The 288,358-nt window shown below is 43.4% G+C and overlaps 7 protein-coding genes across 9 annotated transcripts in view; 3 read left to right on the top strand and 4 right to left on the bottom strand.

Annotated features, from left to right (window-relative positions):
* The window catches only part of SGIP1 (SH3GL interacting endocytic adaptor 1), a 225,944-nt gene extending 209,319 nt beyond the window's left edge, over positions 1-16,625 (top strand). The window contains exons 21-26 of the mRNA XM_036756154.1: positions 2,509-2,664; positions 7,910-8,042; positions 9,929-10,131; positions 11,833-11,897; positions 13,100-13,264; positions 14,917-16,625. Coding sequence (XP_036612049.1) covers positions 2,509-2,664; positions 7,910-8,042; positions 9,929-10,131; positions 11,833-11,897; positions 13,100-13,264; positions 14,917-14,939 — 745 coding nt within the window. The 3' untranslated portion in view covers positions 14,940-16,625. The remainder of the gene's footprint in view (positions 1-2,508; positions 2,665-7,909; positions 8,043-9,928; positions 10,132-11,832; positions 11,898-13,099; positions 13,265-14,916) is intronic.
* Positions 16,626-31,702: 15,077 nt separating this feature from the next.
* On the top strand, positions 31,703-43,198 carry DYNLT5 (dynein light chain Tctex-type family member 5). Its single transcript, XM_036758215.1, has 4 exons — positions 31,703-31,815; positions 38,372-38,463; positions 41,179-41,303; positions 42,995-43,198. The coding sequence occupies exons 1-4, from the start codon at positions 31,703-31,705 to the stop codon at positions 43,196-43,198; spliced, it is 534 nt and encodes a 177-aa protein (XP_036614110.1).
* Positions 43,199-63,937: 20,739 nt separating this feature from the next.
* INSL5 (insulin like 5) lies at positions 63,938-66,025 on the bottom strand. The gene is made up of 2 exons (XM_036753883.1): positions 65,854-66,025; positions 63,938-64,155 (listed from the first exon to the last, which is right to left on the bottom strand). The coding sequence occupies exons 1-2, from the start codon at positions 66,023-66,025 to the stop codon at positions 63,938-63,940; spliced, it is 390 nt and encodes a 129-aa protein (XP_036609778.1).
* A 4,617-nt stretch (positions 66,026-70,642) lies between these two features.
* On the bottom strand, positions 70,643-144,627 carry DNAI4 (dynein axonemal intermediate chain 4). The gene is made up of 17 exons (XM_036757759.1): positions 144,465-144,627; positions 125,166-125,352; positions 123,962-124,149; positions 122,211-122,323; positions 117,393-117,546; positions 116,240-116,379; positions 115,268-115,420; positions 107,871-108,065; positions 102,112-102,314; positions 99,985-100,071; positions 96,139-96,290; positions 89,778-89,935; positions 88,545-88,666; positions 79,920-80,018; positions 76,543-76,769; positions 74,348-74,504; positions 70,643-72,207 (listed from the first exon to the last, which is right to left on the bottom strand). Exons 1-17 carry the CDS (start codon positions 144,488-144,490, stop codon positions 72,160-72,162), a joined length of 2,409 nt encoding a protein of 802 aa, XP_036613654.1. The 5' UTR covers positions 144,491-144,627; the 3' UTR covers positions 70,643-72,159.
* Positions 144,628-144,796: 169 nt separating this feature from the next.
* MIER1 (MIER1 transcriptional regulator) lies at positions 144,797-215,040 on the top strand. Of its 3 annotated transcripts, none has more exons than XM_036754449.1 (14): positions 144,797-144,858; positions 145,651-145,751; positions 156,019-156,043; positions 161,967-162,112; positions 168,526-168,684; positions 172,413-172,542; positions 174,366-174,430; positions 179,986-180,058; positions 191,169-191,320; positions 199,789-199,870; positions 202,309-202,403; positions 204,600-204,727; positions 208,860-208,996; positions 211,975-215,040. In XM_036754449.1, the coding sequence occupies exons 1-14, from the start codon at positions 144,822-144,824 to the stop codon at positions 212,301-212,303; spliced, it is 1,659 nt and encodes a 552-aa protein (XP_036610344.1). In that variant the 5' UTR covers positions 144,797-144,821; the 3' UTR covers positions 212,304-215,040. The 3 variants fall into 3 exon arrangements, with proteins under 3 accessions (XP_036610344.1, XP_036610347.1, XP_036610346.1); XM_036754452.1 differs by lacking the exon at positions 144,797-144,858 and adding an exon at positions 145,491-145,568; XM_036754451.1 differs by lacking the exons at positions 144,797-144,858; positions 145,651-145,751 and adding an exon at positions 148,581-148,741.
* On the bottom strand, positions 195,418-195,750 carry LOC118846173 (40S ribosomal protein S25-like). The gene has a single exon (XM_036754453.1). It carries the CDS (start codon positions 195,748-195,750, stop codon positions 195,418-195,420), a length of 333 nt encoding a protein of 110 aa, XP_036610348.1.
* Positions 215,041-218,329: 3,289 nt separating the features above from the next.
* Positions 218,330-276,924, bottom strand: SLC35D1 (solute carrier family 35 member D1). The gene is made up of 12 exons (XM_036754709.1): positions 276,558-276,924; positions 275,394-275,427; positions 275,213-275,299; positions 274,562-274,629; positions 271,286-271,357; positions 267,630-267,698; positions 265,124-265,226; positions 260,003-260,095; positions 240,278-240,345; positions 235,073-235,151; positions 230,740-230,822; positions 218,330-223,511 (listed from the first exon to the last, which is right to left on the bottom strand). The coding sequence occupies exons 1-12, from the start codon at positions 276,758-276,760 to the stop codon at positions 223,403-223,405; spliced, it is 1,068 nt and encodes a 355-aa protein (XP_036610604.1). The 5' UTR covers positions 276,761-276,924; the 3' UTR covers positions 218,330-223,402.
* Positions 276,925-288,358: the final 11,434 nt, after the last annotated feature.

Below are 288,358 nucleotides of genomic sequence, written 5' to 3'. Positions count from 1 at the left end.
TTAAATGTTTGATTACATTCATCTCCTGCACCAGAATCATTCTGACATTATTTCTATCCAACCACAGCACACTAAATCAACATGGCATATGGGTCAGGCCAAATGAAGGAACTGGTGGATGCCTGATCCCAGGGGAAGAACTGATTGCAGACAGAGCTGCTGTGATCCTTCCCTTCTTTCTTGGCTCACTTGCTGTAGCCTGGATGCCCAGACAAATCAGGGAAACATGACACAGATGCTGGGATCCTTCCCTTCTTTCCTGGCTAACTTGTTATAGCCTGGATGCCCAGACAAAGCAGCAAGACATGTTCTGAATCATTGCCCTTTTCGGCGTCTTGACCAGCCTCCTTCTACTTCAATGACCATGTCCTCAGTTGGGTTCTCGGTACTGAAGGTAAAGGAAGAATTAGCAGGCAGCGTGGCAGTGGAGGAGCCTTGGGAAGTGCTCTATGCCAACTTTGAACGCTGCATAAATGCCAGTTCTTATGGTTGTCATCAATAGCGCCATGCTGGGGACTGAAGTCAAGAGGTTCATTTTCCAATTTTGGCAGCTCTCCTGTGGTACTTGAACGTTTGCCAAGCACTAATTTACATACATTGTCTCAGTTGAGCCCCGAAACAACTGAGAGAAATCTCTGCTACATATTGTCACCCACATTTTACAGATAGGGAAACTGGGACAAAACTGAAGTGACTTACCTAATATCACACAACTAGTAAGTATCGGAGGCAGAATTTGAACACATGTCCCCCAGACTCCAGCTCCACCAACACTCTAACTGCTATGACATGCTGCCTCCTGTGGTTGCCATGTGGCATTACACCAGCCCTTTCTACTTTACTAGCTGTGTGACCCTGGGCAAGTCACTTCACCCTGTTTGCCTCAGTTTCCTCATCTGTAAAATGAGTTGGAGAAGGAAATGGCAAATCACTCAAATATCTTTGCCAAGAAAACCTCAAATGGGATTGTGGAGAGTCAGACACCCCCGAAAAATGATTGAAGCTTTGCCAAATCCATTTAGTTAGGGGGAAAAACCCTATATGGATCCTGGCCAAGCTAAGATACATTTTCCTATAGGATCCCAGCTGTAAAAGGCCATGGAATCATCGCAGAGTAATTATTCACTCAGTTCTCAAGAAAGATGAGTTATCTTCCCATCTTGATTACCTTTAGGGCAGGACAAATACCCTAAATGTGTGAATGTTAACTTGTAGAGGTTATTGCGTGGGCTGCTTCTGTGGGCCAATCTTTCAGTCAAAAACTAGCCAAGGAACTGAGAGGCAGCCTCAGATAGTGGATTCAACAAAACCTGAGTTCAAATCCCATCCCCGACTCATATGGGCAGGTTGTTTAACCTTTCGATGCCGCAGGGAACATTTAAAAGGTTTGAAGTTGGGGATCACTTGCCCAGCTGCACTGGCAGAAGGAGATTCCTAATTGGGGACCTCTCTCCCTTGGTGAAATTAGAAACATGGAAATTCCCTGAAAAATAAAAACTTTTTAAGCTCATTAAAGGAGGAAAACAAAATGAGTTATTAGACTAAACTGGAAAGTCAGCACAATCAATTAATATAGTAGACATTTATTAGGTGCCTACCAACAGACTAAGGCCCTTGATGCCTACTGGGCATTGATAAACTAGAGACTGTCTTTTCCAAATTGAACCAAAGATTGTCCAAAGGAAATCAACCAGGAGGGCAAAGGGCCTTGAAGCCATGACATATGAGGAGCAGCTGAAGGGGGATCTGGCATGTCTTTATCCTGGAGAAGAGAGAACTCAGGACAGGACGTGACATGGACTATTTGAAGAGCTATGTGTGAAGGAGAGGTTGTATTGGGGCACTTTGGCCCCAGAGGACAGAGCCAGGAGCCACGCGTCAAAGTTGGAAGGAAGCTAGTTTAGGATCCATGTCCATCCAGAAAACCAGCCTAGCAAGGGGAGCTGCCCCTGGAGGGGTGGATGCTCCTTCTCAGAGGCTTTCAAGGGAATACTAAAGGAGCACTTGAGGGGACATTATCGCGGGGACTCCTTTGCTATATGGGGTTGGACTGGACACTCTCAAATTCTGTAATTCTGAGATGAAAAGACATTACTGCTGTCTTCAAGTAAAGGAAGGGGCTGTCATGTGAGAGAAGAATAGCCATGTGGTGCTTGGCCACAGAAGCAGCACCAACGGGCAGACTTTCTTGCTGTTAGATAAAAAAACCAAAAGCTCATCCTAACGCTTAGAGGTGAAAGGGGCTTCCCTGGGAAGCAGTGGTTTCCCTCCCACTGGAGGTCTAGAAAACCATCTGGTGGGTACATGGTAAAATGACTCCTGCTGAGATACAACTGGCTGCCTCAGGAGCCCTTTGTAGCTCTGAGAATCTGCGATTGTGAGCCAGATAAGAAACAGAGGCATCAGCCCACCCACCCACTACTCCCCACTCCCAGGTCTGCCTTTCGCTCCAGGGTCTCTGACTTGGCTCTCCCTCTTCCAGTCCTCTCTCTGTGTTTGCCCTCCCAGGTGTATAGTGAAGATCACCGGAGAGATGGTGCTGTCATTCCCCGCAGGCATCACCAGACACTTTGCCAACAACCCCTCCCCAGCCACCCTGACCTTCCGAGTGGTGAATTTCAACAGATTAGAACACGTCCTGCCAAACCCCCAACTTCTCTGCTGGTAAATACCGTTTTCTACAAGCTCTTCAGAGATTGGGGTGGGTGGAGGGTTATTGCTTGGTAGCTAAATGGGGAATGAACTGTTGATCAGAGTGTCATCTGACACAAGGTGCTTTCAGATAAAGGGGAAATATTTAGCAGCATGCAAACGCAGTGTGTGCGTGTGCGTGTGCATGCGTGCCTGTGTGTGTGTGTGTGTGTGTTTAAACAGCTTGCTTTCTCCTGGTAAGCTGAAAAAGCGTTCTAGAAACAAATGAATAAGCACTCTATGTAAATTGTACTTACCCACAAACAGAAAAGTGACTATTGGAAATGGTGTTAGATGTGATATTTTTCCAGTGCAGTTCAAATTCTTGGTATCAAATCACAGATTTAGAGATGAAAGGGACCTTAGAGGTCACCTGGGGCAACATCCTTATTTTACAGAGAAGGAAACTGAGGCACCAAACTGGCCAATGACATTTCTAAAGACACAGGTAGTAAGTGAAAGTGCTATGACTGAAAGGGATTGGGTGAGTCTATTTAACAAACAAAATGTATTAAAACCTGATAATATCCATTAAGTGCACTGCGGGGGCGGGGGGGGGGGGGGGGGGGGGAGGGGAAGGGGAGTAGGGGGAAGGGATAACCATAAGACACTCTCCCTGCCCTCATCCATCTTCCAGTCCAGTAGAGATAATGCAAATAGTTTCTTTTGTTATTAAAATAGAAGATTTTTGGTATAGTTGATAAGTAGACTGGAGGGGGCAGAGAGAGAGAGAGAGAGAGAGAGAGAGAGAGAGAGAGAGAAGGAGAAAGAGAGAGAGAGAGAGAGAGAGAGAGAGAGAGAGAGAGAGAGAGAGAGAGAGAGAGAGAGAGAGAGAGAGAGAGAGAGAGAGAGAGAACATTTATTAAGTAATTATTTAGCCAAGGACGAAATCCAAAATTTCCAGGAAAGTCAACCTTAAAATCAGGAAAATGTGGATTCAAGTTTCGCCTCTAACAAATACTGGCAGTGTGACCCAGAACAAGCCATTTAAACTCTCACTGCCCTAGTCCAGGGTGTCAAACTCCAATAGAAATGGGGCCACTAACTCACACAATACAAAATGATCCCCGTGAGGAGCATATTGACTTAGAAAACCACATTTATTTTGTTAAGCATTTCCCAATTACATTTTAATCTGGTTCCTGAGGCACTTAGGGGTGTTCTGTGCCAATGGGCACAAGCTTTTGACGTCTCTATTCAACCCTCTCCCTCTGGCTATTAAGGTACAGAGCAGGTGCCAATTTGGATTGCTAGAAGGAGTCTCCTTATCTAAGAGTTCCCCATGTCAATGGAATCACTGGTCCAGTTCCTATCCCTAAGCAGAGACATAACTAGGGCAGGGCAGTTGGTGCTTGTCCTAGGGCACCAAATTTAGAGAGTACTTGTACTCTCAGCATTTATTCTCCCTCAGCCCCAGAATAATTAGTTGAACTAGGACATGAGCAGATGCTATGTTTCCTCTACTCCATAGTTACACCTTCCCCAAGCTTTCTTGGTCTCTGAGGCTGGGGTTCTCTGGCTTTTCCCTATAGGATGGTGTTCCAAGGGTTTTTCCTGTCACGTGGTCTTGTATCCCAAAAATCTCCTACACACACACACACACACACACACACACACACACACACGCATACACACACGCACACATGCACACACATGCACATATGCACACACACGCACACATGCACACACATACACACACACACACACCTGCATTTCACTTACTAAGAAGATTCCAGAGATTCTTTCCTGCTTTTGCCTGAGGCTTGAATTTCTGCTCCTTTCCCCAGGTGCCAGAATTACTTGTTAGGGCTCTGTAATAACATAATTTAATCCAGACTTTAAGGGTATATGATTTTAGTCAATGTAGGCACACCCCCAGCACAGGTTGTACCCCAATCTTTTCCCTGGGAGATGTTCTTCACAAGTTAGTGTGGCTCATCCATGAGCTTGTGGCTTTAGGGATCAGCTTCTTGCAAATTATTTAGGCGAGTCTTCAAGAGGAAGGCCTCTTAGAGACCACATTCGGTGGGCATAACATCCAAAATCTGCAATATCATTGGGTGGCATCTCAGACATGATGTTGGCAGCATGGTGAGAGAGTAGTGTGGCAAAGCACTTCTCATGTTGGACTGAGTCAGGAAGACCTGCCACACACACTTACTAGCTGGGTGACCTGAGACTCACCTATGAAATAAGGGTGTTGGACTAAAGTCTCTCCAAGCTCTAGAGGAATGATCCCACAATTCTTAGTGTCCCTCCCATGACACCTTGGATGAGTCATCATCAAGCCCCAACCTAAGGACCTCCAGTGAAGGAGAATCCATTAGAGCCCAAGGCAGCCTTTTCTGCTTTGAGAGAGCTCTAAATGTCAGCAAGTTTGTCCTGCCTCTGAACCCAAGGTTCCCTCTGTACAGTTGGCTAAAGAAAGTTGCCACTCAATAAGCTGATGATGTAAAAGGAGAGATAATAAAAGTACTTCAGAGAACAAAGGATTATCAATAACAACCAATCTGTAAACATTTATGAAGCACCTTCTATGTGCCAGGCACTATGCTCAGCACTAGGGATACAAAGAGTCCAAAGACAGTCCCTGCCTTCAAGGAAGGAGTTTACAATCTAATGTAAAGCTCAAGCACTTCAGAGGTACTTGTGTGGAGATAAATCATTTTCAAAGCATCCTCAAATTAAATTTGATCCTCCAAGGACCTAGACTAGACAACATTGTTTTTGCTTTGTTTGAGCTATTATGTTTGAAAATCATAAAAACTGCATTACTTTAAAAAATATATTATAATCGTTACTTTGTCTGATTTAGACCAGCCTGCCCGCTGCGAAATCCAAATTTTACTTTATCTTTTATTCAGCATTGTATGTAGATGCATTTAGTGAAATTTTACTGTGCATATATGTATGTATTTCAGAATGTTTCTGGCAATCATAATGATGAGCATGATGGCAGTGGTACAGATTTCTGTAGCACTAACATTTGCAAAATGCTTTACAATTCCATCTATTTTCCCACTTGGTCATCACAAAACCCTAGGTGGTAGGTGTTACTGTTGTCCCATTTAAAGATAAGGAATCTGAATTGTAGAGAAGTAAAGGGCCTTACTCAAGGTCATACCGCTAGGAAATGTACAAGGTAGAATTCGAACCCAGTTCTCCCTGGCTGCCAGTGCTATTCTCTAATCAATAAGCCCTGTTGCCTCTTCTATTCATATCCATTCTTGCTGTGGACATAAGTGTGTAATAATGGCATGTATGTGGATTCTTATGGAGTACTCATGTTATAGGAAGATATGGCTGACCATAATAATCTTACAGTTTTGGGATGATGGAGTGGTGATGATATATTCACCTTATTTTTATCTTGTTTTATTTTTATTCTATATTTTATTATTTTTTATATTTTTATTCATCTGGTGCCCAAGGAAATAGTTAAAGAAATAGTGTTTCAGATGGGTGACTAGGTTCTATTGTGCCCCACACTATTTTTGTGACCCTGGGCACATCTCCTGATCTCGCTGGGACCCAGTGTCCTCATCTGGAAAATGAGAGACTTGGAAAAAATACATTCAAAGCTCTTCCAGCTCTAAAGGTGTGATTCTAGAATGATCCCAGGGTGCTTAGTCAATGGATAGACTCTGAATGTGAAACCAAGGTTACCCAGAGCCTCAAGCTGACCCTTGGACAGCTGACAACCCCAAGCGCGTATGCTCTGCTGTGGTTCTTAACCATTCTTGTATCTTCCTCTCTTCCACACTTTCAAGTGAAATGACACAACACTGCAGAATCCAAATGGGCTGAAGAGAGTTACTATTTACTACAGTTACTATTTACTATAGAGTTACTATTTATTGTAGAGTTATTATTTGCTATGGAGTTAGTATTTACTATGGAGTTACTATTTACTATGGAGTTACTATTTACTATGGAGTTACTATTTATTGTAGAGTTATTATTTACTATGGAGTTACTATTTACTACAGTTACTATTTACTATAGAGTTACTATTTATTGTAGAGTTATTATTTACTATAGAGTTACTAGGTACTATAGAGTTAGTATTGTCCTTCTCTTCTTTGGAGAACATGGTGCAGCAGAGAGAGGGCTGAAAGGGCAGAAGGGCTGGGTTCCATCATGCTCATAAATTTGTTTTCTTGTTCTCCAGTGTAAGGCTTTACACCAATCCTATTCCTGACACTCATTAGCTATATGACTACAATACCCGCAGTCTTTAACTCATAGAATGATAACGGGTCTCACATAATGCATGCATGCTAACTTTAGAGTGCTATAGAAATATCTGTTGGTACTGTGATTATTATTACTAAATTAACAAAAATGTAAATTTTGGGAAATAATTTTTTTCCAGAAGAGCAGGGATCAGTCAAGACAAATTTTTGACAAGGTAACAAGAGAATTTAGTTTCTCCTGCTCCAATAAAGCTCTGTTGGTATGATTCAAAGATTTAGTTTTAATTACAACTTCTTATTATGATAATCAGGTTTAGTAAGTCTATTGGTCAACCCCAGAAACCTTTGTCCTTATGGGACTGACCTCGTTATTCCATTCAGCCAACATATATTAAGCACCTACTACATATAGATACAGAGACAATAAAACAATCCTGCCTTCAAGTTTACACTCTAACGGAGGGATGCAAAATGTCTCCACATGAGGGCAAATAAGGTATATCCTGAGTGACACAGAATTATGTCGAGTGCTAGAACGTGAGCGATTGGGAGGAATCCAGGAAGGCCATGCAGGAGGCACCTAAACTGGACTTTGAAAGAAGAACAGGGTTTTAAGGGGCAGATGTGAGTGAGGAACACATTGTAGGCATGGAGGAACACCTGTGAAAACTGGATGTAGGGGAGGGATGTAGGCTTATATGGGGACCAGCTCGTCAGCCAGTTTGAGCATTTGGGAAGGTAGATGCAAATTTGACTGTAGAGAGTCTAAAAACCATTCATTTGCTCAGAATCCATAGAATCACAGACCTAGACAGCAGCTCAGAGCTCTGGCCTGATCCCCATTTTACAGATGGGAAAAAATTTCCAGAAATAAGTAGAAAAGTCAAAGACAAAAGGTTGCTGAATATGTATGTGGGCACTTGCATATGTGCATGGGTTTCTCTGTATGTATATGTGTACATGTATGTGATGCTTTGATTCTGCATAACTAGAAACTCAAACTTTTCTCATTCTTTCAATAGCGATGATGCACAGTGTGATGCCAACACCAAGGAATTCTGGGTAAACATGCCAAATCTGATGACTCACCTAAAGAAAGTGTCTGAGCAAAAACCACAGGCAACGTATTATAATGTGGACATGCTCAAATATCAGGTAAGATACGATTGTCAGCGTAAACATAACTTTTTCAAATTGCCAACTCATACCTGTCTAAAAGCACAGAATTTTAAGCGAAATGACCCCTCTCTTCCTCAATGTCTGATCCAAGAAACAAAACATGTGGTAGCCTCTCAGAACTGGAAGGGGTCTCAGAGGTTGTCTCAGCCAACTTCTCTCAACAGCATGCCTGTAAATGGTTGCCCAGGCTCTGGTTGAAGACCTCTGCCCATGCCCCTCAAAGCATTCCAATTTGGGGTCATTCTCATTGTTAGAAGGGTTTTCCCTCTGATTTCAAGACCCTATTTGCTTCTTTGCAGCATCTCATTGCTCCTGGTTCAATCCTAAAGGTTCAAGCAGGACAAGGCTAGTCTCTCTTCCATGTGACAGCCATTCAAACACTAGAAGGTAGTAGCCGTGACTCCCCTCCACCTGGTCTTCTTTTCTCCAGCGTATACCTCCCCACACCCTCCAGAGGATCTTCAGATGCCTTGCACTCAAGGCCCTTCACTGTCCTGTGTTCCTCCAGACATGCTCCAGTTTATCCACATGTCCCTTAAATGTTGGTGCCCAGAACTGAACACAAGATTCCAGATATGATCTGAGCAGCGCAGATTGTGGGGTGTCGGTCATCTCCCTAAATCCGTCAGTGTAACCAAAGATCACATTAACTTTTTTTTGCTAAATAATAATAATGACTAACATTTAAATATACTTTAATGTCAACAAAACATTTTACAAAAATAATTTGATCCTAACAACAACCCTGGGAAGTCAGTTTTCTTATTATCCCCATTTTACAGATATAAAACTGAAGCTCAGAGAATTTAGAATCACATAGCTAGTAAGCAAACTGAGTCAGGATTTGAGCTCAAATCTTCCAAATGCCAAGGCTGACATTCTACCCACTGCCTTTCTGAATCACATACTTTTATTGTTGAGTTTTGATAAAATTCAATAGGGGAAAAATACAGTCTTATACCTAGATTTAAAAAAAATACATTTCCTAAGTACAGTAGAAAAGAAGTATGGTGTAGAAAGAGAGCTCTGAGCTTCATTGGACTAAGCGGTGGGATATGGAAGCCACAGAGTCTCATGTAATTGATCTTGGGTAGCAGGAAGCGAGGCAAGAACATAATAGTCTGCCTCGGTCAGACCTCATCTGAAATATTATGTTCAGTTCTCAGAGCCACAATTTAAATAGAGTATTGATAAGCTGGGCAGCATCCAGAGGAGGGCAACTAGAATGATGAAGTGTCTTGAGCCCATGTCATAGGAAGAAGGAACCTAGAAGGTGTATGCCAGTGAACAGAAGACTGGGGAAGGAAGGGGGCAATGGCCCAGACAAGAGAAGCCTGGGGAGACACCATAGCTGGCTTCAAGTATTTGAAGGGTTGTTATGTGGAAGAGAGATGAGATTTGTTCTGCTGGGCACCAGAGGATAGAGCCAGAAGCAATGTGTGGAAGGTTCAAATGGAAAACTTGGGCTCAGTGTGAGGAAAAGCTTCCAAACAGTTAGATCTGTTCCAAAGTGGAATGGGATGCTTTGAGAGGTAGTGAGTTCCCCATCCTTGGAGGTCTTCAAACAGGCTGAATGACCACTTGTCTAGTAGGTTATAGCAAGAATTTCTTGCAGGTATAACCTGAACTCGGTAGTCACTGAGTTTCCTGCCTTCTCCAGATCTCTGGTCCTATGAAAACATACTGACCCAGTGACTTTACTCCAGGGACTTTTTTCTAAACAAAATCATGTTCCAAAATCCTGGAATCTGTGAATTTCTCCTGAGCAGCTCCTTGCAATTTGGAGGGTGCCAAGGAATAAGGAATGTCCGTGAAAGAAACGTTCATCCTCTTGTTCCTGATTTGTTTTATTTTGGGGCCAGGTATCTGCACAGGGCATTCAGTCCACTCCGCTGAACTTGGCAGTGAATTGGAGGTGTGAGCCAGCCAGCACTGACCTACGCATCGACTACAAGTACAACACAGACGCAATGACCACCCCAGTCGCCCTCAACAACGTCCAGTTTCTGGTCCCCATTGATGGCGGAGTCACCAAACTTCAAGCGGTGCTGCCCCCTGCTGTTTGGTAGGGAAGGACCAAGTCCTATAGAAGCTTTCTGCAGTCCATTTGTTCTGCCAAGGGTTTTCTGCCTTCCCTCTGTGCTAAGAGATGACAGTGGGACAGGAAAGAAAATCACCTCTTTGTGCTAGAAAGTCTAGGACACTGAAATCTAGAATCTGGCTGGGAATCAGACTCCAATTTCCCCATGTGATTGTGAAAAGCAGAACATAGCTAGACCTTTTTAAGAATTTTTGCATCTACCTTAGTTTCATTCTCCTGAATCAGGCAATATGTTGACTCTAACTTTCCAGCGTCCAACGCCAACACAGGTGCTTTGTCCAGAATTATTGCCAAGACAGGAAGGCAATATGATGTGGTGGAGGTGAGGGGAGAGGGGTATCGTCTGAGAAGGCCTGTGAGTCATTCCCCACCCTAGAAGACCTGCCTCTAACACATACTGTCTATGAGAGCCTCTCAAAGCCCTAGGCAATGCTCTGATACTCCAAGTTTTAGCACAAATACCAGTGTGCATTGGTAGGGGGTAATGTCATCAATGAGAATGCCTTATTCCGATGAAATCATAGATCTAGTCTAGTCTTTTTTTAACAAAAATATCATGAAATAGTAGGAGAGAAAATGGCACCTGGCACACAGTTGATGCTTAATAAATGGCTATCAATTTATAATATGTTGAACTTCAAGTCAGGAAAATGTGTGTTCAGATTCTGACCCTTACTGGCTGTTTGACCCTGTGGAAGTCCTGTAATCCCTTTGTGCCTCATGCAGCTCAGCTGGGGATTTGTTTCCCTGAACTTCCTGAAGGCTGTGATAATAGCACAGATAGCTCCTCCTCGAGCTAGAAAAGCTTTAGGTACTGGCCCAGGGCTGGATACTGTGTTGGTTAGCCAAGCACCATGTTGGCTAATTTCTGAAAGACTCAACACCAGATTGGACACAGAATAGTGAACTGGTGATCAACAGCAATGCTGGAAGACCACCTACCAAGGCAGGTTGTGACCTGCATTGATGGTCAGGGGTGCCTGATTTGCATGTTAGAGGAAAAGAGGGGCTCCCTAAGGTAGAGGAGGGAGTGGATTCCAGACCAGAGCAAAGGAATAGAAATAGAAAAGGAGTGAGAAATAGCAAGAAAGCCAGTTTGGTTGAATCGAAGATTACAGAAAGGGGAATGAGGTCCATTGAGGCTAGAAAGAAGGTAGATTGGGGCCAGGTTTAGAAGGGCTTTAAAATCTAAATGGAGGAGTTTCTTTTTTCTAGACGCAACGGGAAGCCACTGGTATTGATTGAACAGGGATGTCACATGGTGAGATCTGTGCTTAGGAAGAACGATTATTAGTCATGTGTAGAATGGATGAAGGAAGAGAGATTTGGGTAGGGAGACCAATTATTAGGAGTCTGTTTGAATAAACTAGATGAGAGGTGATAAGGACTAGAACTAAGTTAGTGGCTATGAGAATAGAGGGATGGGTCAGAGGACAAGGAAGAATTGGCAAGATTTGGCAACAGATTGGATGAGAGAGGAAAGGGGCTAAAGTAATGCCAAGCTGACCAAGAAGTATCTGTAACAGAAGTAGGGGAATTCAGAAGAAGGGAGGGTTTAGGCTAAAACAATGAGTTCAGTATTAAATTGCTGCATGTTAGATTTCTTCTAGATTAAATGTACTGAAGCGTAGAGTACATCAAAATAGTTACCCATCTTATTTTAAGGAATGCTGAACAGCAAAGAATACTGTGGAAGATTCCTGACATCTCTCAAAAATCAGAAAATGGAGGTAATTCTCTTGTTTATTCAGTAATATCAATAACACATTTGAAAATATTTGAGGTTTGCAACCCACTTTACACCCATGAATGCCTTTGACCCTCACAGCTTTGGGAAGTAGATACTTTGTTCATCTCCATTTTACAAATAAAGAAACCAAGGCTCAGAGAATTTAAGTAACATGGTCAGAGTCGAACTGGATAAGAGATGTTCACCAGTGAGACTCTTGTCTGTGTCATCCCGTAAATCTGACACAAGGCAGGGGCACTTGAAGAACCCGGGGCTCTCCTTACTTTCCCTCAACATAGTATAGATGCCAATGGTTCATGTGGGCTGTCCATACATTAAAAAGCTCTGGCTCCAGAATGTGAGGATCCAAGTCAAAATTCCACCTCTGATACTAGCTGTGTGACTAGACTTCCTTAGGCCTCAGTTTCCTCATCTGTAAAATCACCTCTGAAGTCCCTACCAGTTCTAGTCCTATGGTCCTGTGATCTCTTTCTCCAGCCTGTGATCTGTCCATCTTCTCTGACAACCATAGGGAGTTACTTGCACAGATTTGGATACCATCCCATACCTCCTCTTCTCCTCTCCCTCCAAAAAAAACTGAAATAACTTTTTTTAATAGTCAATTATTACCCAAAGATATCTATCACCAGATATAAAAAGGTCTTACCTTCTGGTGATCTATATTAGCGAATATCTTGCTTATCTTTTGGCTTATTTCCCTAAAGGATTATGCTAATCCCAGACAACCCTTCTTACCCCTCCCCTGCCCTCCATCTTCTCCCCTACCCCCACACCCAATAAGAGACAATCTTCTAGGCAGAAAAGAACTTTTAGGCTAACACGTGTCTCTCCCATGTTTGGATACCTGCACACTCCTGGGTCATTTTGATATTTTTAATTTTTCTTCTGACTTAAATCTGCCAGTGGCAAGAAAGAAAAAAAAAAACCTGTTCTGAAATAGCCTACATGCCCTAAATTCTGCAGTGCGACTTTTGTGCGTCATGCATGCCCCCACCTAGCGGCTAGGAATCTTTCATAATAAATGCTATTCATCATTGAATATAACTGAAATATACCATTTTCCCAACAAGTCAAGCCTTGCACTTTAACTGCCAAGTCCAACTTTAAGATTTATTATCCTGTCAGTTTAATCATTATATTATTGCTTTCCTCTGCTAATAGGCTGTTATTTTTCTTTTGGAGGGGTGGGTTCTTTGCTGGCAAGATTCCAGTTATCCGAAGGCCCTAGCAAACCTTCTCCATTGGTCGTGCAGTTTACCAGTGAGGGGAGCACCCTTTCTGGCTGTGACATCGAGCTGGTGGGAGCAGGGTACCGGTTTTCGCTCATTAAAAAAAGGTTCGCAGCAGGTAAGTGCAGAGGGTGGTTTTGAAGGCAGTGGGCCTGCCCATGTTGCCCTCCCTTCCTCTCACTAGAGGTAGTGGGCAAAGACATGACTCTAGAGCCAGACAATCTGGCTTTGGATCCTACCTCCAGAGTCTGCTACCTGAATAACCTCGGGCAAATAAGTCCTTTATCTTCCCAAAGTCTGTTTCCTTAATCGTGATGAGAGTATTGGACTAGATTGCTGCTCAGGGCCATTTCTAGCTCTAGACCCCAGATCTTATCCTCTTAGGGAGATAATTAGTCAATAAGCATTTATTAAGCACCGACTGTGTGCCAGGTCCTATACAGAGACAAAAATGAAACAGTTCCTGCCCTCCAGGACTTTACATTCTACGGGAGTGTGGGCAGAGTAGGAGGTAGCAGAACACAGATAATTCAACAAACTTTTGTTAAAGGTCTATTATTTGCCAGTAGCTAGGCTAGGCACTGGGCATACAAAGAGGGAGGAAGGGAATAAGCGTTTACACTCTCCCAAGTGCTTCTTACAATTATTGTCTCATTTGAGCCTGGTGACAACCCTTGGGAAAGAGAGATTATTATCCCCATTTTACAGATGAGGAAACTGGGGCAAGCAGAGGTTAAGGGACTTATGCGGGGTCACATAGTAAGTGTCTGAGATTGTATTTGAACTCAGTTCTTCCTGGCTCCAGGTCCAGCCCTCTGCCAAGAAGAGAAGCCTCTTTGAAACACAGTCCCTGCTTTCAAAGAACTTATATTCTAATGGGAATGTGGGTCAAGGGAGAGAATGTTCACTTGTGCATTATCTCCCCCATTAGACTGTGAGCTCCTTGAGAGAAAGGATCATGGTGGGGGGAGGGGATCATTTTTTGGTTTTGCCTTTCTTTATAACCCCAGCACTTACCACAGTCCACCAACATATAGTAGATGCTTAATAAATGCTTGTTGACCCAAACCTAAGTTGTAACAACCTCTAATTCATTCCAGGATATCTAAATTTACAGGGCACTGGAAGCCCATCTTGTACTCTTGTACAGTATATACAAACAAGTGAGCATATCAGTAAGTGGGCAGGAATAATTGGTTTCAGATAGGAAGCTGCCAATGGGGTACTTCCTGCTCCCTGCTGAGTACTTCCAGGTGAGTCCCTCCTAAGCCTAAGCACCACTGCCCCTCACGCAGTGACCTACCACCAGGAGCTTCATACAACCTCAAGATCTCAATCCCTGGAGGCCAGTATCCTGGGTCTCTGCCTCATGTATCATGGGATGGTATTCCAGAGGCTTTCCTTCAATGGGATAGTGTTTCCCAAGTCCCTAGCACCCCGAGTGAATTTCTCTTTAGAAGTTGAATTGAGGACATCTCTTGGACACTAAATTTCCTAGTTTTGGCTAATCCTTGGTTTGAGAGAGACCCATAGCAAGTAGAACAGTTATTCTAAAGAACTGAACCCTCAATCAACTATGTGATAGCATATTGAGAGAAGAAAAGCTTCCACACAATTACATTCATGTCTAACCACATATAGTGAGAAGGAGCAGGGACAAGGACAGCTCTGTGATCATCTAGAAGCCACTATGTCTGCGTCCCGTCTCACACTCTCTCTTCAGACAGACTGATGGTTGGTAACCTCTCCTCACGATCTTCTGTTTTTCAGGCAAATACCTGGCAGATAACTAATAGAACCTTATGCAAGCATATGGAGAACCCAAATCACGGAGGACTGTCGAACATGGAACAGGTTTTTGTTTTGGGGTTTTAATGAAAACAAAGTAAAACCTGCCCTGGGGACATTTCTGCTGGAAGTGTCCTTTACTTTCAGCAACTTTTCTCCCTCCGTGGACAACACCGTGTTGAGAGCAGTCCCACAGTATTTACTTCTAGGTGTAACATTGTTAATGGTTTTAAAATGTAATTATTGTATTTGTAAATTGTACTCATTCCCGTAAGACTGTATTTCAGGCGGTTAGACAAACTTGAGTTTTAGCATTTGACCATTCACGAAATGGGTGTAATTTAAACTATGGTATATAAATTTACTAGCAGTCCTGTTGATTGGCACAAGGCTTACAGACATAGATTGCATTTTGTCAATATATAAAGTTTAAATACAATATTGGTAGCGGCTTTCAAAGGGGGTGCCTCATGCAAAGAAGGATTCACACCTTTCCTTTTTTCCTCCAGTCCTTACTATGTCTTATTCTATAGTGTGAAATTAAGAGTTCTACCTTCCAACATTTAGTGGGGTTCAATTTAAAAATATTTCAGTAATTCTAAGGTTACAACGTATTTAAAGAAGGCAAGATGTACCACTTTTTAACCGCTTTTTTTTCAAACTGCAAATTTCCTAAAAATGCACGCCATGTAAACAGGGCCTCTTATTTTTATAATATGTATAAAGGGGATATTTAAAGTTAAAATTATGAAACTATGATTGAGATTCCAGAGGATGCTGGGATCTGGGTCATTTCCCTACATTCACCACCCCTCCCCCAAGCTGGGCAGATATAGAGGTTCCTGAAGAACCAGGCAGTTTTATTGTGATTTTAAGAGGATGAGAATTTCTTGAGATCTTGATTAAGAATTGCTACCTGATTGTGGGCGTAACTGTTTCTGCAACTCTGCAGGCTGAACTGACCTGCATCGTCTGTCTTCTTCCCCTACGTGGAGGCTGCCGGTCTTTGAGTGAGTTCTGAAGTCCCCTGCATCCATCTGATTGGAGAATGTTGATTCACATCTCGAAAGTCTTTTGGGGAATGGGGGAAACCAACTTAGGCTGTATGGCTAAAGTTCTCTGAAATAAATGTCCTCTCCGATGAACAAAATGTTCTTTAAAAATCTGAATTACTGTAAACTAGAAACACCGGCCATTCCTTTGGAACCAATAAGATGGGTGCGATCTGCAGTTCCTATCATTGACCTCCATTGCCATGAGGCAGAAGGGAGGCAATGCAGTCCTCTAGCCTTGACCAGCAAAATGCAGGTTCCTATAGGAGAAATACTTCTTGGCATGCACTCCTTAGGAGCTATTGTCCAGTCTTTCTATGGAAGCAACTGCCCCTCAACCCCTTGGCACACCATACAGTTAGCATTTAGATACTTTTTGGAGAGGTGAGGGGATCTGTACGTGTTGGTTCATTGGTGAAGGCTATTCCCTGTGCGGAGATTCCCTTCACTGATACAACGTCTCAGAAATTCATCATTTTTAGGCTTTACCTGGGGCACTGAGAGTTTAAGGCCATGGTCGTACAGCTAATATATGTTGAAGGCAGGACTTAAATGAAAATCATCCTGACTCTAAGGCCAGCCTTCTATCAATAGATTATACTGCCTCTCTTGGATACACACGTACATATATACCTGTATGTATGTATGTGTATATGTGTGTATGTACATGTATTATGTAGGTATGCATACATACATGTATATGTATCTATACATGCATAATTTTAACCAGATGTGATTTCATCAGTATAACAAACAACCAGTAAGGAATCTGTACCTGCTCTGACATTTCCCATCTGAAAGAGTTGCCTAGGACACTGAGAAGTTAAGGGTCTTCCCCAGGGTCACACAGCCAGGATAAGTCAGGGGGCCTGAACCCAGGTCTTTCAGAATCTGAGGCCTGTCCTCTATCCAGCATACTTGTCTTAGATGTATTGTCCTCATCCCCTCCTTACCCGCCTTAAAATTATAGGAATTCTGTTTTTGAACAGTTTCCTGCCTAGTCTAATTTTAAAGTAACTTTATTATCATACCCATAAAAGGATTTTTTTAAACCACTCACTGCAATTACCTTTGGCACCTGTAGATTTGGGAACCAGGGGTTAAAATCTGTCAAGAAGACCCTCTATAACCTAAAACTACAAGAGGGAAAATGTAAGCATTATTTTTGTTTGTACATGTAGGCTTTGATGAGTGTTTATGTGAACATGAGGAATGGACAATGGGTTTCACTGGGGAAAAATCACTGCCGCCCTACTTATCATTGTCCAAAGGGTTAGTTACCTATAATGACTTGGTAGAAACACTAAGTAACGCTAGAGTTACTTAGGGGCCCCTTGTCCACTTTGACAAATGGAATCCTCATTGAATTAAGGAGCTCAGAAATATTAGGGAAGCCCAAATGTGGGAGTGAAAAGAGAAAGGGGAACATAATTCCTAAAATAGGAAAGATTGAAACCAATAAGAAACAAAGGTCAAAAAATAAGATGTCTGGTAGGAATGGAACTATTAAAGGTGCCTAGAATAACCCCTCCATAAAAGGCAGTTGCCTGAGTAGTAACTCAGAAAGCATATATGTAAATATTTCTTTCTGGTTCTCATGTCTTACTCTTTGTATTTTACTTCACACAACTCTAGAATTAATTAAGTCATATAAACATATGGTAGCTCTTCAAAAGGATGCCTTCATTTGTTGATATTGTAAAAATGTAATTTTTTAAATATATATGACAAGGATCCCTAATGTGATTCAGAATCTCTAGTTATGAAATTTTAAAGAATTAGTATTGCCTACAATCCCTGTACCAGAGAATGGGAGTCATAGGCTTCTAAATATACTAAAACCTCATTTAACTAGACAAACCCTCCTCTCTCACCCTTTTTCTTTCTTTCTTTCTTTCTTCTTTCCTCCCTCCCTCTTTTCTTCCTTCCTTCCTTCCTTCTTCCTTCCTTTCCTTCTCTGTTTCCTTCCATCCTTCTCTTTTTTCCTTCCTGAAGCATTTATTAAGCATTTACTCTGTGCCAGGCACTGTGCTAGGCACTGAGTATACAAAGACAACAATAAAAATAGTCCCTGTCCTCAAGTAGCTTACATTCTACTTGAATTCAGCTTTCAGGAAAAAGAGACAAAAAGCAGCAAAACAAGTTCATATCAGGGATTGAAGTGTGTGTGTGTGTGTGTGTGTGTGTGTGTGTGCATGTATGTGTGATTCTGTGTGTGTATTTATTTCTAGTTGTTTGTTTGGGTTTTTTTAAACTTCCAGGCTCAGTCTTGGCCTTAGCAAACACATAGTTCAACTTTCCACAACTCTATCACAATGTAAAATGAGAATTCATATTCAGATGATGACCCTGAGAGACACGACAATGGTCCTCAGCCATGAAAGAAGAATTGATGCATTGTTAGTGTCTCTGTGTCCAATTCCCCCCCAAAATTGTTGATAATAAGTGTCAACCAGATCACCCAATTCCTCCAAACATCCTCGTTCCTCAAGGTGTCCCAGTATCTGATACAGATAAAAAATAGCATTTGGTTGGATTTTAAGTGCTGGATAATAATCTTGACTCCCCTCTATGAAAGAAAAAAAGCTTTCTTCTTTTTTCAAATAAATTCCATGTTTCCATGATGAATACTTTTCAAAATGGATTCTTATTATACATTAGAATACATTTTATCTCAGTGAGTTAAATTAATGATGAGAATTTTCATTTTACAAGTTTTTTGTATAGTGAGATATATATTTTTCAGGTTTTATTCTTCTCTTATCAGAGTTGTAGCTTGCCCAAAGAGAAACTCATTACATCACTTTGGGCAATTTGCTGGGCTGATTAAAAGAAAAAATAAAAGATCTCTCTGTGCTCAAAATAAATTAGTATAATTATTTAAGAACATCTCAGATAAAGTTCAACTTTAAGTATATATACCTATTTCTATTTTGGATAGGGACATGCATAAATCTATGTGTATGTCTATATACTTCCATGTATCTCCATGTGTATGTCTGCACACAGGAGAGGCAGGAAAGTCTAGTCACGGGTAAAGAGCTGGCCTTGGACAGAGGAAGACCTGGACTCGCTATGTGAGCCTGTGTGAGTGACCCGACTTCTAACAATCCTAGCCAGCTCTCACAGACTATGCCCTGTAGAAAAGGTGCCAACCTGCAGTGACAGGGAATTTTCTTATCCAGGAGTTCCCTACACTGGGGAAGTCTCAGGTCAGGTCTTTATTCCCTACCCACTATCTGCATATGCACACTCACACACGCACACGTGCACACACACACACACACACACACACACACACACACACACACACACATACACATTTGTGCATGGATTATTTAAAGAGGGTCCAAACTGCTCTAATTTGCTCTGCTGCTAACTCTTACTAGATAACTATGGAAAAGTCATTTCCCTTCTGCATATCTTAATTTCCTCCTCTAACATTTGGGATGGGGGTAGATTGTTTAAATCTAAATAAATTAAATTTAAATTATTTAGAGATTTAAACCATCTCTAAGGCCCCTTGAGGCTCTGAAATTCTATGATTCTTTGAGGCTTCTACTATTTTGAACACATTTTGTTCACTAAATGTTTGGGACTGTCACTGGCAACCAGGAAGCCCTGCCTGCCCAAATTGACTGGCTTCGCTTTATGCTTCCTGGTAAGAGGAGGAGAATGGGACAGTAAATGTCCACATCTCTTAAGAAAATCCCAAGCTCAAAGTGCTATGGAAAATTGAGTCAATATGTCGCACTCTCAGGAGGAGGACATAGGCTGAAATGCACCTCTCAGATTCCATTCCAATACTGACATTCTGTTAGCCTAAGCTTAGACACCCAAAAGCCCCCAAATAGATGTCCTTTTTATCAGATCAGAAGCTATCATTTTTTCTATCTACTTAACTCTTTTCCCACTTCAAAAAGAAAAAAAAACGGAAAGTCTTTTTGGTCCCTTTCTTCTAACTCTGCAGAAGTTCCTCAGGCTCTTAAACATGGGATGCAGTCTGTCAGTTCATTTCACACTCAGGTTCTTTTCTTTGGGAAAGTCTCTTTCAGGACCTTAAAGCAATAGGAGGGCTCCATGTTGTCAGTTCTGTGGAGGATGACAAGTCATAATTGATAACCAAATTCTCAGCACAGAAGGTTCCCAATGAGGCTTTCTGCATCACTGAAATGTAGCATTACAGACTTTGGAAGTGACAGTTTGGGGGGGGGTGTTCCCAAGTTTGGATGGGCTGCGTGGAGAGAGTCTGGGTCCCCACTTCCATTTCAGCATTCTGCCCAACTGAATCCCAACACTTCTGAAGGCAATGAAACAGCACACAGGTTGTTAATGAAGAAACAAGCACTTAAGGAGATCAAAACATTTCTCCTTTCCCAAAGACTGACATCTTGTTTATCCTCAAAGCAGAATTCCATGCGGACTAGCCGTACTTAATTCATTCAATAAGCATTTATTAATCACCACTATGTACCACTTACTGTGTGGAAGGGGAGAGAGAGAGAGATGCCAAGACAAATAAACTGTCCCTGTCCTCAACGGGTTACATTTTATTGCTTGTTTTGCTCTACAATTTCCAGGGCAGAAACAAGCAAGAAAAGCTCACATGAGTTAGTTTGTCAGGGATTCTTGACCTAGGGTTGTGAACTGGGGTTTTTCCATGTATTTGATAATGGTATTTTAAAATAATTGATTTCTTTTTAATCCTAGATGTTTTACTTTATGTATTTATAAGCATTATTTAGAAGGGTCCCTGGGCTTCACCAGACTGCCAAGAGGGGTCCAGGATACCCAAAAAAAGGCAGTGAACTCCTGATTTAAGGCCAGATGAGTGGACACCTGTAAGAATGATTCAGAAATGAACAAAAATGCATGGGCTGTTTCCTTAAATATGTGTCAGATTGGAATTATTTGGAAATCAGAATGAATATATTCATCCAAAAACAAGCCTCTGAAATTCTATAGATGCCCATTAGGTGTCTTTGCTTAATCAGTGACTGGCAGCCAAGTTGGAGCTTTTTTTTGCCTCTACAATACATGCAATTCTCCCTTAAGGCTTTACACTACCCTTCCTTTCTCTGCTTTCTTACCTTGCCACCTTGTCACCCACTTAGCAAATAGTAACAGGAGAAAGCCTTCCTGCATTCATGAATGGAATATGGCCCTCCATGAGATTCTGCCCCTATCTTTAGATGATCCTGTGGGGAAATTGAGATTCATTCACCCAAAAAGCATTTATTAAGCACCGAGGGAGTGCCTGTCTCTATACTAGGTACTGAGGATGCAACGATGAAGAATGTTAGAGTCTCTAGCCTCAGCGTGTTAACCTTTTAATATGATAAGAGAGTTGAGACCAGGAATCAGTCACTCAACAGGCAGCACTCAACAGGTGCAATGGATGGAGCACTGGGCCTGGAGTCAAAAGACGTGGGTTCAAATCTAGCCTTATATATTTACTACCTAATCCTGTTTGCCTCAGTTCCTACTTCTGCAAAATGAGCTAGAGAAGGAAATGGCAAACCACTCCATTGTCTTTGCCAAGTGGGATCACAACAATCTGACATGACTGAACAAAAGTCAAAAGCACCTGTTATGTGCCAGCTATGTGCTGAGGTACAGTGAAAGGCAAAAAGTCCCTGTCTTTTGAGAGTCCCTGATCTCAAGGAGCCCACATGAAGATAAGTAAATACAAAAAGGGTATGGGGTGGAGGAGAGTTAGGCGACTAATCACTGATAATCAGGGGAATCAGGAAAACCCTAGTATAGAGTCAGCACTTGAGCTGATCCTGGAAGGAGTCAGAAATGAGGATGGAGCACATTCCAAGAAAGTAGGAGAGTCTATGAATGCAAGGAGTCCCAGGGGAAAAGATACTGAGCACAGGGAACATAAGGAAGCCAAACTGGTAGAAATGTAAAGAGTGTAAGGGATAGCAACATAAAATCAGTCTGGAAAGGGAGATTGAGGCAATGGGGACATATGCTAAATACCAAACAAAGGAGTCATCTGGGGCCATATTGCATTATCCCAGAGGCAAGTAGGAGTCACTGAGGCTTTTTGAGCAGTGTGACAGGACTAGATCTTATAGTCCTAGAGAGTTGTGTGCAGCACCTAAAGGTTCGGTGACTTACCATGGTCATATAGCAAATATGAGTCAGTTGTAAGACTTAAACCCATCTTTCTGATTCTACTATGCCAGGTTCCCTCTAAAAAAGTGCTAATTTTCACCAAAATTCAAAAATTGTGGAAACTAAAATTGTGTAATTCTATAAAAGTACCTAGTAGAAGTCCTGCATTTGGAAAAATTTCTTGGGATCTTCCCCTAGAAAGTGCTTTGAGGTTTTTATAGCTTAGAGCTCATTCCTGCCAATGACTATCAGTCCCCAGGTTTGTGTGAAGTAAACCCAGAATTTACTGACTCATGACTGGGAGGTGATGACTGTAACCACTTCCTCAGTATGGTAGGAAAAGCAGAAATTTAGGAAAAGGCAAATCAGAAAGTAATAGCATAGTTAAATCAACATTCTCTGAGCATTTCCTGGAACTGTGCAGCATGTTTGGGCTTTCCAAGCATTTCACAGGGAAATCAGCAGAATTTGGGGTTGTTTTTAAAAGAGCTATGAGTTGGGTCTGGATTTTGCTACATGAGAGTAATAAAAGCTAGCATTTCTATATTTCCTTAGGACATACAAAGCTCTTTCTCCACAATAACCTCATGAGGCAGGGATTGTATCATCACCTCTGTTTTACAGTTCTGGCCACTGAGGCTCAGGCAAAGTGACTTTACTCAAGGTCACACAGCTCATCACTGATAGAGCCGGGATACAAACATTCACCACACCAAGGCTACCTCCCTTTCTGTGCGAGCTCACCTCCCTGTGCCTCCTCGATGTAATGAGGGACTTGACCAAATCTATAGTTCCTTTTCCATCTCTAAATTCCATGGTCTGCTAAACGTTTCCTAGACAATACATATGTTTTCAGTTAGAGCAAAACTGAACCACTTGGCATTTCTACAAACAGTTCAAACTATCCTCTCATCCAGAGTTTGTAATTAATTTGTTACAGAATAAACAAATCTATCTAAATGTTTTATTTCAGCACAGGGAGGATACAAATCTGAATTTCATCTCATCTCTTTTATTCTTATATGCACGTCAATAGCAATTTTTCATTTATTTTTTGGCCTAAATTAATTCCCAATGCATCATCATTATAAGCTCCTTTCAGTAAACCAACAAATTCCTGGGGCCCATCCACAGTACTGCCCCAAGTCCAAAGCCAGATTCTTTACTTTCCTTGTAAGTTGCCAGAACGATAATTGGATTCTTCTGTAGGCTGGAGATGGTTTTGCTGGTCAGCATTTTAATCCTGACATGATTGAAGTTGGATGGTGGGGCAGGGTTGAGGAGGGGAACTGACTCTCTTTATTCCAATAAAGATGGAAATACTACTGCTGAATGTTTCCTGCCTAACAGTGTCAAATGTGGCAATAGCTGTCTTCAAGTACTTGAAAGTGGGAGCAGGTTTAGCTTTGTTCTCTCCTAAGTCCAGAATGAAGAGAAATGGGAGAGGGGTACAAAAAGGCAGATTTAGGCCCCAAGAAAAGAAAAACTTCCAAACCGTTGGAACTGTCCAAAAAGTGAAGTGGGCTGCCTCGGGAGGCAGCAGTTTGCTCCCACGTGGAGGTCTTCAGGTAAAGACTGGATGACCACTCGCTGGAGATTCTGTCAAGGGGTTTCTTATTCAGGTATGAGTTGGACCAGATGGCCCATGAGGTCCCTTCTGACTCTGAAAATTCTGAGATTTTGTGAATTTTATCTGTGATAGTACTTCAAGCAGTTTTACCACAGGACCCGCTGCTTTGTACGGTGTTTGAGGTCTGTTCTTGTGTTTCCATGGAAGAGATTTATTGTTATTGTATTATTATCAATCTTGTTTTCACTTTGCACAGAAAATAGAAATCAGATGGTCAGATTTAGCTTGGACCCCCAGTATGTGAATATATGTGTATACCGTTTTAAAAAATTTATTTCTCATTTCACAAGAAAGGAACCATGAAAGGTATCTGCAAAAAATACGTCTTTCTTAAAAGTGATGAAATTCAACTGTGGTGTTTCCAGGGAAAACTACTGTCTAATGAATGCCATGTACTTTGAGTGAAGTGGGAAATGAGGACCCACTGGCAGCTTGGGAGTCTAGGGCACTTTCTGATCTAGGGGATGGGGTTCCTCTGTTGTTCTGTCCCCCACCCCCTTGGAGCAGAAGTGGGTTGGATTTCTCCCTTTCTGATCCTGTATCAAGTAGCTCTATCATTTTATAAAATACTTTGTGTATAAAATGTTTATAAGAATTGTGGATGAAAATACACACAAGTATATTTTTAAAGTCTAAGTTAAATGCCTGGCCTTTTCGCCTCCGTGTGCAATTTATTCTATGATACCCTGTGAACTGCTCAGTCTGTAATGAAAGCTTTACTGTGTAGCCAGTGTTCTCAGAGAAAAGCCCATGTGGGCAGGCAGCGTGGTGTGTTGTCTGCAGCATCGGACAACCTTCAGCATCTAACTGGCTACAGCATTTGACAGTGCTGGATCATGGTGAGATGAAGGTGTTGTATTGAGTTGTTGAAGATAATCATGAAACAACATATTTTAATGTTACTTGCCTTATAGATTAGGATACCAATCTGTGGATATCACTTTTTTTGGTAAATAATGGATTTTTATAAATGTTTTCCTCCATATTCCCACCCACCCCCTTTGACTCATGTCACAAAATACTGATTATGCAATTCTTGACCCTGACAGATTACTGTGAGGAGGGTTTCCATTTCAGAGCAAAGTGGAATCATTCTATACCGAAGAACAAGAGGAACTGTCTGAATAAGTTGTAATTTAAATGTGATTTTTTTTCTGGAAAATAAATGAAAACTATGAGAACAGTGTATTTGGGCTGTGGAGTTTTTTATTATAAAGAGAAACTTCGTTGATGCATTTTTATGAATGGACAAGTAGGTAGATGGAAATGATAGAGGCAATGGTCAGCTCTACAATGGTGCTGGACAAGAGACACTCTGCCAAACACCATAACCAAGGCAAGAAAATGCCTTATTTAGTCATCTTACTTTGGGAGCATCACCTGGTCATTACAATGAAGGGAAAGGTGCACTGTCAAGAATGGATAGCCCTGACCTGTTTCCATCTCATAGGGTGAGATTTCAAGCTGAAAAGAACCTCACAGCACAAAACTCCAGTCTTCTTATTCTACCCATGAGGAAACCAAAGTCCAGAAAAATTAACTAACTTTTCTAAGAGTGGAGTGCAGGAAATGCTGCTAATGAGACCAACAGTTCTAGCATAGGCTACTAATAGCTTACTTGAACTATAGCTTGGGACACCAGTGGATGGGAGAAATGTTTCCATTCAAGAAGATTTGATAAGCGATTTGATATGAGATGAGAGAGGGAGAGTAGGGTCAGAAACAGCCCCCATGGTTGTGGGGGATCGTGGTGTTGCAAATAGAAATGGTGAGATCAGATGGAAATTGAGGTGACAATGCCTTTTGAACTTCATTTGGGACATACTGAGTTTGAAACACTAATGAAAGATGCTTCTGAGGTGTAATTAGGTCCCATATAGGTGTACCTAGATATGCATGAAGGTCATAGATTGAAAGCTGGTCAGCTAATCCAATCCCCTGTTTTTACATATAGCTAAGGGAGTTGTAGAACATATCCCATTGAGCAATCCTGAGGTGGGGAGTGAGGAACATTCCTGAGAAGATGGAGCATTCCAGGACTATCCCCACTACATATGAATGAGGAAACTGAGGACCAGAGAGATTACCTGATTTGCCCAAGATCACTCTCAGCAGAGGCAGCTGGGTGGCACAGTGGATAGAGTGCCGGGTCTGGAGTCATAAAGACCTGGGTTCGAATTCAGCCTCAGACACTTACTAGCTGAGTGACCCTTGGAAAGTCACTTGACTCTGTTTGCCTCAATTTCCTCATCTGTGAAATGGGTGTTAGATTAAATAGAAAGATGTGTTGATTTAGGCCAATTCACAAATGAACTTTTGGAATTTTATCTGCTTGATCATAGGACCATAGATTTGGAGCTTGAAAGGACTTCTTAGAGGCCCCAGGTCCAAGCCTCTCCTCTTACAAATAAAGAAACTGAGGCCTAGAGAAATAAAGTAACTTGTCCAAATTCATGCAGCTAGTAAATAGCAAAATTAGCATCCAAGTCTGGATCTCCTGGCTCCAAATTGAGCATTCTTTCCATCAAACCAACCCTCATCTACCACCTCCAACAGCTTACAAATGAAGGAGGAGCCTGAGTTGCCACAGCAAACGAAACCATGGCCTCAATATTTGACCTTCCAGTGAATAGTCTGAATTAATTTAAGTATTGACTGATTTGATTTCTTTGATTTCTAAGGGACTCTCAATAGTCTTCTCCAGCCCCACAATTCAAAAGCATCAATACTGCCACATTCAGTTTCGCTACCGGAAAAACCCTAGCTTTGATATATGGACCTTTCTTGGCAAGGTGAAGTCTCTTTTTCAGTCTGCTGTCCAGATTTGCCAGAGCTTTCTTTCCAAGGAGCAAACATCTTTTAATGTCATGGCTGCAGTCACTGTCTGCAGTGACCTCTGAGCCCAAGCATATAAAATATGACCCTGTTTCTACCTTCCTAACATTTCTCCAATAAGCCGGCTTCTCTCTGACACTGCTACCACCCCAGTACACGGGCTTATCACTTGGGCCCTGGACTACTGCAATAGCTGCTGGTGCATTTCCCAGCCTCGGAGTTCTGCCCACTCCAGTCCATTCTCCTCTCAGCTGTCAAAGTAATCTTCCTAAAAGACAACTCTGTCCTTATCACTCTCATATTCAAAAAATTCCAGTGGTCTTTAATACCTCCAAGATCAAATAGAAAATCCTCTGTCTGGCTTTTAAAGCCATTTATCACCTGGCCTCTTTCCATTTTTAGTCTTCTTATCCCTTACACTTACCTCCTTGGGGTTCCTTGAACTCTACTTTCCATCTGCTATCTTCTATCCAAGCATTTTCCCCATGCCTGAAACTCTCTCCCTCCTCCTGGCTTCCCTGGCTTCCTTTGAGCCTCAGCTAAAGTCCCACATTCTTCAAGAAGTTGTCCTTGATCTCCGTGCTGTCTCTCTAGGAAAACTCTCCATTTCTCCTGCCTAGATCTTGTGGGAGCATAGTTGTTGTGTGTTGCTTCCCCCCTTAGACTAGGAGCTTCTTGAGAGTAGGGACTGTCTTCTGCCTTTCTTAAGCAAATAATTAATAAACGAAGGCTGACTGACTCAAGTATGTTCATGATTAGAAAAAGAAACCCACAGAGGTCCGAGGTCCACAGGCCGAGGTGGGATTTGAATTCAAGCCTGCTGACTCCAAATCTCTGAACATTTGAGGGGTCTAGTGGCGTTGCCCTCAGTTCTATTTATCCCTGGACATCCCCGTGTTGGAGTGGGGTCTGTTAGGGGGAGAGCTTTCTGGGCAACCCTCCCCAAACAGAGGGCATTGCCCACACCTACTCCTGGGCTGTGCTCAGGGTGCCCCAGGATCCGAAGAGGCAGTGTGGAGGGCGGGGAGGGGGCTGAGGGCGGCTACCAGGACGGACCACCTGACTGCAGCGGGCGGGTCCGGAGGCGGGTTACGGCCACCTTGTTTGGACCCGTAGCCCTGGAGACGCTGGACAGCGAGTAGGCACTGCTCTTGCTGTGCCCGCCTCGAGAGGATCTGGGGAGCCCAGAGGGCCCGCCCACCAGCTAGCTGGCCGGCTGGGGTACCCCGAGCTGGAGCACTGCCCTGCCCTGCCCTGCCCGGCAGAACTCCGCATCCCCGACACTTAGGGTCTGGCGTTGCATTGGTGCTACTGCGCTGAATGGGATGCATTTCGTACCTCGTCTAGCAGAGAGTGAGTAAGCCTGTTTTTCCCCAGTCAGATATGGGGACTGAGGGGGGAACGGGCTGGAGGCATCGCAAAGCAGAGTGGGAAAAAGGAAGGGGGTAAGGCCATACAAGCAGCATGGGGGGAACTGCTGAGGTGGAGGGGAGCACCTATGGTCCTTAGATCCTTAGATCGATCCCCGTCCAGTTCTGACCCCGTCACGCTCCCCATCTTCAGAAGTGAGGAGCGCTGTCCTCAGCCCCTCTGCCTTCAGTCTGCCTCAGTGGAGGTTCTCACTTCCAGTCGGCCCTAGCAGGGAGCAGAGAACCTGAACTGAGCTGAACCCCTGCCAAGCCTGGGATCAAGCCTGACCCGGCAGAGCTGAGCTCCGAGGCCGAGAACACTAGACAGTCTCATTAACAATAATTAGTATTCGTTTGTTGTTCAGTCGCTTTTCCTCCCTACCCAACTCTTCCTGACTCCTTTTAGGGTTCTCTTGGCAAAGATCCTGGAGTGGTCTGCCATTTCCTTCTCCAGCACTTTATACAGATGAGGAAACTGAGGTAAATAGGGTGAAGTGGCTTACTCAAAGTCACACAACTAGTAAGTGTCTGAAGTCAGACTTGAGTTCATGAGGATTCCAAGTGTGGTGCGCTATCCACAGCATTCACATAGTGCTTTAAAATATTATCTCATTTGATCCTCACAAGAATCCTGGAAGGTAAGTTATTACCCCCTTTTACAGATGAGGAAACTGAGGCTGACAGAAGTAACTTGCCCAGGGTCACATAACTAGGAAGCATCTGAGGGTCAGTTTGAACTGAAGCCTTCCTGACTCCACCACCTACCTGCTCCCTTACAAAACTCGTATGTCCTCATCTGCAAAAATGATGGGGTTCGACTCAGTCTCTTAAGTTTCCTTCTGGCTCTAACTATATGCACCTATGACTGACTGATGAATGGATTCTTTCTCTTTGTATCACCAAGCATGTGGAGTCTGGAAGACCACTAAGTTTGAAGATAGCTGTAGAACTTTGGGGTGAGTGGGATGAGCAGAATAGACATACTATCTAGACCCCCCAAAATGTTTGAAGACTTCATTGTTCATGAAGATCAAATAGTATATTAGAAAGAAAACCATATTTGGAGTCCGAGGAACTGAGTTCAAATCCCAGTCCTGGCGCTTATGGCCTATGTGACATTGGATTTCACATTTCTGTACCTCAAATATAAAATGAGAGAGTTGCTAGATAGGACCCTATCTAGTGGATAGAGTGCTACCAGTCATGTGATTTCCCTGAGTCTTACTCTCCATGTTTGTAAAAAAAAACAGCTAATGTTTACACAGGGCATTAAGATTTACAAAACCCTTTACAAATATTTAATTTGATCCTCTGGCAGGCAGGTGCTATTATTCTCCTTATTTTACAGATAAGAAAACTGAACAAGAGGTTAAGAGACTTGTCCAGGGTCACGTAGCTAGCATCTGAAGCCAGAACTTCCTGAATTCCAGGCCCAGTACTCTATTGTCTGTACCAACCAGCTGCTTATGTATGAGGATGGTGGAGAAAGGAGAGGGTGGGATATGATCATCTCTGAGATCCCTTACCTCTCTAAATACTAATAAGAACCATGTTCAATCCTGGGGGCCACATTTGGGGAAACAGACATTGATAAAATGGAGGGTGTCCAGAGAAAGGCAACTAGGATCACGAAGTACCTCAAAACCATGTGATACAAAGATTAGCTGATAGAATTGGAGATATTTCAATGGGAAAAGAGAAAATGTGAGGCTCTCATAATAACCCTCTTAAAGTCTCTGAAGAATTTTCCTGTGGAAAAGGGAAGATATTGTTTCTGCTTGGCCCCAGAGGGCAGAAAGACCTCAGAAACAAATTTCAGCTTAATGTCAGGAAAAGCTTCCCTACCATTGGAAGTGCACAAGAAGACCAAGCTTCCTTGGGATGTCATGGCCTTCCCATTCACTGGAGGTCTACCTGGAGAAGCTGGGTGACCACTTATCAACAACGCTCTGATGGGAATTACTGTTCTCATGCAAGTTAAACTAGACAGCTATTGAGTTCCCTTCCACTTCTGAGATTCTGTGAGAATGCGCTTCGAAGTTCACCTAGCACCATTGATGAGATATATAGTATATAATGTGATTTACTACAAGGCAACAAAAGATAGAAGCAATCATAATCAACTGGGGGAGACTCAGGCCTCTCCTTTCTCTAGCAGGGGGCACCTATACTCCAAGTGTTCTAGGATTCCCCAGCTAACAGGTGAACCTCCCTGCGGGAACTGGAAATCACGCTGGATGAACCTCCACAGAACCATTCACTAGCCCTTTTAGCTCCCCAAAGCAAGCATCCCCCAAGCACCTCAAATCAATTTTGCAGTTCATGATGGGAAAATAATACAAGACATAATGAAGACAAATTCAGTTGAGAGGGACAGAATTAGAAACTAAAGCAGTTTTCCCTCACTGGAGGGAGGGAGAAGAGAGAGAGAAAGAAGAACAGAGACAGAGACGAGGAGAAAGACATAGAGAGGCAGAAACATTCAGAGAGTGAGAGTTCAGTGCTTACTATGAGCCAAGCACTGTACTAAATTCTGGGAATGGGAATACAAGCAAAAAAGGAAGACAATCCCTGTCCTCAAAGAGTCTTCTAAATGGGGAAAACCATACAAAGAAGGGATTTAAAAAGCCAAAGGGAAGGAGGTGGGGACTGGAGAGGGGTAGTAGTTCAGGTGGTCAGATTGAGCCAGGTTTGAAGTGAGCATGACTGTGTGTACTCTTCTTCAAATGGAAGCCCTCTGGGGAGGAGTCAGGAGGTTCCAACAGAGACTGAGGGCTACTTTTCAGAGATGTTATAGAAGAGGCAGCGGGATTCTGGCTCAGATAAAAGTTGGATTTGGCCTCTGAAGTCATTTCCAACTTTCAGATTCTGTGGTTTATAAATCTGATCTACATATCAATCAATCAACAAGCATTTATTAAGCCCCTACTATGTTCCAGGCCCTGGGGATACAAGTACAATGAATGAAACAATCCCTACCCACAGGAAACATATCCCAGTGGGAGAGATAAGAAGTACTTACATAAGTAGGTGCAGAATAAATATATATGGAATGAATGCAGGGTAGTTCAATAGAAGGAGAAGGAGGCCCAGTAACATTTTTTGCCAGAAAGAGCTTTATGTACTGTGCAAGCTTAGCTTGAAGGAAACGAGGGATTCCAGGAGCTGAGGGGGAGGGAGAAGTGCATTCAGGGTGAGGAGGAGAGCCATGGCAAAGGCACAGAGAAGAGAGATAGTGCTGTGTGTAAAGAACAGAGAGATTTGGCTAGATCCTCGAGAACAGGAAGAGGAATGATATATAATGAGATTAGAAAGATAGTTTGGGGCCAGACTGTGAAGTACTTTAAAAACTAAGCAGAGGTACTATTTTATCCTAGAAGCACTATGGAACCACTGATGTCTATTGAGTAGAGAGATGGCATGGATGTTAATGAACTACCCTCTGGCCTCAGACACTTACTAGCTATGTGACCCTAGGCAAGTCACTTAACCTCTCTCAGCCTCAGCTTTGCCATCTGTGAAATGATGGTGATAGTAGCACCAGGTTCTCTCCTACCTCCCCCAGGGCTGTTGCAAAAATCAAATGAGATAATGTATTAAAGTACTATAGAAATGTCTGTTATCATTACTACCAACCCCATTGAGGCTAAAACCCACCTGTTTCCATATTTCTATTCTACTAGGCTAGACATTTCCTTCTTTAGGTTCTGATCAAGATGTCTGAGATTACCAAAGACCAAGATTCTTGGTTACCGAAGAAAAGGGGCAGTATGTCATCAGTGAGCAGCCTGGACATCAAGATGAAGGAGATCCACAGCCGGGCCAAAGAGTGAGTAGCCAAGTCTCTAACTGCTCCATTTCCAGTATTAGGTCAACGAGGTCAGAGTGCTGATTACATGTGTTTGCTTCCACAGGCAGAGCATGCTAAGTATGAAAAAATGGAATTGGGGCAGCTAGGTGGCCCAATGAGTAGAGTACCAGCCCTGAAGTCAGGAGGACCCGAGTTCAAATCCAGCCTCAGACACTTGACACACTTACTAGCTGTGTGACCTTGGGCAAGTCACTTAACCCCAATTGCCCTGCCTTTCCCCCTGCAAAAAAATGGAATTAAGAGTGATATGAAAGCAATCTTTAAGGAAAAGTGGGAGTTAGGTTTTGAAATGCTAAGCTGAGGAGCCACAGAAGCTTCTTAAGCAGAGGAATTACATAGTTAGAACAGAGCTTTAGGAAAATCACCTGGCAGGGATGTAGTAGAGATCAGTGGAGTCAAACTCAAATAAAAAGATACCTCCCCACCCACCTCCACTGGCCACATATTGACTTAGAAAACCACATAATAGCATTATCTACATTCTATTGTGTTTTTATTTATTTTGTTCAATATTTCCCAATTGTATTTTAATCTGAATGTTCTCAGGGGAGCTGCAGGCCCCAGTACTGCATTTTGACACCTCTAGCATAGGAGGTAGAGAACAAAGTTCCCTAACTAGGAATGGAATTCATTAAGTATACTTTTACACAAAATCCATGTAAGCAAAAGGCTGAGATACCTACAGTTTGGGGCAAAGGGGTATGAGTTGACTTCTTACAAGAAAGACAAATGACAGGTAAACAGTCTGATAAAATGCATTACCCAGGAAAGTAGCTCCCAGGATATTCCATAGGGTTGTTGCAGCCCAGTAGCAGCCCTATTTTCAAATTACTGCCCTTGACAACAACACAACTCACATAACTGATATTCACAGCGATGTTCTGTGCTAGAGCATAGAAGCCAAAGTGCTGTCAGAACCAAAGGAATATTCATTTAGGTTTAGTATATTTTATTGCGATCTGGTTATTTAAAAAATAGGAGGTAGCATGCATAAGGAGAAAAAGATAGAAGACTTTAGAGTCAAAGGACCTGTTCTGTCATTTATTAGCTAGGTGGCAGTGGGAAAGTCACAACCTTTCTGTGCCTCAATTTCCTCATCTGTAAGTGTGGTGGGGACAATAATAGCACTTGCCTCCCAGAGCTGCTGTGAGGATCAAAGGGATAATGTTCGCTAACATGAAAGTGTTACATAAATGCTAGCTGCTGCTGCTGCTGCTGCTAACCAGGCTAGCCCATTCCCCACCCCTTCTAGAGGAGCAGGAGATGAGAGTTCAATCTTTGGCCAACATTGGGTCTTAGGTCCCACACTGCAGGAACTGTTCATGGTATTGTCATAGTCTTGAATGGAATCTGAAACATAGAGCTTAAGTTACCTTCCTAGAGTAACCCAAGATGAATCTGCAGACAGCCAGAGAATGCCTGCTGAGTTTGCCAACTCTGAGTTTACCACAAGATTAGGCTAGAGGTGAATGGCTGTAAACATAGACAGTCAATTGAGGCTGGCCCCAGACCAGAAAGATAGTCTAAGAATGTCACATACCTAGCAAGAAGAAGCATGGCTGCTCAGAGCTGCCCCCTTCTGCACTCTGCCAACACCCAGCCCAGCAGCTGAATGACAGAGGAAGCAGATTCCTTAGGGGTCAGTCAAGTCTTGGGATGAATCAGCTGTCTTTCATGGAATTAGGATCATAGTATCATCACTCTCTGGGAAGATTTCCAATTTACCCCACATATACAGGCTGTCCCCAAAGTCTTGATGTAATTTTAAGCTTTAAGGTTTTAAAACTCCACCATCTTTTGCGACACCCTGTATATCCTGTATGCAATTCCTTATAGGTAACAAATAAATTTTGTAGACTTGACTACCCTGACTTAGAATTGGAAGGGAATTTAGAGGCCATTTAGCCCAACTGAGACCAAGGGAGGCAAGAGACTGGGACCGGGTAACAAAGATATCAATTTCAAAGGTGAGATTTGTACTGAGGTACCATGACTCTAAAGTCAGGGCTCTTTCCATTAGCCTGAGCCTGATTACTACCTGTGTTTTTTTCTACTGTACAAACCCAACCTGTCTTACTGTTAGTCATTCACATTCATCAGATCAGAATAATGAATACCTACATTGAGAGGCAGCAAAGAATGGAGAATGGAGGACTGCTCTTTAAATCCAGAAAAGCCTGGTTCAAGTTCTGCCTCTGACCACGTGCTAGAGACCCCTCAGAGAAAAAGTAATTGGGCCCCAGAGGGAATGGCCAAGCACTCCTAACACTTTGCTGATGGAGGGGGCATGAAGGCTTTGAACCAAGTTGGGCAGAAAAGGACTTAGGCCAGGTTTTAGTGGGATTCTATTCAGTCTATCACTTGAGGTTTTCTAAAGCCTCCTTAAGACCTGTAGATGCCTTGTGTGGAGGGAGCTATAACAGTGACATAAGGACAATAGACATTTCTATAACCCTTTAATTTTCAAAACACTTGACACACATTATCTCCTTTGAGCCTCCTTTCAATCTTGGGAAGGAGGCACTCCATATTTGTAACCTGGATCTGTGATCTCTTCATCTTGGGGAACTCCCCGGTATGAAAACTCCCTCCAGCAAAGCAGATCAGAAACTCAGCTGTACCTTAGAGTCTTCCAGAGTTTCCAGGAGCATGCAGGGGTGAAGTGATTTGCCCAGGGTAAAGTGTTAGAGGTGAAATTTGAACCCATGCCTTCCTGACACTGGGTCTAATGCTCTACTCACAAAACTCATGCCCCCTCTTGGCACTTACATATTGTTGAAATTATTTTTTGCAAAGCCCACTTCCTCCTCATCCAGTTTCCAGTGGGAGATTGGGCATAAAGGGAGGCCAGGGCTAGGGGTTCCCCTCGCCACTAAAACCAGAATAAAGTTCCCCTAGAAGGCCTTCCTTGGACTGATCGCTCTGGATTCACTCAAATCAATCACCTAATCCACCACCCAATTAATTGGCATTTGTTAATCTCATACGGTGTGCCAGGTGCTGAGCTAGCTGCTGGTGGTACAAACATAAAGAAAGAAATAATGCCCATATGCAAAGATCTTAAATTCCAACATGTATGTGCAAAATAAATGTAAAGAGAATAAGTATGAAATAAATAGGAAATATTTAGGGAGGGGAGCACTTGTGTTTGGGGTGAAATCAGGAAGGATTGCATGAGCATTCCATTGAGTTTAGAAGAAGGGATGGATTTGCTCCTCAACAGAACTGTTAAGTAATAGACCAGAAAGTTCTTTGTTGCCCAGGTTTGAAAAAAGAAATTGGAAACCTTCTTACCCTATCCAGGAACAAAGCACTGAGAGTACCTGACTATTCCCCCTGGAGGGCCAGATCTCAATTCCCCAAAGTTGGGATGACTTTAGAAAGTGAGTCCACTGGGTGGCAGCATCTCTCTGGTAGCTGTAACCCCTGCCCAAAGTCTTCAAGGCTGCCTCCCATTTGGAAAGAGACAGTCAATGGCACTTTGTGGAGAAGAAGGCTCCCAGGAAGGAACCTTGCCCGTTTTACCCCACACTTCAGTTGGCAAGATAATATCCAACATTTCCTTATCTGTGTCATAAGTTTGGCAACACGTTTTATAAATATCACCTTGCTTGGTCTCCACAACAACCCTGTGTGGTAGGTGGGATATTAATTATCCCCGTTCTACAGATGAGGAAACTGAGGCCTATAGAAATGAATCAGCTCACCCAAAGACACGCAAGTACTAAGTGGCAGGGCTGGGGTTTGAACCCAAAATCTCTGACTCCAAATATATCCCTCAAGCCCTGCCATTTCATACCACCACCTCCATTCTCTTTAAGTAGCCATGACCAATATTTTAGTTAGTTGTGCATTGAGAAATAAATGTTTATTAAATACACACACACGCACGTCTGCCTTGGGGTCCAAACATCATGAATATAAACAATAATCTTTCAGTACTTAAAAGACCCACAATTCCATCCGTGTAAGTCGAAGGATCATACAGATCGCTCTGGGAGTGACTTCATGGGCCTTTGAGCACCTGCCCCTTCATTTTACAGGTAGAGAAACTGAGGCCCAAGGAAATTAGATCACTTGCCCAAGATCATACCAGTAGTAATTAAAAGGGACAGGATTAGAATTCAGGTCGTCCCCAAATCCAGTGTGCTCTCCACTGTAGTATACTGCATAGAAATACATATAACATTTATACATACATGGATGTATGGCTTTAAATGTTATGTATGAATGTGTATACATATGTGTATCATATGCACTGTGTTGTGTATTTATGGATAAGTGTGGATATAAACACATGTATATGTGTTATATGAAGTGCGTGGTTATATTGTACGTGTATATCACGTTGTTATTTACATGGGCATTGTGTATTTATACATGCACCTGTGTTTGTGTGGAGGCATAGATGTGCATAGGTAAGTCCCTTGAAGGGCAGGTGCTGTTTTGCTTTTGTCCTTGTGTCTCTGGTGCCTAGCACAGTGTCTGACACATAGCAGGCACTTGGAACATCCTTGCTGATTGTCTATGGATTAATTGTGTATATTGATATGTATAGCTGGATACGTATATAAACACGTACACGTACATGGCAGATTCGCAGTTTCATCCTTTTTATTGTGCCATCTTATAGAAATGCTTGTTTTGTTCTGGGAATTGAAAATAAAATAATTTTTTCCAAAGGTCAGTACACAGATCTTAGGTAAGCGCTAATAAGTTCATTAACAGCCTTATTTAATACATCAACAAAATATTGACTGGATTCATAGAGTCATTCATTTGACCTTAATTTCTTCAAGTTCAAATCAATTTTTGAAATATTTTTAAAGGAAAAAGCTGACGTAGTTAAGAACTCCTTTGATGGGTGTTAATATCAACTCTTGGATCATCGTGATTTACTAAATCTAATCATATCCTTTATGTTACAAACGTGCCTATAAGTCTTGATTCTTGTTTTTGGAGTAATATACATATAGAGGCTTTCATTTTCATTCTATTTAATCTGATTTTGTCATATGCACTTTTTAATGGTGTAGCATAGAAGCTTCAGTGTGACCTGAACCAAATTTAAATGTAATTGGGAAATTTTTAACAAAATAACTCAAAATTCAAAAAAATATAGATAATGCTGGATTGCATGTGTGTGTGTGTGTGTGTGTGTATAACTGATACTTCTAAAGAGTTCATTCAAAATCAGCTTATTCAGTGCTAAAAAATAAAGAGCAAACAGGTCCTTTGCATTACCGAAGGATGAATGCCCATGAGCGTAACAGAGAACAATCATCCCTACCTCCTATTTAATGAAAACACAGACTTTACCAATCTTGAAAAGGCCTTTTCCCACCCACCCCCACTCTATTCTCTCACCCCTCTTTGAAGTGACACCCTAGCTTCCCTCCCAGGTGGAGCAGGGTCAGTGGGGCCCATTCGGAGGCTGCCATGAAGCAGTGTCCGTTGAGGATTACCTGAACTGGGGCAGGGCTTGGGAAACCCACTCAGTGCCTCCATCCTTGGATCTCCCCTTCCAGGTCACCACCTGGGTGTGCTCAGATTGCCTCAATCGCCCAATCAAATGGCCTTTCTCAGTGGTGAAGAGGGTCTTGGGTATTAATCGATTTAGGTTGAATTGTGGCTTCTCATTGGGGGTGTTTCTGACTCCTCTTTCAGCACCTAAGAGTTTTTGCAAAAACTCTATTGTAATAACCTTAATTCCTCCACTGATCTCCAGGTGAGGGTTCTGAACTCTTATATGCCACCAGTTATATCTCCTAATGCTATTGGTGATCCCTGCCCCAAGCACTGTTAATACCTTCTGTATTAACACTTTGCATCTATTAACTCATTTGCTTTGTAAATAATAAAAAATACTCCAATAATACAAGGATTGGTGCCCCATCAGTGTGGATGTGCCCTCCAATGATGTCAATCACAAGCCACTCATGCCATCCCACTCTGGGCAACTCTCATTTGGGCCTCCACATGTATTCACTACAGGGAGTCCACCCAATGTGCAAGGGACCTTCCTCAATCTCCTGACATTTAATTACACCAGTGGAGCACATGGGCTGTCCAGCAGTTACGTCTTGCTCTCGCCACATGACCAACCCATCTTCTTTTTCCATCAGACATTTCTCTGATGACATACTTTACTGTTATCTTGTTTGTAGTAAATGGTGAAGCATCATACAGATGGAGCAGAAAAGGCTTTATGAAGCGCTTCCTATGGGCAGAGCGCTGCTTGGGCACTGGGCTTACATATAGGCATTGAGATGGCCCCTGTTTTCAAGGAGCTCACATCCTACTAGAGGGAAACAACGTCTAAGGAAGGTCTTGTGGTCCTGTTCATTTCATGGCAGAAGGAATGAGTCATTGCAGGTCACACTTGAGTTATGGTGGGCAAAGGCCTAGGGCAGATGGAAATGTGAGCCGTTCTTGTTTAGAACCTTTGGCACATTTGGAGACGCTTTCTTCTGTCAGGCTAATAAGAGAAACTCTCTTGTATTGTTGCTCTTAGCTCAGTGAGCACTGTGTCTTATGTCGATGAGCCTGGCCGCCATGATGACGCTTCCCGCCCTGCAGTTCAGATGGAAAACACCTATCAGCTAGGTATGCTTCACCATCCTTCCCCTCCCTATTTGGATCCCTAACTTGGGTTTTCATTTTGAAATGTCACTGTTGCCTAGAGCTAACTGCCCCTAGAAAGGATGTGAAATAATCCAGAATGGGTCTGGGAGGTACTGTGAAATAGCCTTTCCATCAAGAATAGTCCCAAATCCTGATACATGGCACTGACCACAGAGCAGCCCTGGGGCCAGCGGCTCAGACTGTGCTCTCAGGTGAGAAGTGCGCGGGATCCCGTTCTTGATGGGGGAGGCAGAGAGCCTGGACCTGGAAGCTACTGCAGGAGAGGGCTCAGCCTTTTCCCTCTCCATGATTCTATAGTGTGCCCATTTTTTGGAGCCAACTGTAGAAGTTTTGGAATCTGATTTCGCTGCTCCCCATGGAAAAGAATGCCCAGAGAAAGAGAATCCTGCCAAGGACCCATAGGGAGTAACTCAAAACTTGGGCTATGGAATTAATTAATTTCAGTGTAAACTGGTTATAAAACAAGTTAGATTGGTTGTATTAAGGTTTCATGTCCATCATTTAATAAATGACAAAAAGCAGTCAGAGAGAAACTCACCTTTCTCTTTTAGAAGGTGTGTCTGTGTTAGTTCATTCTCTTAAAAAAAAAACTGAAGACAATTCAAAGAGGTCTCTTCTCCATTTGAGAAGTCTATCTATGGAGTTAAACTACATGGGATAAAACATTTAGAAATGTTAACATTTATTTAGACTTTTTCCTAATGTCTCATAAGAAATCTCTCCTGAGTTGATCTTTTTATGGGAGCAGAGTTCTGTTGAGTTGAATTTTTTTTAGTGTTTGACCAGCCATCTTTTTGTTGCCAATCAGATCTTGTATTTCCACTTAAACACACATCTATGTTTTCATTTTACACATGCTCTTTTGCTTCTGAGCATGCTGGTGCTCCGTCTACGTGGTGTGGACACAACTGGCCCATTGAACGGAAAGAAAACCAATCTGATTAGGTATTTGTTGTGTAAGGGGAAACTGAGACCAATTATTAAAGGGAATTGTTTGCTATCCAGCAATTTGTGTTGATACCACATAAATACAAGCTCTCTGTTTAAAGAATTTCTGTTATGTCCATAGGATCCTAGATGAAGAAGGAACACTTGTGGCCACATAGTAAGAAACTGGTCAGTCAAGGAGCATTTATTAAATTCCAGGACTAAGAACTAGATGGAACATTAGAGTAAAAGTTCATCTTTTTGTGTGTCGTGCACCTCTTGGCAGTCTGATGAAACCCAAGAATGCCTTCTCTGAATAATGTTTTTAAATGTACAAAACAAGATACATTTATAAATAAACTACATTTTTTTTCTTTTCCAACAAAGTCATATTTATTGGGTATAGGTCCTCAAAAAAAAGTATGTCAGCAATGGCATAAAAATATAAATATATTTAAATGCATTTTATTTTATATGTTTAAATACAATAAATGTATTTTATTGTATACATTCAAATGTATTTTACATTTTATGTATATTTAATACATTTTAAAACTATTAAATATGATAAAAATACATTTAAACATTCAAATGTATGAAATAAAATATGCATAAAAACACATAGGATTACAAAAGAAGTCAATTATATTGGTTATATATGTTAAAGATACTTCTTAAAGGTTTGCAGGTCAGAGGTTGAGAGCTCCTTCAGTTATTTTGTCCAATTCTCTCATTCTAGATGTTTCCCCAAGGCCCTATGGACCTCAGCAAGGGCCTCTGGGCTCATGTGAACTCAGATCCATCTTGGGGGTTTGGGGTTGATCTCAAAAAAGGTCTCTGGCTGTGTCTTCAATCTATAATTCAGGGAATTATAGATTCAGGGAATCTCTAAAACTAAGCTTAGGTATGGCTTACATCTAAGGTCTTTCCAAAATGTGGGTTACAAAGTTCTCTCCAAAAAAAATTTGTTCATTATACATTATCAGTATGCCATATAGGACAGCTACTTATTTCCCTACCCCCACACCCCACAGGACTTGCATAAGACCCATTACATTCATTATAGTCCCATCTCCCAGTAAGGTAAAGACCATTTGTGAAACAGAACAGGTATTTCATATGCCAATCAGGGCCAACATTACCTAGGTAAATGGCAAGGTCCAGATCTCCTGTATCAAGATCTCACAGGTCCCTGGATTTGAGAGCTGAAGGGATCTTGGTATATTGGGAATGATCACTAGATTTGGAGTGAGAGGGCCTGGGTTCAAATCTTGATTCTGCTACTCACTGTTTTGTAGTTTCAGACAAGTTAGTTCACTGCTCATGGAGCGGATGTGGAAGCTGAGGTTCAGAGAAATTCTGGCAAGGTTTCCTGACTCCCATGCCAGCATTCTGCCCATTATGACCCCAAGCTGGCTCCATGTTTACATTTGTATCTGTGTTGCCCAAATGGATCCTGGCACCCAGGATGCTTTGTCAATGATTGGTTGCTTAAACATGGGAGTGCACTAGGTCTTCCTCCTGCTGTGCCCTCAATGTGACGCAGACACTGCCAAGTCAAAAGCTTGGGTTATTTGGAAGCAAATGAGTCCTCTCCTCATGGAAGTCTGCCCCAAAGGCTCAAGGTCTTCACTGCTAGTCACACTTTATCAATCTTTTGATGACTGTGTGGGAGGGAAGAAAATGTTCTTCAAATGATGGTTTAAAAACAAGGTGCTTTGGATATTAATATGCTATCTCTCCTTCCAGGCCCTGGCAAATGTTTCCCTGTCGATGCTGTCAATCACATTTTGAAGGATGTACTAACTAATTATCTACAAGAAGAAAAATATGAGCCTGAGTTGTGTAGACAGATGACTAAAACAGTAGCTGAGGTAGGTTACTTGCTTCTCTGAGCTGCCCACACGATTTAGGACAGTCTTCCAAAGAAGGCAATATATGTATGTGTATTTAGGAAATTAACAGTCATTCATCAGCCATCAACCAATCCACTGGCCCCATTGAGGGGAGTGGTACTATGGATTAGGATCTGGGGATACAGAGATGAACAAGAAGCCACACTTCCCCACAAGCAGCTCCCACCAATGTCTCAGGAAGACAGTTTCTTAGATATTATTAAATTACAAGATTACCATTAGTTTTAGTGGCAAAGTCTACAATAAATTCATTATAAAATTTAATGATGTCTTAGTGGCAAAAAATTTCCCAAGTGAGGGAAGAAAATCAGCTTTGTTAAGAAGATTGCCTGTAGCTACAAATGAAAGAAGGCTTAGTTTCCTGTAGAGCCTGGAAAAAAAAAAACTTTGTCTCCTCCATGAAGCCTTCCTTAATCTCCCTTCTTCCCCACCCCAGCTTCTAGGGCCTCTCTACAAAATTACCTTTTATATACATTCAGCTTATAACTTATGTGTGATGAATTTTTGAGACCCAGTTCTCAAAACCAATTTACTACATTAAAGTGGGCTGTGGTCTGTGTTCAGATGGGGTTAAAAATCACAGATTTGGGGGCCAGGGAAGTGAGTGCTCACCTTAAAAGGTGGTTCGGAGGCTCACATGAATTCACATGTTGTATTAGGAGGGTAGAGTTTATAATCTCAAAGAGGATCATATATATGTCTGAAAGGTTCGGAACCGCCGAATATAAGAAACTCTCAAAGTAGAAGGCAGAAGAATCAAAACATATATTTAGGCTCCACAGTAACCAACCCATGAACCAGCAACCCCATTTTGATATATTGATCAAAAGCTTCCAGGCCCAATAAGTACGCCTTGAAAGAGTAACCAGGAGGCTACAGAGAAGCATGATTGTGTAAAGCAAAATCATGCTTCCCCCTCTATGGTAAAAAGATTACCCACTGGCTTCAAGTCCTTGTTCAGCTTCCTCCCATAGGTCAGCTCTGCTAGTGGCAGCTCCTGCTTCGGCTGTGGCTGTGGCTGTGGCTGTGGCTGTGGCTGTGGCTGTGGCTGTGGCTGTGGCTGTGGCTGTGGCTGTGGCTGTGGCTGTGGCTGTGGCTGTGGCTGTGGCTATAGCAGCCTCTGGCTCCAACGGGAGCTGCTTTTAACCATCCGGCTTCTGCGGGGGTGTAAGGTACGCCGGGGAAAGCACAGGTTCTTTCAATCTGCTTAAGCAAGGTGAAGGGGTTGACCAGGAAAGCACAGGTTCTTTCCATCAGCTTAAGCAAGGTGAAGGGGTTGACCAGGAAAGCACAGGTTCTTTCCATCAGCTTAAGCAAGGGAAGCAAGGTGAAGGGGCTGACAAGCTTACTCCAGTCCAACATACAAACAGCATTCAGTTCAGGGGAAAAAGCCAAACTAGTCAAGGGCACTTGTTGACTAAGTGCTAAGGAGCCCATTTTTGGTTGCCAACACACATGTATAAAGCTGTAAGCCTCAGAGTGCTACATCCAAGCCAGGTATTAAGGTGAACATTGCTCACATCTCTGCAATTTGTCATCCCACCTACAACAATGGTGCTGAAGTTACCTTGACTCCCCAGTGTCAGGAAGAGCCTAAGCTTGGCAAACTTGCCAGGGACTCAGCGATTGCCTTGTGTGTTTGTTTCTAGGTTGTTAAAGCCCGGGTGAAAGACCTTATGATCCCAAGGTATAAACTGGTCGTAATTATCTACATTGGACAACTGAATAACCAAAGCCTACACATTGGGAGCCGATGTCTCTGGGATGTTGCAAATGACACTTTTGCATCCTTCATCTTCAGAAACACATCTCTGTTTGCTCTAGCAACTGTCTATGCTGTTTACCTTGAATAACTAAGAGCTTCTTTCTGGATAAAAAATAGGCTTTGAGTGACATGTTTCATGAAGATATCAATGCAGTTTGGAGCTGTACCTAATTCAATTCAGTTTAGCAAACATATTAAGTGCCGACTGTGTAATTCTTGGATCCTGGATCAAGATTCTTGGGTGCAAAAATCTCCAAAAAATTAAACAGTAATATCACACCCTCAGCAATGGAAAGATACACATGAGGACAGGCAGGCTATAACACATAACCAATAGTGAACTCCAAAGTGACACCTTTGTGTGATACAAAGAAAAGATGGGCCAGGCACATGGTGGTGGCCAGAGACCCTCCCTGGTGCCCTTGCAATGCCAGAAGAAATTGAGAATGGTCACCAGGACGCTGAGCAGACTTACTGGGGCAAAAGTCTGGGAGGACACAGATGAAAGTCGCCATCTGCATCACTAGAAGGAGTAGCCAAACGGCTGAGATGGCAGGTCCTATTGGAGGAACGGACTCTGTGCTAGACACTGATACAGAGACCGAAAGAGCAAGTCCCTTTCATCAATACCTGTAGGAGGAGTACTGAGAGGTAATAATGACGAAGATGAGTAGCATTCCTGTTGTGCTTTACAAGCCTGTCTCATCTGATCCTCACAACAACCCTGCGATGTCGATGCTATTATCATTACCAAATCCCATGTTCTTTCCTCTCTGCCAGAAAAAGTAAAATGAATGAATGAATGAACCACATTAAAGCTCTCCGTTTTTGTAATACTTGGGGGGATGCTTGTGCAGGACAGGAGGGAGGGACTCGATTCGTGTTTCTAAAAGTCTTGCTTTGATTAGGTTGATTTTTTTGTTTCTTTCACAGACAGGGGTTCCTATAGGAAAGGGCTTTTTAAACCAGATGACTTTAACTCTTCACTAGGCTCTGAGAACCATCACCCCAATTTTCCATTAAGGGGAAGATGCTCTTACTCATGTACCAGCAAACACCCAGCCTGGGGCTCTGAGAGCATTAACTTCAGGGGCCAATGTCACTACGATGTCACCTCCATGCTTTTTGGGTGATGGTGCTGGTTTCTGTGTTGCCTACTAAATGAACTGGGCAATTTTTATTAACTCTGTTGTTGGGCACCTGACAGGAGAAACTGCTGAGGTCACATTCGTGATGGCCAGCCTGCTGACCATCTGACTCCCCCGGCTCATCAAGCTGCAGCTAGAAACTTCCAGGGGCTGCGTGCATTTTACAAAATATTGTGAATGCTGGCTAGCGGCTCTTCAATAATGGAATCCCTAAGTGGCTTCGTAAGGCACTGAAGTAAGCCCCACGCCATTAAATATGCATGGCGCTAAGTAGTAAATACATCTCTAGCACATCAAACCACCTATCTGGGCATGGGACTCTTAAAGAGCCACACTCAGAAGTGCTTTCGAACTGGTTTCTCCAGGCCAAAGGACTTAAAACAAACATATCGTTTTGGCACTTTAACAAACACAGCTTGTGTACTTAGACTGTTTTCTTCCTATGACTCGAAACCCCAAGTGACCCTGTATGGTTTTGTGTGTCTGAGCCTGAACATTTACAGCACTAAAGTGGCTTGTTATTTTGTGGGCTAATGTAGTTTGAGCTATGGATCATCTATTTTATGGAGCTTTCAACTCCCTGTTTATGCCTAGTGATGTACTGAGGAGTAGACAGGCCAGAAGACATTTGTTGAAGGTCAAAGACACACTGCACACGCAGAACTAGAAAATCAGCCAAGTGTTGGTATTAGGAAAATATGCTCCAAGCACAAAGAACTCCACAAATGAAAAGATGCATTTATAACTCTAAGGATTTATTCATGGCCTGTGCTCCCCAGTGCAATATACAATCAGAAATTTATGCATTCTGATTCCTTCCTTGCTGCCTGCTATGACTTTTAAAATCATTTTTATTTCTCCTAATGGGCAAGGTCCAATTTTCATTTCTTTATTGGAAGGGAAAGTATCTCGGTTATAATTTAGCTCCACAAATTTTAGTTAATCTTGAAAAGACAATCTGGCATCTGGATTAGATCTCAAGGTGTATGTATGTATGTGTGTGTGTATGTGTATCTAAACCAAACCTTTAATTTCATCTCTGAGAAACTCCCTTTACAAATGAAGATCACATAGGCACCCTCTGTGTAGCTTAAGATCTCAGAGAGGTGCCTGGGGTCACTGAAAACTTACACAGCTTGCCTAGAGTCACATGTGTAGCCAGTGTCAAAGGCAGCATGTCAATCTGGGACATCTAGATTTTGTGGTCCAAATTCACTCTGTCGTTCTACCTGTAGTCACAAGTAAAAGAAGGAAAGGAGAAGGAGCTAAGAACTTTCAGCACTTGGCTGGTGACCATCACCCTTCTTAAAACCATGGAAAGATGACCGACCCGTTTGTCTGAGACATTCACCAATCGGAGTGAGGCTCCCGTAACCCAGAATCCTCGCTATTGAACTAGAAGGGAATTTAGGGCTCATGTAATCCAATGCCCAAATTTTACATATAAGGAAACAGAGAGAGGGGAAGCCAAAGAGCACAGAGTTTGTAATGGAAAAGGACAATTCAAAACTCAGATCGTCAGAGTAAGAATTTAGCATTCCTTCCCCAGTACCAACTATCTTCTTGGAGAAGCTCCTTTCGGGTTTCTGAGCTGTCCATTTAAATACATATAAGGAACTTGTCACCCACAAGTCACACTTGTGATACTTTTGGAAGTGCCAGGAAACATGATATCTAATCTGGGTAATCTGTAAAAAAATCAACAAGTTTTTTTTTCTTTTAGGGAGCATTCAATAAGCACGGTTCTCACCTATCACTGTTGAGAAAAGGTTACTGATCCTAACATTGCTTCAGGATCTGTGATTCATCAGGGTAGATATTTCCTCCTCCAAAAGAGAACTATAATGTCCTCCATTCCATTCCCTATTAGTTTCACAAAGCACTGGGATCCCCGCCCCCGCCAAAAAACCAATCATTCGAAACCTGATTCAATTTAATTCAATGCAATGTGCATTTTTAGATGTTGAATATGTGCCAGGAGAGAAGCATTGTCCAGTCAACAAGCATTTATTAAAGACCATAAAGGTCTTTATTAAAGTCTACGTAGCAGGCACCGTGCTGAAGGTTATTATTTTACAATGTAGCGTGTGGTGACGATGAGGATGATGACTGCCATTTATAAATATCAAATTTCATTTGATCCTCATAACAACCCCATAAGGTAGTGGCTACTATTATCTCCATCTGACAGATGAATTCATTGAGGCCAGGAGAAGTTAACTGATTTGTCCAGGGTCACACAGCTTATAAGTGTTCAGGGTCACACAGCTTATAAGTGTCTGAGGCAGAATTCAAACTCAAGCCCAGCGTGCTATGGACTGTGCATGATCTAGCTGTCTAGATGCAGAGTATACTGGCTAAATAGCCTGCCCAGCAGGAAGGAACACCTGGGTCCAAATCCATCTTTATCTGTGTGACCTTGTTCAATCAACTAAGTTGTTTAATCAACTAAAAGATCCTTGAAACAATTAACAACTTTAGCAAAGCTGCAGGATACAAAATAAATTCATATAAATCGCCAGCATTTCTATGTAATACGAACACAGCCCAGCAGGAACAGACAGAAAAATTCCATTTAAAATAACTGCAGACAGCATAAATACTTAAATCTACCTGCCGAGACACACATGGGAAATATATAAATATATATATATAGAAAATATACAGAAATAAAGACAGATCCGTAGGCCAAGCCAAGATAACAAAGATGACAATACAACCTAAATTAATTTACTTAGCACCATACTGATTAAACTAGCAAAGAATTATTTTATAGACCTTGGGGAAAAAATAATAAAATTCATCTGGAGCAACAAAAGGCAAACAATATCAAAAAATGAATAGAAATTTTTAAAAAGTGAAAGAAGGAACATTTAGTGGTATAATATCTCAAATTATACTACAAATTGTAAACATCGAAACAATCTGGTACTGGATAAGAAATAGAGTGGTTGATCAATGGAATAGATTAGATACATAATACCTAGTGTTTGATAAACCCAAAGATCCAAGCTTTGGGGGTAAGAACTCACAATTCAACAAAAACTCCAGGGAAAACTAGAATTCAGTCTAAAAGAAACTAGATATAGATCAACATGCCACATGATGTGCCAAGATAAACTCAAAATGGATCACGAGAGGTAAAATGGATAGTTTTCGTTACACAAAATTGAAAAGATTTTACACAAACAAAACCAATGCAGCCAAAATTATGAAGAAGGCAAGAAATTGGGGGCAGAGGCTACAGATTTTACAGCAGGTTTCTCTGATAAAGGTCTCATTTCTCAAATATATAGAGAACTGAGCCAAATTTCATAAGTGTGAATTTATAAAATTGAGCCACAATGAAAGGATATGAACAGGCAGCTTTCAGAAGAAGGAATCAAAACTATCAAAAGTCATATGAAAAAATGCTATAAATAGCTAGTAATTAGAGAAATGCAAATTAAGATGATTCTGAGGTACGACCTCACGTCCATCATGTTACTTAACATGATAGAAAGGGAAAATGAGAAATGCTGGAAGGAATGTGGAAAAATAGGTTTACTAATGCACTGCTGGTGGAGCTACGAATTGATCCAGCCATTCTGGAGGACAACTGGAGGACAACTGCCCAAGGGCTATAAACCGTGTATGCCCCTAGACCTAGCAATACTACTACTAGTTCTATACCCTAAAGAGATAAAAGAAAAAGGAAACAGACCCATAGTGTGTGTGTGTATACACACACACACATACACACACACATATACATACATATACACACATGTATATTATACACACACATATACATATGTGTGTGTTTGAGGATGTCCTTTAATTGAGAAATTGACTGGATGTCCATTAATTGGGGAATGGCTGAAGAAGTTATGGTATATGATTGTGATGGAATATTATTCTGCTGTAAGAAGTGGCAAAGGGAACAGTTTTTTAATGTGGTTAAATTTTTTTTCATTAAATATTTCCTAATTACATATAAAGCATTTAACATTCAGTTTTAATATTTTATTTTTCCCCAATTGTATGTATTAACATTCTTTTTTTAAATTTGAGTTTCAAATTCTTTCCTTTACTCCCATTCCTTTCTCCTCTTTAGGAAGGCAAGAAATTTGATATGCATAAAGTCATGCAAAACATATTTCCTCATTAGTCATGTTGCAAAAGAAAACACAGACTGAAAGAAAAACCAAGAAAAATAAAGAAAGTTTAAAAAGTATGCTTGAATCTGCATTCAGAGTTGATCAATTCTCTCTTTGGAGGTGGATAGCATATTTCACCGTGGGTCCTTTGGAATTGTCTTGGATCATGGTCTTGATCAGAGTAACTAAGTCTTTCACAACTGATCATCCTTGCAATATTGCTATTACTGTGTGAAATTTTCCTCTTGTTCTGCTCACTTCATATAAGTCTTTTCAGGCTTTTCTAAAACTATCCTGCTCTTTATTTCTTACAGCACAATAATACACCATCACAATCATGTACCATAACTTGTTTAGCTATTCCCCAATTGATGGGCATCCCCTTGATTCCAACCCTTTGCTACCACACAAAGAGTTGCTATAAATATCTTATCTCTTTGGGTTACAGACTTAGTAGTGGTATTTCTGCATCAAAGGGTATGCACAATTTTATAGCTCTTTGGGCATAGTTTCAAATTGTTCTCCAGAATGGTTGGACCAGTTCATAGCCCTGTCAACAATGCATTAGTGTCCCAATTTTTCTACATCCCCTCCAGCATTTGTTATTTTCTTTTTCTGTAATGTTGGCCAATCTGCTGGGTGTGAGGTCATATCTCAGTGTTGTTTTGTTTTGGGATCTCTTTCAGGAAGTATTTTGTGGATTCTTTAAATTTCTACCTTGCCCCTATATCTAAGATATCAGGGCAGTTTTCCTTGATAATTTTTTGAAATATGATGTCTAGGCTCTTTCTTTTACCATGACTTTCAGGTAGTCCAATAATTCTTAAATTATCCCTCCTTAATCTACTTTCCAGGTCAGTTTTTCTGATGACATAGTTCATATGTGAGGGCAGAGCCAAGATGGCGACTGGAAGCAGGGACTTGCATGAGCTCCGACCCCCCAGGTCCTTCCAAAAACCTATAAAAATGGCTCTGAACAAATTCTAGAACTGCAGAACCCATGAAATAGCAAAGGGAAGCAGGGCTCCAGCCCAGAACGGCCTGGATGGTCGCTGGGTAAGGTCTATCACACGGAGCTGGGAACAGAGCGGAGCAGAGCCCAGCATGGGCTGCGCCCGGAACCAACCAGACTGGGAGCCGGGAGGAACAGGCCTTAGCACCCTGAATCAGTGAGTTGTGGCAGTTGCCAGACTTCTCAACCCATAAACACCAAAGACAACAGAGAAGGTTAGTGGGAAAAGCTGCAGGGACAGAGTGAAAGGAGTTCGCAGTGTGGTCACTGCCCTGGGGACAGCAGAGGAGGTGCAGCTCTGAGAACAGAACTACAGCTGCAGGTGCTTCCAGCCCCAGGCCCACCTGGTGGGAGGAATCAAGTGGCAGATCCAAGCAGGAGTGCAGAAACTGCTTAAGATCTGAGTCACAGTCTGGGTTGGCTGTTCTTGGGGGAGGAGGAGTGCTGGTGTGGCAGAGCTTGCTGTGCAGAAGTAGCTCTGAAAACAACAGCACAACCCCTCAAGCTTGGGACAAAGTACTCTTTACTCTACAAGCAGTCATACCCCACTGAAAAACTCTAGGGTCAAGTAAGTTGGCTGGGAACATGGCCAGGCAGTGAAAACGCACTCAGATTCAGACTGACTTTGGAATCTTTCTTTGGTGACAAAGAAGACCAAAACATACAGCCAGAAGAAGTCAACAAAGTCAAAGAGCCTACATCAAAAGCCTCCAAAAAAAATATGAACTAGTCCCAGCCCATGGAAGAACTCAAAAAAGGATTTGGAAAAGCAAATTAGAGAAGTAGAGGAAAAATTGTGAAGAGAAATGAGAGTGATGTGAGAAAACCATGAAAAACAAGTCAATGACTGTAGCCAGAATGGACTTTGTTTTCTTTGAATGACTCAGCTTGCCTTGTTGAGCTTCCCTGGACGCTGGGGCTTGCTCTTCCGGGGCAGGACCAGAGCTTCCTGTGTGATGAGTCATGGCACTGGCTGAGGGGAGGTGTGTTAACGTGGTCTACACTAGGGGGAGGGGCCAAGTCAAGAACCAATCGGCCCTGGTCGTTCAGGCGGCGATTGATGATGTCAAAAACTCTATAAGAGGGGAGAGGACAGCTTGAAGATCCTCCTTTCCTTTTCCAGTTGGAGCCAGAGACGCCTACAGCCGAAGCAGAGCTGACTAGAGGCTAGTGGGTAATCTTCTTACTGTAGAGGGGAAGCATGTATACCGTTTTGCCTTATACCATCTCGCTTCTCTGTGGCCTCCTGGTTACCCTTGTGAGGCGGACTTATTGTGCCTGGAAGCTTTTGATGAAAATATCAAAATGGGGACGCTGGTTTGTGGGCTTGTTATTGTGGAGTGTAAATACATGCTTTAGTTCTCCTGCCTTCTGCCTAGAGAATTCCTTATATCTTGTGGTTCCGGACCTTTTAGGCACATATGAGATTCTCTTTGAAATCATAAATTCTGCCTTCCTAATATAATGACTTGCTAAAGGAGATCCAAAAAAAAGTACTGAAGAAAGTAACACCTTAAAAAATAGAATAACTCAAATGTCAAAAGAGCTCCAAAAAGCCAACGAGGAGAAGAATGCCTTGAAAGGCAGAATTAGCCAGATGGAAAAGGAGGTCCAAAAGTCCACTGAAGAAATTACTAACTTAAAAATTAGACTGGAGCAAGTGGAAGCTAGTGACTTTATGAGAAATCAAGATATTATAAAACAGAACTAAAGGAATGAAAAAATGGAAGACAATATGAAATATCTCATTGGAAAAACCACTGACCTGGAAAATAGATCCAGGAGAGATAATTTAAAAATTATTGGACTACCTCAAAAAAAAAAAAGAGCCCAGTTACCATCTTTTGAGATAGATCATATTTTCTTCTATTTTCTTAATTCTTTAGACTTTGCTGCTTCTTGATGTTTAATAGAGTCAATTAGTTTCTCCTTGCCCAATTCTAATTTTTAAGGAATTATTTTCTTTGGTGAGATTTTGTACCTCTTTTTCCATGTAGGCAATTCTGCTTTTTAAGTTCTTTTCTTCAGTGAATTTTTGTACCTGCTTTTCCATTTAGTCCACTCCTATATTTTCCACAAAAACATTAGGAGTGACATTATCAACCCCTTTATTTAAAAAAAACCTAGGTAAATAGTATCACCAAGCATTGCTCTGGGCTGCTAATTTTGCATTCCTATTTTTACAAAAAGAAATGAGATGAATGTCTGGAATTTTCCTGAGAATCCAAATCCGCTTCTTTGCCTTACTGTCTGTAGATTCCATTCTCTTCTCTTAGATAAATATTGGGACACCGTATGCCCTTTGATGAATATTGGGATAGTCTTTAACTACCATTCCTGTTTTCCGTAATCTTTGACATAGCATTAGCAGCTTCAGCAGCCACTCCTCCCTGTTCTCTCAGTCCCTGAGAATGAGATTCAGCTGAGCTGGTGATTCAAGCTCATCCTTCTCTCCAGGGAAAAGGTCATCTTTTAAGAATGTCTCTAAAGTCTAAGGAGATGGGTTGGAGAGTTTTCTGTGCAGCCACATTGGTCTCTTAAGCCAGTAAATTTCTTCTTGTCTTTTTCACTGAAATTGATACTCTTTTTGTCTTGAGAATTTCATTTTTCAGATCTCCTGGTCCCTCCTGGGCTGATGCTACCTGTTGCCTTTTAGTCCACAGGTTCCTTCTGATCCTTCCTCTTAGCCCTTTGAAATATATTCTATTGAAACATAGAGTGCATATTAGATAATGCCTGGCTTTCCTCTCCTCTATTACAAGTCCTATAAGAGAGCAGTCTCTTCTTCCCAAGGTTTCCATTTTTCCCCCTCCAACAATGAGTTCCTGTCTTGTGATTGAAAATCAGATTCAGAATATAATTTCCCCTTGTTGGTTCCTATACTTTTTGAAGGACAGAATGATTATTAAGACAAAGTCAAGAAAATATTAACTTCCCGCTTTTGAGAAAGAAAATACCCTAGTATATATCTGGATAATTGAAGTCTCACTATTTAACTACACCATGCCTATGTAACAGATTTGTTATTTCTTTCCCAGATTCATTATCTGTTGAGGTAGCTAGGTAGTGAAGTGTATAAAGTGCTAGGTCTAAAGTCAGGAAGACCTGAGTTCAAGTCCAGCCTCAGACATTTATTAGGTGGGTGATCAAGAGAAAATCACTTAACCTCTGTTTGCCTCAGCTTACTCATCTGTAAAATGGGGATCATAATAGCACCTACCTCCCAGAATTGTTGAGGATCAAATGAGATCATATTTGTAAAGCTCCTGGCAAACAGTAGGTCCTTAATAAATGCTTCCTTCTTGTTACTTTCTTCTCTCCAGAAAGTCTGCCTTCTACTCTAATGACAAAATTCTTCTGCTGCTTCCTTTGACCCAAATGCTTTCCGGCAAGCTTCATCCAAATGGTTCCTGCACTTCCTCACATGAATGTCTTCTTACTCTATGACACTGCTCAGTCCCATTCAGACCCTGTCCCTGCTATGTTTACGTTCCCCTCCTTCCTCTGAACAAAGCAAACCTATCCAGAGGCATGTCCTGGCCACTGATTTCGTTCTACCTTGCCTCAGTGACACCTAAATTAGTTACCTCATAGTCTCAACGATACATCAAATTTTACTCCTTGCGTTGGGACACCCCACTCTGCTTGTTGCCTAAATGTTGTGCCACAGATTATTGGGGCAAGCAGGAAGTATTGTGGACAGAGTTTTGGACCTGGAATCAGAAAGATCTGAGTTCAAAACCTTCCTCAGACACTTAGTAGCAGTGTGACCCTGGACAAGTCATTTAACTTCAATAAGACTCAAATTTCTTTATCAGAAAATGGGAATAACATAGTGCCTGTCTCCCAAGATGGTAGCAAGTGGCAAATGTGGAAACGCGCAAAGCGCTTTGCAAACTTTAAAGTGCCCTATAAATGCAAACTATTATCACTGGTTAGAATACATTCTCAGGTACTATAGCCAGTACTCTGCTTCTTATGTAATCTCATCATTCAAGAAATCTATGGATTAAGACTAAATGGAGGGAGTCTGGTAATCATTTATTTTCCCAGTCTTTTCTTAAGAAACATACTGGAAAATTGTACATTATTAGACAATTTTTTTTTCGGAATTCTTGGTAATGACAATGAATTCTCAGTGTTGCCTCTTCTCCCTCTTTCTTCCTCACACCCAATCGGTTCTCCAGTCTTGTCAATTCTCCTTGTATAAAGTATCTTACACACACCCAGTCCCAGGGGACAAGAGTTCAAGCTTTCCTTTTGGGGAGGGGGGGATATTGTTGTAGAGATACTTTAAGGAATGTTTGGGATACTTTTCTTCTGGGATATTGTGTTGGTAAGCAAAATGGCCTTTGTTTTCTTTGAGTAGCTCAGTGTATTTCATTGAGCCTTGCTGGGTGCTGGGCCCCAGGCCCAGAGCCCTATTGGGTGTAGAACCTATGTGGGTGCGGATTGGTGACTGGGGTGGGGCCCAAGATGGGGCTGGCTAAGGGGAGGTGTTAACTCCAGAGCCATGCCCTATTGGGTGTTAACCTAATCTATGTGGATGTGAACCTCCCAGGGTCCTAAGGGGAGGGGCCAACTCAAGAACCAATCACCAGAGCCTGGGCTCTGGTCATTCAGACAATGCTTGATGATGTCAAAAACTCTATAAGAGGAGAGAAGACAACTTGAAGATCCCCTTTTTTCTGTTGGAGCTCCTCCTTACAGCAGTGGTGGCGCATGTGACTCTGGGCCAGCCCTTGTTCTGAGCTCCCAGGCTGAACCCAGATGTTGGTAACTATGAATTGTATTGGGTCTGTCTGTTGATATTTGTAATTTGTTTGTATTTTGTTCTGAAGTTCAGGGTGCTGGTTTTTCCCTTGAACTAAGTGAATGCTGTCTGTATGCTGGATTAAAGTAAACTTGTCAACCCCTTCACCTTGCTTTCCTTGGTTAAGCAGATCGAAAGACCCTGTGCTTTCCCAGCATGCCAGCAGCTTTCTGGGTGCTGGCTGTGGGTGGATCTTACACCCCCGCAGAAGCGCTACTAGCCAGATTGTTGAAACAGATATTGTTAGAGCCTCCCTGCCTCCTCTTCCTGCTTTTAGTCCCTCTCCAATCTAGCCTTCACATTGCTGCTTTTTCCTAACGCACCATGTCAGAAACCTTCAGCAGTACCCTATTATCTATAGAATAAAATCCAAACTCATTAGGTTGACATGTAGGTGGATAGAGCACTGGGCTTGGAGTCAGGAAGACCTGAATTCAAGTCCAACTTCAGAGACTTACTAGTTACGTGACTCAGGGCAAGTCTCCCTACCTCAGTTTCCTCATTTGTATGATGGGGATTACAATAGAACATACTTCCTCAGTTTGAGGATAAAATGAGCTAGTAGTTGTGAAGCCTGAAGTCCTTAAAACACTATATAAACGCTAGTTATTCTTACTATGATCACTACCATCAGCCAATATGTTTCAATGACAGCACTTGAGCCCAGAATTTCTCGCCTTTTAAGGCCAGAGCTGTATTCACCACTTCACACTTTCACTGTTCTTTTTTAAAATCTCTATTAGTATTATTACCTTTCTCCTTTACCCTTAGAATATTCTACTTCCTTTTTGTGTACATTTAGATCCAACTTAACCCACAACCATTAGACTTTATGGTTCTTGATGTCAGGGACTTAAACGTCAAATGTGTTGTTCAACATTTTTGTACCCAGTAGATGCTTATGGGATAGATGTTGAATTGAAATAAATTGTATTCTAGTTGTTCTGATTCTGTTTAAAAATCATGGGAACACTTGGCCTGATGCATGTCGATTAGAATTTTGCAGACCTCTGGAGTAGGGGTTGAATGTTTCGAGTGCAGAAATTCTCAAAGACCATCTGCTCAGTTATGAAAGGGTTTCAATCTGTGCCAATGAAGATAGTATTCATACCCACAAAGCTTCAGACCATTAGAGGAGCTGAAAATAAACTTTTTAAAATCCCACATCTATGAAGTTCATGTTGGTTACATATGATGGCTCCAAATCCACTAATGCACTTACACACACACACACACACACACACACACACACACAGAGTAAAGTACAGGATAGGCTGGATCTTGATTTTATAACCTCTAGCTCTCTATTTTCTGAAAGATCTCATGTGTAAGAAAGCCAATGATTTATTTATTGACTGATTTGAAAGTCATCTTTTTTTTTTACAAGAATCAAGGTGTTAGATGGGGCAGACAGGAGCTCTTGATGACTGCCCACCCATTTGGGATCTGCCCTTGCCCCAACACAGTGGGCTCAATTCTTTTTCACCACAGCCAATCTTGCAGCAGTATATTCAGGTCCTTCTCAATGGCCAGTTCTTGCTTCTTTCATAGACTGGTGCCCACTACTTGGTGCTTCCTTATGAGGATTTCATCATCGGGGAACTGAGACAGAGGAGGCTGTGGTCCACGATGTCATCAGAATCTCCATTTTTGTTTGTTCCCCCCAAATACTTCTTTTCCCTCTGCTGCATGAAAGTTTTAAAAAATGACAATGTTAAAGGCACAGTGAGTCAGGGCAAACCTTAGACATATTCATATTTGGAAAATGGGAAATGGACAAGCGTAATTGGATTGACCTTCCCTGGGTCTTCATGGGTGTCTGGTAGGAACTCTGAAGTCAGAGGACAAAAAAAGTTACGATCAGAGGACCATAGATTTAAAGCTAGAAAGGAATTTAGGGACCTTTCCTTAAGTGAAATCCCCTTATTTTATTTAGAGTAGAAAGAATCCTTAGAGACCATCTAATCCAAGCCTCTCACTTTGCAGATTAAGTTTCACCCCAAAGATGGTCAGTGAATTGTCTGAGGTCACTCAGAAAGGAGCAGAGCTTGTGTGTTGATTAAGCTGATTTACACTCTAGGTCGAATGAGGGCATCTGACTAAATTACTTCTAATGTCTCTTACAATTCTAAAGTTTTATTTTTCTGTTAAACCCAATTCTGAAAACAGTGTGCTGACATTTATGACAGACTTACATATTTTATCAGCAGAAGCTTAAATTAATTCCACTTAACACCTGAAAAGAAAAAATTAGTAGAAAGTATTCCATCCATTTTCCCATCAACTGAGTTCTTCATCAAATGCAGTGAGGACATATTACTCTTTAGTAGCTTCCCAACATGGCATAATCATTCCCCTGCTTACACACTTGCGTGTGCTATTCTTCCAACCTGAAATACTCTTTCTCCTCCTCTCCCTTCCCCAAATCTTACCTTTCCTTCTGAGTCCAATTCAGGAAGAGCCTTAACATTTCTATTCAGAGGAAGATAGCCAGTATCTCACATGGCTGTGAGATCATGCTATATGAGGATCATTCAGAAGAATTGAGAATATTTCTCCTAGAAAAGAGAAAACAAGGAAGACATGCTATTGGTCTTCTGGTATTTGAAAGATTGCTCTCTAACATTCCACTTGGCCCAAGAATTCAGTGGGAATTGCAAAGAAGCTCATTTACATTTAACATGAAAAACAACTTCTTAACAAGAAGTGTTCCAAGGTGGAAGAGGCTTGCCAGTAAGTGGGTTCACCTTGCTGGCAGTCTTCAAGTTGAGGTTGGACAACCACTCATCAGAGATGTCTCAGTGGGGATAATTGTTTGGGTAGCAGTTGGAGTAGCTGATCTCTGTGGTCCCTTTCATCTCTGAGGTTCTTTAATTATGTGACCCATCCCATCCTTAGCTATGTTAGGGCACCCCATCCTCTATACTTCTTAATTCTCTTGGCCGCTGCTCCCAGGCCTTTGTGCTGGCTGTGCCCCCATAGCTGGAATGCACTCTTTCCTCACTCCGGTCTCCTGAAATCCCTGCTTTCCTTCAGCACGCAGCAGGAATGCTGCCTATTCAGAGGCCATTCCTGGTCCTCTCAGCTGGTAGTGCATACTCTCCCATAGGAATCCCATAGGATCAGAGATTTAGAACTGCAAGGGATCAGGACCACCTGGTCCAGCCTATTCATCCTACAGATGAACAAACTAAGGTTCAGAGAAGTAGAGACTTTCCCAGGGTGACACAGATCATTCTGCTTCCTCAGAGGCAGCATTTGAACCCATGCCTTCCCAGAACCACATCTAGCCCTCTACTGTCTACTGCTCGGTACTGCTCGGGAGGTGGTAGCTGTTTAAACCTGGGCAGTTGACTTGTAGTGGCTGAAATGCTGCCATGCCAGGGCTTCTATCAATGGCAGAACAAAGCAGGTGCCTGGCCTCTTCTGCTTTTGGTTAGAGATCACAAGTAACCCCAAGCGTGTGCTGAAGCCAGAGAGCCAGCGGGCAAACTTTCACTGTGAACACTCACACCTCAGCAACTGAGGACTCGATTTATTGTTTTGTTGATTTCTAATCATTAAGAAAGAGATGGATAAAAGAGTAGTAACGCAGACTACACTTCAAAGTGATTTTTGGGGAGCTGGCTGTTAGACATTTACCAGCACTTTTGTTACTGAGTTGTTTCAGTCATGTCTGACTCTCTGTGACCCCATTTGAGGTTTTCTTGACAAAGATACTAGACTGGCTTGCCATTTCCTTGCATGGCTCATTTTACAGGTGATGAAAGTGAGGCATACGGGTTTAAGTGACTTGCCTAAGGTCACACAGCCAGTAAGTGTCTGAGGTTGGTTTTGAATTCAGGTCCTTCTGACTGCAGAGTTCTAGCTACTGTACCACCTGTATTTACTAGCTGTATCAGGAGGGCAGAGTTTATAATCTCAAAGAGGATCATAAACATGTCTGAAAGGTTCGGAACCGCCGGATATAAGAAACTCTCAAAGTAGAAGGCAGAAGAATCAAAACATTTATTTAGGCTCCACAGTAACCAACCCATGAACCAGAAGCCCCATTTTGATATGTTGGTCATAATCTTCCAGGCCCAATAGGTACGCCTTGAAAGAGTAACCAGGAGGCTACAGAGAAACATGATTGCGTAAAGCAAAATCATGTTTCCCCCTTGATGGTAATAAGATTACCCACTGGACTGAAGTCTTTGTTCAGCTTCCTCCCGTAGATCAGCTCTGCTGCTGGCAGCTCCTGCCTCAGCTGTGTCTGTTTCTGAAACTGAAGCTGCAACTGTAACTGACGATGTAACGGTCGTAACTGCCTCTGGCTCCAACCGGAAAAGGAAAGAGAGAAAGAATCTTCAAGCTGTCCTCTCCCCTCTTATAGGGTTTTTGACATCATCAAGCTCCGCCCTAATGACCAGGGCCGATTGGTTCCTGAGTTGGCCCCTCCCCCTAGCATAGACATTAACACCTCCCCTCAGCCAGCCCCATGACTCCCCACACAGGAAGCCGTCTGCCTCCCGGCATGCTCCCCGGGCCTCCTGCCCCGGAAGAGCAAGCCACAGTGTCCAGAGGCTCAATGAGGCAAGCTGAGCCATTCAAAGAAAACAAAAGCCATTATGGCTACATTCCACCCCTTGTTATAGGATACATAATCTAATCAGCCATGTATCCTAGAACATACATTGTGATCCAATTACAAAGGAAACTAAAACATATCATTCATTATAAAGCAAAACATATCATTCAGTGACATTCCCAAACATTGGTTAACGATTCAAATGCGATCCACCCCTAGATCCCAGCAAAATAATCTCTTCAATCAATCATCCCCAAAATAATTATTAATAATTCAAATGTCCACCCCTAAATCCTTGTATCCATTACATAGGATCAATAATATCATAACAATAAAACAACACAGCAAGGATAACACAAAATAAGTAAACAGAACACTATCATCATTTCCACCCCCCTTGAACGATTGGGGCTCAAAATCTTGGGGTGAGGGGTGAAGGTCTCATTTTCCATAGCTTCTTCATGCTGAAATTGGATGTAGAGATGGCCCTGCCCCCAAAAAGTCCCATTCCAGAGGTCATTTCTTTAACAAGCTGGCAGGAATTCCAAGAATGCTACATGCTTAGGCAGTCACCGGAAAGTGCAGGGTGCTTAAGCCTGAAGGAAACAAAACTAGCAACAAGGTTAGCCAAAACAAAGGACAAAAAGAATAGTCAAGTATAGACTATAATTCTTCAAATAAAATCATCTCAAGTTTGGTTGAGATTTCAATTATGCAAAGATCCAACATCAGAGCCAAACTCAGGTGGGAAATGTTTCTTTTCAAAAGTAACATAATGAGGAAGCCAAGAGGATCCCACCCTAGATATAGACTAAGATTGTCCTCCCAGCCTTTCCCCAAATGTACAAGTTTTCATCCGTTAATCACACAAGGTCACCTTCAGTCTGAGTGGCTTGTAGGCTTGCAGGAGCAGTTCTTATTTCCCTATTTCTCGTGTTATCAAGTCCTCTATACATTCTGTATAATTCATTGGTTGGAATTCCATCTATCATTTCAAAACCTACCCCTGCTCTCAATAAAGTAGTAAACATTTCTTTCCTTGTTACTCTCCTTTGGCGCCAAGTTTGCTGGTTATACACTCTTCTCTCTCGAGGAGATCTATCCCTTCCCCAGTCACCTAAGTCATATAACTGTAAAATCTTATTTATCACTGTTGTAAGACGGCTCCCTACTTCTCCAAGCAATAAATTCAAAATTAGTTGTTTATAAGCAGGGGGAGCTGTCCTAATTATTAAATTCCTATGAGACAGTCCCATTGGATCATTGTAATATTTGTCTGCAGTTCCTATCATAATGGCAGTCTTCATTACCTCCTCCTTTAGTCTCATGATACAATCTCTAAGTGAATACCAGGGTCTGTGCTCAGTGGGCCACATAGAATCAGTATCATATCTCTTATTGCATCCCACAGCGGCTAATGCCAACAGAGTAGTCCTGCTATCACCATCTCCTTGCTGATGATGTTCCCTAAAAGCTTGTTGAACTAGAGGATTATGGCTGATACCTATGAATCTCATGCAGTCTGTCCCATCTACTGATATTCCACCGGCCCCTTGATCACTGAGTCTTACCATCCAAGATATCAATGGTTCTCCTATTCTTTGGCTGAATCTACTCAAAATATCTGTGACCTCTTGCGGTGAGAAATCTTCCTGAATTTCCCTTGTAACTGAATCTTCACCTCGGGTTTCTGTCTTCCTCCTTTGTATGGGTCGAGCCCTTGTCTGATCATTTAACCATCTCCTATTCTCTGTGTGAGGCACATCCTGAACCCCAGTAGTGTTTTGTGCCTCAGCCGGCTCTTTCTGGGCTGGGTTGAAATGCACTCTGGGCTTTTTTGGTCTCCTGTTGCTCTTAGCCACATTAATAGAAAAGTTCTCATTTGAGTCAGTTTGGTCTCCTGCTATCTGAGATTTCCCTTCTTCCTGTGGGGTAGGAGTGCCCCCATGTCTTTCACTTAATCTCAATCTTTCGTATACTAGCCGGTAGGCTGATAACACTATCCAGCTTTGCCTAGATAGTGATGCCCCTGACTGAATCCCAACTTCTCGTAAACACTTTTCCAAATCCCTAGGATCTCCTTTCCGTAGCCTTGGTTCCCAGTTTTCACAGGGTCCAGCTTTTTTAGCCAATTCTTTTGCTAGGGAGGAATAAAATGGATCCTCCCATCCTGGGATATTTATCTCTTCCTCTGGAATTGTTCTGCTTCTAAATAGAGATCTTATACCTAGCGATCCTGTTCGTGACGCCAAATGTATCAGGAGGGCAGAGTTTATAATCTCAAAGAGGATCATAAACATGTCTGAAAGGTTCGGAACCGCCGGATATAAGAAACTCTCAAAGTAGAAGGCAGAAGAATCAAAACATTTATTTAGGCTCCACAGTAACCAACCCATGAACCAGAAGCCCCATTTTGATATGTTGGTCATAATCTTCCAGGCCCAATAGGTACGCCTTGAAAGAGTAACCAGGAGGCTACAGAGAAACATGATTGCGTAAAGCAAAATCATGTTTCCCCCTTGATGGTAATAAGATTACCCACTGGACTGAAGTCTTTGTTCAGCTTCCTCCCGTAGATCAGCTCTGCTGCTGGCAGCTCCTGCCTCAGCTGTGTCTGTTTCTGAAACTGAAGCTGCAACTGTAACTGACGATGTAACGGTCGTAACTGCCTCTGGCTCCAACCGGAAAAGGAAAGAGAGAAAGAATCTTCAAGCTGTCCTCTCCCCTCTTATAGGGTTTTTGACATCATCAAGCTCCGCCCTAATGACCAGGGCCGATTGGTTCCTGAGTTGGCCCCTCCCCCTAGCATAGACATTAACACCTCCCCTCAGCCAGCCCCATGACTCCCCACACAGGAAGCCGTCTGCCTCCCGGCATGCTCCCCGGGCCTCCTGCCCCGGAAGAGCAAGCCACAGTGTCCAGAGGCTCAATGAGGCAAGCTGAGCCATTCAAAGAAAACAAAAGCCATTATGGCTACACTAGCACACCCCGGGGTAAACTGCCGCTAAGGGGCAGGTTTTTTTTTTAATTGGCCTACTCTGTTCTCACTGAAATATTAAGATTCAAATGTCTTCTTATAAACGTAGAGATATCAGTATCGTTTCAAGTCTCAGGGCTAGGAAAGAAACGAATACCACAGACAAGCGTAAAAGCGGTCGGATGAGGAAGACTGAATAGTAAGTGCCATAGGTCCTCAGCCCCACCTAACTGGTGAGGCAGCACGACATGCTGCAACAGCATTTACCCTGGAGTCCCATTGGACTGGGAGCTCCTTAAAGGCAGGGATTGGGGTTGTTGTTTCTTTTTGCCTTTCTTTTTATCCCCATCACTTCGCACAGTGCCTGGCACATAGTACACTCAATAAATAAATGCTGCCCCCGAGCTGTCTGCCTCTTTCTCCATTTGTCTCTGCACCCTGATGCCTTATTAAAGTGTGATGGCAGCCAGCTCTACTTCCTGCTGCCATGATGGGCTTTCTGGCAAGTACCCAAAGAAGGCGGTGTGCCTGCCCCCATTTCATAATTTTATACAGTAATTTTAAATTCACCAACAAAATGCAAAACAAGGTCATAAGAATCTATGCCTAGAGCATTACCAAAGTTATTGTCTTGGATATATCCCAGAAAGAATTCCCACCAGGGGCGAGAATTCAAAGCTCTTGTAATTCTGACTGAGAGGACCAGTTTCTGAGGCAGCAGCCCCCATCTTGTCTGTAAGCAGCAGGAGGTATTCTACAGGGAGGAGAGGCGCATGCACTGGACATCCTAGAAGGGTGAACCACCCATCATGGATACTGGGACCCAACTCTTGTCAGGCCAGTGTGCTCCGAATTGCCCTCTGGATAGTGCACAGGCATAGTTCGCAAAAACCTAAGATCATAGACACTGAAATGGAAGAGACCACAGAGGCCATCTCTTTTTACAGATGAGGAAACTGAGGCCCAGAGCAGTTAAAAACTCGTCAAAGGTTACCCAAGCAGGAAATAGGATGAGAGTCAATTGAGTCAATCAATCAAGCCAACCGACCTTTTTTAAAGTCTCAAGATGCTATGCACTGAAACTTTAATCAGATGAGACCGCTTCTCTATTGAATCCATCAGTCAGAGGCTTACATGAAGGGTGAAAAAGTGCCTGAATGGTTCAAATGTCTTTGAAAGCCATTGAACTATGGTGTGTTCATGTTGGTTGAGAGAAGTTGACTCCCTCTATGGGTCATAGGTAAAATATTAAGCTTGTTGGGTATTAGGATTCCAGAACGTAGTAATCTAGTGGTGGAAGCCTCTGGGGAAACCCCTGGAAAGGAATCGGGAAGGGGGTGGGGAGTGTAGGGGGAAGCAGAGCATCTCAGCCCGGGTCTCCTCCCTCACCAACCACATGCAAACTTTGAAGGGTGAGCGGATATTTTTCCGGGGATAGCATTAGCTGATAGCAGTGTCTGAAAGAAGAGGTGAACGTAGATTGGAACTGATGAGAAAAGGCAGATTCAAGGCTCTACAAGGAGGCCAGCAGAAAACATATACGAAATGTAAGGGGATCTTCTTGCATACCCCAACCCCCACACAGGGTAAAAAAAAACAAGGCCTTCCTATAATTCAGAGATAGGAGTTACCCCTTTGCCACATAAACTTTAATCTTGAGGGCTGAGAAAATAGCCCCAGAGTTTGTACTACGTGCATATCAGAAATGAGATTTGAACCCAGGTCTTCTGATAATCTGGTAGGTCAATGGCCTTTCCCTTGTACCACAGAGGTTATTAGTGATCACACCTCCTGTTCTACAAGTGGCCACACCCACAAAATTTCAGATCATTGGAATAGCCAAATGCTCACTGTTTTTAAATTTCGTGTTTGTGAAGTACATATTAGCTACATATTGTGCGGTGCTGGTTTCAAACACACACAACACAGACACACAACACTCACACACACATAAAACACACAACTGTGAAGAACAGAATAAGCTAGATCTGTATTTTAACCTCCATTTTCTGAAAGATCACATGTGGAAGAAAGCCATTGACTTATTTGCTGATTTATTTATTTATCAGTTTGAAAGCCTCCATTTTTACAAGAATCAGGGCATCAGAAGAGGCAGGCAAGAGCTCCTCATGGTCAAGCTCTGGCTGCTCAGCCAACTGGATCTTGTCCTAACACAGCTTGCTCAGTTGTGTCACAGTACAGCCGGTCTGGCAGCAGAAAGTGGCCAGATCAACAGCCTCAGCATGCCTCTTTTGTTGCTCAGCACCCACTGTTTGGTGCTTCTGCATGAGGATTTCATCATCAGGGGACTCGATGTACAAGAGGTCCATGATGTCACTGGAAGCTCCATTTTTGTTTGGCGCCTCAAAGTATTTTTTCCCCTCCACTGTGTGAAAGTAAAAAAGAAAAAAAAACACATGTATGTCTATGTGAGAGGGAGGTGGAGGCAGAGCAAATCTGAGATATTTCCTCATTAGGAAAGCAGGAAATGAACAACCATCTTTGGGTTGGCCTTCGCTGTTGGCTGTCTGGTTGGGACTCAAGCAGAGTTCAGGGGATAAAAAGGCACACAATTCTAGAGCAGGAATGGACTCAAGGGACCCCCAGACCGTAAGTCAGAGCCCCTCATTGTGCTGAGAGTCGGAAGAGCCTTTGCAGACCAGCTGGCCCAGCTCCCTCACTTAGATGGAGATGGAGGTCCAGGGTCAGGATTTCTAGCTCCAGGGCTCATTTCTATCCCAACATTAACAAAAGCATTTATCACCTGACAACCCACCCCCAAAAAAAATAAAATAAAATACCAGTCCATCCCACAAAATGGGTTAAAATGTAGAAATTTGATTGGAATTTGAATCTCTACATTTAAAAAATATTTGTGAGCGTTATTTTTAAAATTAACACAACTTGTTAAACAAATTAGGCAGTGTAGAACATAGAGGGCTGGGCCTGGGGTGAGGAAGAGTTGAGTTAGATCCTTCCTCAGACACTTACCAGCTGTGGTAGCCAGGTCATTTTCCCCTCTGTGAAATGGGGATAATAACACATCTACCTCCCAGGGTTGTGGTGAGGTTGGAATGGATCATATCTGTAAAGCACTTTGCAAACCTTTAAAGGCTCTGCTTGAATCCTCCTTCTGTAGGGGGCCGAGCTCAGGCTCCCACTGCAAGCACCTTCCTCTTCAGAGTACCCTCCACCCGAGTGGTGGGTAGAGGGATGGACTTGGAAGCACAATGTTTTCCACATAGTATTCCCCATTTGAAAGGGAGGGCAGGAACTATCTTTTGCTTTTCTTTGGACTCCCTAGCACTCAGGGTTCAGTGCACAGTAAGTTTAATAAATGCCTGTTGATGGGTCCTCACCACAATCCTATGAGACAGCCACTGCAAGGGTTACTATCTTTTCCTTTTTACACATGAGGAGACTGAGGCCCAGGCAGAATAAGGGACTTATCCAAGGTCATAAAAGCTGTAAGTGGCCATCCAGCCTTTGCTCAAAGACCTCTGAGAGGGGAGAACCAAGTCAGGCTATTGACATGGGGACAACTCTGATTTTTAGGAAGACTGACACCAAGTCTAAATTTGTTTTTTCATCTTGCATCTCGTTGTACCTGGGCCTGCCCTCTGGGGCTTGGGCTGGGCTTGGCCCACTCATCCATGTCAAACTAGGAAGGGAGTTAGGAGCCTTCGAACCCAACCCCCAGGCTAAAGGAATCCCTGTTCTAACCCACCCAACTAGTGGGCACCTAGACTCAAAGACACACCTCAAGGTGGCCTATCCCTCTTTGGGGCAGCTCCCCTTGGCAGGGAACAAGTCCACATTGGCACTTTGGAATCTCTACCCACTGGTCCAGTTTCTGCCTTCTGGGGCCAAGTAGAATGAGACTCATCCCTCATGCTCCCACATTGACTTCTGTCTCCTTTTCTTCAGGCTAGACACACCCAGTTCCTTCAACCTCACCTCATCTGGCATGGCTCCAAGCCCCTCTACTTTCCTGATTGCCCTACTGGACAAGGTCCTAAGTGTAGTTTACTCTTGCCAGGTCATGACCATCTAAACCACAGCAAACAACATCCCCTTCTCTTACCTCCATCTTCAAGAGCCCCCTGCACATCCCTCTTCCAACGAGAGCTGCCACAGGTGTAGACAATAGCCCGAATGAAATCTCGCCCACAGACCTTCAGCACCTCCTTGCCTCTCACCCCAGAGATGGCCACCAGGGCTGACAATAAGAAGAAAGCCCAGATGGAGCCCTTCATGTTGCTGAGGATCAAATGAGAACCCAAAAGGGGAGCTGGGAAGGACAGCAACAACAGGTTCTGAGGGGATCCTGCTCCTCAAGGCTGATTTATACTGAAGGACCCATCCTGCTACGGGGTGGATGCTCACCAAACAATGTTTGCTGAGCACACATTAGGATGGCTAATGGGTTTTATGGCTCTAGGTTTAGGCCACCAGTAAATGCCATTCTTTCTTTCGTGCCAACTACTTCCGATTAAGGTCTCCAGGGAGGATCTTGACCTACCACATCTGGGGGGACTGGATATCACAATCACTCCTAAATACAAAGTGATGTGAGTTAAATAAGAGACATTATACAAAGCTTATCAGAGGTCACTCTGCCCGCTTGGTACCTGAAAAGGGCCTGTCCCAACCCAAACAAAAGGAGAAAAAAAGAAGCTAAAATCCAACCAACCAGAGTAAAAAAATAGGGGGAAATAGAAGAAAAATAGAGGAGACCCTTTCAGAGTGAGAAACTCCAGAGCCAAACGTGCCCTCAGAAGCCAAGGGATTAGGGACCTAGGGTCAACTGGAAATCATAACTTCACTCTCAGCTGACAAAGCAAAACTTTCCTGGCTGGGTCAAAATCCTTCCAGGATTCCTTCAGAACACAGGGTCAGCCAATTGAATTTCTGTAAAACATCTCAGTCTCTCTGACACACAGTTTCTCTAGGGATTTTTTATACATTGTGGTTCCATTGAAAGTCTAGGAAAAAAAACTTTTCTCTGGACCCTTGTCGATTTGGGCACCTAAAACTTTCCTAATTAATCCTTGACAAAGCACTGACCAAACCAAACAGTTCTGAACTTACCCAGTGATAGATTAAACAGGCTTCATTCCAAAGGACAGAAAATAAAGTCAGATGAGTCTTTGACACATGGTGTTAGGGGCTCCCAGAAAGGAATAAACACAGGAAGTTGATTGGAATCAGCCCCTCAAAGATCAGATGAAGTCTCTGTGTCTAAGCGTAAAGGACCAAGGCTGGGCCTGAATGGACCAGAGCACTGTACCATCTCCCTCACTTTAAGAGACCTCTCAGCTCTGGACCAAAGCATCTGGTCGGACTGAATTCAGTTCTAAGGAGAGGAGACCCTGGCTTTCTAAGAAAAGGTGTAGTCTTCCTTTTCTTACACTCTTTGGCTCATTAAAATCCAACATGGCACTCCAGGTTTGGCCTTCCTTATATGTTAGTTTTAAGCTCTCATCTAGAGTTTCCCAAAAAGGGAGGAGTAGAACGGCATTCTGTGGCCAAGCCTTCGATTTTATCCATCAGTACTTATTATTTGGATCAATTCTATGGACAGCAATGCAGTGAGCCCAGGACTGAAAAGCAGGAGGAGAAGGCGCTGCCTTACATCATAGGAGATGCAGTGGTTAGAGCACTACATTGGTGTTCTCTACTCACAGCTCCACACTGCCACTGGTATTGTTATTATCATTACTATTACGGTTGTTATTATCATTATTTTTAATCTTTCTCCTTTACCCTTGGCATAGCCTACTCTCTAGGGCTCTTTTTGTATACAATTCAATCTCACCTAAACCACAACCATTAGACTATCCTCAAAATCAGAGACCCCTGTGTAAAATGTGTTGTTTTACATCTTCGTACCCCCAGCTCTTGGCATATAGTAGACATGTGAATGCTAAATTAAAATGGATTATATTCCTAGAGGTTCTGATTCTGTTTAAAAATTATGGGAATACATGGTCTGCTGCATCTCTATTAGAATTCTACAGACCTCTGAAGTAGGGGTAGAAACTCAAGGGCAGAAATTTTCTAAGAGTATGTGCTAAGTTATGGGGGGGGGTGGCTTTAATCTGTGCCACCGGAGATAGCATGCACCCAGATTCAAATCCAGCATTAGAGACTTACCAGATATGAGACCCTGGGGCAAGTTATTTGGCCTCTGTTTGCCTCAGTTTCCACAAATGCAAAATGGAGATATTAATAACACCTAGATTGCAAGGTTGTTTTGAGGAGCAAATACTCACATTTAGTATTCCTTCCATTATCCATCTCCATGTGGTACCAATCTCAAAGTCATCCCAAATCATAGTTAGATTGCCAGGAAAGGCTTTTTGGATTCCTTGTCTGGCCCACTCTTCTGGATGGGCAAGTGAAGACTACCCAGAGGGCACCAGTCAGCCAGGCAGCCTGAACCTCCTGCCACCTACATATTGTGGCCAATTCCATACATACAAGTCAATGTGTGGGACAGGCCCTATCTCTAAACCACATCCAATTGTGATAGCTGTGATCCCTTGTCCAAAATATAAAATTCCCAAAGGATGGAACATGGTCAACCTATAAATTTTCAAGTTTGTTATTCCAGTGTCCAATTTATAGAACCAGAGATTCTGAGAGTTGGAAGGGGCCATTATGTTCAACACAGACCCTAAAAGAATCTCCACCATAACATACTTGACAAAGTGTCAAGTTGAAGGACTCTCATCAGGAGGAATACAGCACTGCTTAAAGCAGAACCTTGCACCCACTGCTCCCGGCCCTGCCCTTTGGGAAGATGGAACAAGTCTAATCTTTGCTTTATAAGACAGCCCTTCAACGTCTTGGGAACAGCTGTTATGCCCTGTCCTCCTCCACATCCACCCTCTTCTCTAGGCCAAACATCCCAGGTCCTTCAACAGAGCCTCACATGACATGAACCAAAGACTCCCCAGTCATCATTCTGGATGTCCTCCTCAGCATATTCTTCAGATTGTCAATGTCTTGTGGGCCCCAGAACTGAGCACCGCACCTCAGGTGAAGGCAGAGGACAGAGGAGCTATTACCTCCCAATTCTTGAAAGCTAGGACTCCTTTTTAATGCAGTCCAGTATTTTATTTTTTTGACTACTATATCAACACTATTGACTTCTACTGAGCTTGCAGTCCACTAAAATCCCCAAGTAGTTGTCTGGGCCATTTAAAAAAATCCTATGTGAGCTGCCCATCCAAACCATGGCTCATTAAGGTCTCTCTTTTCCTGCCACTCAAATGTGTCCTCGCCAAAATCTTATAAAATCTTCAAGGATCATTCTGATTTCCCATTCATTACTGGGAGGCAATGACCTGTGTCCGGGTGATGGATGATTCTCTGAGCTGCAAGGTCAGGCCTCCTTGTAATGTGTCAGAGGTTCCCAAGCACAGCACAAAGCCTCCCCATCAAGAGACACCCAAGTCTTAGGGACACGTCCTCCCTGTCAGGAGATGCCAGCTCCATTATTCATCAGAATCAGGGCAGGGGGGGTGCTGGTTATTATGAGGGCTTGGACTAGTTGGCATAGATCTTGGATAAATCACTGTCTCCCCCCTGCCCCAACTTGCCATATTCCTCCTTCAGTCTCTTTCAGTCTGCAGTGGATGACCAAACCAAAGCCAAAGGACAGCTATTTGATTGGTGTGGTAACACTGATTATGTTTTTCCAGATTTAAGAGTGGGAATGACAAGTTGATCTTGGATTGTTTTATTTGGTCTCCTTTCCTTTAGTCATCTTTGGATTGTGGATAAGGGTCCAGAATTGTCCATTCGCAAGGCAAAATGGATACAGCATGAGGTTTGGAGTTGGGAAGATCTGAGTTCAAATTCATTTCTCAAACACTTTCTAGCTGTATGACCTCGGACTAGTCACTCACCCTTTTCAGTCCCAGTTTCCACATCTGTGGGATGGGTGTAATAATAACACCTTGACAGTTATGGTAAGGATCAAATTATGTATTCTGCATACCTTAAAAACCCTACATAAATGCTGATTATTATTATCATAAGTCAAAGTTTAAAAAAAAGGGAGCCTGTGGTCAAGCAGTTGAGACTTGCCCTTTCAAGGGAGGAAGACCATGTAGCATTTGGAAAAGTTCTACCTGGTGTAGTGGGATGAAGAAGACCTGAGCTCAAGTCCTGTTTCTGATACACGCTGGCTGTTTGACCTTTCAGTAGGCGATGCTCCCAGACTAAGTTGTGGGCAAAGGGCTGCCTACACTGGTAGAAGGAGTTTCCTCACACGGGAGTTCCGTCTACTAATGACGTCACAGATCCAGACTCAGTCCCAAGAGAACTGATGAAGCCTCTTAGTTCAGCTCTGGAGTTATCGAGATCCGGCTAGTCCACTTGGATTCTAGGACACCACGGCCACACTGCTCCAAATGGTCCTGCCTTCTATTCCCCTGTTCCAACCACAGCCTGTGGCTTGTGTCCAGTCACTACCCCCATTCATCTACAGCAGCCCAGTTTTGACACTGATTGTCCCTGAGAAGGCTCCCTATCAATCACAGCGCTTGTTTAAGGATGCTGCAGCAAGGTAACAAAATCTACAGCCTTTTGGGAAACTGACACCCGTAGAATTTCTCCCAATGACCGACGCTCTCTTGGCCATGAGCAGCATGGGAAATGAAGTCCCAAAGACTTTCTCCTCACCTACGCCCACTACAGTATAGACTTCTACCATCATGCCTTTGGGAGGGAGGGACCAGTACAGTGTTCTTTAGACCAGAGTATTCCTTGGTGGGCAAACTGATCATAATTATTGAAAAGTTTAAAGATAAGAACAATCATGTACATAAAAATACAATAAAACTTCTCCAGACAAGGAGGGAGCAAATGTCTCAAGCTTTTATTCATTTATCAGCAGTCTTGTAGAAGCCTGGCTTTTAAAACAATACAACAGAGAATCAAATCATCACCTACATTGTTAAGAGATTTTTTCAAAAACACCTTATCCTAACAAAGCTCAAAAACTACTTTTCTGTGAGTGATCTGCTCGTTTAAAAGACAAGTCCAAAAGAACAAAATAACATTAATACTTACTTGTGGTTGAAATAGCTGAGGACAATGGGTGATAACAATAGCTCTCAAGCTGCACTGAGTCAATGCTTAATGGAACCCAACATTTCACAGCCTTTTCATCTCCACTTGGTAAGTTGTTGTACAATAAAAAAAATGCCCCAGGATCACATCAATGCCAGGGGTTGGTAAAATCCAAAGTTTCAACAAAATCAAAAACAATGCTGTTTACAGAAGCTACCATGAACATCACACATGAACAGCAAACATGGGGTCTTGTTGGTAAGCTGGTATCCCTGTTTCTGGTTGCCCAGGCTTTCTTTGAGGCCCAGAACACTAAGGTCATTACAGAGGTTACCTAGTGAGGTCCTAATCTGTCCACAACCTGGAGAATTCCTGGAAAGCCATGCCAATTTCAGGACTCCCTTAAAAAATGGGAAACCGAGGTCAACCATGGACTAGCCAGGGTGTACCCAAATAGTATCCTCCGAATCACCCTTAGAATGAACCTAATATCACAGAGGTTCTCCAGCTCAATATTGGTTTATTTGATTTATTCTGGACCTCCCTCTCAGCACATTCCAGTCTGGACTCTCAAGCTCAGCGCCAGGCTTTGGGCATGCTGGTGAAGGGATGCCAGAGGCATCTGTGCCAGATGGGTTACAAAGCAGTCTGTGAGGCCACCTAGCCCAGAATATGCTAGTCTGACATGCTTTGGAAGTTTCTCCCAAGTAATAAGTGTGACTTGTAAGAAGCTACTGTCACATAATCTAACCAAGAATTATAGCCTAACCAATTGAAGGAAAAACTCCTATCCCTAGTAAATGGAGAAATCAAGTACCCAGATTATTTTTTAAAAATCAGAAAAAAAAACCTAATTCATAAGCACTTTGGAAAACAATCAGAGTTTTGTAAACACTAGATGAAAAATTATTCTTCATTCAGAACCCTTGGGACTTTTTGCCCTGTTAATACACAGCAAAGTTTGGAATCTAAAAATACTTATCATTATGTTATTAAAGCCAGAGTATTTTTCTTATAATTTGGGTTGTAGCTATACCAGTTAAATGATACCATCCTTTGGGAATTTCCACAGGAAAGTTGGAGAACTTCTGACAATGTTTTATATAATCAGTTAAAAATCACATAAAATATACCAATAACCCTTTCATTTGATTTATGCTCAAATTAATTATAAAGTAAAAATACAGGTAATATTCTGCCTAAGCCAAAATCAAAGAGTCAATCTAAGACACAGAAGACAGCTGCTATTTAATATAAAAACCCAGTCTACTTTCTCTTTATAAAAAGTATCAGCATCAACAAATTACTAAACACTGTGTGCCCCAGGTCCAAGTAAAAGGTCAATGGCATCCTCCTAGAAAGAGAAAACAAAGCACACAATTACAATGCTAGAAAAATCCAAGTGAAGTTGTTTCTAAAACATCATTCACAGGTAATGGAGCAGTGCTATATATATAGTATATTATATATATATATATGTATATTTATATATATATATGTGTGTGTGTGTGTATATATGTGTGTATATATATACATATATGTGTATATATGTATATATACACATATATATACATATATATATATATAAGTTAACCAGTAAGAATGGAAAATGTCAACTAGTCAAGGTGTGTTTAAGAAAAAAAACAATTATGTTCACTTTCTATCATAAACTAATTCTTTCCTATAAATGTTCCTTTTAATAAAGCTTGATAAATAATTTTGCAAGAATTTCCCTGTATGTGAAATTTGGTGTTGATGCCTTTGAGCAAGTCATAACCTTCTCTAGGTATTAGTTTCTCAATTTGTAAAATGGTGGGAGAAGGAGGAGGAATAAATAAACTACCTGTGTACATGGTACACAAGATCCTTTCTTCTTCTAAAACTCTATGATTCTACTAATTTAGAAGAAATTATTCCAGGGTGCTAAATTCTCAGACAAATTAAATAATTTTATGTAAGTTTAATTATGTTAAATGCTATTTACAGATTCCAACCCCCTCCTCAGCTACTAGTGCCTTGCCTCCCCAAATTATCTTGCATGTAATGTGTATATATACTTTTATATACATCTATGTGAACACACTGAGAAAGTGAGCTTCTTGAAGGCTCATGTTTCATTTTTCTCTTTTTATCCCTAGTGCCTCTGCACCGTGCTTAGCATATAGTAACCACTTAATAAATGTTTGACTGGGGAAAAAATGCTATTATATAATAGGGGCAGGTAGGTGGTGCACTGAATAGAGAGCTGGGCCTAGGGTTAGGAAGACTCATCTTCCTGAGTTCAAATCCAGCCTGAGACACTTACTAGCTCTGTGACTCTGGGCAAGTCATTTAATCCTGTTTGCCTCAGTTTCCTCAGCTATAAAATGAGCTGGAGAAGGAAATGGCAAACCACTCTGGTATCTTTGCCAAGAAAACTGCAGATGGGGTCACAGAGTCAGACATGACTGAAAAATGACTGAACAACAACAAAATTATATTATCAGCTGTGAACACCCTCACTGAATGAGACAATTACAATTCTTTTTACAATGGAGGAGAAAAGTCAGCAGCCAAGTCAAAGGAGGCATTTTTGAAATTTATCCACTTCTCACGAAGCTTTATGAATTCTTCGGATCAAGCACTTTTGTGGTCCAGGATAACTCATTTTTCCATGTAAGATGCAGACCATTTTATGTATCCTCATCCTCATGTGTTATTTAAATTTGCCCATAAGAAAAAAAAAGGTTTGTTTGTTATAATATCATCTACAGTAAAATAATAAAAACACTTTATCTTGGCTTTTTTACAAATGGCTTTTAGTAGAAGCATAAAAATTAGAGCATTTAAAAAGCTGTGAAAGCAAAGGAAATTTGAAAAAATGATTTTGCCCCACCAATCTCAAATGATACTATCTACCTAAAAATAATGTTTGAGGAAATCCTTTACTTTTGAAATCTTGGCAATACATAAGGGATTTTTGACAGCCTTTAATAAGGCTGTTATTCAGTCCTTTAAGTAGTGTCCGACTCTTTGTGATCCCATTTGGGGTTTTTTTGGCAAAGATACTGGAGTGGTTTGCTATTTCCTTCTCTAATTCATTTTACAGATGAGGAAACTGAGGCAAACAAGGTTAAGTGATTTGCCCAGGGTCACACAGCTAGTAAGTATCATTTGAAGTCAGGTCTTCCTAACTCTAGGCGCAGCACTCTTTATCTACTGCACCACCCAGCTGCTCCTAATGAGAGTACAGAATAAAGCTAATAGAATAAGGATCCTTTCCCTCTAGCTGGGCAATGGTAATGAGAAAGCTGAAGTCCAAAGAGACAGTTATCAACTTGCCACATTATTATCTGTAATAGAGTCACAATGTGCCTCTAGAGAATGGACATTTCATCAATAGATATGCCAAGTGGAGAAAGAGGAGAGAAAGGAAACATCTTCTGACAACTCTGGAATTTCTGTCAAGAATCTTAAATCATCAATTACATATATTTTCTGATTCTGAGTCGTACCCGGCCACTCTCTATGTAAATCGGCATGTTCTTCAATTCATAGACGATAACTTGTCCTTCACTGTCTCCAATTAAAATGCAATCGGTATTTTTAGCAAAGAGGACAGTTGTAAATTTCACTCCTGGGTTAGCTACATTCACAATGATAGGATCCAAACTGTAATAAAAAAGCATTAATTTAATTAAATTAAATGGTCACAGTGACATGCATTGACTCACACTGATCCCCATTCTTGGAATGCCTTCCTCTTGGCACTCCACATTCATACCCCCATCTTTACCTATACCCATTCTTCAGTTCCCTGCTAAAGTTCCTTCTCCTTCACTAAGCCTGGTTTCCAATGTTCCTGTCTGAAACTGACTTCTTCCTCATCTGATCTTACAGTTCTTTATACTTACTATGCATACATATTAAAATCCATGTTATATTTATCAATGGACATGCTTTTTTTCTTCCTACAAAATGGTTAAGATTCTTCAAGGCAGGGACTATGCCTTCTCCGAGTAGCCTTTATAATGCCCTGCACAGAGACGGGTAAGTTACTGGAATGAAGAAAATATTTCTTATAGTGTATAGATTCAGAAGAGAGCTCTTTTCCATAATTCAGCGGTATCCATCCCAAAGGCCCCAAAGTGAGCAAAGTTTGTGTTTGCTGTCCTGTCATTATGCCTGCCATTTTATCCCTCTTTCAGTTCCTGGCACACTTCTCTTTCCCAACCCTTCCTAATCTTTAGTCTGTCCAAAAGCCCCCATGGCAGGGCTTTACCTAAATCTGCCCTCCCTCAGCTATCCCAGGCTTCAAAATGATCCACCCTCCTCCAAAGCAAAGCAAAATGACTTCTCAGTGTACTAGCTGTATGACATTGCTCCTGGAAAAACCATAGCTTTGACTATATGGACCTTTGCTGGCAATGGGAGGTCTCTGTCTTTTAGCAAGCTGTCCAGATTTGCCACAGCTTTCCTTCCAAGGAGCACGTGTCTTTTAATTTCATGGATGCAGCTGCTGTCTGCAGTGATCTTTGAGCCGAGAACATGAACTCTGACACTGCTTCCATTTCTTCTCCCTCTATTTGCCAGGAAGTAGATGTTAAGCATCACGCCAGCTTTCACCCTCATCAAGAGGCTTCTTAATTCTTCTTTACTTTCTGCCATCAGAGTGGCATCATCTGCAGATCTGAGATCGTTGATATTTCTTCTTGTACCTTTAATTTCGACTTTTGATTCGTCCAGCCTGGTATTTCACACAACGTACTCTGCTTATGAGTTAAATAAATAAGATGAAAATATACAGCCTTGCCGTACTCCTGCTCCAATCTTAAACTAATCAGTTGTTCCATGTTCAGTTTTGACTGTTGTTTCTTGGCCTGCATACGGGTTCCTCAGGAGACAAGTAACATGATCTCTTACTCCCTTCTCTTTGAAGACTTGCCATATTTTGTTGTGATCCACAGAATCAAAGGCTTTGACGTACTCACAGAAACAGAAATAGATGTTTTTTGGAACTCCCTTGCTTTCTTCATAATCCAATAAATACTGGAAATTCGTTCTCTAGTTTCTCTGCCTCTTCATAAATCAGCCTGCTTTTCTGGTAATTCTCGGTTCCCATATTGCTGAAGCCTCACTTGCAGAATTGTGAGCGTAACCTTGCTGGTGTGTAAAATGAGTGCAATTATTCAGTCATTTGAACATTCTTTGGCATTGCCCTTTTTTTGGATTGGGACATAAAGTGATCTTTTCTAAACCCGTGGCCACTGGTGAGTTTTCCAAATTTGCTGACATGTTGAGCGCAGCACTTCAAGAGCATCACCTTTTAGATGTAAATAGCTCAGCTGGAATTCCATCATCTCTACAAGCCTTACTGCTAGCAATGCTTCCTAAGGCCCACTTGACTTCATTCTCCAGGATGTCTGGTTCTAGATAAGCACACCATCATGGTTACTGGTGATGTTAAGATCTTTCTTGGGTTCTAGTAACCACATCATCATGGCTATTGGTGATGTTAAGATCTTTCTTGGGCAGTTCTTTGGTACATTCTTGCCCTCCACCCTCTACACATATTCAGAACTTAACTTCAAAGGTAATGGTCCTGTAGCTCAAACACAAAGTTGTCTTATTAAGAAAACTGTTACGTGGTCCTAAGGAATTCTATTAGTACTGAAAACATCCTCAAGTCAAAAGAAACACAGTCACTCACATGTTGCAATGGAGGTCCCAGATCTCAACTCTGTGCTCATTTGCTGCTGCAAAAATATATGATGACTTTGGAGACCAGGCAATATCATAAATCACATGAGTAGTTGTATAAAAACTCAAATATGGCTTAAGGTTGTCCTGTTGCCAGAGATTCACACCCCAGTCTGCAGAACAGCTTAGGAATGCTTCATAGCAAAATGGGTTCCATGCTATCCTGTACACAGGACCCTAGAAATGAAACAAATACAGTCCAATACCAACACAATTAGTCCCTAACTTACATGAGTCCCTGGAAATGGTCATCTAGGAATAGCCACTGGCCACAGCAATAGAAGGAAGGCAGGAAGGAAGGAGAGAGAGAAAGAGAGAGGGAGGGAGAGGGAGAGGGAGAGAGAAAGAGGGGGGGGGAGAGAGGGAGAGGGAGAGAGAGAGAGAGAGAGAGAGAGAGAGAGAGAGAGAGAGAGAGAGAGAGAGAGAGAATTAAGCACTTGTGTGCCAGGACAAAATAAACTGGCATTTCTCAACGCTTAATGGAATAAAGAAGAAACATCTGCAGACACACACAAGAGAGAAGCAAGAGATAAGTCTGTTTCAGTAGACTTTACATTGAGTAGCCAGGTCATGGCCATGCTACCCCCTTCTCATCTTCCATGTCAGCTCACCAAGTGGTTTCCAACAGAATGGCCCAGGGAAGTCAGCTCGGTCCTGCACTGTGGTGTTAAAACTGTGGTCATCCACTTGGATAAAGGGAGACACAGCATGCTTATCTAGTCTGCATGGGCTCTTCAACAAGACCTGAATGGACTAGAATGTTGGGTTCAGTTCTAACAAGGCAAGTGTAGAGTCTTGCCTGGCATTCAAGGACTTTCCCAATCTGACACTATTTTGCCTCCCCAGATTTGGGTTGTTTTATTCGGTTCTTCTTGTACTCTCTTCTGTAGATAAACTGGCCATTTCCCTGACCCCTCAAAACCTCCTCCATTTTCACAGCTCTGGGTTTTTCTTATGTTTTATATGCTGCCCTTTTCCTTGAGTCTGTACTCAACCAGCTGGAATGGCCAACTGGAATGCCACCTCTCCCATGCAGGCCACCTGGATCCTCTGCCCCAGGGGCAGCAATCACTCCTCTTAGGCCTGTAACTTTGTGACACTCTTATCACAAAATAGGATGTATTATCTTTAGACGTTTGTGTCTTATCTTTCTTAAAGGATGGGACCCATCTTATCTAAATTCTGTATTTCCTCTAACGTCTGGCACACTTAACAAATATTAGTCCTATTGTCTTATAATGTTTCTAATGTTCATGGAAGGGCAGGCTGATTCTGCTGGAGTACACAAGAGCCTTAATAACAGCCCTCCCCACCATGTAGGTACCTAATAGTGGAACAACCAGTAGCAGTAAAGATGAGAACATCTAAGCTACTTCTCCACCCCTGGAGACCTCCCATTGCCTAGAGGAGGTTCTCATCTATTCTTCCACCAAGAGCTCCTGTCCCCAGCTCAGGTTCCAGATGCCCAGAGGAGTTTGCATCTGGTTTTCTTCTGAAATGAGGAGGACTCATCCTTCAGTCTTTTGTGTGCACCAACTTGCCACTGGCATCCATATGTAATGTTATCTTTCCCATAGGGTCTAAGTTAAGAAAAATGATGTCCATATAAGTATATGCAGAGATGCAGAGAAATCTCAGCAGGGCCAGGAGATTTTAGAAGAGGCCAGGTTTGAACCTGAAGATAGAAGCTGAAAAATAATGGTGCTCATGCCCTCTGGATGGCCAAGAACTCTGCCCCTCCCTACTATAGCAAGGCTGTTACATCCAGGCGGTTAATGTCTTGGGGAAGCAAATCCCCGGGTCTGGCATTAGGAGAGATGCAATTAAATGCACACAGCTGAGAAAAACCCTAGAAGGAGATCTGGAGAGGGAAGAGGAGAAATACAAGAGACCGAAACAGAGCCAAGCCAACGCCAGCCACCTCGGGGAGAGCACCCAGCACTGTGATCTGCCCCATCCCTGGTCTGGTCCCTGCTGGGAGCGCATGGAACTGAGTATCCTGGCTTCTGCCCTGCCTGATGCTTGAGGGGTTGTGGTGGAGATAGGCAGGCTGGATGTATCAATGCCAACCTAATCTTATTTAGTTCTACCAGAGCCACTATAGCATAGCTCTCAGGAGAGACTTTAAGTATAATTCATACAGATAGGGAACAGATGGTAGTAGCTATGGGATGGGGGCATATAAGTCCCGAGATTCCATTAAGGGATATAGACATATCTTCCTGAATTATGTAAAAACTGACCATAACCTAAGAAGGGTCAGAGCCAAGGGTGCTCTAAGCCAAACAGAGGGTACCCTGAGGATAGGTATCTTGTCTAGCTTGGTGAGGCACACATGAGGATGAGCTGGGAGTCAGCCATATCAGAAGAATGAGACACACGGGTTGTCACCCATTGCTCTTAGTTCATAACTGGCCTCTTTTAAAGTGCCCTGCCCATGCTCTCCCAAGCCAACACTCTCAGGGCCACTGGCATACTCCTGGGTCACAATCATCCCATGATCCTAGTGGTTACTGGTATCCCAGTTTTTACAGAGGAAGAAACTGAGGCAGACAGATATTAAGTAACTGGACCACAGTCTTACAGCTAGTAAATGTCTGAGGCTGGATTTGAACCCTGGTCTTCCTGACTCTAGGCCTGGCTCTCTATCCACTTACCACCTAGCTGTGAGCTTGACATAACCCCTCTGGCTTTTGATTTACCATACTGACATAAGCAGTCATTCACAGACAAAGTGAGGTGTGTGGTGTCTGCCTGCAGAGGATGTGGAGGTTCACCCAAAGGACAATGGAGAGAAGCATGGTGGGCATGAGCAAACTGGACCTCATCACAAATCGGGGATGACACGAGAGAAGTGGATTAAAGGGTGTCACTGGAAGAATGGGTGACCAGGGAAGAAGACTGGTCATCCAGGCAGCATGAGCAAGGGATAACCATTAGGCAGCCTGTGGGCTCCCCTGGCCACTGTGCAATGTACAGATTGTTAAAGGCCCAAGTTGTGCTGTCGGGAGCACGAGGGCAGATTTCCAGGAGCACAAGGTCGCCAAGCGTCTCCCAAGATGAATCAAGATCTGCACAGCTGATGGGCAGATGTGCTGAGATCACGAACATCTAGAACACTGCAGGGGAAGGCAAGCAGTGAGGCCCAGGAGCTCGGCTGGAGGCTGGCCAGGAGTCAGCCTTGGCCTAGGCCCTAAAGCCAGCCCCCAGAGATGGAAGCTTTCTTTTAGGGCTAGGGAGGTGGGTCAGGCTCCAAACAAGCAGGCTTCCTTTCAGACAGTTAATTAGACATCTCTACCACTTTTACACTGATATAATTTAACTCACCTTGTGACCTTTGTAGGTGTCCAAGTACTGTTCGTTATAGGAACAAGAGCACTTATGAATGTGACCTTCTTCTGTACCAGCCAGATAGATGTTTGTGTCCTACAATGAGAGTCAAACAGCTCTACCAGTGGCACATTGTCCTTGGCCCCTGACCACCATAACCCAAGCTAAAAGAAGGCCAGACCAAGAAGGCTGCATATTAAAATCTACTAGAGATTCCCAATTCATCAATCCTTCAAGGAGTTATGAGGGGAACTACTTTCTTGGTCAAAGGCCGTTGGCCCTAACCCCTCTCTAACTTAGGAGCTGGTCTCTGAGAGTCGCTGCATGTGGCCTCCAAATTCACCAACCTTCAGTCCAAATGTCAATGAATCTCTCTGAACTTAGCAAGGCTGTAGCCAAATTCAATTCAACAAATACTTCTCAAACACCTAGAATGTGTGTGAGTCACTGGTAATACAATGACAAGATTTCAGAAACATCCCCCGCCCTCGAGAAGTTTACCTTCCATCGTGTCCTCAGACAAGAGACAGGCCTCAAAGCCTTTATGGCTCAGGAGGACCTTGCTCTTCTCTCATCTAACCTTCAAGGACCCAGAGTCATGTTTGGTTTTGCTTGATTGTGCATATTTGTTAAAAGGGTTGCTGTTTTTCTTTTTCGGTGGTGGGAAGCCTGGGGGGCGGTAAGTGGGAGGCAAAGAAAATACATTTCTGTTTTTAAAAAAATATTTTTAGATAATCCAGAGTCATCTTCATACCATGATGAGGCTTCAGAGTAGAACTTTAATAGAAGAAACTAAAAATACCGTTGAAAACATTTTCTGTTCAATCAACTTTACCATTAAAAAAAAGAACTTATCCATATTGGCATCAATACCTAGCCCTCTGGTCTCTTCTTACCCTAGTGATCACACATTCAGCGGCTCTGGTTTTTTGAAGTGAGCGTAGACATTGTGAACGTGGTACTTCGAGGGTTATTTTTCCACATGTATAATATCCTAAACATTTTCCTATATTCCTAGGAAGTCTTCATATTTATCATGACTTGAGGCATACATCACCCAACTTGATAGCCTTAATTCCCTCCAGCCATTCCCAATCACGGGCTACACTGTTTGTTTCAAGTTCTTTGCTAATGTCACTTGCACAATTACAAGCATCTTGGTATGGAGGGCTCATTTTCTGCTTCTTCTGAATGATTTCCTGGTGCCCCACCTTTAACAGAGGCATTAACTAGTTAAAAGACACAGCGGCTTCCGTGGCTTTGGCTACATGTAGCCCATTACCAAAAGAATTCACATGGAAGCTAGAAGCCAGAGTTTTAAAAAGTGAAAGGTTTGGATCCAAGATAGGGTGTGTGGAGTATTAAACTAGATCACAGATCTCTAAGGCCAGAGCAAAAAGAGAGAAAGTATGCACATTCCTGCTAATCCATATCAGGTCTGATCAGTGGCAGAGAAAAATTAAGTGGTCCCAGTCTTCGCTAGGTAAAACTGATATCCTTATTAAATCAACTCTTGGTTTCCTAGCTATTGATGGATACAGCACAACCCACTCACGTGTGACTTCCCAGATGACAGTAGTAAAGTTTTAATATAGCAATCTATCCTTAAATAGACAGACATCTATGTAGTGTAAATATTTGCTCTTGGTGAACATACTTAGATACAAATAAAAGCTAGAAGTGGTCTATCCAGTATGGGTGGGTTTTGCAGACACTATCTTGATTCATCTTAATAATTCCAATCACACACACATATACTTTGAAATCTCCAAACAAAAAATAAGATCGTGCCTAATTGAATTGAAAAGATAAAACGCAAAATATGTGCAACTTAGATTGCTGATTTTCCAGTGAGAACACTCCCTTCTTAAGAAAAGCATATACTGAAGATACTCTACATTCTATGTTCATTCATAGAAACTGAGTTTTTCCTGATTCCAAAAGCCCTTTTTCAGAACTTCAGAAAATCTGTGATCTCATCAGGGTGGGTAACTCCTCCACATTTTAGAAAACAATTTCTTTAGAAAACAATTTTTTGACCAGCTCTGGTCATCAGATAACCTGGCTCCACTGGATTTGCCTCTACCACATGCTATGTGACCCTGGACAAATCACTTAAATTTCTTGGGGCTCTGGGCATCTTCTAAGACTAAAAGAATGGGATCATTATAAGGATCACAAGTCAAGAGTTGGAAGGACCTCAAAGATCATCTAGCCCAACTTCCTCATTTTGTAGATAAGCAAATCAAGACCCAAGGAGATGAATTTATTTGCTCAAGGTGGGAGAGATGGGAGCAAGCCCAGCCCGCCGGCTACAGTGGTGATCCCAGGCCTCTCAGCACAGGACAGGAGTCTGTCAGAGCTAGGTGAGACACAAGCACAGGGCCTGCGGCCACGGCAACAGCCACTCCTGGGGCTATCAGCCCACAGTCTAAAGGTTTGAAACTCACCTTCTTGAACTTCCAGGAGCAATGTTGACTCAGTGAACTCTAAGAGCTCTCATCCTTCCCTTGAATAACCCAGAGAATACTGCCCTAGAAGAAACCCTAGAATAGAGGAGCCAGAAGTGGAGGTTCAGGAGTCTTATAGATCAGGAAGCTGGGGAGACACCCCCTTTTGGTGATGGAAGGAAACCAGTGCAGGAAGGGAGGCATCCCAGCAAGCCCCACCTTAGCAGACCAGCGGGAGTTCCTGAGCCATGGGGGGCGGAACCCACAAGAGCCAACATCAGGACCCCAGGCGTGCCTTTGCACAGCCAGGGTAATTGGCAGACACCAGTGAAGACCTATGGCTGAGATTATCCATGATATAGCACAGCCCCAGGGGAAGAGGGGACTTCTAGTAGCCAGACCACCCCTCTCCCACACCTCACGCTGTGAGCTTCAGTGTAACCCCGGGGAAACTCAGAAAGACTTCACTGGGCATTGATCCTTAGCACACACCAGTGGGCTCCAGCTCAGCACCAGGTGAGCTGCAGCAGTATATAGCTTCTGGCTGACAAAACCTGAGGCCACCGCACACAAAGTCGGTAACCAGGCCCCTAGCTCCCAACACAAGAAGCTTGGGACAGAGTCCCCTGGAAGCAGAGATCCACTTAAAAAGCCAGGAAAAAGGCAACCACCATGAAGAAGCAAGCTAGAAAAGTAAAAATGACCACTGAATCATATTATGGGGACAGAGAAGATCAAAATACCAATTCCAAAAAGAACAGCATTGACTCTATACCTACATCTGAAACATCAAAAGGGAATATGATCTGGTCTCAAGCCCAAAAAGCATTCCTGGAGGAGCTCAAGGAGGATTTTAAAAGCCAAATTAGAGAGGTAAAAGAAAAAATTATAGAATCTAACAGGAGAAAATGAATCTTTGAAAAGTAAAATTGGCCAAATGGAAAGAGAGATGCAGAAGCTATCTGAACAAAATAATGTGTTAAAAATTAGAAAGTAGAAGCTAATGCCCCTAAGAGGCATCAAGAATCAGTCAAACAAAATCTAAAAAATGAAAAAAAAATAGAAGAAAACATGAAATATCTGATTGGAAAAACAATTGACCTGGAAAATAGATCCAAGAGAGAGAATCTAAGAATTATTGGCCTACTGGAAAGCCATAATGAAAAAAAGAAGAGAGCCTGGACAGTATCTTCCAAGAAATCATCAAGGAAAACTTCCCTGGGGTCCTAGAACCAGAGGGTAAAATAGTCATCCAAAGGATCCACCCACCACCCCCTGAAAGACATCCCAAACTGAAAACTCCAAGGAATATTGTAGGCAAATTCCAGAATTATCAGGTCAAGAAGAAAATACTGCAAGCAGCCAGAAAGAAAAAATTCAAATATCATGGAACTACAGTCAGGATCACACAGGACCTTGCAGGTTCTACATTAAAAGATTAGAGGGATTGGAATATGATATTCCAAAAGGCAAAGGAGCTTAGTCTACAACCAAGGATCAACTATCCAGCAAAACTGAGCATAATCTTTCAGGCAAAGAGATGGACATTCAATGAAACAAGGGAATCCCAGACCTTCCTGATGAAAAGACCAGAGCTCAATGGAAAATTTGATCTTCAAATACAAGACTCAAGAGAGGCATAAAAAGGTAAACAGGGAAAAAAGAGAAAAAAACACTATTATTCAACAAGGGCAAACTGTTTTACATCCCTATACAGGAGGATGATATTTGCTAATTTTGAGAATGGTATGGTTAGTACAACATCTAAAAGAGATACACATAGACATAGGGTGTAGGTATAAATTAACTGATGTGATGATAAGAAACTTAATTAAGGGATGAAAAGGGATTGTAATGGGAGAAGAGGCAAGGAGGAGGCAGAAAAGGGTAAATTACATGACAAGAAGAGGCACGAAAACATATTATACTAGAGGGAAAGAAGAGAGGGAGAAGAGCAGTGTTTGAGCTTTATTCTCATTGCATTTGGTTCAAGAAGGGAATAACACACTTTGTTAAGTATAGAAATCAAACTTGCCGTATAGGCAGTAGAAGCAGAAAGGGGAAAGAAAAGAGGGGTGGTTAGAACGGAGGGAAGAAATAGTAAGGGAAAAGGGTAAGATAAGGGGGGGGAGCTGAAAGGGAGGGAATATGGAGGGAGGCAGTGGTCAAAATCAAAACTCTTTGGAGGAGGAGAAGGGAGAAATAAAAACATAAACAGGAGGGGAAATCGCATGGAAAAAAGACACAGATAGTAGTCATAACTGTAAATGTGAATGGGATGAACTCTCCCATAAAACGGAGGTGGATAGTAGAATGGATTAAAAACCAAAATCCTACACTATGTTGTTTACAAGAAACACATTTGAAATGGGGATACACACTAAGGCTGGAGCAGAATATATTGTGCTTCAGCTGAAGTAAAAAAAAGCAGGGGTAGCAATCCTAATCTCAGACAAAGCAAAAACAAAGATATATATAATTAAAAGAGATAAGGAAGGAAACTATATCCCACTAAAAGGCACCACAGACAATGAAGTAATATCATTATTTAACATATATGGACCAAGTGGTACAGCATCCAAATTCTTAGAGGAGAAGTTAAGGGAGTTACATGAAGAAATAGACAGCAAAACTACACTAGTGGGGACCTCGAACTCCCCCTCTCTGAACTTGATAAATCTAACCTCAAAATAAACAAGGTGGGAGATCCAGTATTGCTGAAGATGAGATGGGGAGAAAAGGTCCATCTTCATTGGGACTGTGTGTGTGTGTGTGTGGAGAGAGAGAGAGAGAGACAGAGACAGAGACAGAGAGATAGAAAGAAAGAGAGAGGCATGGATCATCTACTTCCTTGACTTGTCTCTGGCCTATACTCACCATGAGTTTAGGAAGTTATCCTGGGGGGGGGGGGGGGGGGTGGAGGCAAGATGGCGGCTGGAAAGCAGGGACTAGCGTGAGCTCCCTGCCAAGTCCCTCCGAAAATCTATAAAAAATGGCTCTGAACCAATTCTAGAACTGCAGAACCCACAAAATAGCAGAGTGAAGCACAGCTCCAGCTTAGGACAGCCTGGATGGTTGCTGGGTGAGGTCTTTCGCGCACGGAGCTGGGAGCAGAGCAGAGCCCAGCGTGGGCTGCGTGGACCAACCAGACCAGGAGCCAGGTGGAGCGGGCCCTAATGCCCTGAATCAGTGAGCTGCAGCAGTTACCAGACTTCTCAATCCACAAACACAAAAGATAACAAGGTTAGTGGGAAAAGCTGCTTGGGACAGGGTGATAGAGTTCATGGTTCAGCCACCGCCCCAGGGGCAGCGGAGGTGGGGCAGCTACAGAACTACAGCTGCAGTTGCTTCTGGCCCCAGGCCCACCTGGTGGGAGGAATTAAGTGGCAGATCAGAGCAGGAGTGCAGAGCCTGCTGAAGATCTTAGTCCAGTCTGGGCTGGGGGTTCTTGGGGAAGGAGGAGTGCTGGTGTGGCAGCGCTGGCTGGAATAGCTCTGAAATCAACAACACATCCCCCCAAGCTTGGAACATAGTACTCTTTACCCTACAAGCAGTCATACCCTGATGAAAAACTCAAGGGTCAAGTAAGTTGGCTGGGAACATGGCCAGGCAGCGAAAACGCACTCAGATTCAATCTCAGACTTTGGAATCTTCTTTGGTGACAAAGAAGACCAAAACATACAGGCAGAAGAAGTCATCAAAGTCAAAGAGCCTACAACAAAAGCCTCCAAGAAAAACATGAACTGGTCTCAGGCCATGGAAGAGCTTAAAAAGAATTTGGAAAAGCAAGTTAGAGAAGTAGAGGAAAAATTGGGACGAGAAATGAGAAGGATGCAAGAAAATCATGAAAAACAAGTCAATGACTTGCTAAAGGAGACCCAAAAAAATACTGAAAAATATACTGAAGAAAACAACACCTTAAAAAATAGACTAACTCAAATGGCAAAAGACCTCCTAAAAGCCAATGAGGAGAAGAATGCCTTGAAAGGCAGAATTACCCAAATGGAAAAGAAGGTCCAAAAGACCACTGAAGAAAATACTACCTTAAAAATGAGATTGGAGCAAGTGGAAGCTAGTGACTTTATGAGAAATCAAGATATTATTAAACAAAACCTAAGGAAAGAAAAAGTGGAAGACAATGTGAAATATCTCATTGGAAAAACCAGTGACCTGGAAAACAGATCCAGGAGAGATAATTTAAAAATTATTGGACTATCTGAAAGCCATGATCAAAAAAAGAGCCTAGATATCATCTTTCAAGAAATTATCAAGGAGAATTGCCCTGATATTCTAACTGCCCTGATATTCTAGAGCCACAGGGCAAAATAGAAATTGAAAGAATCCATTGATTGCCTCCTCAAATAGATCCCAAAAAGAAATCTCCTAGGAACATTGTTACCAAATTCCAGAGCTCCCAGATCAAGGAGAAAATACTGCAAGCAGCCAGAAAGAAACAATTTGAGTATTGTGGAAACATAATCAGAATAACCCAAGATCTAGCAGCTTCTACATTAAGAGATCGAAGGGCTTGGAATACGATATTCCGGAGGTCGATGGAGCTAGGATTAAAACCAAGAATCACCTACCCAGCAAAACTGAGTATCATGCTCCAAGGCAAAATATGGACTTTCAATAAAACAGAGGACTTTCAAGCTTTCTCAGTGAAAAGACCAGAGCTGAATAGAAAATTTGACTTTCAAACACAACAATCAAGAGAAGCATGAAAAGGTAATCAAGAAAAAGAACAAGAAAAAGAAATTGCAAGGGACTTACTAAAGTTGAACTATTTTGTTGACATTCCTACATGGAAAGATGATGTGTATGATTCATGAGACCTCAGTATTAGGGTAGCTGAAGGGAATATGCATATATATATATATATGTATATGTGTGTGTATGTATATATGTATGTGTATATATATAGAGAGAGAGGGCACTGGGTAAGCTGAATATGAAGGGATGCTATCTAAAAAAAATAAGATCAAATTAAGGGATGAGAGAGGAATATATTGAGAGAGGGAGAAAGGGAGAGATAGAATGGGGTAAATTATGTCACATAAAAGTGGCAAGAAAAAGCAGTTCCGCAGGAAGAGAAGAGAAGGCAGGTGAGGGGGAATGAGTGAATCTTGCTCTCACCAGATTTGACCTGAGGAGGGAATACCATACACACTCAATTGGGTATCTTACCCCACAGGAAAGGAGGAAGAAGATAAAAAAGGGGGGATGATAGAAGGGAGGGCAGATGGGGGAGGAGGTAGTCAAACACAAACACTTTCGACAAGGGACAGGGTCAAGGGAGAAAATTCAATAAAGGGGGATAGGTTAGGAAGGAGCAAAATACAGTTAGTCTTTCACAACATGAGTATTATGGAAGAATTATGCATAATGATACATATGTGGCCTATGTTGAATTGCTTGACTTCTTAGGGAGGGTGGGTGGGAAGGGAAGAGGGGAGACAATTTGGAACTCAAAGTTTTAAAAACAGATGTTCAAAAAAAAAAGTTTTTGCATGCAACTAGGAAATAAGATACACAGGCAATGGGGTGTAGAAATTTATCTTGCCCTACAAGAAAGGAAGGGAAAAGGGGATGGGAGGGGAGTGGGGTGACAGAAGGGAGGGCTGACTGGGGAAAAGGGCAACCAGAATATACACCATCTGGGAGTGGGGGGGAGGGTAGAAATGGGGAGAAAACTTGTAATTCAAACTCTTGTGAAAATCAATGCTGAAAACTAAATATATTAAATAAAGTTTTTAAAAATTTGATTGCCAAAACAAAAAACAAAAAACAAACAAACAAAAAAAGAAGTTATCCTGGTTTTTGCAGTCTTCAACTTTGGCTAAAGTCTAGCTAATTACCATGATGTAATTTTGTTGGTAGTAAGCATGGTAGCACTGTTAAGGGCTGTAGACACTAGGGCAAGATACCCAAGGAAAGAGATTATGGAACCTTTGCTTTACTACTCAGGCATATACACATTTTCCCCACTACAAAGAGGAAGGGAAGAAGGGGAGCATAACTGGGTCTTTCGGTACTCCATCCACCTGAGTCTGGCAAATAATTTTGTTAATTATGAGGCCAAAAGAGTTACTGACATACATATTCTTTCATTCTTCAAATAATTTCACATTTAACTGCAAACTTCTATAAAAAACAGATTGAGGAATCTTACCCTGGGATGAAAAGCAAAACACATTCCAGGAGCCTGCCGAGATATCAAAGCTTCACCTTTCTTCTCTCTCTCATTTTGCTTTTTTTGCTTGTCAATTGATGTTCTCCTCAATTTCATCAAATCTTTGTTTTACAAAAAACACAAAATGGAGAAAGCAGATCCAAAGGACAATACACATGCTCATGACTATATAAATGAAGATATTAAACAGCAACAAAACTCGGGTTAAAGGTAATAGACAAATACTAGCATGGTCTTGTGCCGAATTAAGAGGAACATAGGTTCCAGGAATAGTTCCACTTTAATCTGCCCTTGTCAGACCTCATCTGGACTACTGTGTTCAATTATGGGATATATGGCCTAATGATAAACTGAAGAACATCCAAATGTGGTGACCATGATGGTGAAGGGTCTTGACATGACATGAAGGGTCCATGATCTTTTGAAGAAACCGGGTATGTGAAGCCTAGAGAAGTAAAGACTCAACCAGGCCATGAGAGCTGTCCAAGTATTTGAATGGCTGACAGGGGATAAAGGGATGATGTCCCCAAGGAGCAGAATCAGGAGCACAATGGAAGTTTCATAGATGTTATTTTAGACCCAATAAGCTAAGCTGTCGAATCGGCTGCTTCTGGATGTGGTGGGCTTCCCCTTCTTTGGGGAGCTTCAAGCAGAGGACAAATGACAGACTCAGTGGACACGTTATAGTGAGGACTCCTTTTGTGTATGGGTTGGCCCAGATGGTCTGAAGTTTCTTCCGGGGCCTGTAACAATTCTGGGAATCCTTTGTTCACATTGGCACACACCTCTTCTGCTCTTTTCAACCAATCAACCAATAAATAATTGACCAAAAAGTGCCCAGTTCCACATACTGAAAGTCATAAATGCTGTTTTGTGTGGTTGCTTAGCTTCGTTTCCAGGAAGTGTGCTTAGTGGTTTGTGTGTTTATGTTTATAATGTGTTATAACCCATCAATAAAAATATTTAAAAAACACAAAAATGGCAGTTACATGTCAAGTGCTGAAATATCCTGCCTATGCTTAGGACACACTAATATACAATTCTCATTTTTAACAAGCGGCTAAGTTTAAATGATGGTAGTAAGTTTCAAAGAAACCACATCTGGGTGCTTTATAAAAGAGATCTCGGGGCCAATTGCAGTCATTTTGATCTCAGTTTACAGACTAGTAATTTTGGGCTTAGTCTGTGTAAAAACAATAAAATTCCTTTTACCATGACAAAGCAATCCTTTCTGTATAATCCACTTGACGATTCTTCCATCAGCCCCGACAGTAACGAGTATTTCCTTTTTTTCTTCACCTGTCGCTCCTTTGTCCTGCTCTACCCACTGGACTTGCCAAATTGGTCCAATGTGCTTATGTTGAGATTCACTAAAAGAAGAGAATAAAACAAATGTAAGATGTCTATAGCAGTAGTAAGTTACCCTGGAGGGCATGTGGTTAGTGCATCAATCTGGAGAATACTATCCCATTTAAATTATAATGTGACATTTTATAGAAAAATATTGTGAAGATTAGGAACAGTGGTTACTTTGTAACATCCATCCCAGATTATATTCCTCTACCTTCTTTAGCTTCTATTTTGAATATGGACATAATTCAGGGGGCCATGATTTTATCAGGGCAATGGGCCAAGAGGTCTCCTTCTACCAAGGCAGAATGCAACCCCTGCTTATCAGGTCTTCATGGGTTACTATGGCCATTTTTAAAGAAGTCATCACCTGGTAGCTAGTTTTAGGGGAGATATTCCTCTCTGAATTTAATTGACTCAATCTCACCCTAAGAGATCACTCCACTCCTGAGGTCCCATTCCTGAGACCATTCCTTTTAAGGAAAGTGACGCAGCCAGCCACCTTCATATCTCTCTGAGCTCTGCTTCTGTCTCTCCAGCCTTTTCTCTCCTATTCCCTGCTCCTCTCCCTCCCCTTTCAGCTCCCTTTTCTGTTGTGTGCCCCATTACAACATAAGCAACTTGAGGGAAGGGATTGTCTTTCTTCTTTGCTTCTATTTCTATTCCCAGACTTTAGCAGGATGCCTGGCACATTGTTTTTGCTGCTAGTCCGTCTCCGGAAAAGGACCAATGACATCAGGAAGGAGATGTCATGACTTTCAAGTGAATTGGATTTAAGTGAGGTAGGGCTGTGCAAAGTCACCAGCTTCACTCTCTCCTCCAGAGCCATCTGGGTCCAGTGGCAAGATATGAATTAGGACGACTGGAGATGGCCCAGGATGCAATGAGAGACCTTGGCTTTTTAAAGCTAAGGTCTTTCCCAGGTCTGTTTCATTGAGGCAACACTCATTCAGTGATTAAGGCTAGACAAGAAATGAGGCAAAGGATGGCAAATTTTACCTAGCTAAAAAAAATCAATCTGGGAGGGGAAGACCATCAGAGTTTTTGGCCAAAACAGAAACAACTGCTATTTACACTCACTCTGAGCCATCAGAATCCAAACAGCAACCAACTGAGGCTTGGGATGAGACCTATTGTTCACCAATCAATGAGAGCCAGAGTGATTTGGGTTTAAGGCATGGTCCATAAAAAAGAAATCTAGCCAGCAATAAAAATTTATATACATTTAAGCAGACCACCCACATGTAAGGGTATGATACCCTATGTAGACAGCACATCTAAATGAAGTATTTTATTTTACCCTTATAATAAGCCTGTGAGGCAGGTAGGACAAATACTATCCTCCTTTTTACAGATGGGAAAATGGAGGCCCACAGATTTGCCAGTTACTGCAAGTTGTTAGCAATCCTAGAACTGGAATCTAGGTTTGCTGACTCTAGTTGAAGATAAGCTAATGCTGTATTATATAGAATTAAGTAATTGCCACCCTGGGTCTTTAGAGGAATTACTTTTTATACATAGGGAGCCATGTACTAGGTTAGGCCATTATGTCATTGATCCTGGCCACATGATGCTCAATATAATAAAATATGGAGATTTCAAATGGCACAGAACACCCTCATCATCAGTCATGGATTCTTGGAGTCAGTTATTGAGTACTCGACACAAAGGCATGGGGATCCTTAGTTATCATGGCATTACAGTGTTAAGCAATACCTTTAATCATGGGATCTAAACGAGAAGTCACTGCCCATTCAATACTAGCAGGACAAAATGTTCTTCGTTCAGTAAGTTTTAAGTGCCATGAACCATGAAGGAGCCAATGAACTTCCTAATGTAGTGGACCAGGTTTGAAAGCCCTGGAAGATCTTTGGATCTTAAGACCTAGGCACATAATAAAAGCTTAATGCTTGCTAAATCACCTCCAGGTCATGATGAAGCATCACAAAAGAGCTTTTCAGAAGGTGAAATTTAATTAGTTACCTTTATATGTCTAAAATAAACTTAATAATTTGCCACAAAAACAATCAAACAAATGAACAAAACAAGGGATAAAATCCTACCTCAATCTCCAGGCTGTAACAAGGTAGAATCAAAAGAATTAACAAGTAAGAAAAGAAAATGCTTTATGTCACTTTCCAGACAGGTCAGAAATTCTCTCATATTTGGTCCTGTTTTCTTTCTTTTTTTTCTTTTTCGATCTGGTGCTGCTGATTTCCTTCTGCTACAACCAAGTCTGCCATCCTCCAAGTGAGAGAGACGGACCTTATTTCCAAAAATAGAACAGCTGGAAATATCTGTGTTCAAATGGGTCCTTGTGGTGTTCATGCGTTTGTAGAAGAGTTCTCACAATGGAATTGCTGATTCAAAATGTATGATTGGTTTTATTACTCTTATTGAATATCACATAGGACTCTTGGAAATGTTTACACCCATCTATCATGCTATCAACAATGTATTAGCATGACTGTTTCTATCCACTAACAGTGGATTTTGTCCTTTTTTAATATGTATTTTACCATTCTAGTGAGTGAACAGAGTATCTTTTTTTTAATTACATTTTTTCAATCAGTAAAAACTTGTCTTCTCTCCCTCCACATCCCTGCCCTCTTCCCTGCCACACAAACTGATAGCCAAAGAAAAATAAAGCCTATTACAAACATGCATAGTGAAGCAAAACAAATTTCCACATTGGTCATGTCCAAGAATATACACAAACATGTATGTATGTATGTTTAGTATGCGTATTTCTCATTAAAAAATTATTAATATATTATATCACAATTACAAAATTATATTGCAAATATATGCATGTATACATACATATATACATATGCACAACTACATACATACACACACACACATATGTGTGCATGTGTATATATTTGTTCTGTTTTTGTTCACCTCACTTTACATTAGTTTATAGAAGTCTTTCCAGGTTTCTCAAAACCATTCCTATCATCATTTCTTATAGCACAAAAGTATTCTATCACCTTTAAATACCATAACTTATTCAGCCATTTCCCAATTGATGGGCACCCCCTCAGTTTCCAATTCTTTTCTATCTCAAGAAAATCTCTAAGTATTTTTGTATAGTTTGTCTTCAGAGTTTATTTTGGTTGGAGGTTTGTTTTGTTTAATCCCTCCTTTAACTAACCCTCTCCCTTTTCCCTCCTATTTTCCTGTGGAGTGAAATATATTTCTGTACCCATCTGTGTGTATATATTCTTCCTTCTTTTAACCAGTTTAGATGTGAATGAGGTTCAAGTCTCACTCGGTCCCCTCGCCTTCCTCCTTGTTTGTATATACTTCTACTTGTGCACCCCAACTATGTGTGATGACTTTCCCTTATCTTCCTTTCACTTCATCCAAGCATTCTTCTTCACTTCCTTTCTCTTCTTGTTTTAAAATCATCAGCACATGACAGAGCCTCTTCCAAGCTTTCAGTCTAATGAGATTCCCTCTGTGACCCCTGAGGATGACAGCTCTAAGGGGACACAGGTATCATCTTCTCATATTTGAATATACATAGTGTATCCTTATGATACAGTTTATTCAGGTTTACTTTTTAAATGTTTTTCTTAGCTCCTGTTCTGCAACTTCAGTATTTCTCTGAAGCTCTAATTTTTTCGGTAGGTACGCTTGGAAGTTTTCTCTTTCATTAAAGGTCCCTTTTCTTTCTGTAGGATTATATTCAATTTTGCTAAGTTATTATTCTTGACTGTAAACCTATATCCTTTGCCTTCTATATTACTGTATTCCAAGCTCTATGCTTCCTAATAGTGGTGGCAGCTAAATCCTGTGTGATCCTAATTATGGCTCCATGGTATCTGAATTCTTTCTTTCTAGCTGCTGGCAGCCTTTGACCTGGATGCTCTGAATTTTGGCTACAATGTCCTTGGGAGTTTTAGTCTGGGGGTTTCTTTTAAAAGGTGACTGGTGCATTATTTCTATTTCTACTTTGCCTCTGGCTCTAAAAATCTAAACAGTTTTCTCTAAAGATTTCTTGAAAAACAATATCTAGTCTCCTTTTTTTATTATGACCTTCAAGTAGTTTAATAATTCTTTTGTTTTTCTTCTCATTGATTTACCGGGTTATTTGCTTTTTCTACATTTTTACATTTTGCTTATGTTTTTCAGTCTTGTGATTTTGTCTCAATATTTCATTTTCTCATGGAGTCATTGGCTTCTGTTTGGTCCATTCTAATTTCAGGAAATTTGCTGCTTGGGCAAGGCTTTGTATGTCTTGTGCCAAACTGTTAATTCCCTTTCCAATCCTTTCTTCTACGGCTTTCTTTTCCAGTTTTTCCTCTTGTGCTCTCATCCCATAAAAAGAAAAACCCAAAACACATTTTCAAACTTCTTTTAAATTCTTGCTTCATCTCTTCCAGGAATTATGGCTGAATTTATAGCAATGCCTTGGGTTTTTTTTTTTTGAAGTACTGCTTACAGATGTTCAGAATTCATTCTCCTCTTCTGGGTTTGTGTCACCACGACCACTCTTTATGGTGGGATTCTTTTTTGTTTTCTCATCCTTCCAGCCTATTTCCTGACTTTGGACTTGATATAAGTGCTGGACTCTGCACAGATCTTCCCTGGGCTGGTCCTATTGTTGCTTTCTTGGGGTAGTGAATATTGTGTTACTCCAGGCTCTCACGGACAGCTCATGCTGGGGAACCCCAAGATTTCAGTGTTCCCAAAGTGGTCTGATCCTGGGCAAAGTCTGATCACTGCCCCCTCTGTTCTGTAAGTTCCTGACCTTGTTTGGGGTCTGCATAACACTGGACTGCTGCTGGACTCAGCCACTAGAGTAACAGAAGTATAGGTTTCTCTTTGGTCTAGGATTGTTGCCCTGGTTAATCCTCTGTATGCTTCTGACTGGACTGGAAGATGGAAGTGAGACCCCCTGCTTTTTTCCTGGGGTCGTCTCAGTCATTCTGCTACTGCTTGCTTCTGAAACATCTCCACTCAGTAACAGCCCCAGGCCCAAGACTGCAATTGCTCCTTACCTCGGATGGCCACCCCTGGACACAGAACCTCTCCTCAGGATGTCCTGGATCTGTGACCCAGAATGAGGTAATGGATAACAGATGCCCACTGGTACCTGTTCCTGCACTGGACATGAGTCTCACCCTCTCTATGATAGGTCTGGGACCTTCCTTGTCCTGGTACACAATCATTACCTGAACGTTGGAGTCTTTCTCAGGGCTGTCACAGACCTCTTTGTCTCTCTCCTTATGCTTGCCTGGCCTGGCTAAAATGACTCTTTATTACTTTTCCTTGAATCTCCTGATCAGAATTCAGTCTGGTTCATTTTCTAGATCTCTTCTGGAGATTTTTCTTGGGTGGGGGGGAGGGTGTTTACTGCATTTCTTCCAGCAGTTACTCCATCCCCTTGGCTTCCTTCCCTGAAATTACTTTTCATGACTCATCTCAAAAACTTCTTGCTCAAATGTGTTCCCCAAGTAAACCAATTACTCCTTCCACCTCTCCTTTTACAATTCTTTAAGAGTTTCTTGTTACTTTGGTTTTCCTTCTATTTCAAATTCTATTATATGTAAAAATTAAAATATTTGCACTTAAAGGTGTGTCAGGATTCCTGGTTGGGGGATTCCGGTCCGACTATTCCTAGTCTTGACTCTGAACTTTGATCTCTAGCTCTGACAAAGGCCATTCAGACTCCTGGGCTAACAAAACCACGGGCTGAATGCTGGTCAGTGTAGGCTCTGGGCTGGTTCCAAAAGTCCATTGGTGCTTGAACTCACATGCCTTTCTGGCCTGTCTAGTAAGATTCTAGGTGAGATCTCTGATCTACTTCTAACCCTCTGATCCACTTGCTGTTCATAGATTCATGATCTTTCACAGGGCCTCTTCACAATATCAACACTATTTTCTCCAGATGAATAAGTTAATCAAGGCAGAAATTATTCTATCAAGTTCAGAAGCATAATTCTCAGGTCACTCTGCAATCTAGCCTTGCCAGCCATCTAAATCAATGAGACACTGACTGTGAGTAACACCTTCTGCCTTTTATTTCTTTAGCTTGGAGCTAAGAAGGTTTGGCAGAGCAAAACATAAAATGTGTATTACATGTCTGAATGGCTCCATAGCCTGAGTACATCCTCTAACTAGGATCCTTAATGCTGGCTCTTACGTTTGAATGAGGGCAGAGCAAACTTTGCCAGCTGTATATACCAAGAGTAAGCTCTTCCTGGAATCTCACCTACTGTCCAGGACAGGAACACTGTTGGTGCTCTGCACGTTGTAGATGGCTATGGTACCATTGTAAAATCCAACAGCGAGAAGGTTTGGGGATGCTATAGAGAAATCCACAGATGTCACCCCATGGAGACTCGGATAAACACGTTCTGGCCACTGAGCAAAAGAAAATAAGGCTGTGATTAAGACAGTTAGATTATCTCATTACTAAACTACTAGCTGAATTCTAAAAAATTGGTAGGCGAGCAATTGCTGTAATTTTTTAAATTACATTTTTAAAAAAATTAACAAAAATCTATCTTTTCTTCTTCTCACCTCCCCACTCCATAAGAAAGAAAGAAATAGAGAAGGGAAAGAAAAATAGGGAAAGAAAGAAAGAAAGAAAGAAAGAAAGAAAGAAAGAAAGAAAGAAAGAAAGAAAGAAAGAAAGAAAGAAAGAAAGGAGGGAAGGAGGGAAGAAAGAGAAAGGAGGGAAGGAAGAAAGGAGGGAGGAAGGGAAGGAAGGAAGGAAGGAAGGAAGGAAAGAAGGAAGGAAGGAAGGAAGGAAGGAAGGAAGGAAAGGAGAAGTTAGAAAGAAGAGAAAGGAAAGAGAGAAAAGGAGAAAGAAAAAAGGAAGGAAGGAAGGGAAGAAGGGGAAAAGAAAGAACAGAGAGGAAGAGACAAAGAAAGAGAAAGTCAAAGAAAGATAGAAAGAAAGGATAATTCCTTGTAATAAGTATCAACAGTCAGGCAAAACAAATCCCTTGGTGGGTCATGTTAAAAAAAAGTACATGAAATGCCTCATTCTGCATTCTAAATCCACGACCTCTCTGTTAGTAGGTTGATAGTATGCATCACCATTGACCATATAGCATCATGGGGGGTCACTGTATTGATCAGAATTCTCACAACTTTCAAGGCTGTTTATTTAATGTTATTGTTATTATATAAATTGTTCTGGTTCTGCTCATTTCATTTGTCACCAATCTATATGAGTGTTCAAAATGGTTTGCTTTTAGAATATCAGGGTACAGAGGGAATCATTCTTCTGGTCATACTGCTGTCACAAGTCTTCCTAGGTCTCTTTGAAATCATCTAATTCTCCAGTCTTACAGCACAAGAGTATTTCATTCCATTCATTAACCACAGTTTGTCAAGCCAGTTTATGCAGTTTTCTAAATTGTGTAAATTTTGTAAATTTCTAAATTTTCTAAACTTTGAAAATATCTTCTTCCTCATGTTATCAATGGTATGTTTCACATGAGATATCCTGTAGGCATCTCAAACTCAACATGTCCAAATATATCTTTCCTAACCACACCCTCGGGGCTTAGGTCCTAGCTTTTCTGAAATAAGCGTCTAGAGTTTACCAGCCCTCAAAGACACGTGCTTACCCTACTATTCCTTAATTACGCCTACCAATATCACAAACTTCCTACAAATCAAAGCAATAACCTTCCTATTGCAAATCAACCAGTCAAAAAGCATTGATTAAGTACCTGCTATGTGCAGATGATGCCCTTGATAGAAGAGACAGCACATACATACAGACATAAAACTGATAAACAAAATCATTTGGGGGGATGTGGAGAACAACAGCAGAGGAGCAATCAGGAAAGATTTCATGTAGAAGGTGAAGCTTCGGTTGAACCTCGAAGGAAACTGGGGATTCTATTAAGTGGAGGGGAGGGGTGAATGTGTTCCAAGAATGAGAGCTAGCCAGTACAAAAGGAAAGAGAAAAGAGGTCCAAAACGGGGTTTTAGTGACATCATTGCATCTGTCAGTGGCCTGGCATTAAAGCTGTAAATAGGAACAGGTAGGACTTAAGAGAGGAGACACTGGGAAAGGACTCAGTTTGCCCCATGAAGAGTCGTGCGATTACTAACATCCCATGACTAGCATTTTCGTTGGCTGTCTTCCATGCTTGCAATGGTCCCCCGCCCCATCTGCACCTCCCGGCTTCCCTGGCTTCTTTCTAGATCCAGATGAAATCCCACCTTCTAGGAGAAACCTGTACTGGTCCCCCTTATTGCCAGTGTATTCCCTCTGTTGATTATCACCCATTTTCCCTCTATCTAGCTAGTTTATAAATATTTGTTTGTATGTTATCTTCCCAATCAGACCATGAACTTCTTGAGGGTAGGAACTGTCTTTTACCTTTCTTTGTATACCCAGTGCTTAGCACAATGCCTGGTATGTAGCAGGTGCAGAATAAATGTTGACTGACTGACATGAATGGCCTACCATGACCCCTCTGATAAGAAGGAAGCATCACTCTCCTTCCCTGTATGGTAGCTATTCGCTAAGATGGAAGCAAAAAGAAATTTCTTATCAAAAAGAACAATCTCATTTTATTCTTATGCTTTAGATAAACAGGTGCAGTAACAAATGGGTGCATGGTGGCTTTTAAAAGAGCAGCACAATTTCTCAAATGAAATGCAGCCTGATCCTTTCTTTTCTATTTAATTCTGTGCCCAGCTCATTGGCCCTATAAAATGCTTGTCCTCCGGGCATGGATTGGTGTATGCACCTGCTAAGATCTGACCGTCCAGCCCTCATTGTCTGACAACAGATACATCCATTCGGTTTTTCCTGTGTGGATGACCAGGATAATCGGATTGAAGTCCTTGCAGATCTAGCCCTCCTTCATTCAAATCAAAGTTAACTGCAAGTCATGTCATCATCTCCCTGACGTCACGGTCCTCTTCAAGAACGACGGACAAACACAACAACCCTGATGTGATCAGGACTCTGTCATCCTTAACCAGGAGGGCCTGGAGGACGTCCCCATCTCTTGAGAATCCTTTTGCCTTGTGAATTCTGTAATATCCACCTTCTTCACCTGAGCTCTGTGAACTCTTTTTCTAAATAAATATTTTTGCTAACTTTTAACATTTTGATAACTATATTTCATCGTTATTTCGTAATAATAACAAGAGGGAAAGGGATTGAGCATTTATATAGCGCCTACTGTGTGCCAGGAACTATGCTAAGCACTTTACAGATATGATGTCATTTGATCTTTACAACTGCCCTGGGAGGGATTGTTATCCTCAATTTGTAGTTGAGGAAACTGAGACTGACAGAGGCCGAGTGATTCGGGCAGAGTGGCCAAGGAGCCTAGGCTTAGTGCTACAGGGGCCTTAGAAGACGCTGCGTCCAAAACCCTCATCTGAAGCCAAGCTCCTTGCCCAGGGTCACCCAGATGGTAAGTGTCTATAAGGCTGGATCTAAACTCAGGTCCTCCTGACTGGAGGCCTAGCTTTTTGCTCTCTGGCGCCCCCTAGCAGCCTCCTGTAGCCTTGTCCTGACGTGCCTTAGAACACTAAAGTTTACACAGTTCCTTGGTTCTCTTCTATCATGTCTCTTTACAACAATCCTGATGTAGGTGTCACCGCTATGCCCACTTTGCAGACGAGGAAACAGAAGGTAAATGGTCTGTCACATAGCTAAAAATCCTGACCAAATGCCGCACTGGCCAGGGCTCAACTGGAAGCCAAATCCCAGGACACTTTTTTGACAAATTCAGTAAATCTAAAATCATCCCCTGAATGCACTTTATTGCCAAGCAGCTGTACCAAAAGGATAACTGAATCAAGGCAGAAAGACTAGAAAACAAGATACCCAGAGCAACCCAAGCACAAAAGACACGGGACTTTCAGTGGCTTCATTTGACTTCCACAACTAGCACCAATGAGGAGAAATAAACAATATACTTTATGAAAAATAACAAATGCGTTGCAACTATTAGGGGCTCGATCCACAGAAAATTAATATAGGGAAATCTCCATTTGTACTCTCTCAGTTACAGGAATGATGTCGACTTCTAATAAAGCAAATAAAAAATGTTCTTCGTGCTCTTGGTTTTACCATAGGATTCTTTAGTGACCAACAGCAGGCCAGTCCTCTCTTCTGCTCTCTAAAGCCAAATTGGCCATAACCAACGGCCAACAGGTCCTGAAAACCAGAAGGAGAGATTGAAAATCAAGATGCAGCTGGCACAGAAATATGCCAAATGCATTTATCTTTTAGAGAACTGTTTTGACAACTGCATTGGCTTAAGCCATGGTAAAGAGGATTTTTAGACGTCTTAAAGATAGGAGCATAAGTGCTTGCAAGCATAACAAAATTATTTATAATATAAATCAAAAGGCATTTAATAAAATAAAGAAATAGTCACAGAACATGTCTGGAATATTTGTATATAAAAGCCATACCCCCGCCCCTACCCATGAGCACACTCTCTGACATTTGCATATTCAAACTCTCCATTTCATAATGATTCATCATCTCCATTTGGAAATCTAAGAATTGAATTTGAACAGACTCAAAATGTGACTAGGACCTTATTAGATATCAAAGATGGTACACAAAAAAACATTTCTTGTAATACAAATCCAGATAAATTATGTAGAAAGGAGGTCTAACTGAAGTATACACATTAGTTAAATGAACTTCAACACAGATGATCAGTTTCCAGTTTGTAATAGCCATAATACAAGATTCCGTAGGCATAAAATACCTTGTTATGTGGCAATTTAAAAATAAGGCAGATGTTTGGTGGGGCTGACTACTCCCCTAGTCCCTGGACTGTGGGAACCATGGGGAAAGAACTAATTATGTCAGTGGGCTGCCACGACACAAAACATTTTGAAGACTTCTTTTCTGAAAGAACCTGATGAGGCATGCAAAAAAAATTCATCTCTTTGCTTTAGAGGGAGAGTTTTTCATCTTTTTGTGGGCAGCAGTCCAGGCAAACCTATGGTAGATTCCTTCTCAGAATTGTGGTTTTAAATCCATAAAACAAAATACAGAGGATGACAAAGAAAGTCAATCATATTAAAATACAATCATCAAAATATTTTTTTTAAAAAGTTCCCAGAACCCAGGTTTGAAGTCCTTCAAGAATAGGCCTAAAGTGTTATCAGCCTGCTCTCCCACCTATTTCATTCATCAGATTGGATTCTATATGGTTTTTGGATTCTTCCAAAAAATAAAACCTATTTTCAAAGGACAGAAATGTGCCCATTGAGGCTCTTCAGAGTAACTTCAATGTTCTGGTTCATCTACAATCCCTAAGCATTAGTTAAGCTTTTACTGTGTGTGGTAGAAAGAATACAAAGAGAAAAATGAAATACTTGTCCTCAAGTGCCTTCTATTCTATCAGAGGGGGAACCAAATATAAAAATATAAGTAAGTAAAGATATATGCAAAGTAAATATGCTGAAGGGGATGCTGGGGCTAGGGGAGAGTAGAGTCAGAAAGGCCTCATATAGACAGCGAGTGGAGCTTGAGATGAGCGTCTGGGAAGGCAGGAAGGAGAGGAAGGGTATTTCAAACACAACAGACAATCTGGGCAAAGACCCAGAGATGGGAAACGAAATGTGTCAAGAAAAGCACATAATTATTTTGGCTGGGCCATCAATTACATGAAGGGAAAGGGTTTTTTTTTTTCTTTTTGGAATGCAAGGGAATCACTGTTGGAATAAGTATATTGACTTCCAAGGGGACTATTTTGAAGGTGGTGACATTTAAATCATTTGGGTGCACAAGTGCTAGGATAGTTCTTAAAAATAATCTTATTGCTTTGCTTGGTATAAGCTGAGAATGCAAAAAAGAGCTTAAGTGAACCCACCTTGTGGCATCCCTCAAGAATGATGACTAATGTTCAGATGAAAGTACAGAAAGGCTGGAGTGTTTGTTATGGAAAGGTAGGGGCAGCTCCTAAAGTCTATGATTCTCCAATTCAACCAGGAACAGATGGTGACTATCCATAGAAGCCGCTAGCACCTGGAGATTCCCAAGCAGCACCTGCCTCAAAGCCCTTTGGGGAAAATGCTGCTAGGAATGGAAATGGGTTCCTATTGTCATGGGGTCTAGCTTCTTGCCCCTGAGGATTTGCCAGTCTTCCTTCCTGCTCAAGGCTGGAGGCCAAGCATGCTTGATTTGAACCTTCCATCCCAGAGATGATGTTCAGGGAGCACACTGCTAACTTACTGGGTTTGCTTTATTCCAGGCCATGCTGCTCACATTGTGTCCTTTTGTTAGGTCACAAGAAAACGACCACAGTCGTTCTAGATTGGGTGGGATGGCTTCTTCCACAGCCCCCACAGGCTGTCCTTCAGTCACCTCTGCATCTTCACCTTCCTCAGTACGCTTAACTTTTTGTACTTGGTGGTAACTCTCTTCTTCTTCCTTGCCTAAGGCACAGCCAAAAGAAATTATTTAAAATTTCTAAATTTTTTTACTTTTTAAACTATTTGTCTTTACATAAATACATATATACATCTACATACATGTATATGTGTGTACATATGCGTGTATATATCCATACATATGTATGTATTATATATATATATGTACATGGTGTGTATACACACACACACACATGCACACTATGAGGTTGCCAAAACCCAACATTGTGCCAGTACCCTCAACAAATGAGAAGCACCTCTTTTACTGACTCAAGCAAGGTCGTCCTACAAAGCTGCCATGAAAGAACTAACCAAAAGTCATTTACTTAACGTGTGAATTTTTGTTCCCTCCTCCTGAAATACAGCTTGGATAAAGAACGCTTCCTGAAAACATGGCTGCTGTGTGTGAGCCCTACACTATAATTAACTCAGTGAAGCCAGCTTAAACATCAAAGCCACTACCTAATTTCACTTGTTAGGTTTCCAAATAGGACAAAAAAGACTAACCACAAACTGGCCAATGTTTATATTTTATTAAAATGTGCCAGTTTGGGTAGAAAATGCCCAGTGAGGCAGGGAATGTGTGAGCTGCTCAGGGGGCTCCCGGGCTGTACCCAAACATTACACAACGAACAAGAATAACTCTTTCCCCAGTCATTTTGGAGACTTAGCAAGTTTCAAAAGGCCATCTGGAGGGGCTCTCCTGGCTCAGGCCACCAGGAGCTCTGTACTCTTGACAGCAGATGGAACAATGAAGCAACAGCCAATAGCGTAGGAAATGGGGAGGACCAAAGAAGAGGGCAGGAGCCATCAGATTTGGGTGGTGGAAACTGGATGGTAAGGTTTCAAGGAGGCAGGTCGGCTATGGCTAGTACTACTACAGGAAGAGGGCGGCCGGGTGGGGCAGGTATGGGCAGGAGGGAGATGGTGGTCTTTCCTATGAGACGTTGCTCCCTCCCCCTTCTGGGGATGTAGAGGATCTCCTTATTCTCTTGTTAATATGGTTTTATGATTGATCCTATTTATTTAATAAAAGATGTTACGATCTGTTCTATATTTCAAAAGCAAGTTAAACTTTTTAAAAAAAAAAATTTCCCCTCAGCAACTAGGTGACACAATGGATAGAGAACTGCACTCGGGAGTCAGGAAGACCTGAGGTCAGATCAGGCCCCAGACACTAGCTTTGTGACCTTGGCCAAGTCACTTAACCTCAGTTCCTTATTTGTAAAATGGGGTAATGATGGCGTCTACCTCCCGGGGCAGGAGGAGGGGGGAGGCTCAAATGGGATAACAGAGGCACAGTGCTTTGCAAAGCCTAAAGATGCATGTATGTACACATGTGCATGTTTATATGTATACACGCATATGTGTGCGCATGTGTATGTATGTCTATGCACATATATGTATGTCTTATATACACAATATAAAGGAAAAATGGCTTATATATGCTAGTTAGCTGTTCTCTCAACCTCCGAAAATTAAGTCATTTTTCACCTGTCTCAAATGATTATTATTCCTGTGAATTAGCGTCTCTCAACAGAAAAGGAAGGGCAGGGGTGGGAGGCAGGGTCCTCCACTGAGGACCTAAAAATCTCCATTTTAAAAATCCCGGTCAGTTAATAGGCCTTCCCAAAGTCTGGCCTTTAGAGACATGACCACAGAAAATAAATAGGACCACCTTTCATTCAAGCGTCGTATGATACATCGCACTATACCAAACGACATGGAGAAGGCCGCTTGAGGGAACGGTAAATCTGTACAAGTTATGTAGCTGTATTATAAGGTTACACATAATTACAACCTAAAATTCTTTTTTTTCTTTTCCCCTCTAACAATAATAGTAAGAATAAGAATAGCTTTTATTCGTATAGCACTTTAAGGTTTGTGAAGAAGCTTCAATGTATGATCTTAATGTGTCCTTTGACCTTAAATGTCTCTTGACTGACCTTCACAACCCCCTGTGGCCAGGACTGCAGGCATCGCTATGGCCATTCTACAGATGAGAACACAGAGACACAGAAAGGTTCTGAGACTTGGGTCCCACAACCAGTAAGTGTCATGGGCAGTATTTGAATCTAGAGCTCATCTAAGTCCAAGTAACCCATTCCTGCCACAACGAGACACTTTTGCCTCTCTGTGAGTCCAGATCTTCTCCCTTCTCCCTCCCTTTCCAGCCCTGGGCTTGCCTTCCCCAGGTGGGACTAGCCACAGCTTAGCGTGGGCTCCTGTTCTTCCCAGCAGGGAACGCACCAACCTAACCATGGTTATCATCCCGCCTCTGACCCCTACTACTTGTGTGCTCTTGGCTGGGCCTCACCATCCTCATCTCTGAAATGGAGGGTTAGCTCTAGGCTTCCAAAGCCCCCTCCAGCTCTACAACAGGGCCCCTCTTTAGACCCTTGGGTGGTTTACAAGGCACCGTCCATGTTTGGGGCACCTCAAGATCTTCTCAGCAACACTATTGCGCCCCGGTCAGGGAAGGTCATTGGTCAGCAGCAAAGCTGGGATGGGAACTCCTAGAAAGAGCCGTAGGTGGTGCAGGGAGTAGAGCACCGGCCCTGGAGTCAGGAGGACCTGAGTTCAAATCCAGCCTCAGACACTTGACACACTTACTAGCTGTGTGACCTTGGGCAAGTCACTAAACCCTAATTGCCCTGCCTTCCTCCCTCCAAAAAAAGAATAGAAAAAGCCATCTCTACCTGTTGCCTACATTTCCTCTCCTCGCCCACTTCTCAGCCCTAGCTTCTGACCTCATCATGACTGCCGCCATTCCTGGAGTCAAACAAGGTTAAGTGACTTGCCCAGGATCACACAGACAGTATGACTTTTGAACTCAGGTCTTCCTGACTCAAGGCCCAGTGCCCTACCCCTGCACCACCAGCTGTCTCCTTTGCCTCCTCTCTCTCTTCCTGCTACTGCCCACCTACAAGGTGTGGTTCTCCTACTTTGTTCTGACTTCCAGGGTCATCAGTCAATGTACACACTCCCATCAGATTTGGGGAACAAAGAAGGAAAATGTCTAAAACTGAAGCCACAGGTCAACATGAAAGGCAACAAAGGGAAAAAAAAGAACCCACTCTATGCAGTAATTTGTAAGTGACCATGATGTTCTCCTAAATCTCATTAAGTAATAAGTGTTTCCAAAAGTCCCAGACAGGGAGACACTCATCCAAAACGCAACCAGAGTAAAATAATCTGTGATTAATTAATTAGTTGAAACAAGTGGGGTAGCCCACCTCCCCCCTTCCAATCATCACATCTGACTTCCCGCTCAAACACACCTTTCTTGCCACCACTTCCCTCCATGTTTGGTCTTCCCTTATTAGAATGTATGCTCCTTGGGGGCAGGAACTATCTTAATTGTTTGTCTTCATATCCAGGTGCTCAGCACCAGGCCTGGCATGTAGCAAGTACTTCATAAATGCTTTTTTCATTAATTTTTATTCATACAGTGCAAAGAACACTGGATTTTGAGTCACAGGCCCTGGATTCAAGTTATGACTGCCATCTAACTGTGTCTGTGACCCTGGGCAAGGTGCTTAGCTATCCTTGACCTCAAATTCCTCACTTGTAAAATAAGGGTATTGGACTAGAAGAACTTGGAGAACCCTTCCAGGTCTCAATATGCGAGCCCGTGGCCAAGGTGCTTTATAAAAATACTATGTTTGTGGTCGGAATGGAGTCTAGAAAAAAAAAATAAAAGGCAAAGAGTAAGAAATTGTCCCTGTGTGTTAAAACAGTGATTTCAAAAAAACGAAAAAACACCAGTGATTTCAAACCCAAATCTGGTTGTTTCATATTGATGTCATCACCAACCTCTCTGGAGGACTGATACCTGAATCTTTGTTTTTATTTCAAAAAGATGGGCCAAGCCAGCCATACTTTCAGACAGAGCTGCCTAAGGTGTCTTGGGAACTCAAGTGGTCGCCTTGATGCCCAGGCTTGGAGACAACGCTTAGCCAACTGGCTTTGCCATCCAGTCATCTGAATGCAGTCCTCAACCTGGAAGGCATCTCCAGCCAGGACACCAGTGCCAGCTCTCCTCCCAGGTGGCCAGAAATCTCTCCTTATCTGGCACAACTTCATTTTCAAGAAAAGCGAGGGTACTTTTGACTAGTCTTTGAAAAAGACTATCCCTTGTCAGACATTTTGCTTTTTTTTGGTTTGGAAAACACAGTCAGGGTAGGTATGTCTCCCACCATGTATTTTGCAATTTGGCCTCCTGAATGGACTAATTAGAACTAGAGCCGGAAGTGGCCTCAGAGGCCATTTAGTCCAATCCCTCATTTTACAGTTGGATAAACTGAAGCCTGACATGACCTGGCCCAGGGACACAAGTATCATGTGTCAGAGGCCGGATTTGAACGTGGAAGGCCAGAGTCACTGCTTTCTCCACAATACTGTATCATGCTGCCCACTGGGAATCCTAGTGCCCTAGTGCTGTGGATATCATTCCCATAACACCACTGGTACCTGGTTCATTGCTTTTGTGAGTCAATCCCACTGGGCCCGATCACCCATGGGGGAAATCATGAAATTAAGTTTCTGAACTTGCAAAAGGTGTAGATCTGAACCCTCGTGAGCCCATCCTGGCAGAGCTACTCACGGAAGCTGCTCAGAATACCTCGCCCACCAACCAGCCTTTCTAACGCCGGCTTCATTTTCATGACGTTATTTGTATACACTCCAGTTCTGGGCTGCTCACTGGACTTCGTGTTCCTCAATCCTAATGAACTGCCAGCTTCCAGGTAATTGTCTGGGTCTGGCTCTGAGCTTGCCCAACCCCTACAGCCCCAGGCTTGCATGGCTTCTTCACATCCTGGCTTTGAGCCCCGATGTCCCATTCATCTAGCACTAAGAGCTGCATGAGTTCTCCTTTCTCTCCCCATCAGAATGTGAGCTCCTTGAGGGCAGGCACTGCCTTCTTTGTAACCCAGTGACTGGCTCGGAGGCTGGTACACAGCACCAGCACTGTGGATGCTTAATCAATCCTTGTTGACTCTTTTCTAACAGGATTCAAGGTTTGGGGATGGGTCAGACTGAGTGCTCCCTGACACCCCTTCAAACAGTGCAGCTCTATGACTTTATAAATAGTGATCCCTTCCACATCACGACTTTCAGGTCACCATAAGAAACTAAATGGGAATTTGGGGGGAGTTTTGTGGAAGCCGCAAACAACATGCAAAGTCCAGCGGATGACATAAAGCCTATGACCAAATAGTTAACCCAAATTTTACGGTGAAGTACTGTAAACACACCATAAAAGAAAAAATTCAGACTTCTTTGGTATGAAGGGAGGGCAAAAAAATTTTATGCAGATTTTCCAGACAGCTCAGGTGCCACACCCAAAATTCCCGTGATGTGGAAGAGATAACTGTACTATTAAAATTACACAGAATTTGCTGGTCAATGTGGAGTTCATCTTTAGAAACTAAAGTTTTAAGTTTTATGAATCTTAACAGACTTTTGGGACACCCTGGTAAAGTAGGGCTCCCGTATCAGAGAAAATACATTTTCTCCTGCAGGAATGAAACATAATAATATCTATTTTTTAAAAAGTACCCTCTAGGATAGGAAGCTGACGATAAGCTGCGAGTTTCGGTTGAAATATGTTTTCCATGAGAACCCTCTCTATGAAAAATAAATCCTGTTGAAATTTTTCTGACTTCAGTATCAACGCTGAGCGATCTTCCTCTTCCTCGTGAATTTTAGCCATGATGATGCTCTCAACATCGATTGTAGAACTACTTTCACTAGCTGTAAAATACCAAGAGAACAGTATGAAATAGGTGCTTAATGAAAAATTACCCACACAATATCATTCAGCTTCAGTGAATGCTTTTTTCTGCTTTCATGATGCTGGGCAGTAGGGGCAGGGGATCCTCCCAGCATTCCTAAAATTCCATGAATTTTCATTTCCTTTTCATTTCCCAAGAGCTGAATGTGCGTGACAGTGAAGTGTACGATTTTATCTTTGTATTGATAGAGCAGTCTCTCAGAAGGTCACACAGGCAGAGACTGCGTTAGGGAAAGATCAGTGGGAGAACCTTTCTTGTTAGTCAATTCCATCAAACTGGCCTGGCTGTGGTGTGTGGGGGAGCGCTCAGGCTGACCACCAGTCGTTTCTTCAGGTTTATTTGTTGTTCAGTCGTGTTCAACTCTTTGTGACCCCATTTGGGGTTTCTTGGCAGAGATACTGGGCCAATTTGCCATTTCCTTCTTCAGTTCATTCTACAGATGAGGAAACTGAGCCACACAGGCTTAAGTGACTTGCCCAGGGTCACACAGCTAGTAAGTGTCTGAGGCCAGATTTGAACTCAGGAAGATTAGTCTTCCTGGCTCCAGGCCCTGTGTTCTATGCACTATGGCGCCACCTAGCTGCCCCAAGTATCTCTATTTGTCTATTTTACTCAAACAATCATTTATTAAGTGCCTCTTGTGTATCAGGCGCTGGGTGCTATGAACATAAGTACAGCCAGTAAAATAATCCCTATGTCCAAGGGAGAAGACAGCAAGTACACGTGTAAATATAAACGGAATAGAAGAGATATAAGTATAACTAGACTAGATGTAAAATAAGTATAAGTAGAAGAAAAGAGATATAAGTATAACTAGATATAAAATAATTATAAATAGAATAGAACAGATTAGCACAGAGTTGTTAAATAAACATGGTAACTTGGGTGCTCAATGACCATGCCGGCCAGAGTGACAAGCTCTGCCAAACTGAAAGTCCATGGTCTGGATGTGGACTGTCACCTGAGGTCGGGCCTCTCTCACCTGAGAAGTTCATCATTTGCTTGTGGCTACACCAGCTTTTAAGGATCATTTCACGAGTTGTGTGGGGGTCGGGCCTAGGTTGGTGGAAGGTGGTCTTCAAGAACCACTCTGGTAATGCAAACACAGGCAGCAGTGAGGGCCACGCAAAGACCAAGCATCTAAGTAAACAGCAGATATCTAAGGATATACCCAGGGATTCGAGGAGTCTGTCTGCCTCAGGCCCTTACCCTGTCCCAGTAGAATCCCAACAAAGGGTTACGTGATAAAGATCACAGACATCCTAGCACAGTCTAAGAAGGGCTACTAGATTATCGCTCTCTAATTGGAGAGAATATTTGCCAATCCACTTTCCCAGCATAACATTTCTCAGTCATGTAAGAACAGAAAAATGTACATGGAAGCCCAGGGTTTGCCTGTGGATGCAACCTGAGGGCAGGAACATGCCTTGGGAAAATGGAAATTGTATTTGCTAGATTTTTCAAGAAAACTGGCAGATGTCCAGGCTGCACACTGTACATGATGTGTAAGTTCCTAAAACCAAGGGCAATTCAACTATAAACTGTCTAGATTAATAAAATAGGAAATAGAGTATCAAAATAGAGCTATTCTTAGAAAAAGAAGTTGACAGGTCATAAATGAGCTTCCTAAGAAAAAATCATCAGGACCAGATGGATTTACAAGCAAAGTCCACCAAACACTTAAAACTCAACTAATTCCAATACTCAATAAATTATTTGGAATAAAAGGCAAAGAAGGAGTCCTACCAAACTCCTTTTATAAAACAAATATGGTACTGATATATAAACCAGGAAGAGCCAAAATAGAGAAAAAAATTATAGATCAATTTCATTCATGAATATGAATGCAAAATTCCTAAATAAAATACTAGCTAGGACAGTACAACCATATATTGCCAAGATCATACATTGTGACCAAGTGGGATTTACAGCAGGAATGCAGGGATGATGTAGCATAAGGAAAACTATTAATATAATTGATTAGATCAATAACAAAAATCATGATTACATCAATAGATGCAGAAAAAGCTTGTGATAAGATATAACACTCATTCCTATTAAAAACACTTAAAAGCGCAGTTATAAATGGATTTTTCCTTAAAATGATAAGAAACATCTACCTAAAACCATCAGAGGCATTATCTGTAAAGGGGATAAGCTACAAGACTTCTCATTAAGATCAGGAGTGAAACAAGGATGCCCATAATCATCAATATTATTCAATATTATATAAGAAATGCATGTAATAGCAATAAGAGAAGAAAAAGAAATCAAAGGAATCAGAATGGGCAATGAGGTACTAAAACTATCATTTTTTGAAGATGATATGATGATACACTTGGAAAATCCTGATGATTCAACTACAGAGTTAGTTGAAACAATAATTTTAGCAAAACAATAAGATACAAAATAACCCACATAAATCATCAGAATCTCCCTACATTAGCAACAAGTCTCTACAAGGAGAGGTAGTAAGAGATACCCCATTTAAATTAACTGTAGACAGTATAAAATACCTGGGAGTATAACTGCCAAGACAAATCCAGAAACTACATGAACATCATTATAAAACACCTGACACAAATAAAGTCAGATTTAAGTAGATGGAGAAATATTAACTGTCCATGGGTAGGCAGAACAAATAGAATAAAAATGACAATTTCACCTAATTTATTTATTCAATGCTATCCCAATTAAATTACCAGAAACTTATTTTACTGAGCTAGAAAAAATAATAACAAAATTCATCTGGAAGAAACAAAAAGGTCAGGAATATCGAAGGAATTGAAGAAAAAAATATAAGGGAAGGAAGTTTAGCATTACCACATCTTAAACTATACTATAAGGCAGTAATTATCAAAACTATTTGTTACTGGCTAAGAAATAGGAAGGTTGATCAGTGGAACAGAATAGACATACAATATGCTGTAGCAAATAATTATAGTAACCTTGTGTTTGACAAATGTAGATTTAAGCTTTCAGGATAAGAATTCATTATTTGGTCAAAACTGTTGGGAAAGCTGGAAAGTAGGCTGGCAGAAATTGAGACTGGACCAATATCTTATACCATTTACCAATATAAGGTCAAATAGACCTAGATATGAAGAGAGATATAATAAAATCAGAAGAACATGGAACATACTACCTATCAGACTTATGGATAGAAGAACAACTTATGAATAAACAAGAGACAGAGAGCATTGTGAGATGTAAAATGGATAATTCTGATTACATTAAATTTTAAAAGGATTTCTACAAATAAAACCAATAAAAACATGATTAGAAAGAAAATAGAAAATTTGGAGGAAAACTATGTTGACAATTTCTCAGATAAAAGTCTCATATGTAAAATATAGAAAGAACTTTGTCAAATTTGTAAGAATATGAGTCATTCCCCAATTTGTAAATGGTCAAAGGATACAAACAGGCAGTTTTTCGATGAAGAAATCAAAACTATATATAGTCATATGAAAGAATGCTCTAAATCACTATTGATTAGAGAAATGCAAATTAAAACAACTTTGAGATATCATCTCACATCTATCAGACTGGCTAAAATGATAGAAGGGGAAAACAACAAATGTTGGAGGGAGTGTGGACAACTGGGACATTAATTCGTTGTTAGTGGAATTGTAAACTGATCCAACCATTTTGAAGAGCAATCTGGAATTATGCCCAAACCGTTATTAAACTGCCTATACTCTTTGACCCAACAATACCACTATTAAATCTCTTTCCCAAGCTGATCAGGGGAAAAGGAAAAGAACATGTATGTTCTAAAATAGCAGTTCTCTTTGTGGTAGCAAAGAACTGGAAATTGTGGGGGTACCTATCAACTTGTGAATGGCAGAACAAGTTGTAGCCTACGATTGTGATTGAATACTGCAGTGCTATCAGAAATTATGAGCAGGTTGATGTTAGAGAAACATGGAAAGACTTGCATGAAATGAAGAGTGAAATGGGCAGAACCCAGAGAATGTCGTACACAGGAACAGTAATATTGTTCTAAGAATAACGTTGATGACTAAGTCATTTTAAGTATTAGAAACACTCAAATCAACTATAAAGGACCTATGAAGAAAGATGTTATCCATTTCCAGAGAAAGAACTGATAGACAGAAGTATGTGTAGTACAGGTTTAATATATTTGTAAATCTGTGTCAAATGGCCTTCTCTAGTGTGGGATGAGGAGGGAGGGAGAAAAAAATTAAAATGCTCAGCAGAGAACAAAAGAAAACTTAGAAGAAAGCACAAAAAAGCAGGGTGGCTTTGAAAGTGATGTATAGTATTTATTACACAGTTTTTAAAAAAAAAGTAAACAGTGGGAAATGGAAATTCATGGTTTTATATTGAATCTTCTTTTTATGTTGTGCTGTGTAGATGGAAATGCCCTTTTTTGTCTTTCTATTTAAGTTCAAAGTGAATATTTTTAAATGACTGTTAAAATTGTTTTTACATATAATTAGGTAAAAATAAAATATCATTAATTTTTAAGAGGATGTTGGTTGTGAGGGGAGTTGGCTGCGCCCAAAAGTTGCTTGCTGAGACGGAGGTAGTGTTAGTAATAGTCTGTGGAAAATACTGGCAGAGAATTTTGAGAGATTAGAATATTGATAAAATAGTGCCTGTTGGGAAGGAAAACTCCTTCCAAAAGGAAACCAACGATGATGTAGTTTGGTGAAAAAGAAAACAAGACTACTGGGAGAACATCCATAGCCCACCCCCATCCAGGGAGAAACTGGACTGCCTAGCATCCGAAACATGGATCTGGAAGAGAGCCCAGGGGCAACCTCATAACCCTACTGCTCCATTTTACATATGATGAAACTGAGACTGAGGTTATGTGACCTGCCCAAGGTCATCAAGCCAGGAATGAACGGGGGAAGAAATTGAACTCCTTCTGACTCTAATTCCATCTCTCCAGCCACCATGTATATAAGGGATAGGAAAAGAACATTTAGCAAGAAAATAAAACAGCAAGGATGTGTAGTCTCTGTAGCAAGGTCTACCTTCTTCCTCTTTGGAGGTGTGGGGGAAGAGTAACTCATTTTCTCATCCCTTTGAGGAGTCTATGTTTGGGGTAGGGTGGGCTCTGGGGATGGGTTGTAGCTCTGAGTGAGGACAGCAAGGGAAGCCCAAAACTGAAGGAAGAAGGCAGAGTTTCTCTGATTATGGTATGGCATTTTTTCTTTTTTCTGCTACTTTCTTCATCTCTCTCTCTTTTATTTGACCCTCAGAGGGAAAGGGGGGTGGGATGCCAAGTAATATCTGTTATTGGCCCCAAGGGATCAAGACTTGCCTAGAATAAAACGCTGCCTGGATCATTTTGGTTTGGAATTTATCTCGTAGAAGTAAGTATCCGTGTGACTGTGGGTAAGTTGCATCCCTCTCAAGGGCCCAGGAAACACCCACTCTTGCAGGGAAGGTGCAGACCTGCACTGGTGGAAGGAGCTTCCTCATCTGAGAGCTCCCCACACTAACAAAATGAGAGAGACACTAATAATCCTTTGCATTTTGTCAGCATAACATTATATAAAATGGGGTGAAGGATGGCATACGAATGTGATGAAAATACAAACCCAACAACAACCAGGAAACCTAAGAATTTACTCTCAGGCTAACTGTATCCATTATTTGCTTTATCTCTGTTCGTACCTAGTAAAGACCCTTGAAAATTAAGAGATGCTGAGAGTGGCCACATTTCGAACCCCATATGAGCACATCATTTCCCTAATTAGTTATTCTGAATATGTTTTGAATATTTTTAGTACCTCCCTTGAGGGACAGATGGAAGGTGTCAGGTCCCAGGCTGTCACAGCACCCTGACTACCATCGGACCCTCATAGAGTCAACCCAAGAGCCTTAAGAACAGCACTGCTTCCAATCAAGGTCCCTCAACCGTTATCATGGGAAGCAGTCCCCCGTGGACATGTATGCTGCCTGCCAGCTGCTTCTGGAGGTCTTGTGGCCACTGCTACCAAAGACCCCAAAATACAAGTTCTTCCTACCAAAGTCCTTGGGCCTGACAAATGGTTCATCATCAGAAACTGAAAGGAGGTGGAAATGGCATCAAGAGGAACCATGGCCATCTCTTTGATACCTAAGGACCATGGGACCTTTACATGTGACCTGCAGTCCAAACCTTCTGTCCACATTGTGTCCCCCATTAGAGCATGAGCTCCCAGAGAGGAGGGGCTGCTTGGGTTTTCCATGTGCATCCCCGGTGCTTGGCACATTGTAAGCGCTCAACAAATTTTTATCCTATTCATCCGTTCTCCTAATCTCCCCTTTTCCAGACTGGTTTCAAGGATGGCAGTGAGACAAACACACGTGGCCAATAGATTAATCAATACAGTATGACGTACCACATCAAAAACCAAGCACCACCTGGAAGACTCCAAAGATTTATCTTGTTGAGTGCATTCAGATGTATCCCACAACTTGGGTAAAGTATCCTCTCCTCTGGGGAGCTCCCTCCCACCCCTTCCCCAACCTTCGACATGTCTGTTCCATAATCTAAGTGGTCTATCATGCAACAGCACTATTTTGTGAGCATGAAGACACAAAAGGTTCATTATGAGTACAATACAGCAATCTAAGAATCTGCTGCTGAAAGGTTTTAAAAGAAAATAGATGGAATAGAACCACGGATATTTAGCAAACATGAACTTTTCACAATACTGAAACTTTCTTGACATTTCTTAATATTCCATTGATTCTGAATCAAATTCTAACGCCTTAGTATGCCAACACCTAATACTTTAAAGGGTCTCTATTTGTTTCCAAAGTTACATTTTCACATGGAGTCCCCATCAGTTCTTTCATCGATCAATCAATAAACATTTATTAAACCCCTACTGTGTGACAGGTACAATGTTAATCATCACTTAATAGGTCTTATGTGCAAAGTCTTCTGCTCTTTAGATATGTAACTTGATCCAATATTCCCCCTAAGTGAGATATTTTGAAAACTGTATTGATGTACTTTTAGGGGAAAGGGACAAAAATGGATGATTTACATTTTAAAAAACTAGAGTCCATGATCTAATATGACTATATAGTGCATCAACAGTGTGATTTCTCAAGAAAGAGAGTAAGTTTTTTGTTTTGCACAAAACTGATTTTGAAAAGCATATGAAAAAAGCCATACATGGAACATACTTCTGTCTGTAGTACTCAGATATCTGGAGTCCTGGTCTTTCCTTGGCCTCTCGTGCACACTGCCTGACTTGGCTGTTTCCAGTCTCACTGATGAAGTAGAAAGTTCCAAGGAGTTATAAGTGTCATACAAGGCCCAGGTGGTGGACATTACGCCTAGACAGCCAGATAGAAAGAGAAAGAAGATGCTGGTAACTGCCACACTAAAAGAAATCGAGCAAGTTTAAAAAATCTCAACGCCCAGCCCAGGATGATCCAGGGCTTCCTAGGAGGTGTTGGCAATGCCTGCAGAGTAAAGGCGGAGGAAGAACCATCAACATAATTATAGGAAGAAATTATTTTAGTAATAGCTATGAATGTAGAATCAAAGTTCCATTAATCTAGTGGCCTTTTGTATGCCATGGTCTTAATAATTTAAAGACCATTGATTTTGGTTTTCTCAAATCAAGCTACTTATGCACCTAATGTCTAATCAAAATAGATAATTTTCAACTGCTTCATCTGACATTCAAGACCTTCCATAATCTGATGTTCCCTTCCCTATCTCACTTTGTTTCTTCCTCCTCCTCCTCCATGTGGCTCCTCTGTTCTAGGGAAAGCACGCTCACTCCACACTGTCCTTCAACACCCCTACACCAATTCTCCCCTCTCTGGAAAGCCTGCCTTTTCCCCCTCCAACTAGCCAAGTCTTATCTCTTCTTCAAATCTGAATTCAATATTCACCTGCTCTAGGAAGCTCTTCCTGATGATTCTGATCTAAATGGATCCTGTCCCTCCTGGCATTTGTCCAGCACATCATACACACCCACCCATACCCACACATACTCCATTCTAACTACTTCTATCCTATCAGCTCCTTGTACCTATCCCTAACAGAGCCAGGAACCAATGAATGACTGCTGAGGCATCTCAAGGGCACACTCAGTCTTCATGGAACTTGGGTCTTTCATCAGACTTCACTAATCCATCAATTACCTTTTTCTTCTGTTAGAATTTTATCACACTGAACTTCCTTGTGCTTAGGGGCACCATTAAAAGTCTGCATCACCCTTTCCACGTATAAGTCGTTGCCGGCTCGATTTTTACAAAGGGTTTCATAAAGCATGTTTCGTCTCCTTTGAAAAATAAGATGAATCCGACTGGTTAATAAAACAGAAACTGCACTCACACAGAGAACTACTAAAGTCACACATCGCCTGTTACTGCTGCTGTCAGGCTGGTGTTCTCCACCCTATTCTTTCCTAGAAAAGGGATTTACTTGAACCCTCCAGAAAACTCTACCCCCCAATAGCTTTATGGAGCTTCTGCTACGCCTGTCCACACCAACATGATGTCAGGATTTCCTCGACATGGACATTTCAGATTTTGGGGGAGGAGGATATGTGATTGACAATCATACCTCACAGAGGTCCATACTGACATTAAGTTTTAATACTCATGCTGTTTTTACACTTGGGAGAAGACAATGCTCTAAAAATCAATTTACTAAGGGCAAAATTAAAGTAAATGGTAAAATTACAGATTCAGTGCTGCTGATATGTGAGAAACTGTCTCATTCCACTTCAGTTTCCTAGTAGACATAAAAATAGTAACAACAGAGCACTTCAAGGTTTACAAAGCACTTTACAAACATTATCTCTTTGGATGCTCACAGTAGCCCTGCAAGATGGATACTGTGATCTGTCTCCATTTTACAGATGAGGAACCTGAGGCATATGGGTAAAGTGACTAGTCCAAGGTCACACAGCTAGTCTGGGGCTGGGGCTGGAATTGAATTCAAGTCTTCTTGATTCCAGGCCCCAGCTCCATCTACTGACCTATATAAAGAATAGGTGATTTCCAGGGCATTCAATCCAGTCACTTCCCAAACAGTAATTTTCCAAATACACCTTTTAATTTCAGAGTGACATTACTAACATTCCACCCCACTCCACTGGCAGAAACAAATTTTGTAACTGGGAAAAAAATTTTTGAGTGAAAAAAAATGTATCAGGTACACAGAAAAATGAATATGAATAAAAACTCATCCTCAAAACAAATTTATCACTTGACCCCACCTGATAGCTACCTCTGTTTTTATAACATTGAGCATTTACATTACAAAAAGAGAGGACAGACTCTGACATACTTTATTTTCTCAGCTTCTTCAGACTCTATCGAATACACTACTGTTGGGAGATTGAAGAGCCATATGGTTTCTGTCTCAGAAAGGTAGATGTCCACTTTGGCAGCCAATTCTTCTTTCGTTAGGACTTTTGGCACTTCTTTCTTAACGTGGAGATCTTCCAAACGATTAAACAAGATTATTTGTCAATCTACATTTTCAATTAAAATTTTACTTCTACTTATCTAACCACCATGGATAGGGGTGAATTTCATCACCACTGACTGGAGGATGAAACCTTCTATTATACTCTACTCTCCTAATGCAGTGAGGACACTTTGAGGTTAACCAGGGCAGATGGGAATGTGCTGTGTTAGTTCACCAGATTTTCTCATAAATTGAAGGCTAGCACACTTGGAGGGATGGGGATAAGAACCACACCTCTGAACTCCTATTGAAGAAACTCTCTCTACCCACACAGTTCAGCCCCTTCTCCCCTACGTGAAGTCTTAGAGGCTTGCCCAGACCACTGAATGGTCAAATAAGTCACCCAAGTTCATTCAGCCAGTGCATGTCAAAGGCAGAATTTGAACCCTGTGAGGTCACTTCTCTACACACCACGCTATGCTGCCTAAACAAATATATTTAAACACTAAATAATGAACATAAAGCACTTTGCTGCCCTCAAAGCACTATATATGTGTTAGTTATCATTATTCTATTGAAGTATCTATTTATTATTACATGATTGCTATGGTTGTGTCATGTAAATGTCATTAAGGTTAGGATGTCCCTGAAAAGAATGGGGAAATATATCTCTGGAACCCTCTTACAAATGTGCCCAATGGCTGTGGGTGAGCTCAATCAGGCATTTTTAGAGAGTAAGTCTTCTTATTTCTTACTTCTAGGAAGTCTCAGGTGAATTAATGCAGTGTCAATATGGTTGGAAAGAGGTCTCCAGAAAAAAAAAAAAGATAAAGTTTCTTTCTGATGACTTTTAGCAAAGCAAATGAACAGAATAGAGAGAAAATAAAATTATTCATCAAGTACTGAAAACATGGTTTGACAAAAAAATAAGAGCTCTTAGGATGTTTCTAAACCAAGTCAAAGGACTGGGGGCTGACAGGGAGCTGAGGTCCAAGCGATTCATCTTCCACATGGTCAACCTGTGACCCAGAGAAATTCAGTTCCATGCCCAAGGTCACACAACTAGTAAAGGTCAACATTAAGGTTCAAACTCAAATCTCTTGACTCCACATCCAATGCTCTTTTCACTATATCCTGCTGTTCAAGGTGGTTTGGAAAGCCTACCAAACAACTGGAATGTTCTTATAAAGTAACTCTCCACTGAAATAAGAGGGGCAAAGGGCAAAATGCCTGTTGATTTTCACTTGATTCCTATATTCAGTGACTTTCAAAATTACAAATGAATCTCTTCTGTTTCAAAGCTTCAGATAAACACACTCTGAGAAGAAATGTTTGGGTCTTTCTAGATGAACTCCCACTGGTTTCTGGCTCTACACTGTCATTTAGAGACACCAAGGGATGCACAATATCTAGGAGGAGGGAGGGGAATGTTCTCTATGATGGCCTGATCCGTCCACACTTGGAGAACTGTGGTGAACTCTGAGCGTCTGTCCTGTTTTAGGACAAGCAGACAAGCAGAAGTGAGCAACCAAGGAGGAGGAAGAGAGAAATGGGGCGCGGGGGGAGAGAAGGAGAGGACCAAAGACTAACATGCTTCAGGACTGGTTGAAGGAAAATGGACATTTAGCCTGGAGAAGAGATGTAGGAATATGAAGAGCATGGTAGGCCACTAGAGGGTGCCATAGTGGCCAGAGTGCCTGGCCTGGAGTCAGGAGTAAGAGGTCACATTCTGGCTCAAACCTTTAGCTATAATCCTGGGCCAGTGACTCAACGTCCGCCTCTTGTTCCTTCATCTGTACAACGGCAATAATTCCACATCTGAGTGTTGCTGAGGATCAAAAGAGATCTTTATAAAATGCTTTGCAACCCTTAAAATACTACAAGAATCCTAGCCATTCTTATTTTGATGGTGATTGCTATCTTCAAGTATTTGTAGGGTGGTTATTTAGAAGAATGAGACATTGTCTGGTTGGGCCCCAGGGCAGGATCAGGACCCCCAGGTGAAAAGTATAGAAAAGCTGATTGAGGCTTGAAGGTGCTCCCTCCTGGAATGCCAATGCCTGCCTGCGGTGGTGGGGGGGGGGGTATTCCCCTCTCTAGGTCTTCAAGCAGCCCGAACGACCCCTGGTCAGTAACGCGTCCAGGGAATCCTGGACAAGTGGGATGAGGTGGCTTCTGTGGCCCCCACCAAACCATATTGCAAATCAAGAGCCACCATGCAGAGACCCAAAGAGCCCAGAAACTGCCTTAGCAAAGAACTGGTCTCCTTGCCAAGCACACTCCAAGACAACTCGAATAAACTCATTTATTACATCTTACACAGAAGGAGGATAGGGTATGATGAGTAGTGTCACTGAATAAAATAGGTGAAAAGCAACAGAGGGAAAAAGAAAGAAAGAAAACTTGGTCAAAGACCCAACTAAGTAACATCACCCCAAAGACACTTTAAGGAAGACAACAGGTGAAAGATGGAAAAGATCAGCAATGATTTTTATAACCAGCTTTGTTCACCAGCACGGTGAGAAGCCCACATTTACAGTCTGAGATCACCCACAAGAGCAGAGTGGGTGTCACGGGCCCCTCTGGCAGGTTCTGTTGAGGCTGAAGGAGAAGGGCGTGTGTCTCTGTGGGTCTAGCCAATCCGGCCAAACTCGGCCAGAAAAGATTCTGAATGTGTTCTAGTTCAGGGATCACTAGCTTAGAAGGTTTAGAGGTAGGGTTAGGGTTAGATTTTACACATTTTGAAAAAGCAATTGTAACACCCCCTGGCAAAGGGCTGGCTGGTCACAGCCCCTTGGGCTTGGTCATTCTCCTAGTCTGGAAAGAGAAGAACAGTGAGTTTAGCCTCAGGAAGGCTTGGGGGGGTGGAGTTTAACAGGGCTTTAGGTGGGCTTTGGAGACTCTCTAGCAGGAGGAGAATGAGGAGACCAGGGAGGCTTGGTGGTCATCCCCTAGCAGCTGTGACCAGGTCGATGGCTGCAATATCTGCAGCTCCCTTCTTTAAGACCGTAAGAGAGGTCCGCTATCTAAATGAACACCCGGGGAGGGGAGTCTGTATGCTTTATCACAGGGGCTTACCAAGGGGTGGGGACAGAAACCAGTCAGTGGGACAGGAAAGAAGAGGCAGTCCATCCCAGCCCAGGCCTTAATTTTTTTGTGTTTGCTTAAATCAATTCTGTTAAAGAATACATTGGCTGCATTTCATATTACTTCTCATCAATTCTATTTGCCTCTCATAGCAGCTAGGTGACGCAGTGGATAGAGCACTGGGCCTGGAGTCAGGGACACCTGAGTTCGAGTTCAGCTGCAGACACTCACTAGCTGGGTGACCCTGAGCAAGTCTCTTAACCTCTGCCTGCCTACAGAATGGGGATCATAATAGCACCTCCCTCCCAGCATGTTGTGAAGACCAAGGGAGATAATATTTGGAAAGCACTCAGCACAGTGTCTGGCACATAGTAGGTGTTTAATAAATGCTTGGGTTTTTTTCCCTTTTTTCCTTTCACAAATACTTTGTGTTGCTGGAGGGCTCTCTGCAGCATGAGGGTGTCATGGGAGCCCCGCAGAAGAGAAGGGCATTTCCTAGGGCAGGGCTGGGAGCTCCCCGCAAGCCTGTGGTTAAAGCTGTGTTCTAATGGGGGGCATAAGCACAAGCTGATTCATAGCTGCTCTTCTACGTGCCGAATCCCTGTGAATGTGGGCCTTAGGTTAGAAATCTGGCTCACACACAGATACGAGTCAAGGTCACACAACATACTCTATAATTAATTTTTAAATGGCTTCATTGGAATATATATGGTGTCCATATACATAAACTTAAGAAGGAAAGAAACAATCATTTGCTCCTCCTAACAACCCTGGTAAGCAGGTGCTATTAATATCTTTTCATTTACATCTGAGGAAACTGAGGCAGACAGAGATGAAGTAACTTGCCTGGTGTCCACAGCTGGTGTCTGAGGCTCGATATGAACCCATGTCTTCCTGACTCCAGGTCCAGTGCTCCATCCACCGCAGTGCTACCTAGCTACCTCCAGTTCCATATATTTAGTGCATCACCTTATTGCTATTTTATGAATTATTATTAATTATTAATTAAATGTTTATTATTAATGACAGAGTATTGCATCTTCATACATATTAGAGAGAGGCAGTGAGGGATAGTAGAGAGTTGGCTTCCAAGCTATGAAGACCTGGGTTCAAGTTCTGCTTCTGACACCTACTGGCCATGTGACCTGGGTAAGTCACTTAACTTGTCAGTGGTCTAGGCAATTCTCCAATTGAAACTATAAATTGCAGAGAAGGGGCTGCCCTGAGTAGGTGGAGGGAGCTTCCTCACCTAGGAGTTCCCTAAACTGATATAATTACAGGCATCTATCTATCAATCTGTCTGTCTGGTATCTATTTACCTACTTATCTCTCCATATCTGTTTATCTATCTATCACCCATCTATCACCTATCCATCCATCCATCTCTATATCTCTCATCTATCTACATGTCTAACTCCATATCTCTGATCTGTCTATCTCCATATTTATCATCTATCTACATGTCTAACTCTATATCTCTGATCTGTCTATCTCCTTATTTATTATCTATCTATCTACAAGTCTCGCTCCATATCTCTTAATCTATCTATCTGCCTGTCTATCTCCATGTCTACCTATGTATCAACACATGTATTATTTTCTTCTTACCAATATAACTGGATATTGTTTCTCGTCTGTAAGATGGCTCTTCCAGTTCTTCTCCGATTGACTCCGTGGTAGAAGCACTTGATTTAGAAACAGTGCTGCTTCCCAAAGCTGACCTTTAGTAATGAAGGAATATTTATCAGGAGAAGGGACAGTATACATATGTACGTTCCTGAAGGCAACATTGAAATAAAAATAAAAGGGAACGTTAGCAGGCGGCTATTTAACTTTTAGCTATATGATGCTTGAGACAATGTACTCTAATAACCTTTGAAGAAAACTTCTGTTTTACAAATATCATAGGCTATGACCAAGTGTTAAGGGCCTAGTTTGAGGAGGATCTCAGAGACTCCTCCCAGAGCTTCCCAGTTCCCCTTTGGGATTTAATCTTTATGTCCTTGTTTATGCTGCCATGCAGACAGCATGGCTGGATCGTCTCCTCTGTTGAAGTTCGAGCTGTTGGAGGGCAGGGATACAAGTATCCTGGTTTCTCTGGCACTTGGCTCAGTACATGGCATACAGTAAGCACTAAATAAATTTAGGCTTGTGAACTGATGGAACTCTACCCCTGAATCCCTTACTACTCACACTTTGCCAAACCCTGTCCCTTGATGATGCCCACCCTCTGCCTTCTTTCCTCTTCTTCTTCATGTGCTGCCCAAGTGAGGAAGAGGTATTCAACTCAACCAGGCTGAACACAGATCTCTATCCTTTAATCTCACCTGGGCCTTCACCACCACATGGGGATCCTTTAACTCCCCCCTTGATTCTCTATGCTTCTCCCCTCTGGGGTTATTCCTTACCCTCTGACAATGCCCTTCCCCCGACCCTCCCATAGAAAGAGGAGAGAGCTCTTCCTATGCATTTGAAGCCAGACCTTCCTGATTCCAAGTCTAGCACTATCCACTAAGAATCAGCAGGGCCTGGCAAAGAGTGATAAGAACAGAAATGTTGGCTTGTTAAAGCTTATAGGATAAGAAGACATTCAAAGAACAGACAGGCATCACTTGTTTTCTCAATGGATGGAAGAGGGATGGGAGGAAGGGAGAAAATTTGGAATATTAAAAATAAAGAAATAATAGATTTATTTTAAAAAAATGAAGGGATAGGACCAATTTTTAGAGGGTATGGAATGATGATCAAACTTTCAGGACTGAAATGTAGCTCCTCTGGGAACTAAGAATTATGGAAACAGGAATGAAACTACCCCTCCACACACACACACACCCCCCATTGTGCTTCCCACAAGCACAATGAGGGCAAAGAAAGCAAAGTGAAGGCATCATGAGATATGTGATGTTCAAAGAGTGGAGCAGGAAAGGTTACTGTTGCATCATTTTGTCAGGAGAAATTAACTCATAATACACATAACCAAAAAACAATGTAATGTTCCTTTATTTAGGCAGGACATATCCCAGATTCTAAATTAACTCGCTCTTATGTCTGCTCCATGGCCACCATACAGACCTTAAATGGGAGTTTATAAAAAAAAATCTTAAATGTATCAAAATATTAATAATTAACAAGTATTTAAGCCCTTATTCATATTTTTATATAAAACCTGTCTTCAAAGAAATAGAAATTAATTCCATAAGCAATTGGCCCTAACAATAATCTATCACAATACATACACATAAATGTTTTAAGTTATCATCTATAAGCGTATATATGTATTCACATATCTATTAATTCTCTACAACATAAAAAGCTCAAATTATACATTATAGAAGGAAATGCAGCACGCTGTGCCCTACCTTGTAAACTGTCCCACAAAACTAGGGTTCACGGTATTCTGAAACATGGTGTAGGAGCCTGCATAGTCTGATCCAAGAGACACATCCTGAGACACAAGCAGCTTACTAGGCTTTTTGGATCCAGGAAAATGTGGATCTGGATGGAAAAGGGGTCTAGGAGTGACATTATTCCCAAGCGCGTCAAATATCTATAAATTACAATAATCAAAGAGAATCAGGAACATGTAAAACATGAACAGGAAACACTTGGCTGACAGAATGTGACTAAAATAAGATAAAGATGAAAAGTGGAATTATATGGGGTTTTCTCGTGAAGGTGTGTGTGAGGGGGTGTGCGTGCGTGCGTGTGTGCGTGTGTGTAGAGGGCAGACTATAGAAACACACTATTGCTGGGGATATTGGTTTGCACTGGACCTGTTCAAGGTCAACGTTAGCCTCCTGTAATGGAAACCTATCCAGAGGCAGCAAGGAGAGCTGAGGCACCGTTACCATGAGGGAAATCCATGAATCATTATCAGAGAACTAAGGTCAAGGTCAAAACCCATGGCAGAAGAGGTTTAGAAGGCTCTCAGACTCTGTGTGCTCTGTGTTTACTTTGACCATCCACACTAGACCAAGCTTCGAGCAAGGCCCTGCAGTTGAAGGGCTGACCCTCAGATGGAAAAAGCCTCGAGAGGGCCAGGCATCTTGGGAGACAAACCCTCTCAAAAGCCTAACAACCATAGTCTTCACTGAGGCCTGCAAATATTTAGATTACTTGAAGGCTACTTTGGAGAAGAACACCAGTTTTAGGTATAGCTCTTAAGTCAATTAAATGCTGAATGTCTCTGCCTGCAAATGCCCTAAGAGAAATAAGTATCTGCTGAAAGCTCCCTACCTAGATTTTTAAAGAGACAAAAATCATCCAAACAATGCCAAGAAAGCTCTTCTAAATTCTGAAGCCTGCAAAATTACCGATTAAACTACAATGTTTATTAAAGCTTTCTATTAGCTTTAGGTCCAATGTTGGCTACAGCAGCCTTCTATTTCCTTCTGCACACAGACCACAGGGCAATGCCACGAGGGATATCCCATGACTTCAAGAATACCATTTGCTTCCATTATTGGAGGTGATCTGCACATGAAAGCAACAGACATTTCACTTTTAACATTGCGTTTTTAAGGTTCATTTGAGTAAAGGAAAACTTCAAACCTAAGAACAGACCTGGATTTGGTGCCTCGGATGATGCAAGGCCGCTTTGTCTTTGCCCTCTGTAGGTCCGCTTGTGGTTCTTGACAGTGCTGTCCTACTTAGGTTCAAGCTGGTTTTACTACGGCTTATGCTTGTTTTGCTTACAGAGAGGCTGACCTTCCTGGTGGTGGACATCCTCCTTGTCTGGGACGGACTGCCCCTATAAAAGCAAAAGAAAAAAAAGATATGTGAGGTCCAAGAAAGAAAGCAAAGTAAGCCTGCCATATAATCAAGGTTCTTTTTTGATCCAGGATAGGGGAGGCATAGGCATGCTTATGAGCAGTAGGAAGTAAGAGGAGACAGGGAGAAATTGAAAATAAGTGAGAGTGGGGATGACAGAGGGGGGCAGACTACTGGGGAAGACAGGATAGAATGGAATCACTTGAGCAGGTGGGCTGGGGTTTAGTCTTGGCAAGGAGTAAGATCACCTGTGCAAAGGAGACAGCAGTGAAGGAGGAGAGAGTAAGAGGACATGAGGAAGATGAGAGAAGAGGGAGCAATACAAGGTTCTCAGCTGACAGCATAGGGGAAGGGGAGCCATGGAAGGTTTGAGGAGGGATGAGAATGTTTGGAAAAGATGCTAGGGAGAGTGGGAGAGTCAGCTGATAAGGCAGTTATAGGAGGATTGCCTCAGTGAAGGCCCAACTGAAATTAGGTAACACAAATTTGTAGTGGACCCAATCAGTACGACTGTGTGATTTTCTCCACCTTCATTCAAAAGCTATAAATGGTGAGAATGATCCAAGGCAGAGGATTGGCTGGGCATAATTAGTGATATGATCGGGGGCTAGGGATTCAAGGGAGGAAGACATCAGAAAGCTGAATTGGTTCACCAAGGGATCAAGACGGAGAGAAAAAGAGAGTGGCTAGTGCAGGGGAGATGGCCTGGGAGAGAATTGAAGGATCAAAGGATTCCAGGTCGTGGTGCAGGTGAAGAGTAGGGTTAAATATGGGAAGGCAGAGGGAGAGCTGAAAAGCCAATAGGTCCTGGTCAGGTAAGGGGATATCAGAATTTCTGAACATGGGTGACGTACATCTGTGGGGATGGCAAAATCAAGGGTATGACCAACCATCTTTGTATGGCAGGGTGGGGAAGTATCCACCACTTCCACAAGGCCTCTTCCACTTCTTCAAGCCAGCCCAATGCCCAATCTCCCAATGGGATGTCGAGACTCTCCAAAGAGCAACTCTCCCCTTGACTCTAGGCCCTCCATTTCCTGCTGCTTCTGTCCTTCAAGGCAGATGCATGGTGATGAACATTCTCATACCTGCTCACACCCTTGCCATCCCAGGGACTTTGTCCTCCTGCAAATCACCTTCCAATCTCCATCCATATCCCCTCCCACCCAATTCCTATCTCCCCCACAAAGTGTTGTCCTTAACTCCATCCAGTCCCTCCTCAGTGCCCTCTGGAAGACCTGTTTCATAGGCAACAAACATTTCTTCATCTTAAATCTATTTAAATAAAATCCTTTCCCACTCCTACTAGCTCTAACTGAACCCTGGCTTTGCTGATGACACTGCTTCCCAGGCCACCCTTTCCAGTATTGGCAACACCTCCACTAGTTCTCAGACAATTTAGTCTCCACGGGAAGAAATCACTCCTCACAGTGAGCGCTGCCCAGAAGTAGAATGAGCTGTCTTGACAGGTGGTGGGTTCCTCTTCCCTGGAGGTCTTTAAGCATGTCAGTCAATCAGCATTTAGTAATGCTATAATCAATTTATTAATTAAATGCCTACTATGAACTAGGCATAAGTTTTGGGTTACACAGTCAAAAAAAAACAACCCCACTTTCTGCATAGACTATAATGAGGATTTTTTTTGTTTAGGTATTTATGTCTATTGCAGTCCCTCTCAACTCTTAAATCCTATGATTCTGGAAGCTGATCTGATCTAATGATTTGGGGGTCACAAGTACCAATGGGTGGGAGGTAAGCCCATTAGAGAAAAAGGGCTGTAATGATGGTTGGTGACTCCTTGAGGAAGGGTATTGAGGCAGCCATTTGTAGACCTGTGGATAAGAGATCTGCTGTCTTCCTGGGACCTGTATCTAGGACAAGACAGAGAATTCCCAACATTTGTGAAACCTGCCAACCATTACCCGCTCCTGGTGAGTCACATGGAGACAAACACCACCACAAGAAAAAAGTCCTGAGTGAAAAACTGAAGATGGAAGGACACAGATGGTGTGCTGATAACTACTGGATCAAAACAGGAGAGAATTGGGGAAGTGAACGGCTGAGTAAGGAGGGAGGTCCCTAAGCCTGAGATTTGGAGTCCTGGATGGTGGCTTAAAATACAGAAATGATGGGCTCCTGCACAGGGGTGGAGGGCACCTAAAGAGGGTTGGGTAAAAACATAGTTGCCTGTACTGGAATTGATGATATCTTTTTATGTAAAGGATGAAAATTCTCTTTGGAAGATTTCTGGAACTAATGGTGTCTCCTTGATGCACAAACTCTTCTTTCGCAACATGACTAATACAGAAATATGTTTTGCATGACTGCACATGTATAACCTATATCAAATTGCTTACTATGTCAGAGAAGGGGGAAGTAAGCGAGAAAATCTGGAACTCAAAAAAATTTTAAATGAATGTTTAAAAAGAGACCTATTGGGGGAGTTGTGGGGGGAAGGGGGACTCCAGGAGAGAAACATGGTGGAGAACTCTTGTGTGAGGGGGGAATGAATAGATCACCAAGGTGACACAAAAGAATGATACTGTAATGATAGGGGGAAGGTTTAACAATAGAGCTGCTAATAGTAAATAATAAATTGGAGATTCTGCCGCTCATTATGGTTCTCTATTGTGCCTACTTTTATATTATACATTCTCTATATATGTTGGTTTTTATTTTATTCATTTTGAACTTAAATACAAAAAGACCAAAAAATGTCCATACATACACATAACACAAAAAACAAGATTCAATATGAAACCATGAATCTCTATTTCTCAGTGTACTTTTAAAAAAAAAACTATGTAATAAATACTACACATCATTTTCAAAGCTGTCTGCTGCTCGGTACTCCCTTCTGAGTTTTCTTTTGCTCTCTCCTGTATGCTTTTTTCCTCCCTTCTTCCCTGCCCTCCACTAGAGAAGGCTACCATTAGCCACAGATATGTGTACGTGTGTGTGTGTGTGTGTGTGTGTGTGTGTGTGTGTGTGTGTAAACCATACTATACATACTTCTACTCATCAGTTCTTTCCCTGGAGATGGTAGCATCTTCCTTCATAGGTCCTTTGGAGTTGATTTGAGTGTTTGTAATACTCAAAATAACCTAGTCATTCACAGTGGTTCTTCAAACAACATTGCTGTTATTGTATACAGTGTTTTCTTGGTTCTGCTCATTTCCCTCTTCATTACTTCACGCGCTCCTCTCCATGTTTTTCTAAAATCAATGACCTCATCATTCCTCACAGCACACTAGTATACCATCACAATCCTATGCCACAATTTGTTCAGCCATTTCCCAGTTGACAGGAACCTCCTCAATTTCCAGTTCTTTACTGCCACAAAGAGAGCTGCTACGAATAGTTTAGAACACACAGGTTCTTTTCCTTTTTCCCTGCTCATCTTGGGAAACAGCCTTAAGAGTGGAATTGCTAGGTCAAAGGCTATGCACGGTTTTATAACTCTTTGGATATAATTCCAGATTGCTCTCCAAAACAGTTCCACCAACAGTGTATTAGTGTCTCAGTTTTTCATGTTGATTCCATCAGGATGAATGATCCTAGAAAACAGGGACTGTGGGATTATGTATCCCCATCTCTTGGCACAGTGCCTGGCACACAGTAAACACTTATAAATGTTATTGTCTGACCCTAGGAGAAAATACAAACTCCTCTGCTTGGCATTTAAAGCCCTTCACAAGCTAGCACCACATTACCCATTTCTAGGTTTATTTCAGATAAAAGTTTCATTCAGTCTCCATTCCAGGTTACTCAACCTATTTATTTTTGATTGAACTTGGAATTCCATCCTTTGCATATCCTATGCCTAGAGTGTACTTCTTTACTTCTTGGCCTTCCTGCTTCCTGCAAGGCTCACTGCCTGTGTGGAGGAAGCCTGCATTGACCCTCCTCTCCACCCCTTGATATGATATGGTCTCTCCTTCCTCAGAAGGTCATTGATATACTTAACTGTTCACTTCTTGTGTCTATTCATATAAGCCAAGCTCCTGGAGGACATGGGCTAGTTTTCATTTTTCCTCTGTATCCCTAGGACCCAGCAGAGCCTAGCACATTTCAGTCAATAATTAAAAGCTGGCTGGATTTCATTGGACTGGCCTTGGTGAACTTCATCCTTTGAAAATTGGAGAACCTGCTCCAACTATGGGAACCCCAATTCTGGACATGTTTCTGATTAATAAGAAGGAACCAGTTGCTAGTGTAGAAATCACTGAAATACAATATGGTAGAAATGTGGCTGGATTCCAGGTCCTGTGAAAAAGCTCTGGGTGTGTGACCAGACAGCTTTAAGAAGCTGTTAATCTAGGCTATGCTAAGAGTTACAGTACTCAAAATGAGGCAGGCTAATATAGGAGGAGTGCATGCTTCAAGGCAGGGAAGATTAGTTGGACAGAGATGTAAACACCTCCATCCATTGGTGGGCTATGGGTGCCCCGAAGATGCTGGGCTGGGTTTATTGTGTCCCTCCTCCCCACTCATCAGGAACCATTACAAGATCCACATGTGGACTATGATTGCCCCAAAGATGCTGGGTGGGACCACTGTGTCCCTTCATCAGGTGTCATCACAGGGGACACAGCAAAAACCCTTCAGACCACCAGAGGTGTTCTACACGGTTTGGATAACCATTGTAGAAAGCCCTGAATGTCAGGCCATGGTCTACCTTTGTTCTGGTCAGCTGGGGCACCTCCCAAAGGATGATGAAGATAAAGGTGACATAGATTTGCACATGATTCAGATGATTACTTTGGGATGTGAAGGGGGGGCTGGTGCAGGGAATCAGGGACCAGTTAAGCAGCTATGTGGACAAAAAATCCCAACAGTCAAAGTTCATTGATTCATTTCTTCCACAAGCATTTTATTTAGGAAAAGTTACTATATAAGAAGCACTGAGAATTCCAAAGGGCAAGCTGCCCTCCTCTCTAGAAGCTCACATTCTACTGAGCTGAGACAAGGATACAGAGAAATCAATACGAAATATATACAAGAAAGATACAAAGTAAATGGAGGGGCAGGTAGAACATGGAGGGTCAGGAATGTCCTTGAGCAGGAGTTGGCATCTGAGCTGAGCCCTACAGGAAGTAGGAATTCTAAGTGAGATCAATCGATCAAAAAGCATGTACCATGTAGCAAGCACAACATGTTGTGGGGGAGGGAAGGGAATAGAAAGAAAAAGCAAAAATGGTTTCCCCCTCAAGGAGTTTACATTTAAAGGACCAAATACACGGAAAAGAGACAAGAAAACTTGAGAGGGTGAGGCCCTGTGGCACTCAGGCCCTGCAGAAAGCTGTATTTGAACCCAGGCTTGGTGAAAGGGGCAATGGGGACAAGGGAGAGGATTCCAGTCATGACAGAGAGCCAGGGCAAAGGCAAACTCGCAGCCAGGTTGTCTCAGGTGAGGAATGGGAAGCTGGCTGGCCAGTCTGGCTACAGCCCAAATGCAGAGGGGCTGCTGATAGGCCATCAGTCTGTAAAGCCAGATGGAAGTCCAACTATGAAGGGCTTTCAATGCCTGAGTTTGCACTGCACCCTAGAGGCAAGAGGCAGCCACTGGTGGCTCCTAAACCAGAGCTCATTTCTGGGCTTATCTATAAATATGGAGGCTGTGTGAAGAATGAACAGATGGATGGTAGAGGGAAGGGACTGGAGGGAGATCAGTTAGGAAGCTGCACTACTAGTCCATTTCCCAACCCCCCCCACTTACTAGTATTTTATTTTTTCCAATTACGTGTATAGTTTTCAACATTCACTTTTATGAGATTTTGAATCCCAAATGTTTTTCTCCCTCCCTCCCCTCCCCACACACCTCCCCAAGATAGCATGCAATCTGATGTAGGCTATACATGTACAATCATATTAAACATATTTCCACATTAGACATGTGAAAGAAGAATCAGAACAAAAGGGAAAAACCACAAGAAAGAAAAAAGGGAGAGAAAACAGTGTGCTTTCATCTGCATTCAGACTCCACAATTCTTTTTCTGGATGTCGATGGCATTTTCCATCATGAGTTTTTTGGAATTGTCTTAGATCCTTACATTGCTGAGAAGAGATAAGTCTATCATAGTTGATCATTGCACAGCATTGCTAATTCTGTGTACAAAGTTCTGGTTCTGCACACTTCGCTTTGCATCAGTGCATCTAAGTCATTCCAGGTTTTTCTGAAATCTGCCTCCTTGTCAGCACAACAGCATTCCATCACAATCACAGACCACAACTTGTTCAGTCATTCCCCAATCGATGGGCATCCCCTCAGTTTCCACTTCTTGGCCACCACAAAGAGAGATGCCAGTCCATTAAGAAGTAGGTTCTAATTTCACATTGGTTCCAAACCTATTATTTCATCGGTGCATAAAGTCTTGGAAGGTAAACAATCTCCACTGACAGAGGCTGGCCAAAGTCCTGGAAACTTGCTGCAGCATGAAGGGTTCAGTGACTTGCTTGTGGTTAGTCGTGTGCCAGAGGCAAGCTGGAAGGCATGTTAGTGGGTCATCAAGTCCAACCTCCTCAGTTTACAGATGAGGAAACTGAGGCCCAAAGGGACTTGTCCAGGATCACACAGGTCATCTCTCACATTTCCCATCCTTTCCATTTCAGCGTCCTTATTCACAAGACTCAAGCTCAGTACATGACACTTCCCTAACCTTCTGAAGGACAAGGATTCTTCTGGCAGATCTGTAGAGCAATGGGCTCTTCGAGGCAGTGAGACCATTTGGGAGGCCATTATTATACTCCAGTGAGACGTGATGAGGGCTTGAACCAGGGCAGTGGTGATATTAGAGGATACATGAAAGTATTCCTAAGATGAATTATAAAATCGGCATATTTTAGGATCTCTCTGGCTCTTGAAGAGTTGTCAGTAAATAAAAAAGAAAAATTCTCTGGTTGCCTGACTTTATTTCTCCACTTATTCAACACACATTTACTGAATACCTGCTAATGTCAGTGACTGAGCAAGGTGCTAGGGAAGATACAAAGAAGTTAGATTTTCCAGATTCTGACATCAGGGATGGTGGATAGTGCTGGACCTGGAGCCAGGAAGATCTGACTTCGAATCCAGCCTCAGACTCTTACTAGCTGTGTGTCCCTAAGGCACACTGCTTAACCTCTGTTTGCCTTGGTTTCCTCAACTGTAAAATGGGGATAATACTAGCAACTACTTCCCAGGATTATTGTGAGGATTAAATATTTGCGCTTAGCACAGTGCCTGGCACATAGTAGGTACTATATAAATGTTAGCTATTATGCAATACACATCAAACTCCCTTCAAATTTGTTATAACAAACATTTAATTAAATTTATTTTATTTAAATAAGTAAAATAGGGGGGTGGAGCCAAGATGGCAGCTGGTAAGCAGGGACTAGCGTGAGCTCCGTACCGAGTCCCTCTAAAAACCTATAAAAAATGGCTCTGAACCAATTCTAGAACGGCAGAACCCACAAAACAGCAGAGGGAAGCAGGGCTCCAGCCCAGGACAGCCTGGATGGTCTCTGGGTGAGGTCTATCCCACACGGAGCTGGGAGCTGGGAGTTGGGAACGGAGTGGAGCAGAACCCAGCCTGAATGGCGTGGACCATACAGACCAGAAGCCAGGCGGAGCGTGCCCTAGCGCCCTGAATCAGTGAGCTGCGGCAGTTACCAGACTCCATAACCCACAAACACCAAAGACTGCTGAGAAGGTTAGTGGGAAAAGCTGCGGGAGCAGAAGGAGTTTGTGGTTCGGCTTCCAGCCCCAGGGGCAGCGGAGGTGGGGCAGCTACAGCTGTTGTTACTTCCGGCTCCAGGCCCACCTGGTGGGAGGAATTAAGTGGTGGATCAGAGCAGGAGGGCACAGCCTGCTGAAGATCTAAGCCCAGTCCGGGTAGGGGGTTGGGGAAGGAGCAGTGCTGGTGTGGCAGAGCTGGCACCTCCCCCCCAAACGTGGAACATAGAACTCTCTAGTCTACAAGTAGTTATACCCCACTGAAAAACTCAAAGGTCAAGTTAGTTGGCTGGGAATATGGCCAGGCAGCGAAAACACACCGAGATTCCATCTCAGACTTTGCATTCTTTCTTTGCTGACAAAGAAGACCAAAACATACAGCCTAAAGAAGTCAATAAAGTGCAAGAACCTACACCAACAGCCTCCAAGAAAAATATGAACTGGTCCCAGGTCACGGAAGAGCTCAAAAAGGATTTGGAAAAGCAAGTTAGAGAAGTAAAGGAAAAATTGGGAAGAGAAATGAGGATGCAAGAAAACCATGAAAAGCAAGTCAATGACTTGCTAAAGGAGACCCAAAAAAATACTGAAAAATACACTGAAGAAAACAACACCTTAAAAAATAGACTAACCCAAATGGCAAAAGAGCTCCAAAAAGCCAATGAGGAGAAGAATGCCCTGAAAGGCAGAATTAGCCAAATGGAAAAGGAGGTCCAAAAGACCACTGAAGAAAATACTACTTTAAAAATTAGATTGGAGCAAGTGGAAGCTAGTGACTTTATGAGAAATCAAGATATTATAAAACAGAACCAAAGGAATGAAAAAATGGAAGACAATGTGAACTATCTCCTTGGAAAAACCACTGACCTGGAAAATAGATCCAGGAGAGATAATTTAAAAATTATTGGACTACCTGAAAGCCATGATCAAAAAAAGAGCCTAGATATCATCTTTCAAGAAATTATCAAGGAGAACTGCCCTGATATTCTAGAGCCACAGGGCAAAATAGAAATTGAAAGAATCCATCAATCGCCTCCTCAAATAGATCCCAAAAAGAAATCTCCTAGGAATATTGTTGCCAAATTCCAGAGCTCCCAGATCAAGGAGAAAATACTGCAAGCAGCCAGAAAGAAACAATTTGAGTATTGTGGAAACCCAATCAGAATAACCCAAGATCTGGCAGCTTCTACATTAAGAGATCGAAGGGCTTGGAATACAATATTCCGGAGGTCAATGCAGCTAGGATTAAAACCTAGAATCACCTACCCAGCAAAACTGAGTATCATGTTCCAAGGCAAAATATGGACTTTCAATAAAACAGAGGACTTTCAAGCTTTCTCAGTGAAAAGACAAGAACTGAATAGAAAATTTGACTTTCAAACACAAGAATCAAGAGAAGCATGAAAAGGTAATCAAGAAAAAGAACAAGAAAAAGAAATTGCAAGGGACTTACTAAAGGTGAACTGTTTTGTTGACATTCCTACATGGAAAGATGATGTGTATGATTCATGAGACCTCAGTATTAGGGTAGCTGAAGGGAATATGCATACATATATGTTTATGTATATATATGGGTGAATGTGTATGTATGTATATATCTATGTGTGTATGTATATATATATATATATATATATATATATATATATATATATATATATATATGTATTTAGAGAGAGAGAGAGAAAGAGAGGGGGAGACGGAGAGAGCAGACACAGGGTGAGTTGAAGATGAAGGGAAGATATCTAAACGAAATAAAATCAAATTAAGGGATGAGAGAGGAACATACTGAGAGAGGGAGATAAGGAGAGATAGAACGGGATGGATTATCTCCCATAAAGGTGGCAAGAGGAAGCAGTTTTGTGGGAGGAGGGGAGAGGGCAGATGAGGGGGGAATGAGTGAACATCGCTCTCATCAGATTTGGCCTAAGGAAGGAATATCATATATACCCAATTAGGAATCTTACCCCACAGGAAAGAAGAGGGAGGAAGATAAAAAAAAATGGGGAGATGATGGAGGGGAGGGCAGACGGGGGAGGAGGTAGTCAAAAACAAACACTTTCGAAAGGGGACAGGGTCAAGGGAGAAAATTCAATAAAGGGGGATGGGTTGGGAAGGAGCAAAATATAGTTAGTCTTTCACAACATGAGTATTGTGGAAGGGTTTTACATAATGATACACATGTGGCCTATGTTGAATTGCTTGACTTCTTAGGGAGGGTGGGTGGGAAGGGAAGAGGGGAGAGAATTTGGAACTCAAAGTTTTAAAAACAGATGTTCAAAAACAAACAAAAATGTTTTTGCATGCAACAAGAAAATAAGATACACAGGCAATGGGGCGTAAAAATTTATCTTGCCCTACAAGAAAGGAAGGGAAAAGGGGATGGGAGGGGAGTGGGGTGACAGAGGGGAGCACTGACTGGGGAACAAGGCAACCAGAATATACGCCATCTTGGAGTGGGGGGGAGGGTAGAAATGGGGAGAAAATTTGTAATCCAAACTCTTGTGAAAATCAATGCTGAAAACTAAATATGTTAAATAAATTTTAAAAAAATAAGTAAAATAGATTTAATTAAAATATTTTAACGTTGGTCATGTCTACAATTCTACTTAAATATTAATGAGATCTTGGAGAAAATTGTGGCCTTGGATCGTGTCTGCACAAACATCATATTCTGATAATGATGAAGAATACGTTATCTTTGAAATTAGCCTTCCCTAACATACCATATCACACATTCTCGAATCGTGGAGGGATACTCCTATACTTTTTACACCTTCGTCCCATCCCCAGATTGAGAGAAACAAGCCCGTCTTTGGTTCAATTTTACAGAAAAGGAGCCTCGGAGCTTTACATTCCTCACATCAACTTTACCCAGTCAGTCAACAGGCATTGATTGTTTACTAAGGAGATACAAAGAAAGACAAAAACACGGTCTCTGCTCTCAGGGAGCTCACATTCTAATGGGAGACAACAACAAGCAGAGAACCATGTACATAAAACTGTGTACACAGCGTAAGCCGGGGGTCATCTTGGAGAGAAGGCCCTGGCAGAGGGCCTGGGGGCAAGGGGCACTGGGAAAGGTGGGACTGGGATTGAGACTGAATCTTGAAGAAAGCCAAAGCTAGCTGGAGAGGAGGAGGCAAGAAGGGAGAGTATTCCTCACATTTGCATCTAATACATAAATCATGATGAACATAAAGGCCTTACCTCATAAAAAGTGAAATGACACTTTGCCCGTGTAGTTCTGTGCAAAGTGCTTTGTTGCAGAGTACTATAAATTGGAGTCATTTTCAGTGCTAAAATGGCTAAGCCTTACAAAGAAATTCCTCTTCTAGAGAATGCTTCATTTTTTCCAGGTAGAGATTTTACACCAGAATCACTCTCCCATCTCTCCCTTGTTCTGTGCAGGAAATGAATGCTCCATTTTGCAAATGCAGCTATTTCATCACAGGATTTAATGGAAACCTGCTAGGATCTGAGCGGCAGGCCAGTACAATGGAGAGAGAGGCCAGTCTTGGGGTTGAGGAGAACAGCTTCCGTTTTCTTCTGATTTTGTTCTTTGATTATCAACTAGACAAAGGCAAAAGGCAAAGGGAAGAAGGTCTTTGGCTCCAGGGGCCAGTGTCACTCCAAACCACCTTGTCCACCAGGCCCCCTTGGGGTGAAGGCTTTGAAGGCTGGGATAGTGGGCTGGGGGGCCTATAAGATTTAATCTGCTGTTTAATCTCTTCCAGGGCCTTTCATCACAGTTGATCGCTGATGAAGAACAAAGGCAGGCAGAGCCTAGAGCCCCCTCCACGATAGCCCCCCTCAAACTTCCAGAACACATTCTGCTGGATCCATTCTGAGCAGATAATTTTGAATCCACCTCTCTTGGATATGGCAAACTGATAGTCTCTATAAAGTCTGTCATACCACATTTAGAAGTGGTTTTAGTCTGAAAGGTAGGATATAGGCCACACTCATCAGCCACTGCACACTCTTAAACCAACCCAGCAAGGCATGGACGCTGTGGAAATGGAGGGAGTTGAGTAGCGGTAGAGTGGGTCACACCAGGAAGCAGCTTCCTGAGCATCAGGAGAACTGGAGGCCATGGGTTTGGCTGTAGGCACCTCTCCATTATCCCATCCTTACTGGGTGACAGATGATGGGTCTTGGTGTCCCAGACAGCTAAGTCAACAAGTTAGAGAAGAGTTGTTGATCTACTATATATCAAGGAACTTGAGTCTGAACTAACAAACCCTACCTACAAACCCTCCAATTCGGTGTTATGAATAACACAGTTCAGAAATATCCCAGTTTTAATCTTTAAAAAATACTTCGATTCATTCAAAAATATATATATTTATCACCTGTTACTCCTAAAGAACTCTGGAAGATTAAAAGAGAAAACATAATCCCAGTGGCCTTCGAAATTTACAACCTAGTAGAGAATTAAGACATATACACAACAAAAGGCAATATGCAAGAGCTTCCCTAAGAAAGGCACCAGGTGTTAGAGTACTTCAGAGAGAAACAGCTCCCCAGGGAGGCTGCCTGGCCATAGGGTTAGAGCTAGGACATTAAGCATTAAGGATGCAGAGTTTCAGCAGGCAGAAGAGCTATAGGGAGGGAACTGAAAGTATTAACTGACTTGCAAGAGAGAAAGCAAGAGGCTTTTAAACAGCAAATGGTAGTATGGCTGTGCTAGTAGAAACAGGTAGTGAGGATGAGGCTAGAAAGGGAAGTCACAGACACCATGGCAAACCAGGGAAGCATACACTAAAGATTCCTTCGCAAACGGGTGCCAGATGCATCTCAGGAAGTTTCTCAGCAAAGGAATGACAGTGAGAAGGAAGCTGGGAAAGACAGAGAGGATGAGTATTATGAATGCCACTGCAATAACCTAGCTCAGAATTAAAGTCAAAAGTTAAACAGCAAATTAGCAAGGAAGAGGGAAGTCCAGGAGGCCAGATCTTTAATCCTGGAAAGTGTCAGACAGCAAGGTTTTGTTTTTTGTTGTTGTTCAGTAGCTTCAGCTAGGCAGATCACGACTTAGCAAAGATACTGGAATGGTTTGCCTTTTCCTTCTCCAGCTCATTTTACAGATGAAGAAACCCAAGCTAACAGGGTTAAGTGACTTGTCCAGGGTCAGACAGCAAGTAAGTGTCTGAGACCAGATGTGAACTCAGAAACATGAGTCTTCCTGACTCCAGGCCTGGTACTCTATCCACTGTACCACCCAGCTTCCCACCTTGTTCTACAGAATTATAAAAATATATCTTTCCAAATGAGGCAATCAAAACAAGGACTTCTGACATTTAGAGTTCTTCCTTTTACACACCTAATTTTTGTTTCCAGAATTCCTGAGCTTAGGTGTACTAACTGTTGGAATGAAAGCAGAATAACATTAAACATACTGACTCTTAATTTTCCAGATGCGGTAACCCGATGGGAGAGATTGAAGGGCACCAACAGACAAATGATCGAGTCTATTTCCAAGTGGACAATTGAATTTCTTTCAAAAGTTACCTTTAACTAAGGTAGTTAACTACTTCGGGCGGGCTTTCTAGACTGAAACTCAAGCAATACTGCTACAACTTGTGTCATATGACTCCTTCCTTCCTCCCTCCCTCCCCCTCTGTCTCTCTTTCTCTGTGTCTCTTTCCCTCTGTCTCTCCCCCCCTCCCCTTTCTCTCTCCCCCCCCTTCCCTTTCTCTCTCCTCTCTCTCTCTCTCTCTCTCTCTCTCTCTCTCTCTCTCTCTCTCTCTCCCCCCCTCTCCCTCCCCACTCCCACCAGCCCACAATTCCACAGTTCTCAAAATTATACTCTCTTTTCCAATTTCATGGTTACTACCCAAGATACTTAATAAATGCTTGTTGATTGACCCGGGTCCTCATTATCTGCCAAACAGACTGTTATAATGGATTCCTAACTGATCTCCGCCTACACCACTTTTGATCTCATCCTGCTCCAAACCATCCTTCACACCACTATTAAATTAATGTTTCTTTCTTCGTTAATCTGGTATCACTCAGTTGATCAGACTCCACAAACATCTCCATACTGCCCAAAGAACCCAGTCTAAACTCCATCATCTACAATTTGGAGCCAGTGACAGCCTGCCTTTAGTCTCATCATGCATCTTGGATGAAGCTGCCCTTCTCACCAAGGCCAAGCCCTCTCTTTGTACCCTAAATCAGGGCTGTCCAAAACGTGGGCAGCATACAGCCCCCAGGCTCTTCACTCCTTCTCTGAAAGGCCACTTAATTCCTCCTACCAGGTGGGCCTGGGGCCGGAAGTAACTGCAGCTGTAGTTCTGTAGCTGCACCTCCCCCACTGCCCCTGGGGCGGTGGCTGAACCTCGAACTCTGTCCCCCACAGTTTTTCCCACTGACCTTCTCTGTTGTCTTTGGTGTTTGTGGGTTGAGAAGTCTGGTAACTACCACAGCTCACTGATTCAGAGTGCTAGTGCCTGCTCCGCCCGGCTCCTGGTCTGGCTGGTCCTGCTGCCTCCCATGCTGAGCTCCACTCCTCTCCACTCCATGTGCGATAGACCTCATCCAGTGACCATCTAGGCTGTCCTGGGCTGGGTCCCTGCTTCCCTCTGCTATTTTGTGGGTTCTGCAGTTCTAGAATTTGTTCAGAGCCATTTTTATAGGTTTTTGGAGGGACCTGGCGGGGAGCTCACGCAAGTCCCTGCTTTCCAGCTGCCATCTTGGCTCCACCCCCTGATTACCATGCTTTCTAAACTGCTGAGTCTGCTGGCCTCCTTCTCAGTCCTGCTCTTAGCCTTTGCTGAATGACACCGTTGGCCACCTCCTTCCTTTGGACACTTGCTTCCCTGGGTTTTGGTTACATTGCAGTTAACTGGCCTAATGCACCTAAGTTCAAATCCAACCTGAGACACTTACTAGCTATGTAACCCTGAGCAAGCCATTCTACTAATGTCTGCCTCAGTTTCCTGTAAAATGGTGATCATACTGGCACTTCCCTCCCAGAGTTGTTGTGAGGACCACATGAGATTATATTTTAAAGTGCTTAGCACAGTGCCTGGCACAAAAAAGGTCTCCATAAATCCTTGTTCCCTTCCCTTTCCTGTCTCTGGGCTCCGCCCATTCCTCAGTTTTCTTGATGGGTCATCACTCTGGTTAAGCCATCTGCAGGTGGGTATACTCTTAGGCTCTTATTTCTACACAAACTCTCTTGGAGAGTTCATTAGCTTTGGGATCCATTATTATCTCTATGCAGATGACTCCCAGATCTTTATGTTCTCTCCCCTGGGCTGCTGTCCTAAATCACCAATTGCTTGTTGGACTTTTCCTATTGGACATCCCATAGACATCTCAACCTTGATATATCTAAACTTTCTACAACTCACTTTTCTCCCTAAATACTACCTTCTTCCTAGTTTATCTCCGAGAGCACCACAACCCTTCTAGTCCTCCTCCATTCTGCTCTCTCCCTCACCTTCGATATCCAATAGATAACCAAGGCTTGTCCGTTTTTGTGCCTACATCCCCTCACCACTTCCCATGACCACTCCCCTAGATCAAGCCCTCCTTGCTGCTCACCTGGGCTACTGAAGCAACTTTGTAATCAGACGCCCTGAGCCCCACTCTCCCCCCTCGATAATGTACCCTTCACACCACTGCCAAAATTATATGCCTAAAGCACAATCAACCAACAAGTATTTATTACAGGTCTATCATATATAATATGTATATCTTATATAAGGTATAAGATATACATATTATATGTCTATCATGTGCAAGGCATTGGATGATCCAATACAATTTCAGTCCATGCCCTCAAGGAGCTACGTTCTCAGGGAGGACAGGATGAAGATACCTGTTCAAAGATAACAAGCCAGATACAAAATAATCACTGTCAGCCAGTCAGCAACGTTTATTATTCACCCACTCCGTGCCAGGCACTGTGTTAAGCACCTGGGATACAAAAAAGAGCAAAACCACATCTCGGCCCAGAAGGAGCTCACCTTCTAATGAAGGACACAACAAAATTATGCATACAAGATTTCTAAAGTGTCAATGCGGTAATCTTAAAGGGGAAGCACTAAAAGTGAGCGAGGGGGGTGGGAACATAGGACACAGGGAAGAGATGTGAAGGGATTTCAAGTGCCAAGGGGGGGCATTACAGGCACAGGGCCAGGACACCAAGAGAGGAGAGAGAAGCTGGGGATACACATGGCTCAAAGGGGAGAGATTGGTAAATTGGTAACTAACCTGGAAAGATAGGCCCGAGTGGACTGAGAAGGGCTTTGAATGTCCCAACAGGTCTAACCACCCTAGGCTCCGCTCCCATCTGCCTCAGGCCATCACACAGATTCCTTTACTTGTCATTTAAATAGCCTCTCCTCCCCCAGCTCCAGCCTCCCCTCCTCCAGTCCAGGTTCCTTCCTGTTCTGAATCCCCAGTATAATTCATGCCTTTCACAGCCAGGCTGCGGGACTCCCCCACCTCCTCGCCTCCATCTCTCTGAGTCCCTAGCTTCCCTCAAAGCTCACAAGTGCCCCAGCCTAGAAGCAGCCTGATGTGATCCCCTATTGCTGCTTCTAGTGATCCCTCTAGAACCCCTCCATTCACTATCTGGGCCCACGTTCTTCCTCCCTGGTAGAATGTAAGCTCCTGTAGGGCAGGGACTATTCCTGTTCCCTTCACCTCCAGCACCTAGCAAGCAGTAGGTGTTTAATAAATGCTCCGACCAGCCTATGGACTGTGCCAGAACATGGTCTCAACTGTTCTACTTCCACTCAGGAAGGAAAGCTCTTGGTTTCAGCCAGGACACATTCCACCTTTACCCGGCTCCTAAAATTCTACTCATTCCTCAAAGACCCAGCTCAACAGCCCGGGGAGGCCCTTCCCTAACTCTTAGCCCCTCTGGTTCTGAGGCAGTCACAGATGAAAAGGAGGTCCCTTCCTCCTTCCTTGGGGCCATGTCTCCCATTTTCCCAGAACCCAAGGACCTATCTATCCCTCTCTCTCCTCTTCATTTTCTCATCTACGCCTCCCCCACCTCCACTGGCCAACAAACAACAAAGAGCAGATTTTCCTCTTAAAACCAGAATCAAACACTGGGACCCCCAAGAGCCCCTCAAGTGTTGGTACACCCTGCCCTCCCCCCTCCCCCACCCATGGTCTCGGCATGGGGTAATGCAGAACTCCAAAGAATGGTTACATCCCAGCTTTCCCAGGCTCACCCCATTCTCTAACAATCCTGCTACAGAGCCCCAAGGCTACTCTGAAAACTGCTCCCTCAAAGATTAAATCGTGATCTAACTGAGAAGTCCGAAGATCCTTTGTTAGTCCTTCCCTGTCCCCCAGCACCATGGCAGCTTTGAACCCATTCTCCTTCTCTCTCTCTCTGTGTCCTCTCCCCACTCCCCCTCCTCTCTCCATTTCCTGGGCAGCACTTTCTCCTAGTTCCTAGGCACCAAGAACAGCAACCAAGCAGCCTGTCTAACCTGCCTTCTCAGCTTCTTTTGCTGACTCAGGACTATCTTCTGTCTTGTCTCCCCTCTTCTCTCCTCACAAACTTGTTCCCCCAGTAATCAACTTTACCCTCTTGGGTTCAATCATCACCCAGATCGCTAAAGTCATATATCTTATACTACTCTCTCTCCTGAATTCTAGTCCCACAGATCCAAATCTCCTCGTGGGAGCCCTTCTGGTGCATCTGATGTAATGTGTCCAAAAAGGAACTCTTCCTTTCTCTTTCTCCCAAACCCAGCCCTCCTCTAGATTTCCCCATGCCATTTAATATCATCATAATTTTCTCAGTTTTTTTCAGCTAGCACTTCTATCATCCTTGCCTCCCCATTACAATGTGAGGCAAATTAATGTTTGTAAAGCGCTCAGCACAGTGCCTGGCACATAGTAGGTGTTTACTAAATGCTCATTTCCTTACTCCCCTTTCCTCCTTGTAAGCATGGACTTCGTTTTTTCCTATCTGTATGCCTCACCCACTGTTTCTAGAGCTCATCGGATTTCTCCTTTGCTCACATCGCTTCCTACCTTTTACCATACTTTTATCCATGTTGTCTCTCACCCCCTCCCTTCCATGTTCCTTAGAGGGAAATTTATAGTTTTATTTTCGACTTTGCATCTACAATATTTAGCACCAGGGTCTTAATGACTGACTGTTGATAAACTGCCATCCCTGTAGGGCACTAACAAGACGCGCAGAAAGGCAGCAAGAGTCCTCTGAGCAAAGTTCTGGCTCACACACTTTTGGCTCCTTTGAAGATTATCCAGTTTAACCTCCTCAAATTATAAAGTAAGAAGCTGAGGCTGAGAGAGGCAAGGGACTTGTGCCCAAAGTCACCATAATGTATCATATTATATTATATTACATATACTATAACTACAGATGCGGGAGGAAAAGTCTCCCTTTGGTCGTTTTGCACTTTCAGGACCCCATTCGGGTTTTTCTTGGCCATTTCTTTCTCCAAGAAGGAAACTTACTATTCGTCGAATCCAACAACTGAATTTTATAGGAGGGACACTGAAGCCTCGAGACTATAAGTGATGTATCTAGGAGCAGAGACAATCTCGGAAATGGGTTGTTTCTGATATTTACAATACGGGTGTCCTCGAGCAAGGCACTTAAGTAGGTCTGTTTGCACCTCAGCAAGATGAAAGGGGTGCATTAGACCGCCTCTGAGGTCCGAAGGCAGCCTCTAGTATTAGCTGAGTAGCCATGGGCACGTCACTTCATGTACTTGGGCCTTAGTTTCCTCGTCTGTCAAGTGAAGTGCTTGGTGGCCTTTGAGGGTCCTTCTAGCTAGAAATAAATCGATGATTCTCCCAACACAGACTAGCATGTGGTGACTTTGGCAGAACCATGGTCTCCCTCGTGAGAACGTGAGCTTCTGGAGGGTCCCATTCCCACAGGGTCAGCCCTATCTTAAATACTTGGCAGATGCTTATAGACTGACTGGTGACTGACCTCTATAGTCCAGCTCTTCGCTTAGGGATGAGGAAAACGAGGCCCAGAGAGGCAGAAAAGGGCCTTCGGCGCCCAGGATCTCGGGGTTGGGGGGAGCGGAGGAAAGATTAGACCCCGGGTCCCCGCTCGGCTGCGGTACTGTGTCCCCACTTATTTCCAGCCACCATGCCCAGATGCCTGGGCGCTGTCTATCCCGCAGAATCGTGAGCTCCTGGAGGAGTCACGGTCTGTTTGGGGGTGTGCTTTGCTCTGCATCCCCGGCGCTTACCGGGCGCACGGCGGGTTTCTGACCGGCTTATTTCACCTCCTCCACCCTTCTTCCTCCTCTGCGGGCAGGGGCTTGGGCGAGGCCAGGCCCCAGGGAGGAGGCCGCGGGTGGAACCCGAGCCCAGGAGGGGAAGCCGGAGCAGGGCCGCGCCGGCGGACTTACTGCACGATGTTGGCCGGCTTGGGCATGGCCGCGGCGGCGGAGGCTGCGGGGGCCGCGACAAGTGCGGGAGCTGCGAGAGCTGCGAGGGCTCCGGCGGCGGGGTCGGGGTCGGGCGCGGACGCGCTGTTGGCCCCGGCGCCATGGCGACGCCGACGCCGGCCGCCCGCCCGCTCGAGCCCAACCAGCGGCCGCGCGGTTGGCTGCGGCAGCGGCGCCGCGCCCGGGAGGAGGGCGCAGGCGGAGGGCAGGGCCCGCGGTTGGCGGAGGCGGAGGAAGCTCCGGGCCACGGCGGGCGGGAGGCGGGAGGCCCGGGCGCCAGGCCCCTCCCAGGCGGCGAGCGTCCGGGGCTGCAGGCGGATGGATGGGGCTCCTTCAGGCGGCGCTGGCGGCGGCTGTAAGTGCGGCGCGCGGAACCCTCCCCCTGCCCCCCCTCCCCTGCCGTCCCGGGACCCCAGCCCCCCCCCTCCGCTTCCGGGGTGCGAGGACGGAGCGGGGCCGCTGTCCCAGCCCCGGGCCCCGCCCGCCCCGGGGGGGCCCCGCCAGGTCCCGGCTCCCGGGCCGCCGAGTGACGGCTAGGCGAACGCGCATGCGCGCTCCCGGCTCTCTCTGCCCCCCACCCCCGTGCACGCCGCCCGACCTGTCACCCACGTCCGGGCCGCGGCTGCGGCGCGCGTTCCCTCCCCACCCTCCCACGGCTGCGCGCCTGGTGCTGCCTTGGGTCTCTAGCGCTTCGAGCCAGTCCGGGTGGGGCCGCGCCCGTCGGCGGCGCCGCGCAGTCCGCGCCCCCCCCGCCTCGCCCTGCCCCGCCCACTCCGGCGCCGCGCGAATCGGCCCCGCCCCCTTCCTGGCGCGAGGAGCGCTACGGGGGTGGGGGGGCGCCCTGGGGTGAGGAGGGGAAGGGGAGGGGAGCTGGGGGAGGGGACAGGCCGGAAGCGTGCGGGGCTAGAGGGGAAGAGGAAGGAGGAGAGGGGGGAGGGGAGCGGGAGGCGAGGAGAGGAGGGGGAGGGGAGGGAGCGGCGGCCCGCGGAGCTCTGGAGGGGCCGTGCGGCCGAGCCCGGGGCTACCCCCGCGTCCCGGGAGGCGCCCGGCGCGCGAGCCCAGCCCGTAAGTAGAGGGGGCGGGGCCGGGGTTGGGCAGTGGGGGCAGGGCCCGGGCCCCCCCCTCAGACGCTCTCGTGTCTCCGCAGATGGTGTGGTGGCCCGCTTCTCCCAGTGCCTGGCCGAATTTCGGGCGTGGTTAAGAACCAACTGGCTGCGGTTCAACCCCGACAAGCCGGAAGTGATGCTGGTAGGCCGCGGGGGGGAGGGGCACCCCTGCGGGGGGGCACCCCGGGGCGGGGGGTGGCCCGCCGTCCCGATTCGGTCTCGGACATCGCATTGTCCGAGCGCGACCGGGTGCCGGGGACTGTAAGGGGGTGCGTTCGTGACGAGTGTGCGGGCAGGACCGGAGACGGCCGCGCGAACCCCCCAAAACAGCCGAGTCTGGCCCTCCAGGCCTCTAGCTGGGGGCTGCACACGGAGGGCTGCGCCATCCGTAAAATGGGGGAGGGGGCCTGCGCTACCCCACCCCGCGCTCCCTCTCGTGGGAGAAAGGCCCCGCGTGCAATTGTGGGGGGGGGGGCCGGGATGGAAGTGGCCGCATCTTCCTGGGGGGTAAAGTGACAGCCGAGTCACCTAAGGTGTGGTGGGGGCCGTCCCTCTCCAGAAGCCGCGGTCAGCCTGCCCGTAAGCGGCACCAGAATTCGAACTGAGATCGTCTTTAACGTAGCCCGGGGAAGTAAGCGCTGTCTGGATTTTCCTGGGCTAGTGTCCCACAGCCAGCATGCCTCCTGGGCAGCTGAGGCTTGGTGACCCGAGGCCAGTTCTGGGTCCTTAACGCTAGAGGGCCACCGGAAGGGAGATTAAAACTGGTGTGGAACATGTCTAACCTAATGAATGAAAATACTCTCCAATATAGATAATGTTAATTTGTGGTATTTCAAGTCTGTATGTGGCCCGATCGATATTTGCTCTATATCTACACCACCCTCTATTTTTTTTAATCCAGACATGTTATCTATTTGCCACGGGGACTGTCATTTTTAAGTCTACAGAAGATACTATTAAAAGCTCATTCACTTTAGAGGGAATTTGGAGATGCTGAGCTCGGGCTAAAATGAGACCGGGCTTTCAGAAACGTTTCACCTGGGCGGCTGCACAGTCTGAATCAGATCGGTAACAAATGGTTTGTGCCAAAGAGGCGCCAATGTCATCTTCATGATAACAATGTTTCCTCTTTGCTTTGGAGAAGTAACTTCTTCAGTTGAAAAACAGATGAGAGTATCTACCAAAATAGGCGTATTTTGTCCTGTGTATACTTCAGTACCTGCTGTGTATTGTTAGAGTTCTTGGCTGTACTGCAGTATTTGAGCCTGATTCTTTTGCAATAGGAAGAATGATCTACATCTCAAGTGAAAACAGTTTGTGTTGGTTTCTTTTCGGTTGATTTTGCCCTTTAGTTTGTCAAGGTGTCCTTTTTACATCATCTCAGTTTTGCCGTTTTTAATGAAAGTTGTTGCTAGCAAAGGGCTTGTTAACTGCAGAACTAGATCTCCAGAAAGGCCTTTTTGTACCTTCACCTACAGATTTTCCAATGATTTGCACGATTAGTGATAAAAATTTAACATACTCCCATCCATCGAAAATAATCTAAGTGAAGAATGGATGTGGAAAGGACTTTGTAAAGAAGTTTCTAAATCTGTACTAAGTAATTGAAATGAATTGTGTGAAGCGATTCCTGCTGTGGAATTTTAGTCACAAAACCCTTTTGTAATTTTCATTTTGTACATTTTATCATAGTAAGCGTTTTTCTCTGGATACTGTATCTTGAACATCATTTTAATAAATCTGAAAACAGGAACTGTCAAATGGGTTGTTCCTAATATTTACATTTGCCCTGTGCCTTAGAATACTGTCAATGGCTTGGAGGTTCTGCACCTCCAGTGCCATTGCTGTGGTCATTTTGCAGCCTCTGGGTGTGTACCCTGATCTCTGTGGCTCTAACACCCCTAATTGTCCTCCATTTTGTCCTTATCTGATATTCTTCTGGAGCTCTCAGCTCCCTGGCAATGTTGCAGTAGCTATCCTTTGATGGAAATTCTGCCTTCTGCCATGTACAGATAGCTTCATCCTCTTTTCATTTGTTCACTCAGCGAAACTCATTCTGTCTTATTACTCTTTTTTTTTTTTAAGACGTCTCTTGTCATTTTTTCATTTGGAAGCAATTTAGTTGGATCACAATACGTTTAAAACCAAATGAGACAAATAGCAAGCCCTTTGCTTTCCTTGCAACTTGGGGGGAGGGGGATCCACTTAATTTTGGGTGGGGCGCTGTAAGGGGCCCTGATGAATGGCGTCATCTTCCACCTAAATGAGCTCACTGCTGGACTGACGTTTAAAGGCCGAGGCCATCAAGAAATCGAATTCAAAACGATGTAAGGAAATGTATGGGTGTGGTTCCTTTTGGGTGTGATAGTGGGGGCGGGGGGGGGGGCCGATAGTACATTATTGAGTCGTGGAGGGAAAGTGACATTGGCCCAGAACTTACACGCAGAGGTTCGGAGTCTTGGCTCGTGGGGCCACGGCAGCCCCCCCTCCCCTGGACCCAGAGCCGGGGGCTGCGGGTCAGGGGTCAGTGGGGCTCCTCCGTCCTCTCTCCTTGCCTCTCGTTTCTCTTTTCCTCCCTCTCCCTTGCCCTGTCCGGTGTCTCCCATCCTCCGTCTCGGCGTCTCTGCGCTTCGCTGAGCACAGGAGGCCAGGGTGGGGAGACCCGGTTGGCGCGCCCGCCTCCCCGAGGGCTGGCGCCTCGCTGGGCCTGGGGTCCGGGCTCGTGAGTGGGTTGGTCTGGGTGAGAGCAGCCCGGCCCCGCCTCCCCCCCCCCCGCCCCGGGCCCGCGCGCTCTCGCGCCCCGCCTCCCCCCTTCTTCCCCCCCACCTCGCGCCCATCCCGCGGCGGGAGGGGAGAGGAGGGGGAGGGTGGTGGCTGGCGCGCGCGCCCGCGGGGTTGGGGGCGGGGGGGGGGGTTGGCGCGCGCGCGCTCGGCGGGGCCGCGGCAGCAGTTGGGCAGCCCGGGCGCCTTTGGCAGCAGCAGCGTCGCAGCGCTAGCCGCCGCCTGGCTGCGCCGGCCCCGCCGAGCCCCGACCCGGCTCACATCCGGGTTCCGGCCGCAGCCCCCCCGCACCGCCCCCGCCCCGCCGCCGCCGCCGAGATGTGACCCGTCAGTGCGGCCAACATGGCGGAGGTAAGAGAGCGGGCGCCCCCGCCCGGAGCCCCCCTGCGCTGGGGGAGGGGGAGGGGGCCCGGCCCAGGCCCCACCGCCCACCTGTTGCCGCGCTCCGGCCGCCCCCGGAACTTAGTTGGGACGGACGGCCGAGGGCGGGGGCCAGGCCGGGCCAGGGAGGCTCCGGGAACGCTGGGGAAAGTTGCCTGGGGGGGGGGGGGCCGGGCTGGGGGCGGGGGCGGTAGGGGCCGGGTCGCGGGGCGCTCTGCGGGCCTCAAGGACCTCCGGCTCTTCGTCCTGCGGGCGGTGTCAGTGGTCTCGGGGTTGTCAGGAGCGGGCGGGGAGGGCCGAGCTGAGCGGAACCAAACTTTGAAGGGAGAGGCCCCCAGGTGCGGGTTTGGGGGCTCCCCCAGCGCAGCTGCGGGCGTGACAGCGGCGCCCCAGTGCAGAGGCTCCTCGGTGCCGGGGCCCCTCCCGCGGTTTCCAGCGTCTGGGGCGCGGGCACGTGAAGTTTGATCACTTTTTGGGGGGCTGTCCTTGGTGGTCAGTGCATTCATAGAAACCCAGATTCAGAGCTGGAGGGTCCCCAAAGGTCCCGGAGGCCAAGATCCTGGTCTGTTCTGCCGCAGGGTTAAGTGACCAGGGCTGGGGTCGGGGCTCCAAGTTGGCCCCTAGCTGTTTCGGAGGGCTGGGGGAGGGGGCTGGCGGGAGAATTGAGGGAGGTGTGTGCCGGCTTATCTAATGGCCTCCTAGGGTCTTTATGTAAGTCTTTTTCTATTTTATATCCTTCAGATACTTGTAGATGGTTTTATTGACGGTGCTATTTAAAAAAAAAAAAAACTTGTTCTGTGTCCTACATAAAATCTAGAACAGATGAGAGTTGAAAAGGGAAGACAAAGTTCATACTCTACTTTTTATTGGTTAATGGCATTCATCTCCCAGTAATTGGAGTGATTTCAGAAAATGCTGGACAGTTTAAAATAGAGTTTCAGGTACTTGAAAGATAATTTTGGCTGTAGAAATGCGTTGTATCTGTTTTTATTTAAGTGCTCCTCTCGTAAATGCAGAATAATCTCACTTCTTCCTTAGGATATCCTATAGGGCTCTTCGTATTGTCATTCAGGTGCCAAACTGCTGAACTCTTTGGAGTTAAGACCCTGATCCTTGAGGGAGCTTAGAACAAAGGGTGGAATAACAATGAAATCTAAACAACATTCTGCATTTGTTTGATTTTTGGGAAGGGAAAAGATTGAGGAAGAACCAGTTTCTAGTGCAGGAGTTCTTAAGTTGGGTATTAGAACCCTTTTTTTTTTTTTTTTTTTTTTTTTTGCATTCTGAAAACTCAAGGTAATTGGTTTCCTTTATGATCTTATTTTTGTTTTTGTAACTGTTTTGTTTATGCATTTAAACACATTCTGAGAATGTGGGAGGCTTTACCAGCCTGCCAAAGGGGTCTGTGATGCAAAAAAAAAAAAAAAGGTAGAGAAAGATGTAAATTTCAGCTTCCTCTCCCAAAAAAGTATTGGTGCCAAGAGTTGTAACCATGATGTTTATATTCTTTGTAAAGTCAGTACACAATTTTACATCTCATTCACTTCAGTTCGTATGTAGAAGTAAGTTCAGTAATTGTAGCAAAGATTACGTAACAGTAGCTTTGGGCCAACGCAGTGTTGGGCTTTACAGTCTGTAGAAATTCTTCATGATGCCTAGTAAAGAACAGGGCACCACCAGATCTGGGTGTTGGGACCTGACCACTGGGGGAGAGGTGGAGGAGTTCAAGAACCAGAAAATGAGCCCGTCTCTAAGTACATGGGAATGGTCCTGATACTGAGGGTCTCAGAACTTCCTTGGAGGTGGGCTTTCTTGAAGAACCTGGAACATAAAGGGAAGGGTCATTAAGGTTTAGATCCAAGTGGAGGAAGACTGGAATGCTAGACCTAGCGAATAAATGCAGAGACTAGAGCTTGGGCGCCAGCTCTCCAGGCCCAAGGTCAGAAGTGTTAGATGTGTAGCTGATTCATACTGAACCAGATTATTTAACAACAGTCCCCCCCAAAAAAAAAATTATTGTCACTATTTGGTTTTCTTAGTAATGCCTTCACAGGGACCCTCGTTTCTGTCTAAGTTTGACGCTCCTGCTGTGGCATTCTGGAAGACTGGAGTGATTGCAAAGAAAACACTGTTGTTGGGAGAGGAAGCTAGTTCCCTTATTCCCCTGCTTTGGTGTGATGAGTGGGTTGGAGAGGGTTGAGGCAAGAAGCCTTCTTAGGAGGCTGTTGTGATAATCCAGGCAAGAAATAACAAGGACCCAAAGTATGGTGGACTGGTCAAGGGTAGAGAAGGGTGAGGCTGGGAGAGATGTCAGGGAGATTGACTTAAAACACTTAGAAATTGACTCCATTGAGGGTTCAAGTCTCCAGTACCTGGAGGAGTGGTGGTGCCCTTGAGCCAAAGGGGGAGATTGAGCTCTTGAATTAGTTTTCATGTGCAGTTGTTGTTAGAGCCTAGTTTAGGCCGATGGTGATGAGACTGGATGAGATCCTGACTGTTTTAGTGAATGAGATTGAGAGAAGTCCAGGCTAATTCCAGGTTTGAGCATGGCTGACTAAATGATGACAACGTAGAAATAGGGATGTGTTCGAAGTGGATATATTGGGGGTCTAGGGAGAGAGCCCAGACCACTGAGTGCCTCTGGTGGTTTGGGGTTTTGCTCTAATTTTGTATTTATCATCCACAAAGGCAATAATCTAGTTAGTTTATTAATTTAATGATAGTTAAGCCTTTCTGTCATTGGAAACATTTCCCCTAAGGCATTAGAAAAGTCTGAGATTTGGCAGGTCCTACTTAGTTGGCAAGTCTTTGGGCCCAGCGATGGCCTGTGGGGATGGAGTCTGCAGTCTTAAACAGCCTTGCTAAGCAGGGGGAGCTCCACCAGGGGCATGGATAGGTTTAGCCAGGGCAGCTCTGGGCTATCTTGGGGGGGGGGTTGAAATCTTAGTCTTCGAGGGGGCACCCACACCAACAAAATCCTTCCACCACGCCCCACCCCCTCAGATATTTAATGCCGTTCATAAATAAAACTACTGGGCTGCATGATAGAAATAGGGACAAGAGCTTTTCCTTGGTGGGAATGACCTCGCCAGAAGAGGTAGCTCCTGTTGGGAAGCTTCCTTTCAATGTATGCTGACACCTTCTCTGCAACTTATTCTTTTTTTAAAACATATTTTTACTTTGTTAAATATTTCTCAAGTATGTGTAAAAAAATTTTAACATTCATTTTTTTAAAAATTTGAGTTCCAAATTCTCTCCCACCCATTGGAAAGGCAAGCAATATGATATTGATTATCCATGTGAAGTCATGCAAAACATTTCCATAATAGCCATGTCTGCAACTTATTCTTAAGGAAGCTGCCTAGAACCTAAAGGATAATTGACTTGCTCAGGGTCACATAGGCATTACTGGGACTTGGACTCAGGTCTTGTTATGAGGAAGGTTTTTAGCACCTCAAATAAGTACACTTTCTTTTCTGTCACTATTTTTCAACTAAGAGGGAAAAATGCTTTACTACCAGATTTCATGTGTAATTACATAACACTGTTGATGGAATCATTTTTTCACATTTTAAATGCCCAAAGCTGTAATTATTGGTGTCAAGCATAGGTTTTGCCTTGGGGTATAGACAGGTACCAGTACCTAATGTGACATCACTGACCTTCAGAAATACTGAGTGGTGTGGCACTTGGCCTCACATTTGAAACATAAAAGAAAAAAAGAAACCTTGTGGAATTTCATTCTCAAGGATATTTTAGTATTTACCCCAAATTCTATTTTCTGTGAAAATTTTGTCTTCTGTTTAAAGCATTACCTCTGTGAAGTTCAGATCTTAAAACTATTTCTGGTTTTAAACTAATCAAGAGACCATTCAAATTGAATTTGGTAAACCTGGAAATTTCAAATTAAATGATACATAGTATTCATAAATCTTATTAATTCACCCATCTGACAATTAAATTTTATTTAGTTTTATAGCAGCATGTTAAATGGGTCACTGCTATAAGATGGCTCATTATACAAATCTAGATACTTCACTGCTCACATAACCCCTGAAACAACTCGAGAAAAGCCTGGTCCAGTCACTCAGGTGTTGAGTCCTACTCTCTGCTCTACCTTGGGAAACCCAAGGGGTGGAGGATTGCTGCTCCATTTCATACAGTGGGTCCATCAGCACATCTGTCTTAGACAGGCACTAATAAGGATGAACAGACTAGGTGCTGGGCCCAGAATTAAACATAAGAAAGAAAGGTAGGCTGGGCTGCTGTAGGAAATGGTGCTTCTCTGAGGGACTCTTTTTAAGGGTTTATTGAAGGAGATGGCCAAGAGACCTAAGATGAAAGGACATGAGTAGGTTGTGATTTGAACCATTGGAAGAGTACTGATGTTGGGGAGATCTCAGACCACCAAAGCAGTATTGTGTGTAGCAGGCATTTATGTTTTCCAGAACTCAAATGATTGTAATTTTGTTTACAAATTTCCTTCATAAGCACTTGGTCAAGAAGAACACATATAGGGAAATGCCAGGCAAAAAATGCTTTTAGAAACAAAGATAGGCTAGAGCCCCATATGGAAGGACTGAGGGAGCCCTGAGCAGTTGTTTTGTCTAGTCTGAGATGCCCTCATTTCACAGAGAAAGGACCTTTGCCCACGATCACCCACTTCTCATGTCACAGGGTCCTAGGTCTAGAACTGGCAAGAGGGACCTCTGTGACTATCCCATCCAACACCCTCATCTTACAGCTGTGGAAACCGAAGCCCAGGAAGTGAGGCTCCAAGGTCACATAGGTCGCCCATTATCCCAGGCTCCAAGTCTCCTTTCCACAACCCCATTGGTTCCCAGTGTTAGATCCTCTAGCAAACCAGAGCTGCAGAGAAAAGAGGGCATTTGTCCCCACCTTCTCAACAAAGTTAGGAATGCCAGGCTGATTGAGCACCTACCATACCCACTTTTTGCTGCCATTATCTCACTCACAGCTGACTCCAGCCCAGAAAGATAGCGACCTGGGAGGTAGGCCCAACTCTCAGATAAGGACATTGAGCCTCTGGGAGGCCCCATCCAGCTCATCATGAATTGGCAAATACCATAGAATTTGTTGGCATTCATTTACACTTGTATGGTATTCTGGCAGTTTTCTCAACCCTGTAAAACAGTTGCCCCCCCCCCATAATTTGATACCTGTGCTTTATTCCATATTTAACATCTGTGCCAACCTACTTCTGTAAGATTGTTATTCTTTTCTCTTCTACAAGGGCTATTGCGGGAAAATTGGGGGGGGCTGTGTCATTGATTATTTCAGAAGTATTTCAAGTTTCTGCTTTATCTACAACACCAATTTTTTTGCTTGAAAAGTTACTAAAAACAGGGAAAACACCCATAAGTGACTTCTTTTGGTGGATAACAGACCTGAGACCAGAGAGAGATAAGCAAGCAAAGTCTAAATGCATGTGCATTTTGATTTATTTTTTAAAATATTGATTGACAGTGTGACAATAATTGGTGTGATGGTTAAATCTGTTTTCAACTAGAAATGTAGGGCTCTCCTGAAGACATCTAAAAGTAACTGGATGTCCTTTATAATTATTTCTATCAGTGACTTTATCTACTACTCCCATGCACCTTGGGTACAGATCTTAACTGTTTTTGAAGAGAAGCCTCCTTTCCAATGAAAACAGTTGTGTGGCATAGAAACAGCTAGGTGTCCAGGCAGAGGGATGATAGGCCTTACAGCCAGGAGACCTGAATTCAAATCCTGCCTCACACAAGTGTGACTCTGTGACTCAGCCTTTCTCAAATTCACCTTCCCCATCTGTAAATGGAGATAACAGTAAGAGCCCCTCCCTCCCAAGGTTGTGGGGTTGGGGTGAGCTCATATGTACAACGTACGTACCTGCCTATAATTTGTAATGCTGGCTGGTAGCATCAAAGGCCAGATCCCTTTATGAGCATTTTGATGGGGAAGAAAAAGGAACGTTGAGGAACCACCTAGAGTTTGCAGATGGCTCTTGTCGACCTGGGCAGCTCAGCTTGTTGGACCAGCCTTATCTTGGCAAGGTTGTAGGTCACATATCTGTTTTGGGGCCAGTGCCTGCCTCTTCAGAGACTGGCAGTGTGACATCATGGAAGACTTGGGCTCTTCCTAAGTCAGAATCCTGAGATACTTCCCCAGCTGGGTGGTCCCGGGCAAGGCACTGGCCTCTTCGTGTTTCTGTTTCCTCATCTGTAAAATTGGGTGGGGGTTGCCTCCTAAGGTGCTTTCCAGATTGAAATCCACTATCCTATTTCTTCATCCCTCTCTTGGCCATCTTTGGCACTTTCCCAAAGAGAATTCTTGTGAAAAATGAAGCTTTTAATTTGAAATTGCCTGTCATTTTCTTATAAAAATTAATACAAAATTCATACAGTGTAAGTTGAAGGTGGTGGTTCTATTATTAACATTTTGTATTCATTTTTTCCTAAACAAAAGCTGGTAACAAATGCAAAGCAATTAACATTGTTACATAGGCACCTGCTGAAGGAGGTTTCATTTCAACTTCAAATATAGATTAAAACCTAGGTAGAAAGACTGGGACCAGAGAGTGGCATTAACCACTCTCTGTGTTGCTGTCCAGCTTCATATACAGAATGTGTGCTCTTTCTGAATTGTTACAAGTATGCTACAAAATAGGATGTAAATTTAGATTATAATTCACTTAATGGGCATAGAAACCAAGGCCGCCTAATGGGGAGTGTAGCTCCGGATTTATTCTCTATACTTCCTACCAGTTAACTGTTGTTTAAACTAAAATATTTGACATTGAGTATTTTTGTCTCCCAGTTGATGAGCCAAAACTCGACCTAGCTCTGCTTTTCCCACAAAATTCATAGGTAGCATGATGGTTTTAGATTTTAATATCTTATATTGTACCTATGTAATTAGAGGAGTCTGTCTTTGCTTCTCGAATAATCTGAAACAATATTGCATTTTGGTCTTAGTTTCTAGACTCAGGAGTTTTTTTAAAAATTCCTCAAAATGGTGCATTTTCCCTCTGCTTGGCTAAATATAGCAGCTAGGATACAATTATATAAGAGATTTTAGTGTTTCTTAATCTATTCAGAGCTTTGGAAAGAAATGTAATACTCATGTAACATCTTGTAATTTGATCATTGAGAATAGATCCTATGATATTTGTATTTGTAAAACAATTTATATACACATATATATCTCTAGAAAAATGCTAATTTTTTTCCCTTTTTTTCCCTTAGCCTTCTGTTGAGTCTTCAAGCCCAGGTAAATATTTTTTATCCTGCTTATTTAACTTTCTCAATATCCTGCATAACATCTAACTAAAACCCAGAGGAATTTGGTTATCCTCTGAATTGCTTTTTTTCTTGCTTTGTACCTCTTTTTTCTCTTGTTAATCTATAGAAACAAGTCTTAGCATATTGCCCTTGGTCTGAGAGGGAAGACGAGGCTTCCAACAGGTCCTCCCCTAACTACTTTTGGACACTGTTTGTATCTCTCCATGGAGTTCCCCCTGACTGTGCTGGAGAGTCTTTGCTAAATAACAAGCCAGATTTCTGACACTTAAAATAATAAAAATATACAAGTTAAGCTGGAACTATAACATGTACAGTGTCAGAGAGAAATTTTCATCCCAGAAGAGACACATTTTTAACCCAAGGTAGGAGGAAAGGGGAGAAAATCTTGTAATGTAAGGAGTCCGAGATGAATGAATTGTGGTGGTGTCAGATCCTCCGTAAGTCACTGTGTTCCACTTGGATTGTTCTTGAGACCCCCAATCCGATATACTGAGAGCCTTTCTTCCCCTCCTAGTTTTCAGGCTGCGTGAGGATTCCTGCACTTATCTTAGCTCCACTGTAAAATGAGAGGTTTGGGAAGCGAAAATTGGGGGAAATGCAGAAAGATGTTCCATCACTCATCTCTCCATATTCCCTAAGGAAAAGGTAGAACCGGGGGCAAGGGCAGGGAAAGAGAGTGAAGATGCTCCTGCTCTTGACTGCTGCTCTAATCAGGACCTGCACTATTCTACCAGTTACATCCTCCAAAGGCCTTTGCTCATGGCTTGTTTGGATGGTGGTACTAATGCTGGACCCTTAAACCTAGGCCAGCCAAGTGCTAGCTCCAGCACTAGAGGGGTGAAGCCTCCCTGGGACCCTCGCAACACAGCTGTGTGTGAGGGGGACAAGTTGCATCCCCAGCAGAGCAGCTGACCCCAGCCGCTCGCAGAGATGGTATGAGGAGTGTGAGGACAACTTGGGGAACACAGCATCATGGCACATCTTTGTGTCCCCACTGTCTGTGTTGTAGAGAGCAAGGTTTCCCTTAAAGCTTATGCCAGAAATGTTGGGGGAGGCCAGAGCTGGTCCTTTACCTGCTAGAGAACCAGTCAGGCCTTTGAGGACAGCACCTACCAGTAGGAGGCCACAACTAAGATAAAATGAAGGAGGAAGCATAAGTGAGCGCATATATATACGTACACACACACACACACACACACACACACTCTCTCTCTCTCTCTCTCTCTCTCTCCCTCCCTCCCTCTCTCCCTCCCTCCCTCCCTCCCTCCCTCTCTCTCTCTCTCTCTCTCTCTCTCTCTCTCTCTCTCTCTCTCTCTCTCTCTAAGCAAAAGAATATCCAGCACCCTCCTTCACCTGAAGGAGGGCCCAGATGAGAAGGGGCCTTGGGAGATCATACCATTTAAGGACTGAGAGAAGGAACTGGGGATCCCAGGAGAACATGATAGACATTGTCAAGACTGTCATTTGGAGAAGAGACTAGACTGCAGAAGAGACCAGACTTGGGCTACTGAGTAAGACCTGTGTCATCACACATTGCTGGTGTGTAGGGCCATTTTGCTAAAAGTTTGCATTGCTAGTAATGGTTCTGTGGTGAAGAAAAACTCATTCAGGGACAGGGGTGGGAGAGAAAAAACCTAAATGAAATTTTTTATTTTTCAAATGGATTAGATTTGTTACATTTGATAGCAGAGGGTAGAAATGAGGAGCAGTGGGTGAAGTCACAGAAACCAGTTTGAATTGAGGCTCTGTGGGAGAAGGAATGTCATAACAAGGAGTGCTCGCCAAGGTAGAATGGACTGATTGCTGGGAAGGCTGGGCCCACTTCAGTAACCTCTCAGGGTCTTTCGCATTCTGGGGCATGTTCACAGATTGGTGCTGGCACTTCTCACTGCTAAGACCTGCCACCCGGCATGCCACTGGGTAGAAAGAAGTCTAGTCTGCATATCCAACCACTTTTTTTCTTTAGGTTGTATTAAAGCTGAGTCAGTGGTAAGCTGATAATATAGTCTATTGTACAGTGATTTTCACTGTAGTATTATGATCATTGTAATAGTAGTAGTAATAGCTGATACATATACAGCTTTTGAAAGTGTGCACACTGGTTTTCCTGGATTATCTTATTTAAACCTCACAACAACTCTGTGAAGTAGGATTCTAGAGATCTTGTCTCTATTTCTCTGCCCTCCCCCATCCTCTTTTCCTAACCTCCCTAAAGCTATGAACCTATTACCAGTGACATGAGGAACGAGTCACTTATTGGAGCCTCAGGTCCTTAGTCTGGAAAATGGAGCTCCTTCAGTACCACGTAGCTCACCAAGTGATTGTGAAGGTAGTGCTTTAGAAAGACTTTAAAACACTTTCTAAATGTGAGTTGTGACTTCTCATAAGTGCAGATATTAGCTATGAGCATCATCCCATGCTCGCCTTCTAGGGCTAGCCTGAAAACATGGCCATCCCTTTTAACATTGCTTCAATGAGAAGATGTGTTCTGATTTAACAACTCCCAAACACACTCGGAATGTGGTGCCTGTTTATTACTTGGGGACTGCCTGTAATTATGAGAAGTGGTCACATGTCCTCTTGTCTTCCTGTGATTAAAAAGTCATTCTCTTATATTGTCTAGGCCCTTTCTGCTGCTCAGGGAGGAACCTGAAGGGCCTTTCTTCCTTGCTAGTCAAATGAAACAATCATGGGACATCCAGTGTCACCCACCTTCATCCCCCAGCTGATGCTTGTGTTAGGGCAAGTAAGAAACAGGACAGACAGATAGGTAGAGTCTCTGAATCAGACCCAAGAAATGAGACCTTTCCTTGAATCCTGCCTACCTGCCTGCCTTTGGGCCAGAGAGGATAAAATGGGGAATTTGTTTATTGTCCACCTACTGTGTTCTTTTTATAATAAACAGTATAAAGGGCAGCCATACTGTAAGATGATTAGGGAGCAAAGCAAACAACAGTACTGAAGGTCTTTCAGCTATGATGATTGGCATTTCTGGCGTTCTCTTGATTTGAAAATCTTTTGGGAATCCAGCTTCTTTGAACAAAGTCATCACAAAGTTGATCCGGATACCCAAGGGTTCAGTGATAGTGGCAAACAAAGAGAACGTTAATGCTAGTAATATGTCAAGTGTAAGCCTGTTACGGGCAGGCCCAGGTGCAGCAGAAGGGACCGTCATACTTTCTAAGCTTGCTTGATCTGGTCTCCTGAGCCGTGACTGGCTGACCCCCTGTGGCCCTGGTTTCAGGGTCTATTCTGAGACAGAATGGAGTGAATCCATGTTTCAGAATGTTTCTCTTCCACTCCTATATTCTGTCTTTGCAATTCCTGACAAAATGACATTAGAATACAGCATCTTGGTCGCATTTACTCTAGTCTTTGTGTTGGTAACAGTGCACTTGTAAGAGTAAAGCAGTTTGCATCATTGTTTACATTAGGGCTTCTCAAACTTTGTCCACTCACGACCCCTTCAGCACTTCTTAAGCTGTGGGTTGCGACCCCATCTACGGTTCCTGTGAAGCCCTTTTTCACTACCTTGGCCTCTAGACCAAGGATCAGCAATGGCCTTGGGCCAAGTCTACCAGCCCAGACTTAAGAATGGTGGTTTCTATTTTTAAAGAAATTTAAAGTTTAAATAAATTATAAAATATAAAAAAATCTGTTTTTCACTTGCTGACCCTACAAAGGAGGCAGTAGTTTATAGATCCCCTGCTCTAGATTTTTGGGGTCAGAAATCAAGGAAGTATTTTGTTTTACTATATTGAAGCTGTTTTCTTGAATTCGTAGGAAATTAAACTACAAACTATGGATTATTTTATATAACTGCTTTTGGCAGTTATGTCATAAGATTAGGATGTTCTAGTAAAGGTTTCAAATATTAATAGACAATATAAATAACATTTCACTGGTGCATTGTCACTTTGGGGGGATGAAGTGTTCCATATGAATACATTTTCCAGGTAACTGAAGTTTTTATCCATTAAAATACCAGAAGATTTTCATTTTAACGCTTTTGGATGAAATTGTAAACGTATTATTTATTTCCTGCCTTATTAAGCATAGTAGCCTGTTAAGCCTGTTAAACACAGGTCATGATAGGACTGAAGTACTGAACATTGTAGTACTGCCTCCCAGGGTGTTTGCCTGTGACTTTCCAGTTCTTTTCTGCTTTTGATAGTTCCTCTGTCTCCTTCCTTGTGAGCTCTTACTCCTCCCTATGATCAGTGTTGCTTTTCCTCTGCTATCTTATTTTCTAAATGGTTGCCTAGATAAGCACCCAACCCTTCCATGATTGTCAGGGGAATGCATTTTGTGACAGCTTAGTGCCTGACAGACATTTTCAGACACTTTGTCGTTTGCAGCCAGGGTTAAGGTTGTGATGGTGTAGTTATTTTCTTTGTGAAATCATTCTAAGTAGATCCCTTCTTTTCACTTCAACCAATAGTATTGGATTAAAATCCATTATCGTTCTATTGCAAATACTGTGAATGATGAGCTCCTTTTAGTCCATCAGCCTTTTTTAGCTGAGTACATCATTTTCAGTTGATGAGTATATTAGGTACATAATACATGGGTACATTAAACAGGATGAACTGAAGGTTGATCAATTTTTCCCTGAGTTCCATGACACTTGAACCATCTCTAACTGAAGGAAAGCAGGTTGATGAATGGTGATGTGAGTAATGTGGATTTCTATTATATGTCGAATTTGAATGTTGAAATATGATTCAGAATATTTTCAGCACAGAAAGCTCTGAAGCTATTAAAGGTAGGGAAAAGCAGAGAACTGTAGCCCCCCCCCCCAATGATTTATGGGAGACAATCCAAGAGAGGAGGCAGAATAGAAGCCCCCTGATGTCCTAACAAATACGATAAGCTTAGACAATGCCTCTAGAAGTCCTGGATCAGTGCTGTCCTGTCTCAGCTAGATCTCAGCCTAAGCTGCTGCTGTTCTCAGTAACTGGTCATCTTTCCCATAGGTTGTGATAGCGTGCTAAGCATTGTTGAATCAGGGAGAGCCAGATGGAATGAATCTTTGCCACTTTCCCCCAAGGTTCGGCCATGACCCATTCCTGGATGGTCAGTGCTAACAACAACAGCTGTGATCTCGTTCGGTGACCACACTATTTTTAGGTGCTTTTGGTGGTGAAAAAGCCTACCACTTAGTTATAATACATTGTAATTTCATAATTCTGAGTATAGGCAGTGACTGAAGAGATAATTGGACAGAGAAGTGATGATGAAAGACAGTGACGGTGGGGTTTCTAACCCTCTGTGCATGGAATCATCGTCTTCCCTTTCTTTCTTCCTCCGTGGCCAGGAAGACCTCCAGATTCAGAACTTCTGCTAGTCCCTATAGTCCCATGTTGGGAATATCTGAGGTTAATAAAATCAGTTTGGATTATGATCTTAGCATAAACATCAGAAATAGTTTAATCCTCACCTTCTTCAGAAATAACATTCCTATTTCATAAAACCCCAATGTGTATTTACAACACGCATCCCGCCTTTTCATTAGAATATAGGATACATACTAAAGTTGTAATTTAATAATTTTGGTTGATGCTGAAATCATTTTGCTGCTTGAATGACCCTTAGAAATCCATCCATTTGTACCTGCTCAGACCTCCTGTCTGACTGCCTGGTGAAGGCCCCATGCAGCCCTGGGGTCCACTTCCCTGGTATTATGCCTGGGAACACTGACGTGCTCAAGGTCACACCAGAGATGAGGACAAGACCAGGCTGAGAACTGATTGCCTTTTCCACTGTCCTATCCCATACTGCCCCCAACAGAAACTATTGCTTTGCCTCCGACCCAACCCCTCCTTTTTAATGTTGTCACTCACGTGTACCTGATTTAATTTACCAAGAACTTTTAAAATATTCTTTGCCAGGAGGTTCAGCAACATCAGATGACCATGAATTTGATCCATCAGCTGACATGCTGGTTCATGATTTTGATGATGAGCGGACACTAGAAGAGGAAGAAATGATGGAAGGAGAAACAAACTTCAGTTCTGAAATAGAGGATCTTGCAAGGGTAAATTACATGTAGAGATTTGTGTCTTCAGTTATGCAAACATTGAGTTTGGACGTGTGAGATAGGTATTTGTTTGCATGGACGTGTGGGGAGACTTTTTGAGATGAGACAAAGGAAATGGGACAAGGGATGGAGCTCCTGAAGGATGGAAAAGTAGAAGGTGACCTCTTAAATGTCAACTCTCATTTTTTTTTAATTTCAAATTAATATCCATTTGAATTAAGTAATCAGCTCTGCTCTAAACTCTGTGCCAAGACCAGATGAGAATTGGGCATGAGCCACACTTGAGTTTATAAAAGGAAACAGTAGCCAAAGTGGAGTCGAAATTACTTCCATTAACAGAGTTCGTGGCGGGTGGGGGGGGGGGGAAGGTATGTTTATTGAACAAGAAATTGAGCGATGTTTGTAGTGTGTGAAGAAATCATTTACAGCCTGGAGTTTGACTTTGGCCTCATAGAGGTCAGGTAGTTTTAGGCCTAGTATTGCCTTTGGAGGCCTTCTCTCTAATCCTCTCTTTTTACAGATTAGGAAACAGAGGGACAGAGGGCCAGGGAGCTCACCCAGGTAGTAAGTGATCAAGGTGGGATTTGAAGTGTCCTCAGACTTCACAAGGAAATGAGTTTCCACTGTGCTGTTTCCATGTCTGTTTGTGGAACTATTTCCTGAAAGTCTATTTGCTTATCCAAAAACCTGCAGCTGGTTCCTTTGGGGTGGGGGTGGGGGGTGGAGATATTGAGAGATTATATTTGACTGCCTTGTTTCACAGTGTCTCATGGTTGCTTAGAGCACCAGCCACATTTCTTTGTTTTAAACCTTGAAAAACCAAAATCTGTTTTTAGTTCATTTTGGTCTTAGTAGAATTTTCAAATACCCTTCAGAAATTAAGGATTTTTTAAAGGAAAAAAAATTCCCAGTGAAAATAAAAGCCCAGCTATTTCCTGGACCTTATGCTGAAACAGTTCAGGAAAGGGCTGGTCTATAAAAGTATAGCCAGCAAAGCTAATGAGCCTGTCATAGAAAAATGATAACTTATTCAGATGAGCCATACAGGAGGAGAGCAGAGCTGAAAGTGGATTTCATTCCCTACAACCATCACCTCAGAGACTTCTGGAAGGGGCTACAGAAACTGTGTCCTGTGACATGGCCCCTGCCCCAGAGGGCTTCCCCGGTGTGATTGCAGAAGGTGGGAGTGGAAACAATTTTAGGTGGTAAATCCCACTTTAAAATGGAGCAGGGAGGAAGGAAAATGTGAAAGATCTAGTCACATAAATATGGTAAGTGATAATAATCCCATATTTCGTATTATTTCAAAATATAATTTATTTCATTCAATAACATATATGTAACTACATGTACTGGCAGTTTTCCACATAGTCGATTTTATGCATTCACTTATTCCTTTTCTCTCCTGTTTTTTTTAAAATTTCCATTACTACTTCCAAGCAACCCGTCCCACCAACCCTTTGTAGAAGATGATTCTGGAGAGTCCACAGAGAGGAAGAGATGAGGGGGTGGGTCTGTCCTTGACACACACTTCCCTTCACCCAAACATAGGGCATCTTGCCACTGTCCTGCCTCTCCTGTCTGGGTCATCAGACCTCCAGAGCAGGAGGTCTTCACCTGGAATCCAGGAGCATTTTTCTTTTGGTAACTATTTCAATATAATAGACTGCCTACATACACACTTTGCTTAAAAGTATTAAGAACGTGGTTCTGTGAAGGAGTCCCAAAGCTCCACCACATTAAAGTCTTCGGTAGAAGGAGAAACACTGGTGTTCTGGATTAAGCAATAGCTAAATTTGTAGGTTCTGCTTTTTCACACATGAGGAACAGCTTTATAACCCAGTACTCCTGATGGAGTGTGGATTCAGAAGGCCCTTCAAGGGCATCTGGTCCAGCCTCCTCAGTAGAGGCCAGAGCGGTGACTTCCTGCCCAGGGTGGTGCAAAGTTAGGATTCCACACCTAGATCGTAAAGCTCCAGACAACTAATTTAATTCTGTTTATGAATTAAAGTCTTTTATAATATTGAGAAGGCAGCTAGGTGGTGCAGTAGTTTAGTGTTGAGCCTGAAGTCAGGAAGATTAATCTTCCTGAGTTCAGATCCAGCCTCAGACACGTAATAGCTGTGTGACCATGGGCAAGTCACTTAACCCTGTTTGCCTCAGTTTCCTTATCTGTAAAATGAAATGGAGAAGGAAATAGCAAACCACTCCAGTATCTATGCCAAGAAAACCCAAAATTGAAATCACAGAGAGTTAGACAGGAGTGAAATCAACTGAACAGCAACAACAAAAATAATATTGAGATCTCAATTTTTTTCTTTTAAAAAGCATATGAACAAATTTTTAATTTGTAATTATAAGATCTAACATATAACTTAGAAAAATAAAAGCACTTTATAGTGAGAAGAATTCTTACAAAAGTTTTATTTCTTTACTTCTTCGAAATGGAATCTCAGTGTGATCCTGGCAGAACCCTGGTGCCAAAATACAAATGGCTATTTAAACAGTAATAGTATAGTCTGTGGTTTTAAGTATATTCGTTGTGGATTTTGAAATGGTTTAGATGGGAGATGTGATCTTTGGCAGAAAAAACTCAGTGTAGATAATTACGTTTGTTTCTTAATCATAAATTTTAGCTGCAACAAACTTAATTTTAAAGAATAAAATTGATATTTAATGTTTTTAAATGATGGTTTTGGCATAAAGTAGATTTTGTCAGTATCATCTAATATTCCAGTCTCACAGTTAATCATTTTCACATCCATGATCCTCACAATACAGGGCACAAGTATTGTCCTCTTCAAGAAAGGAAACAGACCCAGAGAACTCAGGGTCCACTGTGTCCTTCGCATAGTGCAAGAGAAAAAAAGGAAAGAGTCAGGAGTAACGGAATCTACTTTGTATTTTCATCTTTGAAAATTACCGTACCAGCCCATTTGTAGAAATGAAGAAGGTAGACATAGATTGGGTGGTATGTGGTATTTCTGTGGCCAGAACGACATCCTTCTCACAGTATAGCATTGGCTGGCCTTTTAGCCTAAACTAATTTAATAGTTTGGACTCCATGTACACAGAACCTCCTCATATTGCTCCTTGGCCTGGAACCATTCTCTTGTGTGGATTAGCAAGCAGGCATCACAGTGAGAGTCTGGGGAGCTCGATGCTGTTCATTATAGCAGTAATTTACCTGTGTTTGTAAACAATTTTACCTAAGTTCTGGGGGATACGTGTGCAACAAATGTTGCAACATTTGCAACATTGTAGTGGGTTTTTTGTTGTTAAAAATGGGTAAAGGTCCCCTCTTTTCAAATTTTGAAAATCAGATTCTTAATAAAATTAGTACATGTGTTGAGCTTTTCCAAAGCATAATTTACTAATTCAGTTGAAATCTTTCTGGTTACCATGGTTACTTAGCTGAATTCATTGTTTTCAAAATGTGAAGTCCTAGAACTGTTAACTGAAATTGACACTTTAATTACCTACCAAAAAATAAAAGTCACATTTATTCCTCCATCTGAAATTTAGCAGGTTCCCCCCAGAGTGACCAAGGACAGCGCACATTTCTCTGTCATCCTTTGTGGTTTGCAAAGCTCTTTTGACACGTTATCTTGGTGAATCTGATTTTGATTTCTACTCAGAGTAGTATGTAAAGTGACCAAACTCTAGGTGATGGGAAGAGCCCTTAATATCCATCTCTTGAGGGAAGATTACAGCGATACAACCTTGATTTGTTTGTTTTTTCCATGGGGGAAGCTAAAAATCCCATTCAATATATTCTTGAAATTATCAGTGTACTCAGATGGACAGTAGCACAAGGCTCTGCCTTCTCACTTAAACTGGTGGAGGCTGCTGGTCACTTGGCACTGCTCAGAGTCTATTACCCTTGTGGGTGGGAGGTCCCTGGGATGTGCATTAATTCAACTACAGCAATCATAGTCAGAGGTACAGAAATATGTGTGTACTTAACATATCTGCCCCAAAGCATTTGCCCACCATGCTGAGCAGCCTTGGGGGGGCTGAACTCTCGATGATAAGTTTAAGATGTGGATGAACCACCACCACCACCACTACTCCCAGCACAGAATCGCCTTACCATGAAACATTTTGCAGAAAGCAGCTTGATGGAGTGCCTTTGAATGCAGCTAGGCTGAGTGTAGAGTACTGCCCTAGATATTGGTTAGCCAGCTGAATGATGTCTCTGGACCTCAGCTTCCTCATCAGTCAAAAGGGAATACCATTTCCCAAGGTTTGTTGTGAGGACCAGAAAAGTCATGTCCATGCAGCCCCTTCCACACTGTGAAGCCTTGTCGACATGCTGGCTGTTATTACGCTTCCTTAGTGAGTGAACAGGTCTGTGAAAGACTTTTCCTGATTTGCACTTTTACTTGAATCTGGGAAAAGTAGGGGACACAGGAGCCTAGAGAAGGCTGACAGAGAGGCCCCCAGGCTCAGAGACTCCGAGTCCTTGTCTCTTCCCACAAGGGCAAGTCACGACTTAGACTGCCAGGGATGGAGTGTAGCAACCCAAAGCTTATTCATCCTTACCTTCAAGTGTTTCTCCTCTGTTTACCCTGCCTGAAACGTCACCTGTGGACAAAGAAGAGTTCTTCATTTACTTCTCTTTTTATTGGGGCCCTTGTTCCCAGACATGCCCCCTCCTTTGTAGTCTCTTTAAGTCTCTTTCCTACTGGGAAAACTTTCACCAAGAATTTTTTCCCCCACTGTTCACCCTGGCCCTCAGGTGGCACATACAACCTCCCACTGTGCCATCTTTTCCAGCTTGGGAGGCCTTGGAAGAATCTGTGTCTTTGAGTTTCACCGTATTGGATCTAAGCCAGTCTAAACTTCCTAAGTAAATCCTTAGCTATTCCCTGGGCCTCACTTTCTCTCTTCCTTTCTCAGTGTAACCTTTCCCTTCCTTAAAAACTTTCTTTTACATGTATTTTATGACCCTGATTTTTCTGTCCTTTGTATCTTTCTGTACCTTACCCTCATTTTTTCCCATCCCCTTCTCTTAATCCTGTATATATCACTCCATCCTATGGCTTAGGCCATGCCCTTAATGCTTTTATTTTTAATATATTTCCTGTTTGATTCTGAATTTCACTAAATGCCCATTAGCTCCATTGGCATCCCCTCCCCTGACTTTAAAACCTCTAGTTGGTCATTTCACTGACTTGACAATGAGCCTGTCACAACCTGAGGTCTCTTCCCCCAAGGCATGTATCTCCCCCCCTTCTCATTTCTGTTAACTGTCTTCCAGGCCTGCAAGAGTTTAGGTTTTTTAAAAATCATTCTTCTGGCCTTTGCCCTTCCACATCTAGTCCATCATCAAAGTCCTGCTGATCCTTTCTCTGCAGCATGGTGGTGTGGAGTCTGGGAGGTCAAAGAACACTAGGCTAGGAGTCAGGACCCCTGGGTTCTGGTCCTGGTTCTGCACCCACCATCTCTGACCTGAGTCAAATACCAGCTTGATTTGACCAGGTGATCCCCAAGATCCTTCCAGATTCTAATTCTTCAGTGTAACCAAGTACAGCTATCTCCCTGTGGACTCCAATAAAGGCATCCTAGGACCCAAGGCCCCATGGAAGCCATCTGTGTGGCAGCAAGACCCCAAAATAGCCTCCCCACCATCCGCTAACTAACTGCCACCAGTGAGCAAGAAAGCAAACCTAGATGTCATAGTAGGGCTTTCTAAGGCACAGACAGGAATCCAAATGTGCCAAGCAGGTCAAACCACCACCATCCGCCGGCACAGCAGCTGTCTTCTAGGACAACAAGTCCTGTTGAGAACTGGCATCCACAACCACACCACCAGAACTCCAGCTCCTGAAGACCCCAGAGAACTCGGTACATCAGAAATCAATGGGCTTTTACCAGTAGAAATACACTAGCAGACACTCTTACCACTCTTCTCCATATTCACCAAAGCCTAGTTTGGTCCCAAATTACCTTGTGCCTAGATCCATTTGTTTTCTTTCCTTGCAAATGTGTCCTGAGTAGATTATACTGTACCAGGGTAGGGGCTCACGCCTTCTAATTTTTCTGCCCCACCCATCCACCCAGCACAGAACCAACTACAGAGTTATTCATCAAGAAATCTTGACAGTCAACTATCTGGTACAGACTTTTCTGCATTAAAAAAAAAAATCAGTCTTACAATGAGATCATTATTTAGCATCTTGTTCTTAGTAGTAAGAATCACTAGTTAATTTTCTAAAATTTTTCTAACTATATTTAAATGTATTTCCCAAAGCTTGCAAAATATTTGGGGTTTGATGATTTGAACAATAAAGCAGCCCCTTTAATTTTCACCTCTCATGTAAGATTGAAGTTTGGAACAAAAGTGTTTTATCATGCGGCCTTATGAAACGTGGATTCAGACGTTAACTTTGGGAAATGTTCTACAGGAAGGCGATATGCCAATTCACGAGCTCCTCAGCCTTTATGGCTACGATAGTGCTGTCCGGCTGCCTGAGGAAGAGGAGGAGGAAGAGGAAGAAGAGGAAGGGGAAGATGATGAGGATGTCGACAACGATGACCACAGTGGATGTAGTGGAGAAAACAAAGTGAGTAAATGTGTTTGAAGTGATGGCCCCTTTGATCCATTGCAGGCTGTGCCAGATGCTGAATTTTAAATTAAGAATTGATTCAGTGAGCAGAGCGTTAGCATAAACTATTAAGTATTTAGAGAGTACTTTATTTAACTTGATTGATAACCAAAGAAATGACCCTCAGTGCCTGTGGTGTGTCAGTGAGGATGATTGGCTTCAGCTCCGTGTTGGTGCTTGGGAGAAGTAATGGACAGATTGTGCGAGGCTAACTGACCACTCCCTGTAGGTGCCTGTAGGCCACACCTCCTTTCCTTCTCTCCCCCCTTTCCCCCCTTCCAGAAGACTTGTAGTCTTCTGTCATCCTCTTTGATACTGTTTGTTTCCTACCAAGGAATTCCCTCTGCTTATCATGAGAGTAAAGATCTTGACCCTCTCCCTCAGTTCTCCTTCCCTGCCCCCCCCCTTTTTTTTTAAAGCAGATGGGCAAACAAGAGCAAGTTTCACTTGCCCAGGGTTACACAGGAAGGAATTGATGTAGCCACAACCAGGACTTGAACCCAGGTCTTCTGATACCCTCTTGATCTCTTGCTATTTGTCATCCACATTAAACAGCACATTTGGAAGGCCTGTTCTCTGTTGTATGACTGGTGCTGTGCTAAGCTCCTTGAGGGGTTCAGAAAGACCTTCCTTTTATATTTTCCATGTGAACTCTGCTAGGACAAAGAAACTGGAGGGTGTCTTGAAAAGTACAGATGCTCAGTAATGTGTGCTGAATTGTTGACTGATGTGTGGTTCCTGCTTCCACGAAGCTTACTGCCTAATACCAGTGTGGGCAGCGCACGGCCGGGAGCCGGAGTGAGATACAAGCTGGGATCTGTCTGAGCCTCAGTGTCCTCATCTTCATTTTAAGAAGGGGGGCGATGATTGTACCTGTTTGTACTGTGGTGTTGTTGTGAGGACACACACATTCTGATGACCCTCGCTCCCCATCTGTTGCTGAGGCCTATGGAGTCTGCCTTTGCACCGTCTCTTGAATATGCCTCCCCCCCCATGACGCTGCCACTGCCCTGGCAGAGGTCCCTTGTTACTGCACCCCTGCACTGTTGCAGTAGCCGCTGGTTGACGAATCCAGCCCATCTTCCACTCAGCTGTGGCATTGATATTCCCGAAGAATAGGTCCGATCATGTTTTCCCATTGCCTCTAGGATCAAAAATGAACTCCATTTGGATTTTAAAGCCCTCCACAACCTGGCTCCTTCCTCCCTTTCCAGTCTTCTTACACCACCCTTGCAAACATGACTCAATCTCCCAACTCTGGGCATTTTCCCTGGCTGTCCCCTGTGCTTGAGATTCTCTTTCCTCATCTCCATCTCCTGGCTTCCCTGGCTCCTTGAGGTCCCAACTACAATCCCACCTTCTGCAAGAAGACTTTCCCAAATGATTCCCCTTAATGCTAAGGCCTTCCTTCTGGACTTAGCCCAGTTTGTCCTGGTCTTGTATTCTGCCTTTCATTGTACTCCCAGGGCTTGGCACACAGTAGGTACTGACCACATGTTTCTTGATTTGATCATGGGACCCACTGGACTTCACTATCTGCACTTTGCCAGAGAGAGGACCTCGAACTAGTTCTTCAAATGTAACATTTCTCTTGATAGGTTTAAAAATGATGGGCTCTTCTGAGTTAAATTGAAAGAAGAGGCTTCCCAAGTTGTCTTGTTCCAACAGAAAGGGTCCTGAAAAACTTAGTGCAGAAGTACAGCTTTAAGAGTCACAAAATGTAACCTTTTGGCCAGGCCTCCTGCCTTGCTCAGTTATCATATGAATTTTCTCTGCATTTTCTTCTTTCAAATGGGCATCTCTTCCAAAGATAGTTGAGAATTAGTGAGAAAATATTGGAGAAGTTTTCCTCAAAGAGCATATAGAGGTTAATGTTCAAAAACTAGAGTTATTTTATAGTAAATATCAGAAACCTACTGATGTTACTTAAATTCCTTTTAAAATCTCGAAGCCCTTTCAGTGTGGCACTTAGCATCCATTCATTTAGATCGAAGCTGTTTTACTTATAACTATTTGGCTAGTCATTTTCCAAATGAGTTGTCAGCATTAGTACCACACAATTTGCATTAGGCTTTTATGCTTTTAGGTTTTTTTTCCCGCAGTTACATGGAGTAGGTTATTGGTAGTATCGCCAGTTGGCAAGAAAAGAACAGAAGGGCCATCTGCAACCATGGCCAAGCTTAAAAAACAAGACAAATGGGGCAGCTAGGTGGCGCAGTCAGTAGAGCACCGGCCCTGGAGTCAGGAGGACCTGAGTTCAAATCCAGCCTCAGACACTTGACACAAGTACTAGCTGTGTGACCTTGGGCAAGTCACTTAACCCCAATTGCCCTGTCAAAAAGCAAAAAAAAAAAAAAAAAAAAAAAACAAGACAAATTTGGACCAGAATCCTTAATGATACTGAACCCCCAAACTCATGTTCTGGCTTCTCTAGTGTGTTGGTTGTTGACACTAGTTAAATTGCACTTACATTTTTATTTTATCGTGTGCGGGTGTTATAAGCAACTCGCCTTTGTGGTAGCATCACTTTTTGAATACACAAAATATCTTGAAGTTTATCTTGTTCTTTTGGTCTTTCAGTCTAAGTATCATCTGTTATTAAGGATCACATCTAATTTTTTTTTTGAAAGAACCTGAATGTAAAAGTATATGTATCATTTAGTAAAGCTTTCTGGTTTATTTTTATATTTCTAATAATGTCTGTTATTTTTCAATTTATCTGCTAGGAATGAAAAGGCATATATTATTAAGCACTTACTCGGTGCCAGGCACTGTCCTAGGCACTTTGGATACAAGTGAAAAGGACAGGTGTGCTCTCAAGGAGCTTCTGTTAGGGAAAGGCTAGGCCTCTTGGAGGTCGTGGTGCGGGGAGTTGTCACTGAGGTGGTGAGCCGGAGAATATGGCAGGCCCTCTCTTGAAGTCATGATCCCATTGGTGCTGTTACTCACCCAGAGAAAGAGATGGAGGAAGCAGGTTGTTAAACCTGGCAGATAGAGAGATGGCTGGATGAGATGGAGACAAAGGGTAAAACATGTTCTGGTGTCTCAGGCCAGCCAATAGAGAGGGTTTGTCGTATGTACACATTTATCATGTCTTGAGGAGGCCTTGTTTGTTTGATGGGGGCGATGAAAAAGGTGGGCTTCCATCCTGCTGTGTTTAAAGTCCTGAAGACAGGACCAGAGGGCAATATTAAGGGAACAGCCAGGGCATTGTGGGATTATATCCCAAGGTTTCTACAATGCATTTCTGAAAATCAGATCTTTGTTCTCTTTGCCACAAGCAGATGAGGTGAAATTGACTGAACATGTGTAGTTTGGGGCACTTTTTCCTCAGAGCAGTGTTTTGTCTGTTTATTATGGAATGCTTTCTGTATTGGATGTCGCTGATTATAGCTTAGACACGTAAGAGTTGTCTTTTAAAGCTCTTTTCTATTGTTTTAGCTTTGCTTGGCTTTTCTGCCATTTCTCATACTATCTTGTTTTTTTATTTGTATGTCAATCATGCTGACTTTTTGTATGGTATCAGTATGGCTTTACAGTTAATGAAGGCAAGCCAATAGGCTATATATGATAGTACGTGTAATAAATAAAATGGGTTAATTTTTTCTTTAAAATTCCAACCGTATCTCCTACAGTGAGCGTTCCTATGACATTTTAAATAACACTCTGATTTTACTATGCTATAGGAAAATATAAAGGATTCATCAGGCCAGGAAGATGAAACTCAGTCATCCAATGATGACCCAACACAGTCTGTGGCTTCTCAGGATGCCCAGGAAATAATCCGCCCACGCCGATGTAAATATTTTGATACAAGTAGGTGATGTTTCATGCTAATCTCTTTGGCTTGAGTTGTAATTCAAAACTTCATGTTTTAACAAGGTAAATGCCTAAAATATTTTGACTGTCATGTTCAGTTAACCTTTCTTTGTTTTTTGGGGTTTCTGATACTGTTCCAGATCATTAGCTGAGTAAAGAGAGAGAATCCTCTACCCATTTCCAGTCAGCTGGTGGTGACAGACACTCTGCTCCTCCTCCCCCTGCCTTTGAATCCTCTTCACTCTCCTTTCTCCTCTGATTCTCTCTCTTCTTCCTTCTTTGGGTTTTTTCTCTTGTGCATTTCTGCCTTAGCCCTGCTGGGAGCTCAGGCCCAAGGCCTTGGTTAGCAGAGCAGTTTCTCATTAATCGTTGAAAAGAGATGATCACATTGGATTACTGTTTGCTATAAAGAGATTGTATTTCATGCTTCTTCAGTTCAGTACAACAAAAAACTTAAGTTCCTGCTGCTTTCAAAGCCCCATGCTAGGTACTGGGGAAACGTGGATGAGAACAGTGTTGGCTTGGCTCTGTGTGAGTACAGCTGGTACGGGGACATGGAAGGTATACAGCTTGGTACAGAGCAGCAGGTGCTACAAGAAAATGAGCCATTTGGGAACAAGAAGGGGCCTCCTAGCCATGACAATCCAAGCACAGGGGCTGTGTGGACATGCTCAGAAACAGGAGGGAGTGATAAAGAAAAATGAGACTAATGTGGTTGGGGAGGGCTTTGGATGCCCCCATGAGGTGGGAACAGGATAGAGCTGCTTCCTCCTGAGGGCAGGAACTCCCCAGGACATGGTCTGAAGCTGCCTCTTCATGTGTGGAGGTCATTTATTGAGTCACCTATTCATCAAATATGAAACTCTTCTGGTGGGTGCAACAGCATTCTGGGTCCTGGAAGAGGACCCATGAGGGCCTCTCTAATGACAGAGAAGTATCAAGGAGGGTGCAGGTTGGAGGGGAAGAGGCTGCTTTGGCAGCCCAAAGGTTGATGGAATTCGCGGCAGGTCAGCTGATTTTGAGCCAGAAGTGACCCCAGATGGTCACCTGCTCTGACGTCTCTTTACAGACAAGGATGCTGTGAAGTGATAATCCAGGCTGGTTAGTGATGCTTGGTTTCCAGTTAACTCTAAGATGTGTGAATCAAGACTGCTGTGTTTGAAAAACAAAGCTGTTTCTGGCTTATTTTTCTTAGGATAGATTACCTGGAACTGTCATTCTAAGGACCATTAGCTAAGTGTCCCCTGACTATAAACTCCATAGGCTAGAATTTCAGCCAAAGGGCTTGGCTCTAACTCTTCCAACCCTGCTTTGGTTACTCCCCCATCACCAGGTATCCTTTCCAACCAGGCCAGACCCCTTCACCCGTCCACCTCCTGGCCCTCTCTCCTTGACTGCTTCTGCTCTCAGGACCAGCTGTCCCACTTGCCATGTCTGCAGTACCTTCCTCCCTCACGGGATGTTGACTCCCAGAACCCTTGTCTTTGAGGCTCGGCTCAGGTGCCACTTCTGCTTCCTCCTGAAATTACTGTGCATATTTTTGTCTGTGGCCATGTGGTGCGTCCCCTCCTTATAGACAGAGGCCATTCTGACTCCTTGTGTATAGAAAACTCTTTGTATATTTTTACAAAATGCAGTTTTGGGTACATCCAAATAGTTGAAAGTAGATGTAAAAATACTTAGAAGTATATTAAATTGATCTTGCCAATAAGAGAGGTGCATGCAAATAACTGAAGAGAAACATCTGAAATGCAGCATTGGCTGGAATAAGCCACTCAGTCTTTTCAAACAATACTGATGTGTTGTGTTATGTGTTCTAGACAGTGAAATAGAAGAAGAATCTGAAGAAGATGAAGACTATATTCCATCAGAAGACTGGAAAAAGGTAGTTCGGGTCCCATTTGCCCTAAAACCAAATATATCAAATCATGGAGCAGATCAAGGTCATGATTTTTTTCGAAATATATGCATTAATAAAAATCAGTGTATGGTATTATTTCAGATGTAGAAGTGAGCCTATGCCAAATACATACCAGAGTATCATAGAGATTTGATTTTCACCTTGGAGCCACTTTGACCCATACTCAAGATGACAGATTTCATAGGAATTTTATGTAACATAGTGTGCATGAGTAGGATGATGAGACATCACAGATTTTTTTGGTATAGGCCCAATGTCATGAAAAGAAAAGAAACATTTAATGAAACTTTTCCACAAAGCATATTCCCAGTTTTCAATTCAGAAAACATGACTGTTGTGGTGAGGGGCTCTCCCCAAGAGGTACAGCATATCAGAACATTGGAAGGGACCCCCGTGGTCATCCAGTCTAACTTATCCACAGAAAAGAGTCCCCACCATAGCCCCTCTAAGGGACAGCTCACCGCTACCCTTGGCCGCCCATTGCACTTTGGCCAGCTCTCACTGTTGGCGTTTTTTGCTTCACCTCAAACTTAAATCTGCCTCGCTGCAGCTTCTGCCCAAGGCCACTGGCTCTGCCCTCTGTCGCCAAATAGGATGATCTTATCCTTCTTCCACATGATAACCCCCTTGGCTTCCTTCTCTTCTCTGGGCTAAATATCCCCAGTTTCTTCATCCCATCCTCATATGTCATGGATTCAAGGCCTTTCACCATCCTGCTTGCCTTCCTTTGGACACTGTAGTTTATTGACATCCTTCTTAATCGATGATGCCCAGAACTGAATGCGCTACTCCAGATTTGGTTTGACCAGGACAGAGTATGGTGGGCCCTTCCCCTTTTATCTGCTAGATCCTGCCATTGACTCCGTGAGCTTTTTAGCCAAACTTTTGTCTAACTAACAGTAATACTGGTAGCTTCCATTTATATGACCTGTCTTCTGCACCAGGCACTGTCCTGAGCGCTTCACAAATAATATTCCCACAAATGTTATTCCATTTGATCCTGACAGCAACCTTGGGACATAAGAGCAATTATTATCCCCATTTTACAGTTGAGGATCCTGAGGCAAACAAGTTAAATGACTTGCCCAGAATCAGGTAACTAGGGAGTGTCTGGGGCGGGATTTGAACTTGGGTCTTCCTAACTCCAGACTCAGCACTTTATCCACAGGGCCACCTCACTGCCCTCACTGTACTTTTGGAGGTGTTTCCTTGAGCCCAAATAGATTTGAGATCCCTATGAAATTTCATCTTAGGTTGAAGGACCAGGCCCGGTATAAGAATCTTTAGACAGGAACATTTTGTGGCACATTTATGTGGAATTAATGAAGAAGAACTTTTAACAATGTCATTGAAGCAGATACACACACCTTTCTTCTCTCTTCCCTGTTTTAAAAATACATTAATTTTTTTTCATTTGATGATTTATAACAAAAATTGGTTGTAGGGAGAAACAAGGCTTATGACTGGACCCATGAATCAAAAGATAGCAAAATAAGTAAATGGCTTTTGTGGTAAAGGTAGTTTGAAAAAAATGGTATTTTTCCACTCTCATTGCACAAGTTTTCATCGCTTTTAAATTACTGGATAGCTAAATGCAGCAAATTGAATGGCTTTTAACCCGCAATATTCTCCAGTCACTTGTATTGGGTCAGGATCAGTCAGATAGGCCTCATCTATCTTGTAGACCTGAAGACTTGGTTCAGCCCAGGAAATTCTGATCTTCCTTTATGTTGTCAGTTGGATATTCAGTGTAGTTTGGTCCAGGAGCCCCTGGGACACTTAGAAGAATCCCAGAACTGGTCAAGTCGTCCCTTGTTGCTGAAAATTGTGGATCATCTGAGACTCTTCAGACCCCCTTGAGCCTTTGCTGGTTGAAGCAGATTGCCCAGAGGATCACCGGACTGGACAGATACTCCTGGGCTTCCTCCGCCACAAGTGACCCTGTCTTGGGAATTTTGAAGAGATGGTTTAGTTGTATGCCCCAGAGAAGCTGAGGATTCCAGACTAAAGACAGATGTCCGCTGGAGTTAGGCATTGGGTTCTATAGAAAGGCAAAGGTAGCTTGTACCTTTGTACAAAATCCTCATATAGTAGAATTTAGAGCTAGAAGTGATCCTAGTGATCCACCTGCTCTGACCCCCTACCTAAAAAGGACTCTTCTCTCCAGTCAACACACCTGACCAGTGAATGCCCCAGTTGGGCTTGAAGACCCTCAGGCATAATGCCCTCTCCTACAGCCTTTTCCCTGGGTAGTGAACCCTCACTCTGGGTAGCGTGATTTTTCTTTACATCAAGCCTAAATCTACCTCTCTGCAATAACCATGCCTTTTCCTACTTCTGGCCACTGAGGCTAAACAGCACAAGTAATTCTCCTTCCCCATAATATTCTTTCATATAGTTGAAGATCGCTGTCTTGTGCTGTGCACTAAACATTCCAGTTCCTTCAGCCAATAAGCATCTACACATAGCTGTTCATCATCTGGTGTGCTCCTACCTAGATTACACCAGCCTACCTGATCAGACATTGTGGAACTGTCACTTAAGTTTCTCCTTTAAAAAGAAAAAGAGATTTTGTGTTTGTTTTTAAGCAAGGTATCTCTTAATGCAGCCTCAAGTTGAGTAAGTTTTCTTGGTCTGACTTTGTACTGTTAAATCATCTTGAGTTTTTAGTCTACAAACACCACACACCCTGCAACCCCACCAAATCTTTTTCAGAGAAACTTTTGTCTAATGAGACCTTGTCCATCTTGTACTTAGGATGTCAGTTTTTTTAACTCCAGTATAAGATTTTACACTTAGCTTCTCTTAGATTAGTGAATTCAGCCCAGTGCTCTAGCCCAGGATACCTTTTGAGTTGTGGTCCCCTTTGGCAGACCAGTGAAGAAGCCTTTAGGCCTTTTGGAATCATATTTTGAAATGCCTAGGATTGCAAAGGAGATGAACTGTTTTAAAATAGAGTCCTCAAAATATTTTTATATAGTAGGTTTATGAACTTGAGGTTAATAACCCCTGCTCAAGTCCGTCAAGATCTTTTTGGATCCTGACTTCTCAACCAGAGTGGTAGCTGCCCTTCCTAGCTTTGGAGTAGCTGCAGATTTGATAAGGATTCAATCTATTCCTTTATCCGATTCGTGGGTTCAAATATGAACATGGCCAATCACCAAACCCCCTGGAGCCCTCCACTGGAGACCTGCCGAGGTGACAAGGTGAACTATTAATGATGGCTCTGTGAGTCCTGTCATTCAAGCAAGGCCGGATCCAGCCAACTGCACTCTTTTTAGCCCATCTTTCTGTCTTTTCCACAAGAACAGCATGGTCCACTTTGTTAAATATGTGCTAAAATGCAAGTCAAATACTCTTCCTTCATCACCCTCTCTACCAGTTTAATAAAGCTACCAACAGAGGCTATAACTTCAGTCTGACCTCAATCAGATTTGATGAAGCTGTGCTGGCTTTTTGTGACCACCACTTCCTTTTTTTTAATCATCTCTCTAAGTGCATCCTAGAAATGTCTTTGTAGAAAATTTCTCAAAGATAGGTATCCAGTGAGAACTCTGTATGAAAATGTGTGGTGGGGGGGGGGGGGGGAGGGTATAGGTATAGGTAGATGGACACACACATTCTCTTCTAAAATTACACTAAATTGCTAGGTTAAAAAAATGATTTTCAGTGGCAGATTGGTGAGTGCAGTGGAGAGACCCTGGGATTTATGATGGTGATTGTGACAGGCTTTGGGTGGAAAGGAAAAAAATCTTTAGAAATCCCACACTCAGCCTCAACCTGTTGGAAACTACAGGTGGACTGGACAAAAGCCAATCTGAGTAGATTATAGGCTTCATTCAGGTTTGGTACAGCTCAGAGTTGCAGGGAGTTGTGTGGTCCATTATTCTGTTAGGGAATTATTAAACACCTGCTGTGGCCATCCCCAGTTAGTGGTGTTCTTCAGGGTATACTAGTCCCTATTCTGTTGGAAGAGAGGAAACTTGAACATGAGAGACTCCGGAAGAGCAGAGCAAGTTACCAGCTTGAATAAAACCAAGTGCTCCGTTGGCTGGTGAGAGGCCACATGGACACAGAGTCAGCCTGTGGTCCTCCGGTCAGCAGGCTTGCTTTCAGACCTGACCTGTGTCTTCCTGTCTACTTTAAGAGAGAAAGGCAGAAATGAAGTTATTTCCATCCTTGTCCACAGCCTTCGAATGCTTCGCCCCTTCTAATTCCTTGAACTCTTGTTTGAAGACATAATCCTGTCTTTGTGCAGTCTAAGCTTTAATAGGACAGACACCCTGCCTAGAAGGTGGGATTGTATGTTCCAATGTTCACATGGCTCTGTGATCCCATGAAAATAGACAGTCTCTCTGACACTTCTATTGCTCATCAACACCTGAGCTGACCATCTAGTGAGGCTCCTTATGCATTCACCACAGGGGCTCTACCCATCGCCATGGGAGCTTTCCTAAAGATAGCACCCAAGCTTAAAACTGGCCATGGCTTAGCTGTGGTCTCGTTATGTGACCAGTCCACCTTTTATGTTCTGAATGGCAGCCTTTCCACCACTTCCCCTTCATAATTCCTTGTTTATAATATGGTGCAGTTTATTCACACCCACTTGGCACCTTCTGTTGCCCTTTGGGGGATACTCCTTTTTATTTCTTTGGAGCCCATAAGTGTTCTGTGTCTCATGGCATATACACAAATACTGGGTCTTTCTCTCAGGGAAAAGTTTGGGCTCATTAAGAGAACTTTGCAATTTCCAAAAAGCAGCCCAGCCTGCTGTCTTCAGTAAAATTCTAGACTCCACTCTTTGTATTGACTGTCCAGGATGTCTCAGATACGAGTAAAGTGCTGTAATTTAAAGCCTGCAAAGGATAGAATTGAGTGTGCTCTTAGTGTCTGTTTTTCATAAGCCAGTCATAGCACAAGGTTCTTAGCATTTCTTTGAACAAAGTCTGCCAGTAGATGTAAGAAAGTGTTGCTGAAAGGATAGCTGCATGTAAATTTTCAAGTTCTCTTTTGTTCAGTGATAGTTATCCATCTGTTCATGTATCTTATGTCTATTTTTCTTTATCTCCCCCAACCCCCAGTACAATATTTGTTGTGTTAAATTTGTGAAACTGGATTTCATAGTTTTATAGGAATTTAGCAACAATAAAAAATTATCAATTTTTATTTGTATTACATTTATACTTATTTTAATTGCCCATTGAAAATTGCATATTATTTGTAAATAATCCCTTGACTTACCCTCACCTCATTATTCCTAATGTTTTCACCCAATCATCTGCAAGCACTTAACTATTACTAACTCATTAATTCTCACAATACTCCTCTGAGGGGGGAGAGAGAGAGAGAGTGAGTGAGAGAGAGAGAGTGAGAGTTAAATAGTAGTTTTAGCCGCATTTCATAGCATCAGAAACAGGAACCAGTCAGTTACACAAGAAGCTGGTTAGGATAGAGAATGTGTATGACAGCTGAGCTGTTGGACTTGAGTAAGACTAAGACTTTGTTCTTTTTTAAAATAGGAAATTATGGTGGGTTCCGTATTTCAAGCTGAAATTCCAGTTGGCATTTGTAAATACAAGGAGAATGAAAAAGGTGAGTCATAGCATGAATAGTAAAGTAAGTTATGTGGATAAAGGTATTTTTTAAAAGACTTTAACTGTTTTCTGGTAAGTGTGAGATAAGATGGGAATTAGGGCAATCTCCTAAATTAATTGTTGTTGACTTATGAAATGTAACTAAGTTAGTAAGTAAGTAGTAAGTAAGATTGCAGTAAGTAAGAAGGTAGCCACTGTTTTTAATCTTTGACTATAGAATTCAAGAAAAAAAATGAAACAAGTTTTCCAATCATCTTTTTTTCTTCCTTGAAATTTAAATTGCAGTGAAAAATACATTTTTATTTTGCAATTCAGATTCAAAATGGATTCTTCATTTCAATAAAAACAATTAGGTTTTTTTCCTCCCTCAAAGTTTTCTTTAGAGAAATAAAAGTCAAAGCTATTAGAGGTTTATTAGCTACTTAGAAGCATTGAATGTTGCAGGAATTAACTGCTAAGAGATGTTTATGTTGCTGTAAACATGAAAGAATTATTTTGATGCTGTGAGCATAGGGTGATGTTGGATTTTAAATATTCTTTTGCTCCTGGTCATAGTTTCATCTCAAGATCTTTATAGCATTCTTGATACTCCTCTAGCAGAGATACCTGTCTTTATCAAAGAATACTAGCAGCGTTAATTGGCTGCATTTTAGGAGAGTCCCTAGAAGCCAGGCTGGTCTGTGGGTGTATTTGCCAGGACACAGCTGCCTGTCTCCTGCCTCCCCTCTATGATTTCACCTTCCCTCTCACTGGCTCCTGCAACATTCCCCACTGAAATCTGTTTAGCAACTTAGATGACTGGTCAGTTGACAAGTTTTATTGTGAAAAGGGTCAGCACACAGATAAGAATGTTTAAGTGCTTAGGTAAGTCTCACAGCATTAACAAACCATCTTGAACCTGTTACTTTTCTTCCCATCTATAAAGGAGGCAGCTCTGGCACTGCCTAATTTTCTCTCTCATGAAACCACCAGATTTTTTCATGTCCACATCTTAATCAGATTAAGTCACTGACCATAAAACAGTCATTCCCTGTGAGAGTATAGTGTTTGTACTAGGTAAGCTATTTTAAGACTGCTGAGTTTCTCGTAGCCCCCGGCAGGACCCATGCTAGTCTTTCTTGCAGGTTTACCATCTTGCGTGAAATCGGCCAGTTGTTAGTATGCTGTTAAAGCAGCCAGTGCTTTCATAATGATGTCATATATTGGCACATTAATATAGGTGTTCTATAAAATGGACATTCTAAGCCTCTCTGACTTCTCTGAGGTTTGGACGAGATCCTAACAGCTGATACAGGGCATTTGGGCTCCTCAGAGCAGTGTTCTGAGGGACGCTTGTCATCCCCATCTTACAGATGAGGAAATGGAGGTACAGGTGGACTCCAAACCCTAAGGTCCTTTCTAGGCTGAAAATTCTCTGGTTCTCTAAGACTTACCAGACTTGGTATATTTTCACCCATTTTGCAGGACATGCAGTTAACTACTCACACTCATTTAATTAGTTATTCCTTTTTAAGACTTATTGTAGAGTACGAGTTTTTATTATTATGTGTGTAGAGATTTCATGTGTTAGGTATAAACGCTGCTTCAATTTTGTAACCTTCGTAGTAAGCAGATTACAGAATTCTTGTAGTTGAGAAACGAGATCCCTTGGGGCAGCTATGTGGCGTGGTGAGTAGAACACCGGCCCTGGGGCCAGGAGGACCTGAGTTCAAATCTGACCTCAGACCCTTGACGCACTTACTACCTGTGTGACCTCGGGCAAGTCACTTAACCCCAATTGCCCTGCCTTCCCCCTCAAAAAAAAAAAAAGAAATGAGATCCCATAGAGCACAGTTGATTTCTGGTTATCCTATAATCTTAACATTTGTCATAGGTAAATGTTGTTTTGAAAGAAAAAAACTTTAAATCTTAGATAATTTAATCTAAATTTCTGACTTGGTTCTGGATTTCTAAAATAGCTTTTGTTCTTAAGAACTTAAAGCAGCCTTGTAAGTATTAAACTACTCATATTCTCTTTAGTCTTTGTTAATGTATAAATATACATGGGTTTTTATATCAGTTGGATTCTGTAGATTTTATCCATTTCTTCTATTGATTTGGATTGTTTCTTTTGGATTTTTAAAAAATATATTTTAAGTAATTGAGTAGATGGAGGAGGGCTGTCTATCAGCTCGAGTGGAATCATTGGGTCAAAAGATACAAAAAATTATTACTCTTGTCTTGTATCCTTGGGCTTCTTTTAATCAACAGTTCCACTGACTGGGTTCTTCCTGGTTTGAGAAGTCTGTGATTCTGACTCTCATGTGTCCATGTGATCATGGACAAATCACTTAAACCAGTTCACCCTCAATTTCCCCAAAATGAGAATAAAGTCACAGTTATTGGAATGGGAGTGGAAATCATTGCAGATATCCAAGTAGTTTCAATATGAATCTAATTATCAGGTCTTTTAGGGGTTTTTTTGTTTGTTTGTTTTTTCCACATCTGGACTTGTGATTTTCTTACTGTTGGCAAGTCCCATTGTGGAAAACTCCCTTCAGTGATGAAAATCCAAAGCTTATCTTTACACCCTTAGAGAAGGTTACATGGTCTTTTAAGAGGTCAGAGGACTTGCCCGCAGTTGTATATAGTTTGTGTGGTGTCAGAAGCAGAGATTGATCTCAGTTCTTTGTAACTTCAAGACCAGTTTCTATCCAAATGCCACACTGTTGTTCATAATCCACCATAGAATTTGTTAAATATGCATTTCTTTAGTTTCTAGTGAATATGCACATTTTTACCTTGTGCTGGTTTACAATCTATTATTCCCTTGTTTCTAAACTGTTTATCTCCCAGGAGATTTTGTAACTACATGATCCCATCTCACTCAACATTGTTTCACAATAACTGCATTTATATAACCAAATCCCACCATGAATTTGTAAAAGAATTGTTTTATTTCTGTTTACAACTTCATTCCTACAGAACTAACAGCTCCCAATAACTGTTTCATTTAACTTTTTCTTGGAAATTAGTTTCTGTGGAGGGTATACACGCAGACGATGATTTTGAAGGATATTATAAATGAACATTTCAGAAAAGTTTGTGGCTCAGGAAGCTTTCTCCTTTGTAGCCTCTGAAATAGGACCAATACAGTGGCATGGAGATGGTGTTGCCTAGTAAATATTTGTTGGAAGACTCCCTCCATCTTCATAAGAAAATTGTAAATTAGATGCCATGAGATTACAGACTTTCGGAGTTCATTGCGGGGCCTGGGATCATTTAGTCCAACTTGTACCTGAACAGTATCTCCTCTACAGCGTAACTAACAAGTGATTGCCCCACCCCTACCCTGTCTGAAGACCTGGGGTGGGGGGGAATAGCCTGAGGCAGTCACTTTGTCTTTGTACATTTCCCCCATTCTGCCCCTGCAGTGACAGCCTTTCAGCATCACATTCTCCTGTTTTCCCTCCCCTATCTTTACTAGTTCTTTCTCATGATTGTCATGTTGCATGGTCTCATTCTTGGTGCCTTTTTTTAAGACATACTCTTGAGCTTCTCAGTGATCTTTCTAAAATGTGTCCTGACCAGAGGAGATCCATACAGAGAATCTATTGCTTTCCTGGTTCTAGAGATTATATCTGTTTTCATGTCTCCTAAGAGTGCATTATCCTTTGGGGCTGCCATGTTGTACTCTTGACTCCTGCTAAGTGGCCACTGAAACCCCCTTTTTCAGACAAAGCGCTCTTTTAACTGTATGTCTCCCATCTTGTACTTGTGTCTCCATATCTCCTCTATCTTATACTTGTGTCTCCATATCTCTGTGAAGGACATCCTTGAGATTGGAGTAGAAACCTTGACATTTGTCTCTTTGAACCTAATTTTATTAAATTAAGCCTATGGTCCTAGCCTATTGAGATTTGTTTTTTGATTGACTCTGTCTTCAGTTTGTTAGCTAGCCTTCCCAAGTGTTTGTCATTTGCATGTTTGATAAGCATGCATCCATAGTTTTATTCAAGTCATTGATAAAAGTGCTCAGTAGCACAACTTTGAGTTTGGATTCTTGGAACTGCCAAGCAGCTTTCTAAGCCATTAATGGTTACTCTTTGGATCTTAGACTTAGCTAATTTCAGATCCACCTAATTGTACTATTGTCAGTGTTCATTCATCTATCCCACAAAACCTAGTGGGAAGTACTTTGCTAATAGCTGGGTAAGTTAAATCTTTGGCCCTTGACTTCTCCATGAAGCTTTGCTGGTTCCTTAGGATTACACCTTCCCTTTTCTTAATGTTCTTTACTCTTCCCTTTACTAACGTTTGCTAGAATTTTGCCAAGAATTGAAGTCACACTCACTGTCCCATAGTTCATTGATGTCTTCTCTTCCCTTTTCCAAAATTTCAACAAAAGTTGGCACTCTTTTTTACCCAGCAACACTCTGCTGTTCTCCTTTATTTTTGGCAGAGCACTGGCTAGGCCTTACTACTCTAGAATATCGTTCATCTGAGCATGTTGACCTAAACTCAATCTGGTTAGCTAGGCTCTTGGTTAATATTCTTCCTTTTTCTCTTTCATTTCACTTCTAGCTATATTTGTTCTGTGTTTTCTGCTCTAAAAGATCATTGAATGAGTCAGTTCAGTAAATATTTTTAAGCACCCTCCCTATGAAAGTCATTTTACCAGATTGTAATGAGGCCAACCCAGGGCACTTACTTTCTCCTGGAATGGAAGAGCAGCCAGCATAAGCCTTTTGACATAATTGATCTCACTTGATTCTGTTCAGTCCCTTTAAGGTCAGTGCTGTTCTTCCCATTGGACAGATGAGAATTCAGCAGCTGACAATTCTGAGGGCTTGGGTTTCCTTCCCAGGCTCACCCAGCTGCCAAGGGCACCTGGCAGGATTTGAACTGACTCCCAGTCAGGTGTTCTTTGCGCTTTCAAGGTGACAGACTTGGGGGCAGCCCAGGGCAGATTAAAATGTAATTGGGAAATGTTAAAATAGTAAAATAGAGTGAAACACAGCTCAAGTTAATGTGTGGTTTTCTAAGTCAGTATGCGGCTGTGGCTGCAGCGATCTGTTTCTATTGGAGTTTCACACCAAGGCTCTGCACTGTGATGACTTTTGCTACTAGTCTCTTTCTTACTATATTATCATCCCATTCTGCCAAAGCAGCAATTCTGTCTTTTCTTTCATACTCCTGTTGTCCCCCACTATTGCTTTAAAAATACTTTATTATCCTTAGTGTTCTGCAAATTCTAATCCTTAATGCTTCTGATGCTTTCCTTAGACATGAGACTTTTCTTTTATCCCGTTAACCAGCCTTGTGTCTATCATAAATCTAAGTTACTTGATGAGTTCTCCCTATCTGCATCGTTGCTGTTAGACGATTCCTTTCTTCCTCATCAAAATTATTCTCCTTTATATCTTAAGGATCTTACTCTTTTTTAATATTTAATTTATTTAATATATTTAGTCTTCAGCATTGATTTTCACAAGAGTTTGAATTACAAATTTTCTCCCCATTTCTACCCTCCCGCCCACTCCAAGATGGCATATATTCTGTTTGCCCCATTCCCCAGTCAGCCCTCCCATCTGTCACCCCACTCCCTTCCCATCCCCCTTTCCCTTCTTCTCTTGTAGGGCAAGATAAATTTCTGTGCCCCATTGCCGGTGTATCTTATTTCCTAGTTGCATGCAAAAACTTTTTTTTTTGTTTTTGAACATCTGTTTTTAAAACTTTGAGTTCCAAATTCTCTCCCCTCTTCCCTCCTTGCCCACCCTCCCTAAGAAGGGAAGCAATTCAACATAGGCCACATGCGTATCATTATGTAAGACCCTTCCACAATACTCATGTTGTGAAAGATTAACTATGTTTTGCTCCTTCCTAACCTATCCCCCTTTATTGAATTTTCTCCCTTGACCCTGTCCCTTTTTGAAAGTGTTTGTTTTTGATTACCTCCTCCCCCTGTCTGCCCTCCCTTCTGTCATCCCCCTTTTTTATCTTCTTCCTCCTTCTTTCCTGTGGGGTAAGATACCAACTGAGTGTGTATGGTATTCCCTCCTCAGGTCAAATCCAATGAGAGCAAAATTTACTCATTCCTCCTCACCTGCCCCCTCTTCCCTTCCTACACAACCGCTTTTTCTTGCCACTTTTATGCAAGATAATTTACCCCATTCTATCCCTCCCTTCCTCCCTCTCTCAATATATTCCTCTCTTATCCCTTAATTTGATTTTTTTTTTAGATATCATCCCTTCATATTGAACTCTCCCTGTGCCCTCTGTCTATATATATACACACCTACATATACACATACATAGACACACATATGTATATGTATGCATACGCATATATATATGCATATTCCTTTCAGCTACTATAATACTGAGGTCTCATGAATCATACACATCTTTCCATGTAGGAATGTAAAGAAAACAGTTCAACTTTAGTAAGTCCCTTGTGATTTCTCTTTCTTGTTTACCTTTTCATGCTTTTCTTGATTCTTGTGTTTGAAAGTCATATTTTCCATTCAGCTCTGGTCTTTTCACTGAGAAAGCTTGAAAGTCCTCTATTTTATTGAAAATCCATATTTTGCCTTGGAGCATGATACTCAGTTTTGCTTGGTAGGTGATTCTTGGTTTTAATCCTAGCTCCATTGACCTGCGGAATATCGTATTCCAAGCCCTTCGGTCCCTTAATGTGGAAGCTGCTAGATCTTGTGTTATCCTGATTGTGTTTCCACAGTACTCAAATTGTTTCTTTCTGGCTGCTTGCAGTATTTTCTCCTTGACCTGGGAGCTCTGGAATTTGGGGACAGTATTCCTAGGAGTTTTCTTTTTGGGATCTATTTGAGGAGGCGATGGGTAGATTCTTTCAATTTCTATTTTGCCCTGTGGCTCTAGAATATCAGGGCAGTTCTCCTTGATAATTTCTTGAAAGATGATATCTAGGCTCTTTCAGGTAGTGCAGTAATTTTTAAATTATCTCTCATGGATCTATTTTCCAGGTCATTGGTTTTTCCAGTGAGATATTTCACATTGTCTTCCATTTTTTCATTCCTTTGGTTCTGTTTTACAATATCATGATTTCTTATAAAGTCACTAGCTTCTACTTGCTCCAATGCAATTTTTAAGGTAGTATTTTCTTCAGTGGTCTTTTGAACCTCCTTTTCCATTTGGCTAAATCTGCCTTTCAAGGAATTCTTTTCCTCATTGGCTTTTTGGAGCTCTTTTGACATTTGGGTTAGTCTATTTTTTAAGGTGTTATTTTCTTCAGTATTTTTTTGGGTCTCCTTTAGCAAGTCATTGACTCGTTTTTCATGGTTTTCCTGCATCACTCTCGTTTCTTTTCCCAATTTTTCCTCTACTTCTCTAACTTGCTTTTCCAAATCCTTTTTGAGCTCTTCTATGGCCTGAGACCAGTTCATGTTTTTCTTGGAGGCTTTTGTTGTAGGCTCTTTGACTTTGTTGACTTCTTCTGGCTATATGTTTTGGTCTTCTTTGTCACCAAAGAAAGATTCCAAAGTCTGAGTCTGAATCTGAGTCTGTTTTTGCTGCCTGGCCATGTTCCCAGTCAACTACTTGACCCTTGAGTTTGTTGTCAGGGTATAAGTGCTTGTAGAGTAGAGAGTACTTTGTCCCAAGCTTGCGGGGCTGCGCTGTTGTTTTCAGAGCTTTTTCTGCACAGCAAGCTCTGCCACACCAGTGTTCCTCCTCCCCCAAGAACCACCAACCCAGACTGCGACTCCAATCTGAGCAGGCTCTGCACTCCTGCTCTGATCTGCCACTTCATTCCTCCCACCAGGTGGTCCTGGGGCTGGAAGCAACTACAGCTGTAGCTCTGTAGCTGCCCAACCTCCGCTGCCCCTGGGGCGGCGGCCGAGCCGCAAACTCCCTGTCCCCAGCAGCTTTTCCCACTAGCCTTCTCTGTTGTCTTTGGTGTTTATGGGTTGAGAAGTCTGGTAACTGCCACAGCTCACTGATTCAGGGCACTAGGGCCTGTTCTGCCTGGCTCCTGGTCTGGTTGGTCCTGCCACCGCCCATGCTGAGCTCTGCTCCCCTCTGCCCTGAGCATGATAGATCTCATCCAGGAACCATCCAGGCTGTCCTGGGCTGGGTCCCTGCTTCTCTCTGCTATTTTGTGGGTTCTGCAGTTCTAGAATTTGTTCAGAGCCTTTTTTTTATAGGTTTTTGGAGGGACCTGGGGGGGGAGCTCATGGAAGTCCCTGCTTTCCAGCCGCCATCTTCAAGAATCTTACTCTTAACAGCATTCTGTTACAATTAGAGTATTCTTGGTTTGTTGAAACAATATGTATACATATAAACAGGTTCAAAAGTCTATACAAAGTAAATATTGGTTACAGAACCGTGGTTGAGGATGAGATCTGCAAATTTGAATAGAAGAGGGAAATGAACATTAGTGATGCCTAGTGCAGTTGTATCTTAGGTGTTTGGTTCTAACTTCTAAAGTCAGACGTGGAGAGGAAATTGTGGTTAGTCAGAACTACTCTTGAAAGAGCCTTAAATCATCCATACACTATAAGGCTGCAATATTTAAACAGTGGAGAGAAGTGAGTCCAGTAAAGATTCAGCATCCAGCCAGCCAGTCAGAACTGTCACTCAGCACCCTTCCACTCACTCAAGGTTCTCTGAGTATAGGGTGTTAGAGTACAAATTCTGATAGGTTCAACCAAATTGAAAAGCTTTAGACCAGGAGACTGAGAACTGTGTGGGTCAATTGTCTGTAAAGTTTTGAGAAGGGCATTATTTACTCTCAGATATGTGAGAAGGTTTGTCCCCAGATAGTCACTGTTTTTAGCTGTATAGCTCAGAGTTCAAATTAAGCTAAACTGAGGAGATACTTTGTCAAAATAACTGGCACTTACGAAAGAATAAACCATTAAGACACTAGTGAGGAAGATAGAAGATTCCTAAGAGAAAATGCCTGGTCTGCTTCCCTTATAACCAAGAGACCCAGAGTGCAGGTTAGCAGTTTGAAGGGTGAGGATGTTATGCCCACTGCCCCATTGAAGGAGTGAGATGGGAGTTGGTGTTCTCTTAGCCTTGGGTCCCATGTTTCTTCCATAAATTGTTCCCATCCTCATAGCCAAATCAGTACTCCTCAAGCATGGATTCAACTCTGATGTTTCCTTGGGCTCCCTCATGCCAGGATAAAAGAAGAGCTTTTCAGGCCTTTAAACCCTGTCTCTCTTCCCAAACAGATGGGGTTATGCCCCTGCAGGTACTTAGCCACATTCCAGCCCAGCTGGCCTGCCTGCTTGCTGTTCCCTGTTCCATTTCCAGATCATCCTCACAACAGTAATGACAGCCAGCATTTATGTACCGCTTTAAGTTTTGCAAAGGTCTTTGCACATCTGTCTCATGTGACCCTCACAACAGCTGTGGAGGAAGATCCTGCTCCAATGCCCACTTTACAAATGAAGAAACTGAAACTGAATGTTTACCCTGTAGGGTCACACAGTTAAGGAGTGAGGTTTGAACATGGGTCTTCTTGGCTCCAGGTCCAGGACTTAAGGCCACCTCTGGGAGCTCCTGGCTTTCTTCAAGGCTTAGATCAGGTTCTGTTTCCTAAAGAAGGCTTCTCCTGATCCCCTCCCTTGTTAATACTCTCCTGCCCACCCCCAGGTAGTTTGTATTTCCTTTACTTTGTATGTGTTTTTCCTTGCCAGTAGAGTGAGGACCAGTTGCTTTCTGCCTTTGTATCTTGGGTACCTAGCACACACAGCCAGAGGTAGAAGTGGTGCTTAATAAATGTCTGTTAAATTCAATTCAGTTAAAAACACTTAAGAAGAATAATATGCCTTGCTGAGCAAGTGAGAAAGACTCTGCATGATTCAGATGAATTCACTTCACACACTGGACCAGCTCAGTGTATAGCCATAGACTCCGCCTCACTTGAGAGTCCCCAGGTAGATAGCATTGGTTGCAAGGGGAGCCAGACAATAGATTTCTTAGGAATGTTATCATCTCTTCCATCAGGGTTTGATGTCTTACTCTTTTGGTAAGTGTCAGTTACATTTAGTATACAATCAAAAGTAAAAATAATTTGGAAATTCCTGGAACCAGGAAGGCACTGTGGGAAGGTAGTGGGGTAGCAGTGGCCCTTAGTTAAGTTCCAATTACATGATCATCATCATTATTATAAAATAACCACGTGGTTTAATTTTTTGTTTTTTCATCATGCACTTTGAGTTGATTAAACTACGGGCTTTAAGAACAGCTGTAGTCACTGATTTCAGTTGGGTGGGAAAGCAAAACAAACTTTGTAGATACAAATAAGATAGTTCCATTTAGGAGTGCCCTCAAGATTGTCCTGGAAGGTTAGAAAACCAATGGAGGTCACTGAGGAGTTTCATTGAGGAAATAGCGCTAGAGTTACATTTGAAGGAGAAGAATAATCTCATTTGGGAGCTGTGCAAAGGAAGGTCATTCTACACTAGTAAGACAGCTTAGAAAATGACATGGAGACAAAAAGGCAAGTCATTGCCTATAGCATTCAGTGGGAAATTGATGATCAGGCCACTGCCTGGAAATGGACGGCTTGATAACGAGAACCAGTGACAAAGGATGCAGGAACTCAACTCTTATTTTGATTCTCTTTTCTCTGCCAGTGTCTTAGGACTAGAAAGGATAGAAGAAAAATAGGTAATAGGAAGCTGAGAGTAAGGACACCTAACTACCTTTGATGAGTTCAGTCTGGGCTCCATTGATGTTTTGAATGTTTTTTTCATCATGTTGCAGTGGAAAAGGTCACTGATGGGGGGAGGGGTGTGTTGAGGTAAAAGAATGATGGAGAAGAGTTGGCTGCATTTAGAAAGAAGCAGAAATGGAGTAGAAGAAGGCCATGATTAGACTGGAAAGAACTTCCCAAGTTCCTGTGCCACTGCTCAGGTTATAGACAGCCAGGATGGGGTCCTGAAATGAGTACAGAGAAGTGGGATACCCCTGCTTCTAATGCACTAATCCAAAAATAGCTCTGGGAATTGGGAATGGAAGCAGGTGTAGCCCAGAAGGATGTAACAGGGTGAGGTAGGTACAGGAATCCGTCACTGGTTTTTGTTTTTTTTTTTTGAGAATCAGTTATTTTTCTATTTTATGTCTCACTGCTTTAGTGTATGAAAATGATGACCAGCTTCTGTGGAACCCTGATTACTTATTGGAAGATAAAGTGATTGAATTTCTTAATGAAGCATCCAGACGAACAGGAGATGAAAAAGGGGTAGAAGCAATTCCTGAAGGTTGTCACATAAAAGACAACGAGCAGGTACATGAATAACTCTTAATTAATGAAGTCCCCCTCCCTTCCCAGGAATCTCATTGTCAGCTATTAAATGTGTTTTTGTCCTTTGCAGTTTTTGTTTTAAGTATACAACAGTTACAGAATCAAACAGCGCTCGACTGGAGCCGAGAATTGGAATCATCGACCTAGGACTCTGCCTGTTGGGATAATATCCCCTCGAGTAGATTGCTAAAACTAAGATGAGCGATGGTTTAGGTGGAATAGACGTAGAAGTGGTGTCAAGTTTGGGGGGTGCATCTTGTTTTGATCTTCATGTTAAAGGGATTTTTACTTGGAAAACAATGGGGTCAATCTAAGGATCCACAAAGCACCCTGCTGCACATAAGGTGGTGCTGATCCGGAATATGAGTGCTCGAGTGCATATGGTGTGTTCTCCAGATAATCATATTTACCCTTTAAATCACTGAGCTCTTCTGGTTCAGTCTTGTATCATTCTTAATGAAGTCATACTTCAAACTCAGTGCCTTATTCAGAGTAGGTGCTTAATTAATGTGCGTGAGTATATACATTCATTGATAAGAATATGTAAAACAAAAAGTGGTTGATATCTCCATGGTTGTTTTTGATCCCTAGCTGTAATTCACAATTAGAGTAGGGCCCTTCTCACATTGAAATGCCCTCTACCCACAGGATGAGCCTCTCACCTCTCACCTTAAGAAAGTGCCCATGTAAGGGTCAGGGTGTTCCAGGTGTTCAGCTCCAGTGTGCCAGAAGAAAGACTTAATCTGAGGAGACCTTCCAGCCCTGCACTGTGTTGGGGGAATATCTCTCATTTGACTTTTGATGATTCTGCTTCACTTCGCTGAACTTTCAAGTGAAGGATGGATAACAGAAAGAAAAGCCAGTAAAACTCTAGTCAGTTTGGTCCCTTGTTGTTCTGTCAGCTCCTGCCCCCAGCTTGCTAGCTGGAATGAGTCTTCACTACCATTCTAACTGGTTTTAGCGAACATTCTACTTTTTGACACGTTGAAAAGTTTTGCTAACAATCTAAATGTAGCCAAAGATTTCAGAGATTCCCAGCGCCATCTTGCTTTGAACTCTTTCCCAGGATAGGAACGCTCAACCTCGTTTCTCCTTCTTGGCTTTCACAAAAAGTATTGCTCTGAATACTGTGATATTGGACTTTTATTTGTAACTTTGACTTCCTTTTTGTATATGATCATTGTTGAGATTACTGGGTCAAAGGGAACTGTATTAATGCTTTGCTCAAGTCAAGGAGATCTATTTCTCCAGCATTTTCCTATTTTGTAACCTATAATTCTCACCCCCATCACAGAAGAAAATAAGATAACTCTGGCCTGAGCTGTCCTTGATGAAGCTGAGCCGGTCCTTGGTAATCCCTACTTCCTTTTTTTTCGGTGTTTCTATAATTATCAGCTCTAGAATTTTACTGGGATTCACACTCAAGCTCAGTGACCTCTGGTTTGCAGACTCCATTCTGGTCATGGGCCTTTGTTTTTGTTTTAGAATGATTACTGGACATCTAATTAGAGGTGTCTGAAAGGAAGTTAAAGATGGGAGGTCAGCAAGGAGTTTGGGGCCAGAAAGGGGAGATTTGAGAATCATTCGTGTAGAGAAGGTAATTAACTCCAGGGGAGCTGGTGAGATCACCAAGTAGAAAAGGATCTAGTCTAGGAGACTGAAAGGAAGTGGTCAGATAGGAGAATCTGGAGAGAGGTGTGTCCCCAAAACCTAGAGACAAAAAAATATCCGAGAGGAGAGGTTAACAGTGTCCAAGGCTTCTGAGAGGTCCAGGAGAATGAAAATTGAGAAAAGGCCATTGGATTTGGTAAGTAAGAGATCACTGGTAAGGTTGGTGGAATGATGAAATCGACAGACAGATTGTCAGGGGCTGAGAAGAAAGGGAGAGGAGAGACAGAGATCTCTACTGTGGCCTTTCCAGGGAGAGAAGCCACAAAGGGCAGAAGAGACATAGGTTCATAGTTAGTGGGACAGAAGAATCAAGGAAAGGTTTTTCAATTTCCCTAGGCTGACCTGGGTTGGAAAAATGACTCACTGTAATATTTTTTTCTTTAACTTCCCCATTAGGGTTTAGTCTAATAAACTTTCTGGTTTTGTTGGATGGGTGGCTGTAGCTCACTGTCCTTTCTTGTCCTTCTATTTTCTGTTGATATCCTTTTAAAATTTTTTGTTAAGATCTCTCCGTATCCATATCAGGCTTTGAGACAATCCCCCCCTTTGCCTGGAATGTAATTGTTTCTCCTGACACAGTGCTGTTGTTCAGTGGAATTGTCTCTCTTTCTGACTCACAGTTTTATTCTGGAGAGCTGCCCACCCTTCCAGGCCTGCCTGTCCTCTGTAGAATTTTAATCCATTGCATCATACCCTGTCCTTTCTTTGGACTCTTTGAAAACCTTTCTCCAAAAATCTCATCCTCCATATGTGCCTGGCCTTCCTCTCTCCCAGACACAAAGGCTGAGCTGAAGTTGGCCTTTCTCCCCAAGGTTCCAGTTACTTCTGCACTATTAACTAGTTCCTTCTTCTGGTGATAATCAGGTCTTGAAGAGCCTGTTGGCTCCTCTGACTTTTGAAGGATGAAATGTATCATTAAGATGGGGCAAACCTGCTTGACTTTCATCAGCAAGACTTCTGGGAGCCACCCGCATAACCCAAGTTTTCATTGCTTGTTTCTATCCTGCCATTTGGGATGCAGCTGCTTTTGTTTCTATGATTATGTGTCCTCCCTACACACTCTGTACCCTTCTTTCCCTCTCTGGCTCCTTCCCTCAGACAGCCTACCTGGTTATGTCTGCCCTGCCTTTATTGCTTACTTTTTAATATTTCCTGTTCTTTAAAAAGAACTGGATTCTAGTCCCAAGGCCTATGCCACCAGGTTTCTAATACCTCTGAGGCCTTATTTGCCTCTTCATGTCATGTCTTTAGTTCTTTGTTGTTGTCCAGGCCCTCTCCATTTATATATAGCACTCTGGGACCAGAGGCTTTGTGTACTGACTTCTTTCCTAGATTTTATCTCCTGTAGTTCTTGTTGAGTTGTTTCAGTTGTGTCTGACTCTTTGTGACCCCATTTAACCTCCTGTGACCTTCTAATTTAGGCCATCCTATTTTGAAGTGTAGATAAAGTCCTTGGAAGCAGGCTGAGCCTCAGCATCAGCAGACCAGCTTCTTGGCTATGGTATCCATGGACAAAGACAATTACAGAAGGGTCCCATGAGCCCTGTGGATCTTAGACAGACTACTTTGGTTGCTTCACTGATGGCAATACAGTAGTTTCAATAACATTTATAAACTTCAGCTTAGCTTTTGGTGGTCTCTATGTGGGCTCCCTGTCCGGTGTCTAGCAAATGGACGCACTCTTTGTTGGGGTCCTTCTTTGTACTGATCGTGACATTCTTACCCTAACGGAAACCCCACAGGAGACAGAAGGAAGTTGAAGCCAAATGGAAGAAGGACTCACAGGCTCTCCTTGGAGATGCAGAGAGAAGGAGCAGACTTGGCCTGATTGTGCATCCAGAGGCAACAAGAAACATCATTCCTTTGGGCATTTGATTGTCTTACACTTGAGGGCCCATGATAAGAATTGGCAAAAAGACTGCCACTCAGATAATTGCTGTGTGTGCGCCAACATCAGTTGCTGACAATGGAAATGGAAATCAGCATATACTTGGATGTTCGATGACTGATGTGAAGGTGGGAATAGACAAGTTCAGTGAAAAACATGTTGGAAAGTATGTTTCAGAAGTCAGGAATGAGGAATAAGGCCCCAAAGACTGAACAGCTGCAGAGGTGCCTCACACCTACATCATGAATGCTTTCATAGCCAACACACAAAAGATGCCATAGACAACAAGCCTCAGATACGTCCTAGCTGTGTGACCCTGAACGAGTTACTTTGCCTTTGTCTGCCTAGGTTTCTTCATCAGTAAAATAGGGGTAAAAATAGGGAAATGGGCCCCTCTAACGTAAAATAAAGTCTCTTCTATTTAACTTTTTTTTCTTAGTCCAATAAGTTTATTTTTGAAAATGTACACAAAAATGTTGAACCATTTTATGCATCTTCAGCAGCTGGAGCCTCTCCACCCTTAGTGTTCCTGGTATATATCACTTGTGCTCTGTTTGGAAACCAGCTTAATCAGACCTTTACTAAGCAGTTCCTGGAGGGCTACTCGGGCTAGAGAACCCCTGATCTTCAGTCTCTCTGAGACTACTGCAGGGGTGATGAGTTTATAGGTGGGGACCTCCTTGCAGAGTTTGTCGTACGTTGCTTTGTCAAACAGAAACAGATTGTTGAGCTTGTCTCGAATTTTTCTTTTGGACCACTTCTTAGCTTTGCCCCCAGACTTGTTCATGGGATCTTTGTCCTTCTTGGCCAACTTGCCGGCATCTTTCTTCTTCTTATCGTCCTTGGGCGTCATGGTGAGGCTTCAAGGAACTCCTGGTGCTGCCGCCTCCAAGCTAAGATGTCAGACAGAAAGCCTATTTAACTTTTAAAGGCCTATACAACCTGGCCTCAAGGGAAATTATTCCCCCTGCCATCCGGTCACACTGGCCTTCTCTTTGGTCCTCAATCATGACCATCCATCTCCTGCCTCTGAGCCTTTGCCCTGGCTTTCTTCCAGGCCTGGAATGGAATTCCTCTTTTCCTTTAAGATTCAACTTGCATACCATCTTCTGCATGAAACTGATCCCCCAGCATGCTCCTTCCAAAGCTATCTTGTATTTGACTGCTTTGTATATATTTGCATTTATCAACATTATACTTATGCTGTATATATTTTACGTACTTGGGGTCTCCCTATTAGAATGTAAGCTCTAATCAGATCATTTCATTCTTTGTTCTTGTTTCCCCAATTTGCAAAGCACAGGTTCTTAATAAATAATTGTTGGCTAATTGATTGATTATGAATTGGTACAGTGATTCTGGAAAGAAAGTAATTTGTAGTTAAAGTAAAGTGACTAAAATGTCCACATCCTTTGACCCAAAGATTCCATTGCTAGACATATAACCCAATGAGATCATTGACCAAAAAACAGGACTTTATAGGCACCAAGATATTTATAGCAGCTCTTTTCATGGTAGCAAAGAACTTGGGACGGAGTCGATGTCAGTCACTTGGGGAATGGGTAAAAAATTGTGACACATGTGAATGTAAAGAAAGAAATTGTTCTATAAGAAACAATGAAGATGGTGAATTCAGAGAAGCCTGGGAAGACTTACATGAACTGATTCAAAGTGAATGAACCAAGAAAATTGAGACAATGACCACAGTAATATAAATGGAAAGAACACAGTAATCACAAACATTCAAAACTGAATCTTGGCCCCATAGAAGAGACAAGAGAAGGTAGCTTCCCTCATTGCTTTGCAAAGGTTGGGTCCATGAATGCAGAGGATTGCCGGTTTGTAGATTTTTTTATTCTTGTTCTCTTCTTTTTTATATTCTTCTGGAAAAGGGAGGAGAATGAGAACTAAGGAGGGCTAGATAATGTAAAAACAAAAGAGAACATGCTTTAAGAAAACTAAAGGAGCAAAGATGAAGAAAAAAGATATGGCATGCAATTAAAACAGCTCTTCAGTTGAACCAAGTATCAAAGTCAAAGAAGGAAGAAAGCACATAATCAGGCCCTCACATAATTTTGCAACAATTGCACATGGAAACTTAATAGATATAAATCAGTTTTTATAAGGAGGAAACCAAAAGAGCCGAAGAATCACCTCAGGCAACAAATACCTAATTCACCAGCCAAGTTGAAAGATGTGACAGTAAAAGACAGTCCTGATAACCAATACACACCAAAGGGTTCCCACCTTTTGAGTAGAAGCAAGAAGTGTCAAGACAGTGAAAAGCAGAGAGGAAAACCAGTTTAAAGAAATCTTCCATCCAGTGATCCAGAAAATCAGAGTCTCTTCAGGAATACTTAAAGATGAAAGTGGACAGCAAGCATTGAGAAGACAGTGGGGCACAGGACTGTGCTGTAAAGCTTCTCCATTTGGAGTCCAGGACCCTGGGTTCTAATTTAGCTCTGCAACTAATGCCTTGTATTGCCTTGAACCAATTACTTGTCCTCTCTTGGCTTCTGTTTTCAGATCTTTAGTCATGTCCAGTGCTTTGTGACTCCATTTGGGGTTTTCTTGGCAAAGATATCGGAGTGGTTGGTTTGCCATTTTCTTCTCCAGCTCATTTTAAAGATGAGGAAACTGAAGCCAACAGGGTTAAGTGACTTGGCCAGGGCCACACAGCTAGTCAGTGTCTGAGGCCAGATTTGAACTCAGGAAGATGAATCTTCCTTAACTTCACGTCGCATACTCTTAACTACTGTACCACCTCATTGCCCTGTACTTCAGTTACTTATCTATAAAATAGAGAGATTCCCTTAAATGACCTGACCTCTGATTTCCTTTCTGGCTCCAAATCCTCATTCCTGTGATCTGCCCAGATCTCTCCCTTTATACTGGCATAGACAGTGGAGCCCCACTACATGGGGACTTCGACACCACCGTCTCTAGTGTTCTAGAAAAATTGGAAATGGTCCTGGAGGAAACAAGCATGGAGAAAGCTCCTAATAAGCTAGACCACTTGTGTCTGGGCAGTGGCCCATGGGGCAGGCTACACAGCTTTGATAGTGTTGTGGATTTGATTTTTAAGGTATCTGAAGGAATCTAATAATGATAAGTAGTAGTTACAGAATGTTTCATTTGTAATTCCAAAGGTCTGCAAAAAGTCTTAGACCTTCTTACTCAGGGTGGCATGCTTTTATAAGGGTTTCCTCTGTGCCAGTTGCTGTGCCAAGTTCTAGGAATGCAAAAACAAGCAGAAAAGAGACTACCCTGCCTTCAGGAGCTTTCGTTTTAATGGGGGAAGATAGGGCCAAGAGGGGAGAGGAGATGGCAGGTCCCTTCCTGGGGAAAGCTGAAGGTAAGGCTGGCCATCAGAGGGGAGAGGCTGCTCAGGTGGAAGAGGCTCCCAGTGTAGAAAGTCCAGGGATAGAGGGAAACTTCCAGGGTGAAGAGTTTTCTCTAGCATGGTTTAAAAAAAGTCAAGAGTGTATCAAGACGAGGAAAAAGACAGAAAGTGAGACAGCTATGACTCCTGGGCCATGTAATTTTCTGTCTGTGAGAATTTTTGAGACTAATATAACATACACATTGAGGGCATCTTTTTTAAAGGAATTATAAAAGGGGAGGCAGACTTTGATGAGCTACATCCCACAGTCCACTTGGTTTTTACCATTATACAATTTACTATAAGATGAAAAGAATACAAGGTCCCGTCATGCTTGTTTTTGTTGGCTCTAAAAAAGCATGTGCTCTAGGAGAACAAAATAGTGTCTCAAAAGCCCCTCTTCCATAAGGTGTTTCTTAGCCTGCATCAAAAGTATGCAGGATCCTTGAAAGACGTCCTGCAAAATAAGTTATGTGTATGTAGGTGAGGTGGCTGGGGCAGCTGTATTCTTGCCACAGCTGTTCACTTTGGTCGTGAAGGATGCCCAAGGCAGAATTGGGCTCAAGGAAGGGTTCCTCTCTCTGTGTCTGAGACAGAGGAGGAGAGGGGGAGGCCCCTCTGGGGTTCTTCACCCATTTTTTTTAAAAAAGAAACACTATTTCCTCATAACTTGGAGAACAAAAAGACATTTTTTTAAAAAGTCCTTTTATCTTCTGGGAGGGAGACCAGCCTGTCCTTTGATCAAAGGTATGTGTGATAGGCAGATGTTACTCATTGTAAGGGCACATTTTTCTTTGCTTTCATACTTTGTTGAAGTGAGATCCCAAGTCCTTTCTCACTATTGCTGGTAATTCCTCCAGAGGATTCCTATGGCAGTCTGCATAGAGCTCTCCCATGTAGCCCTCAACAGCCAAATCCAACTTTGTTTCCCTTCTCTTCCTACCTGACCAGCCATCCTCTCCTCCAGGCTTCTTTCTCATCAAGTCCTTCTAAAAGTTTTGTTTTTTTTTTAAAGACAGTCTTGAAATGGAAAAGTAGGTTTTTTTAGCTTTGTAAGTTGTCCAGGCGAGATCCTCCTGGATCCCAATCTGTCATGGTCCACTAGAGATCAGCACATAGAGCATGAGCATGCCTCTCTTCAGAAAGATCAGAGGAGGAGCTGGGATTAAGCAAAGGCTGGTTGTTCCATTTTCTTAAGTGACTACTGGTGGGACATCCAGACCTATCATCTTCCCTGGTTCTTGTGACATGGATGTGCCCTCTTGGTCTTCATGCATGTATGTTCACAAAAGACATCTGCTGTGCCCAGTGGCCACAGCTGGCCTTGCTCTTTTGAGCATTCCGTGGAAGCCAGAGGAGGAAGCCCCCACTGTGAGGAAGGATCTTAGTCCTCCAGGAAAGACGGAATATTTGGGCCCAGGATGTCTCTTGACAGTCATTCAGCAATTCTAGCTTGAACTATTATTGCTTCCAAGGCAAGCATTACGTTTAAGCCTTTTATCTTTCCAGGCCCTCTATGAATTGGTGAAATGCAATTTTGATACAGAAGAAGCCCTCAGAAGATTAAGGTTTAATGTGAAAGCAGCTAGAGGTAAGTATGCATTGAAATGGGCACTTGAACTCGTTCTCGAAATAGCCCTCAGATGAAGAAACAGAAGTTTCCTATTAGCCTGAGGGCAGTCTAGCCTTGATTGTTACAGCATCCTGATGCCATTTAGCAAATGCTTCCAGAGTGCCCATCAAGTGTGCACACTGTTGTTCCAGGCACTGCAGGAAATGTCAAGGAAAGCCTAAATTCATTGCCTCTGTAAAACCTTTATATCACACCAGAAACTATCTCATTATTGGCCAGAGTGGACAGTGAGCTTTGTTCAGAGACTTCCAATGTTGTTTTGATAGTCGCGAGTTATAATCCACAACAGATGTCCAGGGATGATGTGAGGCTTGTGTCTTTCATAGCTTGAAGAGTGCGGAGGACCTGTATGGGTGCAGAGAGGGAAGAGAACCTTCTGATTGATAAAATAGCTCGATCAAGGGAGGGAGGGAGAGAGAGAGAGAGGTATCAAGATCCTTTGGCCAGACGGTGTGCGCAGGTGAACCAGCCTGGCTAGATCAGAGGATGAGTCAGATTGGGAAGTTGGAGAGTGAAGGTGGGGTCAGATGAGGGTTGGCCTTCAAGGCCACGAGCCCAGGGGGAGCCATTGGACATTGTTGAGTAGGAGAGTAAAGTGATGGCAAGTGGTCAGTGTGTATGAGGGGTTAAAGAAAGGAGGATTGTGAGGTGAGAAAGTTGGGGTTTCCATTGTGGTGGGAGGATGCTACAGGCCTGCCTCAGCGACATGGAAGGGTGTTGCATCCACCCCATCTCCCTTCCCCCCTTCTGTATCCCTCCCGTATTGGGGGGAGGTCCGCCATTAGAAGGTGGGCTTGTTAAGAGCAGGGACCAGATTAAGTCTGCAGCGCAAAGGCCAACATTCGATGGTTTTCATTCTTCACTCATCTCCCTAATAGAATGGTCTGTTCTTAAGGTCGGGGGCACAATTTCTGTTTGTCCTTGTGTATTTCCAGTTCCCAACAGCACCTGGAATGGACTGTGTGCTTAGTAAGAGCTCATTGGCTCAAACAAAATGAGCCTGAATTGCTCTTCCGTAGGGTAGCCAGAGCAGTTCAGGCCATCTTCCTGCAACGTGATTCAAGGCCTTTTGCCATGCTGGATTCCCTCCTCTTGGTGTTCTAAGCAGGGCAGAGCACAAAGGAACTGCCATGTCTTGGAAGCTAAGCTTTTCTTAATGGGAAACAAGACCCATGAGCTTGTTTGGCTGGGTCAGGCTTGTGGCCCACTAAAACACCCTGATCTTTTTTCAGAACTTCTGGCTAGCCGTGTCTCTCCTACCCTCTTTGTACATGATCCCATGTCAGAATTTACATTTAGCTCTTTGCATTTAATTTGTATCTGCTTTGAGGACATTTTATTTATCACAATAGAATGAGAGATCTGGGGAGCAGGGACCATGGCTTGTTCATTTTTGTTGCCCCGGGACCTGTTGCTGTGACATGCAATAAGCGCATGGTTAACACTTGCTTGACTCAGTAGTGTGGTGTGAGCACAGCTCCTCAGTGCAGCCAGGAGGAATGTTAGGGAAAGGAAGAGACAGCTGTGTGCCCTGATTTCAATGGAGAACTTTTCCCAGGGCAATGTGCCCCAGGGTTTGAAAGGTCAAGGGAGCTCTGACCCAGGTGCACAGGGAAGCTGGACAGGCTATAGAGAAGTACTTTGGGAACTACCAAAAAAATGTGTTTGATGCTGGGAAGAGCGTTCTGAGCCCATGAATTCAATAAGGGGACCTCATCCTTACAGCATGCACTTAACCAGATCAGAGTCTTAAAGGGGGAAGGGACCTTCAAGAGTCTCTGGATGACCTTGCCTGTTGTCTGTGCTCCTGTTGACAGCTGGGGTCAATGCCAGTCCTTGAAGTCAGAATTCTTGGGTCCTTCCCAATCTTCCTGCTGCCTCTGAAAAGTGAGGTTTTAGTCTCCTTAGTCTGCATCATTTGTTGCAGATCTGACAGTAGAATTCAGTCTGAGGGGAAGGGGGGTATGGAGCAGAAATCCCCATTTTCACTGTTAGTGATACCGTTCTTGTCTGTAGTTTACCAGTGTCTGGAGGTGGCAAGTGGCTTTCCGTAGTAAGCTTAGCTAGTGATGGGATAGTTTGCTACTAGCTTGTAATTTGCTAAGAGCCACAGCCTCTTCATGGACAGACTCACTGCAGGTTGGCCCTGTTTATCCCTCTTTCAGCCTTGGGGCCTACGTAGTCACTTGTGGAATTGGAAGTGCAAATGGGATCAATGATTTCCTAAAACCTGGCCAGCCCAGGGACTCAAATAACGTTACCCTTGGTATACAAGTCTTCAGTAATAAGTTGTTCATTTTTGTTTGAGAAATCTCCCCCAAAAGTGGTTTTATTGGGCTGTTTTTAATACATTTTATGTTTGAGAAACATTGTAAAATTCAACTTTCCTGTTGCAGAAGAGCTCTCTGTTTGGACAGAGGAAGAATGCAGGAATTTTGAACAAGGCCTGAAAGCGTATGGGAAGGATTTTCATTTAATTCAGGCTAACAAGGTGAGTGAGGAGAAAATGTTCTTTGCACATAAACCGAATTCATGTTAACACTGATGTGATTTCTTCAGTGTCAGTCTTGATTTCCTATTTATCATCATCCTTTCTTTATTGTAGTTCTAATAAGAATGCAGATTCTTTGGTCGTTAGGGAATTAGGGGGTGAGCATGTTTACCCTGGCCTCGCTCACCAGTGCTTAGCATTCACACTCCAAGAGCAGTGTAATAGCTTTTTTTATGGGAATGTTGATCAACTTACTGAAAATGTCTTTTTTTTTCTTCCTTTTGTTAATTTGCCTGTATTGCTAGTTCTCAAAGTTGCAGCAGGGGTGTTTGGGGCCAGCATTGGGAATGAACAATCTGAAAGACTGAGGCACCTTAGAGCTGAGACACCAGAGGTGTATTAAATAGCGCCGTTCATATGCAGACTTAGATGACAGATGAACTGAAAACAAGTTCAGTCTGAAGACGGACGCTCTTACACTTGGCAGTGGCATCACTTGTTACCAGGGCTAGCTAACAAGTCGATTGGTCATCATGGTACCGTTTGACATTTTATTTAATATGCATTTGTTATTTTACATCAGTGGCATCAATCATTAAGCACACGTGCCCCAGAGAACCTTGGTGGTCATGTACCCGTTTAGTCTGCGTTCCTTTGCTGGCCTTCTATGAAGTGAGGTACATGTCTGACAGGAACCACCAATTTTTCGAAAGGGAAGAAGCTCCGAAGTTGCCCCTGGAAAATGTGAATAATGATAACTGATATTTATCTAACTCTCAATATGCGCCAGGCATTGTGCTAAGGACTTTATCTCTTGATTCTCACTACAACCCCAGGGGATAAGTACTGTTATCTCCATTATACAGAGGAGAAGCTGAGGCAAACAGGTTCAGTGACTTGCCCAGGGTCACCCAGCTAACCAGTGTCTGAGACTGGATTGCAATCAGGCCTTCCTGTGTACTGTAGCACCCCCTAGTTGCCCCTGACAAGAACAGTATTAATAGAACTACAGTTTAGCTAGAAAACTGAAGAGATCCCTAGAATTAGGAATACTGTCATTTAGTGACCACAAATTACACGAGTTGGTTTTAGAAATTCAAGTCATTGACCCCGGCATACTGGCTTCTGCTCATGATCCTCACAGGGAGGGTGCCTGAGGCTGGGAGCTGCAGAGCTGAGCTTCTTCAATGTGTTTGTGAAGCAAGTCCAATGTCTGTAGCAAGTCAGAAACCAATCCCTGTAGTCAGAGGGCACAGGGAGACCCTGCTCTTCTGGCCTGGTTGACAGAGTGGGCTCCCTTCTCCCGAGGATCCCATGGTAGCAAAGTGAGGCTTGAGACCATGAGTGTCTTCTCCCAGGGCCCAAGGTGGTAACCACACTGGTTAGAAATAGAACTTCTGCTTTTAGAGCTTAAGAAACTGAGGCCCAGCAAGCAGAAGGGACTGATCCAGAGGTGATAAGAACACATGATATGTTGGGGTGTGGTGGGGGCTGGCCGGGCCTTAGCTTCACCCTGGAGCAAATGCTGGCTTTTCTTGGGGGGTGAGCTTTTTCTTCAGGTGCTTCTCTAGTTACTGGCTAGAAACCACATCAACCTTCCGTATGAGAAGGGGAAAAAAGCATAGTGGTCTTGTGCCCACATCACATCAGGAGTTTGCAACCTTACCTTGGCTCAGTCCCGGGGGATGCTGTTGAGGATAGGGATCGAGGGCACGCCAGGTGATGTATCAGCACTCGGCCACAGAGGTGGCTTAGGAACCAAGGCATTACTGCTGATTGTAACAAGTTTCAAACTGCTGTGGGCTTTCTCAGAGGGTAAATTAACTGAATTTTGACCAGTTTGTTGTTGGTTAGTAAAGATCTTTTTGAATGTGACAGTAAAGTTGGAATGCCTTGATGCTCCAGGGGTAAACATTTGTATATTGTTTTATTTAGCAGCTAATCTTGAACCTAGATGTTCCTCAAGAAATGTTCAGTATTCTATGCTTTTCATGGTAGGTGGGAATTTGAAGATACTGTGTTACAGTGTAAAATATTCAAGGTTTTCAATATAGTCTTAGTAAAAGCTTCAGAAATATTCACAGCTACTGCCTTGTCTTAGAAAATTATACAGTAATTAAATGCCTTTTTAAGGGCCAGCCAGACCAATTTACCTTGAGAAGTTCTGTTCACAATTTAAACATTTGTGTTTCCCAGGTCCGAACAAGGTCAGTTGGGGAGTGTGTCGCATTTTATTACATGTGGAAAAAATCTGAACGTTATGATTTCTTCGCTCAGCAAACACGATTTGGAAAAAAGAAGTACAATCTCCATCCCGGTGTGACGTGAGTGTTACTGTTCTTGTTCACCTCTTCCCCTCTGGTCTTCCTGCTGTCCTGAGGGCTGGCTCTTCACAGAAGGCAGTGGGGTTAGTCTTGGTTTCAAATCAACAGAACTGAGCAGTCATTTCAGTTGATTGTTTTCATTTCATACAACATTTGGGGGAATTGTGTGTGCGCTTCTGTGTTGATCACGATCTAGTATTGATGTCAATGGTTGTCTTTTACTAGTGACTTAAGAGTCTCTAATGAATGAAACAATTAAGAGAAGACTGAATTTAGTTTTTACCCAAACTAGATGTGCAAGTAAACTTCAAATACATGGGAAAAAGTAACTGAGTGAAGTGACAACTGTGACAGTTTCATTAGCTCACCCTCAGGAGGGAGCAGGATTTTAAAGATTCTTTTCAGTCACAAGACACAATAGTTGTAAGCAAGGGGGACGCTGGCAAAAGTGCGCTGACCAGCCGGTCAGGCTGGGACGCTGGACAGGGTCATTTTGAGGGTGGATAAGTAAAGTGAAGCTGGGAGAATGGGAAGGGCAACAAGCAGGTCCACTGGACAACAGCAGCCACGGGACTGGGGAGGACTGGGGAGGGGCGGGTTGTGATGGTCTCATCTCAGTAACGTGAACAACTCACATTTTAGACTCTCCCAGAATCCCTTGGTACTCTGAGTCATCATTTACGAACCATTTTGTAATCTTTAACTGGAATATTTAGTAGATTTCACTTTGGGTGCTATATAACCCCCATGGAAGCAGGGTCAGACAAGCAGGTAAGTGACTTACCCAGGTAACAGCTGGAACATGGCAGGTCAGGGATTGGAGCCCCATTCTTTTTTTTTTTTGAGGGGGGAAGGCAGGGCAATTGGGGTTAAGTGACTTGCCCAAGGTCACACAGCTAGTAAGTGTGTCAGGTGTCTGAGGCCAGATTTGAACTCAGGTCCTCCTGACTCCAGGGCCAGTGCTCTACTCACTGCTCCACCTAGCTGCCCCCTGGAGCCCCATTCTTGCCAGGCTGCCCAGTGGAGGAGGAGCTCCTGGGCTCTGGGCAGAGCCTGATTGTAGGTGATGTTTTTAAGAGCCGGAGCTCTTCCTGTAGCCAGCCTGACTGATCAAGGGAGGAAATCAAGGTATAGCTTTCTGTCAGAACAAAGAAACAGGTGCCATCATGGAGAAATGTTGAGCCCCCTGGGCCTACAGATTAAAATGTAATTCCAGAATGTCCAACGACATAAATAAAACCAGAGTAAAATCTAGATGATGTTATTTGGTGGTTTTCTAAGTTGATGCGTGGCCACAGGGATCATTTCTGTTGAAAGTGTGACACCATTCTGCTAACTTCGGAATTGGTGCTCTCCCTTCCCTTAGATTTCCTGGACCTTTTTGCTCACAGAAATACTACTGAAAAATGAGTTGTGTTCTGACTCCTGTCCTACTGAGAGATTTTGCCCCTTGCATTGTTTGTTTCATTTTTTAAATTGTGCCTTGCACTGAAATGTAAACTTGTGCCCAGTGTGTAAGGAAATGTGGCTTTTGGTGGTAACCTAGTTAGTTGGTTGTACTCATGTAATGTTTTTTAAAACATTGAATTCTGTAGCTCCCGGTGCTCCTGGAAGCCTTGTTTAATTTGGCTGCTCTCTAATCACTGTCTTCGGGATTGAGCCCCTTGATACTGGCATTTTGTTACTATAAATACATACAATATGGAATATTTTGTCCCAAATGATTATCATTTCAAAATGCAAGAGGAGATTTATTTTGTTTCTGCCAACACATTTATTTTCCAGAAATGACAAAAAAAGATTATTTGCTAATAGTATTGAATTTTAGTATGTAAATTCTAAGTTCAGAGCATCAGAAATACTTTATATCAATTATTTATTTGATCAAAATGTCATCTGAGCCTCCTCAAAGCCCGTTGTGTTATCTAACAAAAGCAAACAGCAACCACTTCACCAGGAGTCATTTGAGTTAGATCAGGGCTGTTCAACCTTAGGATTTTATTGAAACAATAGACAATATGTTTTGATTTGCCATTTTAGTGAGAGCTCTGTGGTAGCTTGGCTCCATTTACTGTAAATTTCAGTGCTTGTAAGCAGGCCGCATTTCGGACAGCCCTGAGTTAGATGAAACATGGCAGTGTTTATCATACTCACGCTCCTGCCTGATACTGAATATAACCAAATTCTGACTAGTGTGTGCTGCTGAGCTTGTGTAGAGGAGGCCCAGCAGACCTGCCCCATTGCTGCTTCAGATGCTTCATTGGCTAAACACCCACTTGGTTATATCAAAGGGCCAAACTTGGGATTTTGTATAGAGCAATATTACACAGTGGCTTAATTTCATCAGAGACCCCCAGTGCTAGCTTTTGTGAAAGTCACTTGTTATTGTTATTGGTTGTCCCTAAGCTTCTTGTTGGGTATTACCCTCATCCTCCTCCTGAGGCTTCTCCCTGCATCTGGGATCCCATTCTTTGGGGTACACCTTCCACTGGTGGAGATTGCCACCATCTCTGTGTCTTCTCCCCCATGGGATCTCCATCCACATGCTGGGATAGCACCTCCCTGCATGCTGATGCTGTTCCTTCTGGCCATAGTCGATTGACACCAGCCCAAAGTTCTACTGGCCCTCAGTTATCCTACCCAGCTCTTGCTACTGGACTGGCCCACACCCTTTCTAGTCAGGCATTTTCTTGACGAGCCCACCAGGAGTTTCTCCATCGCCCTGTGGGTCCTGCACAGACCCATCCACTGTGCCTTAAAAGTAGCATCTCAGGCCTTCCCAGCCCGTTATTAACATTTTTTACTGCAGCAGCACCACATCAAGCCACTGCGTTTGGGCAAGACTCTGGAGGGACACTGCTCGCTTTTCTATATCATATTCATACTATTTCACAGTCGTGTGTATTTTTATGTTACATTGAAGCTGCCTACACAAAGCCTTCTAAGATTTTGTCCCCAGCTTCCTGTGTTGTAAGATGAGGGTGACTGTGAGGACCAAATGAGGTAATGTTTGTAAAGCCCCATAGAAATGCCAGCCATTGTTAGCATCATCCACTGTCCCTTCTTCCTTTGAGATCGCTCCATGTGGTCCTTTCGTTTGTATAGCTCCTGCCACGGTCCCAGACCAGCCAAAGATGCCTCACAGCTGGACTGGTACGTGGGCTCCTCTGGTGGGCACTGAGTCAGGACAATGGTCACTTTCTAGATGAGCCGACTGAGGCTCGGGGGACCTGCCCAAGGTCACACAAGGCTTATTCAAAGTGGGATTTGAACTCAGCTCCTTATTCTAGAACCCTTGCTCTTTTCACTGTTCTGTTCTGAACTGTGTCCATCGAACTTGTGCCCATTGCCCCGATTCAGCTCTCAAGGGCTAAGCAGAGCTAGTCTCATGCTTTTTTGGCAGGAGGGGCTCAAAGACATGGGTCATCCTCCAAGTCCTCTAATCAGAACATCCCCAGTTCTCTTGCCCTATCCCCACATGGCACGACAGTGAAGCTTGACTGCTGTAATTGCACTTCTGGACATGTTCCAGGTTGTCGTTGTGCTTACTGAAGGGGGTGCCTGGTACAGAACCTAGCACCTCCTTAATCTCTCCTTTCTGCATTGCTGCTGTACTTAGGGTCAGTCGTCCAACAGTTGGAATTTAATTATTCTCTGATTTTTAGAACTGGAAGGTCTAAATTGGATTGTTGATCTGATATTCTCATTTTAGAAATGCGGGAAATAAAGGCAGAAGAGAGGAAATTACTTTTCCTCCTGTTGCATTCAGGCTCTGTCATGTTGCCTTCATGGACCTTCGGGTCCAGTAAGAGAGAGGCGCAAGCTCTGCATGGAGAGAACTCACACGAGGGAGAGGAGGAGAGGGCCCAACCTTAAGGGTCATTGGTCAGCATTGTTCGGTCTTGTCCTCAAGGAAAGGATTTCAGCCCTTGTGTGTGCACTTAGAATTTACAGCAGCATAACTCCCCAGAGGTTTTCCACAGATATGCCCAGATCCTTGGCATGATATTGGACTAGTGTCTATCACAAAGAACTAGGGTGATTGTTTCCATCAGCAATCTCACTTGATCCTTGAACACACTTCTTTTTTTAAGGGCTGAGTTTTTGACATGGTTTTGTTTCTTTTTTTAAGGGATTATATGGACCGGCTCTTAGATGAAAGTGAAAGTGCTGCCTCCAGCCGGGCCCCATCCCCTCCCCCAACAGCCTCCAACAGCAGCACCAGCCAGTCAGAGAAAGAAGATGGCACAAGTAACAGTAATCAGAATGGTAAGTGACCCAAGAAACCCTGCACTGAGCCCTTCTGAAGGCAGGTTACTCTCTTTGTGTGAAAAGGGGCAGTTCACATACTGGGGGAGAGTCACAGGTGCCCATGGGACATTGATGGGTAGGTTTTACTAACCATGGACATTTCTAGAACTCTTGATGAAACACTTTCCTTGGGTCTTTCAGAGGTGCCATGACCTGTAGCACAAGACCAGGTTTTCTAACTCTGTATCCAGGGGTCACCACAGCACCATAAAGATGAGGGTTCAGATTTCAAGGTGACTATTCTTTACAAATGCTTTACATTTCCCATAGGATCAATTTCTAATCAGAAATATCTCAGATGAGTCTTAGTGTCCTATAGATAGTGGCCATGGCTCCTAGAACATTAGCCTCTCTCTCTAGGGACCTGCTGAAATGAAGCCTCACCTTGCCAAGAAAGAGAGAGCCTGAACATAGGACAGTCGATGTCAAGGCATCTTAGACCATAGGGACCATTCAATTTCACCTGTGAGAAAGAGAGAGACTCAGAGAGGATGCTGACGGCAGCCAGAGAAGCAATGCTCCCATCCTACTTGACTCAGGCATCTACACCTGGGTTAGAGTCTGTAAACAGGGTGATAGTATCAGGTGGAGACCCTGTTTCACAGTCTTTGTGAAGTGTGATAGAAGGTTAAGGTAGTTCAGTCAGAAGGACAGCTCTGGAAACTGCTGCTGTTGTTGTTAATAAAGATGGCGTCTTGATTGTGGTCACCCAGATGATAAATAGCACAGCCAGAATTCATGGTCCAGTGGCATAACAAGCACTCCATCAGATAAGTGTCTTAGATTTCAATGAGGAGTGAGCCAGGTGGCAGGTTGGGAAATGGTGGCCAGGGTTCCCCATCTCTTCTGAAAAGGGGTGCTATTTCAAACATGGATCCTCTGGAAATTTGGAGATCTATTTTCCCTCAGAGCTGGAAAGACTTCAGAGGACATCGAATCTGAAGAAGGAAAGGGAAGGGGGAAAACTCTGTATTCACATACCAAGCTAGAGACAGTAGATACTGGCAGCATTGTAGAAACAATAGCCATAGAGGCCCAGAAATTCACAGGAGGCAGGATCCAGGAAAGGAGCCAGGCATAGAGACCTGTGACTTCAGATATCTGTGTACCTCGGGGCACCAGGCAGGCAGATTGAACCTCCCCTCGTCACTGAGGACCAGAGGATCGTGGCCTGAGACCCACGGCCAGAACTTGCCTCCAGAAGGAGAGACCATGTTCAGTGAAAGATGATGTTGCCCAGGTAGGGGGAATAGAGATTAATGGCACACTCCATGGCACATGGAGATGCACTGTGGGAAGCTCTGTCTTGACCACGTACTCCCTAATGTCCTCATTGTCAGCTTCCTTTTGTGTGTGGTCTTCCCCTTTGGAGTATAAGCTCCTTTTCTTAGCAGGACCTGGCACGTAGTACCTGGTTAATAAATATTTATTGAATTGAAATGGATGCAAATGCTGTAAAAACAATTTACCTAGCTTTTAGCAAAGCATTTGTCAAATGGGGCGGTCATGGCTAGATCATAGTTTGAATAAGAATTAGACATTTTGGTGAACTGCAAGACCGATGTGATATGAAAGCCAGAAAGACACCAGATGGATTCTTGGGCGTGTGCCATGAGAGGTGGGCTCCAGGAAGTTTCCCTGTGCTGTGCCCTGGCCAGACTCCTCTGTCCACCTTGGGTTCCAGATTGCTGAAGGATGTTGATCTGCTCATTCCGTGTAAGTGTCAGTTGAAGGAACTGGGTGTTTATTAGCCTGGAGAAGAGGAGACATAGGGGGTGGACTGTGGGAGTGAGAGTCTGGCTTGTTCCATTTGGCCCAAGGCAGTATTTGCCAAAAAGCACATTGAGGCTCACTATAGAGAAAGCCGCTCTCTCCTAAGGACTGCCCATGCCATTCACCAGCTTCTTCTCTCCCCCCACCTACTCCCCATTAAGATTTGAAGAGCTCAGCTGATGGTCAGGCAGCAAAGTAACACAGTAGGTCAAGCACTAGGCCTGGATTCAAGAAAACCTGAGTTTAAATCCAGCTGCAGACAACTGGGTGACCCCCCCCGCCTCAGTTTCCTCAAATGTAAAATGGGGGTCATAATAGCACCCGCCTCACAGGGTTGTCATGAGGCTCCAAAGAGATGGTATTTGTCGAGCACTTGACAGGCTTTCCCAGGCTATATAAATGGTAGCTGTTCCTATGAGGATTGTTGTGATGACATTGCCACTCTTGGTGTCCTGAATTCTGATAGCCTAGTTCTGGATTTGGGCACCCATCACCTCATGTCTGTCTCTCCTCAGGCTGCCCATGCAGTCTACCCTCTATGGGTTTGTTTCTGACTCTTGGTATAAGGGAATTGGTTGAAAAGGAGCAAGAGGAATAATGTCAGAAATGCCCTCCAAAAGATCTAGAGTTGTCCAAAGTGTCTCTCAAAATGTGACGGTGGATCCCCTTTCCATCCAGCTCATGAGGCAGACCCTGCAGGCATTGACCTGAACATAGGGGCCAGAAGACAGAGAGTCCCAGCCTCCGAAGATGGCATTGTCGGGCCCTTGTTGGAAGAGGCCTCATGGAAGAGGCCTTTCACACCCCAGAAGGGCCCATAGGTGGCATTTGTTTCTTGTGTTCTTTGGAATCTGTACTGTGCTGGCAGCTTTCAGCACTCATGTCCAGCCCCATGCTGGTGAGACTTCAGATGGGTTAAAATCCATTTCAATCCAATTTTTAGATGAACTGAGCACTTGGACATTTCCTCAGCATCATATTAGACTGTGGAAAGTGCTTTTCATATTTGAAATGTCATAAAGACTCTCATCAGTACTAGATTAATTGTATACTCCTTTGTCCTTTAACTAGACCACAAAATATGCTCTGATTTGTGGGCCTTTCCATTTTGGGGGAATTTTGCAGTGGACAGACTGACCGCTCCATGTGTTTCCTTTGCTCAGGTATATCCTCAAATGGCCCTGGGGAAGTCTCCAACAAGGATGAAGTCAGAGTTGAAGGATTGCACATGAACGGGCCCACTGCTGGGAGCAAGAAGCCCATCCACGCAGACGCGAACACCAATGGCTATGACGCTGATGGCCTGCCCGGCGACCTCAAGCTCGCTCATGGAGCTGCCAAGAATGAAAATTATTTTGATGATAAAAACGAGAGGCCTGCCAAGCGGCGAAGGGTTAGCAGCAATGGCAGAGAAAGCCCAGGCTCTTCAGAGTTTTTCCAGGAGGCAATCTCACATGGGAAGTTTGAAGAACTGGAAAACTTAGATGACTAGATGTGAGGGCTGTTTTTTATTTGGAGTAATTTCTGGTGCGACTACAATTTTCAGGGTTGATGGGTTACCTTAAGTTGATTTCCTTGAAGCACTCAGTTGAAATCTGACATTTTAAATTGGATTTTAATTTTAGGTGACAGTTTGTATTTCTGCCTTTAGCAGAATTTTTTACTTCTGCTATTTTAAAGACCCTTTTAAATATTGAGAACTCCTATAGTCAATGAAGGCTGTACATTGATCTTTAACAACAGAGAATCCTATTACAGAATTTTAGAGACATATTTTAATACCAAACCCTGTTGTTCTGAGTTTGAGGTTTGGTGGGGGGGGAGGTGGGGGTGGGATATGCGGGAACTGGGGAAGGTTGGTTTGTATTTAATTTGAAAAATCTTCTGCTTAACACCAGCTTTTCTGCTGTTTTTTTTTTTTAATGTCTAGTAGACCAGGAAATAGACATTACATTTTTCTCTCCATACAAATTGGGTGTCATATTATTGAGGAAACCCTTATGAATCCTGAAAGTTATGCTAGCATGATTTTTTTATATATAGAAGTTAAAAAATAAACCAAGTCAGGTTTGTGTATGTACAATTGTTGACATCAGTGATGTCTTTCATATTCTTATCTGGGCTTAAGAAATACATGCTGTATTTTTCCAGATTCTTTGTAGCCTTTGGAAGATTTTTACAGAACTTATGTCTTGATTGAGCTGTCCTTTCTTAATACAAAAAGCTTGTATAATTTTCTTAACTTGTACAGTTGGTAAACTTTTATGAGAAGAGTTGATATTCTGAGTCTGTCAGCTTCATTTTATTTTGCTAAAGTCTTTTTCTAATGAATTTTTAAGTGTTTGTGTAGTATCTGAGTCATCTTTTCTTATTCAGATGGTTAAAGCATTCATAGAGAATTATGAGAATCTGATTTTTACAATTTCTACGTTAGGACAAATCGTGAGTTTCGAGAATTCTGAAGTGATGCATGATGCTTGTGTTGCACAGACTTTTGCATTTGTTATGTTTTCAGTTTTATTTTTGCAGCAACAAGAGCTTAATGTCAGCTTAAGTGCTTAACTTTAACTCAAACGTGTTGGCCAGAGTCCTGCTCAGTTATTTTTATATACATATCAAAGGACCCCATTTTTGCATTTAAGATGAGCCTGGAGGGAATGAGAACAAGTAGTTCGGTTCTGTTTGTGGGAATGAAAGGACAGTGTCTCCTCTGGTCATTGGCAGAAGTGTGCATCTCTTGTGGGCAGGTCACATCAAGTGTCATTGATTTTATGCAGAAAAATAATAGAGAAAGTGTCCAACCTTCCCCAAAACAATTCTTCCATTTTCAGCTTGGGGAGGAGTTTTTCTGAAATTGAAATCCAGAGGCTTTATTGTAGCCATAGGTGCAGAGTGAGATAGAAGAGAGAAAAGAGGAACCATTTCCCTGGATAAGCAGGATTATCTATTTGTGGAGTCGAAAGGGCAGGCAGGTCTGCCTGTTTTAAGCAGGGGAGTCTTGCTGAAAATAGTCTTAGGCAGCATGTGGGCCACCTAGACACTCTTATACAGGCATTTAGAAGTAATTTTGCTAAGTATCACACAGATGTACACGTTGTAAACACCTCCTGTCTTTTTCTTCGTGGTGGCCAGTGGCTTGGAGGCAGTACAGATGACCCAGCCAAGAAGTACCTTGTGGTCCTCTGAGTGGCTCCACTGTGGGCCCTGCAAAGAGCTCCTGGCCCCCTCCTCACAGCTGCTTCCCTCATCAGGGTGAACAACATTTTCTTTTTTTCCTGCCTCAGATCAGTGTTAAAAGCCATTTTAGAACATTTTAATTTCCTAGGATGGACATTGACAGATTTTACCCAGAGTCTGAATGGTAGCATGTGTGGAGGGTGGTGACCCAACATTTCTGTTCCTCTGGAATGACAGAAGCTTTAGCAAAGGGGTCATAATCCATGTTCTTCGTGAAGTCCAAAGATGGTCTAGAGAAGGTTCCAAGGGAAGGCTGGTGCTAGGTGTCAAGAGACCCATTGTCACCTTTTTTTTAAAAAAAGAGAAAAAATGCATCCTTGTTTGCAAGTTTTTAAACTGCAAACTCATTTTATAGGAAAGTCTAGAAGTCATTTGTCCTCAGGTCTGTTTGCAGAGAGGGCAGTTGTGTCGTGTTCAGAAATGTTGCTTTTTTGCTCTCTCAGTTTGAAGGTGTCCCTAGAGGATGACATTCCGTGGTGTGGTATGATATAGGAGGCTCAGCTTTTCTTGAAGAAGGATTGAATTGTGTTTTCCTGTTTGTGTTTATACAGGCATTTTACATGGTAATTTTTTTCTTGTTCTTCAGCATACAGCCACTATAACTTGAGAGGTCATTGCACTATTAGTACTTTAAGATTTTTAGTAATGTCATGAATTTAATTTGCCTAAGTAAAATTCACTCTGATCCAGAATCAGTTCCACCTTGGCATAGCGTATGGTGTTCGGGCAAACACGGTCAGGAAACGATGTTCTCTTTTATGGAGTTCTTTCAGATGTTTGCAGAATCAGAAATTCAGTTCAACAAAAATCTTTGGTTGAGCTTTAAAAATAGATTTGAAGGGATACTTTAAAAGAGTAGGCATTCAAAAATTATGGATTAGATTTTTTTAAATTCCTGCATAGTAATTTTGCACTGTAAGTAATTTCCAGTTCTCTCCCTGATCCCTGTCTGCAATTCTGAAAAAGCTTATTAAAATATTTTTTTAAACATGTCCTTGTGTTGACCAAATTCTTGAGTATTTCTCAGCCGACTCCAAGAGGGTTTAATTCTAGATGTTATATTGTGAGGGATCCACAGATAGATGGATTTCCCTCTAAGTTTAGCAAAGACCAGGATCTGGCTGCATGGTTTGTTTCTGCTTCTCACTGATCTTAGCACATTCTTGGGAGATGGCATTTGGTTTTTACAGGTATTCTTCATGTTTAAAGTTATCACTCCCCTTCCTTAATCTCCATTTCTTAACCCCTTTCCACTGATGCCTCATGACCACTCCCTCTTAGAGTCCAATAGATAAGGGGAGAGAAGCATCCCAGTAGTCTTCGGTGGAGTCCAAAGGAAAGCTAAGATTGCATGGTCTTCAGCTGGAGGGGGAGGTGGGGGTCGGGGGGTAGAGGTGGTGGAATGGGAACTCCACAGTCAGCTAGTCCATTCTGTACCTGGGAATTCAGTATCCTGGCTTTGAAGCCCCTCCAGGGAGGGGAACAAGACCCCCTTGGCTCAGACAAAGCCCATTAGGATGTGTTCCACCCTAGATCTGCCTCTGGACAGACTCCCACCATGGCTCTTGGGTCTGCACCTTGACTCCTCTCCTCTTAAGATAAACATCCGAGGTCCTTCTGCCCACCCTCACAGCAAACACTGAAAGCCCTAACTCTGCACCTCCTGCAGCCCTCGCCTGATGCCCAGGGCCCCAGCATCTGTAAGATTGTCAGCAGCTCCCTCTGAAGTCCGTTTACAAGGGAAGCAAGCGCCGTCATTGAAGGATGGATGGCCTGGTCTTGTAACCAAGGTGTGAAAAGTGCCCAAGAGAGAAAATCATGGGCTTCCTTGGATAGTGTCCAAATCCAAGGACCATCCATCTGGATGTAGCAGGTGCTTGGGTGGCCATCCCTCCAGAGCCACCTCTTCATTTTACACTGGAGAAAGCAGGCTTAGCCGAGTTAGATGATGTGCCTGGAGTCACTGCTAAGCCAAGTGGGGTGGCGGCTCAGGCCTCCGTGTCCCATTCTCAACACGCTCCCCATGCCAGGAAGAGGGTTGGGAACTGTTCTCCTTTTTAATCACACTTTGCAGTTAGTGAGAATGCTTAGGGCCTACCGTACAGACGTCACAGGGAGAGCCGGGCCCATTGCGTCATTGGAAAAGAATATTGGTAAAGTTTAAACAGGGTTTAGTTGTTTTCATTGATGCAGGGGAAAAACACCGAAATGGATCCCAGCTCTGCTTCTTAGCACTTGTGTGACTTTGGCGAGGCTGGTGGCGCAGTGGGTAGAGTGCCAGGTCTGGATGCAGAAAGACCCCCAGAGCAGGTGACTGAACCCATCCCACAGTTTTCTCAGCTATAAAATGGGGATCGTAACCCAAGAAGGCACATTCATTTTCCTTCACAGTGGCCTGATTTAGTACCGTTCTTAATAAAACATGAAAATGGTCATTTTTGTAAAATACCTCCCAAGGTGGTGTGAGAATCAAATACAGGGCCTGGCACATAGTAAGTGCTTAATAAATACAAGCTTTTTATTTTTAACCTGAGATAGCTTTCCAGCTCTAAATCTCCAGTCTTAAGTCTGACATCTAAATCTGCTCCTACAAGTTACAAAAGCCATGGGAGACTCAGCCTACCTTTGGTGCCTCTCAGCAGTTACACAGAAAAGGCCCCTTCCCAGTTTCCTAACATTTTAAATTAGCTCAAAGGCACCATGGCAAAGTTGGAGGAAGGCTTGGAGGGAACTCGCTGAAGGCATGAATGACCAGCTCATCCTGCATCCGGGCACTGAACTCCAATGCCCTGCTGAATATTCGCCGATTTGCACTGAAGACTGCTACAGGCTCTCTTGAGACCTAAAGGTGAATTATGTACAAAAAACAAAAGCCCACCCCCACCCCGCCAAGTGTCAGTACCACCAGCTCCTGCTGAAGCATCCAGGGTGTCCCAGGCACGTTGAACACCCCTCCCTCTATTCTAAGATGTTAGGCCCCATAAGGAGGCAACATCAGATCCATGTCTTGTATTTAAAAATTGAAAGTCCATTTCACTTCGGTTCTTGATGGGTGGGTAGAAAGTAAACACAGAAGTGGGACCACAGTTCACATGTAGCCCTCATACAAAATGGAAGCTCATTGAGGGCTGGAACAGTTCTTTGTGTCTTGTATCCCTAGTATCTAGCATAGTGCTTTGCACATAGAAGGTGCTTAATAAATGCTTAGGGGCATAGCACTATAGATTTACAATCGGGAGGGAACTCAGATCATTTTTTCAACTTTACAAATAAGGGAAGAGGCCCAGAGAGAGGAAATCTGCCCAAGATCACGCAGGTAGAAACTGAGGAGGCTGGAATTCCCAACACTGCAGATTTTTTTCACTGCTCTGTGATCCATGGACCGAATTACTGGAGTGTTCAGAAGTTCACCCTTGTGGCTCAAAGCTCCTAGAAAGACAGGGAAGTCGGAGCATGGAGCCTTGGGAGGCCATAACCAGCCTGATGGTCTTCTACATCAAAGGACTTAAGTGAAAGTGGAAGGGGTCCCAGAGCCTATAAGGTCCCACCCCTTTCTTTCGGGAAAACTAAGGCTCAGTGACACCCAAAACATGTTGAAAGATGTAAAGGACCAGTCCCAAAAATACGTTAAATGACTTGAAATTGACAAGGGTGGGGGGAGGGAGAAGGGAAGTCGTGCAGCTGAAAGTGGGGGGGTGGAATTTGAGGGAGGGATCACATGTAAACTGTGGTCCCACTTCTGTGTTTACTTTCTACCCACCCATCAAGACTTAATAACACTGCACCCCCCACCCCCTCCCGTGATGCAGTGCCAGACTCTACCCTTGTGACTCCAAAGCCAGGCTCCTTCCTGTTGCACCTGGATTGAGGAGGGAGAGGAGGGACAAGAGGAAGAAGAAGCATGGCCACTAATAGGATTATGGGAAACACTGGAAATTACTTTGAATTTCCTCAGCCTCTTTCATGTGGTCTGATTTGGGACACTTAAGTTGCTTCCCTTCCTCGGCCAGTCTGGTTACTAATTATCGATTATGCTAAGGGACTTCTATTTGGTTTCCTTGCTAACTGACCTACGGACCGACTATGCCCAACGCATGGGATATTTGGCCTTCTCTAATTCACACAGAAAACTGTGGCAGCAGACCTGGCCCAGGCACATCTTCACTATTACTATACCTCAGACAAAGCCTGGACTCCCTCCTCTTCAGGGCAGGCAGCTAGACATGCTTCCCTTTTGCTCCATTTGCCCTGGGTGTCACCCAAAAGGAATTGAAATGCACGTTTTCAGAAGAAAAGTATTTATTTGAAGCCCGTACAAAAATACTTAAGCAGGCATAGTAATTTTCTTTCAATGACCTGATTTTAAAATCTCTAGCCTGCAGTACCCTTTTTTTTTTTAAAACACAAAAATGGTCATTTTTTTGTAAATAGAATCTATATTGAAAAAAATATTTCCACAAATCAACAGCATAGAAAACATATGATGGCATCCATTTTATTCCCTTTCCCAGTGTAGGCAATACCATCTGGTTTCTGGCACTGAAACAGGCATCTATTTAAGAACAAAATCATCTTGAAAAACATTTTCCAGGGATGATAATCTAACTAGTGATTCCTTTTAAGACCAAGACAACATTGCAGAAATCCTTAGAAACAAAGTGACACACATTGCCAGAATGCAGCAGGCAGGGTTACAAGACCAGGGAACCAGACCCCCCAATGTCCACCCTGAAAAACTTCCCACTCTTAAGCCCATGCTGGTCACTTTACCTCTGTCCAAATGATTACCAAGCATATACCAGGTTATGCTCCCAAAGGGTCTAGGAAGGCAGAGCCAGTCTTCATCTGAACTGGGAGAATGGAGTCGTCAGATTCAAACCATCTCTGCTCTGGGGAATCCAGGCCTCAGGTTGTATTGAATGAGGCTGGTGGTCTTCAGGCCCTGAGACAGCCCCACGGAGTCCTTAGGACTCTTTCTTGGCTCCCCCTTTAAAAAGGCAGCTTAGAGTAATGGACAGAGCCATGAACCTGAAGTCAAATTCTGCCTCGAAATAACTGTGTGACCCTGGAAACAATCACTTCCTCTTTCAACCTCAGTTTCCTCATCTCTGAAGTGGGGATGTCCACCTCACAGAATTGTTGTGAGGACCAAAAGGATAATATATGTGAAGTGCTTTGCAAACCTTAAAACTCTCCATAATTGTGAGCTATTATTGTGGATTCTACAGGAAAGGGGCTTACACCAGGCTCCCCACCTGCAAAGTGTCTGAATAACTTCCCTTTCTAGGTGCCAGGGTATGAGTCATTTATGTGGGCTCCAGCAGAGCACCCCCATCTTGGTGACTAACAGCTATATAAACTGTTCTCTCCTACCAATAACTGGCTCCTTTAACATGCCAGAGGCCATCCACGCAAAGCTCAGTGTAACTATCTCTGGGCATCAGATAGCATTTAAATAGAAAGAGAAGGTGCCAACCACCAAGCACAGCTGAAGTTCAAAGAGAAAAGCCAAGCTCCTACTGACCAAAACATCTGCAAAGACCAAAACATCTGCAAATTACTGAACAGGGAGGGTCTATGGAGGGGCCACGGAATCATGCTTATCATCTTCAATCTACATGTAGTTGAATACTCAAAGGTCTCAGTGAAAGGTAAAATTCTACATAAGGAAGGATAGGGAGCTCTCCAGAATGGAGTTCTGGGCGTGGGGGCCCCCACCCAGTTTTCTAAAGACAGATGTGGCCACACAAGGAACTCACTATGAAGCAACCGGTTTTGAAAAGGAAAGGTATAGAATCCAGAAGCGAAGGTTAATAACAGGAAGCGGACACCATGCGGTCCTGAAAATCAGAACGAGGGAAGGAGGCTGATAGCAAATAGTTATAATGGAAACAAGTTGCGTTTGTTGCTGTAGTTCATTTGGGGCTTTCTTGGCAAATGGCCGCCAGAGGAAGCCCAAAGATGGGAAAAGGCCACTGCTCAGGAGGCAGGAAGTGATGAGACCAACCGATGGACAGCTGGACTAAATGACTGCTGAGGTCTTTTCCAACTCTGTGACTGTGACTGTGATTCTAAGCAGCTCACCCTGAATTAGGGTGATTAGCACAGGAAGGCAACTGAAAATGGCCTCAGATTCAACCCAACAGGTTGATTCAAGTTTAATCAAAATCCGATTCACCCTGTCCATTGGTTACAGTGATTGACTCAGAAGTTCAGAGCTCTGCCCATAGCTCTCCTTAGCCTCGTACAGGTCCCTGGCCAGCCTTGTGCCTCAGTTTCTCACTTGTAAAATTCAGTAAGGCGTCTACCTGCTAAAGTAGTAAGTTAGCACGTCACAACATGATAGGTCTACTATTGGGCTATAATCTAGATATTCTAGAAGGCACATATATTTGCAGTTCTGGTACTTCCCCTTCCCAAAGTTATTGTCCCAGTAAAATGACCCAAATTTGCACATGGTAATTTAATCCATGTGCCCCCCTCCACCCTACCTATTGCTGCTCATGTGGGTCACAGGAAGGAGCAGCAAGGAGAAGACCTTTGAATAAATCAGAACTGAAATGCAGGTGTTGACCTTCCTGTGTTCCCACAAAACTAGCCAATGGTGGCCAGTGGTCAACATGAGCCCAGTATCAACAGAGGCTTGTTGACTGATATTAAGTGGGTGAGGGTCCAGTAACCAGGGCGATCTGGTGCCAGAGTTTGGTGGGAAGCCGATAGGGCACAGAAAAGCCTGTGACCCTTCCTAGCTGGGAAACTCCTGACAAGGAGCCTGAGCTTAAGTCTCCACATTTATAAAGTGGGGGTAAGAACAGCACCTGCCTCCCAGAGTTGTTGGGAGACTCAAATGAGATTGATGGATGTAGAGCGCTGGGCAGACCGTAAAATGCTACAGAAAAGCCAGCTATCATTATTATTACAAGCCTATTTCACTGAGGGCCAAGACTCCAAGTAGAATATATATATTTCTACCACTCCCCATGCCCAATCCTTTCTCCCCTTCTCCTTCCCCCATCCTCCTCCTTCTGCTGTGAATCACAGAATCTCAGAACTGGAGAGGCTCACAAAGGTGACTCAGGCTACCCCATACCTGGACAGGAATTCTGATGCATCATCTCTGAAAATGAGAAATCCAGCCTTCCCCTAGAGTCCTTCTAGGCCGGGGGACCTGTAGCATCTTAAGGCAACTTATTCCACTTTGGGGGGGAGGGGACTAATTATTAGGAAGGCTAATTGTTACTCAAAACCTGCCTTCTTGCATCTTCCACCCTCAAATACTTGCAGGTGGCTGTCACATTCTCTCCCTTAGTTTTCTCTTCACCAAGATGAAACTCTTTCATTTTTTCAATTGTGCTTCATACAGCCTGCTCTCCAATTCCATCACCATCTTGGCTTCCCTTCTCTGGAAATGCATCAAGCTCACAGAATCTTCAGATTTAAAGATTCATCTAGTCCAACCCTGCCATTCTGTACTGTAGATGAGGAAACAGAGGCCCAGAAGTGATTTGCCCAAGATCAACCAAGGTAGTAAATGGAAAATACAGGTCCTCTAATCACAGATCCAACAATCTTCCCCAGCTTTTCCTAAAATCTAGAAGCTTGTAAAATTGGCCAGCTACCCAGCATAGCCTTATTGTTAAAAACTGAAAGAGGAGATCCTTAATACATAAGGAGAAAATCCATTTACCCAAGAGGCCATAGGCTCATTCCATCCAGCTACAAAGAATGGTACCTTCCTTCGTAAGTTAATAAGTCAGAGGTTGAAGTGGGGATGCTGGCAGGATAGCGAAACTCACCAAGACAGGTATCTGTTTCAAGCCATTGCTCCAGAAAGATTTCAAGCACGACTCAGGTCATATCAGGCAGAGAAAGGGGTCGAGTGCTGATATAAGACCAAGGAGTCTCATAGCTGCTTCACCAGATCTCAACCTCATCAAATCCTTCACTGACAGTTGGAAAAAACCTTAGCAAGCACCTCATCCACCTCCTTCATTTCAGAGATGAAGAAACTAAGGCCTCAAGAGAGAAATAGCTAGCCCAAAGTCTAACAGGCAGTAGAAGCATCAGAGCAAGGCCTGGAATCTGGGTCAGAGATCAGCAAGCCACTCACCACCCACCACGTGCTTGGTTTTATATGGCCTACAAGCTAAGAATGGTTTTTACATTTTAAAATAATGTTATTGGATTTTAAACTTTAATTTAAAATTTAATAATCTTATTGTATTTTAAAATGTAAAAGCCTTTCTTAGCTTGGAGTCTGCAAGAGTAACCAAGATCTCCGGATTCTAATGGAGGCTCCTTTCACTCAGCCATGTTACATTTCATCAGAAAGATGAAGGTGGTAGCTCCACCTATGCTTCTGGCCTCTCCTGGTTACTGGCAGACACCTCAAGGGAATAGCTCAGAACAATCTTTCCCCTCAAATCATAAGAAATTAGAATTAGGGACTCTGATACAGGTAATAATGTGATTCAGATGAAAAACCCCAAGGGAAGGGGTGCAAAGAGGGAATAAGATGGGAGGAATGGGCTTGATCTATGTCCCCACTTGGGGGAGGAAGGTGTCTGCTTTCAGTCACTTACCATAACCTGGGTTTGCCAGACCAAGAGTATGGCCAACTCCCTCCAGGGCTAAGCTGAAGGATATCTCCCATTCCAGCATCATTTCTGTAGAGCACCCCAAATGAAGGGCTAAAATCCAAAAGCCTAATTCTCCCCATACCCAGGATTTTGAAGAGCTTTGGGATGAAAAGCATCCCCAATATCACATGTGTGTTCTCTCTCTCTGTGTAGAAAGAGATCATCCTTTAAATATAGCAAGAAATTGAGAATATAGTGACAAACCCTCAACGTAGGAAATAGAAAGTGAAGGAAGAGAATTATGAAAGGAGCTATCAGAAAACCCTGCGTCATGCCCAGCTGCACTCCGCAGAAGTCAAGGGCATGTTGCTTCCACAAGACAATCCCAGAGGCTCTCGACCTGGCAAAAGGTCTGACCGCAGCGACCCTGTCTGCAGGGAGAGGAGGAGGAAGAGGCTAGATGCCACTCACTGTGGACAGAGATGCCCAAAGGACAACGTGGAGTCCCACGGTTGGTGGAGGGGAAAACAATAAATTAAAAGCCAGATATGTCATCTTCCAGTCCAGTATAAATTAATGCAAACTGCAGATTTAAAATAGAATCAATTATAAGATTCTCTCATCATAAAAATTTAAAGAGGCAGCAATCTTCAGATTGTACGAGGGCCCCAGGACCGAGAGCTCACTAGAACCAAGACACCCCAGCCGTTAAAGCGGGTCTCCATCGGCACCACCCGAGTGCAGGCTTGACCGCTCAGGGTGCGCCAGCCTGGGCTCACACGGCGCCTTTCCCTTTAACGTCCAGCTTGCTGTTTGGCTCCGACTGTTTGCTCAGCTGCTCTTCTGTGAAAGTGATGTAGGAGTACACCAGGCTCCCAGCAATACTGTAGGGAACAAGAAAAGTCTGCGGTGACCAAGGCAGAAGAACAGCTTGAATATGTGGAGCCTTTTTGTCTATTAATAACAACTACCATCTCAAGTCTTTACTAATAATAACCATTACTTAGGACAAAGGATGGGGCAGTGAGGTGGCGCCACAGTGCATAAGTGCTTGGAGTCAGAGAGACTCATCTTCCTGAGTTGAAATCCAGCCTTAGACATTAACTGGCTGTGTGACCCTGCACAAGTCACTTAACCTCTGTGTGCCTTGGTTTTCTCATCTGTCAAATGAGCTAGACATGGCAAACCATTCCAGTATCTCTGCCAAGAAAACCCCAAATGGGGCCAGAGAGCTGGAAAGGACTAAAAACGACTGGGAGACAGAAACAAAAGACAGAGACAGGAACTGGGATTTCACTGGTACTCCCTCTATAAATACAGGTCAGCCTGGTAACTGCCCTGCAACCGGGTCCTGGAAAGACCCCCAGAGCACTGAAGAATGACTCGCCCAGGGTCACACAAGCTTTCTGGGTCAAGAGGCAGGACCCAGATCTTCCTGACTCCACAGCCAACTCTCATCATTGTAACAAGCATTGAATAATCTTACTCTTAATTAAGGAGGCAACATGTTTTAATAGACAGAGAGATGGCCTCTGAGTCACAGAAGCCAGAAGTGTAGGCACCTCCTGAAGGACTGGAGGAAATCCTGAGGAAAGATCTGCTCCCCCAACACCCCCATCCTGACTTCCCCTCCAGGTGCCTCATATCCAGACATGATGTGTTGTGTTGTGTTATTTGCTATTCTGTTATCGAAATATTTCCAGGAACCTCAATTTTGCATCAACCACAAAGAGGACAGCAGAAGGTAGACAATATAAAGTAAGGCAGAGAGCCTGCCCCTCTGCCTAAATGTAGCAATTTTCCTAAGCAGGGTCTCCGATCAAGACTGAGCTCAAAATGTTTGGACTAAAATAAACTCTCTGAAGCAGCAGACGAGGGAACCACACAGACCTTAGGGGCCATTATTTTGCTCCTATGTTTGACCTAAGCTAATTCTTGTAACACGGCATTACATTTATATTATTCCAGGTGCTCTCTCCCATAGAATCTCAATTCCTTGAAAGCCGGGGCAGTTTCAGGGTTTCTGTTTTGTTTTGTGGGTTGTTTTTTTTTTTTGTCTCTGTATCCGCCGGGGCTTAGAGGCAAATATAGCACTTAATAAATGCTCATCCATTGAGGGATCACTAAAAGCCAAAAAAGGCACAAAGCAGCGCTGCCTTTAAGGAGTTTACCATCTACTTTCTACTTTTCTTTTGGAGACACTGTGTATCTTCTCTCTCTAATTAAATTCAAAGTTTCTTATAAGCACAGACCATGCCTTATACAATGTAATACTCTCTAGTACTTAGTAACGTGTGGTGCTCTTAGTGGGTCTTCAGTGTTTAGTGAATGAAACAATGAATATAAACATACTGAATGGAATTCCAGCTAACCTACCAGTCCGGCAGGGAAGAAAAGCTGATTCCAGGATAAGATAAACCTGAGGCAATTAGAGAATTGCCATTCTAAAGAATGTTACTTAGCATTCTAAAGAGTCTTCAGTGGAATGTTTCTTAGCATTTTAAAGAGTTTATTTAGCATTCGAAAGCCTTTTCTTTAGAGTATGACTTAGCACTCCAAAAAGCTCTCCCTAGAATGTTACTTAGCATTCTAAAGAACCCACCTTAGAATGGTAATTCAGAAAACAGGGTTTCAAAAATCAAAGCCCCAAACCCCCAAGGTTCCTCAGAAAACAGACCAAATTAACTCCAGATCCAACCCATAGGTGGGTTTTTTTTTTGGGGGGGGGGGAGGGTTTATTTTTTGTTTTTAACATATCCATTGTTATGCAAGATCCTTCAGGGAAAGTAATGTCTTTTCTTAGTTCACTAAATAGCTTTGCAGAGTATGCAGGTATTTATATACACACACAACTAACCCTTGAAGTTAAAGAGCTGGGAGCTTAGATCAGAATGACCCAGCAGAGAGGGAAAGGCTCCTTTCTCCACCAAGTCAGAAGGAGGAGCAGGGGAAGTGGGGGGTGAAGGGGAAAGGAGGAGAGAGACCCCAAGGATTAGAAATTCGAGGGAATGCTTCTTGGGTCTCGCAGTTCTGGTAAAGGTGGGAGGGTGTCAGTTGTTAACTACCCTATATGGGTCAGGCAAATCCTCTCTTTCCAAGGAAAATTCTGATTAGGGAAATTCTCTAGAATGCTAACAAAAATGCTGGCTGGGAGATGGGGGGGGAGAGGAATAGGGGAAAGGGAGGGATGGGGGGGGGGAACGAGAAAGAAAGAAAACTCCAATGTAGTTTCCTGTTTATTCTTACTGTCCAGCCCTGCTGGTCCAGCTGAATGTTCTAAAGGGCAGCAAAAGCGGGAGGTTTTTATTTTTAGATCCCAGAAGCCTAGGGCAACGCCTGGCCATCTTAGGCTAAAGGAAGCCAGGCTTGCTGAATTGAAATGAATCTAATTAGAGCAGCAATTCAATTCCAAAACTTTGGAGAAGCCTAACCAGTTGAAAGGGCCTTCCTGTTCCCCTTTACCAAGTGAGTTTACTAAGCAGATCCACTCTGCATTTTACCACCTGGGTGTGACCTCAGACAAGTCACTAGCCCTCTCTAAGCCTCATTTCTCCTTCTGGAAGTTGGGGGAGCCTACTCCCTAGATGACCTCTGAGCTACCTTCCAGCTCTAAATCTGGGATCCTTGAAGCTGGGGATCAGAAGAGACATATTACCGGGAGAAATAGAGGAGATTTTAGCCTGTGCTAGGAAAGAAAACTGAGAATGAGAAAAGGTTCCCTATGGAGAGGCCTGGAAGAATGACTGCCACTTCTCAGATCACTAGGCAAAGGGACATACACTAAAGGGGCCTCTCCTGGACCCTCCTTGAGAGCAGGGCTGGGTTTTGGGTTTGGTTTTTTTGGGGGGGTATGGTATACAGGAGGAGCTTAATGATTGTGGACTGGTAGATTCCCCCAATTGTCAGTAACACCCTCCCCACACCAAGATAATAATTTGTTTACTTTGTAAATATTTCCTATTTACTCATCTGGGTACATGTTGTTTCCCCCAGCAGAAAGGAAGCTCTTTGAAGGCAGGGATGATTTAATTTTTGTTTTTGTATCCCCAGCACCTACTACTGTGATTGGCACACAGTAGGGACATAATAAATGCTTGCTGAATTGTATCAGAAACGATGGATTTAAGATAGCTTGAATGAGGTGTTCTAATCAAAGGATGAGAAAAGCAGTGGTGGTACAAGGGAAAACACAATGACTGGAAACAAAGGACATGGGTTCAAATCCTGACTTACTACCTGTATGACTTTGAGAAGGTCACTTAATTTCTGTGGGCCTTGGTTTCTTCATCTCTAAAATGGGGGTGGGGTGTTGAGCCAGTGGCAACTAGGAACTAGTCAGAAAGACCTGAGTTCAAATCCTGCCTTGCATATTTGAGAGCTGGATCACCTCAGACAAGTCACTTCATAACTTTTCTGGGTTTCAGTCCCTCACTGGTAAAATGGGGAAACTAGACCTGAGGACTTTAGGGACCCTTCCAGATGTGAAGATAAAATCCTATGACCAAATGGCCTCTGAAGATCTTCCCATTTCTGGATCTATCATGCTACGGCCTAGGTTCAAATCTCACCTCTGACATGACCTATCCAAGGGACCCTGAAGAAGTCACTGAACCTCTTCCTCATCAGTCAGTGAGAGGGCTGGAGGACCATTATGGCCTTTCTAGGTCTAAAGCTAGGATCTCATGATATCAATATGCTGGCTGGAGAGTGAGGGAGTGAGGATTGGCATTCACCTGAGAGTCTCCATCAGACTCCTCCTCTCCTGGAGTCAGAAGACCTCTGTTCAAATCCAGCCTCAAACACTTACTGTAGCTGTGTGACCTTAGGCAAGTCATTTAACTTCCATGTGCCTCAATGTCCTCAACTATAAAAAGAGGATAATAATAGCTCCGACTTCACAAAGGTATAGCAAAGATCAAAGCAGACAATGTGTGTAAAGCGCTTTGTAAACCTTACAGCTGGATGTAAAAGTTAGCTATTGTTACTATTATAGAAAAAGAGCTATTGATCCTAGGGGTTCCCAACCTAAGGTATGTGGGGATATGAGAAGCTTGTCCAAGGAGAAAGGAAATATTTGGTAAATAATTATATTCTCTCACTGAAATGACACCATTTTATTTCTTATATAAATATGCACCGCAAAATCTAGAATTTGTTTCCTTTTAGTCTGTAGTCAATAAGCATTTATTAAACACCTACTATGTGCCAGGAACATTAATTAGGGGTAAGAAAGACAAGGAGCATGGAAACAAAAAAGTTTGGGTCTATTCTGTTAAAATAACAAGGTGATGAGGCAGGATCTAAGGAACTGAATGCAAGCAGGCTCAACTAGCCTGTGCTCTGACCTGTGCTCAGTAAACAGTCATGATCAGAGATGATTCTCACCAATCTACCCTGGACCCCACAGGGCTTCAAACAGAGGGGAGATGAGCACGATGACTACATGAAGGCAATGCTCTGAGGGCATCTTTACTGCCTACAGGCTGGCCCAAAAGGAATAAAGGATCACAGCTGGGAAGGACCTCAGAAACCAACCCTCTTATTTTACAGATGAGAAACTGAGGCCCATGGAAATCAGTAAACTGGTCCAAGCAGTAAACTCCCGAGGTAGGATTTGAACTCAGCTCCTCTGACTCCAAAGCCCAAGACCTCTCCACTGTGCTCGCTCCTCCAACTCTAAGGTTCTTTCTCATGGAATCAGAGGAGCTGAGTTAACCAGAGACTGACTTATGACACCTAGGTTATTCCTCCTCTGGGCCTCAATTTCCTTATCAGGAGAATGGGCATTACAGTGCCTCCAATACCTAGCTCATGGGGCTATTACAAGACTCGAAAGAGATCCATTGCAGACCTAAAGCATTATATAAATGTGAGTTATTAGCAGCAGCAACATCCTCATCATTACATGCTCAGTCACATAGCCCAAGTCTAAATTAAAGGTATATACCAAGCAATTCAGGAGAAGGGCGGTAACGAGCTGGGTGATGAGGATAGGCTTCAGGGAAGAGGGAGCTGCCTGGCTGATCCCAGCAGAGAACCAGGGCTTGGGAGGGAAGGCAGGGAGTTGTGCCCATGGTGAGGAAAGGGAGCAGTCTAGACCAGGGGGCAACCTAGGCAAAGTCAGGGAGACAGGGGAAAGGACCACGGAGTAATACCGGTCTCGCTGGTATTCAGAAGGTCCCGGAGGGAGTATGGAGAAACCAATCTGGAAAGAGAGGCTTGGGTGGGGTGGGAGGTATGACTTCAAATTCCAAAGAGAGGACTGCATTGTATCCTAGAGGCCATGGGGATGCACAATACGAAAATCATATGCAGCTGATCAGAGGATGGAACAGAGTGGTGAGAGTTGAGGCAGGGAGCCCAGTAAGGCCAGTGCAGTGTCCTGAGAGGTGATGAGGGAGGCACTGACCTAGGGTGGCTGCTGTGAGGATGGAGAGAAGGGGAGGCACAGGAGAAGGATGTGGCAGGAGAAAGGATGACACTGAGAAACTGACTAGGTCAGAGGGGTGTGGGGGAGGGGAGAGCTGAGGATGAGCCTGAGGCCAGAACCTGAGAACCCCAGGAAGATGAAGATGGTGCCTGGACAGGAAGAGGGAAGGGATGAAGAAGGAAGGGTTGGGGAGAGGAGAGAGGGAGCAGGGAAGATACAACAAACGACTTCTTTGGGTGTTCTAGGCAAACACTATCTTCAGCATCTGTTTCTCTTTCTTTTTTTTAATGGAGTGAGAGAAAAAACAAATCAATTTTTGTTCAGCAAAAACTGAAATTAATTTAAAAATAATAACTGAAAATATAAAAATATGTATTTGTTACATCCCCCATTGGAAGTGAAGATCCTTGGAGGAAGAAGTGTTTGACTTTTATCTTCATGTCCCCAGAGTTAGAGAGCGGGGCACATAACAGTAGGCACTTAATGCTTATTGACTGACTAATTAACTAAATAGGCCCCTACCATTTACAAGTCTAGACTTTAGCCTCTTTTTTGTGTCCCTAGCATTTAGCACAGTGTCTATACACAGTAGAGGCTTAATAAATGTTTACAACAGCTAGGTGGTACAGTGAATAAAGCACAGGCTCTGGAGTCAGGAGGATCTGAGTTCAAATCTGCCCTCATAAACTTACTAGCCAAGTGACCCTGGGCAAGTCACTTAACCATGATTGCCTCTAAATGAATGAATGCTAATTGACTGGTTAACAGAACTACATAATGTTATTGATAGAAGGAACATTAGCAGTTATCTACTCCCAGGATCAAAAAGATCTAGAGGAGGAAGGAAGCTTATGGGAAAGAGAATAAGCATTTATATAGCACCTACTGTGTACCAGGCACTGGACTAAATGCTTTTTTCTTTTTTCAAATATTATCTTACTTGATCTTAGGGGACATCAAGTCGACCACCCTCCCCCTTTTAAGAGATGAAGAAACTGAGGCCCCGGTGACCCAGGCAGCATCTTAACCCAAGCCTTCTGAGTCCAAACCTGGTCTTACTGCCACTGATATTTTCCCTAAAAGACACTACATTTATACTCTATTTTATAAATATATTAATTATTTTATATTTATTTCACATCATATTTTTACATTTCTAGTAGCCTTATGGTCCTAAGTCCACTTTATAGAAGAAGCTACCCAGGCCCAGAAGGACAAGTCAATGTTCTAAGGTTCACAGAGGGAGGACCAGGCCCCAGGCTCTCTGACTGTGATCATCGTTCTCTCTGCCATTCCTCTCTCCTTCCTCTAGCAGAACAAACTTCAGGAAACACAGTGCAGAACTCTGGTCTGGACTCAAGAGATCTGGGTTCAGATCCCACCTCTGCCACTTAATAGCTATGGGACCTGGGGCAGGTCTATTCACCCCTGAGCCTCAGTTTCCTCATCTGTAAAATGAGGAGGTGGGCCTGGATGGCCTCTGAGGTCCCTCCTATCTAGGATCCCAAGATCTTCCGGCCCATAGCTAGTAAGCCTCAGAGGCAGGACTGGGACCCAGGTCTTATGGGCTCAACAGTCGTTGCCTCATTCCCAAGTATCTCTCCCCAAATGCATCTACCCCACAGGCCATCCCCCAGGCTTCACTTGTCAAGGTGGTGCGATAGGAACAATGATCTGCTTACCTGATATTTAACCCAATGAAATTTGTCCATGTGAAGATATAGTCTCCACCAAAGACCATTCCAATATAAGTTATTAAAATATTCTGAAAAGAAAGAATCAAGAGTTTACTTAGTTTTGGGATCTCATTCCATTATCTTTTCATATACTTGTGTTTAAAAAAGACACATACACATAGACACACACAGACACACATAAACACACACACACACACACCCACATACACACACCCACACCCACACACACACCCACACACACACACCAAAGAGCAAAGAGCAGGAGGAAGGCTGGGTTCACCTGTCCTCTTTCCACTTCCCCTGAAGGCAAATATTTTCACCAAGGCTCTTGGAGATACCAAACTTTGTCTTGTGCTAGGCCTGGCTGACATCATCCATCATATTGAGCAAATGCAGGTGCCTCAAGGCAAGGACATGCTGACAGATTTGTCACCACAGGAACTAAGGGAACTGGGTTTTCTCCAAGGAAAAGCCAAAGTCTGAATGGACAGAACTAGGAGGCCCACTTCCCTTTCTGAATATCCAAACACATTTTCCCCAATTTTTCTACATCAGTCTGAGACATCAGGGTCATGAGACATACTTTGGGAGTTGCCATTGGAATGAAAAGTTTCTGTGCCTAACAATACCCAAGCAGGTCCAGACAACTCTGCTGGGTAACTGAATAACCTTTATTTTTTAAAAAAAAGTTTTCTTCTCTTCTGAATGAAACTGTCTTAATCTCCAGGCCCCCAAAGGGGTGGGCTGGGGGGGAGTGTTCTCCTTTGTTGTTTTTTAAATATGTGTTTCCCCACCTGTCTTCAGTCACTTTGGCCCCTCTCCTGTCTTTGTGTCTGGAAAGAATGAATCCTGGGGTGGGGGTGGGGAGGAAGGTTAGACGTTGATGGGAAAAGAAAAAGCATCATCATTGAAACATCTAAAAAATGCCCAGAAGATGGAAGCTCAGAAAGGGCCACAGGCTAGTCAGAGCACAGCTGGTACTGCCAGGTTAAATGCAATGAGGGTCAGATAATGGGACCTGGGATATCACTGGCACAGAGGACTCCCCCATGAGGAAGAGCCTCCTACCAACGGAGCCTGGCACTTTCTCTACAACTTATAGAGTTGCCAGGAACACTGAAAGCTTAAGTCACTTGCTCAGGGTCACACAGATACACTGAATAGATAATCAATCAGGCAGCTAGGTGGCACAGTGGATAAAGTACCAGCCCTAGAGTCAGGATGATCTGGGTTCAAACCCAGCCTGAGACACTAACTAGCTGTGTGACCCTGGGCAAGTCACTTAACCCTCTTTACCTCAGTTTCCTCATCTGTAAAATGAGCTAGAGAAGGAAATGGCAAACCACTCCAGAATCATAGCCAAGACAACCCCAAAAGGGGTCACAGAGAGTTGGATATGACTAAATAAGAACAAACAAATGGAACCAGATATATGTAACAGATTCATGCTTCCCCATGCAATCCTCTTTTTTCTGCCCTTTCTTAATGATTGCCAAGTTCGTAATTTTAAAAAGGAAAAGAAAAAAAAGATAAGGAATATGAAGTCACTTCGTAAACTAAAAAACTCCTGTATATGTATGAGTGGCTAATACTACTTAATTATTATTATTTTAAAAACAAAATTAATGGACAAAATGTTAAAATAATAACAGTGGAGATAGTCACTGGGAAGTAAGTGATGTAGTAGAAGATGGCAAAGAAAGAAAGAAAAAGAAAGGAAGGAAGGAAACTTAAAAGAAGAAACAATAAATAGTCTCCACATTCTAACCAGAATCTCAAAGAATGGCTGAGGGATAAATCAGAGGCACTTTTTCTGGTAATTAAAAAAAAAGGAACAAAGCAAGTCCCTGTCAATTGGGGAAAGACTGGGGAAATGGTGATGATGACGTTTAAGTAATATGAGGCCACTGAACCATAGGAATGAGGAATGAGGAGTTCAAAGAAGCACAAGAAAACTTGTATGAATTGATGCAGAGTAGACGAAGCAAAACCAGGATGACAGGTAATCATGACAATGTAACTGAAAACAATACCGAAAAGTAGCTGATCTCAGATTCATTGTAGCAGCCAGGCAGCTCCACAGTGGCTAGAGGGTTGTACTTGAAGTCAGGAAGACCTGAGTTCATATCCTGCTCCTGGTACTCACTAGCTAAATGACCCTGAGCAAATCTGCCTCAGTTTCCTCATCTAGAAAATGAGGTTAAATAAATCACCTCTGTCCCAGCTTTGGGAGAGAATCAAATGTGGTAAATGAGCACTTTGCTCATCTTAAAACTTATATAAATGCTAGCTATTAAAGGTAAAGACCCGTCTTGAGTCAAGACAAGAAAACAACTTATTTTTGAGGTGCAGAATGTCAAACACCTTGTCAGAATATGTTGCCTGATTTGCTTAACTATTTCGCTTATATTGCAGGAGAGGAGGCTTCGGTGGGGCATTTAGGGGAGAGGTGGTATCTTAGGAAATCACTGTGTTGTCACAACAAAAAGCATCGATAATTATTTTTCAAGTTTTTAAAGACTGGGTAGAGAGGACGTGTTAGGTCACATGTAGAGAGGTGGCCATCCAGTCCAACCATCTCATTTTACAGATGAGGAAAGTGAGGCACAAAAGAGGTCCAGAGAATATCTAAGGTCACAAAGATTATTAACAAACAGCCAAGCCCATTCAAACCAAGGTCCCTGCTCCAGATCCATCCCTCTTTCCACTGTACCATAAATTGGAAGAGGCTGGGGAAACTTGTAATGGTACAAAATAAAGTCCATCAAAGCCTGAGCTGCTTGGATAGAAGATGTTCCCTAAGGATGTAATGCTGGCACCTAACTGCTCCTTGGCTGGATCACCCTCCAAACCCGAATAGAGAGAAGGCTTGGGCTGACACGAACGACAGCCCCCTCTCCTTCTGCAGCCCTATGCTCTTTCTGTTCTGGAGACACAGGGCATCCTGCTCTGTTACCTTCTTGTTCTTAGAGCAGCCTCATCACAAAGCCAAAACAGAGTCGAGAGAGCTCACTCAGTGGTGGCCGTGGCTCTCACCTACGTACGTTTGGCTTCCAGCTTTCCTGGGCAGTTGTTACAAGCTTAATTTAGAACTCTGTTTGCACCAATGCTCCATCTCCATGGTTTCCATTCACAGCCCTTCTGGAGCTCAAACCCTAGGCCAACTCCCCAGATGAGTTTGGGTAGGCAACCAAGATGCCATGGGAAATCCCTACAGGACAGAGCCCCCTGACCCAGATGGGATGGCAGGAGGGAAACTGCAAGATGTCTTAGGCATCAGAATCTGCTGCCTTCCTCCCATTTGGTCACACACCTTTATGTCTCTTATATAACTTTAAAATGATAACAGCCAGCACTTACATAGTGATTAAAGGTTTAAAAAGTACCTTACCTATGTTATCCCAATAGATCCCCCTCAACTACCCTGTTGAGAAATGCTCTTATTAACCCCATTTTACCGATGAGGAAACCAAGGCAGCCAGAGGTTAAGGGACTTGCCCAAGGTCATACAGCTAGAAAACTGTCTGAGGCAGGATTTGAACTCAGGTCTAGACCCTGTTGCCCTGATACAAACCCATGGACTCCCAGCCCCTATCATCTGCATCGACACAGCATCCTCAGGACATAGACCTTTCCATCTGCCCTGCAGTTGAACTCTCCCATCAGTACCATCTGCCCTCGGTAAGCTCCCTGAAAGCAGGGACTCTTGTCAGTCATATGCCTAGCCCATAGTGCATAGCAAACATTTAATAAGAGGATTGGTATTCCAGTTTACTGCTTATCTCTCTTTGGGCACAGTGGAGCAGCTTGGGGTGAGGAGAGGAAATGGGAGATTATGTCTAGCCGTCATTCTTGAGGTTGCCTTAAAAAGGAACACAGTAGCATGTCTCCTGCTCTCAGTACAGAGGTGGTGGACCACAGGTGCAGAATAAGGCAGACATCTGCATGTTGACTGACTGTTACTTATTTCACAAGGGAGGGTTCTATGGGCCAGGGGACAGATGGACATCATTGGGAGTGATGGTGATGAATGAATGAATGAAAGAACGAACGAATGAATGAACAAACAAATGAATGAATGAATGAAAAAGCACTAACAGGACAAGCTGTGATGGAGATTTAAATACAAAAGCAAAGAACGGATATTAAAAAGAGGATCAATTAACAAACATCAATAAAACATTTTGAAAAAACTTAAGTATCAGAGTTATTTGCAAAACTGTCAGCAGATTCTGTGCCAGGCTTAGGGAGTTCACCAGGCTGGCAAACGCTTTCCAGTAAATCTGCACCCTCAAGGAACAGAGCTTTTCCAACTCACCTTAATACAGCCGACTATGGTGGTCGTCAGAGCAGAGTTATACTGTGTGCAGAGTACCGTGGCATACATCAAGATGAACCTAAAGGAGGAGAGAAGGAATTTTAGCTGCAGGAGGAGTCCAGCCAAAATCTGCCTCCCCATCATCCCTCTCCTTCCCGCCAGTGTCTGACATCATCTCCTGCTGATCTCTCTGTGTTGCTACTTCTCTGGGTCCTTCACTAACGGACTACCACCAGAGAGGCAGCCAATGGAAACAAGCTAGGACCTGGAGTCAGGAGCCCTGGTTTTGAATCCTATCCCAGGCACATATTAGAAGGGAGAGGAGAGAGAAAATGGGCTGCCTGCATGTGGGAAACGCATAGTGCTTTTAAAGAAACCATTCCCCCTCCACCCCCCAGGCTTCTCCTTGAAACCAAGGCCCATCTTTCGGATCCTAATACCCTTCTAGTGGTACTCTCCAAAGAATTAAAAGTTGCCTGTTACCAAAAAGTCAATTCCGAGGCCCAAAGTGGATAGAGTTACACAGGCTTTATACATTGTATTCCCTGATAGAATGGCAACTCCTACAGGGCAGGGACCATTTTATTTTTATCTTTGATAGGGTCTAGAACCCACCCAGAGCTAGAAGGGACCTCGAAGCATTTAGACCAAGGGTGGGGAGCCTGCAGCCTCGAGACCACATGTAGCCCTCTAGGTCCTCAAGTGTGGCCCTTTGACTGAATCCAAACTTCACAGAACAAATTACCTTAATAAAAAGATTTGTTCTGTAAAATTTAGGCTCAGTCAAAAGGCCTGTACCTGAGGACCTAGAAAGCCATGTGTGTCCTCGGAGCTGTAGGTTCCCTACCCTTCATCTAGATCAACCCCCCATTTTACAATTGAGAAAACTAAGGCCCAGAGAAAGTAGACAACATGACCAGCTGGGAATCAAGAAGACTCATCTTCCTGAGTTCAAATCCTACCTCAGACTCTTACTAGCTGTGTGTCACGGCACCCTGTTGGCCTCAGTTTCCTCATCTATAAAATAATCTGGAGAAGGAAATGGCAAACCGTTCCAGTGTCTTTGCCAAGAAAACCTAAATTGGGGTCATGAAGAATCAGATACAACTGAAAATGACTGAACAACAACCCACAGGATGTCCAGAGAACTCAGGGCAGAGCAATGGATGGAGTGGCCTTTGGAGAGTGCAATTTGACCTCCACGTAAGCCACTGGAACCATCATGAAAGCTAAGCCCAAACGCAGGGGCTGCCTCATAGAGGCTTCGGGTTGTTCTGCACTGCTGGTCTTTAAAGAAAGGCTGGATGATGGACGCCCTGTGAGTAATGTTGGTGATACGATTCTTGTTGGGGCATGGAGGGGTCCTCCCTGTTCTGAGGTTCTGTGTGGGTGAAACGAGTGGCTAAGAAAGCCCCGTCTTGCAAATGCCAGACAGCGGCAGTAATAGACCTAAGACATCCTGGTCAATGAAATGAAACAGAATGTGAAGCACTTTATGAATCAGAAAGTGTTCTATGAATGCCAGCTAGGGACCTTTTGTTGTGCAGTCGTTTTTCGGTCATGTCCAAATCTTGCTGACCCCACTGGGATTTTCTTGGCAGAGATGCTGGAGTGGTTTGCCATTTCCTTCTCCAGCTCATTTGACAGATGAGGAGATTATCTATATATATAATTAATGAATAAATACATATAGCCATACATGGATGAGTGAAGTCAGCACTCTTCCTACTGTATTTTATTTCTTCATTAAGCCCGAGATGACACAGACAATAAATCTCCCAGGTAAGCCTTGAACTCAGTTCCTCTGTCTGCAGATCCAGCTCTCTTTCCCCCTCACCACACTGTCAGTGACTCAGAGGAAGCACCACAGCTTGGGGCCTGAGTCTAACACCATCTGTTCCAAGGATCACAAAGAGAAGAGCTGGAAAGGCCCTTCAAGGCCATCCAAGCCAAACACCTCATTCTGTAGCAGAGACTCAGACTGCTTGTGACTTTGACAAAATGTCCAAGGTAGGATTCAAACCCAGGTCCTCTCACTCTAGAATCAGTGCTTTTTCCACTGTAAAATGCTGGCCTCTCTCCACCAGCCATGACCCAATCTTTATTCTGTTAGTACTTTCTAAGGAGCTAAGTGAAGTCTCTTCATTGAAAGCTCTAAGACACATGAAGAAGGGAGGGGAAGGCAAGACCTCTGTGAAGCCTCCATGTGATGTGGTGCAAAGACTCTGGTTCGGAGTCAATGACCTGGGTGTGAATCCTGGGGACAAAGGGGGGGGGGTCACTTTCTCTCTTCTGGGCCTTAGTTTCCTCATCTATTAAATAATGGCATTGGACCAGGAGGTCTCAAAGGCCCCTTTCAGCTCCAAAATCCTAAGAGACAACCAAGGGGCACAGGAGAGATCATCATTCCTCCAAGAAAGCTGCCTTCAAGAGCAGCAGCAGCAGCAGAAAAACCAAAACAAGAAGATGGCGGCTGGAAAGCAGGGACGGGCCTAAAGCTCTCCCCCAGAACCCTCCCAACACCTATACAAATGGCTCTGGACAAATTCTAGAACTGCAGAATCCAGGAAATAGCAGAGGGAAGCAGGGCTCCAGCCCAGGACAGCCTGGATGGTCGCTGGGTAAGGTATATCCTACATGGAGCTGGGAGCAGAGCCCAGGTGGGAGCAAGGCAGAACAGGCCCTAGCACCCTGAATCAGTGAGCTGCGGCAGTTACCAGACTTCTCAACCTACAAACACCAAAGACAACAGAGAAGGTTAGTGGGAAAAGCTGCTGGGGACAGGGAGTTTGCGGCTCAGCCGCCACCCCAGGGGCAGCGGAGGTTGGGCAGCTACAGAACTACAGCTGTAGTTGCTTCCAGCCCCAGGACCACCTGGTGGGAGGAATTAAGTGGCAGATCAGAGCAGGAGTGCAGAGCCTACTCAGATCAGAGTCGCAGTCTGGGTTGGTGGTTCTTGGGGGAGGAGGAACACTGGTGTGGCAGAGCTTGCTGTGCAGAAAAAGCTCTGAAAACAACAGCGCAGCCCCCCAAGCTTGGGACAAAGTACTCTCTACTCTACAAGCAGTCATACCCCGATGAAAAACTTAAGGGTCAAGTAGTTGGCTGGGAACATGACCAGGCAGCAAAAACAGACTCATTTTCAGACTCGGACTTTGGAATCTTTCTCTGGTGACAAAGAAGACCAAAACATACAGCCAGAAGAAGTCAACAAAGTCAAAGAGCCTACATCAAAAGCCTCCAAGAAAAACATGAACTGGTCTCAGGCCATGGAAGAGCTCAAAAAGGATTTGGAAAAGCAAGTTAGAGAAGTAGAGGAAAAATTGGGAAGAGAAACGAGAGTGATGCGGGAAAACCATGAAAAACAAGCCAATGACTTGCTAAAGGAGACCCAAAAAAATACTGAAGAAAATAACACCTTAAAAAATAGACTAACCCAAATGTAAAAAGAGCTCCGAAAAGCCAATGAGGAAAAGAATGCCTTGAAAGGCAGAATTAGCCAAATGGAAAAGGAGGTTCAAAAGACCACTGAAGAAAATACTACCTTAAAAATTGCATTGGAGCAAGTAGAAGCTAGTGATTTTATGAGAAATCATGATATTGTAAAACAGAACCAAAGGAATGAAAAAATGGAAGACAATGTGAAATATCTCACTGGAAAAACCACTGACCTGGAAAATAGATCCATGAGAGATAATTTAAAAATTATTGGACTACCTGAAAGAGCTTAGATATCATCTTTCAAGAAATTATCAAGGAGAACTGCCCTGATATTCTAGAGCTACAGGGCAAAATAGAAATTGAAAGAATCTACCCAGCACCTCCTGAAAAAGACCCCAAAAAGAAAACTCCTAGGAATATTGTCCCCAAATTCCAGAGCTCCCAGATCAAAGAGAAAATACTGCAAGCAACCAGAAAGAAACAATTTGAGTATTGTGGAAACACAATCAGGATAACACAAGATCTAGCAGCTTCTACATTAAGGGATTGAAGGGCTTGGAATATGATATTCCGGAGGTCAATGGAGCTAGGATTAAAACCAAGAATCACCTACCTAGCAAAACTGAGAATCATGCTCCAAGGCAAAATATGGATTTTCAATAAAGTAGGGGAGTTTCAAGCTTTCTCTAAGAAAAGACCAGAGCTGAATAGAAAATTTGACTTTCAAACACAAGAATCAAGAAGAGTATGAAAAGGTAAAAGAGAAAGAGAAATCATAAGGGACTTACTAAAGTTGAACTGTTTTGTTTACATTTCTACATGGAAAGATGATGTGTATAATTCATGAGACCTCAGCATTAGGGTAGCTGAAGGGAATATATATAGACAGAGGGCACAGGGTGAGTTGAATATGAAGGGATGATATCTAAAAAAATAAAATCAAATTAAGGGATGAGAAAGGACTATATTGAAAGAGAGAGAGAAAGGGAGAGATAGAATGAGGTAAATTATCTCACATAAAAGGGGCAAGAAAAAGCAGTTCTGTAGGAATGGAAGAGGGGGCAGGTGAGGAGAAATGAGTGAATCTTGCTCTCATTGGATTGGACCTGAGGAGGGGATAACATACATACTCAATTGGGCATCTTACCCCACAGGAAAGAAGGAGGAAGGAGATAAAAAGGGGGGATGATAGAAGGGAGGGCAGATAGGAGGAGGAGGTGCTCAAAAGCAAACACTTTTGAAAATGGACAGTGTCAAGGGAGAAAATTGAACAAAGGGGGATAGGATAGGAAGGAGCAAAATATAATTAGTCTTTCACAACATGAGTATTGTGGAAGGGTTTTACATAGTTATATGCATGTGGCCTATGTTGAATTGCTTACCTTCTTAGGGAGGGTGGGTGGGGAGGGAAGAGGGGAGAGAATTTGGAACAAGTTCAAAAAAACCAGCTTTTGCACAAAATTGGGAAATAAGACATACAGGCAACGGGCATAGAAATCTATCTTGCCCTACAAGAAAGTAAGGGAAAAGGGGATGGTGGGGAGTGGGGTGACAGAAGGGAGGGCTGACTGGGGAATGGGGCAATTAGAATATATGCCATCTTGGAGTTGGGGGGAGGGTAGAAATGGGGAGAAAATTTGTAATTTAAACTCTTGTGGAAATCAATGCTGAAAACTAAAAATATTAAATAAACAAACAAACAAACAAATAAATAAATAAATAAAAGAAGGGGAAAAAAAGAGAAACTCCAGAACCAACACTTACCCCATGACACAGGACAGTGTAAACTGCAGAAGGAACAAAGTGTCAGTCCAGCCGTCATAATCTATTGCCTGCAAAACAAGCAAAGTGTCGGTTTTTGAGGTGAACCTCCTTCCCAGTGTCCATCAGCCAGCCCCCAGAGCACCCCAGGGACATTCCAAGGACAGCAGAACCAAGCAGCAGCCACTGGGACTGCCCCCCCCTTCTTCTCCATATGGCACTGAGGAAGGCTTTGGATTCACCCTTTCTCCTCCCCACAGGGAAACAACTTGAGATCTGTCAAAAGGCGCCAGTCCTATTGGGCTGACTCAAAAGTGTGTTTGGCTAATCTCGCTAATAATTCCTCTCCAGATGGCATCCAATGTGCAAGAAGGAAATATTTTCAGAAGCGGGACAAAATGATATTTTCCTTCCATACACACTAGAGTATAGGAATGTCAAGGCAAAAGAGATCTAGGTATCCAATTCAGCCCAGCATCCATTCTCACCTACAAGGACAACAGTTTTAGGAAGCAAAATTCTTGAAATAACCTCTTGAAAAAGGGTCTCCCCCCAGCGAAAAGAACAAAGAGGCTCCACTGCAAATGATCATGTAACCAGAGGATGAATACACGAAAGCAAATCCCCTCCCTTCCTGGCTTCTCAGTTTCTTCATCTGTAAGACTACAGGGCTGGACCTGAAAACCTCCAAGGTCTCTTGTAGCCCAACAGCAAGTGTGGCTTCTTCACCTTTCTATGAGTAATGGGCTCCTTTGGCATCTGGGGGGCCTAGGAATGCCTTCTCTGAATCATGCTTTCAAATGCATGAAATAAAATAACATAGGTGAAGAAACTGGGGGAGATGGAGATAAAGTGACTTGTCCAGGGTCATAAAGCTAGTATGTGTGGCACGATTTCAACTCTGGTCTTCCTGGTTCCAAGTTCAGAGCTCTAGACCCCGATCCAGCTGGCTGCTTTGCTAGGCACTGATGGACTGTTTGTATTGGCTGTCATCGTCCCTCTTCCCCCGCCCCAGTGCCCCGCCCCCCCGGCCGGTATCCCTGTACTTCCACCTCTAAGGCTCTCTGGCTTCCGTCAAGACTCAGCTCTAACTCAGCCTTCTGCAGGATGCCCTCCCTGTGCCCCTGCAGCCCAGCCCCCAGCAATTAGCTCCTTTCTCTCCAAGTTCGAGTTTCATTTCTTCTACACATATTTACTGAAAGACACATTATTTCTCCAGCAGATCATCAGCTCCCTGAAGACAGGGACTGGCTTTGCCCTGTCTTTGTATCCCCAGCACTTAGCTGACACATAGTAGGCGCTTAATAAGTGTTTATTGACTGACTGAAGGTTGACCCAACAGACAGCAAGCTGTGACAGGTGCTCCCAAGCTAGAAGAACTTCAGGGCAGGCCTGATGATGCACCATGTTCTTGTTTTCCAAGGACCAGCCTAGAGAAGAATGCAGATGGTGAGTACCAGGACGTGCAGCTACTAGGGAGGGATTCTGTTGGTGGCAGTCAGTCAGTCCTGCAGGCCATCTGTCCACTAACGGGCAGGGCCAGATTTCAATTTGTGTCCATGGAGAGAAGACCTACCCTGCCGAAATCATGGCTCACGGAAAATGAAATGAGGCTGGGGGAAAATTCAAGACATGGGCACTTTGGAAACAGCCATCAAAGCTGGGCAGGGAAAATGGCACCCATCAATGGTGGAGATGGCAGGACAGATGGGGCTATCTATGAACAGAAGAGAATAGCGGGGCACTCTATGGAATGGTCAATGTAAGAAATGCAGAGCTAGGATTGGGAGGGAACTCAGATGTCAACCAACCCAACCTTCTTATCTTACAGATTGGGAAACCGAGGCCTCCAAAAGGTCAAGGGGCCCATGGAGAGAAGTCTTCCTTACAATACTGTCTGGTAACATCTGATACAGAGTGAGGTAAGCAGAACTAGGAGAACAATCTGTACAATAATGTGCAACACAGAAAGAAATGAAAGGAGGCATGAGGCAAAGGATAGAGCACTGGACTGGGAGTCAGGAGGACTGGGTTCAAATCCCACCTTAGATACTTAGAAGCTGTGTCATCAGGGGCAAGTCACTTAACTACAGTCTGCCTCAGTTTCCTCATCTGTTAAATGGGAATAATGATGGCGCCTCCTACCTAATAATAACATGATAATGATAACTCCTCCCTTAGGGAGCTGCTGGGGAGATCCAGTCAGATAAAGTGCAGAGAGCGCCCTCTACAGATGAGTTCAGCGACTATGCTGGGGCCAGGCACAGCGCTGCATACAGTGGGTGTCTAATAAATGATGACTGATGGACAACTACAGTTTACAGAGTATTGCATTTCAAGTAACTTAAATTCTCCCAGACTCAGCCTCCTCAGTGGTGATAATAGCGCCCCTTTGTAAGAAGTGTTGGAAAGATCAAATGAGAGAGAGAGGGGGGGGGGAGGGGGGGACAGAGAGAGAGAGAAAGAGGAGAGAGAGAGAGAGAGGGAGAGGAGAGGTGGGGGGAGAGGGGGAGACAGAGAGAGAGAGAGAAAGAGGTGGGGGGGAGAGAGGGGAGGAGAGAGGGAAGGAGGGGGGAGGGAGGGAGGGGGAGAGAGAGAGGGAGTGCATTTTGCCTACCTTTTGTTGTAGTTTAATCAATTAGTTGTGTCTGACCCTTGGTTATCCCATTTGGGGTTTTCTTGGCAAAGATACTGAACTAGTTTGGCATTCCCTTCTCCAGCTCATTTTACAGCTGAGGAAACTGAGACCAAAAGGGTAAAGTGACTTGCCCAGGGTCACACAGCTAGTAAGTGTCTAAACCCAGGTTTGAACTCAGGTCCTTCTGACTCCAGAACTGGTGATCTAGTCACTGCACTGCCCAGCTGCCTTTTTGCCCACCTTTAAGTGCTATATAAAGGTTAGCTATTATTGATCTTAGAAAGAGTGCTGGATTTGGGAGTCAGAGGACCATGGTTTCAAACCCACCTCTGCCATTTGCTCTCTGAGCGATGCTAATTCCCTCCATCTACCTTCACCTCACTTTCTTCGTCTGTAAAATGGGGTGGGTTGGAATCGATGGCAGACCTTCCAGCTCCAGATACATGACCCTGAGTCATGCGGTGGATTCTGGGAAGACAACTTGGAAGCTGGTCGGGGGTGGGGGCTTGAGCCACCTCCCTCCTATTAGTCTCAGTGCACCTGCTTAGGGTGGGAGGCAGGGGCATTGTCCTTCCTGCCCAGACCCAGGAGTTTGGCTAAGATATCCCCCACGAGCCTGGGCTCTCTGCCGCCCTCAAGAAGCCCTTTCTAGAACACTTGGCCTTGGGGCACCATGGGGCAACACATCAAATAAGAACCACTGAGTAGGGCAGCAGAAAGGAAGCTGACTGCAGTGGGGAGGACCTGGGTTCAGATCCTGCTTGTCGATGTTCCCTAACCTGGGCCTCAGCTTTCTTATCTGTAAATGGGAGCACTGGATAAACTGCTCCCTGAGGTTTCTTCTGGCTCATGCTCCAGTCACAGAGATTGAAAGTCCACAAAGCACTTCATATAAATGAGCCCCACCCCAAGGCAATAGTACAGGTGTTCTCCTGTTCATTTTACAAATAAAAGAACTGAGGCTCAGAGAGGCCATAGGACCATAGACCTGGAAGGGACTGAAGAGGAAGCAGAAACTGAGGTCCTGGCAGGTTAAGGTCAATCAATCAATTAGCATGTATAAAGCACCTACTATGTACCAGACACTGGGGATACAGTGGGGATACAGAGAAGCAGAGGACAGTCCTTGCCCTCAAGTAGCTCCCAGTCTAAAGGGGAAGATAAACAAATAATGGACAGAAGGTGTGGGGATAGAGAGGGGTGGGGGAGGCTTCTGGTGGAAGATGGGATTTGAGGTGGGACTTAAAGGGAGCCAGGAGGTCACTGGTTGGAGAGGAGGAGGGAGAGTGTGCCAGGAAAGGGGGAAGGTGGACAGCAGAGAAAATGCCCAGAGCCAAGGGAACAGCCAGGAGGCCGGTGTCACTGGATCCAAGAGTACAGGTCAGGGAATAAGGTGTAAGGAGCCTGGAAAGATAGGAGGGGGCAGGTTAGAAAGGGCTTGGAATGTCAGGCAGAGCATTTAGAATTGGATCCCCCAGGCATTAAGGAGCTCCCGGTCAGACTTGATCTTTAGCACAATCACTTTAGTGGCTAAGTGGAGGATAGATTGGAGTGGGGAGGGGCATGAGGCAGGCAGACCACCCCCCCAACAACTATTACAGTAGTGCAGGTGTGAGGTGATGAGGGTCTCCACCATGATGAGGGCAGCCTCAGAGGGGAGAAATATTTACAAAGATGAAATGGACAGGCCTTGGCAGGAGCTTGGATATTGGGGGCGGTGGTGGTAAAAGACAGTGAGGCTCCCAGAAGGACTCCTAGTCTGTGAGCCTGGAGGGTGTTGCTCTCTAAAGTATGAAGTTAGGAGGGTGGAGGGTTTAGAGGGAAAGGGAAGTTGTATTTTGAACATGTTTAGCTTAAGATGTCTACTGACAGCTAGTTCAGGATGTCTGAAAGGCAGTTGGAGATGTGAGATTGGAGGTCAGCAGAGAGACTGGGGCAGAAGAGGTAGATTTGAGATGCATCAGATGCATCAGTTTCCTCAACTTTGAAATGAGGACGGTAATAGCACCTATCTTGAAAGGCTACTGTGAGATCAAATGAGATAGTATTTGGAAAGTGCCTGGCACATAGTAGGTGCTTAACAAAGGCTTATTCTCTTCCCTTCCTTCCCTGACATGGACCTGATGATAGATACAAAGCAGAGTTCCCAGTGGCTTCACAAAACCTTGGGCCAAGAACAAAATGACTCCTGGTTCTGCCAGGATGAGCAGGAGAAAATCACGCGATCTCTCTGGGCTGTAGTTTCTTCCTCTATAATATGTGACTCAATTATTCCTAAGGGCCAATCCAGCTGGGTGATTTTGTGATCATTAATATAAGATACTATACAAAAGCATCACCCTCCAGCCCTGGGGCCCCTGCCATCCTGACTGCAGAGTTTTTCGCCAGGCCCACTCGTTCAGAGGGGCCCCATCATCTTCCAGGGATTTTATTCCCTCCTCCCTCATCTTCTACTATCTGGTCCTTTAGATGTATTGTCTCCTATTATTACCAAATGTCTTAAGCTGGGGTCCATCTACTTTTTAAAAAATATATTTTGATAGCTATATTTCAATATTATTGATTTCCTTTGCAATCTTATGTATTTTATTTTATCCATTTAAAAATATGATTCAAAGAAGCCATCCCCAGAATGACTGCCTGCACAAGGGGTCCAGGACAAAAAAAAAGGCAAACAGCCCCAGCCAATCAGAATGGAGGCTCCTGGGGGCAGGTCTGCCTCTGCCTTCAGACCGACCCTTCGTGCTTAGCACAGCAGATGGTCGTCAGTAAGCATCGTTACCATCATCATCAATGTTTTTTCATTTGTTCAAGGAGATGACTGATTTCAACTTGTGCCCCTGGAGACAGCCCTGAGAAGAGCTCCTCCCTGGGACATCCTTCTCCCGGCGTTCTCCAAAGCAGCCAGAATTGGCAAGAATCCTGGCTACAGGGGTTGCAATCTGAAATCTGGGGTGAGCCGGGGCCATGATTACAGAAAAAGCCCACAAAGGGCTTACTTTGAGGTTTCTGCTCAGGCTGAATGTGGGCTCTGGTTCCCAAAGTGTAACATAACACAGTGAACCTGTGCACACCTACCCAGCTCAAAGGAATGTGGCATAATCCGCTGGCAGGCTGCCTTTGCCAGAGGCTGCTTGGATATGCTACTTAATGTCTGGGGGTGGGGGGAGGTGGGGAAGTGGCACGGAGTTAGGGGAGGTGGGAGGAAGCCTTGCTTCTGCTGGGCCCTGAAGCTGTGCTGGTCATCTGGAGGCCTAGCACTTCCTCATGAGTGTAGGGCATTTCCAGGGTTCCTTTGAGCTCGTTACAGACAGCTTGCAAACTTGGTGTATATTTAAAAAGAAAACCAACCTGCAAGTGACAGAGATCTGCAATTCAAGCGCCATTCTCCTCTTTTGCTCTACTATGTGGAAATGCCCATTTTATTTGGTGCTGAATAAAGATTTTTAAAAAGGTGTTTTAAATAAGTTTAAAATAAAGGTCTCTATGCTGACTCTCGGGGTGGGGGGAAACAGCCCTAAGTATATGGTCTTAGACTTAGGATAGTAGATTTAAAAACAGGAGGGACCCTAAGGGTTATCTAATCCAACCTCTTCATTTTACAGATTAGGAAACTGAGGCACATAGGAAAGTGACTTTCCCAAGGACATACAAATAGTGACAGAAATCAGGATTTGAACTCAGGTCCTCTGCCTCCAGATTTACTGGTTCTTTCCATTGTGAAACGCTGCCTCGGTGACCTGCCCGGAATCCCGTGGCCAAAATTCTTGCCAATTCTGGCTGCTTTCCGGAGCACAGGGAGAAGAGCCTCTCCAGGGGTGTCCTTTTCAGGGCTGTCTCCAGGGCCATGAGGAGTCTGAGCCCAGGTCCTCGGCCTCCAAACACAGAGCTATTTCCACTGCCCAGTCCTCTTTGGGATTCAAATCAAAATCCAATGTGTGGCTAAGTCTTTCTTTTTCCTGAAGCTTTGACACTGAGGCTGGTTTTCTGCAAACCTAAAAATGAACCAGTCATCTTGTCTTTGAATGCGTGGAAAGAGGGAGAGAGTTTGAATGATAATGACGCTGTGGGCCTTTGGAGATTCTCTCACCATCAATCCACCGAAAAAGGAATGAATTCTAATCTGGATCCTGCAGTCTGACATCTTGTAAATGCTAGAAAATTCTCCAAAGCCAAGAGTGACAGGGTTGGGTATTGAAAGCTCCTCTTAAACCTTGGGCCCCTTCCCACCTTTCCAGAGCCCAACACGACTCCCATCTATGGATCCTGAGATCCAGCAACTCAGGCCCACTGGCAGGTTCTCTTAGTCTCCTGCTTACCTCCACCATTTGGAACTCCCAGCTCCCCTCAAGATTCAGTTCAAATCCCACCATCGTGAGGAGAAGACTTCTCCCAGACTCCCCAGGAGCTAATGCCTCCCCCTTGACATAATGGTGCCTCTACTGTGTATGTATCTTGTTGATACCTTGTTATTCTATTAGAAATGTGAACTCTGTGGGGGCAGAGACTGGTTTTTGTCTTTCTCCGTATCCGCAGTGCTTAGCGCAGTGCCTGACACATAGCTTGTTTCCCTACCCCCATTTATTTATTTTCTATGTAAATCGTATTCCATTTTTTCAATTACATGTAAAGCTAGTTTTCAACATTCACTTTTTATAAGATTTTAAGTTCCAAATTTTTACCCCTCTCTCCCTCTCCTCCCCTCTCTCCATGATGGCAAGCAATCTCATATAGGTTATACATGTGCAATCATGTTAAACATATTTCCACATTACTGACATGTAGCTTGTTCACCAGCACAGCAATGACTAGGAGTAACTGCAACAGCACAGAGACAGTCTGACATCAACTTGGGAGTCAAAGGCCCTGGATTCAAGTCACTAGAACAAGGGGCGTGCACAGTATCTAGGACTTGCCTCAGACCTGATCACATCTAGTCCCTGATCCTTTCACCTAACATCACTAACAAGTGATCGTTCACCCTGAAGCCCCCCAGCAATGAGAAAGCCCCAGCCTTCCTAGGCAGCTCATTCCACTTTGAGCTTTCCCAACTTGCTAGGACCTTTTAGATTACACTGAGTATAAATCTGCTTCCTTGAAATGCCTATCTATATTATTCTTCCCAGTTCTGCCTTCTAGGGCCATGCAAAGCTAATTCAATCCTTCTTCCTTCTGACAGCTCTCTGTATACTTACCCCTCTCCCAGCACAGAGATATCCAGAACTTTTCTTCTCCAGGTTAAATGTCCCCAGTTTCTTCATCTGATTGATGAACTCTGAGGCCCTTCCAACTCTAGAGATTTTATGATTTCAAAGCCCTCCTACTAAGTAATTACCAGCCATATGGCCTTAGGCAAGTTGGGATAATGACAGAATTTTAGAGCTGGGAGGGACCTTAGGAACGCACACCTGGGCAAGAATTGCCACCATAATGTGCTCAATGATGGCCCTTCCAACCTTTGTTGGAAGACCTCCAATGGGAGGGAACCCCACCCCCCTCTGGGCCAACTCTCTTTCTTAAGTAGCCTTTACACAACATTAAGTGTAAATTTGCTGATCTATGACCTCCATCCACTGCTCAGAGTTCCAATGCATAGAGCCAAACCAAACCCCCAAATTAAAGAAAGCCCCTAGCATGCCCTCCTAGTCTTCTCTGATGATCATAGGGCACAGTCTTGGGACCCTTGGCCATCCTGGATGAGCTGACCTCTAAGGCCTCTCTCAGCCCTAGCTCTGCAATGCTGCTGGCTCCATTCTGGAAGCTCTCCCACCTCTCCACATCCTTTCTAAACTCTGCGAAGCAGAACTGAGCCCACTATTCCAGCCTTGGGGTGATGAGAGGAGGGCACAGTGGGCCTATCACCTTCCTTCTAGAAGCTCCATCTCTTAGTAAGGTCTCTTCCAGTTCTAAAGCTCCAGAGATCTCTTTGTACTATCCCCACAGCCTGTCACACGAGACCGTGGAAGATTCAATGAGGAGATTGTGTATAACCAAGCCCCTAACAAACACGAGCACTTTGGTCAGTCCATGGTGTTTCACCCTGGTGCCCCAAACACCCCCACAACAGAAGGGTTTTGCTTCTCTCCCAACTCAGAGAACATGAAGGTAGAAATACGGGGCACAATTTGGCTCCAGACCAATCTGGTAGATTATTACTATTATTAATAATAACAAAGAGCATTTCATTTAAATGGCTCTTTAAGGTTTGCCAACTACGTACTCATTATTTCATCACAACGACCGTGGGAGGAAGGTGCTATTATTAACCCCATCTTACAGATGAGGAAAATGAGGCAGACAGAGGTTAAGTGACTCAGTCTCCTATATTGATGTTTGCTGAACTGTAAATTCTGTCAGTCAATTGAAATATAGGTTAGTTTTGCTCAATTGTTTTTCCTTCCTACTTTAAAAAAATTCATTGTAGCAATGGATATCAGATAGGAGAAGCAGGAGAAAGTGATATAAAAATACAAGATATTAATAAAAAAATGTAATTAAAAATGAATTGAATTATCGCACTGAATCTCCTTCCTAAAATGTAAAAGTAAACACATATCTAGAAGACCAAGAGAGTTTATTTTACAGCTGATTAGATAAATAGTTGGAGTCATCCCAAAGCCTGCCTAATCATCAAAGGAGAAGGGATCGGTTTACAATTTTGCTGTTTTCAGGTCAATGGAATTTAGAGGCAAAAGAGACACAAATGCTCCAATCCGATGAGGGCTCCCCTAGGGAAGGTGAGTGGACCCTGGGCACAGGAGCTGAGAAAAGGTTTAAACAAACAAAAAGTCCCTTGTTCCAGGCTGCCCTGGCAGCAGGAACACTCATTTCTCTCTTAGTCACCAGAGCTTGGGAGGCACCCGCCAGGTATGGAATTCAGGCTGCAGCCAGTTCCCATAAAACTCATCCAAGGGGTGTCATTTATAAGGCTGTATAATGGAGACATTATCCCATACGGGCCGGCCACAGGGCGGCCCTTGTGCGCCAGACAGATGGGCTCTGTTCTCGGATCACTCCTGGAGAACACCTAGCAAGCCCATGCTGCTGGGAACAGGCCCAGTCTACTCAGCCCCCCAAGCCTGTTAGGTGACTCCCAGTCACTGGCTGTGTGCAGGAAGGTGATCTAGCAACAGCACCTAATTGATTTCAATACAATCTGAACTAATTGACACTCAGCAAAGCTGTTTAGTGAACAGAGGCCTGCCCCACCTTTATCAGCCCTGGTTACTCAAGCCGTTTTTATTCCTTCCTAGTATAAAGTAGGCTGGCCTCTACCTGACACCCATGGACTAGAATACAGAAAGAATGTTTTTATAAGTAAAAACCAAAGACAAATTCTGTTACTTCTGGCAGGCCTAGGACCCTAGGAACCTGGAATCAAAAACTTGTCTTTTCTTTAAAGGTAAGAAGAAAGCCAATCATGTGGCTTTTGTTCTGTGCCCACTCCAAAGGACTATAAAGCTGCGTGCCCAGCTTCTTCCTGCCCAGGGATTCTTATCAGCTCAAGAGGCAGCCAGCACTGGAAGCCTTTGCTGATTCCCCCAGGTGTTAATGCGTACCCCACCCACCTATAGCTTATATTTACGTATTGGGTCCACCATTTCCCCTTAAAAAAAACCCACAAATTCCTTGAGGGCAAACGCTGTTTTAATTTTATCTTTGTATGCCCAGCACCGCACTGGGCCAGGGGAAGGTTTTTTTCTTTGACCACAGCTCTGATTTCATTGGCAAAAAGGAACTCCCAGTAAGGAAATGTCCTCCATTAGAGCGGATCAGCAACAGCTGAGTTTTACAGAGCTGCCTAGGACAGTGGGATTGAACTGAAACAGACACTGAGAGCAGCAAGTGTAATATTACTTAAGGTGGGACTTTTTAAACTGTTTTCTCTTTTAGAATGCTAAAGTAATCAAGCGCCTTTGATTAAGTCTTACTAGGTACAAAGCCCAGGCACACACCCTTTTGCTGATTAGGTGTGAAACCTTTGGGCCCTAAGAAGGGTATATAAACTCAGAGGTTAGCATTTTGTTTGGGGCTCTCACTCACTGGAAGAGTGTTGGTGTGAGGACCCTGAGTAGCCATTGTTAAGAGCCCCCCAGCTTTGAAGAAAACCCAGATGTTGGTGCTTCTCTTTTTGGTAACTATGTATGTGGTATCTTGATCAGATAAAACCTATCTGTTGAACTGCTATTTGATCTGTTGATACTTTCTGTTTGTAATTTCTATTTGTATTTGCTCTGAAGTTCAGGGTGCTGGCTTTTCCCCCAGAATTAAGTAAATTCTATATGTATGTTTGATTAAAGTGAGATTTTTAACCCCTTAAGGTTGTTTTCCTTAGAAAAGCAGATCAAAGAACCTATGGTAGGAGCTCTTGTTGTTGGTCTTGTTGGGTCTTACACCCTACAGCAGCTGCTAGCCATATTATTGTTACAGCAGGTTGATTTAGAAACCCCCAAGTTAACATCATTTCTGTTTTCTTGTATTTTTACTTATTTTGCTAAACACTTCCCAGTTAGATTTTAATCTGTCTCTAGCTAGAAGTCTGCAGTCTTATGGACTCCAGGTGGTGAGTTTGACACCTCTGGCTTAGGGCACTGAGAGATGAAGTGATGCCCAGCCATGATGCTGCTAGGATTCAGAGGCAGGATTAGAACCCAGATTTTCTTCCTCTCCCAACTCCTCAGCCGCCTTCTGGCCCTGGAAGATGTCTCTGTCTGGAATATACATCCCTTTCAGTGCCTGTTAAGTGCTGTCTTTCCCCACTACACTGCAAGATCTTTGAGGGCAGGGACTGTCTTTTTGTTTGCATTTGCTGTGCTTAGCACAGTGCCTGGCAAAGATCCAGTCATCTGAGTTCTTGCCTTCTTCAGAGAAAGAGCAGCTGTGCCAAGTCAAGGGTGCCAATCATTGTCTGTGAGACCTTGGACAAGTCACTGGCCCCACATGGGTCTTGGCTTCTTCATCTGTAAATAAGGGGGTCAGGCTAGATGACCTTTAAGGTCCCTCCTAGCTCAAGTTCTAGGATCCTACTACAATCCTAGCAATTAGGTGACACTTCAAAGGGATACGAGGTTAAAAGAGAGAGTGAAAGTTGGGAGAGGAAGGAGAGGGTCTTGAGTTGGCCTAAAGCTACAAGTTTGAGGGGGACCAGAGGGGAACACCAGGCGCAGCTTCGCCTCCCTCCAGCGCAGACAGAAATCTGCTGGAGCCAGGACCCCCAGAGTCTAGAACTCTGCTGTTCCAATGGCCGCCTGCTGAGTGACTAGCAGAAGCCCAGTGAGCCCAGGTCCCCTTCGGCCCCCTTTGTCAGAACAAAACAAGAAGCCCAGACCTTTTCTTTAGGCTTCTAAGTCCCCATGTCCACCTAGACAAAGAAGAGAAATGTAAACGTAGCAGGAAGCAAGTCCTATATTGGAACCCAGATCCCTGCCTCACCCTCCCCAGGATTTAACAGCTGTTTAGCATCAGTCAGAAGGGGTCGGCAAAATGACTCCAAAGTTTTTTTTTTCCCCTAGCAAAAATGAGGGTTTTTTTTTCTTTTTTAAAAAGTTAATTAATTTTTTTATTCTGAATTTAAACACCAGGAAAAAAATTTCCATACACATGGCAGAAGAGAAAAAGGATTTCCTCTGACATGATCACTACATTTTATTTCTTTTGCTCTGTTTGGCAACACATGTCTCATAGACTTGTGATGTTTTTTGGTTAACAAAAGTATGTAATAAATTCTACACATTACTTTCCAAACTCTCTCTCTCTCAAGCAGGGGTAGTTTTTTCTTCCAAAATTAATCCTTTAGTACTGTGAAAGGTAAATAGATTCGGAGTCAGAAGGTGCCAGGTTCAAATACCATTCTGTTACTTTTCATCCGGGCCAATCCAATCAGCTACCCTCCCAGCCTCACTTTCCACATCTGTAACAATGAGAGGGTTGGACCTGATGGCTCCAAATCTATACCCTATGATTAAAAACCACTAGTGTTTGTTATGAGCAGCACAACTACGCCTTGCACGTGGCGTAATCAAGTGGGGTAACAACATGATGCAGCACTTCATGCCAGGCTCTGAGCTAAGCCCTTTATCAATATGATTTCATTTGATCCTCACAACTCTGAGAGGATGGTGCCATTTTTATTCCATTCTACAGATGAGGAAACTGAGGCAGATGAAGGTTAAATGATTTGCCAGGGTGACACATCTAGTGTGTGTCTCAGGCAGGATTTTAACTCAGGTCTTTCTGACTCTGAGTTCAGTGATCTATGTCACCTAGCTGTCTATCACTTCTGCTGCTGCTACAACATTCTAATATTGACTTAGCACTTACTGTTCTAGGGCAGCTAGGCGGTGCCATAGCACACAGAGCACTGGGCCTGGAGTCAGGAAGACTCATCTTCCTAGTTCAAATCCAGCCTCAAACACTTACTAGCTGGGTGACCCTGGCCAAGTCATTTTACCCTGTTTGCCTCTGTTTCCCATCTGTGAAATGCACTAGAAAAGGAAATGGCAAACCACTCCAGTGTCTTCGCCAAAAAAACCAAACAAACCCGAGTGGATTGATGAAGAGCTGGACCGACTGAAATAACTGAACGACAAATACTGTGTGCCAGGCACTGTGCTAAAGCACTTCACAAATATTATCTCACTTGATCCTCAAAATGCTGGGAGGGAGGGGCTGTCATCATCCCCATTTAACAAAGGTTAAGTGCCTACTGATGTTTTTAAATACTTTAAAGGAAGGATTCTTAACCTTTTTTTTTTTTTAGCGACCTGGACTCTTGGCCATCTGGTGGGGCCTTTGGACTCTTTCTCAAAATCATGTTTTTAAATGCATAAAATGAATACCTGATTACAAAGGAAACCAATTCTAATGAAATGCAATCATTACACATATAATTAATAAAAGTGTGTATAATTAACAAATTTATATATGATATATAATACATTTAGGTATAATAAACCAATTTACATATACTAAATACGCAACAAATAGATTTCTATATAATAAGCAAATGTTTATATGTGTCTGGGCACATACACCTGCAATAAAATGGATTTTCCTCCATGGAGAGCCTGGCTTTACAGGCAGCCAGACATTTCGTTTACATTGTATCACCCCAATAGCCCATTTCCAGACAAGCCAGTCACTAGCTAGGCGGCTGCTGCAGCATCAGACCTGCCCACTTCACACAAACAACCCATTGATCACTTTGTAACTCCTACAATTCCAGGACACCTTCTGCCTGCCTTTTGGATCCCTTAGTCCCCTCTCTGCTTTCATTGTTTCCAGGCTCGGGCCATCCCCAAAGGCCCCACCCCACCACACAGACCTAGATTTCCCTGTACTTTTCAGGCCCCACCCCCGCAGGCTCTAGTTGGCAGGGGACCAAACTCAACTCCCAGCCCACACTTCCAAGAGGACCTCGGCTACACAATTCCAGGCCCTAAGGGTATTTCCCTAGAACTGCACCCACAAAGTGCTCCTATAGCTCGTCTGGGTTTAGAGGTGAACTTGCTTCTCCAGATCTCGGCCGGACAAGCTAGAAGGGCTGGAGGAAAGTGTGGAGGACAAGAAATCAAGCCAGCTTTCCAAGGAACAGGGCAGCAAAGGAGAGAGACTCAGCCCCAGCAGGCGGCCACCAAGGGATTGACACATTGGCCTCAACATCCCAGGAAACGAAATTTACAAACTGTGTTTGAGGTGGGCCAGGAGGCCAGTGGACCAAGGATGGGCCATTTACCACCCACCCCCTCCATCCCATCAACTGAGCCAGGACACTGGTGGGGGGAGGGGGTGTACACCTGGGGCCTTTTGAGTTCACTCAGCCCAGGAGCAGGTGGCTTTTATCTGCTTTTATCTCCCCAGTGAGCTGTCTTCTAGCCAAGGGTTACTGAATGTAAATAAATTATCTGAAACTCAGAATGCCCCAGGTATGGAACAATGACCAGGGCTAGGGTGGAATGCAAGGAGAGATAAAGTAAGTAGCCCAGAGTCTCAAAGCTAATGAGTGTGGAAAGAGGTGACTGGGGGTCAGAAAAGCCAGGGTTCAAATCTTGTCTCTGACACTTAGTTCTTTTGCTTGGCCTTAAGCCAAGTCACTAACTGGTTCTGGGCCAGAGTTGCTTCATTTGTAAAGAAAAGGTTGTTCTAGATATCCTTCCAGCTCCATGGACAGGGTACCAGCCTTGCACCCAGGTCCAGGGTCTTTTCCATGATGCCACAAGAATAATTCTGTGGCACTTGTAGGCATCCCATACTTGAGTTCCCAATCAAACACAGTCTCATATTGCGATCTATTTCACATAAATATATAAACAAGCTTTGTCTTCGATTTCTGTTGCATCCCCTATTTCCATACCACAATCCTAGGCACATAATAGGGAATTAATTAATATTCATTTTGGCAAGAATAAGACTGAAATTTTGTCAAGAACCTACTACGTGCACAAAAGTTGTGCTAGTGGCTACACACACAAAGATGGTAAAGGACCCAGCTCCCCAGCTCAGGAACTTGGTCTGCTACTGAGCTCCCCGGCTTCCAAGAAGTCCTAACAAAAATCCCACCTTCCCCCCACCCCCACCCCCATTCCAGGGCCTCCCACTATGAAGTATTTCCTGTTTATCCTGAATAGAGCTTGTTAGGATATGTTTGTTTGCCCATATGTTTATATTCCCATCGGAATATAAGCTCCCTGAAGGCAAGGACTGTCTTGCCTTTGTGTCTCAAATATAGTAGATGCTTAATAAATGCACCCAGTGATTGACTAATTGGAATAAGAAATAGAATCTAGATCAGAAAGTCGGTGGGGCAGAGTGGCTGTGGTCAGGGCTTGGAATCAGATCCTACCTCAGAGAGTCACAAGCTGAATCACCCTAGATAAGTCCCTTAACCTCTTGGGTTTCCTCATATGCAACATGTATGAAGTGAGGATTGGACCAGGTCTCTGAGGTCCTTTCCACCTCCAGATCTATGATCCCATGTTTAGTATCATAATAAAATCTAAGTAAGGATGAAGAAGAGATACAAAGTGGACCATGGAGCTATATGTTACCTGTTTGGATCACAGATTTAGGGCTGGAAGGCCCAGAGAGTTTAGAAATGTGCCAGGTAAAGTGGAGGCTGAATCTAGATCCTCTGTCTCCAAATCTAGGGTGCTTCCCATTCTCCCACACTTGCCTCTCATGGGCTCAGAGACTTTGGAGGTAGAAGGGGACTTTGAGATCCTCTAGCCCTCACATGATCCGGATTTAGGATCTGAAGGGTTAAATGTTTGCATTGACTACAGCAGAATGCTGTAATAAGGGAGAATAATCCAGGCTCATCCACCAGGTTACGAAACAGACAAAGGGGGCAGGAGAGTTGCCGGTAAACTAGAGGATTGTTTGGACAGCAGACCTCTAGCGGGTCTTGAAAACAGAATGTCTCTAAGATGAGCAAAAGGACTCTCCTCAGTATTTTGTCAAATGGAGAACAATGGCACATAAAGAGAAGCCAGAGCTGTCTGAGCAAGGCGATAGAAATGGGACCATTCACGACAATTGGGGAGTCCCCCGTCTGGGCTACCTGCAGACAAGGATTCAGTCTGCATGTATGCACTCTGGCCGCTGCATGTGACAACGAATGAATAAACTTCTCACTAGCATGAGATGATTTCTGCCTCTGGATTTTTTATACGACCCAACAAACCTTAGTTGAAAGGGGCTTGGAAGGTCCTCAAGTTCTACTCTCTTATTTTACAGATGAGGCAAGAAACAGAAAAGTTATGTGACTTGTCCAAGGTCAGAGCCCCTTAGGTTACAATTCAGGGGCTTGCCTCTGCCTCCAGCACCCTATGCCATACTGACTCCCAATAAGCATTACTGCTATTACTATTATGATGGTGGTGGTGGTTGTTGTTATGTACACAAGGTGGGTCACAATCCTAGTTGTAAATGAGGACTCAGGAAGGTGGGGGGATGAAATAAACATTCACACCTCCATGAAATCCACTTATTTTTCTCTCCAATTCTCCCAGTGTAATTGCTGGTCCAGCCCCAAGGCCCCAGATCTACTAAACGCCCACAAAATCACTGCCAGGGCCAAATCTAAACGGCGGGGCAAAAACATCAAAGGCATGAAAGAGATCTCTGCAGCTTCACCCTAGAAATCCAAGGAAACAAAATCCTCAATCACTGACTGCAATTGAGCTCTCTGGGTTTGTGACCTTCTCCCTTCTGACAGCCATGTGCTCTCCCCAGAGAAGAGGTTAGCCCTTTATTTTTTCAAATTTTTTTTTTTTGCAATTAGTTCTTTAAAAAAATTTTTTTAATGTCCTACAATTTGGGAAATTTTACTAGCAGACAAAAGCATTTCAGTTCTGATTCTACATCATTAGACACAAAGAACAGGTGAAATCAATCAATTAATAAGCATTTACGAAATGCCCACTGCGTGCCAAGCACTGAGCTAAGATCCAGAATATGAAGATATAGACAAAGTAATTCCTGCCCCTTCTTTTTTGGGGGAGGGGGATGACAACAATTACTAGGACAAGTAAATAAACAATACAGACAAAGGAGATGCCAAGTAATTCCGAGGGCTGGGGAGATCAGGAAGGGCCTCAAGGAGAAGGCTGCTCCGAAGCTGGGCTTCCAATAAACCCAAAGGATTAGGGAGCTGTGAAGGCCACCATTCATGCCGCTGACTCTCAGATTTCCTTGTCCTGCCCTAAGACTCCAATCTGGAAACTTCAACTGCCTCTTAGACATCTAAAACTCACAACATCCAAAACCAAACCCATTCTCTTTCCCCCCAAACCATTCCCTCTTCCTGATTTCTCTCCCATCCTCCCAGTCACCCAAGCTCATAGCCCAGGCATCATCCTGGACTCCTCACTCTCGTACCCCATTTCCCATCAGCTGTCAGGTACTACAGATTCTGCCTTCCTGGCATCTCTCCTACATGCCGCCTTCTCTCCTCTGACCCTGCCACTCCCTGGTGGCAGGCCTGCAGGCCCTGATCACCTTCTAGCCTCCCCCCTCTCTCCAATCCCTCTTCTGCTCCAATAGGACACAGCTGTCAACCTGATCATCCTAAAATAGTGGTCTGACTTTGTCACTGCCTATTCAATAAAGTCCAGTGGTTCTCTATTACTGTTGGGATAAAACATAAAATCCTCTGGCTTTCAAAGTCCTCCACAACCTGTATTCCTACAGACCTACAGATGTAGTTCTCATCTCCCTCACAGGACATATGCTCCTTGAGGGCACTTTTGTCCTGTACAAGGCACACAGTGGGTGATTTTAACAAAGGCTTGTTGATTGACTGACAGTTGGTTGTCAAATTTAAGAAAGTCTTAAGAGTATTTTGTGACAGTTCTTTTAAAACAGATAAAAGAAAAGTCGCTCCATAAACAATCCTCCATATATGACATCTGGGCTTGGGAGCAACTCCCACTGGTCTAAAGAGCAATTTTTTTGAGCACAGCACATAGTGGATGCTGAGGATGTGGTTTATTTCCTTCAACAACCATTTAACATTTCTACATCTACCAAGACATAAGGATTCTTAACCACCCTTGGAGACAACAACATTGAGGAGGCATGCAGGGGGAAGGAGGAGGGAGGGGAAGGAGGGAATGAAGGAAGGAGAAGAAAAAGAAGGGGAGGGGGAGAAGGAGGAAGAGAAGGAGGGGAAGGGAAGAAGGAGGAAGAAGAGAAAGAAGGAGAGGGGGAGGAGGAAGAAAAGAAGGAGGGGAAGGGGAGAAGCAAAAGGCAAAAGGAGAGGGGAGAAGGAAGAAGAGGAGAAAGAGGGAGAGGGGAGAAGGAGGAAGAGGAGAAAGGGGAAAGGGAGGAAGAAGAGAAAGTGAGGGAAGAGGAAGAGAACAAAACCAGCAGACTACAATTCTAGAAATTAGAACAATTCTAGAAGCCTGATGAAAGAAAAGGCTGTCTGGTACAGTTGTGATAAGGCAGAGCTAGTTCTTAGCCCATCTTGGCCACTTAGGCCCTGTGTAAGCTTGGGCAGGTTCTCCCCTGGCTGGGACTGTTTCCTTTTCTGGCCCAGGTGACCTCTAAGGTCCCTACTAGCTCAAAATTTATGGTTCCAGAGAAAGCAATAACCTTGGTCCTAGAGCAGAGATGATAAAATAGACTTCGTCTTCTCAGCAGAAAGATGGGAGACCGTGGATGCAGAATAGTACAGAGACCAGAATATACAGAGACCATCCATATTTGCCAGTTTTGCTTAACTTTAAAAAAAGTGAATGAAGATTCTGTTTCGAGGTAGGGAGAGGAAGGGGGTTATCAGAAAATGACCTTGGTGTAAAACGCAGCCATATCAATACAACAAAAGTCACAGGCCAAACAATGCCTCGGTTTCCAGCTCATTTGTGAAAGCCCAGGAACTCTCCCAGCATGGGGGACATCTTTCCTGCCTCAGCACAGGCTTGTTCTAAAGGCATGGCAGAGAGCCAATCAAACATCTGTAGAACTGGAACGAGGATTATTAGATCCTAAAAGTAAACTGCTGGTGACGACAGCTATCTGCTGGTTATGTTAGGACGCCGAGTGGGGCTCAGTCTTCATAAACCATACATCTTGGGCCAGCAGCCAAAAGAAAAAAATCAACAGAAGGAGAAAGCTTGGGGTCTCTGCTGGGGTTTAAATAATCTCATGACTTCTAGATCACAGATTCAGAAGCAAAAGGGTCCCCGGAGGCCAGCTAGTTCAACTCTTTTATTTTACAGACGAGGAAACTGAGGCATGGAAAAGTTCAGTGAGAATGTTTCAAGGATAGTGTCCTTCTACAGCCATTCTGTGCCCCTACTCAGAAAATTCTGCCTCAAGAAAATTCTCCCTCTCCTCCTCCTCCTTCCCCACAAAGTATCCTGGCTCACAGGGTGCTATTTATGTTTCTAGCAACAGCTATTCTGAGGCTTCTTGGCACTGTCTCCCATGGAAGCACAGGGAAAGCGGGCTAGAAAGGAAACTCTCCACTCTGGTCACCTGATGAGCACATCCCTCACTACCAACATTCAAGCCTCCCTTCTGGACCTGAAAAAAGCCTCTAAGAGCCTAAAGTGGGTGTGTGTCCATGAGTAACAAGGGGAGCCTACCTTCTGTGCATCTCCTGTGAAGTAGGCGATGGCCATGGTGGGAAGGATCATGAACAGTGCATTGTAGTACAGGAGGCCGTACTTCCCCAGCTCCTAGGAAAGGAAACAAGAACAGGGTGAGCTTGGCCCCACCAAGTAGGAGCCCAGGACTTCACCCAGAGCAGCCCCAAAGCCAGATCACTCTCACACTCTCTCCCTCTTCATATCTGTGTCTTCTAAACACACACACACACACACACGTGTCTTTTTTGGCAATCTCATGCCATGGTACTTGGTATACAACGGGCTCTTAATGAATGCTCATTCAATTAAATGGAAATAAATAGCCCAGACTCTCAGCTGGGCTTCTGGGGATACAGCTGAGTTATACTAAGTAATTTCAGGAGACAGCATATACTCACACCCGGAGGGACCAGAAAAGGTGCCCCAAAAGGAGATGGCAGGTGAGCTGTGCCCATTAAACCTCCAAGCAGAAAGGAAATTTCTGTGAGGGAAAAGACCATCCCATCCCAGGATGCTAGTGGGCCCCCCCATAAATTACCCAGTTTATTTTGTACAAATTCATATGTGTATTTGTTGTCTCCCCTTTAAGGATATGAAGTCTCCTGTGGGTAGGGATTGTGATTTTCCCATTCTTTGTTGACATATCATTACTCATCCTGAAATGGTCATTAAGCCACATGCAGCCCGGAAACTGTGGCTGCAGCTGCCCCAGCCACACCAGCTCACAGTCCACAGAAAAGCCATGAAGGTGGACTTCCAGGAGAGGGGAAATCCTGTGATTTCATTGGTAGAAGGAATTCCCTCAGTTGACAGCCTTAGGAATTCTATCGAGTAAGGTAAGACGCTGAGCTAGCCTCTGAACTGAGACCCTGTGAGGCCACACCCACAGATGTCTCTGAGGTTCCTACAGCCCTAGCATTTTCTGATTCCACAGAGAGCATGACATCGGGGAGACAGAGCAATTGTCCGAGATTAAACCCGAACCTAACACCAGCCATGCTCCGGATTTCCTTGAGAATTCCAAACTAGCTGCAACTCTTCATTGATGTGGATCACAAGGTCACTCCAGGTCAAGGCTTGAATTTGACAGATGAGTAAACTGAGGCCCAAAGAGGGTAAGTGATTTACCAAAGGTTACATAAGCAGCAAACGGCAGACGTAGGATTAAAATCCAGGTCTTCTGCCCTCTAATTCAGCACTTTTTCAACCATGATGTCAATGCCTACTGAACTAAAAGTTCCTCTAAAAGGGAGGTTCTTAAAGGCTTTTTGTCATGGTCTCCCTTGGCCATCTGGGGAAACCTATGGATCCCTTCTCAGAACATTTTTTTTTAAATTCACACATGAAGGATTAAAATAAAAATTAAATCTTAATCTGGAGCTAATGTAAATAAAGTAATTTTCCCCATCCAAGTTCATGGACCCCTGAAATCTATTCACAATCTATCAACTCATTTGGGGGTCCATTGACATTAAGGATTAGCCCCACTCTAAAAGATTCCTGACAAATGAAATCAGCTAGAGATTCATTTGTGAATATTCCAGGCAATAAAAGCTTATTTCTTTAAGCACCAACATTTTGACCTTAAACAAAAGGTCCTGAATTTTTTCTGAATGACCCAGGGGCATCTTTCTGATCAAGGATGACTCTAGAGAACAGTAACACAGTGATGCCCTCAGGACCCGCTGAAGTGAGAACTTTGCCCCTCAACTAAATGTCCCCAACCTGCTGTGACTTTCTGATCCCTTCTGCCTGTTCTAAAGAGGCAGCATGGGGAAACGGAGGGGAACCAGAAAGGCCTGGGTTCAAGTCCCAGGCTATGAGACTCCAGATAAGTGACTCTTAGCACCCCAGGTAACTAAAGGTGCAGCAGTAGTACTGACCTGTATTGGTAGAGGGAGTTTTCTCACCTTGTAATTACCTAGATCAATGAAACCACAGGCTGGTCCCTATTTTTATGTCTGATTTTATAGTGTGCCAGCCTCTGCTCTTCTTGTCAGCTTAACAAATCTTGCTGAAGTCAGTTTGCCTACAAGCACCCTCTTCACCCACTCTGGCCCTCATCCCTTCCTAATCCACTATTTCTAACATCCTAGAGGCTCAGAAAGCAGCAAATCATCTTGTTTGGGAATTTTATCGGAAATAAGAGTAAACAGACCTGAGGGACTCTCCTATTAATTAAATTGTAAACACTGCTTGGATTTCAAGATATCTTTTACAGCTTTTAAAAAAACTCAAATGAGATAATAACATTTTCTCTCTCTCCATACACACACACACACACACACACACACACACACACACACACACACACACACACACAGGCACATACACGTACACTTTGTAAACTAATTTGTCATTCAGTCATTTTTTGGTCATGTCCTACTCTTCGTTATCCCGTTTGGGGTTTTCTTGGCAAAGATGCTGGAGAGGTTTTGCCACTTCCTTCTCCAGTTCATTTTACAGATGAGGAAACTAAGGCAAACAAGGTTAAGTGACTTGCCCAAGACCATGCAGTTAGTAGTATCTGAGGCCAAATTAGAACTCAGGCCTTCCTGACTCCAGGCCTGGTACTCAATCCACTGTGCCACCAATATAATGTCTACTATGACAATTATTCCAGATAGTGATGCTTGCTTGAGAAGTGAAAGGTCTTCATTTAGTTCTTTTCTACCACTGATGACAGAAAATATCAAGTTCTTCCCTTCTCCCAAGTTCTCACCTTCTCCCTATTCTTTTAGCTAGTTAAAAAAAAAAAACAACAAACTTTATTACCCTGCCATCAAAATGCAAGTAGCATGTATCTTCCTGACCCCAAGCACAGCACACTATCTACCATATCTTGATGCTCCTTAGGCCTTAGAAGGGTCAATAATAGGTCCTTGATGAGGGAACTCCCTCTCCAGCGACAGGTTGCAAACCTTCTACTACGTCTTAGTAGATTTGTCTTGAGGTTGCCTGAGGTTCCGAGTGGTTGAGTGACTTGTCTATGGGCGCAGTTGGTAAGGGTCAGGGACAGGATTTGCACCCAGGTCTTCTTGACCTCAATCAATCAATCAACATTATTAAGCTCCTACTATGCACCAGGCACTGGGAATGCAAAAGTGGCAAAAGACAATTCCTGCCCTCAAGGAGCTCTCAATCTTAACGGGAGAGACAACATGCAAACAAACATATACAAAACAAGCTCCATACAGGCTAAATAAGAAATAATTAACAGAGGGAGGCATTAGGTAAGGCTGCCTCTATAAAGGACCAAAGCATGTTGTCTGTAGGAATCTCCCTCCTGATTACCCCAGCACACCATTCTCACTCTGCATAGAATCAGAATCACAATCTTCCCCCAAGTCTTCATGCCTACACTTTGAGCTGGTGACTGCTGGGCACCCCAGATGTCCTATGCAGGACGCAGGTCAGGAAACCTGACGCCTGGCCTAGGAAAGCCAATCCTGATGCTCCCGAGGGTTTTCTTTGGCTCCCAGCAGCAGGACCACAAAGCCTCCTCTATTCTGCCTCCTCCTCCTGAGACCCTCGTCCCTTTTGCCGGCTCTTCTCTCCCCTCTTGACTTCTCCAAAAGCTCTTTGCTTTCTGTACCCACTCCCACATTGGCCCACTTCACCTGAGTTTCATCTACAAAATGGAGCGCTTGGGTTAAATCATCCCTGTAGCTGCTTCTAGCTCTGAAATGATCATCCCCCATCTCCCTGTTTCTACCGAATCCAAGAAGGCCTGAACACCTTGATTCATGTGCCAAGCTCCCAATCAAACACCTCGTTTTCCTTGGAGAGAAGGGGGTGTGATACATGGAAAGAGAAGAAGGTTTGAGCTCAGAGGGCTTGGGTTCAAACCCCATTCTGCTGCTTGTTTCCCTGGGCAAGTCACTTAGGGTCGATTTCCCGATCTGTAACATGAAGGTGAACCAGATGGGTGGCTGGGTGGGGCAACGGGTAGTCCCACAATAAGCAAGAGTCAAGTTCGAATCCTGCTTTAGCTGTGCGACACCGAGCAAGTTATTTACTCTGTCTCATTTTCCTCATCTGTAAAATAGGATGATAATAGCAACTATCTCACAGTGCTGGTGTGAGGAGCAAAAAAGACAATAGATGTGAAGTACTTTGCAAACCTTGAAGTGCTACATGAATGTTAGCTATCAGTACCGTTACTGAGGAGGAAGAAGGGAAGGAGGGGGGAGGGGAGGAGGAGGGGGGAAGGAGAGGAAGGAGGAGGAGGCGGGTAGGAGAGACAGGGAGGAGGAAGGGGAGGAAGAAGAGGAGAAGGAGGAGGGGAGGAAGAAGAGGAGGAAGAAGAAGAGGAGAGGGAAGAGGAGGGAGAGGAAGAAAGGGAAGAGGAGGGAGAGGAAGAAGGGGAAGAGGAGAAGAAGAGGAGGGGGGAAAGGAGGATGGGGAAGGGGAAAAGAAGGAAAAGGGGAAGGGGAGGAGAGGGAGGAAGGAGAGGAGGAAGAGGAGGAGGGGAGGAAGAAGAAGAGGAGGAAGAGGAAGATGATGACCTCTAAGGCTCTTCCAGCTTTAAGTCTAATATCTGATGATACTTGAGCCCATGGAGTCCCAAACCCTTCTGATTCCACCAGCCCCTTATTTCCCCTCATCTGCTCTAAATGAGAAGCCAAATGGAATAGAGGGGACAAGGAGCTGGCCTGGATCCAGGCTATCTCTGACATATCATGGCTGTATGATCCTGGGCAAGTCACTTAACGTCTCCCTGACCCCGTTAACTCTCCAAGCCTCTCAGTTTTAGAGGAGGGGCTGAGTTACCCTGGGAAAAGAAAGATTATTTCTCATCTGGGAGTCCCATATATCAGTGAATCATAGGAGCAACCTCAGCCACCTATATTCTACTTGGAACCCAACCCAATTCCACTGATGAGCGCGTTTATTAAGCACCTAGTGTATACCAGGTATTGTTCTCAGTACCAGGGAACACAAAGACAAAATGAAGCCATCCCTGCCCTCGAGGAGCCTACATTCTATCCTGCCAATGAAGACTCACTCCTGTGCCAAGCTGTGCCCTCCCCGCCCCCACCCAATTTTGCCCATTGCCCCACACGAACGTCCAGTGTTAGTAAACCCCTCTCAAAAGGGCCATGGGGGGCTACCAACCTTGGAATCGAGCTTCTGCTTCACGTACGCGCCATTGGCTGCTGTCAGGACATCATTCACCAGGATGAAAACATACCCTTCCAAGTCAAAAGCCAGGTCAGAGCTGAAAACATAAACAGCATTTTAGCAGGCAGGGCCTTCTCGGGGAATAAAATGTGCTTCATGGTTAACTTGCCTGGAGCCTCCAAATCATCATAGATGAGGAGGCATTCCTAAAGCACTTAGTAAGTTTCTAAAATAGGGGCACTAGGTGGTACAGGGGATAGCGGCTGGCCTGGAGTTAGAAGACCTGAATTCAAGTCTAGCCTGAGACACTTACTAGCTGTGTGACCCTGAGCAAGTCACTTAACCCTATTTGCCTCAGTTCCCTCATCTGTAAAATGAACTGGAGAAGGAAATGGCAAATCCCTCCAGTATCTTTGCAAAGAAAACCCCAAATGGGTCACAGAGAGTTGGTCATGACTGAAATGACTGAACAACGATAAAAGTCCTTTGCACACCTTCTGTCACTTGATCATGAAAACTACCCTGGGATGTAGGTGTCATTATCACCCCCACTTTACAGGTGAGGAGACTGAGGCCAAAAGAAGCTACCAACTTGCAAAGGTCCCACAGACGGTAAATATCTCAGGCAGAACCAGAGCCACAGCGTCCCTGCCTCTACTTCAACCCTCAGTCCATTATGATTAGATTAACTAGCATTTATTAAGCAAACAGTATGTGTCAGACACAGTGCTGGATGCTGGGGATATGAGAACAAAGGTGAAATAATCTCTGACCATCAAAAGCTGAACGTTCTCTCTTTTTTAAATTCACATTTTTATTTGCATAGACAGAGACTATCACAAGAAATCCACGCTCTCTACTATGGACAGCTTGGCTTGGGAACATCCATTCTAATGGGGAACAACATATATGCACATGTGTACATGGGTGAATATATATGTACATCAACCAATCACTGAACCTTTATTAAGTGCCAACTATATGCCAGGCACTGTGCTAAGCACTGGGGATATAGAGAAAAAAGACAGCGCCAGCCCTCAAGGTGCTTCTGATCTAACAGGAAGATACAACATGCAAACAGCTATGTACAAAGCAAGCTATATACAGGATAAATAGGAAATGCTTAGCAGAGGGAAAGCACTGGAATTAAGAGAGGTTAGGGAAGGCTTCCTGTGGAAGGTGAGATTTTAGCTGGAACTTAAAGGAAGCCAGGGAAGTTTCTCTCTCTCTCTCTCTCTCTCTCTCTCTCTCTCTCTCTCTCTCTCTCTCTCTCTCTCTCTCTCTCTCTCTCTGTCTCTCTGTCTCTCTCTCTCTCTCTCTCTCTCTCTCTCTGTCACACACACACACACACACACACACACACACACACTGTCTGTCAGCACATAAAAACCAGGGTGAGGGGTGAGAAGGGGCATACTTGTAAAGGCCTCCTCCAGAAGCGACCACTTGAGATGGGTCTGGAAGGAAATCAGGTATTCCAAGAGGGGGAGGTGCATTCCAACTATGGGAGACAGCCAGTTCAAAGGCATGGAGGTGAGAGATCTGAGTGTGAGGAACAGCACAAAGTCCAGTATTGCTGGATGCCTTCCTCTCTATATAAAAACTCTATGTGGCTTGTAATACTCACCTTTGCCCTTACCATTGAGCTGTAGGGAATCTAGGGAGGTAATACATGGGAAAGCAAGGAGGAAAAAGAGGAGAGGAAGCATTTATGTGGCACCTACTACATGCCAGGTACTATGCTGAGGGCTTTGTATAAATATTATTGGTACATGAAAGATACTGGGATTTGGAGATGTAAAGAGTTACACCAGGCCAAACTGTAGCATTAATAACTGCACACATACAAATGCGTTTCTTGGAAGGCCCACAGTCATTCATTTTTAATGTTCCCATTTCTATAATTCACACTTTCTTCCCATATTTATAAACTACGTTACTGGGCCAATGGCAAGTGGGTGAACCTTGGCGATAAACAGAATCCAGTGGGTGTAGTTATGAGAATCACCATGAATTTATTGAAATAGAAGAAGACAAAGCTGTGGATTACTAATTCAGAGGAGAGTGGAGACCCCAAGGGCCCATGGGGTCCAACCCCTCACTTTGCAGATGAGGAAACTAAGGCTTAGAGAGCACAACTGACTTGCCCAAGGTCCCACGGGCAGCAGAGCTGGGATTGGAACCCAGGTCCTTGAACTCTAAATCAGGACACTGCCTCTAGAAGCTTGCAGAGCCTTAAGCCAAGTCAATCTGAATTTTTTGTGGACCTTGATCTCAAAGCATTCAACAAAATTTAGTCCTTGGAAGATAGTCTGTGTGTTGTACTTTGCAAAAACAGGATTCTCTTCCCTCTGAAAAATGGCAAGAAGCCTTTTCCCAGAGACAATTTCATATGTGCTAAACTCCAGAATTCAGCCCAGTGCCTGGAAAACAGTAGGCAGTTAATAAAGGTTTCTTGATTGATTGACTGATAGTCCAAGGACTAGAAGACCTTACTTACATAGCGGCTACAAATGCTCCAATGATCATTGCAAAAACGGTCATCTGAATACCCCAAGAAAAGGTCTTCCTGGAAATTAAAAAAAAAGTTGTGATTATATTTTCAAGATATTTATATTGTTTCACGAAGACATATTATGACTTTTCTTAACGTAGACATATATACAGTGATATAGACACAAATTTTACATCTTTATTTCAATATGATTGGTTTTCTTTGTAATCCTATTTTATGCATTTAGAAAAATGATTTTTTGAAGGGGTCCAGAGACTTCACCAACCTGCCAGAAGACAAAAAAGATTAAAAACTCTGTTCTGTATCTTCCCAGATCTGTTTCACTGTGATGCATTAATCACTATCCAATACTCCCTCCTGCTCCCTAACCCCATCCCAGCCCCACGCCTTCCCTCAGCAGACCCACTTAACAAATACAATTGCTACTGATGGCCTGAAAAATGACCATTGGGCAAGTATCTCTGATAAAGGCCTCATTTCTCAAATAAAGAGAGAACTGAGTCAAATTTATAAAAATACAAGTCATTCCACAAAAGATAAATGCCCAAAGGATATGAACAGGAAGTTTTCAGACAAAGAAACCAAAGCTATCTATAGGCATATAAACAAATGCTCTAAATCACTATTGATTAGAAAAATGCAAGTTAAAACAATTCTTAGGTACCACATCACACCTGTCAGATTGGCTAACATGACAAAACAGGAAAATGATAAATGTTGGAGGGGATGTGGGAAAACTGGGACACTAATGCACTGTTGGTAGTTGTGAACTGATCCAACCATTCTGGAGAACAATCAGGAACTGTGCCCAAAGGGCTATAAAAGTGTGCACACCCTTTGATCCAGCAATATATCACGGCTAGGTCTACATCCCAAAGACATTAAAAAAGGGGGGTGGGGGAAAGAACCTCTTTGTACAACAATATTTACAGCAGTCCTTTTTGTGGTGGCTAAGAATTGGAAATCAAAGAGATGTCTATGACTAAACAAGCTGTAGTATATGATTGTAATGAAATGTTATTGTGCTATAAGAAATAACAAGCAGGATGATTTCAGAAAAACTTGAAAGACTTACATGAATTGATGCAAAGTGAACAGAACCAGGACAACACTGAACACAGCAACAGCAATATAGTACGATGCAGAACTGTGAATGACTTAGCTATTCTCACAATACAATGATCCAAGACAATCCCAAAGGACTCATGATGCAGCAGACTATCCACCTCCCGAAAAAGAACTGACAGTGACTGAACACAGACTGAAGCAAGCTATTTTTCACTCTCTTTCTTTCATGATTTTTTTCTTTTATTCGAGTCTTCCTGTACAAAATGACTAATATGAAAATGTCTTACATGATTGCACATGTATAATCTATATCTGATTACTTATCATCTCAGGGAGGAAGGAGGGGAATGAGGGGAAGGAGGGACAGATAGAATTTGGAACTCTAAACTTAAAAAAAAGTTTAAAAATTTTCTTTTAGCATGTAATTGGAGGAAAAATAAAATAAGTTTTTTAAAAGTATATGTAAAATTTTTTTTAAAGCCCATTTTAAAAAAATGACAATTGGGCCCATGAGGCCCTTCCAGCTCTGCAATGATGACCCCAGAGTGACAGAAATAGGGCATGACAGTACTAAGAATTGCCCAGTTTTTAGGCTGTCTGCAAACATGACGCTGGCCATTGATAATCTCAGTGTGAGATTTCTTATACAGCATCAAGTTGCAAGTCAGTGGAAGATTATTCACAGATTACAAAAAATATTTTTTTCTTCTTTCGTCCAGACCTGTGATTTTGTCATTCCCTCTGTGCTGAGAATACACATATTTTTTGGTAACTTAAGAGTCTTAGAAGGAGTTGTCTAGGGTCACACAGATTTTGTGTGTGCATGTTTGTGTGTGTGTGTGTGTCTTCAGAGGCAGAACCCCAGCCCAGGTCCTCCTGGTTCAAAGGTCAGTTTTCTTGCCAGAGCACCATGGCAGCTCTCCATGATAGGAAACAACTTACAAAAATCCCACTAAGTGCTTCACTTCACTGCCAATACTAGCTCCAACATCATCTGGGTGGCTCCAATTGTCTTTGGGTCTCACGTTCCTCATCCACAAAAGGAGGGCTCAGTGGCCTGATGGGTCCTCCCATGATCCTAGAATCCTGTTCGGACTTAGTACATTTGGAGAAAGCAAGAGGTGTGTGTGTATGTGTGTGTGTGTGTGTGTGTGTGTGTGTGTGTACATATATATATATATACACATGTGTATGTATATGTATATATATATATTTTTGGTGCATGTGCTGTGTTCTAGAAAAATAGTATGCCAACTGAATTTTTATAAGGTAAATTATTTTATATATATTTATTTACTCACTTGATGCTCCTGAGTGGGCCAGGTATTTAAAGGCATTCCAGGGCAAATCCTTCAGCAAAATGAATTCTTCTTGTAATGCAAACACCTGAGTTATCCTCTCCCTTTTTGGAAGGGAATGAGTTCAAACATCTGTATGTTAAACGTTCTTAAAATGGGATGCATTGACAGAGGGAAGAGGCCAAAACTACATCTTTAAGAAAAGAAGCCAGGCCATAGAAATTATAACAAAAATCAGAATATGGCCCTGTCTTCACCTAGCAGTTGTTTCTGGAGAGTAACTCCTGTTTTCTCAACATCTTCAATCCCAAATTTATTGCCTTTGCCCAATAGCATTGGCTCTGAATGCCTAAACCAGAGGGTCTCATCTTTTTTTGGTCTCAGGATCCATTTATATTCTTAAAAGTTATTGAAGACTCCCAAAAGCTTTTGTATATGTAGGCTATATACCTATAAATATTTATCACACTAGACATTAAACCTGATAATTTAAAAAATATTTATCAATTCATTCAAAAATAATAATGAACTCATTAAATGTTAATGTACTTTTTAATGAACATAACTAGGTTTTCCAAAGCAAAAAAAAAACTGTAGGGAGAAGAGGGGCATTGTTTTACATATTTTTGCAAATCTCTTTAATGTCTGGCTTAGGAGAGAGCAGCTGGATTCTCTTATCTGCTTCTGCCTTTCCTCTATTGCAATATGTTGTTTTGGTTGAAGAATAAGGAAATCTGGCCTCATAGATATGTATTTAGAAAAGGGAGGAGTATTTTAATAGGCACATAACGTCTGATATCATTTTGAAAATTGTTTTGACTTCTCGGAACCCTCAGGGACCTTCAGGGGACCTCTACTTCGAAACCACAGGCCTAAACCATCACATGGGCTAAGCAAAGGAAGGAGGAAATACTCTACTAATTCTTTACGCATACTACAGCAATAACTAGGAAAATGCTGTTTAGACACCATGGGTTCATTTTCTATACTGATATGACATTAATGTTTCCAGGGCAGAGATGATGAAATACACTTCCCTGCTATTACTAAGAAGTGAGAAACCACAGGTGCTGAATGTTGCATACACTGTCCAATGTGGGTGCAGTTAGCTGTAGTTTTCTCTTTGTAACAAGGGGAAGGAGGAGTTTCTTTGTAACAAGGTTGGCAGATTGGAGTGAGTGTTAGGAAAAGTCTGAGATGTGAGAAGCAAATGGCTTCAATAAAATTTGCAAAAGACTTAAGACACAAAAAAGATACATTAGAAATGTAACTTACTTGAGTAATACTCCTTCGGCAATCATTGTAAACAAAATGGAGAACCTTCGCAAGACTGTAAACATTGGCAAGCTGTAAGGAAAAAGCCACAAGGCAAAATAAATGCGATATTTTTCTTTTATGGCTTAAGGCAAATGATTCTCTGGTTCTGCTAAGCTGATTGGTTCCTTCCATATTAGCGATTTCAACACCAATTACCTGCCTGAGTACTGCCCCCCACCCCCACCCCACCCCATCTTCACCTAAAATCTGAAAAATAAACTCAGTACACAGGGTCAAAAGTACTGAAAGGGGCAGGGGAGACCCTCGATTTAACCTGGGCACATCTATTTCTGAGATTCAACCTTCTGGTCGTTAAATATTAAATTATCTGGTTTTTCAATGACTCCGGTTCGGCCTTTCACTTCCATCTGCTGAAGTCCTATCTGTCCTTCCAGTCCCCACCTCAAATGCCACCTCCTCCAGCTACGTGTCACAGTGGAGAGAGTGTTGGCCTTGGGAGGCAGCAAGACTTGAGTCTGAATCCTAACTTAGATACCTGCTAGTTGTGTGACCCTGGGCAAGTTACTTGTAGCCTGTTTCCTCATTTGTAAAGTGGGGGTAATCCAGCAGCCACCTCTCAAGGTTGTTGTGAGGATCAAATGAGATAATCTGTGTTAAGCATTTTGCAAAAAAAAAAATGTTATTATCATTATTCTGTAAAGCATTATGTAAATGTGGCCACAGTGATGATGATACAGCCTTCTGGAATTCTCTCTTCGTCAGGTATAACCAGCACCTCCTCAGGACCCCCAGAGCCCTGCTTACACCTCTCTATTACCCAACATTTCTCCCATTCCTTTGTGTACTGTGGCTTCGAAAAGCCAGATCTCATATCCCCTCCTAGAGAGCAAGCTTCCGGAAGGAAGGGGCTAAGGCATAAGGGGCCTTCACCTCTATCTGTCCAACTATGCTTCACAAACAGTCAGTGCTTAGGAGAAATTCATGCATTTGGGCCTATCTTTGTGGCAGTCCTGATCTATCTCTATGGAAACCCCACCAATACTAGATTCAAACTCAGAAAACCAAGTCACTTCACTTTCATCAGCTCCAGTTTTGTTTCTAGAAAAGAAGGGGATTGGATGGGATGGACTCTGAGGTCCCTTTCAACTCTAGATCTATGACCTTGGTTTGAATCCTGACTCTGCTATTTACTGTTTTGTTGTTAAGTCATGTCTGACTCTTCGTGACCCCATTTAGGGTTTTCTTGGCAAGGATACTGGAATGGTTTGCCATTTCCTTCTCCAGCTCATTTTTATAGATGAGGAAACTGAGGCCAACAGGGTAAAGTGACTTGCCCAGGGTCACTCAACTAGTAAGTGAGGCCAGATTTGAAAACAGGAAGGAGTCTTCCTGACTCCAGGCCTAGCCTCTATTCGATGTGCCAATTTACCCTTGGACAAATTACTTCACCTCTCTTGGCCTCTTTTCCTCATCTCTAAAATGAGGGGTATGGACCTCTGAGACTCCTACATCTTTGATCCCAAGTCCCTTCACCTCTCTTTACCTCAGTTTCTCCCTCAGCAGTTTGAGAAACATGATTAGATTAAAGGTGTCAAATATGGGCCCCTTGTGGCCCATAACATTCCCAAACACAGCACAAACCAGATAAAATGTACCTGGGAAATATTTTACAAAATAAATAAAAATATAGTAAACATAAATAATGTTAATATGTGGCTTTCTAAATCAATTTGTACCCACAGCGTCATATTTCTTGCTTTCTCAATGAGTAGGAGGGGGGGTGGAGGAAAGGAAAGAATTTGGAACCGCAAATTAAAATATTTTTTTAAAAATTAACTCCAATATGCATGTGTAGGGATTCTTTCTCCACGAGCTTGACACCAATGGTCTAAATGGTCTTTGAGGCCTTTCCTAGGTCTGAATCTATGAAGAGGGCTTTCTGCCACAATGATCAGGCTTCCACAGTTACCCCGACCACCTCCTCCCTCCAAGCACCCTGAGACACTGTCACTTCTGCCCAAGAAAAGGTCAAGAGGGGATGCTAAGGATCTGCCATAGCTACATGCAGCCTTTGTCACAGGCCTCCTTCAAGGGGTATTCCTCATACTTGAATCTTTAAAGGCACACAGACTCCTTTCAGTCAGAAGATGGGGAGGTGGGTGTGGCAGGCCTACAGGAGGAACAGGGATACTCTTTCTTCACCAACGAGGACAAGCTGCCTTTGCCAATGGACTGACAGTAAGGAGTAAGTCAGCAGTTAGATATTTATATTAGGGCTTTGCATGAGGCCATTGAAATCCTCATATGGAGGGAGAGGAGGGGAGGAGGGGAGAACAAAGTTAGCCTTCACTAGCCTCTCCCCCAAATGTTATTTTTATACACTGATACAAGCACTCCAAAGTAAAATGTCTGCTCTAAATAACCTTCCTAAGAATGAAATGGAAAATGTCTCAACTCCATTATCCCTGTACTCTGATCACCTACTCCTTCCCTAAGACAGCCTTCAATAGAGTGGAAAAAGCACTGGTTCCATAACATTAACAATATAAACATCTAGAATTTAGATAGAGCCTACAATGTGCCAGGCACTGTCTCAAGTACTTTACAAATCTCATCTCATCTGATCCTCACAACAGCCCTGGAAGGTAGGTGCTATTACTATCCCCTTTTTACAGATGAGGAAACTGAGGCAGAGGGTAAGTGACTTGCTCGGGGTCACTCAGCTACTAAGTGTCTGAGGTTGGATTTGAACTCGAGTCTTTCTGATTTCAGGCCCAGCACGAGTTCAAATGCCACCTTTGAGGCTGACTTCCTTTGTGACTTTGGGAAAGTCACTTTGTCTCCCTGGCTCAGTTTCCTGATTGTAGAGCCTTTGAAATTCCTGTCAGCTCTAGCTCTAGGACATTCTTGGGCCTCAGTTTCCTCATCTGTAATATGAGGGCACTGAATTAGATAGCCTCTATGGGCTCTTCAATGCCTCAATTTCCACATCTGTAGAAGGAGGAGGTTTGTCTGTAGATAGCCTCTGTGGTCCCAAAGCTCTATCTTTATGATCTGTGATCTAGTCAACCCTTTCTCATGACCTTCAGATGTAGAAAAATAACCACGGAATCCTTGCTAAACAATGGTGCCTCCAAGAACCTTCCAGTCCCACTTCCATCATGATGCCCTCTACTGCCCCACAGTCTCTGTCGGCATGTTGGCCACTCCCACAGGATCTTAAGAACATACACTATATTAACTGGGAAAATAGGGGAGAATATTCAGTCATACTTCAGTTTCTTTGTGCTGAACAGTCCGGTGATTTGGTTCCCAAAATACAGTAGAGGTAGTGGAAATGTCTAGGAAAAAAAACGTCAAAGGGACAACAACAGTCAATTAGCAAAGATAGCTGAAGTCCTGGGAGCCTTTCAAAAGACCATGTTTGTTTATGGGATCAGCCCGAGAGGTTAGTGGGCATAAATAATGCCAGCCTCCTCCCACCCCCAGCCACCAAATCAATACCAAGCCCCCTCCCCCTGCTCTGTGCTAATCCCAAGAAAAAGTGGAAAGCTGCAAAATGGTAAAATATAAAAAAAAACCCTCAACCTCATCACTTGCTTAAAATACGATTTTCACTTACATATCAAGAGAAAATGAGGAAACAGAGAAAAAGGCAGAATTAAGAAAACTGAGGCCATAACAAAGGCATAAAACATCTGATAAGCCAGCCAGAGGAACTTAAAACTGATTGCCCTCCCTGATAAAGAGGACAAATTAATTAAAAACAGAACCAAACTTCCCATTTGTTCTGTCTTCATCAAAAAAGAAAGCTTGATTCCTTTTTGAAATGCTGTTTTCAATTTGTAAAGAAGCGATAGGTAGAAACAATGGTTCTTCCATAAGAACAAGCATGCTCTTCATTCATTTACTTGTTTCATTTACCTTCCGAGGTATATTTCTGTCAAAGTCAGGAAACTTTACTACCCTGAGCGCCTTTCCCACCCAGAGGACGATCACTGTCGCCAGCATCTGTGCAAAGAACAAACATTCACTGTTCAACAAGAAAGACCTAGCCATGATTCGAAACACTACAAACCACTTAATTCTTGAGATTCCAACTAACCTGGCCAAGTCCAACACATAGTGAGGAAGGAAATCTATGTGGATGGTAGGGAAGAGAAGAAAAAAAAAACAAGGTCAGCAAGCTAACAGTACCATTTGGGAGCATTAGAATTACAATGGAGTCTCAGTATAATAATAAGCCAAACAAGAAGTTTTGCCCTTCAGCTAAGGACAAACACTGAATTTCCTGCTGAAACACTTGCCTGGGCCAAGGGGCAAAGCAACCACCCGGACTTGGTAGCTCTGAGTGGCAACCTGCCTGGGCTTGTGTGCTTGCAAGGTCTGTTGGTGCCCTCAGGAAGTTAAGATATAACACTACTGGCTTAGCGCTTTCCCAGCCTCAATAAACACACCCGCCTAAGTACCAGGAAACAAGATTAAAACCATTGGAAAATTAATCTACTAATGCAACCACTGTCACGTAGTGTTTGCGCCTTGTGAAGGCAAAGACTAGCTCGAGAAAGAGAATAGCCGGGTTGTTGCGGCTATGCTTGGGGTTGAGTTGTTGGTTGCCGTTTTAAAGCCTTCTGGACTTCAACTCTATTGCCATCAGCCCTTCCCATTGCCAGGAAAAGATAGAACGTTCAGTAGCAAGTTTGCCGGGTAGTTACTAACTGATCACTTTCACTGCCATTGATCAGTTTCACCGCCATTGATCAGTTTCCCGTTTAAAGGGCTCTGCAGAGGAAGCAATGGGAGGGTGATCTTTTGCAAACCGTTGCAAATTAAAATTTCACTCCTTCCTTCTCCTCCCTATCCCTCGTCCCCACTCCTTAAAGAAACTCAGGCCCGGGGGATGAGGTGACATTTGCAGAGCAGCAGCCAAGGGGAGTCAGGGCTCCCCCGTGCCCACACACGCCCGCGCACACACGGGCACCAGCAAGCACAACTCGGAGATGCCATGGCAGACAGGCTGCCTCCGCTGCCGCCGCCGCCGCCGCAGTAGAGGAGGGGATGGGCGGCCGCCGGCTGCTGCTGCTGCTGCTGAGGCGGCGTCCAGGCAGCGCACGAGTTAAGGCACAATCCCTTGCCTGGCTCTGGCTGAACTTTGTTAATCTTCAACTTCGGCAGCGGCGGCGCAAAGTCCACAGCTCCCCGCCCGCCCCGCCGCCCGCTGCCCGCCCGCCCCGCTGCTCCGGGTAGCCTCCGCCCGGCTGCTGGCTACCTGTAGCTGGTGAGCACGCTCTTGTTCACCACGACGATGAGAAAGGAGCTCACGCCGTAAAAGCCGGCGGCCAGCAGCTTCAGGAACAAGGTCAGCGTTTCGGCCGACGCCATCCCCAGCTCCTCCTCATCTCTGGCAGTGGAGGATCTAGCGGGGGCTTCTCCTTTAACCCGAGCATGCTGACGTCTATGAACTTCCGCCATGGCTGGGGCTGCTGCTGCTGCCGCTGCCGCCGCTGCCGCTGTTGCTGATGCAGCTGCTCCTGCTGCTTACGGAGACCGCTGCTGCTGAGAGTCTAGCAGAGGAGGGGAGGCAAAGGCACCTCCGCTGGGAGGCGCGCACTCCTGGGCGGGCCGTGAGGGCTGAAGCGAGGGGAGGGGCGGGGGAAAGAGAGCAGAGGGGAGGAGGGAGGAGGAAGAGAAGAAGAAGGAGGGGGCGGGGACGGACGCGCTCCAGCCCAGCGGCCGGCTCCGCCCCCGCCTCTCCAGCCGGGGAAGGCCGGAGACCAGGAGCTGTGCTCTGGATGGGGGCACCTGGGCGCCCCAGCCGGAGCTGCCACCGGCTCCATCTCGGGCTGGGGTCAGGCTCCCCCGCCCCTCTTCAGCCAAGGTGCAACCGTTCATTTGCAGAGAAACTGAAAAGGGGGAGCTTCTGGACCAATCTCCGATGGGAAGCTAACCCTGGAGAAGGGAGGATAGGAAGTTTATGATTGGAGCACACTCGCTCTTCCTTCTGCATCCCTCCTCCCACGTACCCAAACACACTCTTCCCTTCTCCCCCACTTCCCCTCCTTCCACGTACCCAAACCCACAGTTCTCCTCTTCCCCCTCCTCTTGCAGGTGGAAGGGAGGGGCCTTAGAGGCCTTCTGTTCCAACCCCCTCAATCGATTAACAAGCAGTTAGCAAGCCAAATCCTCACTTTATAGATAAGGAAAGCGAAACCCCAGAGGTACTAGACTTACCCAGGTCACTCAAGTGGCAAGTGTCAGAGCTGTGGTTTGAACCCAGTCCCACCTTCTGCTGGAAGCTCTCCCAATTCCTCCCTGAATCGGAGTGCCTTCTCTCTTAGAATATCTCCAATTTAGCCCGTTTGTACCTTTTTTGTACATAGTTGTTTGTATTGTCTTCCCCCTTGGACTTAAGCTCTGTAAAGTCAGGCACTGATTGTTGTCTTCCTTTGTCTTAGCACAGTACCTGGCACATAGCAAGTGCTTCCTTAATGTTGGTTGGTTGATTTACTGATTGAACAAGTTGTATCAGACCTCCCTGGGTCTTTCCATATTTCCATATTTCCATATTTGTAAAAAAGAAGGGGATTCAGGTTGTAAGTCAGTGGTATCCAAGTCAAACAGAAAGGGATCCCTGCTGGTCAAATATTGACTTAGAGAACCACAAATTAACATTATCTATGCTGTGTTGTATTTTTATTTATTTTGTTAAACATTTCCCAATTACATTTTAATCTGTTTCTGGAAACACTGACCAAGTCTGAAACCTCTGATGTAGTAGATTAGGCAATGGACCCAGAGTCTGAAAAGTTGGATTCAAAGCCTGCCTCAAAATGCACATCTATGAACTTCTGCCATGGCTGGGGCTGCTGCCTCAAAATGCATGACCCTGGGCAAGTCACCTGAACTCTGCACCTCTGTTTCCTCATCTATAAAAGGAGATGGTCCAAGTTTGCTTCTAAGGTCCCTTCTGCCTCTTGAGCTATGAGCTGTTGTCCATATAGGAAGGTATGTTTATACAAAGTTGATAAAAGTAACTTTGAAAGGGAAGCTACCAGCAGTTTAGGTAGGCCTTGTTTGACCCATCAGGCATCCAGAAAGCTTAAGGTTCCCTCCGGGAGGACTCCTGTACCTGAAAACCAAAGCTCAGCAATCACCAACTTAGACTCCTATAAGAAATATAGTCAGCCTGACTCCTTAAAAGGGAACAAACTACATATAAAAGTAACCAGATGTTACCTTTTAAGGAAGCCTCTCTAAAATCACTTACATTCTTGCTAAGAAAGATAAAGTACATATACAGCATAGGTATATAAAATAGATACAAGGTAATTCAGAGCAAGGCAGTAGCCACTGGGGAATCAGGAAAGGCTTCATACAGGAAGGTGGTAGGTGGCAGATAAAGTCAGAAAGACCTGAGTTCGAATGCAACTTCAAACATTTACTACCTTGTGACTCTGAGCAAACCACAGAACCTCTGTTTGCCACAGTTTCCTAATCTGAAAAACAGAGATGGCATCTACCTCCTAAAATTGTTGTGAGGATAAAATATCTGGAAAGCACTTTGCACACTTGAAAGTGTTGTATAAACGCTAGCTGTTAGCCTTTGTTATTGTTACTGAATTGATCCTTAAGGAAAACTAGAGTTTTTAAAAAGTAGAGGTGAGAAATGAGTATTTTATCAAGCATGGGGACAGCTGGTACAAAGGCATAGAAGGGGGAGGTCAGTACCAGGTCTGGGAACAATTTGGTTGGACTCCAGTGCCATGAAAGGAAGTAATGTTTAGTAAACCTAGAAAAGCAGGTCGGGGTTAACTGTGATGGACTTCCAAAAGCCAAACGCTTAACCCTAAAAGTGATGAGAGCAGTTGCAGTTTATTGAACAGAGTAGTGATGTAGTCAAATCTACCCTTTAAGAAAATCATTTTGGCAGCTGTGTGACAGGTGGCTTGTAATGAGGTCCAAAGTACAGAGAGCAATGAGGAAACTGTTGTGATTATCCAGGTCAGAAGCGAGGGAGGCAGAAGCAAGAGTGGAGGCTACGTGACCAAATAGAAGGGGATGGATTCTTGAGGTGGGATGGAGGAAGAATAGTCCAGATTTGGCCATTGGTCGAATGTGTGAGGTGAATAATGAGGATGACCCTGAGGTTTGGGAAATTGGCTGCCAGGAAAGATGTTGGTGCCCTCAATAGAAACAGGGGAATTTGAAGAAGGGTGAGTTGGGGGAAAGATAATGCTTTAGGTTTTAGACATGTTGACTTTGGGATGAATGTGAGAAATAATTCATTTGAACCCCTACTTTATTCCAATCAGTTTGGTATATTACATAAATCATATAGGGATGGATAGGTTCTTATAGCGGGCCTCAAACTTTAATGTAATGTTCACTACTTGTTTACCAAGTTATGAGGCTCACTCATGCTACCACAAGAATGCTGACAAAGATATCTCCATCTTGTTTTACTCAAATTCCATGTCCAAACCTAGCATGGGTGGGATGCCTTGGGAAGTCCTCCAATTTATTTTTGTACCTCTAGACCATTGTCTCTTGTCCAACACAAGCAGGTGACCATCTTATGACCAGTGGAGATGCCTCATGTTTCACCCAACCTGTGACCCGCACAGCCCCCCTCCCCCGCCTTGCTAATATGTCATTTTTGGCCCTCAAGAGCAAATTATCAACCAACGAGATTCCGTATTCACCATGCTTCTTTTACATGTTTGGAAACTCTATAAAAACAAGGTCCTGGAGAAGGGGGATCTCAGATCCTGAGGAAGATCTGAGGTCCACTTCATTAGAGGGGCCCATGGACTCTTTAATAAAGTGCCATTGGCTCAGAGCTCTGCCTCAGTCTCTTTTAGTGTAGGTCAGATGAATTGAATCCCCACACACCTACCTGCGTAAATGCTTATTAGTATATTAGAGTAGGCATTCTTTTTAATAATTAGTAATAGTGATAGTAGCAGCTACTGTGTTTCAGGCACCATGCTAAGCAGTGGTTCTACAACAGTAATAATAGCTAACATTTACAAAGAGCCTACTATGTGCCAGCACTTTACAATTATTATCTCATTTGGTCCTCACAACTCTGGGAAGTAGGTGCTATTATCTTTCCCATTTTACAGATGGGGAACCTGAGGCAAACAGAAGTTAAATGACATGCCCAGGGTCACACAGCAGGTAAGTGTCTGAGACCAGATTTGAACTCAGGTCTCCGTGACTCTAGGCCTAGCACCCTATCCACTGTTCTTCTTAGCTTCCTCTGTCAGGCATGTTAGACTAGAGGTCCTTTTTTTTCTGAGGGCGGAAGGCAGGGCAATTGGAGTTAAGTGACTTGCCCAGGGTCACACAGCTAGTAATTGTGTCAAGTGTCTGAGGTCACATTTGAACTCAGGTCCTCCTGACTCCAGGGCCGGTGCTCTACTCCCTGCACCACCTAGATGCCCCCTAGAGGTCCTTTAAAACTCAGATTCTATGATTCTGCATATTGAATGATCCAGCTTGGGTCTGACCCTAAGAGGGGAAGTCTTGGCCAGTTGACCCAAAGGTAAGTATTGGATTTGGAGCAAGAGAACTTGAGTTCCAATCCTGGCTCAACTACTTACTGCCCATGTCAGGTGTCTTAGCTTCTCAGGGCCTCAGTTCCCTCATTTTCTGTGACAAGTGACAGGATGTATTGTTGGAAGAGACCTCAGCAATCTGGTGCAACCCAGACACCAAAGAAATCCCATAAAGACCAGGAACCTCCCGCCTCCAGAGGCCATGTATTCCACCTTGGAAAGCTCTCATCATTACATTTGTTGTTCCATCGTGTCTGACTCTTTGTAACGCCTTTTGGGGCTTCCTTGGCAAAGATACTGGCATGGTTTGCCATCTGCTTTTCTAGCTCATTTTACAGATGAGGAAACCGAGGCAAGCAGGGTTAAGTGACTTTCCTAGAGTCACACAGCTAGTAAGTATCTGAGACTGGATTAGAGCTCAGTTCTTCCTGATGGCTGGCTTGGTGCTCTCTCCTCTGTGCTATATAGCTGCCCCCCATTGTGCTATATCAATATAATATCAAGAACCACCCATTGTTCCTGGTTCTACCTTTTTGGGATCAAAGAGAACAAGGCTAATCCCTCCTTGAAGCTGCCGGGTCCCCTCCTGAGTCTTCACTTCTCCGGATTAATCAGTCCCACTTCTCTCAGTCTACCATCTAACATAGTGGAACCAAAGCTCTCACTATCCTGGACATTGTGCAGCCAACCAGCGTCCTTAGCCCATGGGGCTCAGAACTCAACCAAACTCATCTAGATGAGGAATAACAAAAAATAGAGTCCAGGGCCTATTACCTATAGAGAGATGGTCTCAAAGTCAGGTAAACCTGGGGTTCAGTTCTACTGCTGATGTATTTGGGCTGTGTGACCTTGGTCTAGTCCCTTAACCTCTCGGCATTCTTGGTAGCTGTCAGGAAGTACCAGCTGATGATCTGCACTGCACGTGGCAGGTGATTAATTAATGCCTATTGAATTTAATTAAAGGGAAATATGAGGACCTGGGTTCAAATTCCATACTCTATATAAGCATTTAGTAAGCACCTACTATGAGCGAGGCACTTTGCTAAGCGCTTTACAAATATTATCTCATTTGATCCTTACAACAACCCTGGGAGGCAGGCCCTATTAGTGTCTCTATTTTACAGTTGAGGAAACTGGGGCAGGCCAAGGTTAAGTGATTTATCCAGGGTTACACAACAAGTAAGTATCTGGGGCAGGATTCTAACCTCTGGCCTTCCTGAGTCCAGGCCAGTACTCTGTCCACTGCTCCTCTACCCACTAGCTGCTGTCCAGGAGGACTTGAATTGGCCCAAGGCCAGCTTCCTCTAGTGGACTGAAATTCAATTGACTTTCAGACAAGCCCTTAATGATGCTTCACCATTCACCACTCTGGTTGGCTCCTTCCTCTCTCATTCCCTACAGGAGCCATTCCCAAGCCCCCACTGTCCCTCTGGCCTCCATTCATGGTATCATACCATCATGGCACAGGATTAGGGCTGGAAAGGACCTCCGAGGCCATATAGTTTAACTTCTTCATTTTACAGATGTGAAAACCCAGGCCAAGAAAGGTTGAGAGACTTGCCCAAAGTCACTAGAGCTTGGCCCAATTAATAAAACACCAGGCCTGGAGTCAATTAGACCTCAGTTCAAATCTGGCTGTGTGGCCCTAGACAAGTGTGGCTTACCCTTTCTGGCTCTCAGTTTCCTCATCTATAAAAGAGGGTGATGGCCTCTAAGATCTCACCCATTTCAAAATCTATGATTCTCTGTCATCTAGGGAGTAAGCCAGCTTGTCTGGAAGGCACAGGGCATGAGGGAAAACATGCAAAATAATGCAGGAAAGTTGATAGGAGGAGCCAGCCTGTGAAAGGCTTTAAATTGAAGCAAGGCTAAGGAGCTTATGTCTTAGCGTGGAGGCAAGAAATAGCCACTGAAGGCTGCCGGGCATGGTAGTTGTATGGCCTGATATCCCCCTTATGATGGATAGGAGAAGAACAGAGGCAGGGAGGCCACACTGGAGGCTCTCTCTGGGCAAGAAGCAATCTGGCCATGAAATAGGATATTGGCTATTGGGAGTCAAAGAAGGGGACTTCTTGTCCCAAGAAATGCCAGTCATGAGAACTATCTCAAGACTTAATGATTGTATTGTGGTCTGACCCCTTTCATCTATATAAGTGGTCCCAGCATCAGGAGTGTTAAACCCTCCTTCTCAGGAGAGAAAGGCTTCCATTTGCAAATGCCATTTTCCTCACTGAAATTAATTCAACTTCTCTTTCTGTCCTGACTTTCCTGCTCTAGCCTGCTTTGTACAGCTCCAGTCATCCTTGGGTTGAGGCCAGTTCCACTCCAGCTGACATTTTATACGCATGTGTACACATATACACAATATGCATACATGCATAAACACACAAATATATCCACGGCAGGAAGTATGGAATAAGCTTATATCTGTGGTCACACGAAAATAGGAGAAAAGGTCAGAGAGATCAGGGAGAACAGAGAGAAGAAAAAAGTTTTAAAATTGAATTAAATTGAAACACAAGAGTGAAAAAGAGAGGAAAACGGTAGGAGAAAAAAATCAGGTAAGAGAGAAGGAGCGAGAAGCGAGCTGTCCTCAGAGCCGTAGGTTTCTGAGCCGCAGACCTTTCCGACGAGCACTCGTAGTGAAGACTATAACTGGCTAGATCTTTCTCTTTTTTTTCACAGAAGTTTTGTGTTTTTCCATCTGGATTAAATTAATCATCGACTCTACTTGAGTGTATCAACAGGCATATAAATCCAAATTCTTTGGACATTATAAGCCTTTTGTATTACTTGTTCAACCAGTCTTCTCTTTCTTTCTCTGTTTCTCACTCTTAATGACAGATAACAATTGGAAACACAATAGTAATAGTTCTTTAAAAAGGGGGGTAGGGGCTAACATCCAACATCAATACAACAACCAAAAAGAACTTGCTTACTAAGTATTTACGTTGAATCCTTTGGGGCACATTCCCAATTATTTGGTGGAACTTTATTTTTGTAACTTTTATTATGAACTCACTTGCTCTTTCCATCCCAGCTAACCGTCCATCCTCATTTTCTTCTGCCCTTTGAGGCCAAACTCCTGGAAAAGGCCGAATGCAGTAGGGGCCTCCACTGTTTCACCTCATTCCCTTCTCAATCTGCTCTCTCTGAAGTCGCCAGTTAGGTCTTAGTTGCCAAATCAAGAGGCCTTTCTCAAGCTTCATTCTCCCGGACCTCTCTTCAGCCTTTGTCACGGTTTATCCCTCCTCTTTAATCTGTTTAAGTTTTTAGGACACCCGTCTCTTCTGGTTTTCCTCCTACCTACCTGACTCATCTTTCTCTGTCTCCTTTACTGGATCCTCCTCCAGATCATGCCCTCTAACCCTAGGTGACGCCCGGGGCTCTGCCCTAGGTCTTTTTCTTTTCTCCCTCTATGCTCCTTCCCTTGGTGGTCTCATCAGTTTCCATGAATTTAACAACCATTTTCTATGCTGATATTCTCAAATCTACGTGTTGTGCCCTAATGTCTCTGCTGACCTTCAATCTTGCATCAGACATCTTAATCTGAATGTCCAGTAGATATCTGAAGCTCAATATGTCCAAAGCTGAACTCCTTGTGTTTCCCCTCTTCCTACCTTTGCTATTATTGTAGAGGTAAACAACATCCCCTATGGGCCCCCAGGCTCACAACCTAGGAGTCATCCTGGACTCCTCCCTTTCTCTCCCCCTCTCCAGATCCAATATGGTGCCAAGGCCTGTGAATTTTACCTTTAAAATCTCTTTCAAATAAACACCCTTCTCTCTTCTCATACTGACACCACTCCCCAGTGCTAAGCACAGTGCCTGGAACATAGTAGGTGCTTAATAAATGTTTATTGATTGAATAATTGATTACTACCAAATTGCTCTTCAAAAAGATTTTACAAGGTTGCAATCACACCAGCAATGAATGAATGTAGAATTGGACACAACTGAACAACGCCACTAACTTGCTTAGTCACAATATACTAGCCTTGAGTTTCATTGCTTTTGATCCTTTTTCCCGCTAATTTGATTGGATGAGGGCATGAATACCACACCTTTGAGAAACGTTGGAAACAAGAAATGAGCTTTCTCCTATAAGAAAACAAAGAGAAAATAGTATTTGTGCAATAGCTTGAACCTTCTACAATTACTAATTACAGGTTTTGAATCTACACTTTGAATGCAGGGGAAAAGCAACTTCCTTCATTCCTTCTGAGAGTGAACTAACAAAAGCAGGAGTTCCTGAACAAAGGAGGGGAAGAGTATCACTGTGTTCTTCTCTCATCAGATGACATTTGGGGCATCGTATTTACTTATAGGTCCCACATTTTGGGAAGGCCATTAACATGTTGGAATCAGTCTGGAGAAGAGTGGACAGGATGGTGAGGGCAGTGGAGACTGTTCCAATATGAGGATTAGTTGAAGCAATTAAGGCTGTTTAGTTGGGAGAAGACAAGGCTGGGGACAGGAGGGAATATAACGGTGAGAGGTAAATATCTGAACAGAAATTAGACTGTGCCCAAAGGATAGAACTAGCAGTAGGAGGTGGAAGGTCACCTAGAGGCAGATTTATGCTTGATGTAAAGAAAATTTTCTGACATTAAGACCTGTCCCAAACTGCAATGGGCCACCACAGGAGAAAATATACTCCTGGCCCTCGCTGTCTCAAGGTGATTGCTGGATGGTCACACTTTGGATCTATGGAGGAGGTTATTCCTCTTCAGACATGGATTGAACTGAATGCTTTGGAAGTCCTCTTCAGTTCTGAGATTCTAGGGGTTGGTGAAGAGGACCCTCTCGGACTTTAGCTAGATTGGTTCTTGGACTGATGAGAAGTAGACAATGTTGGGCTAAATTCTATTCAGAGTTTGCACTCTGCTGTCCAATTTTTGAGCAAAGCCACACGGAGATCAGACCAGATGGTCTCGGGAGTCCCTTCCAGCTCAAGTGTTCTGAAAGCCTCCCCACCATGATGAACCCTCCAAGTTGGACTTTTTTCCTGTGGTGTAAGAGCTGGAATCATACTTCTTAGGAAGGGTAAGCTAAACATTTTGTGGAAGCAATGATCTAGAATCAAAGTAGATGTCCATTGATTGGGTAGTGAATGGATAAATAATTCCAGTACATGAATACAACCAAATATTACTGAATCATAAGAAATATTGAAGAATACAAAAAAGCCTTAAAAGACATACATGAATTGAAACAGAATAAAGTAAGCAAATCCAGGAAACTAATATACATGGTGATTATAATCATATAAATGGAAAGAGGAAAAACAGAAAATGAACACGATATAATCAGGATCACCAAGCTAGGCACCAGAAGAGAACTGATGAAATATACTGTGGGCAAAAGATACAGGTTTACAACCAAGAAAGATTTGCCCAGCAAGTTATTTATTAAATGCTAGATCTTTTTTAAAAAAATTTTTTTGAGGGGGGAAGGCAGGGCAATTGGGTTTAAGTGACTTGCCCAAGGTCACACAGCTAGTGTGTCAAGTGTCTGAGGCAGCATTTGAATGCAGGTCCTCCTGACTCTAGGGCCGGTGCTCTACTCACTGTGCCCTCTAGCTGCCCCTAAGTGCTAGATCTTTGATGAAGTAGGGGACTTCTAAGCATTCCTAATGAAAAGACCAGAACTAAGTAGAAACTTTGAAACACAAACATAGGAATCAAGAGAAACTTAAAAAGTAAGTATAAGTGAGTAGTCAGAAGGGACTAAATAAAGATAACTTGCTTATATTCTAATATGAGGAGGGGATACTTGTGTCCCTTCAGAAACCTAAAATTATCTGGTATCATAGAGGGAATTAAATAAGACAGAAAGCTTGGCACCTGAATTGTGTTTTTTTTTTTGATTAGTTAATTTACTTTTAGCTTTCAATATTCACTTTTATAAGATTCGGACTTCTAAGTTTTCCCTCCTTCCTCCCATCCCCCCTCCCCAAGATAGCATGCAATCTAATATAGGCTGTTGTACGAACAATCTGCTAGCAGCTACTGTGGCTGTGTCAAACCAAAAACAACCAGCACACAGAAGGCCCCAACACAGGTTCTTTGATCTGCTTTACTGAGGAAAGTAACTTTAAGGGGGCTAACAATCTCGCTTTAATCACACACTCAGCACCTTGCTGCAAAGTTTCCATCTTGCCCCAGGGCTGAATTCCAAGCTCCTGGGTTCCTGGCCTCTCCTGGCTTCTGCTGGAATCCAAATGTAGGCAGTTCCCCACCTTTGCGCTCACCTCACCAAAGTGGGCTCCAGGGCAGATTACCCCTCTCACCTTTCCAAAGGTCTCATACAAGCAGCTGTCTGCTCCGTCTGGGTCAATGTGTTGGCAGTCACCATCCATTTCTTCTCTCTCCTCACCAGTCACTCCCACCAAATCTGCAGGAAGGCCATTCCAAATGGGGAACCACCTACATCTGGATTCCTGCCCAGGGGCAAGATGGAAACTTTGCAGCAAGGTGCTGAGTGTGCTTTTTTGCTGCATTCCTCTGGGACTGTTTGGGACCCAGGAGGGAGGGGTGGATTTGTCTATGGTGGGGTGGGGGAAGTGCCTTGGACCCTCAGGGACTCCACTCAGTTGGCTTTATTGCCCAGCCACCCCTCAGTTCTTGGAAGTAGTGGCTGGAACAGTGTGGAAAGAACAGACCCCCAAGAGAACTTTATTTGGACCTTTTTTGTTTGTTTGCTTTGGGACTCTGCTAATTAAAGCATGCTAGTACCTGAGGGTACCAGGAGGAAGCCTGCAAGGGCTGTGTGGGGGAAGGATACACCCTCAAGAAGAACTTTACTTAGACATTCTGAATTGACTAAAGAGATTGATTTGCTTTGACCTAGCGGTGAGTGGTGTATTGTGAACAAGTATTTTGGGGATTGTGCTGAATGATATGTTTTGTTATATTTCCCCGAATGTGATTGCAATGTATAATGCTTCTATTTTGTTCCAGGATCCATGGCTATCTAATTTAGATATTGTTATGTCTAGGAGCCTGGAAAGGGGTGGAAATGTTAAGGCAATCAGACTTTTCCCTGTTCTTCACTTTCGGGATGCTAAGACTATCAAGTCTCCCCTTTGTTTGAATTGGTGGGAAACCTTTTGCTGTCTTTGTCTTGGAATAGTTCTCAGCTATTCCTCAGCATTAAGACAATCAGGAGTCATTGACTTGTATATGATGTGATACTGGGGGTGGGGAACTTTCACACACCCAGCCTGGGTGAGGTCAGAGCCCTCAGGGCTCTGAACAGGATATAATTGAGGGGAGCTTGGCATTTGACTTTTGGGGCACACTCATGGAAGGAGTGTTGAGTGTTGAGACTCTTGGCAAGCCATAACTGCCCCCTGGCTTTGTAACCCAGACCCATTGGTTCTTCTCTGGTAACCATGTATTGTGATTTGAATCAGACAAGGTCTGTCTATTGATGTTTGTAATTTCTGTTTTTATTTGCCTTGAAGTTCAGAGGGCTGATATTTTCCCCCTGAACTAAGTGAATGATA

The sequence above is a fragment of the Trichosurus vulpecula genome, chromosome 4, assembly GCF_011100635.1.
Source record: "Trichosurus vulpecula isolate mTriVul1 chromosome 4, mTriVul1.pri, whole genome shotgun sequence".
NCBI lineage: Eukaryota > Metazoa > Chordata > Mammalia > Diprotodontia > Phalangeridae > Trichosurus > Trichosurus vulpecula.
This window is presented reverse-complemented; position numbering and strand designations above follow the sequence as displayed.

Coding starts and splice junctions, on each gene's coding strand:
- DYNLT5 (XM_036758215.1), top strand. CDS start 31,703: ATGTCTGAGATTACCAAAGACCAAGATTCTTGGTTACCGAAGAAAAGG. Junction 31,816..38,371: donor ATCCACAGCCGGGCCAAAGA/GTGAGTAGCCAA, acceptor TGTTGCTCTTAG/CTCAGTGAGCACTGTGTCTT. Junction 38,464..41,178: donor GGAAAACACCTATCAGCTAG/GTATGCTTCACC, acceptor CTCTCCTTCCAG/GCCCTGGCAAATGTTTCCCT.
- INSL5 (XM_036753883.1), bottom strand. CDS start 66,025: ATGAAGGGCTCCATCTGGGCTTTCTTCTTATTGTCAGCCCTGGTGGCC. Junction 64,156..65,853: donor GGGGGCTCTTGAAGATGGAG/GTAAGAGAAGGG, acceptor ACTTTCACACAG/TGGAGGGGAAAAAATACTTT.
- DNAI4 (XM_036757759.1), bottom strand. CDS start 144,490: ATGCCCAAGCCGGCCAACATCGTGCA. Junction 89,936..96,138: donor GTTCCTGTCCTGGACAGTAG/GTGAGATTCCAG, acceptor CTCTTCTTTTAG/TGAATCTCAACATAAGCACA. Junction 74,505..76,542: donor TGGGACCTCCATTGCAACAT/GTGAGTGACTGT, acceptor TTTTTATTACAG/TTTGGATCCTATCATTGTGA.
- SLC35D1 (XM_036754709.1), bottom strand. CDS start 276,760: ATGGCGGAAGTTCATAGACGTCAGCATGCTCGGGTTAAAGGAGAAGCC. Junction 267,699..271,285: donor GCCGAAGGAGTATTACTCAA/GTAAGTTACATT, acceptor TTTAATTTCCAG/GAAGACCTTTTCTTGGGGTA. Junction 235,152..240,277: donor ACACTGTCCTGTGTCATGGG/GTAAGTGTTGGT, acceptor CTCCTCCTTTAG/GTTCATCTTGATGTATGCCA.
- MIER1 (XM_036754449.1), top strand. CDS start 144,822: ATGGATGGGGCTCCTTCAGGCGGCGCTGGCGGCGGCT. Junction 172,543..174,365: donor ATGTAAATATTTTGATACAA/GTAGGTGATGTT, acceptor TATGTGTTCTAG/ACAGTGAAATAGAAGAAGAA. Junction 174,431..179,985: donor CATCAGAAGACTGGAAAAAG/GTAGTTCGGGTC, acceptor TTTTTAAAATAG/GAAATTATGGTGGGTTCCGT.
- LOC118846173 (XM_036754453.1), bottom strand. CDS start 195,750: ATGACGCCCAAGGACGATAAGAAGAAGAAAGATGCCGGCAAGTTGGCC.